Below are 230,172 nucleotides of genomic sequence, written 5' to 3' on the forward strand. Positions count from 1 at the left end.
GGGGTGACAGGAAACTTGTCTCCTACTGAAATTATATGGTTTTCAAATGTCAGATTGTTATTGTTGCTAGTGTCATCCAGTCAGTTCTGACCCAAAGTGAGTCTGTGGACCACAGAGCAGGGTGCCCCTGTGCCGTGCCCACAATCAGTGGTATGCTTGAGCTCAATGTTGCAGCAGTGTGTCAATCCATCTCATGGAGGGTCTCTTGCTGACCGACTACTTTCCCACACGTTATTCTTCTCCAGGGACTGGTGCCTCCTGATAACATGACCCAAAATAGGTGATGTGAAGGCTCAGCATTCCAGCCGTACTTCTTCCAAGGTGCATTTGTTCACTCCTCTGGGACTCCACTGTAATGGACTGCTCTGTCAACACCGCAACACAAAGGCACCAATTCTTCTTTGTGTTCCTTATGCCCTGGCCACTTGTCACATGCATAGGAGATGGAAAATTCCATGGCTCGAGTCCAAAACCAAAAACCAAATCCACTTCCATTCAGTCAATTCCCAGCTCAGTGATCCCATAGGGCAGGTACCCCCGGTGTGTTTCCAAGACCATGACTTGTGGGAATAGAAAGCCTCATCTTTCTTCCGTGGGGCCGCTGGTGGTTTCACACTGATGGTTAGCAGCTCAGGCATAATCATGACACCACCGGGGCTCCTTGGGTTGGGCCAGGCACCCCTTAATCCTCAAAGTGACATCCTTGCTCTTAAACAGCTTTAAGAGATCTCTTGCAAAAGATTCGCCCAGTGCAATGCACCCTTCAGTCTTTGACTGCCGCTTGCCTGCATGCTGCCCGTGGGTGTAAGCAAGATGCAACCCTTGACAGCCTTGATCTTCGCCCCTCCTGTCATGTAAGCTTACTGGTCCCGTTGTGAGGATTTTTGTTTTCTTTATATTGATGTGCAATTTACACCAAAAACTGTAGTCTTTGATCTTCGTGAGTGAGAGCGTGAAGCCTTCTCTGCTTTAAACCAGCAGGGCTGTCTCGTCTGCACAGGTCAGGCTGTTAACGAGCACTCCTCTAATCCTGACACCGTGTCCTGCACGCAGACCAGCACATTGCATGCTCGGCATACAAGCTGAACAACAATGGTGAAGCAAGGCGCCCCGACTCGCCCTCTTCCTGATTTTCAACTGTGCCAAATGGATCAAATTGCTTTCTCTCTCAAGTCCTGGTCTGACTGCCTCCCACTGTATTCATCTCTCTGTATAAATGGCCACTAACTCTGTCTTAGGATAAAGGACTGGGCTCCTGTGAATTTCAGAATAAAATCTCATGGAACTAGAATCCTGTGAACTGGATCGTTTTGCTACCTTCCTTGTTAATGGCACTTCTATGGGGACAGGAATCAGTTCTGCCAGGAGACACCCATAAAAGGCAACCATGAACATCACAGGATCGCTGTTCGGGAACACGAGTGCCACCTAGAATGGTACAGAGAAAAGACATGAAATCCACGGGCAAATCGTCTTAGTCACTGCAATGTGCACAGCTCTCAACTGGACGGAATTCAGTCATTTTAGATTATCTTAGTTTCCCTAATTCAGGTCAGAAAATTCTAAATCGAGGTTTTCCTTTGGTCCTGAAATGTTTTCATTCACATACATATTAATAATTAGTTTTTAGATGGGGATGCTTATTCCACGTGAAAGTAAGATTTTACATTTCTGGATTTTAAATGATGGCCAAATACAAGTCTGTCTCGGGGTCTGAACCAGCTGAGACCCCTCTGGCAATCTGGGCAACAGCACTCAAGAATGGGGGTAACGGACCAGGACCCACTATTAGGTAATTCCCACCAATGTATAAAAGGAAGAGGCAGCTGTGTCTAACAGTGCTTTCCCAAAGGGCAAACTCTCCCACTTTGAGATCTTCATTAAGTGTGGTGGGCTAAGGACACGTCTACTGAGACCACTCCAGCCACGTTCCTCCCCTGTTCCCAACTGGTCACCAGGCTACTACCGTTTAATTGGAAGTTCGATTTTACATATATATATATAGTTTTATAGTTTTATAGTCATACACAAAGCTTCAAAAGCAAAAATACTTATGAAAAGTAATAGTCCCATGCTACACTCGTCCTCCTACCCCAAACAAAATAAAAGTACTTCCGATTTTTATTGTGCTATGTTGCTTCTATTGCTATGCTTTGTTTTTTAAGTTTGTTTTATTTCCTATCATTGTAGGTGAGTATTTGGCTCTCCTACATGCCTCCCCCCTTGCCGTTGCCCAAGTTCCCTACCCTACAATGTACTTGAGTCATGGTATTTCACACCATCAATATTTTTAAACGGACAATCACTGTCTTACTGCTAGTAGCATGTACTACATGTACCATGTAGCATGTAACTTACTGATGCGATCATTCTCAGATGTTCACTTTTAAGTGTCCAATGTTATGATTTATAAAAATATTACTAATAAAAGGCAGTCAAAAGTAAAACTAAAAAAATGAGATATTTCCCTTAAAATAGAACCACCTTAAAGCAGCATTATCAAAACAGAATCTCATTGTAAGCTGTAGACTACCTGTAAGTCAAAAGCTATTTATATAATGCAACTTTGTAAGTCCCAAACAGTGTCGTAATTAGTCTGAATCCGTACGTCATGAACTACAGTAACATCTGAGAGCCCTGGTGGCACAGTGGGTTACACATTGGGCTGCTAACTGCAAGGTCATTAGTTCGAATCCACTAGCACTCCGCAGGAGAAAGATAAAACTTTTGCTCAGAACCCAAAGGGGTAGTTTTACTCAGTCCTGTAGGGTTGTCAAGAATTGGAATCTTTGACAATGCAAAATAATTACTAAAAAATAACCCATGATAGCATAAAAATAATCTTAAATTCTATCTGTATTTACTCTGTCCTTGAGGTCTGGAAATGGAGTTTCCAACAAATTTGCTCATTGAAAAGGGCAGGGTTCTTCAAAAGGTGGTTCTGGGAATGGCTGTCCCAGTAATCTAGAACCTTGAGATCACGCTTGATTTGGGAAATGTGTTTTTAGAAAAGTTGTTGCTATTGAGAGCTGAATTTTTCCAGAGGAAGCTGATTTCATCACTAAGCTCTGACAATGAGCTCACTCACTTGGACCTCGTTGATCTTTTTAGAAATCACAACTACATGAATTCTGCAGATCAAAAAAGTTGCATCACTGTGAGATTCCCCCTACCCAACAAAAAATAAACTTGTGATTTTAAAAGATTCATTCCATGGCACAATGCAAAATCTCATTAACAAAGGGAACCCAGAACCACCATATAATTAGTGCCTCAGTGGTCCCCCTGCATTAATATGACAGGTATAAATCTGACAGAAAGAATCTAGCCTGTTAAGGCCCATTACGGGAAATGCTCCCCTAGCACCAAGCCCCAGGCTCAATGTGAGCAGAGCTCCATCCATGAAGAAATCAATCTGTACAAGGTAACAATTCACTGGTTGCACCTCGCAGTTGGACTAGACTCACATAAACTCCTCAGATCAACAGTACGTTAAACTCCATGCCATTGGGTAAATTGACTAAGCAACTGCCTTGTATCACAGGCTGGTGATTGACAATGTTTTCGTTTTTGTTTGTTTTGTTGTTGGGGTCTTGCTGGTGGTAGTTTTGGTTTTTGTCATAATATGACCGCCAAAGGAAATCAAAGTCATTCATAACAGGTAGACAAGCAGTTGGACTCTGGGCTCCCACGTAACTTGAGGCCCAATCCAAGAACAGTCAGTTCTGATAACGGTCCTGCTCAATACTCGCCTTCGTGAAGAGATCACTGAAGAGAAGGGTGCTACTGCAGAGTGTGAAGAAGAAAAAAATGGCGCCCGGCTCCCCATGGGAATAGTGTCTGGGGTCTGAAAGGCTTGTGTTCCAACAAGCAGCCATCTACAGGAGGAGGCAACTAAGTGCACATCAAAGACGCTGTGAGTAGGCATCAACAGTGGAGGTTGAACATGAGTGTGCGCGCGCGCACACACACACACGGGGGCTTCAAAAAGTTTGTGGAGAAATGGAATTAAAAGATAAAATAATTTAAAGCATCCTCGTGTGTACGTTCACCGCCACCAAGCCATTGCTGAGTCGTAGCGACCTCCTGTAGGTTTCCGAGACTGGAATTACTGATGGAAATAGAAATCCCAGTCTTTCTCCCATGGACCTGATATTAGTTTCGAACTGTTGACTATGCATATTGCAACCCAACGCAGAACCACTAGACCGCCAGGGCTCCTCTGCATGTATGCTATGTGTGTGTATAGATACACATATATATTCAAGTGCAGATGATGTCACGGAACATGCCTGCTCTGGTGGTCTAGGATATCCTCCTGTGCTATCATGACATTAAATATTTCCACCCTGTGCTCTCCCTTCTCCTTGTGGAACTCCTATTCAATTTCCAAACTCTTGTTCTCTCCTGGTTCCCTTCTGTCTTTCCTACTAGCATCCACTTCTTGATTATGGAAAAATATCTTCACCTCAACTCCCCAGGGAAATGACGACTCATTTGCAATACACATGATTGTCTGTGTCTTCCTCTACTTGGTTTCCTCCAAGTCTGCTTGCTAGTCCTTTCTTTTCCTGCCCCCACAGTCAGTTTGTGTCACACTGGATGCTCCCTCTTACATGTTTGTGTCACACCAAAGAGTAAGGCATGAAAAGTGACACTTGGAACTCTGTCCACTTGTCTGTCCCACCACTGAGTGATCCGACCATATGCAGCCTTTGAAACAAGAGTATTTTGCTATGAGTTTCTTGGATTTCCCCCATATTCTTCTGGGCCTACTGATGTCGTAGAAGTTTCTGTGGTGATGGAATATTCTCTATCCCTCCAACACAATGGTCCCTAGCCAAAGGTGGCGACTGTCAACTGTCTTGAGCAGGGTAGGGCTAGAGAGTAAGTATCTAGTCTCTGTTGCATTTTGTCTCGGCAGGTGGGTGAGAGGGGGTTGCCTGGTCACACAGAATACCTGAGGAGGTGATATAAAGTACATAAAATCTCAAAGGTCAAAGTTAACTCCTAAAATTTAAATTTCGGGAACTTAATATTCATTTTATATATTATTAACATCAACATAAATGAAGACAATAGAAATCAAAGAATCAGTGTATGGGTAATGAGGAATATTAAGAACAACAATTATTTTACGCTGCACATTACACACTTCTTCCATTTTTCAGACTGCTTTGTGGCCGACTTCACTGACAAAAGGATAGTGATTTCAACAGAGCAGCTATCTAAACCTGTGGCTTCACTCCCTCCAATACAATTGCATTCCAGTTACTTACTCTGTCTCCAGGCTTAAGCAGTGGTTCATTCTTATTAGTCAGTTTATTAAGTAGAGTGTAAGCTAGTTTCAAACTCCGACTCCAAAGTTTTCCTATAATAGAACAAAAATACTAAGCAAAGTAAAATTCAAGAAACTAATAATTAACATGTTAATGCGGCAACCACAGTACCCCATAATGTGCCTATTACTCAACTACTGGAAATTCAGGTGGTGATAACGATATTCTTTTTCTTAATCATCATTGTATTGGGGCTCATACAACTCTTATCACAATACATACATACGTACATACATTGGGCAAAGCATATTTGTACATTTGTTGCCACAACCATTTTCAAAACATTTTCTTTCTACTTGAGCCCTTGGTAGCAGCTCCTCATATTTTCCCCTCCCCACCCCCAGCCTTCCTCCCTCACGAACCCTTGATAATTTATAAATTATTATTTTTCTGTGTCTTACACTGACCAATATCTCCCTTCACCCACTTTTCTATTGTCCATCCCCCAGGGAGGGCGTTATATGTAGATCCTTGTGATCAGTTCCCGCTTCCTCCCCACACCTTCTCCTTACCCTCCTGGTATTGCTACTCTCATTATTGGCCCTCAGGGGTTTATCTGTCCTGGATTCCCTGTATTTCCAGCTCTTATCTGTCCCCATGTACATGCTCTAGTCTAGCCAGATTTGTAAGGTAGAACTGGGACCATGATAGTGGGGGTGAGGAAGCATTAAAGAACTAGAGGAAAGTTGTATGTTTCATCATTGCTATACTGCACCCTGACTGGCTCATCTCTTCCTGGTGAACCTTCTGTAAGGGGATGTTCAACTGTCTACAGATGGGCTTTGGGTCTCCAATGATAACTATATTCTGTACAATGCTGCTGTGAACATCAAGATTCCCTCTCAAAAATAGTGTATAGACCTGTTTTTCTTAATGTAAAAATGAGACTTGTCATTCTAGAAACTTCAGAATACAGAAAACTAGGAATAAAGAGGTCTAGTATTCTTGCGATAAGTATATATATGTATATACACATGGAAACGTCATGTGAAGAAATGGGATCCTACTTCACTCTTTTTCAATCAGCACTGCATTGCAAATGCATTTCCGTGTCATTTAATATCTCTCAGTGACCTCATTTGAAACAGCAGCATGTCACATGACTCATTACTCTTTGTGAAAAGTCAGGAGTTGACAACTCCAATTTACTGCAGAGGTGAGTCCGGGAGGTGCAATAACCTCCCATGAGCCAACTGCTGCTACAGGTCTGTGTGGGAGCTCGCAGGCCACCTCTGGGTGTTGGCAGCCCCTCACCACCCACAGCTCTCTTCAGTGCATTCAGCCTTGACAAAGGAGAGCTTCGCAGATGGTGCTGGGCTATCAGAAAGAACAGCATCTGGGGTCGTACAGGCCTGTACCCAAACAAGGCACCAAATAAGTGAGGTGTCAACTAAGCCCACTTGGAGAAAGCACACCAGCTTGGAGGACCCAAAGACGACTGTGGGATTATAAAGAGATTTTTCCCCAGCCTTGTATCCCCCAAAGACATGCCTAACACTAGGGGCTTTTTGCCAGCATATGGGGGGCAGTCAGATGCTCACAGACATCCTCCCTGAAGGCAGTCAGTGGCCAGACTACTGACTGGTCCCACCACAGGTGGGGCCCGCTCCCTGCAGCTAAGGACAATGGGCAACTTCTCCCTACAGGCATGCAGTCATCAGTCATGATTTGCTTCCTGCAGGTAGAGTCTCTACAGTTGAGTCAGGGAACAGGTCAAAGCAGCTCAGTGACATCCAAAGTTAGGCTGCCATCCTGTATCTAGGATCTGCCCATCTTGCCACATGTATATCCCCAATCCCCCCTCTTCCTATTGCATGGATACCCCTAGATCACCCCTCCCATTACTGTACTACCTACAGCACAACCCCTTCCTGTGACGTATGTCCTCACCTGTAATTAGGGGGCTTGCATGTCCCCAGAAAATAAAAAAGCCTTGGTTAGCAATAAATATATATCTCTCCCCCCACATGGACCACCAAGCGGGGCTGAGGTGAGCATGCTACCAGGAAATGTGTCTGACTCCATTACTTCTATCTCTCTTCTCTCTCTCATGCTCTCTATGACTTTACTATGATCTTTACTTAATATCGCTGTACAATTGCGCCTAGCGGACCCGTGATGATGTGTTAGGGGCTGGTTTACCCTGACAGATGACAAATACCAAAATCCAAATACAGTGGAGGGAAAGGTTTCAGAGCTTAAATTGTCAACACCCAATTTGTAGAAGGCTACGGAGGATCGTGGGAACCCCCAAATCTATCTAGAGGACCTATGTGGAAAGGCCTCTGGCAGTGCCCCTCGGAACACAGCGAAGGGGCTCGAACAGCTTTGCTATCTGACAGAGATTATTGCAAAGTTGGTTATGGTGCATGGAACTATAGATAACACCTGGTCATTTGCTCTCCCCACTAAGTTTAAATATTCCTTGCTGGTTTCTCAGCAGAAGTTTTCTCTGCGGCATATATATAATATATGTTGCATGTATAGATTACTGAGGGGCAAATAACATGGAAAGGGGGGAGACACTAGAAGTAGTTGTGGTTATGTGTATACAACTGTTTTCAACTGCTTTACTCTTGAACTATGGGGGGGTGACAAGTTTTTTTTGGGGGGGGCAGATGAAGGTGGTGATGAAGGTGGGAAACTAGGCAACGGAAACGCAGAGGATTGAAGGTGCCTGGGAAGGTATACAAGGGGTGATAACGGGAGCAGAGAATAGAAACACCGAGTTTAGTCCCAACACCCCAAGTAGCCAGAATGTTTCCCCAATGCAGTGTACCAAAGAAGTGACACAACAATCGCCACTGAGCCCCCTCAAATCTCGGTGGCACGAGGAGAGGGGAAGAGGCGTAATGGACTAGACAGGGCAGAGGTGTCAACTTCAGTGTCATGGATGATGGTACCCCACAAGAAGGAGCATAATCAAGGATGAGGGGTCATCCGAGCTCATTACCATCAAGTCAATACAGACTCAGAGCGACCCAAAGCACAAGGTGGAACTGCCTTTGTGGGTTCCCATGACTGTAACTCTGTACAGGATTAGAAAGTCTCCTCTTCTTCCCTTAAAGCAGCTAGTGGTTTCGAACTGCTGACCTTGTGGTTAGCAGCCCAATGTGTAACCACTATGCCACTATTTAAAATGTTGCATACAGCGCTGATGACCCATAATGTAACCCCTTTCTAATTTACAAATTTTTTTAAAAGAGGGGAAAAACCTGTGGCGTAGCCCCGTGGCAAGTAGTAGTAAACTCAAGAGCAATACTGTAAAATCAGAGAAATAAATGAGAAAAAATATTCAATCCATAACACTGTTGCTTTGGCTTGACTAAAAAGGTACACATGAGATGTCAGTGATTGTGATATATGAAGATTTCCAAATGCAATCCAGCATTTAAAAAAAAAAGCATTCTGACCAAGTCAGTTTTATCCGTGAATACAAAAATACACCCCAAAAAAGATGAATGCAATTTACCATCTTAGCAAAGATCAAAAATAGAGCAAATATTTCAATAGATGGAAACAAAACATACCAACTTTAAACTCATTCGAGATTTGAAAAATCATTCTTAAATTTCAATAAAAAGAAACTTTCTTAATGTCTGGGGCAGCTATCACGTAGAAAATCTTGTACTTGGTCATCGACGTTGAAAGCCTTCCCTCTCACAGTAGGAACACTTCAGCCACCTGCCTGCAGCATTTTACTAAAACTCCTAGCCGGTGACTAAGACTAAGAAAAAAATAAAGGTAAAACAATTGGAAAGAAAACACATTGTTTGTAAGTAGCATGACGGTGTGTATGTAGAAAAATCCCAGAGAATCTTTGTAACTGAATGTAGCAAGGCTGCTGGATACATCAATATGCAAATGTCATGTTAGCAATAAACAGCAAATAAAAAATTGGAATAATACTCTTCACGAGAAGATTTCTGCTGCACGGGACTTTAAAGTGCTCAAAGGCACCTTGGAATGCTGCAATATCTCTAAGAGCTCCCAATAAAATGATTAAATAAATAAAGTTCAAAAGCAAAGATGTCATTTTGAGGACTATGATGTGCCTGACTCAAGCCATGGTCTTTTCAATTGCCTCCGATGCATGTGAAAGTGGGAATAAGGAAGATTAAAGAAAAATTGATGCACTTGAACTATGGTGTTGGCAAAGAACATTGAAAAGTACCATGGATGGACAAAAGAAGGAACAGATCTGTCTCGGAGGAAGGACAGCCGGAATGCCCCTTAGAGGCAAGGATGGCGAGACTTCAACTCATGTAGAGACCAGTCCCTGGAGAAGGACATCATCCTGGGTGAGGTAGATGGAGGTCAAAAACGAGGAAGACCCGTGACAAAATGGAAGGACACCGTTTCTGCAGCAACAGGTTCAAACATAAGGCCAGGTGAGGGTGGTGCAAGACCAGGCGGTGCTTTGTTGTTGCACATTCGCCTACCTGACAATCACAACGAGACTAAAACATGCCCCTCAAATACCTAAGACCAAACGCCACAGAAAATACACACGTTCTCTCTCTTCACTGGACTAAAGTGGAAAAAACAAAACCAACCTTGAAAGAATGAAGGGACCTATCATGTCGTGGACTGGTTGTTGCTGTTAGCTGCCTTTGGTCAGTCGCCAACTCAGGGTGACAGCACGTGGTACAGACAGAGACTGCTCCACTGCTGCCTGACAGACGAGATGGTCAGGCCTTCCTTCCGTGGAGTCACGGGAGTGGGTTTGAGCCGCCCACCTCGAGGTGACCAGCTGACAGCAAATGGCTGACACCAGCCAGGCTCCTACTGAACTGGAAGACTCAACCATGAAAACTGATTCAAAGCAATGCTGATCAAAATCTCCACAGGCACGTTTGAGGCAGCAGATGGGCTCTTTCTGACACTGACACTGAAGTCCATAGGGAAGGATAGCCAAGACGCTCTTAAAGAAAACAAGGTGGGAAGACATTCTCTACAGGTAATAAGACTTATAATACAGCTAAAATAATTAAGAGGGTGACATATGGCAGAAGGTCAGAATTAATGGATGAATGGGGGAAAAAAGCAAACTCCCAAACAGGTGCACGTGGACAGCTTGGCTTCTGACAGCAGAAGAGTAGAGACTTTTCTTAGAACAGTCGGGAGACAGCTGCTCATCTACAGTGAAATACTGTGAGTCTGAAGCCTATCCTCATGCCATACCCCCAAAGTAAGGAATTCCAAGTGAGTAGTAGCTATAAATGTGAGAGCCAAAGCACCAACGCTTTCCCAAGATTAACAGAATAATTCCATGGTCCTGACCTAGGGAAAGAGTCCCTAAAGAAACCACCAGTGAACACAACTTGGTCAACTGGATGTTCCTAAAATTAAAAAAAAAATTACTTCAGCCTCACAACACACATGGAATTAAATTCTAGATAGATTGTGACCCCTAACTGTGAGACGTTTTTTATAGGAAAGACAGGAAAATATACTGTGACCTTAAGTTTGGTGAAGACGCCATAAACAGGACCCAGGAAGCACTTCCGTCAAAGAAAAAGAAACTGGACTACATTAAATTAAGGCTCTCCATTCACGAAAAGTCACAATTAAGTGTGAAAGGGCAATTCAAAGAGTGGAGGCAAGATTTGCAAAGTATGTATCTGACGAAGGAGACATTAAACATATAAAGAAATTTTTAAGTGATAATAACCTAGTGGAAGAATGAGCTAGAAATCTGGGGAGTGTATGAAAGCAGACTTTCAAACAACCAGCAAGCATCTGAGTCGCATCATTTGTTATCAGGGGAACACAAATTAGAACTGTAATGTGATGCCACACCCCTAACAGAAAGACTACGATGACCACGAGGTCAGGTGCTGGTGAGGCTGTGGAGCCACTGGGACTCTTCCTGTAATACTGGCAGCAGTGTAAAGTTGAACAATTCCACATCAAAATTTATACCCAGCACAAATGCCTGCCTGTGTTCCTCAGTAGACGCACATGAGAATGTTCATTAACAGCATTTTACACAATCGTCCCAAAGTGGAAACAACCTAAAAGCCCATCTGCTGTAAGGTGTAAAAATAAGCTCAGGTATATTCCTACAATGATATAATATCCATCAATGAGGAAAAAAAACTAATGACCAGTTTATACAGCATCATTTAGCAGTCTCACAAATAACGGTGAACAAAGGAATGCGGACCCCAAAGAACACTTCAATGAAACCCCATTTGCACAAAACTTTAGTACAGGCAAAGCCATCGACGGCAGTCGTCGCTGGAAGGGGCATGCACGCGAACTTCAGGATCACTTGCATGACAGCAATAGGGAACCACAAGATGCCAGGCGAGAAAAGATACAGAATGCGTGACGCCATCTATTCAACATCAGACACCTCGCAACGCTGCTGTCTGGCAATGCACACATGGGTGCAAACACTAGGGAGACAGAGCAGCGTTGATTACTACGCTTCTGGTGAAGAGGAGCAGGCAGGGATCTAGGAGGGGCACTGAACCAGAGGGTGCCAGTGTTCCATTTGACCACTGTGCTATGTCGCGGGAATCTGTTTCACACTGCCAGTGCGTTGTCTGGTGAGTTGGACTCCATGTGCAACCTTTGACAGTTAAACAGGAAGCATACTTTCTATGAATACTTGCCATAGGTGAGAGTGTATGTGGCCTTCCCAGTTGTATCCAAGGCAGTCAGACAGGGGGCTTTGGGCTGAGTTGTGCCCCACTGCTGCAGGGCGGCCAGCAGTGATGGGGGCCAGGGTGTCCCCACAGCCAGGGGCTCCCCTTTGAGCATGACCATCTGACTGCCCTCAGGTTTCGGCTGATTTGGATCCGGCTGCTGAACTACAAACAAAACCCAAAGAGAAGACATTTCAGCGTTCTACACACTAATCTGAAGCTTATGGTTTGTTTACATTTGCTTATCATTACCATAGTCACAGGCTCATTAACCAAGAACTGATGGAAATTCAAATGGAAAATGATCATGTGAAAGTTAAGCACGAACCTAATCGTCATAACTTTATATGACAAAAAAACCCAAAGACACTGCCATCAAGTCGATTCCTATGCAGACAGACGCGTAGGTCGGGGTAGAACTCTCCCTGTAGATTTCCGAGCCTGTAACACTTTACAGGAGGAGGAAAATCTGATCATTCTCCCGGTGTTTCAAACTACTTACCTTGTGGTTGGCTAACATGTTAACCCACTATACCCTTCACGTGACAAAGGTAGCCTAACGATGGTGTTAACACCTCATCAACCCGTCAGCCCTCGGCACAGGGCATCTTGAAGGTTAATGATGTTATCACCAATTCCCATGATCCCTGTGAAGCACGGACTGATGACCAGCTTACAAAGGAGGAACGTGAGCGGAGTCACCCAAGCGGTTTGGGCACTCACAATGCACATCGCCCTGTTGAACAAAAACTTCACCATGAAATTTACTATAGTTCTGGTGACTACCAACCAAAATTCCTCAAGTATGAGACAGCTGGCTCTCTGAAGCATTCATACCCCCGAACTCTGAATATGAAAGGCCATGATCTGATGATGAAGAGGAAGAAATGCCCTAAAAGCCATGCTCCATCCTCAGGCACTGAGAAGACCGTCAGCTGCGTACACTTGGCTGCTGGCCTGAACAGAAGTGGAGCCAGGAGCCGAGAGGGCGGGATTCTGTGGGGGCTGCTGCCGTCCTCACAGCCAGCTCCTAGGCAGTCTCGTGGTCCCCAGGCGTGGATTTCTTGTAAGCAGAGGGCTGCTATGGGTCAGAACGGACTCGATGGCAGTGAGTTTGGTTTGATTTTGATTCTTTAAAAAGTACATCTATTTTTATTCTAAGGCTGTCCGAATTTTCTCACCTTTAAATGAAATTTTACATAACATTAAGTAAAATCAAGCTATAGAAGTATTTTCAGCCGCTGGGCTAGGAACACAGAGAAATGCTAAGTCATTTTAATTTGAGTGATGAATTTTCTGCTTGCTTCAATAAAGCGTCGTCTGAAACGATCATGCAAGGTGGCCACGGGGTGTGGAGGCAGAGGTGACTGCAGGCCTGGAGGCCACGCTGTCCGCACACTCACAGAAGCAGAGGGAGAGTCAGGGCCCCTTACCTTCCAACAGTTCCTCGCAATCGTCCACAAAGAACTCCTTCAGTGGAGGGCGCTTGGGCCTCTTCAGGGTGTTTAGAAGCTGCTGGATTTTGGAGGACACCCTGCTGTTCACCGGGACCCCTGGCACAGAAGAAGCAGAGAAACACTGAGGCGAGGCGTGCAGACGAGCCCCGGGGGTGGACGTGGCAGGAACAGATTGGGATGTGTAAGTCCATCCACATGCTGACCCATACAACTGTCATGTGGGGATTTATCCGCGCATTCAACCAATACCTACTGAGAGACAGTCAAAGCGCTGTCATGGTCGTACTAAAACCCACTGGCCTTCCTCCCTCCCTCCCAGAGCTCAGGGCGCTTTCCAGAGGCGACACAGCGCGACACCACAGCAAACTTCATGTGAGCAGGAAGAGCCCAGAAGCTGCATGATGCCAATCATAGAGGATATTTGCAAACACGTGGAGCAGAGCCACTCTGCTCACTCAATTTGCATTGATTTGGATTCTTGCCCCCATAAGTCGATGCTATTGACGTTTCCGTGTCCATGGGGAAATGAGGCTTTCTACTCCCGTCAAGATTTAGTCTTGGAAACCCATAGGGACAGTTCTACTCTGTTCTATCGGATTTCTGTAAGTGGGAATCGACTTGATGGCAGTGAGCCTATTTGTTTTGTGTTCACATGTCATGAATTTATTATTTCTAAATGGATGGATACATAGATTTACATTTTTTATAAACAGTTTTAATTTTTTTAATGGATGGAAAATGTCAAGAAACACAATCCACATAAGCGAAATGCTCTTTTGTGTCCTCAGTAACGATGAATCTCATGAGGCCACAAGCTTGTCGGCTGTTAGGTGACGGAGCGTCTGTAGAAGGCAGGAGTCCGCCTCCACACAGCAACACTCAGGTGGTGACAAGCACCAGCGCTGGTGACAAGGTGCTCAGGAAAATATACACGAGAGGAGGGTGAGCGTGCTCACTGGCTGCAAGCCCTTCTGTAAGAGGGTGAGGGGAGTCCTGGGAGTGCCACACTGACCCGAGCTGCTGTGCAGACATCCTGTTAACCCACCAAGCCAGGGAGCCACCCCCACAGTGCCCTCTTACAGCATTTCTGTTCTCCAACAGAGAAAGTTGTCACATTTTCTCTCCTTTAATCTGGAACACGTCTGAGAGGTGTGAATTGCAAAAAGCAATTTGGCCTCATTCTTAGTTCTAGTCATACCAACCGCTGGGGGCCTGATGTAACCAAGCCTCACCTGTCAATGCGCAATCTGTCCTGGCCATGAAGGGAGGCCAGTAAGAGCCTGAAGCTCAGATGAGCTTCCTAGATGGTGACCATACACAGGAGAGGTAGCATGTCCCTTGTTGGAACATGAGTACTCCATACTATGACCGCTTTGAGACCTCATTCCAAACCTTTTTCGGCTGTAATAAATCAGAAGCCTTAAGTGTGGTATACTCTGCATGATTTCTATGAGTTCTTTTGACAAATGACTGAACCCACAGGGGCAATGAGAGCAAGCGAGACCTAGGAGGACACTCCGCAGGCAGTCTGAAGAGGTGTCCTTCTAACTTGTGAGCTCTGACCCAGATCTGGGCAGCTAGGGTCGGAGACATGCTGTGTGGGCTACCTGCCTCCCTACCACTGCCACCAAGTTCATTCAACACACAGTGGCCCCACAGGGCTGTAGACCTGAGCTTTGGGTTTCTGAGAACTGGCTTTTTTAAAGGAGAGAAAAGCCTCATCTTTCTTCAGTAGAAATCCTGGTCCGTTTGAACTGCGGACCTTGCACTTAGCAGCTCAGTGCACACATAACTCACTACATCACTAGGACTCTATATGATTGGGGTTACCGTCCTCTCAATTTATATTGAGGGAGGGTATGAGCAGAGGCCCCAAGTCCATCCCCTACCTCAGTGTATTGCCGTATAAATATATGTACATGAGCCAATACCTCTATTTTTGTGGATTAATGTATCTACATATGTACACTGCTATGTTTATACCTCTATCCATTGCTTTGCTTCCTTGGTCCTTCCTGTTTCCTCTTACCTTCCTCCTGCCTCACCGCCACTTTCCCCTTCATTCCGCCTCTTGGTGCCTCCTCTAAGCTAGTTTGCTGTTGCTCCAACAATCCCCCACCACCCCCGACCCACCGCCTCAGGCTTCCTCTCCATTTAAAAAAGTTCTTTAAGTATTATAAACACTAGACTTTCATGCAGTGCATCTGTTGTGAATATTCTCTCCCTGTTTATCGATTCTCCTTTTGGTTCTCTTTATAAGTATTATTTGTCATGTAAAAGGTTAGGGTGTTTGGGTTTGTTTTTTTTGTAGTTTTATGAAAGTCAAATATATCTATATCTTTACCTAGACTAAATGTAAATTTTTACACATATTTAGAAAAGCTTTGATGGAATAAGATCTAAAATTAAGGCCCAATACTGTGTGCTGTCTTGACATCTAGGAAAAATCAGGAGGGCCTTAAATAGCCCAGTGGCAAGTTCCCCTCCCCACTCTGATTCCCTAGGAGGACAAAGGCCCTTAGCCCTTTATCATGGGACCTGGCACAGTGCCTGCTTATCAGTCAGTTACAAGTGCCAGTGTACTGCCACCCATGCTAAGCACACATTTTCATGGGAATCCATCCTCTTGTTACTATAACACCTGTCCCCCACAACACCTGCTTATTCACTCTGCTCTTAAGTAGAAGCCCCCTGGAATTCTGCATGCTGTGCTCTCCTGTCCCAGGCTGTAAGTAAAGAACCCCAGCAGTGGAAGGGCTGTGCTCAGCTGCTAACCAAAGGGTCAGCAGCTAATCCATCAGTGGCTCTGCGGGAGAAAGGATCTGGCAGTCTGTGCCTATAGATTCAGCCTGTGGGACAGTTCTAATGTGTCAGATACGCAGGGTCGTAGGGTCACTAGGAATCTGAATCAGCACACAACAACATACATCTCACTACTAAACTGGTGTCAATCTCATCGGTCTGGTGCCAGGTGTCATAAGTCAGTTTTCTCTAACCATATGGCTGGAATCGTTCGATGTAGAGATGATTGGGCATTTCCCTATAAACAGGTAAAAGGAAAAACCACCATCTTTTCGTGCTACTTAATTTCTCTCATTCGATATCTTGACTCGTTTGGAATATATCCTGGTCAGTGATGCTCAAAAAGAAACTCATTTTTAACTTTCTCCAAATAGCTTCTCAGTGGTCACAGTAACAACGTATTAAAAGGCCACCTTCGGCACACCAAGTTGTGTAATAAAATGTGAGGACAGGTTGTGTTGAGGTAAAGATTAATGTCATCAATCCTATAGTAACCACAAAGAAAAAAATAAAAGTGATGATAATATACAATGTTAAAAAAAATAACAACAAATTAACCCAAAGGAATACAGGTAAGATGGGGTAAGGGATGGAAGGGAGAATTTAATAGATGAGTACAATAGAAAAAGTATAGCGGTATCATGGATTTGATACTGGAATCACATTGCAAACTAACTTGACTGTAAATGATTTAAATACTTCAATGCATATTTTTCTCTGTGATACAGGAAACACAGATAAGGATGTCTATTATCAACAATAATAATAGACCTTGTATTAAGAGTCCAAGATAATAGAACAAGGCAAAAAAAAATGAGGCAAGTAATTTGGAAAGCCAAAGTATCTTAATTCACAGATAGTGTGATTAAGTAGAAAAAAATATTAAGAAATCTATTTTAAAAGCTACTAGAATACTATAAGTTCAGTGCATATATTTCCAATAATTATATTGAGTTTTTTTAAATTCAATTATATTTTCACAGGATACCAACAACCTGGAAAAAAATACTTTAAATATAACTTACAGTGGCATCAAAAGTATATTCCAAAACCAAACTCGCTGCCACTGAACGATGCCAACTCATAGCAGCAGGGGAGTGACAGGGTAGAACTGCCCCTGTGAGTCTCTAGGACTGTCACTCTTCATGAGAGCAGAAATCCCTATCATTCTCCTTCAGAGAAGCTGGTGCTTTTGAACTGCTGACCTTGCAGTTAACCACCCAACTCATAATCACTAAGCCACCAGGGCTCCTTAAAAATATACCAGGAATAATTTTAACAAAACATGTGCCATATCTGTACTCTTGAAGGATGAAAACAATGCTGAGAAAGTCTTTGAAAGATCTAAACAAATGGAGAGCTATACCATAATTGGTAGGAATATAAAATCTTGTTATCGTTAGGCACCAGACGACTCACAGTGGCCCTCTGTCCAGCAGTCCTGGCCGTCCTCACAGTTGTTGTGGCTGAGGCCACTGCTGCAGTCACTGTCAGTCCATCTTGTTAAGGGGCTTCCTCTGTCTCGCTGCCCCTTCACTTTGTCAAGCATACGATCCTTTCCCAGAATGCTCCTTAGTGGCACGGATGGTAAGACTTCATCTCGCAAACTTTGGATATGTTGCCAGAAGAGGCCAGTCCCTCAGGAGAGGGGCGGTGGAAAGGGCCTTCCTCTCAGCAAGATGGATGGATACGGTGGCCGCATCAGGAGGGTCAAAGACAGGAACACGTGTCAGGATAGCACAGGACCAGGCAGGGTTTTGTTCCGTTATACAGAAGGTCACTCACAATGAGCTGTAACCGACTCAACAGCCACTAACAACAACGAGGATGGCAATGAGCTTCCCTGTTGTCTCTTTCTACAGATATACTCAATGAAATCTCAGGGGTCAGCACATCCGGAGTGCCACCGATGAGCCTCGCCCTGGGAAAACCACCTTCGTGATCATGGCATCTCCCCTGCCAGGCAAGTGTTGTTGTTGAATTTTTTTATTGGTGTGTGTGTGTGTGTGTGTGTGTTTTAGTATGTTTTTCTACATATGAAATCCAAGATAGCTAAATCTATATAGATTGTACCTGAATTAATGGTTTGTGCAGGGGTAGAGGGGCGGGGACTGCAAGGGAAGGTGGGAGGAAATAGGGAGTTAATAACAATGAGTTCAAGAAAGAAGAAAATGTTCTAAACTTGACTGTGATGATGACTGTACAACTGTTTTTAGTACGACTGAACCATCGAATTATAGGATATATGACATGTCAATAAAACTTTTTAAAAGGCTACCAAATATTGCATGATGCAAGCAGCATCAAGAAAAACTGGAAATAATGCACGGAGTCACTGTACCAAAAAGAAGGACTTGACATTCTGCCATCTCAGGAGGTGGCATCTGACCCAGAACTGACAGTACTGAAGGAAGGATTCCAAGCTGCACTGAAAGCATTAGTAGAAAACGAGGCTCTGGGAACTGATGGGATATTAACTGAAATGTCCCAACAAGCTGATGGGAGCACTGGAAGCACTCAGTCGTCCATGCCAGGAAATCTGGGAGACAGCCACCTGGCCAACTGACTGGAAGAGATCCGTATGCGTGCCCATTCCAAAGAAAGGTGACCCAACAGAGTATGCAAATTACAGAACCACCTAACTAAACATCATCTGCACATACTGTGTTAGACAGGGTTCTCTAGAGAGACAAAGCCAGATTGCTAATCATTTTATGGACATATTTATACAGATAGATATATAACACAAGAAATAAACAGCTAAATTATAAAGCAGTGCAAATGGCTCAGTGTGAATCACTCCCATGAGACAGTTGTGAGACACTGGCAGTCCTTCAAGTCGTGAGAGCCACCAGGTAGAGCAATTCAGGCCATCCGGGCACAGGCAGCAAACAGCAAGGCAGATCACCAACAGTCAGCCAAGAGATGCAAATTCCAATGGTGTGGTGAAGCAGGTCTTGAAGGAACCTCACATTACAGTGACACAGTCCACGGGTTAGGTGTCCCACAGGCAGTGTAGCTTGCAAATTGAGGCACAGAACAATCCAGGCAGCCACACACTGGTCCCATGATCAAAGGGTGAGAGACAAAAAAGGCTAGGGTCGCCGAGCCATTTGTCTCTCTGCCCTTCAATTAATCCCACAGGTGTTTATCGGCCAGATTGGCACAATAAACTAACTACCAAAATCTTCACCAAAAAGGTAACACTGTGATAAATGGAAAAAAGATCGCAGCTGTCACGGATTTCATCTTGCTTGGATCCACAACCCAGACTCATGGAAGCAGCAGTCAGGAGCTCAAAACGACACACCAATCTGCTGCAGACAGCCTCTTTGCAGTGTTGAGAGCATGGCATTGTACGTTGCTTCATGTGCACGTAAGTGTAAGTAAGGACGACCGAAGAAGAGTCAATGCACGTGAATCATGGTGCTGGTGAAGAACACTGGGAGTGTGTGTTTTAAAAATGGAAAGACTGCCTAGAGAATGGATGCGGCCAGGAAGAAGCACAGCCAGAATCTCCCTGGAAGCAAGGCTGGTGAGAGCTCGTCTCACAGGAAAGACGGGTGTCTGCAAAGGACGTCATCCGCAGTGAAGGAGAGGGACAGCCCCGGAGAGGAAGACCTTCCACAGACCATGAAACAACCCCGAGGAGGGCGCAGGACCGGGCGGCGTCCTCTTGTACACGGGGCTGTTGTGAGCCAGAGCCAACCTGACGGCACAGGCCACTGCATCCTTCTCCGTGCCCACGTCCGCTTTCCAACCCCCAACAATTCTCCTTGCCTCTTGCCTGCGTGTTGGAGCACTATTAGGCCACAGAAGTTGGGGGAAATCTCTGCTCTCCTCACTTGAATAGTGGTCATATGACCTGGTCTTCCTTGCAGGCCTGTGTGTATCACCTCATCGCTGGCGGTGTGCTATTTCAGGACATAGCTTGACGTGTTCTTCTCCACAATGCACCGAACGCTGCTCCTCTTCAATTTGTCATTTCTGGCAGAAAGGACTATTGCCCAACAATTATTTGTAAAAACCCTCTTGAAACTTAATCAGAAAACAGCACAGTTAAAATATATATTTGAGCAGAGGTGTCTCCTAAAAGAGAGACAAATGGCCAATTTGCACATGAAAAGATGTACGGCATCATCTATCACTAGAGAAATGCGCATTAAAACTCTCAGGACAAAGCACTGCACATCTATTACCCTACTGCCATGGGCTCGATGCCAACTCACAGCAAGTCTGCACAGGATTTTCCAGGGCTGCAAATCTCTATGGGAGCAAATCGCCTCATCTTCCCCCACAGTGGCTGGCAGGTTTGAACCACCGACCTGGCAGCTAGCAGTCCAATACTTAACAGAGGTGCCCCCAGGGCTTCCTCCTTACCCAGCCATTAAGATGGATAGCATTTCCAAAACACCAAAATCAAACATGAGTGTGGGTGTGAAAGTGAAGCTCTCACTAACGTGGAAATATTACATAATGCAGTCTCTTGGGAAAACAAGTTGAATACAAGTTAAACATCTGTCCACTTCATGATTCAGCCATTCTACTCCTACTTCATATCGGATATTCTTAATGTCAACCCACAACTCACCTGGTCCACACAAGAACCCAAACCTGGAAACAGCCCAAATACCTGTGATGTAGCCACATCACGGAGCTCTTCCTGCCCTCAAGTTGATTCTGACTCATAGCAACCCTGTAGGGCAGAGCAGAACTGCTGCGGTGGGTTTGCAAAACGGTCAACCTTTCTGAGAGGACAAACCCTCATCTTTCTCGTGCAGAGCTGCGGGTGGCTTCAAACTGCTGACCTTGCAGTTAGCAGCCCGACATGTAACCCATCGACGCACAAACCGTATGTTGATGGCAGGATCGAGAATGACGGCTAGCTTGGGTTGTTTAAGCACATACACTAAGCGTGGGGGAGAGCCTGTGCTGAGGTGTTTGAAAGAGAGCTTACCATCTGCTGTTTCCAGGATGCTCCTGCTGCACCCTCGAGGCACGCCTCTCACGGAGGCCACCTGGGGACGTTCACAGTGCGCATGCTCCCCGAGGCCGGTGGTGACATCTGGAGGGGCGGGGTGCAGGTCTGCTTTTAGAAAATACACCCAAAATAAAAGTGGCAATTAATTCAAAGAGGATTGAAAGTCTCAGTTCAAACCCCACTACCCGTGAGCTTCATTGAGCGGAGCAGGGTGGGAGATATTCTGATTCATTTGTTTTTCTGGCTGGATGAAGGTACACCAGAGCCCTGTGAACCACCAGCCACACTATGCAGCACTGTGTCTGAGGGATGCTCTAGCCCACACCACCTCCAGGGCACAGGGAACATGCCGTGCCGGCCCCACCGCAGTCGGGAGAGGTTCACTTGAGATACTTTGCTCAGTGAAGTAGAGGAAAATGTGCCATTTCATTGCATTCCGATCGTTACTGCAAGACTTCTGCAACCACTCCCCGTCCCCAAGAAAAGCATGTCAATTGTTAGGAAGAATAAAGCTACAAAAAATAAAGATTGCCCCCCCACCGCCATGTTAAAGCACATCCATTGTCTTCTGCATTTTGTATTTCATTTCCATGGTCAAGAAACATGCGTGTGTTGCGATTGCCAGTTGACAGTATGTCGCTGTAGGACTTGGGATTGGGATTGGCTCTACCGTCAGCAAAGGTACTTTGTGCGACTGCTACAGACTGCACTCTGCCACACAATGATAGACACTTGTCCTTTGTGAAGAAGCCCCCGTGGAACTTGCGGGCAAGAACTGACTGCCAGCTATCGCAACCCACCAGCTGATCCGTAGAAGAAAGCAGAGGCTGTCTATCCTCTCAAGATTGACAGCCACGGGTCCTTCTGAAACGGAGCGACGAGGCGGAATTTATGATGGCAGGGGTCTGTCTGGGAGCTCAGTATCACCCTACCCTGGGTGGAGATCCAGCAATCCGCCTGATCTTTCCCTGAATGGATTTGCCATAAGCTTCACATAGGTTATATCAACAATTTTAATTTTTAAGTTCTAAACTTTAAAAATATTTCACTCTTTCACATGCAAAGTAAGAATTTTTAGGTAGGTGAAACTAAAATTACAGGGAGACAGAAAACAAGATCACTGTTTAAATAGCAGAATACACTCTGTTGGAAAAATCCAAAGCTTAATTACATAGAAGGTAATTCCAGTTTTAAAAACAAAAATAAGCTTCCCACCCTTCCAAACACAGCGACCGGAGTAAATGTCTGTAAAAGCGCACATGTAACTTACAGACTACCAAGCAGGGTTTAAATAGCCACATAGAAATAAACTAGTCTAAGTAACAACAAAATGGTGTATTGAAAGTACCGCTGAAATATCAGTACTATGTCAAAAGATCGGACAAAGTTGGTTTCCTTAGGTGAAAACTGAAACTATTTTTAAATTGCTTTGACCAAGTGTGCTCTGCACTCCAAGCTTGCTTCATCTGATACAGCCTCCCTCTTTCCTGAGCGATTCTCTAGTGTCGGACACACACCTAAAGAATGGTGTTTGTTAGAAAGAGAGGGAAAGGGAGCGACTAGATATTTAGACGCTGAAGTCGACTATGCCCAGCAAGCACCCAGGGCATGAAGCCGGCAGTCTGCAGTAAGGTACCAGCAGAGACAGTATTATGATCCTTGAAACTCCTTAGAATGAATCCCAAGACACATATAGTAGACCGAGCACATGAGACGGGAAAGACAGGACAGAGCAGTTGTCCATCCAGTTAAAAACCTACATTGTGAATCTTTGCAGCCAAGTCCTTCCAGGGAATGGAAAGCCTTGCATTTCCCACACAGACAGCAAAGTGGAGGGCTACTGGAACATTCTGCACCACTGCATGGGGCCAGCCCCCCACGTGGGGCATCTCTTATGTCTAGCTGCCAGAAATCCGGGCAGCAGCCCCTCGACATCGCATTAGAAGGCGGTGAGCAGACACAGGCAGACGATAAAGGCTCGGGTGCATTTTCACATGGTCAAGCCCCCCATTGCTCACTCTGCAGTTAGTGTGTGCTTCCGTCAAGTGAAATGCCCGTAACACAAGGGAGGGGCAGTATCAGTGCAGGAACTGGTCCAGGCCGTCAGCTACCTACCTGCTCAAGGAAAGGGGACAGTGGCGATAGCCCCGCAAGAAAACCACAGAAAAAAGCCAGGTTGGGTTGTTTTCATTGGGGCCCCTTTTCAAGAATTCTGCCCAGAGCCACCCTGCAACCTACCCACGGGTCTTCCCTTGTCTTCCCCTGGGCTTTACAGGACACCTCTGTGGTCTGTGCACACAGGCAGGAGGAATGGGCAGCTCCACTGCCAATCGAAAAGCCTTAGGGTGGTAGAAGGCATACAGGCAGAGGTAACACACAGATGTGTCCAGATCCGCGTGAATACAGAAACGGGAGGATGGGCACAGAGGACAGTAAGTGGGGTGCTCTTGGAGTATGCCTGGCCACTTGACAACACTGAGATTGCTCCTAATCCAACCAACCTGGTAGAGGCAGGACTCAGCAATACAGCCTGGGCCTGCACTGCCCGCCATCTCTGCCTGCTGGGCATCCACCCCAAGCACAGCCCACTGTGGTGCCAGGCAGGTGTCCAGGTTGCAGCTTTGACAAATGCAAAGAAATTAATGCCAACCTAGCACGTTGGCATCGGCCCTGCTGCACTGCTAAGCAGGTCCAGCAAGGATCACCTACTAGCACACGGACTTGCCCTCCCAGGTTCTAGATGCCTCACAGCCGCTGCCAAAGCTAACTAACTACACTCCTGTAGTGGCTTAAAAATAGGATCTCAAATGAACAATAATAGTTTTGCTGTTTTTTCAAGGATTAATGTCATTCAAGGGGGGGATCATTTAGAGAAGATCTATACATCTTTATATGGCTCTGTTTGACATCTGGGAAAAGAGCCTAGTCTTATGGTGGGGATTTACATGTTTGCATATTCTCATTTCCATAGGAAAGCTGCCAACTAGCCGAATGCCCAAGCCTCTGCACAAAGGCACTGCCAGCCCTGCTGCAGCCAGTGCAGAAAGAACAGCCCCGTGACGGCCTCTCTGCTACCCACATTTTAACTTCACGCCTGGTGGAGAGGAAGGAGGGGGGAGACAGGATGCACGAAGACCTAGATGCCTGACGGGCCGAGGAGTTTGATTCTCGGCAGGCCTCACACGTATTTGGGTCTCCCGCTAATTTGCAAATGGACAGTGACAGCCAAGACCCAACGAAGCCCCCTCTGCGTGGCCCATCCGCTCAGTGCTGTCGTTTGCACCTGCTCTAAGCAGCCCGGAGGAAAATCCGTTTACGTGTTACATTTTATTCCTTTTAGGATTTCCTTCCAATTCTCATGCTCAGCCTAAGAGCTATTTTACCTGGTGCCTGGAAGAGTAAAGACCTGGCATGCTTCAGCCAAGCCTATTATTGCAGTCGCCTGCCAGATGCAAGGACAATGGGCACGCCACAGCAAGGTGCCAGGGACGGTGGTGCCAGCCAATCCAGGGGACACAGCAGTCACCCTGCCACTGACTGTCCGGCAGACCTGCTGACCATGCTGCTTCCCCCCGACGGCAGGAGGGGCTCTGCCAGCACTGAGGGCCTCATGCCCTTCAGTGGCCATTGGGGCTTGGGGGAAAAAGAGAGAGGGCGGGACTTGATGGAGAAGTTTAGTCAGGCCAGATTCCTGGAAGAATTATGAAAGATTTGATCTGAATGGCAAACTGACCCAGTAGCAACCCCATTTCTTTAAGTGTGATTACTATCTGCTCTGCTCGCCCTCTGGGCAGAGGGGCACCTTCCTTCTGGACACGCCTGCACCAGCTCTAGGGGGGTCCCCGGGCGCTCTGTACTGACCTATGTGGGCGTGGGCCGCGAGGCCGGTGAGGGCGGCGGCGGCGCTGGGAACGGTGGCGGGTCTCCCTCCCGGGTGAGATGAGGTGGAGGATGCGGAGGATGAGGTGGACGAGCCCTGAATGACCCGGTCGAGCCAGGGCTCGACGCTGGGATGGCTCTGGAGCGGAGTGGAGGTGAGTCTCCCGGGTCGCCGCAAAGAGCCCTCATCTTCTGAGGCGGACGAGGTGTCTGCGGTGAAAATAATGATGACAGGCATGTGATGCACGGGTGAGTCACAGGGACGGGGCACCCGCTCGCACCCGCAACCCTCCACGCCCTGCGTGAAGCATGCTGTGTGCTCCGGGCACCGGCCCTCAGCACAGAGGGGGCCTGCTCCCGGGTGGGCTCTGGAACCCCAAGAGCACTATTGGGGGAAACGGTTTCAGAGTCCCTCGAGGTCCCAGAGGTGACTTCGTCAGGGGACACAGCACCCACTGGGAGGGAAGGCAAGCCCTCATCTGAGCATTCGGGTCCACATGTGCCATGTGGAGGTCCCGAGTCCTGGCGCATAAATGCCCGAGTCACGATTGGATGGCCACATGCTGAATGTCCTAGAGCGCTGGCACCACCTTGCCCCCCGTCCGGACGGAACGTCTAACTGCTCTGTGGACTCCCTGCCCTGTGACGGACGACACGTCCAATCACAAAGGCCGTCTCCGTGCACAGCCCGGTGGGGTAGCCACCTCTGGCAAAAGAAGCCATGCTGACAGCAAGCAGCCCAGTGCCCCGAGTCTCCTGGAGGAGTCCTGCCCACGGTCCGGCACCTCCTGAACAAGGTATGCACCCTCCCTCGCCGTTCCTGTTCAGCAGGTGAGCCCCCAGCAGCCTCTGTGGGCCACCAGAGATGGCATCAAGAGCCACCTCGCAGGTGCCACCCTGTCTAGGCACTCTCTTGGGGCAAAGCATGTAAATGAGCTTAAACGGAGAATTCCTTCCCCAAGAAAATCGTTTCAAACCTTAAGATGAACAGACAAGTTGGAAATTTATTCTGGTTTGACAATTATGATTGGGTAGTAGCCAGGGCTGGAATTAGTAGAAATGGTACCGTATATCCTTGAGTATAAGCTGACCCGAGTATCTGCCAAGGCACCTAATTTTACCACAAAACTGCATTAAAAAATGTGCAGAAACACTTGGCTTATACACGAGTATATACGGTAATTTGGCAAACTTTTCTAATATTTTTTCTACAATATAAATTATGGGTCTCCCCACACACAGTGCCCAGTAAGGAAGTATGCCTGCATTATCTTAAGAATCTATAGCGTTTCACTTGTATAGCTAAGTAACTCTAAAAGAATCACATCAAAAATGGCTGGGGTTTTGTTTTGTCAGTAACTTGGTGGGCAGTAGCAGCCCATGGACAGAGAGCCATTAAAGGTCAACTTCATGGCCGAGTATAATCGGAAGCTTAAAATACATCACTGCAGAAGAGAAATCCCACTTACAGGCTTGCATTTGTAGCGGTAACAGCAAAACAACAATAACTATATCTGTCGAAACTTTCCAAATGTCCCCCCGCCAACAAATAAATATATATTACCTCATTTGATTTATTACTTATTTTCACTTAAACCGTGGATATTTTTAACTGGGATTTAATACATATCTCATTCCACAGCTCAATCACATCAAAGTTACTGAGCTGAGACTCACTTTAATTGTCATAGGAAACATTGGCATTCTACTCAGGGATATTATAAGTCACTTTCTTTACTACAAGCCTTAGGGGGGAAAATTAACATTGTCATCAAAAATCCAATTGGGTATCCAATTGGATAAGAACAATACTGTCTGATACCGCCAAGGTTTCCGGTCCGGAATCATTAAATACAGTCTTTATCCCCACGTGCGTCCATCGACAGATCCCGTGGGAAGGCTCGCCCTGCATTACGATGCCAGGGCACCGAGGAGCACCTGGCTGTACGTACCTGGGGGCGTGTACGCGTCCACGGACGAGTGCACGAGTGCGGAGCGCCGTTTCGAGGGCATGGGCATCTTCCTCTCCTTGTACTTGGCCAGCGCTGCCTGCACGGCTTCCGTGTGGACGTCTGCACGGAGAGGGCGGCAGAGAAAAGACTTCTGAACGGGCTGGCTCCCGAGCAACAACGTGGAGATGCCCTGCGTGCTACCCTTCGGGAAACCACGGAAAGGCGCTCAGGCTCCGCCCACACCACACCTTGGCCTATTCCCTCGGCCCTCTTCCCTCCCTGTGGCTGAGGATGTCACGCAGCGCCCTCCCCCCTCCGCGGTCACAACCCTGCACTCACAGGGAAGATACCCCCAGAGGTCAGGGAGAGGAAAGCTCCGGCGCGGCGCGGGGAGCCCATGGCCACGTCCCCTCTGAGGACAGGGGGGCTGTAGCACCAAACACAAGGCCCTGTAGCAAGGAGTCGCCTCAAAAGACGTTAAAGGGAAGAGAAGAGTGGGCCGAATGAGCCTCCCAGCACGGCGTTAAGATGCAAGCAGCACACCGACGTGTGTGATCATGAAGGGCCTCGGGACCAGGTTTCAAGCAATAAAGGCGGGGAGGGTGAGAGGGGGAATCACATCACCGTGAATGAGGGGAGTCCATGGTGGGGACCCAATGCCCATCTGTAGAGAGCTGGACATCCCTTGCAGAGGGGTAGTGGGGAGGAGATGAGTCACTCAGAGTTCAGTTTAGCAATAATGAAACTCAAAACCTTCCTCTAGTTCTTGAACGCTTCCTTCCCCCCAATTATCATGACCCCAATTCTGCCTTGGGGACCTGGTTAGACCAAAGGATGCACAGCGGTGCAGTAGGGATCTAGAAACACGGGTTATCTAGGACAGACGAACCCCTCAGGACCAATGGTAAGAGTGGCGATACTGGGAGGGAACAGGGATAGAGAGGGGGAACCGATCTCGGGGATCTACATATAACCTCCTCTCTGGGGGATGGCAACAGGAAGGTGGGTGAAGGGAGACGCCGGACAGTGTAAGATAAAATAATAATTTATAAATTATCAAGGGTTCATGAGGGAGGGGGAAGTGAGGAGGGAGCGGGGAGCGGAGGAAGGGGGAGGGAGGGAAAAATGGAAAATGAGCTGATTCCAGGAACCCAAGTGGAAGATGAATTTTGAGAATGATGAAGGCAACGAATGTATAAGGGTGCTGTGTTGGACAGGGTTCTCTAGAGAGACAAGACCAGATTGCTAGTAATTATATATAAATATATTTATAAAGATAGATATATAATATAAGAAATGAACCGTTAAATTATATACAGATAAATAATACAAGAAATTAACAGTTAAATTATAAAGCAGTGAGACACTAGCAGTCCTTTAAGGCTTGAGAGCCGCCAGTTGCCAGTCCCTTTCTGTAGAGAGAGCTGGGCTATATATACCCAGGCAGCAAACAGCAAGGCAGGTCCCCAACTGTCACCAACTGTCACCAACTGTCAGTCCCCAGCTCCAGAGATAAACATTCCAATTGTGTGGGCTTAAAGGGACTAGCCATCCCACAGGTAGTGTACCCCTTTAAATTGAGGCACAGAATAAGCAAGGCAAGGCTCACTGAGCCATTTATCTCTCCGCCCTTCAATTAATCCTACTTGTGTTTATCAGCCAGGCTGGCACAATAAACTATCACAATCCACCCCTTGCCAACCTAGCACCTGTACACAATTCTTTACCCATACATACTTATATAATTTCCAGATATTAATGAAATCACACTTATACTTATCATCTATCATACATATAAATGAAAACACACTTGAGTCAAATTATATCTGATATAACATACTTGAACAAAGGAAATATACGCAATAATCACATACAAAGAAAATACATGGACAATTACAAGCCTCGCTTTTGCAATTGATCACGTGGTCATAATTGATAGGTAGAACTACCTTCTACTGCTACCCATTCTGTAGTACCTTTGCCCTCAGCAAGCACCTCAGCTGGCTGTGGTTTTTGGCCTGGCGGTGTGACCCAGACCTTCATTCCTGAGGGGTCTGGGTCATTATAAGTCCTGTTAGGATTGGGTTGCTGTAACTTACCATTTACTTTAATAACAGGGCAGGGTAACACTAAGAGTCGGCCTATGGGATCTCCTGGATTCCAGACATATTCTTCTTTACCTCCATTATGTAGTACCAGTCCAATTTCTCCTTGATAATCAGGATCAATCACACCACTTAGTACGGTGACACTCTTCCTGACCTGTTGATCCAAAGGCATGAGAAGTCCAAAGTGCCCAGGGGACATTCTCAGCTGCCATATTCAGTGGAATCTGTGCTGTGCTTCCAGGTGGGAGAGTTCCTTTCTTCGGGACCAGGACCTCCAGGCCTGAGGAACACAGGGTTGCTGGGACAGGAAGCAAAAATGCTTCAAGTGTATCACTAGGAGTAATAGTGAGTGGTGGCACTACAGCTTCCACCCCTTGGTTCCTGGACCCATGAATTCTGGCTATTGAAAACACAGCACCATATATTGGCCGCTGGTTTAGAGCGTATACAGCTTCCTGGAGAACATTGCCCCAGCCCCGCAAGTTGTTGCCACTTAGTTGGCGCCATAATTGTGTCTTTAGGAGCCCATTCCATCGTTCTATCAAGCCGGCAGCTTCAGGATGATGAGGAACATGATACGACCAGTGGGTTCCATGGACATGGGCCCATTGTCGCACTGTATTTGCTGTAAAGTGAGTTCCTTGATCTGAAGCAATGCTATGTGGGATGCCATGCCGGTGGATGAGGCATTCTGTAAGTCCACGAATAGTAGTTTTGGCAGAAGCATCACGTGCAGGGAAGGCAAATCCATATCCAGAGTAGGTGTCTATTCCAGTAAGAACAAAACGCTGTACCCTCCATGATGGAAGTGGTCCTATGTAATCAACCTGACACCAAGTTGCTGGTTGATCTCCCTGAGGAATAGTCCCATATCTTGGACTTAATGTTGGTTTCTGCTGCTGGCAAATGGGGCACTCAGCAGTGGCAGTGGCCAAGTCAGCCTTGGTGAGTGGAAGTCCATGTTGCTGTGCCCATGCATAACCTCCATCCCTGCCGCCATGTCCACTTTGTTCACGTACCCACTAGGCGATAACAGGAGTGGCAGAGGAAAGAGGAGGACCAGTCTCCACAGCGCGTGTCATCTTATCCACTTGATTATTAAAGTCCTCCTCTTCAGAGGTAATCCTACTTGTGTTTATCGGCCAGGCTGGCACAATAAACTATCGCAGGTACTTTACACAATTGATGTATGTATGGATTGTGATAAGAGTTGTATGTACCCCAATAAAATGATTTATATTTTAAAAAAAGATCCATGGGGCCGGCGAGGAAGAGCCATGGATAGTCGCAGGAGCGTTCTGGAAGCAGGACCACTGGTTCCAAGAGGCACCGTGAAAACCCGGAATGCTATCATCACTCCCATGGTGACTCGTCTTCAAGGAGAGGACAAGGACGCCTTCCCTGGGGGGCAGCAGAGAGAGAGACACATCCCAAGGTCTCAGCTTCCAAGGGGGTCTCGTTTTTATGCTGTGGTGGAAGTATGTGTGTTTTATTATGAGTTATGAGGAAAGGAAGGTGCTTATGAGCGGAATGAAATGTTTACAAAACTTCTAAATTAACTAGGGAAAGAAACATTAGATGGACTAAAATAAAATATACCAGTTGATGAACTAAATGTAGACAAGCCAAATTCATTTATTCAAAGTAGGCTGGGATCAGTGAGGCCCACATTTCTGGGAAAAGTACATATAGATCCTTTCTTGATAGCAAAATATAAATCCAGGCTGCAAAGAATTCCTAAAGCTATATATAGTCCCTATACATGAGCTTACAGTAAAAAAAGGGGGGTGGTGGGGGTAGGGGCAGAGCAAGAATCAGATTTTTAACAGATGAACAGATGCAGACCAATACAGCACAGAAATAGTGAAATCATTAAACACAGAATATCAAATATGTTCAATATGCTTACATAAAAAGGAAACTTTAAAAAGCAATAAAGGAAAAAGTAACCAAAAAGGAGAGGATAGAACCAATCAACTGTCAGGGGAAAATGAGTAAATAAAATATAACTATTTTTACTGAACTCATTCATACTTATAGCCACCCTATAAGGGTTTCCAAGACAGAGAAATGAGGCTTCATGCTCCTATGAGAGATTTATAGCCTCAGAAACCCACAGGAACAGTTTTATTCTGTCCTACAGGGTCATTTTGAGTCAGAATCAGCATGATGGTGGTGCATTTGGGGATATAGGTTTCTAATCTATGCGAGTAGGCAGCCTCCATCATTCATCTACAGAATAGCTAGTGGGTTTGAACTGCTGACCTTGAGATTAGAAGCCCAACACCTAATTCACATACACAAAATACAATATTTGAAATTAGTAATTAATTTAAAATAAACAGCAAGAACTACTCAGAATTACTGAAAAAATAAAACTGCTAAAGAATGCACCAGGACACCAGATAGATAGATAGATAGATAGATAGATAGATAGATAGATAGATAGATAGATAGATAGATAGATAGATCGATAGAATGAATATGCATGGAATGGGCATCTAAGTATAAAGAAATCAAAATAAACAGTGTGGAAGAGGCAATATTTAAAATGACACAGGCATATTTCAATGTGTTATAGTTTGCTTCATTGTGCCTTACAGATTCTGTGTTTTTAAAAAATTGAATGCTTGTGGCATTGAACAAGTCTATCGATACCATTTTTCCAAAAGCATGTGCTCACTTTGTGTCGCATTTCGACAGTTTTCACAGTATTTCAAACATTCTTACAATGCTATTGCACACTTCAGAGATTGTAAAAGAGCTCACTGTCATTGAGTCGATGCTCACTCATAGAGACCCTACAAGACACGGTAGAACCGCCCCTGTGAGTGTCTGAGAAGTAACTCTATGGGAATGGAAAGGCCTGCCTTGCTGCCACGCAGCAGCTGGTGGTTTCAAATGGCTGGACTTGGGGGTTGCAGCCCCACGCATAACCAATACGCCACCAGGGCTCCTTGCAAATAGAGCTTTGAGATGCACTAGGGGGTACACTCATGTGACTCGCTTTACTGTGGTGGTCTGGAACTGAACCCGCGATATCTGCAAAGTACGCCTGTATGGAGAATTCTCTGAAATTGATGGAAGCCAGAATCAGACTTAGGAAGTAACATAAACCCTGAGCAAGGTAAGTAAAGAGAATTCCATACCCATATATGTTGTAAAACGACAAAGAGAAATCACAAAATCAAACAGAGAAAAAAGACAAATATCTTTGGCAGTTACACTAATGGCCGACCTTTCAATGTCAACAATGGAAACCAGATGAGAGGGGAGTATTTAGTGTGCTGTGAAAAAATAACTCCTAGCCTAAAACTGAATAATCAGGATGTGTTTTAAAATAAGGGAGAACTAGAACATTGTCAGACCGAAACTTTAAAAAAGACAGAATTAGAATTTACCACCTTTAGGACTTTCAAGCATACCTATAAGGAGTCTGGATAAAAGGTCTAAGGTGTAAAGAAAAATAAGGGGGAAAAAATTAAACATGTAAGTGAATCACAATCCTGACCAGAGAGCGCAGCAGCAAAAGTGACAATCTCTAATCTCTGAGAGTTAAAACGAAAACCAAACCAACTGCCACCAAGTCAATTCCGACTCACAGCAACCTTAGAGTTAAAAGAAAAACTATACTGAAAATACCATCTAATAAAGCAGGTTGAAAACCAAACCTCCTGCCATTGAGTCATTCCAACTCGCAGCAGCCCTACGTGGCCTTTCCGAGACGGCGGACTTTCAGGAAGCTGAGGAGAAACAGCGCCATCCCTCCCACTCCTCCTCGCCCAGCACCCAAGTGTCTTTTTCCTTTGTTTGCTTGCGTGGTCTTCCTTTTCCCTTTGTTCGGTAGTTTTATAAAACGTATCGGTGGGCATTCTCTTTGTGGACTAGAAGGCTGACAGGTACTGACTTAGGAGAAAGGGAGAAAAGCATTCCATCAGAGGAAGAAGAGCAATCAGGGGAGGGTGGGAGAGGGGGATAGAATGCAGTGGGGGGGGGTGCTGTGTTGATGAGTAATTTGAACTGTTTAGTCCTCATCAGATGATCAGCAATATAAAGCCTGCTGCCTAATTCGCAATAAAAGATTCATCACAAATATAACTAAAGTAAGCACACGGAAATGTGTGCATGAAAATGAGAGGATGAAGAATTTATCCTGGACAACAAAGCTCGCCAGCTCAAATTTCAGATGCGGCATGTGCAAGGGACACAGTGCTGACTTGAGATGAGGGAGATGGGGTGACAGAGGGTCGACACTGAGACACAGCTGGCAGCACCTCTGTGCCCGGAAGATGCAGTAAGCAACCATGGACAGGCTACTAGGGGAATGGGACACGTCAACCACCTCCAGGTCACATTCTAGGGAGTGGTCCTCTCTGGCCAACAGCACCTCTATGAATCCAAATGTACTTGAGGCGCGTGGGATTTCCACGCCCACCCGGGAAACCGTAAGCACATTTGTCTCAGAAAGTAACAGATCAAGTACATAAAAACAGTCAAGATACAGATTTTGAGTAGCAAATTTATTCCTCCCTTTCCTCTTAAGGACGCAACCAGGACCCTCCATCTAAGCAGAGGAAATGCATGTTCTATGCAAACACTTTAAAATAATTATTAAAAAAGAGAAAACCATTAATTAGGTGGCAGAAGACCTCAACAAACCCTAAATAACTGGTATAATACAGACCATGTTGTCTGACAATAATTAAATCAGAACCAAAGAAATATCTTAAATAAAATGTGGCTTTAAAAATAAGTACTTGGAATGTGTTAAAAAGAAAAATGAGGGAATCAGAACACACTCAAGAATAAAAAAGAACAGAAATAGTGCATGATGAAACTTCTGGTATGCTGCCAAGAGCATTTAGAGCGGAAATGGTAACGGTTAAAAACAATGATGGAGCTGAGGATTCGACTTACAAAATTAGAAATGGAGATTAAAAGACACTCGGAGAAACTAGAAGGAAGACATGGGAAAGAAAAGAGCTGAGGCAGCACGTTAGAAACAGTTACCACAGAGGCACAAGTTCCTTTGAATCAGCAAAAAACGTGGTAAACTGATAAAATAGAGAAGATAAAGCTCATTAGTGAGCAAAAAATAAATAAAATAAAAGAGTGGGGGGAGACATTACCACAGTGCATGGGCTTTAAAACACAAAGAAGAATTTGAATGAGTAAGATAAGACCGACAAATTCCAAGAAAACACACAAAACAATCAACCCATCACCATCCGAGGGAGGGTTTCTGAGCATGTAAATCTTTGCTGAAGCAGACGTACTGCTGACGGGCTGGCGGGTTTGAACCACGGGCCTTCCTGTTCACAGCCCAGCTCCTAACCACTATGCCACCAGCGTCTTTCAAGGAAAACACCACATACCAAGAAATAATTCAAGAGGAAATTGCCCATTCGAATAGTTCTATAGGAAATGTGTCTACAGCTTAGAACTTTCCAGTTTTACAAAATGGCCCGGTTTCTAGCCTTTCCCAGCACTAATCTGGGAACGGACGGGGCTTGTGAAACAGCCTGGGAAGTCTGCGTGCTGTCTGTCAGTTTGGAGGGAGCCCAGGAGAAGCTGGAAGAAGCCTGAGGAGACCTCCCAGACTGGCTGGCACCTCCCGTCAGCTCAGCCTGAGATATTCTGTACCCAACTCTCCCATGCAGCGGTCCACAGCAGTGGCCTGAATCAGCTGTGTGATCATAAAAGTGTGGTTGGGGAGAAAGCCGGAAGCAGCAGTGGATTGATCAGACACCCCAACCCTGGGCTCCTGAGCCATCATCCGCATCTCCCTCACTAAGGGATGGGGCTTGAGAATGGCTGACGGTGCCTTGTGTACCTGGGGCTCATCTTCTCCACACTGGCCCAGGTGGGAGGCAGGCACCTAGGTGTTCATACAGATTCAGAAGAAACAGAAAATATGAAACACCCAAGGGAAAGGGGGGCTCCCAGGCCACACATCACACTCCTGCACTGGACAATCACTCTTACAGTATTCTCATGTACCCTGTGTGACAGTATACAGCAGAACTGTTGGAAAAGATGAAGCTAGAAATTGAAGAAGCTAGAATTGAACACTCAGATGTGAGAAGATATTAGCAAAATGAAAGCCGTATGGGAAGCATCAGGTGATAGAGAACATGGAGGTGAGAGTAAGTTCAAGAAAGAATTCAGCTAAGGAACACAGTACCCTGGAAGATCCCATGGAAGAACTCACCCAGAAAGCTAGACATGGAAGTGTGTCTGAGTAACTGTAGGGTGAACAGAGGAGTGCTTATGAGTGAAAAACAAAAAGGCATCGGCCCTTTTTTCAAGAGTACCAAGGACTGTCCTATAAGATTTTCCTTGGGGAAATAGAGGAAAGAGCTAGGAGGCAAAGAGCATTTATAGAGGTCTAAATAAAAGCATGTACATATGTACATATATTTACATATGAGGATGGGGAAATTTATTTATGTGCATATATTTGTAGGTTTAGTATAAAGGTAGCAGGTGGACATTGGGCCTCCACTCAAGTACTCCCTTAATGCAAGAATACTTTGTTCTGTTAAACTGGCATTCCATGATGCTCACCTTCCCAACATGATTGCTGAAGACAAAGCGGGTGAATAAGCAAATGTGGTGAAGATAGCTGATAGAGCCAGCTATCAAAAGATATAGCATCTGGGTTCTTAAAGACTTGAAGGTAAACAAGCAGCCATCTAGCTCAGAAGCAACAAAGCCCACATGGAAGAAGCACACCAGCCTGTGTGATCACGAGGTGCTGAAGGGATCAGTTATCAGGCATCAAAGAACAAAAAAACTATCACTGTGTGCTCACCTTCTTGATAGGATGGCTGAAGACAAACGGGTGCATAAGCAAATGTGGTGAAGAAAGCTGATGGTGCCCGGCTATCAAAAGAGATAGCATCTGAGGTCTTAAATGTTTGAAGGTAAACAAGCAGCCATCTAGCTCAGAAGCAACAAAGCCCACATGGAAGAAGCACACCAGCCTGTGTGATCACGAGGTGTTGAAGGGATCAGGTATCAGGCATCAAAGAACAAAAAATCATATCATTGTGAATGAGAGGGAGTGTGGAGTGGGGACCCCAAAGCCCATTTGTAGGCAACTGGACATGCCCTTACAGAAGGGTTGCTGGGAGGAGATGAGCCAGTCAGGGTGCAGTGTTGCAATGATGAAACATACAACTTTCCTTTGGTTCCTAAATGCTTCCTCCCCACCCACTATCACGATACCAATTCTACCTTACAAATCTGGCTAGACCAGAAGATGTACACTGGTACAGATAGGAACTGGAAATACAGGGAATCGAGGACAGGTGATCCCTTCAGGATCAGTGCTGAGAGTGGCAATACAGGGAGGGTAGAGGGACGGTGGGATAGAGAGTGGGAATCGATTGTAAGGATCTACTTATAACCTCCTCCCTGGGGGACAGACAACAGAAAAGTGGGTGAAGGGAGATGTCGGACAGTGTAATATATGACAAAATAATAATTCATAAATCATCAAGGGTTCCTGAGGGAGGGGGAAGTGAAGAGGGAGGGGGAAAATGAGGATCTGACGCCAGGGGCTTACGTGGAGAGCAAATGTTTTGAGAATGATGAGGGTAATGAATGTACAAATGTGCTTTATACAATTGATGTATATGTGGATTGTGATAAGAGTTGTATGAGCCCCCAATGAAATGATTTTTTTTAAAAGAAAGAAACTGGTGGGGAAAAAAAATAATTTCCTTAGGAAACCTTACCCCATCTACCTTACAACCCTGACCTTGCCCCTTCAGACTTCTTTTTCTTCCCCAAAATGAAGCATTATCTGAGCCCCCACACTGCCACTCTGACATGGTGTAAATTGAAGAGCACATAATTCTTCGGGAAAGGCTGAGGGAGATGGAAACACTGCCATCAAAAGTGTACAGATCCAGTGGCAGGAGATGCTCAATGGCTTCACAATGTTACATTTCAACTTAACAAGTTTCTACTGCTTTATAGCTATGTTTTTTTACTTGCCCTCCAATGGATACACCTTCAGAATACATACAGTTAAGTGACTAAGGCAAAGTCAACCCGAAGTGTCAATAGTTTGCTGCCATTTATCTCAGAAAGGGGTGGTTACGCCTTAGGGAAAAGGTAAATGATTGCCTCTAAAGGAATTGAGAAAACGCGGAGAAACTGGATTTCTTTTAATAGTTTTCTCTGTAGATCTGACTTTGGAACTATGTAAATATTTTCACAGATAAATATTGATTATATAAAACAGAAATCCTCCAAAATTGATGATAAAGTGAGACAAATAAAACTGTACGCAGTCAGCGGGATAAACCAGCCTGACTTTCAACACCATTGGGCCTGCTTTCCGAGGGGATACCACCAAAGACAAGAAGCACTGCGTAAGAAATCAGACACCTTTCCATAATCACACTGCTGGTACCCTCGGCACAGTCACACTGAAGGGTTTTCTACGGGGTCGGGGACAGAACAAATGAAGAGTGCTGGGAAAGTCTGACTCTATCATCCCCAGCAACCTGGTGATCCTGGAACAAGGATGCTCAGGAGGGATAAAAGAGATACAAACGTAGGTGAAAGAGATGAAGCAAAAATTCAGCCGTCCTGAATCTGAACAGGAATCCAGTATGAACATACATGGTACCAGTGTGACTATTGTGGTCTGAAAATACCATGCCAGCTAACGGGGTACAGAGAAATAGCAGATGGTAGGACAGAGGCATGAAAACGCATAAGATAAGCCTGTTTGAACAGCCAACAAGGAAATGATCGAACAATTCAAATGGTTCAAGTGTGAAGAATCTCCCAATGGCCATGGCTAAGTGCTAGAATAAACACTATGTAATCCTGAAGAGGAAAAAAAAAGAGTGGAAAATAAAATAAATTAATTGGTTGGAATTGGAGGATGTTAATGATCTAACCCAGTAGTTTAAAAGCGAGTGGGGAAAAAATGGAAAGAACTGAGTTTCTATCATGGTTTTCTAAATCAAATAGTAATGAGGAGGAGTTTCCCATTATAAAATTATTCAGCTTTATGAATGAAGAAATGGCCGGCTCAGTGTCACCATGTCACAACTGTATAAAGAGTCCTTGTGGTGGAGGGGGCTGGGCTATTAACCACAAAGCCACACACAACAGCTGCACTGAGAGGACCATAGGAGGCTGTCTGTTCCCAAAGAGAGTTACAATCTTAGAAACCCTGAGAAGCTGTTGACCCTCTCCTACCGGAGGGTTGCTCTGAGTCAGAATACCTACTGGCTCATCCCCTGCCACCGAGTCAATTCCACCCTGTGGCGACCCTACACAGATGTAGACCAACGACCTTGCTGGCAGCAGTCCCTCACTTACCAACAGCAGCACCTGGGCTCCTGGACTGAGTGGAGGTGGGACTTTTAATGAATGATTCGATTAAGGTATTGAGGACTGCTAACATCACCAGGAAGAGTGAGACATGACGTGCATCTGACAGAAAACCACATCATTATCTACGAAGTTGTTAGTGATCATTGAGTTTGTTCTGATCCATAGCAACCTCGAATGCAACCGAATGAAACACCGCCTGGTCCTGCCCCATTCTTGAACTTGTTGCGATGGTGGAGCCCACTGTTGCAGCACCGTGTTCATCCGTATCATCGATCGTCGTCTTTTCCAATAGCCCTCTCCGTTATCGGACATGATGTCCTCCTCGGGAACATGTCCAAAGCATGTGAGTGAAATCTGGCCATCATCATTTCTAACGAATATTCCAGCTGTGCTTCTTCACAGACAGACTTGTTCTTTCTTCTAGAAATCCCTCGTGTGGTCCGTATTTTCACCAACACCAACTTCAGCGACATCCGCTCTTCCTCGTCTTCCTCATTCACTGCCCAGCCTTTGCACGCACATGAAGCAACGGAAACCTCCACGCCGAAAATGCCGCGGCTTCACTCAGGCGCACCTTGGTCCTCAGGGTGATATCTTGGCTTCAAACCAGGTGAAGCGTCTTTGGCAGCAGATCTTCCCAGTGCGATATGGTGCTTTATTTCTTTACTACTGCTTCTGTGGGTATTGATTGCGATTCCAAGAAAAATCAAATCCTTGATAGCTTCAATCGTCTTATCTTTTATTGGTCCAGTTGTGAGGATTTCTGTTTTACGTTGAGGTATATTTCATTCTGAAAGTTGTGGTCTTTGAGCTTCATCAGTAAGTGGTTCAAGTTATCTGTATTTTCAGCAAGCGAGGTTGTGTCATCTGCATATTATCAATGAGACTTCCTCCAAACTGGATGTCATGTTCTTCACACAGTCCAGGCTCTTGGGCTATTTGCTTGGCATTACGGATCTAATAAATTTGATAAAAGTATAGGGCTTTGACACACCCCATTCCTGATTTTTTTAAATCCTCTTATTGGGGGCTCGTACAACTCTTATCACAATCCATACATCCATCCATTGTCTCAAGCACATTTGTACATTTGTTGCCATCATCATTCTCAAAACATTTGCTTTCTACTTGAGCCCTTGGTATCAGCTCATTTTTCTCCTCCCTCTCTGTTCCCCCCTCCCTCATGAACCCTTGATAATTTATAAATTATTATTTTGTCATATCTTACACTGTCCAACATCTCCCTTCACCCACTTTTCTGCTGTCCGTCCCCCAGGGAGGAGGTTATATGTAGATCCTTGTAATCGGTTCCCCCTTTCCACCCCACCCTCCCTCTGCCCTCCTGGTACCACCACTCTGAGCATTGGTCCTGAAGGGATCATCTGTCCTGGATTCCCTGTGTTTCCAGTTCCAATCTGTACATCCTCTGGTCTAGCCAGATTTTTAAGGTAGAATTGGAATCATGATAGTGGTGGGGAGAAAGCATTTAGAAACTAGAGGAAAGTTGTATGTTTCATCATTGCTACCCTGCGCCCTGACTGGCTCCTCTCTTCCCTGGGACCCTTCTGTAAGGGAATGTTCAGTTGCCTACAGATAGGTCTTGGGTCCCCACTCTGCACTCCCCCTCATTCACAATGATTTGATTTTTGTTCTTGGATGCCTGATAACTGATCCCATCGACACCTCGTGATCACACAGGCTGGTGTGCTTCTTCCATGGGTTTTGATGCTTCTGAGCTAGATGATTTTAAAGCAGGCCGTATCCCCTTGTTCTGTACGACTATCTACCTCTTGGTCGATGTATAGCTGTTATATGAACACAATTCTTATTCTTCAGTGTTAGCCATAAATTATTAAGAGCCACACAGTCAAATGCCTGGGCACAGTTAACAAAGATAACCATCTTTCTGGTGTTCTCTGCTTTGAGTCAAGAAGCATCCAATATCAGTGATAAAAGCCTTCATTCCATGTCTGACTCTGACTCTGGCTAGAAATGCTGGCCGTCCCCTGTTATTGTATGGTTGCAAACATTTTTTAATTACCTTCAGCAAAGTTGTACTTGCATATGTTAGGAAGGAGTTGCTTTTAATTTCTACAGTCCGTTAGATGCCCTTTCTTTGGAATGAACACAAATATGATTTATTCTTTTTGGGTAGCTAAGCAGCTGACTTCCAATTTTCCTGGCATAGGCGAGGGAGCATTTGCAGCACTGCACCTACTTGTTCAAGCATCTGAATTGGTACCTGGAGCCTGTTGCTCACCAGTGCCTTCAGCACAGCTTGGACTTTCTTCCCACACATCGGCTCTTGGTCACATGCTGTCTCCCCTGAAGTGATTGCCCAGTGACCAATTCCTTTTGGCACAGTGATGCTGCATGCCTTCCATCTCCCTTTAATGCTCCATACATCACTCCGTAGAATTCTTCCATGTTGCAACTCAAAGCCTGAATTCCTCTCTTATTCTGTTGTCTTGCTTTCACAAGTGCGAAATGCCGAGGATGTCGTCCTGCCCTTTGGTTTTCTATCGCCAGGTCTTTGCACCTTCAGTTTATTTTGTCCGGTTGATTTGTCCTTTGAAATCTCCAATTCAGTTAATCACGTCTTTGATTCACTTTAGTGTCTATGAGCTAATCTCATTTAAAAGCAAGAAGAAATTCCTGACACGAATATCACTGAGCCTCCAGATCCAAGTCTCACGTCACAGGATGTAGAGCTAACGCACAAGGCAGACCACATCGCAGAGATGCAACCACATGAACACTGCTGTGTCTCCCACAAACAAACTAGAGAAAGGGAACCCATAGAATGAAAAAGACTGGAACGACATATCAACCAATTGCAATGTGTAGTTGATTCTAAAAGCCACAGGGATTTTATCTAGATATGAAGAACTTATTGTGAATTATTGTTTGTTAACAGTGTGCTCTTTCAGAGAGATCGATATTCCTGTTGGAAGGAGCTCTGGTAGTGTAGTGGTTATGTGTTGGGCTGCTACCCACAAGGTCAACAGTTCAAAACCTCCAGGTGCTCTGTGGAAAAAGAAGCTTTCTGCTCCCATAAAGAGTTGCAGTCTTGGGAGCCCACAAAGGCCATTCCACCCTGTCCTATAGGTTCTCTGTGGGTCAGAATCAACTCTATGGCAGTAAGTGTGTTTGAATATTCTATTCAAATACAGAGACCAAGAATATTATGACAGTCATATGAAACTGCATAATATTTGGACTATGTTTTAAAATCAGACAGGAAGCGAAAAAGTAGTTGGTATATAGATAAAATCCAAACAGCAGGGCTGAAAACTGCCAGAGAATGGCAAAGGGGTCGGGAAGGTAGGAGGGGGAAGAGGGAGGAGAAAAAAAAGGAGTTGATGCCAAGGGCTCAAATAGAAAGAAAATGTTTAGAAAATTATGATACCAACATATGTACAAATATGCTTGATACAATTGATGTATGGAATGTTTTAAGAGTCCCCAGTAAAACGATTAAAAAAGAAACCATTATGATGGACAGAGAAAAAAAAATAGTCCCCAATAAAATGATTTCTTTTAGTTACCTATAAGTGAAAACAAAAAAAATAAGTTTTCAGTAGGTATCCTTACAGTTCAAATGAAATATCAGGGAATTTAAATATTTAAATATTCACGAAAGCACTGCCAAACAATTAAGAGGAGCTGAAATCTAATTAGAAGGAAAGGTCCAAGATTCTAAAAGTAGAAAATACTAAATCATCTGTAACCAGTTGTCAGTGGGGTCCCGCTGCCTCACTGAGACCTCGAGTGTGTCAGAGAGTGTGCCCAAGGGTCTTCAGGGTCTGCTTTGTCAAGAGTAGCCCACCAGGTCTTTCCTCTGAGGTGCCTCTGGGCAACCTTGACCCTCCAGCCTCTCTGTCCGCATCAGAGCATGCTAACCACGTGCACCACCTCAGCTCTCTCCCTGCCATGGAGTTGATTCTGATTCATAACGACCCTATAGGACAGGGCAGGCTGCCCTGTGGGTTTCTGAGACTGTAAATATTTGTGGGAGTAAAAAGTCTCAACTTTCTCCCGTGGGGCAGCTGGTAGTTTTGAACTGCTGACCTAGCAGTTTGTAGCCCAACACTATGCCACCAGGGGTCTGTATCACATGGACTCTGTATATCTATATACCTACAACTAAGTCCATTCTGACTGACAATGACCCTATAGGACAGAGTAGAACTGCCCCACAGGGTCTGTCCAGGCTGTGATCCTCATGGAAGCAGACAGCTTCATCTTTCTCCAGCGGGTGGGTGAGAATCGCCAACTTTCTGGCTAGCAGCCAAGCACTTACCAGGCAGCACCAGCAAACCCAAAGCAAACCCACTGCTGGTGAGCCGAGTTGATTCCACCTCCTAGTGACTGAGGGCTTCTGAGACTCTAATTCTTGACATGAGCAGACAGCCTCCTCTGCCTCCCAAAGCACCCCCGGGGTGTTTGAACAGCTGACCTTGTGATTAGCAGCCTGTGCCTAACCACTGCAAGACCACGGCTCCTTAAACTATCTGCACCTTAACTGCAAAATCTCTCCATGATTTACAAACACTGCCAATACAGAAGCATTAGTTAAGTACAAAATGACTGAAATGCTTAAAGAAATTATCCCGAGGAGGATTTTAATCTAAGCATCCCCTAGGAAAAGAGGTAACATTAAAACAAACTGTCGTGATGTGAAGGTCATGTTCTTCTTGACTTTATGTGGTGAATCAGTGTCCAGGGAAGTGAAATCCTTCAGCGCATACTTTAGCTCAGAAGCGGTCACTGGCAGCATTGGAAGCCAGGTGTGTGCGAAGGCCTGGCCCCGCCGTTCTCCACGTACCTGAGCGGAAGCGCTCGTCCCTCGAGTTGGTGGGGCGAGACTTGGGTTGTTTGGGAGCGGCCGCCGCGGTCGGTGAGGGCCCCGTGGTCCTGCTCTCGGCTTGCAGGGACAGATCTACTCCTGAAACACATCGTATGGGACACCTGTGTCAACAATCTGCTTTCGCAATCCCGGAAAAATCCCCGTCCAAGAGTACGTGTTCCTCCCATACTGTCACACCACACATGCCACGCGGGAGCAGAGACTCAAGCCCACAGGGACCGTGATCGAACCAGAAACCTATCTGGCAAGCTGGAGACCAACGGGGAAGCGCTACGGACTAAGTACCTGAATTTCTTTCGTTCTTTGTTTAATGAAATACTTTCACTGGGGGCTCTTACATCTCTTATCATAATCCATACATTCCTCCAGCTCTTCGTTCATTCAGAAGGTGGGAGATGAAGCGGGCATGCGTGGCATGCCTGCTCTCCTGGCTGCTCTTCCCAGGGGCCCTCTAAGGAGGGGAATGGCCTGCGACGGCCAGAAGCAGCAGGCCTGCGAGGTAGCTGAGCTTCCTGGAGGGATCGTACGGAAGAGGCCTGAAGGCCGAGCAGGGAGGGGGCAGCGGCTGGGCCCGTGGGAACAGGAGGCAGCCAGGGGGTCCCCACTGGGCAGCTAAGGCCGGAGTGCTGGAGGTGATGAGGTGAGAGGCCGGAGTGCTGGAGGCGATGAGGGTCAGAGAGTGGCGGTCCTGCGGGTGCTGCGGGAGGGCCGCTCATCCTTAGTGCCCGCTGCCCTCCTCAGCCTGGCCTCAGGTCCCTAGTCCTGCCGGCCCGGCCAACAGCAGTGCCTCCCAGGCAGCGGGCTCCACCGGAAAAATGTCTGAGAGTATGCTTCTGAGCTATGTGTTTTATTGAATCTGAAAGGCCTGTCACTCGTTCCCAGGATTGGCCCCGGTGTCGGTAAACTCTGAGTGAGAAACCACCCACTAACACATCCCCGGGACCACCAACGGCCCTCAGGTTCAGGCAGAAAAAAGCCGGGAGCGAAGAGAGGCAGCAGAGATTCTCTGTCCACGATGCGGAGGACGCTCCAACAGCATGGCGTGGAGCGGAGGCCGCTGGCCCAGCCCACGCCTCCATGTCCAGCTCTGTTCCAAATGACGATAAGTTACTGAGGGCCCATGTGCCTGCTCTCCACACGCCTGTGTCCTTCACATGCCGGTCCCTGAAACACGCTCCCAAACGCCAGGTGGGAGCAAGTCCTGGTGTGTAAGCGAACTGGACACGGACCTGAATCCCGGGGAGTTGCTTCAGACAGGGTTTCATGACTGGCCGTAGGGTCCAGATTGTGGAAGCAGAGACCTCTGCTGCGTTTCCTCGGGAATAAGCAAACCGTAGCCTTTGTTCCAAAACAGCCTAGAAACGTGGCCAGCTGAGAGGTTCTGGTCCAAAGGCCTCTCCAGCCACTGACCATTCTCCGAGGGCACAGCTGGAGTCTGTCCTCTGCCTCAAACCCAGGCAGTGCTCTGTGACTGCCCCACCTGACACACGATGAGGTGGCGGAGTGGCCAGGAGACTCCTCGCTGCCCATGCAGGGTGACTAGGCGGTGACAGGAGTAGCCCTGCCAGGCTAAAGGAGATAGAGGCACAGGCACAGGAAGCCAGTGGAGGCCAGTTCTGGGTGTGAGAAGACTTCAGACAATGCCAGCCCAGCCTCATGGCATGAGCTGCCCTCTGAGCCCCTAAGCTGCAGGTTCGTGAGAACAAAGGCTACTGCTGCTGTTTTAAACCCCTACGTTACACAGCAATGGAGAATTACCACCACCACCATCCCAACGGGAATAAGACTTAGCTCTTCAAATTTTGGAGAGAGGTATATGGCAGAATTAATCAGTACCCTGACCAGCATTTCCAGGTTTTTGTGTCTGGATAAAATGACCTTAAAATTCATTATGGATTAAAAGAGAGCATGTTAGATGCACACACACATATATCCTCACACTTCCATTCTAAAGCATGCGTGCTTTTATTCTTTGGGATGGATTCAGGTGTTCAACAAAGATAGATAACACTGCATGAAAGTGTAGTCCTAATTTTAATTTTAGGAGACAGGAAGAGATGCCTTTCCAAAAAGTTTGCAACGATTTGCACCTCCACAAGGAATGTATGGAAATGCCATTTCCCCACATCCTTGTAAGCACTGCATTAAAAAGGAAAAATTCAGACTTTTGCCAACTTTTCTATAGAAAAGTAGTTTCCCTGCATTTTCGTTTCCATATCTGCTAAGTGCGGTTGGTTAGAATTCCCTGTTGGTTGGCCATCTGCATGTCCTTTTCCTTGACTTCTCCAAGCTAATGAGTCCCCAAAAGGCCGCCGGTGTCTTTGTCAGGGACACTCCTTGACCTGGTGGCCGACTGGTGAAGCTGGGAGGGCTGCGTCCCTGTTCCAGTATTTCCAGTTGACAGTCAGCCAGCCCTCTATCAATCTTTTTCTTCTAGCTACGGGTTTCCTAACCGCCTCCTTCAAGGTTATTAAAAACTCTCCTATATTTTGTAATGAAAAGTGTACGTAGAGCTCTAGTCTTCCTGAAGTCTATGCTTACAGGAGAATGCCCCGGCCTGGTGTCCCGCACATACAGCATCGCTTACTAAATACACAGTCCTCCTTCGCAGTCCCTCCGGTCTATTTCTGGATTCCCTTCTGCCCCACTTCCTGCAGTATCTATCCTATGTTCCAACACTTTGCCTGTGTTGTAATCACTTGGATGTAACATACTAGCCGGCTGTACTATATCAAAAAGGAGTCTCAGGAGCACAGTGGGGTTAAGTGTCCAGCTGCCACCTGAAAGGATGGCCGTTCAAACCACCAAATGCTCCCTGGGGGAAAGAGGTGGCCGTCGCTTCCATCAGGTTTACTGTCTTGGAAACCCTAAGGGGTAGCTCCATTCTGTCTGTAAGGTTGTCATGAGCTGGGGTCAATGACAGCAGCAGGTTTCTTTGGTTTAATGTCTCAAAGGCAAATCCTTCTCATCAGCATTCTTTTTCAAATGTTTATGTGGATTTTGATAGCAGAATTTAACTTTGAATTTTGTCTCAGTATGTTTCTCTTTCAAATGCATCACGATTTCAAATCTCAGGTTCAAAATCAATCAGGAACCGATATCCTGACTGGGCTGCATCATGTGCATACCTTGACTGTCCGTGCTAGTCTATTAGGTCTTTCTGTGCAGGAAACTGGTTTATTGCTTCATATAATAGGGTCTGATACGCTTCCTTCAAATAGATTCCATGGTCCTGACATGGATGCTGTGTATTTCTTGCAAGATGGATTCAAAGCATTTACCAGTATAGGGATAGTGCTATTATGAACGTGATTTTTTTCCTCATTAACAGAGATATTGCTAAAGAAAAGCGATTGATTCTTGAACTTGTCTCTTATCTGCAGTCCAAGCAAACCAGCTGCTCGAAGAATACAGAGGATCACGGGGCTTGGGGCATGAAATAATGCCATCTTCAGGTGCAGAGGATTTATCTCCCCTCTGCAGTAGCTACCCTGCGCTGTTTTCCCGGCTCACCGCATCCTCGCAGCCTTCGGCATCATGTGGAGTCAGAGTATGCAGGGCAGCAAGCATGCGACCTGACCCCGGCTCGGGATGGAAGTAGCCACAGTATCGAATGCCTCCTATTTTCGTTGAAGGCTGCTGTTGATTTTGGGTAAGTGGGTTTTATGATGTTTCATTATTTTCCTTCGATTCCAATTTTACTAAAAAATTTCGTTTTGCTTAGTTTTGTTTTGGGGAAGTGTTAGTATATACAGAAGCTCCTCAATCATTTTCGTCATTGATTCACTATACTCGATATGAATGTATATCTATAAAAAACATGTGCACATTTTAAAGAAAAATTACAGAGCAAAATCTAATGTGACTAAGGTACGGCACTGCAGTACCTTAGAGGCTCTTTGTGACACTCCCTTATCCCACTTCCCTGAGGACTTCTATGAAACCATTTCCTGTCTTTCTTTACCAATTATGTAAGGGCCCCTGAACAACACAGCCCAATTTGGCATGTCCTTTTAACTTAAACTGGCTCTCCTCCTTTGTGATTGCTTTTCCCACTACCTGTCTGTTCTTAAGATTTGGCCTTCAGGAAACGTCTGCTGCTGCTGCTGCACAATACGTCTGCCGAACACCTCTTAATGCCGATAGCGTTCAATAAGTCTTCTTGTCCTCAAACGGCAAATCCTCTTAGCATGCTCTTTCTCGAGAAGATTGTAGAACCCTGGTCTTTTATACATGGATTTTATCGAGTTTAAAATTACTTTATAAAGTCATATTACACACGCACACACAGCCAACCCAAACTGCTGAAAATGTGCAGAATCTACAAACAGATCGAGGGTGGAAAGCAGTGACATATTTATAGTATTTAGTAAGGGAAACGTGCCAAACTGCTCCGTAAACATAAATATAAAACTAATGAAGTGATACTAAATAAAACAAATGCCACAGACAAGGAGATAAATCCAAGACAGAGCTTTAAATCACAATCTACGCCTTTAAAGTTTATAATTTAACATCAGACGCATTACTGCCCTGTCCTTCTGAGTAAAGTGTGAGTCACACGCCATTGTTGAGCTGCACGTGGGGCTGGTCCGCCGGTTTCTGGAGGGAGCAGGACCCTGAGGCGCATGAGGGTGCAGGCCTTACCTTGAACAAGCGGAATGTAACGCGCTAGCAGCTTGGCCCTTTTCTTTTCATACCCTTTTTGGGTGATGTCACCTAAAACAACAATCAAAAAAGAGAGATTTGCATTTCTTTTAAAATTCTGAAATATTAGAATTAAAAATTCACTCATAATCTGAGAAAGTGAAACCAGCCCTAAGGTCTCCCTGCTGGGGGTTCCCTAAGCAAACTCATGCGACCGCAGCGTGGGACCCCACTCTGCGATAAAACGGGGCCAACTGTCCATAGGCATCGCTATCCGGCTGGATCTCACTTGCATGCGCTAAATGAAAGAAGCCAGACCCAAAAGGTGACAAGCTGAACTCCTGTATAGGGCACTCTTGAAAAGACAGAGCTATGGGGGCCAGGAAACAGATCCGAGGTTGCCAGGGCCTGGCATGGAGGGAGGGCTGCCGCTAACAAGGGAGGATGAAGCTCAACGATGTCTTGATTGTGGCGGTGGTGACCCAACTTCATGTGTTTGTGAAGAGCTCATAAGCCTAGACAACACCAAAAAGGGTTATTTTACTGCCGCCATTTATACTTCAACTAAGAAAATGGGATCAGCACCCAAACTGGCAGACGCTGAGTGTGCATTTCCCCGGGGCTCTGTCCACAGGGTAGAAAGAGAGGGCAGGGGCAATGCCCTGCTCAATTACAACACGGGAGAAAAACCCACAAAGAAAGCACACCTCTTGGGAGCAAGGTAGGAAACACATCCCCTGAGAAGCACTTAGACACGTAAGTACACTACCTGGTGTCCGACACAGACCCGGGAGTGCTCCCAGTGAAGCTTTGACATGTTGGAGATTTTTTTAAACCAGAAGCACATATGACATTATTTTCCCTCTGTTACTTGTTCATCTTCTAAGTGAAGGATCCTTATGATTTCAAAGGGGGAATGTTGGTGGATTTTCTCAAACAGCACTAGACTCCCATGATGGCTTATTATGAAAATGTTTAACAAAATTGAAAGCTACATTGGTGACAAATGCATCAGAAAGTTGTACTGAGTGATGGTGGGAAAGGAGGAAGGTTAAAAGGAAACAGAGGAAAGCTATGGATAGAGATATAAACAAAAGTGTGCACATATCTAAAAATATTCATTCATAAAAAGAGGTATTAGCATATGTACATATATTTTTATGGCAAGACATAGAGGAAGCGAATGAACAGTGAGCCTCTGCTGAAGCCCTCCTTCAATGCAAGAACACTTTGTTCTAACTACCTGGGCATTATGTGATGCTCACCCTCCCAGCACGATCGCTGAAGACAAAATAGGTGGACAGCAAATGTGGTGAAGAAAGCTGATGGTGTCTGGCTATCAAAAGATATAGCATCTGAGGTCTTAAAGCTTACAGTAACAACGAAAATAATCTTATGATTGGGGTCACCACAGCATGAGGAAGGTTGAGAACCACTGTCTTAAAGGCTTGAAGTTAAATAAGCATAGGAGCAACGAGCCCACTTGGAAAAAGCACACCAGCCTGTGTGATCATGAGATGCCAACGGGATCAGGTAAAATGCATCAGAAGACCCCAAACAAACAAACATATTGTTAAGAATGAGGTGGATCAGAGCAGAGACCCAAAACCCATCTGTAAAAATTGGGACATCCCTTCACAGAAGGGCCGCAAGGAAGGGATGAGTCAACCCAGATAAAGTACATCACCAATGAAACACACAGTATTCCTCTGGTTCCTTGAGGCTTCCTCACCCCCCGCCCCCACTATCCTGCCTTTCACTGTGGGTAGGCTGGAGCATGTACACAGGCAGAGATAAGAGCTCAGGATACAGGGAATCCAGGTCAGATAAGCCCCGCAGGTACAGAAATGAGAGCAATGCATTTGAAGCATTAAGTTCAGAATTTCACAATCAAAAAGTATTTCAAAGTTTCAATTTATTATTTATACAGTATGTTGAGAGTGTTATAATACTTTTTAAAGTGACTCAGTGAATTCTAGTATACTTAAAAATAGAGCCAAAAATAATGCATTTTATATCATTTTTAATTGAAATACTTTGAGACCGTGAGTAAAACTGAATATCATGGTCGTTTTAGATTAATCACTAATATATAGAAAGAAAATATTCAACGTTGCTACTTTCAAAACTAATTACAAAATCCTGGAATGAACAAAATTCAAGTTAGTACAAAAATGCAGTATCATTTGCAATATAAGGAATGCCTTCCATCGCCAGTGTTTCTTCCCATGAAACTGCTCCCGCTTATCATGTACAGAATATAAACTTCCAACTGGAGAGTGAAGAACAAGTTCAGAATAGTTTTTTCATGGCTAAGGAAGCAACACTGGAAAGTAACTAAAATTGTTCTTAATTGCAGTGAACCAGAAAGGTAAGTAGACTGGGGTAAAAAAAAATCATGATTCAAAGCCCTGGTCCAGGCCATAGGTCATACTGCCCAAGGCGTCTGGGGTCGGGGTGACACTGCTCCCACACAGAGCCTCCGCTTTAAAACTTACCCCATCAGCTTACTACACACACACTTTCTTAGTTTATTGTACCTGCTTTCTGGTTTCCTAATTTCCTTTGTCTTCACTTTGTGGCTGACATCCCATGAGCAACTACTCATTGTGTTAATATGTCTTTTAATGTGAATATGTGCTGCAAAATGTATACTGTTTTGTATCCAGGCGTTTTTAGTTATCAGAATGGTATTATTATACCCTCATTTGCCCAGTTTTCCCCACTGAACACTCATTTCTTTATTGATCCGTCCAATGGACAGTGATGAAACCTACTCCACTGCTGACCACAGAGCCCTCGGGTCCCTGCCCAAGCTTTCCACGCGCACGCACACCCCCCCCCCCCGCCCCAGCACTTGGTGCTGAAGTGACTCCCCCTATCAGATCCAGCATGCCACTGGACAATTTCACTGATAAAACTTCCACATTCAACTTGGAAGCACATCTGTCGTAAAGCAAGTGCCACCAAGAATTGTTTCCTCTGACAAGTAACACAAGCTTATATGAAAATCCAATATTGCTACCCTACATGCAGACTGATAACCCCTATTTCAAAGCAATCAGGTGATTCCCTAAGATAGTATTAAGCAGCTGACTACTATATTTATTTCCTAAGAATAGTTCCTCCCTATGTTCCCATTTCAAGTGAAGGCTTAGATAGTGAAGGTAAGTTAATAAGATTCAAATTTATGAAATAAAACATATCAATTCTGTCTGATAATCATAACCCAAAAGCCATTTGATTTTTTTCACTGAAGCAAGTGAATACAACCACCTATTTTATTTTCACATTCACCTATTTTATTTACTGTGTTTCACCCGCCTGACCGTCCCACGCCCTAGTATTTTCAATTGCCTCGTAGGCATGTGAAAGTCGGACACTGAACAACGAGGACCGGAAAAGAATCAAAGTGTTTGACTGAAGGCTTCGGCAAAGAACACTGAAAGGACCGTGGACTGCCAGACAACCGAGGTGCAGTGAGGACGCTCCTCAGAAGCAAGGAGGGTGAGGTTCTGTCTCACATACTTTGGACATGTTCGCAGGAGGCCGGTTCCTGGAAAGGGACATCATGCTTGGTACAGTTGGCAAGGGACAAAAAGCAAGACTCTCAACGAGATGGACTGACACGGTGACCGCAACAATGGGTCAAACAGAATGAGTGTGAGGATGGTACAGGACTGAGCGATGCTTTGTTTTATACACAGCTGGGACCACGGTGGCAGCACCTCACAATATCCAGTAGCAAAGGCACTGACAGCAGACACCATCGAGTGCAATGCTTCTAGCCGTGCAGAGAGCAAGATAGAATTCCAGGATACAAAGCTAGTATTCTAGCACAGAGGGTCCAGACTCCAACCTGCCAAGCTCAGTAGCCTGTCTTAGAGCTAAGGGAATGTAAACATGAAAGAAGAGACAAACAACATGGTGCTGCCCTGCTCCTCAATCTACTGCACCCTCACGCCCCACACCTTACACGGGCCAAGCGCTCCTCTGGCTGAGCCGCTCAGGACAAGTGTCTCCAGGTAGGGTGTGGTGTGTGGCCTGGGCTCACCTCACCACCACAGACCAGTCTCATTTGTGTTTACAGATGCCACGTCCCAAGCAATACCACCATGTCCCTGACCCAACATCACTTCCAAAAGCCCATTCTCAATAGACGCAATGGGTCCCCAAGGCCACAGGAATAAAATTTATATAATAATAATAATATGTAAATATGCACATACCTGGAGACAATCTAAATGCCCTCCAGAAAACAGAAATGAAGTAACTCCGCTGCGATACAGACTCACCACATACCGTCTTGTCAGTACTGAAAGGTAAAAAGTAACCTGGCAGTATTGCAGGGTGGGGTTTTGTTAAGGTCCACTTACATGGATTCAAGATACACTGCTGAATAAAAATAGCAAACTAAAATATAATACATGTAATAATCTCACTCCGATAAAAACAAAATAAGCATTCTGCATGTGTGTGTGTCTGCTTGTGTATACACACCCTCGAATATATATGAGGGGACTTCAAAAATTCTGTGGAAACATTCAATGATCTAATAATTCCATTTTCCATAAAATATTTGAATCCCCCTTGTGTGTGTACACAAGCACAGACACATAAGTATGCACATTTATGTGTGCATAGAGAATGTCTAGAGAAATGAGCACCATATTATCACTATTGGCTAGTCCTGGGGAGTGGCTTATTTACTTATTGATCTGATAAAATCTGGAGAATATTTCATTTTTGCTTCACAAAACTTTGCACTGTGTGAAGTTTTAGAATAACCATATAATAAATAACTTATCATTAAGAATATATGAAGGTGAAAGACTAAAACTTTCCCCAATATATCAGACCTAAGACAAGGATGTCCACTTTACTCACGACTATTCGGCACTGTGCTGGAAATCCTAGACAGTAAAATTAAACTGAGCAAATAAATGAATACATGAATGGCAGCCAAAACTAGAAAGGAAGAAATAAAACTATCTCTGCTCACAGATGGCAGGATTCTATAGATAGAAACAGCCAAAGAATCCACATGAAAGCTACGCGGAGCTAATATGCAAATCAGCCAAGCTGCCGGAAAGGCCAGTGCACAAAAATCAGTTGTGTTTCTACTTACCAATGATGAATAACCCAGAGAGGAAATTAAGAAAAGAGACCAATGCACAGTAGCATCTTAAAAAAATAAAAGGCCTACAAATAAATTAAACCAAAAGGGGAAAACACTGTGTATTGAAATCTATAAAACATTGCTGAAAAAAACATTAACCCAAAGCATGAAAATGCACCCCATGCTCATGAACTGGAACACTCAGTATTGTTAACTTGTCAATACTCAAAATATTTCAAGACAACTTTTCATATGGGAATTTTTTAACTCCTATGGAACTAAAAGGGACCCAAAATTGCAACAACAACAAAAAAAAACCAATCTTGGAACGTGAACAAAGCAGACCCATTGTAAACGGTTTCCGTGGTTTTAAAGAAACGAAGGGAAGCAGACGTGGATTTAGCTCCTAGTGAATCCACTGACCACGGACCAAGGATGCGAACAGCCTGCGACCATGCAGAAGGCATGGGAAGGGGTTGGTTGCAGACACAGTTAGGTCAAAACTTAGCATTCTATCATTTGATTTCCCTTATGATCCATTTAAGCTTATTCTAGTTTTTAATATTTTGTTTTCTTTTCTATTGAGATTTTCGTCTGGTTTGCTTTCATTACTGTCAGTTCTACACGAGTTTTTAAAAAATATTTTTCTGTATATGAAATCCTGGATAGGTAAACCTCTAGAGACAGTAACTGGATCGATGGCTCCTTGGGGGAACGGCAGGGGAGGCTAGGGAGACATGGGAGCTAATAACGATGAGTACCAAACTGAAGGAAATGTTCCAAAACAGGTTGTAGTGATATTTCTACAACTCTTCTTGATGTGGTTGAACTGTCGAATTGTATGCTTTGTGAATTAAATGTCAATAAAAATGTTGGGGGAAGCCCCTAATAAAATGTAAAAAAAGAAAAGGGAAAAAAAAGAAAATGATTAGGGCAAAGAATGTACAGATGTGCTTTATACAATTGATGTATGTATATGTATGGATTGTGATAAGAGTTGTATGAGCCCCTAATAAAATGTTTAATAAAAAAAATGTTGGGGGAACATTTTTGTTTAAGGATAATGTTGGAGAACTCAGACTTGAAAACCATAGAGGTAAGTCCAGAAGTCCTGCTGATGGGGTTGCTCCAAATAAAGCATATTTTCAACATGTCTCTGCCATCTGTGGGTGGCTGCAGACATGATCTCTCAGCAATACACCGATGTGAGTCTGGCTGGGGTACCTTCAAAAAAGGTCCCATCAGAAACAGCAGCTTCCAAGGAGATCTGCTGAGCCAGTTCAATTCAATGTACAAAGGTCAGCTCACAAGGTCATGGCAAGTGTGCTTTAGGATTCCGAAACTTTAGCATAATCTTGACAGATTTTCTCCAAGGATACAGGATGATCTCGCGTTTTATTAGGATGGCATTTTAAGGAAAGCAAAAACTCCACTGGTGAGAAAAAGGTCAGGAAAGTGACACTGGAACACGTTTCCCATCGTGACGGTGTATCGGCTCATTCTGAGCATAGCAAAGGTTGTCCTCTGAGAAACTTGCTGGGAAACTTGATCCCATCCATGTAAAGCCATGGCTTTTGCCCCTTGAGAGTTCGTTTTATTCCCGTCACTTAAAAGGACATTTTAAAGGAACACAATTTGAGTCCCTCAGAGATGCCAAAGTTAAGCACATAAGCCCCAAAAGAATTGAAAACAGGAACGGAAGTAGCTACACCTACCCCAATGTTCACTGCAGCATTAGGCACAATACCTAACTAATGGAAGCCATCCAAGAATCCATTCAAAGATGAAAGGATAAACAAACTGTGAGATGTACATACACAATGAACTATTATCCAGTTATAAAAAATTGATTAAGAAAGTTCTGATACATGATACAGCATGGACCGACCTAGAAAATGTTTATGTTGGGGGAGGGAGGAGGGGAAAAAAAAGAGGACCTGATGCAAGGGGCTTAAGTGGAGAGCAAATGCCTTGAGAATGATTGGGGCAGGGAATGTATGGATGTGCTTTATACAATTGATGTATGTATATGTATGGATTGTGGTAAGAGTTGTATGAGTCCCTAATAAAATGTAAAAGAAGAAAAGAGAAAAAAATGAATAGGGCAAAGACTGTACAGATGTGCTTTATACAATTGATGTATGTATATATATGAACTGTGAAAAGAATTGTATGAGCCCCAATAAATTGTTAAAATTTAAAAAAAAAAAGAAAATGTTTATGCTAAGTGAATAAGCCAGCCAAAAGGTCAAATATGGTATGACTGTACCTGTTCTGAAACATATAGGATAGGCAAATGCCTAGAGACAGAAAGCAAATTAGAAGTTACAGAGATGGGAGAATAGTGACAAGTTAAATTTTTTCAGTAATATGTCATTTATTTTCACTGACTATCATGAACACAACACATCCCGAGCATTTGCCCCCTACAAACAATTATTTAAGTCCCCTGCTGCCACCCCCACTGTCTCCTGTCACTATACAGCTGCCATGCAAATAGCATTTTCTCCTTCGTCCTGAAAACAGGTAGAGGCAGCGAGTGTTCGTAAACTACAAAGCACCCGATTGACTAAGCATTTTGTAAATTCCATCATTCTCCAAGCAGGATTTTATACAGCGTTAAAACTTCATTATATGAATAGTTTCTACATGATGTAATGGAAAAATATGGACCTGGAGGGTGGCAGTAGTCGTACAACCTTGGGAATGTAACTGATGCCACTGAATTCAATCCTTCTAACAATGGAAAATGCTGTGCATCGTTTACCCCCACAAAAAAAGTTACACACACACACAGACATATATCACCACCTGCTCTGAGCCCCAGATCTCATCATCTAAGTCAAGTATGGCTGAAGTTTACATAGGATTCCCAAAACTAAATGCCTCTTCATCTCCAGAGCTGTGAAATTAGAAAATGCGTTATTTGTTCCCTAAATACAATGGTGGGAAAGGCACAGCACAACAATTATAGACATGCCCACTCCAAAAGGGAGGAAATGAGCATAGAAACGGTGCTTAGCAACTTGAACTAGTGAAGCAAAGTTCAAGAGTTCAAGGCCTGGGAATAATCTACATTTACTGTTCCACCACTAACTCTGTATCCAAAAGGCAGGCTTCTGCTTCTGTGGCCACGACCCCATCTTCTGCGGCCAAAGTTCTGACCTCCAAGTCATCCTGCCTTTTTATTGAAGGGTGTAAGGGATAAGGGATTTATAAAAGTGATGAAGAATTCTGGACTGCCAGAAGAACCAACGTGTCTTGAATGAAGTACAATGCTGTCAGTAGAGGATAATATCTGCCCACTTATGAGAAAATCCAGCAAATACAACTATCATTCAAGTACATGCACCAAGAACTAAAGCTAGTGATGCATAATCGAAAGATTCTACCAATGGCTTCCATCAGAAATAGACCAAACATGCAATCAAGATGCTCTGACAAATTGCTGACTAACGGAATGCAAAAGTTAGAAACAAAGAAAAGGAGCAGTAGTTGAAAACATGGTTTGGGTGACAGAAATGAAGCTGGAGATGGAATCCTGGAAGTTTGCAAAACCAACGACTTCGTCACAAATACCTTTCACCAACAGCACAAAAGGCAGCTGTGCACATGCACGCCTCCAGATGGAGAACGCGGAAACCAAATAGACTACACCTGGGCGAAGAGACACGGAAGAAGCTCATTAGCAGCAGCTAAAACAAGGCCCTGCAAGGGCCAACTGGGGAACAGACTTTCAATTGTTCACATGCAAGTTCAGGTTGAAGCAGAAGAAAATTAAAACAAGTCCACCAGAGCCAAAATATGACCGTGAGTCTATCCTACCTGTGGCAGTTACATAATCTACTCTCAACTTAGGGAAGGGTGGAGTCTAGACTGGCAATCAGGTTGCAGCTTCATGACCTCATTTGGAGGCACAAAGGAGATGAATAGCTCACTGGAGGCCAGATACACGCTCACTCCCTGTGAGACATTCCTGTTGACAAGCCACATGGAGCTCTGCTGTTGGAGCCAGAGCCCTGGAGCTGGAGGAGCCACATGGAGCCCCACAGCCTTGCTGAGATCCTTCCACCCCCCCTGAGTCCACAAGACTTTTCACCTACTGGCCTGTGACCTTCCTGCATTCTGTGTCATTGCATGTGTTGCGTGAAACTGAAGAGGAATTTACAGACTGGTATCAGACCTATGGGCTAATATTGGACTTATGGACTTGATCTGGACTAGGCTGGGATGTTTTCTTAACATACAATTAATTACTCTTTTATATAAAGCTCTATCTTATACACACGAGTCTCCCTGGATTTGTTTCTCTAGTCTAACAGACTAACACACTACCTGAATTTCAAGAACATCTCAAGGGCAGGTTCAACACACTGAACACTTTTGGCAGAAGGCCTGATGAAATGAGGGATGACATCAAGAACATCATACATGAAGAAAGTCAAGAGTCGGTCATTAAAAAGTTAGGAAAGATCAGTGCGGATGTCAGAGAGACTCTGAAATTACCCTTAATCATTGAGGAGCTAAGGCAAATGAAAGAAATCATGTAAAGTGCTGAAGAGAAAAGTCCAAAGGGCAGCAGCTCAATAAAAGACAAAGTATAATGAACTAAGCAAAGAGCCAGATTTAGGAAACCAAAAGGAAAGAACATGGCCAGCGTACCTTAAACTGAAAGAATCAAAGAAAATAATTCAAGCCTCGAGTCCTAATATTGAAAAAAGGCAAAATATTGAGTGCTGTAGAAAGCATCGAAAGAAGATGCAAAGACTACACGGAGTCACTGTACCAAAAAGAACTGGTCGACCCGACCAGATTCAGAAGAGGACATGGAGCAAGGGATGCCATTGGGGATGTCAGATGGGTCCTGGCTGACAGCAGAGAATACCAGATAAGTATTTGTTTGTGTCTCATTTCCTATGAAAAAGCATTTGCCTGTACGGATCATAACAAACTATGGATAGCCTTGAGAAGAACGAGAAATCCAAGGAACTCTGGACAGCCTTGAGAAGAATGGGGATCCAAGAACACGACCGCTGTGTTTCAGAGGGAACCTGGAGGCGTCTCAAGAAGCAGTTGTGCGAACAGAACAGAGGACTACTGCGTGAATGAAAATCAGGAAAATTGTGCGTCACGGTTGTAATCTCTCACCAACCTGTATGCTGAACAAATAACCAGAGAAGACAGACATATGAAGAAGACTGCATTGGGGTTGGAGGAAGGCTTATTAACAACCCAAAACATGCAGTGACACAGTCTTGCTTGCTGAACATGAGGAGGGCGTGAAGGACTCGCTGCTGACGATCAAGGGTTGCGGTCTTCAGTGTGGATCACAACTCAATGTAAAGAAAGCCAAACTCACATCACCACTGGACCAATAGGTCACATCACGATAAATGGAGAAAAGATTGAAGTTGTCAAGGATGTCGTCTTGCTTGGATCCACAATAATGCTCCTGGGAGCAGTGGGCAAGAAATCGAATAACACGTTGCATTGGATAATCTGCAAAGTGTTAAAAAGCAACAAAAGTGCACCTGGCCAAGCCAGGGTATTTTCAGCTGCTTCACGTGCATGTGGATGAATGCTGGATAACGAATGAGGAAGATCACAGAGAAATTGGTGCAGCTGAATGATGGTGGTGGTGAAGAATACTGAAAGTGTCATGGACTGCCAGAGAACAAGCAAGTCCCTCTTGGACAAAGTATGACCGTATTGCCCCTGAAAAGCAAGGACGGTGAGACTTTGTCTCGTGTACGTTGGACATGTTATCAGGAGAGCCCACTCCCTGGAGAAAGACATCATGCTTGGTAAAACAGAAAAAGAGGCAGACTGTCAATGACACAGACTGGCACAGTAGCTGCAAGGATGAGTTCAAACATGACAACAGTTGTGAAGATGGCACAGGACCATGCAGTGTTTCATTCTGTTGTACAGAGGGCGGCTCAGATTTGGAGCCAACTTAATGCCAGCTACCAACAATAACCAAACTCACTGCCAACAAGTTAATTCTGACTCACAGGGACTCGACAGAGACCCTACACAACACAATAGTACTGCCCCTGTGGATTTCTGAGACTGTAAATCTCTTTTTTTTCCAATCATTTTATTGGGAACACTCATACAACTCTTATCAAACTCCACACATACATCCATTGTGTCGAGCACATTTGTACATTTGTTGCCATCATCTTTCTCAAAACATTTGTTTTCTATTTGAGCCCTTGGTATCAGCTCCTCAGTTTTTTCCCCTCTCTCCCCTCTCCCCACTCCCTCGTGAACCCTTGATCATTTATAAATTATTATTATTTTGTCACATCTTACCCACTCCCTTCACCCACTTTTCTGTTGTACCTCCCCCAGGGAGGAGGTTATAATGTAGATCCTTGTAATAGGTTCCCCCTTTCCACCCCACCCTCCCTTCACCTTCCCAGTATCACCACTCTCACCCCTGCTCCTGAAGGAGTCATCTGACCAGGATTCCCTGTTCCAAGTTCCTATCTGTACCAGTGTACGTCCTCTGGTCCAGCCAGATTTGTAAGGTAGAGTTGGAATCACGATAGTGGGGGTGGAAGAAGCATTTAGGAACTAGAGGAAAGTTGTATATTTCATCGTTGCTACACTGCACCCTGACTGGCTCATCTCCTCCCCCTGACCCTTCTGTAAAGGGATGTCCAGTTGCCTACAGATGGGCTTTGGGTGCCCACTCTGCACTTCCTCTCATTCACAATGATATGATTGTTTTGTTCTTTGATGGCTAATACCTGCCTGGTCCCTTCGACACCTCGTGATCACACAGGCTGGTGTGCTTCTTCCATGGGCTTTGCTGCTTCTGAGCTAGATGGCCGCTTGTTTACCTTCAGGCCTTGAAGACCCGAGATACTCTATCTTTTAGTAGCTGGGCACCATCAGCTTTCTTCACCACATTTGCTTATGCACCCATTTTTCTTCAGCGCTCTTATCAGGAAGGTGAGCACACAATGATATGATTTTTTGTTCTTTGATGCCTGATAACTGATCCCTTCGGCACCTCGTGATCACACAGGCTGGTGTGCTTCTTCCATGTGGGCTTTGTTGCTTCTGAGCTAGATGGCCGCTTGTGTACCTTCTCAGGGGTCCTCAAACTATGGCCCACAGGCCGCACGCAGCCCACCTAGGACATTTATCTGGCCTGCCAGGTGTTTTTGCCCTGTTTGTTTTTTTACTTCAAAATAAGATATGTGCAGTGTGAATAGGAATTTGTTCAGACACACTGGGTCTGTGGGACAGTGAACTGTCCCCCTGTTTAAAAAGTTTGAGGACCCCTGCCCTAGATGCTATATCTTTTGATAGCCAGGCTCCATCAGCTTTCTTCACCACATTTGCTTATGCACCGCTTTGAGATTATATATAGGAGACTATTTATAGGAGTAGAAAGCCTCATCTTTCTCTCATGGAGTAGCTAGCAAATTCAAACTACAGACTTCACACACAATTTGTAACCCACTACCCCACCAGGGCTCCTAGCTATGAGCTGCAGACAAGCATATTACTGAAAGAACTTACCTGCAGCCATAACCTGATGACAGAGACATGCTAGAACATGTCTTGTTTGGAATACACTTGTACATAATAAACTGACATAATATATGTATAAAACTAAAATTGCAGATCTATATGAAGGAATATCAAAAAGCAATACATACAGCTTTGTGTTGCTTGAAGTCCATTTAGACCAGGTGTGACAACATAGATGTGGTCCCATAAAGTTTTTTGGTTTGTTTGTTTTTGCTTGAATGGGAAAGCAGCTCTTCTTTTCTTACTTCCTCCTAATGGTTTAAAAAATCCCAAACCCAGATTCTTGTAGCACTGGTGCGGGCATAAAGATAAGCAGGTGAAGCAGAGGGCATGGTTCTGGACATGAGCATTTTGTGCAGCGGTGGCTGCTGCTGCTGCTCGGGCACGTGAAACAATGGGCAGGGCAGGGTATGCTCTGAGTCCTTCCTCCTCACTTCCTCTGTTCCATTCCTGTTGCCGATGCAGCTGCCAATTCCTCCAGCAGTGGCAGTGGTGACGAGAACAACTGGAAGCCGGCGCTCCCACGAGGCTTCAATAAGGTATTCAGTAAGGTGCTTCGTTTCTCCCTGCACAGTTATCAACTGTCCAACTACCATTTATGTTATGATGGACTCCAAATTTCTACCATAACCTAGTCCCTTCTAGAAAGTACCAGGCAGGTATACTTATCCAAATGAGCCCGGGATCTCAGCGGAGGTACTTGGCATTGAACATGTTCAAGTCCACGTGCTCTTTCTGGATGCTACAGCTTAGTAAACAACACCATCATCTCCCCGTCTCGCGTCTCAGAAATGTGGGCTCCCAAATTCTCCTCTGACATCTACCTTTGATTCCCAACAAAGACAGCTAACTCTATTTCAGACCCTTCCCTCCACTCTACTGGCTCAACCTCCGTCCAAGCTGTCCCAATCTTTTTTATTCCCTTACTTTTATTGGGGCCTCTTAAATCTCTTATCACATTTGCACATATGCTGCCATCATCATTTCCAAGCATTCTCTTCCCACTTGACCAAGCTGCCCTAATCTTACGTCCCGAATTACTGCACTGGATTTTACCACCCTCAATTTCATACTCCTCCCAGCCTCCCAACACGCGGCCACAAGAATTTTTCTAAACCAGACAGAGAAGCAGCACAGGAAGGAAGAGAGGGTGATCACTCGCATGCAGAAAGAGTTCACTTCCCACATACCTTACAACAAACGGATAAATACGTAAGGAAGTACTGGCTCCTTCTGAAGGGAGACCTGCTAACAGAACGCACCCAAGACGCACAGTTCTAACCATGCTTCTGTACACAGAGAAAATGTGAATGTTGCACTTGGATTTTTCCACTAATCTCCCCACTGCCAAGAACAGGCACAAAAAAACTTTATAAGATGCAATTTGATCATGAGAAAGTCTTTCGGTTCAATGGAAGAAGGTTTCAGTAAGCTTGCAGACCGAATGGAACTGGGAAGAAAGGCCTGGTGATCTCCTTGTGAACACTAGCCAATGAAAACCCTATGGCTCTGAGCGGTCCAACCGACAGCTGATCCCGGGATGGTGTAGCACAGCAGGAAACCCTGGTTTTAGATGGGCATAAGGATGCATGGATCTAGCTCAACAGAAGTGAGTAATGAAACAAGGGGCAGAGCACATGCTCTGTCGTCAAATAGAGTAGCCACTTGCCACATGGAGCTGCTTTCATTTCAACTCATTAACGGTCATCTAGCTCAGAAGCAACAAAGCCCACATGAAGAAGCACACCAGCACCAAATGGGTGCAAAGCAAATGTGGTGAAGAAAGCTGATGGTGCCCGGCTATCAAAAGATATAGTGTCTGGGGTCTTAAAGGCTTGAAGGTAAACAAGCGGCCATCTAGCTCAGAAGCAACAAAGCCCACATGGAAGAACACACCAGCCTGTGTGATCATGAGGTGTCAAAGGGATCAGGTATCAGATGATTATATCAGGTGTCACAAAATTATATTATTGTGAATGAGAGGGAGTGCAGAGTGGGGACCCAAAGCCCATTTGTAGGCAACTGGACATCCCCTTAGGGAAGGGTCGTGGGGAGATGAGCCAGTCAGGGTGCAGCGTACCAACGATGACACATACAACTTTCCTCTAGTTCCTAAATGCTTCCTCCACCCCCACTATCATGATCCCAATTCTACCTTACAAATCTGGCTAGATCAGAGCATGTACACTGGTACAGATAGGAACTGGAAACACAGGGAATCCAGGACAGATGAGCTCTTCAGGAGCAGGGGTGAGAGTGGTGATACCGGGAGGGTGGAGGGAGGATGGGGTAGAGAGGAGGAACTGATTACAAGGATCTACATATAACCTCCTCCCTGGGGGATGGACAACAGAAAAGTGGGTGAAGGGAGTGGGTAAGATGTGACAAAATAATAATAATTTATAAATGATCAAGGGTTCACGAGGGAGTGCAGAGCGGGGAGGGAGGGGGTAAAATGAGGAGCTGATGCCAGGGCCTTACATGGAGAGTAAATATTTTGAGAATGAGGAGGGTAACCAATGTGCAAATATGCTTTATACAATTGATGTATGTATGGATTGTGTTAAGAGTTGTATGAGCCCCCAATAAAATGTGTTTTTTTGAAGTAATTTAAATGGAACATGCTGTTCCCCTGTCCTACTAGCCACATTTCAAGTGTTCAGGTGGCTAGTGGCGACCAGACTGAACGGCATAGAGAACATTCTACTAGACAGCACAGGTGGAGTTGGCTGGTGCCACCCCATCTCTCCTATCTCAATCTCACAACCCACAGTACCCACCTGGCTGCAGGACACATTTGAATGTATTCCCAACACCGGTCTAGACTGTAGGGAACCCAATCCAAATTCCTTCCTTGGAGGAGTTAGTCCCTGCCTTTCCCAACTCTCCCTCGCCACTCATTTGCTTACAGAACACTGGAATTTTCCCAACCCACTCGGCTTTGGCTGACTTTTCTCTGTCTAGCACATCCGTCTCTGATTTCCTACTCCATCCTCCTCACACATACTTTGACAACCTAGTCTGAGGAGGCTTTATTTGCTGTCCTGGACCTGCTCGTGCAGTCCTGATGACCAGCTCCGGTCTTGTACACATTGCATGAGACTGCCACTGTGGAAGGGGCCGTTTGGTGCCTGTGGTGACACACTGGGTGGTGACCTGAAGGGTTGGCAGTCTGAAACCACCAGCAGCTCTGCTGGCGAAAGACTGGGCTTTCTATGCCCGTAACAGTGATGGTCTTGCAAGCCCACAGGGGTCGCTATGAGTCAGCATGGGCTCCATAGCCGTGCGTTGGTGCTTTTCATTTGCCACTATTTAAGTTTCTTTCAACCTCAACTCACGAGGCCATGCGTCTCTTGGCATTTGGCCTGTTGACTGCTGTTGAGTGGCCAGATGCCACACTGGGATCATCTAATAGTATGGCTGCAACCCCACATTTCAAAGGCCTGTATGCCTTCATTTCTCGGTACTGTTATAGCAGCAATACCACAAGTGGGCGGCTTACACAAACAGAAATGGATCCTCTCTGTTTGGGCAGCCAGAAGACTGAATTTGGGGCACAGGCTCTCTAGGAGAAGGCACTGGTTCTCAGCCTCCTGCCGCTTCAGAGATCCCAAAGCTCAGCAACTAGGTAGGGACTTACTAAGACCTGTTCTCTCTGGTTTGCATCAAGCACGTGTGCCCTTTCAAGTGTCACACTCAACTTACAAGCTCTTTGCTAAAGAAACGATAGGAAAACCTCTGAAACCTGAAAGGGAGTCAACATTCTGTGTGTGTTGCTTCCAAAGGACCCTTCAACCGCAAGGAGCTGGTGTAGAGTGGGGGAAACTAGATTGCTGCTCCCCCTTGACAGCTAAGTCACACAGCGTCAAAAAGTCCGAGAGGAAAGTCCTGAGTGGCTTATCAACCCCAGCTACTACGTGATGTGTGTGCCTTCAGGGATCTAGGAAATCATGAGAAGAGGAACAATTCACTTCCTGGGCGGAAAAAGGAAGGGGGTGCGTTGCTCCAGGCGATTCTTTGCAGTTCTGTTTGGGTATTCCATCTGGCACTGACTGTAGAGTTTTCCCTGCCAATCAGCGCTGCATTGTTACACACATAATGCACACATTATATGTGTCTTGCAAGTCGAGCAACACTCTCATGAGAGTTTTCTATAATGCTATGCACGTTGCACGTATGTGCAGATGGTTCATCTGGACACGTGATCTGTAAAAATTAGTTTGTGATGTTCTAGTCCTTTCAATAGACAAGTACAATACTAGAAATATTTACATGATTGAAGGGTATGCTGGCTGAACAAGAAATCAGTCAGTTCTAGTCAGCAGCAATCGTATTGCAAAACGTCAGGCAAGGGTTCGTTTTAAAAGATTTATGGGCAGAGCAGAATAGTCGATTTCCCCATCAACTTCACGCCCTTGCATTTCCAACCTGTTTTCAGTTATGCCATAACATAAACCACAAGCCAAACCCACTGCCATCCAGGAGACTCTGGTCCACGGAGACCCTGCATAGGGTGTCCAGGGCAACACATCTCGACAGAAGACGACTCTCGTTTTGCTCAGCCTTATTGTTCTCCTGTGGCGCAGATGGGAGATTTGAACCCCCAACCTTGCGGGGAGCAGTCCAATGCTTAGCCAACAACAGCACCAGCGACTCTTATGCCACGACCCAGTGACCAAAAGCTCTGTGAATACACTTTCTACTAAATGTTAGACATCCCGTGAGACAAAAGAACACGGTCAAAGATGAAATCAATGTGTTTTCAAAGCTGAAACTTATGACACGTGGTTGCTTTTCAACTAAAAAGTGGCCTGTTCCGCCACTGGTGACGGGAGAAGGGTCACTGCTGACCCGGAGGGCATGCTAGGGGTGAGGCAGGCTCCTGGGCTTAGCTGGGAAGGTGACATTTCCAGGAGGATGCTCTGCCGGCGGGGGCTCTTCACTCTCGCAGACCAGCACTCCCCACAAGTCTCTTTCCAGTCTCCTGAGTCCTACACGCATCCACCCCACGTGATATCGGAGCCAACAAAGAGAAGGGAGCTCAATAAACAATAGAGGCTGCCTCAAAGTGTGTGACCCTGACCCACAAATGGCCCCACATCTAGACTGAGGGGCCACCCCTGGGGGAAAAGGGTGCCCTCAAGCCCGCACATTTCTGCTACCTTGCCAACAAGTGCCAGGTGTCAGGGGCCCCTCTGAGCCCAGCCTACACTGAACAGGACCGTCTGGGCCCTGTCTGTAGGGACTTCATAACTGCCGAGAAGAAGAGACAAGCAGGAGACGCACCGGTCTACAAAAAAGCACAGCCCAGCTGGAGGGGATAGCAGTCATGTCTTTAAGTCTCCCTAAGAAAAATAGCTTCAACATGGGTAGTCAAGAGTCAACTTGGGCCACAAACACTATTAAACGAACAGAAAAGTGCACCCGAAAAGGGCATTTGTGTCACTGATAGCACTTGTTACATAGACAGGAGCATTTGAAAAACGTCAGCTGAACACAGTCTCAGACACATGCCTTGACGCAATCGTGAAACGGTGAACGACTGAGCCGACAAGCTGACGTCCCAGGCCTCACACATCATCTCACACGGGCCCCCTCACTGTGCCTCCCGCTTCTTCCTACTCCGCTCACCTCCTCCAGGAGCAAGACACCTCTCTCCCTCTCAGCTCTCACGCCCCCGTGTGAAGACTCCAGATTCTGGAAAGGCTCATCTGTCTCTCTGGATCACGCTTCACACCAGGTGGTAACAGGAAGGACAAGGATGGGGAAATGGTGCTTTTCTTTGTGGGCCCAGAAAGGACCGCTGGTTAGTTCACGTGAAGACCAACCAGCCTGCTCTGGGCTCCAGAATGAAGACAGCCATGGGACAAGAGGATCCAAAAGGAAAATGAATATATAATGTAAGAAAAAGAATTCCTCCAAGAAGAAGAAGAATGAATAATTCAACACAACATGCTGGCCAACCACTGCACACCAGGTACAACCTCAGAGAGCAAATCATCTCACGGAGGCAGATATTTCAAGCAACAGCACCAGACAAACCAGCCCTTTTATGTTAGCGTGTCTTTCTAGACTAAACCATTGATGCTTTGTGTCCATTCATGTCCTCCGCGGAGGAGATGCCAAGGCAGGGTTAACTGTAAGAGATTTATAAGGGAAAACACCTGCACAAGAAATGAGGGAGTGGGAGAAGGCTGGCGAGCCGTCAGACGAGGAAGTGGGTCAGAACCTTGCAGAGGGAAAAGCAGGAAGGTGGACTGGGCTCCGCCATGCCAACGGGAAGGCCTGGAGCAAAAGGCTCCTTCAGGAGGCCTAGCCTGCTGGGAATGAGCCTACTTCTGAATCCCTGCCACAGCAAGGGCTGCCTCCGTGGGGCTCCCAAGCACAGCGGGGAGCAAGGGTCATCAGTGGTTCATGGCCACGATGGGCCAGAACAACCTGCAGGGCTAGTCCTCAGACTCTACTAGCAGGGCCTGTCGAGCTAAGCCCGGCGCTCGGCCCTCAAGGTGTGGTAGGAGCAGGCTGCAGACGGAAAAGCGCACTCACCGCAGCCGCTCTTTTTTCTCCTTCACAGCTTAGAGGAACACACACACCCACCACCACCACCACCACCACCACTACCACCACCACCACCCCCACCTCCACCACCACCACCACCCCCACCCCCGAGCTCAAGGACTCTCCAAGGCATGGTCTATCCTGTTGATGGTGTCTCACTACATTTCAAAAACGGTTATCAAAAGCTAACTAGTCACTCACTTAAGACAATCTAGAGGCAGAATGATTCTCATACCTGCTTCTGCATTCAAGTTACTGTGATAGGTGGTTCCGGTTGAAGTCTGGGAGGCGAGTCTGGCTTTGCAGAGACATGTGGTGAGGAAAGGGGAGGGGAAGTGTTGAAGTAGCCCTTTCAGATGACTGTGGGGATACTTCTTTAAGAAGACACTTAAACTACGCACTTACGAAGACACTTTGTTGCAATGTAGAATATGAAACCATATCCAAAAGGTGCTTACCTTTGGAATGGATCGTTTATGGTCACATAAACGCGATCCACTGCTCACAGTTATGCATATCCTCCCAGTGTTGGCACACATTTCATTACAGAGTATCAAAAACTCATATTCGTGAACATTGCCACCAGACTCATCAGACGCCCGTAAATACCGGGGAGCTGTCAAGCTCGCTGCAGCAGAGGTAATGCTGTGGCTGTTGCCGTTAGTCGCCATCCAATCAACTCCAGCTCACTGACACCCCAGCTGCTACAGTGGAGAAGAACCGCTCCATTGGGCTTTCTTCTCTGGTCCAGCTGGGTGGGTTCCGACCAAGTACCTTTAGGCTGGCAAGGGAGCCCAGACTGCTTTGCACCCCACTGGTTCCGTTGTTGTCAGACCCCACTGGTTCCGTTCCTCAGTCTGACTCGTCCGGACCGTGTGCACAACACAGCAGGACACTGCCCACTCCTGCACCAGCCTCACAATCGCTGCCAGCTCTGAGCCCATCCACTGTGCCCATCCATCTCATTAAAGGTGTTCCTCGTTTTCATTAACCGTCTACCAAGCACGATGTCCTTCTCCGATGATTAGCCTTCCTGATAACATGGCCAAAGTGCAGGAGGCGACGTCTTGCCATCCTTGCTGCTAAGTTTCTAAGGAGCATTCTGGCTGCACCTCTTCCAAGACAGACTTGTTCATTCTTCGGGCAGTCCACAGAACATGCAATATTCTTCCACCAACCCGATGGCTCAAAGGCACCGATGCTTCTTCCGTCTGCTCATTTGGTTTCCAGCATTCCCATTCAGAGGAGGCCATTGCCACTTAGTACCCACAGTGACGTCTTCCTTTCCGATCAAGTTAAAGAGGTGTCTTGCAGATCTGCCAATGTAATAGAACCTTTGATTTCTTGACTGCTGCTTCCATGGGTGGTGATTATTCCAGTAACAGAAATCCTTGACAACTTCAATATTTTCTCCACGTATCAGCATGCTGTTGGTTGGTCGAGGGGTGAGAAGTTTTGTTTCAGATTGCACTGTAAACCTTATGGAAGGCGCAGCCTGGATCCTCAGCAGTTAGCGCTCCAAGTCTTCTGTGCTTTCAAGCAAGCGAGGTTGGGTCATCCATCCACTGTGTGTTGTGAACGACTCTTTCTCCAATCCTGATGCCACACCATTCCTCATAAAATCCACTGTCTCAAATACTGGCTGAAATCTGTATGGTGAAATAACCATTCTGGATTTTAAACCACACAGCATCGCCTGGTTCCGTCCAAATGACTGCCTCCTGGTTCCACATGAGCACAATTACGTGCTCTTGGCTAACACCTGGGAACCTTCCTATGGAGCCTGGAGGGATAATATGGAGTCCGGTGCTAAGCACTTAGCTGCTAACCAGAGGGCTGACCCTTTGAACCCATAGCCACTCACACGGAAAAAACCTGTCTGTTTCTGTAAAAAGACGTGAATTTGCACGAGCCCCCAATAAAATGATTTTTTTTAAATGCGTGGATATTTGTTTCTGAAAAGATTTACAGTCGAAGACACCCCATGGAGACGTTCTACTCCATCCTATAGAGTCACGTTCAGTCGGAATCAACTTAGCAGCAATGAGTTTAGGGATTGTGGTAGTTACATGTTCTGGTGTCAACTTGAGAATATTAAGAGTGAAGGAGTGGAGTTTAGCCTGTCAATCAGGTTGCAGCTCGATGACCTCATTTGACGTCGAGATGAAGATAAATGGCTCGCTGGAGGCCAAATACACTCAGTCCCTGTAAAACATTTCTGTTGACAAGCCACATGGAGCTACACGGATGGCAGCCAGAACCCTGGAGCTGGAAGAACCATGTGGAGGCCCATGCCAGTGCTAAGATGCTTCCACTGTCAGTGGATCCACAGGATTTTCCACCCACTGACCTGTGATCTTCTGCACTCGGTGTCATTGCATGTGTTGCATTTGTCTGAAGAGGAATTTACAGACTGGTACCGGACGTATGGGTTAATGTCAGACTTATGGGCTTCATCTGCACTGGGCTGGGATGTTTTCTTATTATATAATTACTCTTTTATACAAAGTTTTTCTTATACACCTATGAGTGTCTATGAATTTGTTTCTCTAGTCCACCCGGACTAACACAGGGATTTTTTTTCTAACACAGGGATCTTAATACAAGGTTTTCAAAATTGTAATTTTTTTTGTTTGAAAGCTCATATAATACCACTGTCCATAAATTGTCAGTTGTTTTCTGTCATTAATTTTCAAGAATAGGACTACCAAACACCAAAGTTTGACTCACTTAAGTTTATCTGTTATCCATGCTCTCAAGTAAAAATGTTGTTGTAGGGGGGGAAAGAAGCTAATTATTTTGTAAACCAAATAATTACCCAAGTGGTGTTCCCCCAGATAGGCACTGTACCTCATTGTGAGGCTGAAGTGCTTTATCAACACTTACATTTACATACACAGGGGGCTTCGGAAAGTTCATGGGAAAGTTCCACTTTTCCATGGACTTCCTGAAGTCCCTTTATCTCAAAGAGATCCTACGAAAAAGATGAGTACATGAGAATCAGGGTTTCTCAGGCTTGTTTTTCGCTGCTCCGTCAAGGCTACAGTCTTACGTGAGAGCGGCGTGGGTTGTTCACTGGAAAGGTGGACTGGTGAAGAATATCAGCACTCTCTGTACAGTTTGGTGCGTGGTCTTGATTCAGAGGAAGGTGCCAGCAGCTTTTCTTCGCCATGCTCCACACCAACACAGTGAAGACTCAAAGGGGGCCTTAGTATTATCATGAACTAGCCCTGTCCTCGTACGCCCTCTGCAAGGGTCTCGGGGACCCCAGCGATCTGGCCCAAATGACTTCCAGAAAGAAAAAAAAAACAGGAATGGGAACTATCTGGAGGAAAAACAATGGGACCAACAGTTCCGGGGGGACTTGGGGTGGGGAGAGGTAGGGGGGTAAGGAAGTGGTGTTAACAAACACAGGGACAAGGGAACAACATTGGACCCAAAATGGTAGTGAGGGGGGGCTGGCAGGCCTGGTGGGGAATGATCAAGGGTAAGGTTGCGTAGAGAAGAGGTATAGCTGTAGCCCAGGTGGGGACGGAGCATGGTCGTGGGGCAGGAGGAAAGTCAAGGGAGCTGGAGGAAAGAGCTAGGAGTCAAGGGGCATTCATGGAGGTCTAGACAAAGACATGTACATGCAAATATATATATGAGGATGGGGAAATAGATCTATGTGTCTATATTTATAAGTTTAGTATTAAGGGAGCAAAAGGACCTTGGGCCTCTACTCAAGCACTCCCTCAATGCATGAATACTTTCTTTTATTAAACTGGCACTCTATGATGCTCACTCTCCCGACACAACTGCTGAAGCCAAAGCGGGTGAACAAGTAAATGTGGTGAAGAAAGCTGATGGTGCCCGGCTATCAAAAGAGATAGTGACTGGGGTTTTAAAGGCTTGAAGAAAAACAAGCGGCCATCTAGCTCAGAAGCAACAAAGCCCACATGGAAGAACACACCAGCCTGAGTGAGCGAGTGATCCCAAAGGGATCAGTTACCAGGCATCAAAGAACAAAAAATCATATCATTGACTGCACACCTCCATGATACGATCGCCAAAGACAAACGGATGCATAAGCAAATGTGGCGAAGAAAGCTGATGGTGCCCGGCTATCGAATGAGATAGTGTCTGGGGTCTTAAAGGCTTGAAGGTGAACAAGCGGCCATGTAGCTCAGAAGCAATAAAGCCCACATGGAAGAAGCACACCAGCCTGTGCGATCACAAGGTGCCAAAGGGACCAGGTATAAGGCATCATGCAAAAAAAAAAGAATATGTGTATATATGTATATATATGTGTGTGTATGTGTATATATATATACATATATATATATGCCATACTGAATGAAGGGGGAAGTGCAGAGTGGAGACTCAAGGCCCATTTGTTGGCCACTGGAGATCCCCTCATAGAGGGGTTTAGGGGAGGAGATGGGTCAGTCAGGGTGCGATGTAGTACCGATGAAGAACACAGCTATCCCCGAGATCCTGGATGCTTCCTCCCCCCCCCTCCCCGCCAACTACCATGATCTGAATTCTACCTTGCAGGACTGGATAGGGCAGAGGTTGTGCACTGATGTATATGGGAGCTGGAGGCACAGGGAATCCAGGGTGGACGGTGCCTTCAGGACCAGGGGTGCGAGGGGCGATGTTGGAAGAGTGGAGGTGAGTGGGTTGGAAAGGGGGAACTGATTACAAGGATCCACATGTGACCTCCTCCCTGGGAGATGGACAGCAGAGAAAGGGGGGGAAGGGAGACTCCGGATGGGGCAAAATATGACAAAATAACAATCTATAAATTATCAAGGGATTGTGAGGGAGGGGGAAGCGGGGAGGGAGGGAAATAAAAAAGAGGACCTGATGCAAAGGGCTTAAGTGCAGAGCAAATGCTTTGAAAATGATTAGGGCAATGAATGTACGGATGTGCTTTATACAATTGATGTATGTATATGTATGGATTGTGATAAGAGTTGTATGAGGCCCTAATACAATGTAAATAAATAAATTTTTTTAAAAATAGGAATGGAGGCCACCTCTGGCAAAATGCCAGAGACACAGAGCTCATCCTGACCTCTGAGGGCCAGACCGTCACCTAGCACACAGTGGACACAGAATAATTACGGCATGGTTCTATGCCAATAACAGACACCAGTGGTGAGACGTCCAGGTGAAGGGGCACAGGGTGTCCGTGCAAGCAGTCCCATTAGGGCTCCCCAGGGAAGGCTCCAAGTGGGAGGGCAGTTTACCTGGGCTTTGACCGGTGCATGAGGACATCACCTTTTCTGTACCACAAGCACTTAGGGAGCTCATCAAATGTTTACTGAAGTGAAAGCAAGGTCAGGCTGGCATTTTGAAAACTAAGAAATGCAGCACAGGTCTGAGACCTTACATCAGTGGTTCTCATCCTTCGGAATGCCGTGGCACTTTCATACAGTCCCTCATGTTAAATAACAAAATTATTTTTGTTGCTACTTCATAACTGTAAGTTTGCTACTTTTATGAATCGTCATGTAAATCTTAATGTGTCTTCCGATGGTCAAAGGCAACCTCTGTGAAAGGGTCATTCGACCCCCAAAAGAGCTACTGCCTTAAAAACAGTTAAAGAAGAAACAAAGGTTTAGGAGAAGTAGGGTCACTGTGAGTTGAACTTGACACCATGGCAGTGAGTGTGAGTTGTGCTTTGCCTGGAGTGTCTGCTCTGCATATGCAGATTGATCCTTCCCCTCTTTTCCTTGACCTCTGTCTGGGCTAAGCTCCAGAGCAAACTCACTGCCACTGAGTTGGTCCTGACTCATAGTGACCCTCTAGGGCAGGGTAGAACTGCCCCTGTGGGTTTGTGAGACTGCAGCTCTTTACAGGAGTAGAAGGCCGCCTCTTTCCTGAGGAGTGGCTCCTTGGTGGTTTCAAACAGCTGACCTTTTGCTTAGCAAGCAGGCCAACGTGTAACGACTAAGCTCCGGGGCTCCCTGTGCAAGTCAGGAGAGCCCCGCATGATCAGAATGGAAAACAAGAACGACGTGGAAGGCAGGAGTGGTAGAAGAGGCCTTTTGGGCAGAATAAAGAAATAGGAGTGGACAAAGGTAGCCCATTGTGTAGGAACTTCCTTTCTAATCCACTGCAGGGCAACACAACGAAAAAAATATACACCTTCATCCTCATTTTTAAAGCAGTCTGGCAGCAATAGCCGCAAGGTAACTGTACTGCACGATGCGCCACAGTCCGCTGCCAGATGTAGCAAAGGTAACTTGTTACAATTTGTACATGGCCGAGACTTCTTCAAGAAAGGAAAATCAAGGTCATACTTCTAAAAATCTCACTTTCACTCAAGGACATTCTGATAGGCTTTCAGACGCCACACGAGTCAATTACTGTTCTGAGCATGTTCACTGGAGGGTGGGGGGGGGTGTTGTAAGAAGTAAGGGCAGAGGCCCATGGGATGTCACCCTTGAACCTCTCTCAATCTGAAGGAGACCCTGCAATCAAAAGAAAGCTGCGGCAGAAGACCACAGTTGCTCCGTAGCTCCCCTTGGGGATCGATACCCAAAGTCAGTAAGCCTGCCCTGTGTGGTGAAGAAATCAGTACACTCAAGACCAGCACCTTCCCTGAAGGCCAAACGCAATCACAAAGGGTGGTAGGAGAACCCAGCGAGGATGCAGGAGAAGGGAGCCAAAATCTCCCACTGAAGGCAGGAGTCTACATTGAAGGGGAGTCACTGCCAGCATTCAAGCTGAGGCCCAAAGGAGCCCGGAGCGTTTTCCAGGTTAAACAGTGTCACTCACTATCGGTTTCCATGTAGGCTGATCTTATTTGCATGAGGTAGTAGCAACTGCTAAGAGTCACAGTTCTCACTTAGACAAATGCAATTGCTGCAAAGCCACTGTTTCGCCATTACTTTTTCATGAATTAAAAGTTTATCTGCCCCCTAGTTTCGGGGAGGAGGAGAAAAAGATGAGGCATTGGAGTCCTATGAATATTTAGTCTGGGAGACCCACGGGGGCCGTTCTATCCTGCCCTAGCCTAGCTATGTGTCAGATCTGACGGGAGGGGGGGGGGGGCAGCGAGTGAGTGAACTTTACCGGTGTAAGGGAGTAGCTAAGTAGAGGCAAAGCACTAGACTACTAGCTACAAAGTCAGTGGTTCGAACTGACCACTCACTCCTCGGGAGAAAGATGAGGCTGTCTGCTCCCGCACATATCTGAATTCTTGCGCACCCAAAAGAGGCAGCTTTACCCTGTCCTGTAGGGTCACTGCGCGGCCGTGAGTTGGAGGGCAGTGGGTTTACAGAACAGAGAGTGGAACATGTATTACAATCTGTACTTGGAAAAAAAAACACATTAAAACGACGATGATGGCTGCTAGCTCTGATGACTTTAAGACTAGACTCACACCATCCTCTGATTATTTAAAGAAAACATCTCACTGGCTTCAAAGTACTTTCACGTACTTTGTCCAACTGAATCCTCCATAAGCATCCACAAGGTTGGCGCTCACCTTGTTTTACATCTGCCCAAACGGACACGGTGTCATAACCCAGTAGAGACTCAGGAGCTGCCAGCCACTAGGTGAAGACACCAAACATCTGCCTAAGAAACAAAACCGTTCCTGTCCCCATGAAGCCATGGGGGAGGGGAGCCTATCCACACCCATCAAGACACAAACTGCACAAGCCAGAATCAAAGGTGTGGAAGCATCCTGGGAGCAAGGCCAAGCGTGACTGTGCCCCAGTAATCGCTGACCTATTTAGGCCAAAAGGAAGGTGTCAGGCCAGTCTAGGAACCTGAACAAGGTTCCCGCCTTGCTGGCTGCAGCCGCACTCTGCTGACTTCCCCTGAGCCCCTATCACATCCATCCTTTTCACAGCTGAAGCAACTTTCTCCAGGTGTCTCTGTCCTTCATCTTATGCCCCTACTTACACACCGATCCTCTCCATGTGTCTGAGACGATAAGAGTAAAAATGGGCTCAGCAGAGGAGAAGCATTTCTTTTGCTGAAGTGCCCGCCTCTCCGTGTGTTCCTTCACCCAGATGATGGACAGTTAAAGATACGACCCAATGACCCAATCGTATTGAACTAGCAAACGCTCAAAGATACAATGACAAAAAAATAATATCGAGTTCACTGGAGCGGAAGTTGGGCACGATCTGCAAAAACCTATTTTAAAAAATATGTAAAAGTCTACTGTGCATGTCCATGACTTTCCCTGGAGTAATGAGCATCACAGATGTCGTAGGGTAGTTACTCTCAGAACTATTGCTAAATTTGAGTTCTTAGGCTTTGCAAGCACACCAAATCACCCCGTGTTCTCAAATGCACACCACCGTACTGCACGTCCATAGGGACGGAAAGAAATGAAGGTACGGTACACTGTTAAAATCTTTCCTTTTAAATTCAGAACCACAAGCGGCTGTGGTATTGAGTGTAAAACAACAACAGGACCCACCTCCCTAAAGTGGTTAGAGTGATTAAATACCAAATGAGTTAGTGCAAGCCAGGGCTTAGAACTGGGCCCGCCATCCAGTCTTAACAACTACACAGTCGCTTCAAGGCTTCACTACTCCAACTCCAGTTAGACATAACGATCTGAAACTTGGAGAATACTAAAAGTATTTTTTTTAAGAATGCTAAAAACGGAAGGTACGTGTAAGCCTCAGAAACTGAGTTCAGAAACAGTTGGATAGATGCTTTGCTTCAGGCCTTCCTGATTCTGGGCAGGAACTTACTCTTGGCCCAATAACCGCGACCTTGGAGAGAAATAAAGTCCTGCACATGGAACGCCACCCACCTCCTCTGAAGCCAAATAACTTGACCTTATTTTTAGCAACCAAAGAACCGTTTATTGGATGGGATCGTTTAATTTAAAATAAAATAAAAATCTATCTGGGAGGCCAGCAGTAACCTTCCCGAAGTCTTAAGAGGTGCTTCGCACCGTTTTCAGGGTTTGTTAGCCTCACAACAACCCCAAGAGGCAGGTGCTGTTATAACCCGGAGGCACGGGATGCAGAGCCTCGCCCGCGTCCGGCTCGCAGGCTGCACTCCGCAAGGGCAGCGGCTGCCCGGGGACAAAGTGGCGAGAGCAGCGCCCGGGAGCCCAGGCCTGCAGCCTGGACCAGCACCGTGCACCGTTTGGACAAAAATGGTCATTGCTCGTTCAGACCCTCGCGGCTGCGGCCAAACGACCCGGCTAAAGGACAAAGCGCAGGAGAGGGGCCGGTCCCCCCGCGGTGCCTCCTCCGCTCGGACGCGGACCGAACTCGTGGGGCGCGGCTGGGCTGGGGTCCCAGGGTCCAGGGGGCGAGGGCCAGGGCGGGTGCTCCGGCGTGGGGGACCTGCAAGGGCCCGCGGGTGCGGAGCTTGACTGGGGTCCCGGGGCCCCGTCCTCACCTTCGGACAGCTCCAGCTCCAGTTCGGCCAGGCTCTCCCGCACCTCAGTGGGCAGCGGCACCGCCTCCAGCGGGCAGCCGCGGTCGGCCATGGCACGCGCCCGACTGGGGCCACGGCCCGGTAGGGTCGCGGATGGGAGTCGGGGTGGGAGCTGCTACGTCGCTCCCTGCAGCCGGACGAGCCGCATCCGCCCGGCCCCAGAGCGGGAGGCGGCTGCGGGAGGGGCGCGGCCCGGGCGGCTCCGCACCGGCGCGGGCGCGGGCGCGAGCACGAGCGCGGGCGCCTCCTTTCCGCACTGCCGCCTCGCGCGTCCCCGACTCCGCGGGCTCTGCACGGGAGCGCGCGTGCTACGGCAGGGCGGGCGAGGCTGAGCCGGGTGCCGAGGCGCGGGGTGCGACGTGCGCATGCGCGGGAGAAGGGCCGGGGACACGCCGTGCGGCCGCGGACAGATAGCAGGCGGGAAGCTGAGAACGCTCGGTCCCGCCCAGCAACATCGAGAGGCCTCTCCCATTGGCCCGGCTAACTTGTCGAGGGTATCCTGGACTCCCATTGGGTGAGAGCTTGACCCGCCGCCAGCCCTGCGCCTGGGCGCCTTTCTTGGTTGAGAGGCGGAATAACGTTGTGTGCCCACTGTGTGCAGCGCCCACTGTGTGTTCAGGGTGCCAGTCCGCGCGACCGCGCCCTTGGAGCAGCCCTGTCTTCCCGTGGGTGCGGCCGCGGCCGCGGGGATTGCCAGACCGCAGCCCGGCGTGAAGCCCACGAGCCCAGGATTGGCCTCGAGGACCCCACCCTTCCTTAGAGACGCAGCTTCAGCTACACACGCGTTCTCCAGCGGGTCCGAGCCGCCACGGACGCATTCTGACTCCCCAAAGGCCCTTTTCGGACTGGGTGCGGCCTCAACTCACTTTTTGAGCTTTCCTTTGACTCTCGGGAGCCTTGTTGGGGCACCCTTAGCCCCCTGTCTACATTTCTGACATGATCCTTGCGGTAGCATCCTGGAACAGCACGTGTGCCCGGCCTCGTTCTCAGACCTTTATCTCCCTTAACTCCCTTGCTTTCGGTCTTACGAGGTATAGGGTTCTTGACCACGAAAGAACTCTGGCAGCCATCTGGGGAGTTAGGTGACCTTGGGAAGTGAAAAGATAAATGAGATGTTAGGGGGCTGGGGCTTAACGGAGCTGAGCAGCCTGGGTGAGAATTCTGCAGGAGGTACTCTACCGCCCAGATGTCTGGGTGAGTGTATGACGTGGTGCAAGGGTGAACTGCTGGAAGGGAAAATGTAGCACCCATCTAAATCAGCGGTTCTCAACCTGTGGGTAGTGACCCCTTTTGGGGGTCGAATGACCCTTTCACAGAGGTTGCCTAAGACCATGGGAAAACACATATTTTCGATGGTCTTAGGAACCGCAGACACTGCTCCTCTATCGACTCCAGGCGGGTCTGCCCACATACAGATACTCCAACCTACGGTGTGAAGACTGTTACCCATGCTTCAAGACAAAATTTCATTGATTTGTCATAAGAAATAAATATTTCATAATACATAATTACACACTGTTTTTTATTCAAAACTATGCTTTCACTATGTTCAAGTTGTAACAATGAAAATACATCCCACAGATCAGATAGTGACATGACGATTCATCACAGTAGCAAAATTACAGTGATGAAGTGGCAATGAAACCATTTTTTTGGTTGGGGGTCGCCATCACATGAGGAACTGAAAGAGTCGGGCATTAGGAAGGTTGAGAACCACTGTTCGTTCAGCTGCTGAAAAGCTGGCTGCACAGCAAACAGGATGTCAGCTAGAACCCCACCCCCAATGGCTGGCCCCATGGGGTGGCTGAGTGAGGCAACTAGCATCAAACCTAGGAAAGGTGGGAATCCATTCCAGGGAGCACTCAGGTATCTTCTGCCAAGAATGATGAAAAGTAGTACGACTGCACCCTGTCATGGGGGAAATTTTTGTTGAGACTTAGAAAAACAAGGCAGGCCTAGCGGGGGCCAGTCAGTTCCCCTGGGTTTCAACGTCTACAAGGGGGCTTCAAAAAGTTTGTGGGAAAACAGAATTAAAAGGTAATGGAGTTTTTCCATGAGCTTTTTGAAGCACCCTCATGTGAATAAATGCTATCAAAGATTTTTGACTCCCCAGATTGCCCCAGCCATTGGAACCTGCAGGTGTGTCCCTGCTACATGTAAACGCTCATCCCTGTCTACTTACGGGACACCATGTATATCACTGTGTTATGCATGTAATTGAGGCTATCAGCTCCCTAAAGATTTGCCACTTAGGAAATCTTATGTGAGTCACAAAAAGTCATAATCCACTGGAAGGCAGTGGTGGGTTTTTTGTTTTTGTCTTATTTTTTTTGTGGGATGTGCATAATTCAGCTGGAAACATGCTGACCGAATGAAACAGAAAAGGAATACACCCCTTTAAAAGAGCTGCGAAGTCCAGCGGAGATACACTGACGGGAGCTGGCGACGTCCGTGTAGGGCTAGATTTTACAAGTGCTTGATAAAGAGAACCTGAGTGTAAAATTGGATAGAGGATAGTTGATTGACTTAGGATAGACTTTCAAGATAGAGGAAGTGACACTTTGCACAAGACTCTAGGACGTGGTACACACCTTCTAACAGGAGGATGACCCCGGGAGCCATCGCACATCTGTTGCTGTGTAATACATTACAGCAACCTCAGAGGTTTAACAACAACGGTGACTCTTGAGGTTACTGTGGGTCAAACCAAAGTGGAGGTAACTTATCTCTGTTCCATCGTATCAAGAAGCGATCACCTGGAGCAGCTCCCTCAAGCGCTGGAGGTTGGAATAATCTGAAGTTTATTCACTCACGTGTCTTGACAGCGGATGCTGAAAAGTTGGCTGGACAGCAAACAGGATCTCAGCCAGAACCCCCACAATGGCTGATCCCTGTGGCCTGGGCTTCCTCATAATGTGATGGCTCGGTTCCCGGGGCAATTGTCCAGGTGAAACGCATATCCTTGTACCGCGTCCCACAAGTCACGTGGCGTCACTTCTGCCACTTTGTTTGTTAGGAATGAGTTATAAATCTTACCCATCCTCAAGGGAAGAGGAATTCAACTCCATCTTCTGAAGGGAGAATAAGAAAGAAGTTTTACAGATATATTTTCAAAAATGCCACACATGGGGGTGGGGGACAAACAAACATGGATGATGCTGATCAAAGCTGAATGCCAGAGTTCCATAGAAAACAATGAGAGAAAGAAAAGGCCCGGAAATGAGCCTGCTGAGATTTATATAATATGAGCTGCAAGAAGATCCCTTGGAAGCACAAACTGCAGTATTTGCCAAGATCATAAGAAACAGGCTGGTGAAAGGGATGCTTACATGACAGGTATTCAGTGGCGGAGCACTGATCCAACAGTAGGGAAGACTCAACAACAAGAACTAGGTCCAGCACAGCAAGAGTCCAGGAGACAGACCTCGATTGACAAAAGTCAGAGGATTACCATTATAATAAGCATTATAATAATTACCATTATAATAACCTACAAGGTCGAATAACCAAAAAGGCCTGAATCATAAAAGACTTACAGAAACAGTTACTAGTAGGGATCACGCATCAAAGACTCAGAACAAAAAATCATATCAATGTGAATGAGGGGGAGTGTGGAGCAGAGACCCAAAGCCCATCTGCAGACAATTGGACGTCCCCTTACGGAGGGGTCACTAGGGTCACAAGAGCCAATCAGGGTGCAATAGCACCAATGAAACATACAACTTTCCTCTCATTCTTTAATGTGTCTTCCCCCCCCCCACTGGCATGACCCCAATTCTACCTTACAAATCCGGCTTGACCGGAACATGTACACTAGTACAGATAAGAGTTCACAACACAGGGAATCCCGAACAGATAAACCCCTCAGGACCAATTATGAGAGTAGCTGTACCAGGAGGGGAAGGGGAAGGTGGGGGCAGAAAGAGGGAACCAATCACAATGATCTACATATAACCCCCTCCCTGGGGGATGGACAACAGAAAAGTAGATGAAGGGAGACAGTGGTCTATGTAAGACATGAAAAAAATTATATATATATATAAATTATCAAGGGTTCATGAGGGAGGGAGGGTGAGGGGATGGGGGAAATAAGCTGATACCAAGGGCTCAAGTAGAAAGAAAATATTTTGAAAAGGATGATGGCAACATATGTACAAATGTGCTTGACCCAATGGATGAATGTCTGGATTATGATAAGAGCTGTAACAGTCCCCAATAAAATTATTTTAAAAGTACATATACAGAAATGAATTCCCAAATCTTCCAAAGAGTTCAACAGCCATTGATTGCCTTTGGTATTTATACCCTGGAGGTCAGTTATTAGATCTAGCTTACAGGAGGGTCACTGAGCCCGTGGCCGATAGGGTCAGAGCTATGACCATGTTAAAGGGCAGGTGGAAAACTGACCCCTAGTTAAGTCAAAACAGTATCACATCCAGGGCTGGGATGACTGAGATCAGTGGCACCTTTTAGTACCTGAAGAATACAGAGTAACAATCATCACTCTGTTCACATGACTGCTGAGGAACTCAGAAGGCCCTTGAAGGCCTCACACTCGATGACATAGTAGACTTCTATACAAGGCGTGATTCGTATTAGGTCAGATGAACATTGCTTTCTCAAGATGGATAGCTAGGCAACAACGGACTGACTCAGTGGCTGCAGCAATGGCTTCGCACCTAAGAACAGTTGGGAGGCTGGCACAGGACCGGGCAGTGTCTGCTTCTGTTGTGCAGAGATTGTTATGCGCTGGAGCTAACTTAACGGCACCTAACACTACTAGTACATGGTAGGTGGCTGTTGATTTGGTGAATGTGTTCTTTTCGGTCTCTTTCCGAAAAGAACATCATAATTGTTCCGCCTTCAGACAAAAAGAACATTATCATAGTCTTGAACGCTTGAACCGTTTACTTAGGCATGCTAGATCTGTTCAGGCCCCATCTTCATTTTCTTTTTACCTATTTTTAAATCATTTTATGAGGGGCTCATACAACTCTCACCACAATCCACACACACATCAATTGTATGAAGCACATTTGTACATTCATTGCGCTCATCATTCTCAGAACATTTGCTCTCCCCTAAAGCCCCTGGCATCAGCTCCCCATTTTTTCTCTCCCTCCCCATCCCCCATAAACCCTGGATAATTTATAAATTATTATCTTGTCATAAGTTGCCCTGTCTGACGTCTCCCTTCACCCAATTTTCTGTTGTCCATCCCCCAGGGAGGAGTTTCTATGTAGATCCTTGTAATAGGTTCCCTTTTTCCACCCCACCCTCCCTCCACCCTCCCGGTATCACCACTGGTCCCGAATTCCCTGTTTCCAATTCCTATCTGTGCCAGTGTACATCCTCTGGTCTAGCCATATTTGTAAGGTAGAATTGGGATCATGATAGTGGCAGGAGTGGGGGCGGGGGGGAAGAAGTATTTAAGAACTACAGGAAAGTTGCATGTTTGATCGTTGCTACTCTGTACCCTGGCTGGCTCGTCTCCTCCCTGTGACCCTTCTGTAATGTGATGTCCAATTGCTATCAAAAGAGATAGTATCTGGGGTCTTAAAAGCCTGAAGGTAAACAAGCGGCCATCTAGCTCAGAAGCAACAAAGCCCACATGGAAGAAGGACACCAGCCTGCATGCTCACGAGGTGTTGAAGGGATCAGGTATCAGGCATCATCCAAACAAAAAATCATATCACTGTGAATGAGGGGGAGTGCAGAGTGGAGACCCATCTTCGTTTTCAATGAGATGTTACGGCTTAAAAGCTCCTTCCATCACAGGTCTTGTGCTTCTCTGGGCTGTTTTGAGCTCTACCTCTTGGTATGATGCCAGAAGTAGTGAGGGTGGAAGAACGAGACCTGGGAATTGGTATCTCGTGAGGTGCATGTCCCGGGAACAATCGTGAGGGGCTTACACAAGAAGGGTTTGAAAAGTTTATGGGAAAGCAGATTTGAGAGATGATGGGACTGTTCCACAAACCTGTCAGGGCCCTTCACAGCCCAGCTCCCCATCACCTTTTTCTCAGTACCAAGTAGTGAAAATGACACCTTCCCTATATTATATTGGATACTTGGATTAGCTGCATATCATAAAATAATTTTGAGTTTACCATATTAAAGACATATTAAATAGTCTCAATGATCTGGATACAATAAATACCTTAGATGGCTTCATAGTATGTGTGCCAGATGGTGGAGATAAAGCTCATGAAAAATCAGGGACCTGCCTGTTTCTAGAAGTTGAAATAGCAGATAATCCTTTCTAAAGTGAGAGATGACTAGCAACACTTTACACTGCCTATGAGGGACACAGCTTGACTGGCCTATTTATACTTGGGGCCTGAGCGATAAAAAGTCAGCTTTGATGCAAGCTGCCTTGCTTCGCTGGCCTTTGACAAACCTTTGCAATGAAAGATGACAGATGGAGCAGCACTCTAAGGCCCCATTGAGGCAGGTCCCTAGGCTTTTGGAGCACAGCCTTGTCACCTAGTGACAATTCATTCACCAGCTGAGAAACAGCAGTTACCTTGCTCATGCGCATGCAGCTAAGATACCAAACGAGATGGGTTACTCATCACACTCTGGATGCTGCCGGATAACCAAGCCATCAAATTAGTAGCAATAACCCATCATGCAATGGGAGTGCTATATATGAGTGAACTTGAGAGAGCATTCCATTTCCCCTGCTGTCTCACTGATTCTGCCCAATCCAGTTCTGCCCAAAGCTCGTTGTGGCCTTCCAAAATTCCCGGCTCACCATTATTGGTTCCGACCAGAAAACTCTTCCATGTGTCGAGAAGTGTCAGAAGCCCTAGGATTATGACCATTAAATTCTTGATTAGCTGCGGCTGCCTCATCTAGAGGTATCTCAGCAGGAATGGTTGGAAAGCCTGCTAAAGGCTCAGTTATGGAGCCAGATTGAAGACCATCTCTGTGTGAGAGGACAATATGGGGCCATTTCTTCCATAGGCAAAATACATTGGCCTGGGAACACAAGGGTCAAGGTAGGAATAGCCCCTTTTTCATGCCAAATAATCCCCTAAGAAATTTCTGCTTCCCATCCTGGGCCCTGTTGTCCTAAGCAAATTATAACAATGGTCCCTATGAATTGTCATCTGAACCAACAAGCAGGGGGACAAGATACTGTACTGACTGGTGAGATAGATCCTAATTGCCAAAGGGAAACTGAGTGGCTAATCCTTAATAAGGGTAGAAAAATCGGCTGAAATCTAGAGTTCACTTATCATCTCTTGGTTTATATTACTTTTAGGCTCCTTTGTGAAAGAAGGAAAATCAGAAGTTCTAAAAAGGCAAGATGATTAAGACCTGACATGTTCAGATTTAGGCCATCCAACCAGCCATGGGGTGGTGAGGGTCAGAGAAACAAGGATTGGTGGTTGGGCAGTGTGACTAGATTGTATGTCAACTTGGACCTGAATGAAAGAGTAAGGGTGCCGGCCAACCTCGCAGCCTGATGACGCCTCCTTGGGGATATGGCCTTCATATAAGACACCAGAAAGAAACCCCTCGCTCTCGTTCTCTTGCGCCTCGTTGTCTTCCTTGCGTGGCTTTGGTGTCTACCTCCAGGGGTGGTCCCATGTGGGCTGCTGCCCCAGGGAACTGTCAGCACCCCGCCATGTCCCCTACATGCCTTGGATCCACTTGGCTCTGCACCCACCAGCCTGTCGTCTCCCTGGCTTTCCTATTCACTTCCCTGTGTCATTGGCCTGCAGCTCTGTGAGTCTGAAGAGGGCTCCGGCTAGCATCAGACCCGGGGACCTGAGTTGGACTGGGCTTGGATGTCTTCTTGATAATAAAGTTTTCTTACACATATGAGTGTCACTAGTTTTGTTTCTGTAGACAACCCAGCCTAACACAGAAAAGTAAGTAAAAAACAATGTTGCCACTAGAGTTTTCGTTGATACATGCAAGGATTTATTCCCAACAAAATGTATTTTTCAGGTTCTGTACTCAGTGGATGGCTGCAGGTCTCTTGAGTTTCCCTCGGGTACCTTCAAAAAACAAAAGAGTTTAAAAAAAAAACAGTGCCCCAAAATCTACTGGCTCAGAGAGCCGATCTTCCCATCAGTCTTCTAAGAAAGACTGAGTCTAATGAAAATGACTTTATGGAATAAATCATAATCAGGGACTACTCTGGGATTTACCAATATGGTCCAGAAATACTGTCCAATCAAAACAGTGGCTTCCAATGGGCTCTGCTGGAGAGGTCAATTCCATTTGGTGACTCTTTTCGAGATTCCCAAGGGGGAATGGAAGGAAACCCTGGTGGTGTAGTGGGTTAAGCATTGGGCTGCTGACTGTAAGCTTGATGGTGTGAGCCTGCAAGCTGCTCTGAGGGAGAAATAAGAGGCGATCTGCTCCAGAGAGTTGTTGTTTTGTTTTTAAACCCAGCAAGGATACAGTACTTTCATCCGCAGCACCTCTTCTCTGCTATGGCAGCAGTCGCATCTCTCCCTGGTCTTTGGCCTCCCAAACCTCTTGGCATTTTCCCTGCTCAGACAAGTCACGCAACCCTCCGTCCGTGCTGACAAGTCCGCTGCTTCCTGCTGCGGACCCTCCGCTTCACTCCTTCCGTGGACCAGGAAGCCGACCCCGAGCTCAAGTTTTCACTGCTGCCGCCTGTACCTTTCCCAGGCGGCCAGTCTTGATTTGATGGATGAGCGGAAAGATGGGCATTTCCCTTTGGCTCTTTCCGTGTGGGCATCTCCTTGGTGGATTCAGCTCTGACAGAAAAGCCCCGGCTCTGTCTTGATCATGCAATTATTCCTCCGTACCAGGGGTGGCAGCAGCGCCCTGTGCTCGCCAGCCGGTGCGCTGCCTCGCCGTCCTGCTGAAGCTCTTCCTTCATCAGGGGAATCAGATCCTGGTACTAATAGTGTGAAAGCTTCGAGAGGTTTGGGTTTCCAAGCGTGGGCTCTGACTAGTGCAACACCCTGTGTTCAGTGAAGACATTCCAGGGCCAAACTTTAATTGGACATGATGCATTTTTTCCCTCTTTCATTGTGCCGTTTTCAAACAGTATACTTTCTCAATGCATTCAGTATTTTAAAGAAACTTTGCCACATTCATGCACAGACATGTGTGAAAGTGTGTGAGAGAACATGTTGTGTGCACTGTTTCAGAGTTGCAAAGCACGCCCTCTTTCCTCTTAAATACTTCAGTGTAAGACCCACGGGAAGCATTCACTTACATTATCATTGTCCCTCAAATCTATTGACTACACACTAAACTTACCAAGTTCCCTCAAGAACTGTCCCATGTAGGACGTGGTTGCCTTTCACATGTTGTATTTGGTTAAGCCTTCATATTCACTTTTAATGTAGAACAGGCCCCCACTCTTCTTCCCCCATTAACATGCTCTATCTGGTGAAAGCAAAGATAGAAGATGATTACTTATTTTATTGACTATGTAAAAGCATCCATCTGTGGATCATGACAAACGATGGATACTATTGTGAAGAATGAGTTCAGAATGTTAATTGTGCTTAGATCAGGGTGTCATAAGTGACTGAGTTTATGTTGTCTTTAGGAACATGTAGGGGTGCTGTGCAACCTGTCAATCAAGCTGCCGCCTGATGATGCCTCCTGAATGTCATAGCCTTTTGGTTAAGGGTGCGGCACCCTGGGAACTGCCTTCTTTCCCTGCCCTTTCACCTTCTTACTTGCTGGGACTCTGTTGATGACCCAAGGAGCTATCAGCAGCCTGCCATGTTTCCACCAACTTTGGATCCACCTGACTTTGCACCCACCTGCCTATGATCTTCCTGCATCCTGCCCCACCTTCTGCACCTCTGGCGTGTGGCCACGTGAATCTGAAGAGGCACTTGTGGACGATTATCAGACCTATGGACTTGGGTTGAACTGGACTGGGATGACTGGATAGATAATTCTTGATGTAAAGCTTTCTTCTACATAGAGGAATGTCACTGGATTTGTTTCTTTAGACAACCCAGTCTGACACAAAGGGGCTGCTGTTCAAACAGCTTTAAGCAGGGTTTTCAATCAGGGGTGGTGTGCACCGGGGTTGTAGCCTTTCAACATACTGTTTCAGTTTATGCTGAACAAGTACCTTAGAAGCTGGACTAGATGAAGAGCATGTCATCAGGATTGGAGAAAGACTAAGCAGGTGACACAGCCTTGCATGCTGAAAGTGAAGATGGGCCGCGCTTCTGGGTGAGCAAGCCTTCCGTGCGGTCTACACCTGAGGAGGACGAGCATCTTCCCCACAGCACCGATGAGCAACTGCATGACAAATGGAGGGATCGACGTGGCCGAGCACGTTGCTTTCTTGGATCCAATCAACACTCATGGAAGCAGCAGTCGAGATCCAAGTGACTTGCACTAAGCAAAGCTTCTGCACAGACCTCTTTAAAGTGTTGAAAGGCAGAGATGTCACTTCCAGGTGCACCTGACTCGAGCCATGGTGGTTTTCCATGTTATTAACACAACGTTTGGTTATTTATACAAGTCAAGAAGTATTGCTGCCAGTTTTCCAGTGTCTTCCAAACACGTTTAACATCTCTGTGAGCTGCGTGACTGCAGACACATTCTCTCCCCCGTACACTCATCTTGGTCTTGTGAGACCTCCTTTAGGCAAAAGGTGTGATCTAAACAGTAACTTCTTTTTTTAAATTGTTTTATTAGGGGCTCATACAACTCTTACCACAATCCATATATATATCAATTGTGTAAAGCACATTTATACATTCATTGTCCTCATCAGTCACAAAATATTTACTCTACACTTAAGCCCCTGGCATCAGGTCCTCATTTTTCCCCTTCCTCCCTGCTCCCCTTCCCTCATGAACCCTTGATAATTTATAAATTATTATCTTGTTATATCTTGCCCTGTCCGACGTCTCCCTTCACCCACTTTTCTGTTGTACGTCCCCCAGGGAGGAGGTCACATGTAGATCCTTGTAATCGGTTCCCCCTTTCTAACCCTCCCTCCCTCCACCCTCCCAGTATCGCCATTCACACCACTGGTCCTGAAGGGATCATCTGTCCTGGATTCCCTGTGTTTCCAGTTCCTATCTGTACCAGTGTACATCGCTGGTCTAGCCAGACTTTCAAGGGAGGATTCAGATCACGATATAGGGGGGTTGAGTGGGGAGGAAGCATTTAGGAACTAGAGGAAAGTTGTATTTTTCATCGTTGCTACACTGCACCCTGACTAACTCGTCTCCTCCCCGAGACCCCTCTGCCAGGGGATCTCCAGTGGCCTACAAATGGACTTTGGGTCTCCACTCCGCACTCCCCCACCTCATTCATAGTGTTAAGATTTTTTTGTTCTGGTGATGCCTGATTCCTGATCACTTCAACACCTCGTGATCGCACAGGCTGGTGTGCTTCTTCCATGTGGGCTTTGTTGCTTCTGAGCTAGATGGCTGCTTGTTTACCTTCAAGCCTTTAAGAACCCAGGTGCTATATCTTTTGATAGCTGGGCACCATCAGCTTTCTTTGCCACATTTTCTTATGCACTCATTTGTCTTCAACGATCCTATCAGGGAGGTGAGCATAAAATGCTATGATTTTTTGTTCTATGATGCCTGATCACTGATCCCTTCGGCATCTCGATCACACAGACTGGTGTGTTTCTTCCATGTGGGCTTTGTTGCTTCTGATCTGGATGGCCACTTGTTTACCTTCAAGCTTTTAAGACCCCAGACACTATATCTTTTGATAGCTGGGCACCATCAGCTTTAATCACCACATTTGCTTATTCACCCGCCTTGTCTTCAGTGGTCGTGTCGGGAAGGTGAGCATCATATAATGCCAATTTAATAGAAGAAAGTATTCTTGAACTCAGGGAGTATTTGAGTGGAGAAGCCCAATGTCTTTCTGCTACCTTAATACTAAACTTATAAATATATGCACATATATCTATTCCCCCATCCTCATATATAAATATATTTGCATATGTACATGTCTTTATCTAGACCTCTATAAGTGCCCTTTGCCTCCTAGCTTATTTCCCTGAACTTTCCTCCTGTCCCACTATCATACTCAGTCCCCACCAGGGTTTCAGTAATTCCTCTTGGTTACATTACCCTTGATCATGCCCTACCAGGTCTCCCACCACCACCTCACCACCAATTTGGATCACTTGTTCCCTTGTCCCTGGGTTTATTAACGCCACTACCTTTCCCCCAACCCCCCTCTCCCACGTCCCCCGGAATTGACGGTCCTATTGTTTTCTCCTCTGATTGCTCATCCAGCCTATCTCATTTAGACAGACCTGTGGAGATAATAACATGCACAAAAAACAAGACAGAGCAAAACCAAGCAACAATATACAACAAACCAATGACAAACAAAAGAAAATAAAAAGCCTGTAGTTAATTCAAGGTTTGTTGGCCTTTAGGAGTGTTTTCCAGTCCAGTCTGTTGGGGCACCACGCCCTGGCCCCAAAGTCCACCTTCAGCATTCCCTGGGAACCTTGCCACTCCATTCCCTTGCTGTTCTGTTGCACCCCCTTAATGTTTTGCCTCTGTGTGGCAGGATCTGATCGGGTGCAATTCTCACACTGTGTCTCCAGTGTTGTCCCCTATAGAGCTATGGGTCAGTGAGGGGCATCATGTCTCATAGTGGGGATGGCCATGTGGTCCTCTCTGTGAACTGGCTGCTCTAATTGGGAACATCGTCCTCACAGCCTGGTGGGCCAGGATGTGCTCCTCTCTCCCCCTTCATCTGCTGCCGTGCGAGGGGAGCTGCTGAGCCAGTAATGGCATTCAAGGCAGAGCGGTCAGCTGAGACAGTACGGTGACTGTGTGTGTTGGACTCCAAAGGAGTGTTCTTGATAAGTTGTCTCAAAAGTCACAGAATGATCATGGGCTTAGTAGGAAACGTTGTTTTTTTTTAATTTTTTAATTACACCAGTGAGAAAAATCCAGGGCAGTTGTATCCAGGATTTGCCATTACGACAATGCACATCTCATTCTTTGCGGGGAACCAGGGCTGTCCTAGGAGAATGATACGGGGGAAGCTTACCCCAGCCTTCCACTCGTTAGGTGCCCTTGAGCCAGTTCCGGCCTGTGCCTGCCTCCCAAGTGCTCTTAGGTTTGAGGCTGTTGTTGTCGAGCCGTCTCGCTGGGGGACTTCCTCATTTTCATTGCCTCTTGACATTACTAAGCATGACGTCCTTTTCCAGGGACTGGTCTCTTTTTAAAAAACAATCTCTTTGAGGCTCTCGGGTTCCTGTTTACACGGTGTAAGACCATATCTCTGCAAAGATGGTCAATGTACCCAAAACCCGAAGAACTTTCTGTAAGAAGTGCGGCAAGCATCAACCTCACAAAGTGACCCAGTATAAGAAGGGCAAGGATTCCCTGTAAGCGCAAGGAAAGAGGCACTACGATCGGAAGCAGAGTGGCTATGGTGGGCAGACAAAGCCAATTTTCCGGAAGAAGGCTAAAACCACAAAGAAGATCGTGCTGAGGCTTGAATGCGTGGAGCCTAATTGCAGGTCCAAGAGGATGCTGGCCATTAAAAGATGCAAGCATTTTGAACTAGGAGGTGATAAGAGTAAGGGCCAAGTGATCCAGTTCTAAGCCTTGTTTTATCTTAGTGTTGAATCAATATTAGAATTATCTGTAAGAAAATATAGTTACATTCTTACTCGAAAAAAAAAAACCCAATCTTTTTACTGGGGGTTTAGATCACAATCCATCCATACATCCATTGTGTCAAGCGCCTTTTTACATTTGTTGCCATCATCATTTTCAAAACATTTTCTTTTTACTTGAGCCCTTGGTATCAGCTGGAGACACAGGGAATCCTGGGCAGATAAACTCAGAACAATAATAAGAGTAGCGATACCAAGAGGGGAAGGGGAAGGTGGGAGGTTAAAAGGGGAACGGATCACAATGATCTACATATAACCACTTCGGAGGGGGACAGACAACAGAAAAGTGGGTGAAGGGAGACATCGATTGATGTAAGACATGAAAAAATAATAATTTATAAAAATTATCAAGGGTTCATGAGGGAGGGGGGATGAGGAGCCATGGTGTTTTTAATTGCCTTGTACGCACACGACAGCTGGACAGTGATTAAGAAAGGCCGAAGCGTTGATGCATTTGAATGCAATATTGGCAAATGGAAAAAGCACACCCGGAGTGCTCCTTAGAAGAATGGAGAGTTTGCCTCCAATACTGTGGACATGGCACCAGGAGGGATCAGTCCCTAGACAAAGACCTTGTGCTTGGTAAAGGGTCTGTGAAAGAGTTAGACTTCCAACAAGACGGACACAGTGGCTGCAGTCACAGGCTCAAGCATAGCGATGACTGTGGGCAGGACCTGGCAGTGCTTTGCCCTGGTGTGCTGAGTTGGAACCGACTCAAGAGCACCTAACCAAAATACAGCTGTCATTGGCTTGCTTCTCAAGAGAACCCAGCCTTACACCACATGTAACAAGGTGTGTTAGTCTGGGTACTTTAGAGAAACAAATCCACAGAAACAAGTATGTATAAGAGAGAGTTGTTGTTTTGTTTTTTGGCGGGGTAGAACTTTTTATTTATTGCTTCAAAGCCACTTTATTGGGAGGACAGGGTAGAACTCTATATATCTATAGATATATATATATATGTATCTGTACATATGTGTGTCTATATATGAATTTTATTGGGGGCTCCTGTAGCTCTTAGAATAATACATACATGCATCATACATAATCCATACATCAATTGTACCAAGCACATTTGTACATATATTGCTATCATCTTTTCCAAAACATTTTCTTTCTACTTGAGCCTCGTTATCAGCTCCACTTTCTTCCCTCCCTCTCCACCCTTCTACGCTCCTGACCACTGATAAATGATAAATTATTATTTTCATATCTTACACTGTCCGTATGCATTTCTCTTCACCCATGTTTCTGTTGTTTGGGGGGGGTTATACATCTGATCACATGGTGATGGGTTCCCCCTTTCTTCCTGGGTAGAACTGTCTACAGGAGTAGAAAGCCTCATCTTTCTCCCTCTGAGCGGCCGGTGGCTTCAAACTCCTGACCTTGTAGTTAGCAGCCCCAGCTGGGACTTCTTTTCACTCTAGTAGGCTGGGACCATAATCAGGCTTCTGGCTCTCTAGGGAGTCCCGCCCTTTCGGTGGGTGCAACAAGGTGGTGCTAACCTCTCTGAGTAGCACTTGGGGGAGGGGAGCTGTGGTCAGGGCGCTGGCATCTTCCCCGTTGCTGCCTGCCTGGAGCTCACGAGAGGCTGAGTCAAGATGACCCTACCTTAATCCTGGCTCGGGACCAAGACAGCCCTTACCAAAAGGGCTATACCTTCATGTGAAATCAGGGCTGGTCCCATACACCCAAGTCCAATCCACAACACCCCCCTGGGGGCGCTGGCGTCAGCTGACCTGAAAACCCGACCATCCCTGAGTGCTGGGCTTTGCCCGGTCCCACCTGACAGAAGTGGACTTACGTCCTGGTGCCTGGCCATCCCCGAGTGCTGGGCTTTGCCCAGTCCTACCTGGCGGAAGTAGACTTACGTCCTGGAGCAGGCAGGCCTGTGCCACGCAAAAGAGCCTAAGAGAGAGTTTTACAGATGGAAATTGAATTACCATGTGACCCAGGATTCCCCCTACTGGGCATATACCCAGAAGAGGCAAGAAACAAACCATGGCCAGACATCTGTGCTCCAATGTTCATTGCGGCACAGTTCACAGTCGCAAGGAGTTGGAAACAACCCAAATTCCCATCAACAGATGAAAGGATTAAAAAGCTGTGGTACATACATACAATGGAGTACTACGCATCGCTAAAAAGCAGTGATGAATGCATGAAGCATATCAACACATGGGAAGAACTGGAGGAAATTATGCTAAGTGAAGTGAGCCAAGTACAAAAGGACAAGAATAAGGTGAGTCCACTGAGGTAAGTTTATTTATATATAAAAAAGAGAGAACAGAAAGGTAAGTGCAAAAGGGGGACAGGGAAAAAGTTACTGTACACCAACACTCCAGGGGTGAGGTCCAGATAGTATGGCGGGGGTCAGATAAAATCCAGGGATACATATGGTAGCCAACTAAAATGGGGGTGGAGGGTGGAAAGGGAAAAGGGGGGAAAAAAAGATGTGTGATGTGGGAATAGGGCACTGACCCACCCAAGGGGAAGGTATTGTTTGTGTCTCCACAGGGAAAGAGGGACCAGATATAAAGCCAGTGCCAGATGAATGCAGTGTACCGGCAAGGAGTGGGGAGCCAGTGGACATACCAGCTACATGGACAATTGCCCCTCGCCCCAGAACTTATTTGAGAGGACGGCACAGAAGCTTCAGCTAGGGGAGAGGGGCATGTCTGATCAGCACAAATAGGAGCAAATGAAGGGAGAGGAAAAGAGAGTGGAGCACATCCTGGCCCATCAGGCCTGGAGGACAATATCCCTACTCTGAACAGCCAATGGACAGAGTAGACAATATGGCTGATCCCACTACAAGACACACCGTCCCTTGATGGCCCAGGGCCCTAAGGGGGACAACACTGGAGACTCAGGGCCGGGACTGGCCCAGACTGATCCTGTGACAGAGGCAAATCACTAAAAGCGTGTGACACAGCAACCGTGGGAGCAGAGCAGGGAGTCCCCGAGGGAGTACAAAGGACAGACTCTGGGGGCAGAGCATATTACCCCATTGGACCTGAAGGACATGCCTAGAGATCAAAATTCAGACCTTGATCTATTTACAGGTTTTCTTTCTTTAAATTTTTAAAAATTAATGTATTCTTCTATGGGTAATTGGTTTCCTTTTTTATTGTCATCGCTGTGTTCTCACTCATTGCCTATCTTGCAATGACTTGATTTTTGGTGCATATTACTATCTCTACAGATCTATCTAGATAAGATACACTGAATGAATAGTCTGGAAGAGAAAACAACAGAACCAATGGTTCAGGGGGACACAAGAAAGGGGGATGAGGAGGCAAGGAGGTGGTGTTGACCAACCCAGGGACAGGGGAGCAATAAGTGATCCAAAATCAGTAGCAAGCAAGGTGTGAGTGGCCTGGTAGGGATTCAGCAAGGGCAAGGTAACCGAGAGAAATTATTGAAACCCAAATGAAGGCTGAGCATTATAGTGGGACAAGAAGAAAGTAAAAGGAAATATAGGAAAGAACTAGGTGACAAAGGGTATTTATAGAGGTCCAAAGACTGGAATGTACAGATGTAAATATATTTATATGTGTATGGAAACAGATCTATGTGCATTATTTATAGGTTAAGTACTAAGGCAGCAGATGGACATTGGGCGCCCACTCAAGCACTTACTCAATGCAAGAACACGTTGACCTTCCCGACATGATTGCTGAAGAAAAATGTGTGCATAAGCAAATGTGGTGAAGAAAGCTGACGGTGCCTGGCTATTAAAGGATATAGCATCTGGGGTCTTAAAGGCTCGAAGATAACCAAGTGGCCATCTAGCTCAGAAGAAACAAAGCCCACATGGAAGAAACACACCAGCCTGTGTGACCACGAGCTGTCAAAGGGATCAGGTATCAAGCATCAAGGAACAAAAATTATATCATTGAAAATGTGGGTGAGTGCAGAGTGTAGACTCAAAGCCCAAGGGTAGTCAAACAGACACCCCCTTACTGAAGGGTTGTGGGGAGATGAACCAGGCAGGGTGCAGGTTAGCAATGATGAAGCATATAACTTTCCTCTGGTTCTTAAATACTTCCTTCCCCCCACTATCATGATCCCAATTCTACCTTACAAAACTGGCTAGACCAGAGATTGTACATAGGCACAGATAGAAACTGGAAACAGAGTGAATTCAGGACAGATGATTTCTCCAGGACCAGTGGTGAGAGTGGCGATGCCTGGAGGGTGGAGAGAATGTGGGGTAGAAAGGGGGAACTGATTACAAGAATCTACGTATAGCCTCCTCCCTGGGGGAGGGACAGCAGAGAAGGTGGGGCGGGGGGGAGACGTCGGACAGTGTAATATATGACAAAATAATAATAATTTATGAATAATGAAGGGTTCATGAGGTAGGGGGGAGTGGGGAGGGAGGGGGAAAATGAGGAGCTGATATGAAGGGCTCAAGTAGAAGGCAAATGTTTTGAGAATAATGATGGCAATAAATGTACATGTTCTGGACACAATGGATGTATGTATGGATTGTGATAAGAATTGTACAAGCCCCCAATAAAATGATTTTTAAAAGTTTTATATAAAGGTAAGTGCACATCAAGAAAACATCCCAACCCAGTGCTGCCCAAGCCCACAAGTCAAACATTAGCCCACATGTTCGACAGCAATCCACGAAGTCCTCCTCCAGCTCACAAAACACAATGATGCCGACTGCAGGAAAGCCGAATCAGTGAGTGTGTAAGCATCTCAGCGCTGGCAGGGATCTCCACAGCTGCTCCTGCACCCAGGGCTGCATCAGGGTACGTCCATGTGGCTTCTTCTTAGAGATGTCTTGCAGGAAGTGAGCCTTGCCAGCCGAAGCAGGGAACTGGCTAAGGCAGCTGCACCCTGGTTCATCCATCAGAAAGCAAGAGACCAGAGAACTAGAAAGGCGAGGCTCACAGAGCCATTTATCTCTCTGCCCTTCAAATGATCCCACATGTTTATCGGCCAGGTTGGCATAATCAACTAACTATCTCACAAGGGAATTCTCGTCCTTATCCTGTCTGGAAGTAAAATTTGTACTGGCTGGAATAATTAGTGAGGTTTGTATCTAATGCTAGTCAGTGAAATGTTTGTTGTGATGTAGTGCTCCTTTCCATGCATAAAAGCACTTCCATACGCACGGAAACATCTTGACGAGAGCAAGATAATGTTTTGATGTGCTGTAGTGTCCAGTTGGTATTACAAAGCATAACAGGCACCTCCGCATTTTAATAAGGTTTCAGAGTGGCTTTGTCACTATGGGTTGTATGGAAGCCCAACAGTATTTCCTATAAATGAAGTTAAATGTAAAAATTTGATTAACACTGTTAGCAAGAACACCTCATAGGTGATGTTGTACACATCCATAGCATTACACCAGGAAACACGGAATGCCAGGCCCCTCAATCAACTTCGTTTGATTCCACCCATCTGTCAGTTTGTCTGCATCTGGTAGGGTCTGTGTTACTATGACGCTGGAGGATCCAACCCCAAACTCACTGCCATCGAGTCGATGTTGACTCACATCGACCCTGTCGAGCAGGGCAGAATTGGGCCCCCGTGGGTTTCCAAGATGGTATCTCTGTATGGGAGTAGAAAGCCTGGTCTTTCTCCCTCTTGGAGGACAGGTCAATATTTCAAATGCCAGCAGGACCACCCATGGTAGACCTATTTCAACCGTACTTCCTCGCAATCTAGTTCTGAAAATTAGCCAATGAAAACATTATGTATCACAATAAAATACCGTCCAGATTACTTGCTTGACACAGGCTGACAGGCGCGATCAATTACTAGAAAAGGACATCCTGTTGGTGAAGTCGAGGGCCAGCGAGGGCGGCAGAGATACTCTATGAGAGCGACTGGAACGTGGCTCCGGACCAGGCATCACTCTTCTGTACACAGGGTTTTCAAGTCACTGGCGACTCGACAGGTCGGTTGCAGCAGGATTCTCAGTGGTTTGGGAGTTGAGACCCCGTGACACGTGGCCCAGGGCAATCCGCTCCCTAATCGGGCCTGCTAGGCACAGCCAAACAATTTTAAGACAGGGCGGGGTGTATCACCCTGATTGAAATCACAGCCCGCATCAAATCAATGGAAAGGAAGCTTCTTCAGGGGTGGAGTCTGCTTCCATTACAAGCAGTTATGGGAAAGCTTGATTTTTTTTTCTTTTTTTGCTGGGTCTAGATCCTACATCTAGTTCTTCCTCTGACCACTGGTTCTTTGGACTTGAGCCAGCAGCCTACCGAATTGCCTGACTCTTCTTGGAGTTGTCAGCAATCTTGTCATCTTACCTGCAGACCTAGGATTCATTTGCTCAATAGCCACAAGCCCATTAACGGCCCCCACAGAGATGCATGCCAGCAGCCTCCACGTCTAACATCTGAGCCACATCCTTGGAATGTGCTCACTTCTACAATTATGTGGTCACTTTCTTGATTAAATTTATACACACATACAGAAGTTTCACTGGCTTTCCTTCTCTAGGAAACCCAGTGCAGGACATCATCTGTCTATCCTACCATGACCTAGCTAAAGAGGTAACTACTGTAGTTTCCACTGTGAAACAGAAACCGCGCCTTGATTAAGATTTATTGATGAGCTGCACCGAACTATTTTTGTTGTTTGTTTCTGTTTTTTGTATTAATCATTTTATTAGGGGCTCATACAGCTCCTATCAGAATCCATACATACATCAATTGTGTAAAGCACATCTGTACATTCATTTCCCTCATCATTCTCAAAACATTTGCTCTCCACTTAAGCCCTTAGCATCAGGTCCTCAATTTCCCCTCCCTCCCCACTCCCCTCTCCCTCATGCACCCTTGATAACTTATAAATTATTATTTTGTCATATTCCCTAATTATATTATTCCTTCTAAACAAGGAACTGACTGCTATTTGGTAAATGAAAGAACCAGCTGGCATTTTAGTGTAAAGGACTTTTTTTCATGAAATAGATAGGTCATCCATAAAAGAGAATGAATGCTTCTGTCTTTAAATATCAATTTCTAAATCAACAATTTTGGTGTGGCGTCCACTGTGGTTTTTGAAAACTCTGCACCCCACCCCACCTGGCTTCTTCAGCTCAACACTGTAACAGTATTTGAGCATCAATTTTAGTCATTATTTTGTTGGATGATGCTTAGACTGCAGAGGGGCTTCCTGGGCTCCTTCTCCTAGGGCTGATTTCAGAGTTTAGCTTCAACAATAAAAACAGGACCAGCAGACAGCTTTGCAGACAGGAGAAATGGAGAAAGTGAAAGTTTGTAAAACCAGTGACCATAGTAGTCATGGCTAATAGATAATTCAGACAAGTGTCAGTGTTGAAGACTGAGAGAAAAAGCAATGAAAAGTATGTAATGACATAAAAAAGTTATTTCATATTAAGGTCAAAGCCCAGCAGAATAAATATCATGATCAAACAGAAGCCGTTCTCAAAGGTCCTAAAATTTAAAAAGAATGACTGAAATATTTAAACTAGAATTTTGAGTAAAGGATACTTGAGTTAGCTTAGGTTTTACTGCATGATAGTGTTTATGAATGAAATGTAAATTTATCGTGCTACGAGAAGTAGAAAAAATAATGGCAGCATCTTTTGAAATTAAAATGACAGACCAATAAGACTACAGAGGAGGCAAGTGGCTAACAGATTTCACTAGGTGAACGTATCTTGTTCCAAGGGTTTAACCTAAGTTCTAAGTCTGTTTCATAAGCTTTGCCAGGGATGACAGCAAACTGAATAGAAGAAGACAAGACACAGGCTGCTCAGAAATAAAACAGTGCTTTAATTTTATCTCTTCTTGGGTTCTTTTTGTGTTTAAAACCAAGTTTCCAACTATACAGAGTTCAGGAACCTAAACACAGGAAGCCGTCTGCAGCTTACCCTTCCTGGAGACGGGCAGGCATGGCTCTGCCGAGCCACACAGAGGAGCGCACGAGCCTGAGGCTCACGAGAGCATGCTACCTCATGAAGACAAGGCGAAGTACATACCAATATTACATCGCAAATGCGCCAGTGGGTTTGTAGCATAAAGGTTTGAACACTTGGACAAATGTACTTAAGGCTGGATGCCATGAACATCTATCCTACGCCACATCACAAGCTTGCTTTAGAGGGAAAAAAATCTTTTCCTCAAATAGAATTGTTACAAGGACGATCCACAGCATTTTATTCATTATTTAATCTTCTGGCGGCAGGATTTTTTTGAAGTGGAATCTAAATATAAAGAAAGAATATATAAATAAAGGTATATATAAAGGTTATTACTATTTAGTCACTTGATCATTTGTTAAAAGACTTCATGTCTTTTTATGTTCAATTCCACAATTTTGAAATTCTAGAATTTATCTTAATTTTGGTAAAAATATAAATAACTACATAATGATTCAAATTAACAAAGTTCAGAAACACTGGACTAATGTGCTAGCTTAAATATCATCTTTCTGTTCCCTCCCTGTTTGAGAGGAAAGACCAATGAGCCTCAGTGGTCATTAAGTCACAACAAACCAATCTTAACTACTTTTCACACTTAATGACATTCAATTATTAAGTCAATACTACTAGAGGTCTTCACTATTATACATTTCTAGGTATAGTTTGGCAAAGGATAAGAGAAGGATCTTTCCTACCTTGTGGTGCCCCTCCTAGTCTTTGCTGAATCATTTCTAAATGTTGAATATATTCTGTTAAGGAGTGTTCCGGATCTTGAGAAGCATCCAGGGACCTTCCTGATCTTGAATTTGGAGATGACGTGTGTCTTCATAGAAAGAAACCAGCACATGAAGAAACAGACAACAAAAGAGTTCAACTTAAACCAAGAGCAGCAAGGACACTGAGTCAATACGCATGAAGGGAGCTGAGTGGCCTCCTGACCCAGACACCCTGTGGGAACTGGGGTGAACACATATTCTTCTTCAAACCCTTTACCTCAAAAAAAGTGTGCAGCTTTTTTAGGTATCATATAATGCCTTTAAGACAAATTTCTACACCATTTTTGTCTCAAAGCAAGAGTAGAAACTAATGCACACGTATGTTATTTTTTATTCCCAACATCTTCATCTCTCATACAAACTGGATTACTCCCTAGCATCTTCAGATGCCACGCCTCTGGTGCCATGAGGAGTAAGTAGCCCAGCCACGGCCCTGCCGCTCTCCTTGGGGTAAAACCTACACTGCTGCGCAGTCCCCACCCCTCTCTCCCTGTGCTCCTCTTCCACAAGCGCAGGGAGCACCATCTGCTCCACTCCTTACCCTTGGCTAGCACTCATGCTTTCAATGAACATTACTCCATCATGCGAGGGAGACAAACAAGGTCCCAGCCCTCAGCTAGCAGAATCAGGCTGCTAGGCCCCTCAAGGACCCACACTGGATGATTCATTGCCTTGCTTGGGGGCTGACAGAAGACAGACTTTCATAGTACATTTCTGAAAACCTAATAAAATGACATGGAGGTCATTAGCAGAGGTCCTCAAAAGCCATGTACAACGATCTGGAAAGACCAGCGGGCTTATTGAGGAACACTAACTTATGTCATGTTGTCTAATCAGTAACCTCTTGAGATCTGCCACGTGGCCCAGTGCCATTCACCCTTGCATGTGTTGTTTCTCCTGCCAAGAAAATGACTCTCAGAGGTCACCATCCTGCAGGCAGCTCCCAGATAGCCTGGGGCACGGCTGACCTCACGACACATTTGAAGAGTTTGTCTTGCTCTGACAAGAGGGCAAATGCTCGTCCGTGTCAAAACACTAAGGGGAAATAAGTGTACATAAGTCCACTAAACATGTAACTCTCCACAGAGATACAAGCTGCGCTTTCCTACACACTCTAGGAAATAAGGCTGTGTCTCAAATACTTGACGCACCCCACGTGAAACAAACGGCGCAAATCCAGGATGCCCTCGTCCCAGCATCCAGGCAGAGGTGCGTACACGGGCAGACTGTGGACACGGACTGGAAACTTCATCTTTCCTAATCAGCACTGGGATCGGAACGCCAGGGCTGAGGGAGAGGCGGCCCTTGTGAGGTGAGGCTGGTGCTCTCTCAGGACTGGGGCACTCACCTTCCAGCACATCCCAGATGAGCCTCAAGCTGGGAGGAGTGCAGATACACCTGCCTACACACTACCTCAGGCTACAGGGAAGCCTTAAAAAAAAAAAAAACTTTAAACAGAATTCCATTTTACAGTTTAAACAACTATAAGTTCCACTAATTATTTTTACTCCTCTTATTAACTGAAAACTTATTTTGAAAATTAAAACCTTGTGGGTATTTAATAATGTCACTATAATGCCTCAGCTACCACTTGAATTGCTAATAAAAAGGCACAGGTGTGTGTGTGTGAAAAATCCATCTCCTATAGAAAAGATAAAGCCAGGTAAGGCTCCTTCTGGGAGTAGCCGTAGCCTGTGGCCTCCACAGATGCAGGATCTCAGCAGCTGCAGCTCCCGACACGGACCTCTACCACCAGTGACTACAACCTCAAAGCAGAGGCTGGAGTCCTAGCTTGCTCTTGTACGGACAGAGAGCCTGGAGTGCCCCCAACTGACCTTCCTCTCCTGCGTGGTGATCCTGTTGGCCTGGACCTGGAGCCCTGGACAGGGTCTCTGGTGAGGCTGGTCGAAGCGTCCCGGGTTGGAGGAGACCTCATTTCAGGAGTGGGTGGCTGCGGCTGGGCCAATGGTGTTTCTACCCACAGAATCATAGCACACGCAGGGGTCAGGAAAGCAGCACATTTTAATAGGAACGCTCGCCCTCATGTCTAGTGTTTCACTCCTGTGAAGCTGAAATTCCCCCCAAGAGGTGCCAGGCAAGATGGGGATAGGGTGCTGTCTCTACCCAGCTTAGGGGAAGGGAGGGCAGAAACCCTGAAGACTACCAGTGATGGCCTTGAAGTCTGAATGCAAGTAACTTAATTTTAGGAAATAGAGTGTGACAGTGAACGCTGATATCACACTGGCAGAAAAGCCATCTCTGTGACAGTCACCTGCCCCCCAACCAAGGCGATGCATCACTGGGCCTGCCCGGCACAGCGTGGGGGCACCTAGAGTGGGGAGGGGGTGCTGCTCCTGCATGCATGATGCTGAGGAGGAGGAGTGTTCTCGGTGCTCACTCAGGGCTGCGATCTGCCTGAGGGACAGCAATCCGACACCCAGCTCCCGACCCTCCTTCACTGCTGGGGGAGCATGGAAGCCCAGGGACAGAGAGCCCACGGCAGCATCCTGTGCTCTGATCCTAGAGCCAAGACCATACAGGCATGTCTCCTTGTGGCTCCTTCAGGTCTGATGCCCATCTCGGGATGCGCATTCTAGCAGGGCTTCCAGATCAACCTTTTCTTACAGGCAATCACGGGAGTGCAGCCACATGGGAAAAACACGTGAACAGCGACCGCTGCACAACCCAAAAAACCAAGCGCATGCAATCGTGTGGGGAGATGTGGACCAGTTGCAATCACGGGTGCTCTACGGGGTGGGCCTGCACTGGATTCTGGAGAGGAAAGGGCCCTGTGATCAAAGACTGCACAGTGGGTATTGTTAGCATATTACATTTTAAAATCACTAGCATGACCTCTTCTGAGGTACTTGTTGCTCAGTAAGGGAAGGAACACAGTCGTAGTCCTGATTTTCCACAACAGAAAGGCCGCTTTCTTCAGAAGACCCATTTGCCTTCTTTGTTAACAATATGAACAGAATTTACTGATTTTTAAAATGGAGTCTTATTTCTTTCCCACTGATCACTGGGAAAGAACCATGATGTCAACAAATATACTCCTAAAATTAGGAGGAAATTTATGAGCACACAATTGTTAACCACTCATGTCCCACCTGGGCGGCAGGCTTTGCCTCGTGGTAGTCCTTTTCGGTCCACTTCTTGCCATTTCTTAACCAAGAAACGTAATCTACAAAAGACAGTAGACCAAGGAAATGCATTTAAGATTAGAGTGGAAGAGAAATGGAAGCAGCAATGAAAATGTGAAAAAAATAACTGACAGAAACCACCCAATCTGTGAGGTCGGTGGGGCTGAGGACATTGACAGAGAACTCATGGTGTACGGCAGTCCCTGCCTCCCTTGGCAGCACTCTCAGGCAGAGTGCCCGGGACGGGCATTCTCCCCACTTCCATGACCCGCACAAATGCGATGGCCTGTGGGTTGATGTCTTTAAGAGCAACATGAAACAGACTCAGTTACACCATTCTTAGTGCAGCAGGCACATTTAGAAAAATTAAATTTAAAAGAAAGTGCATGCCCCCAGAGCATACATTAAATTGGCCATTTCAGGCCATGGGCTTTCTCTACTAGAATCAGCACCCAATTTATCTGTGACCTGGTGGAGAAGGTGCCGGGGATGGTAAACACTGCTCTAAGTTATTTGAAGCCTCAAATGACCACATGGTGGCACTGTGTCAAGCTGGAGCTGCTTCCTCCAACCCCTCCTGTTGAGATCCCTACAGCAATTCAGAACCTGAAAAAAAGTGCCTAGTGCTCGGACTGGGCACTTCACCGAGCTCACGGTTGAAGAAGCTCTGTTGAATGGGTTAGTGGTCACTGAAGTGAATGTGGTTTTATACTGTAATAAAATAATTCTAAAAAACATAAAATAAAATAAAATGCATTTTCACCACTGCTGATTTTAAAACCATCAAATTCTGAACACACCAGGTAGGCACAGTACACATTCTTGCTCCCAAGGCCATCTCTGCTCCGAGGTTGGCCAGTAAGCAGCGCGTCTAGGAATATAGTGTGGCCAGCAGGGCTGTGGCAGGGAGAGGGTGGGGCTTGGCAGGCATGTTGGGCAGCAAAGCTGGAAGGCAGGTGCTCCTTAGTGGAAAGTGGGGCCCACAGATACACTTGCAGGCAAAGGTGTATAGCAGCTCACTCATTTAGATGTGTGTGCACGTGGGCAATGCAGACCCCCAGTGGTGCTGTGGTAGAGAGGTCCGGCCAACTGCTTCCATGAAGGTGACAGTTCCACTTTGTAGCACGCAGCGTCTCCATGAGCTGGACTCCACTCAACAGCAGCAGTTGGGTTTTGGGTGTTTGGTTTGGACTCCTCTTCTACCACCCATCTGTCAGTCTATCATATTTTAATGGCTTGACCCAATGGCTTCTTTTTGGAAGTTACGTCATGGGCATCAAAGTATCATCAGGCTCACTCATGGTGGGCAGGTTTCAGTGAAGCGTCCAGAAGTACTTCAAAAAAAATCAGCCAGTTGGCACTCGCTGCCTCCTCAGAGCAGAGCTGACCTTAGTGACGCGGATGGACAGCGCCGCCAGCGCCTTCAGTTACTGGCGCGGCACAACTCATCTGTGAGTAATCAGAATGTGCAACACACGAAGCATGGATCAAGGAAAGCTGGGAGGCGTCAGAAACACAATGGAATGACTTCAATCAAGGTCCACTGGCTTCCACCTTTGGCGTCAGCGTGCTGAACTGGACAGAGATTGACCATGCTGATCAGATCACAAAGCCCGCTAAAGCAGGAATGGCGACTGGAAGAGGAGCTATTTCTTTCATGTCCAACCGAGCGCCTCAAGCTCTCCGCCAACAGTGACGGAGGGATGTCTAGACATCCACAAGGAAGACCGCTTGATTGCACTGCTTTTCAAACTTACACATCAATCACGAAGGCTAACGAGGAAGACACGGAAGATTTTTATAACCTGCTTGTAGTATGAAATTTACCCAACAAGAAATTGCTAATACCCAATGACTGGTAGGTAGGAACTGCATGAAAACACAACTTTGGTTACAGGAACGACGGCAGAAAATGCATGGGAAATCCTGCAGGACCAACGGCTTGTTCACCAGACACACTACTTTTCAAAAGCAGTCTGTGACTACACTGTGAAGACTAGGGAAGGGACAATTTGGAATGTACCATAAATTGTTCCCATGCAAGTCCAAGCTGAAGATCAAAGCAAGTTCACAAACGCCAACATACAATTCTGAATGCAACCCACGTGAATACCGAGATCGTCTGAGCAACGGTCTGGCATGCTAAACTCTAATGACTGAATACCAGGAGAGGCAGGGACAGACATTAGAGACACAGCTGAAAAGACAGACCAGGATGGATGCCACAAGAGGCTCGAAAGCTTGAAGCTTAAGTGAAGGAAGACTTAGCCTTCACCCAACTCACAATAAAAAGTTAAAAAGTACATAAAGTGACGGGAAGAAATAGTGACATAAAAAAAAAACCCGAAGAGAAGCTTTTAAAGGGCAGCCCAGGAAGACACAAAGTAGAGTATTATAAAGAAATGTGCAAGCTTTGCGCAGTGGCAATATCGTAGCCAATGAGGTTTACCCGAGGCGCGAATATTGCTAATTGAAAAAAAAAAAAGAAATGTGCAAAGACCTGGAGTTAGGAAACCAAAAGGAAAGAACATCCTTGGCATTTCTCAAAGTGAGAGAACTAAAGAGAAAATTCAAACCCTGAGTTGCATTACTGAAGGGTTCTCTGTATACACAGTTGAATGCTGCAGGAACTGCCAAAAGATGACGGAAGTGATACAGAAAGTTACTGTACAAAAGGTAACTAGCCAGTATTCAGTTCTTTCAAAGAGAAGAGTATCATCAAGACTCCTGATATAAATGAAGAAGTTCAAGGCTACACTAAAGGTACTGGCAAAAACAATGTTTCATGAATTGGGGGAATTCCAACCGAGGTGCTTCAAGAGATGGATGCAACCCTTCTGAGTGCTACTCCTTATGTTAAGAAATACGGAAGACCTCACTGACTAAACTATATTCCTATTTGTGCTTATCCCCAAGAAAAATGATCAAATTGAATGTAAAAAACATTAATATCATTAGCATCGCAAGCATCATTCTGCTGGAGATAATTAAAAAATTACTCCAGCCATACATCAGCAGGGAACTGCCAAGTCGGTGACGTAGAGTAGGGACATCATTGCTGATGGTCGGTCTAGCTTGGCAAAAAGCAGTGAGCATCAACATGATGTTTAACTGACTCCATGAAGGCATTTAGCTTTGTGGAGTATAACAAATCATGACTAACACTGCAAAGAGTGGGTATTATGAATTGTGGCCCCCAAAATGTCTGTTATACATCCTAACCTACATCTGTAGCTACAGTTTTATTTGAGTTGTCCTTGCTTTGGTAATATGGAAATTATTCGTATAGGGCATTATCTTGAGTTAAGAGATTAAATAATAAGACTAGCAAGTGCAGATGAGGGCAGAGAAACGCCAAGCCACATGAAGACTGCGTGTGGCAGTTACAGTTTCATGTCAACGTGAAGATCTCTCAGTGCATGGGTGTGACCCCTGAGGGCGTGGCCTTCTCTTAAGGAAGGCTCAGGGAACTTCCCTCTGCTTCTGACACTGCGAGCACCTGCAGCCCTGCCATGTTTCCACCCATCTTGAATCCACGTGAATGTGCGCCCACCGGCCTGTGAGCTGCCTGCCTTCTGCATCACTGCGTGTGGCTGCGTGAGTCTGGAGAGGGACTTATGGACTAGGGTCGACCCTGTGGGTTTGAGGTGGATTGGGTTGCAATGTTGTCTTGATTTACAAATACTTCATGATATAGAGCTCTTTCTGACACGTATGTCTCTGGATCTGTTTCTCTAGTCAATTCAGTCTAAAACACTGCCCATGAACAGGAGCTCCAAAGAGAGAAGGACCTTACTACAGAGCCTTTCCCAAGAGTGTGGACTTCTAGTCTCCTGACTGATAAAATTAATTTAGTTTGTTAAAGTCACTTAGTTGTGGCAATTCTGGTATAGCAGCACGAGGTAACTAAGACAATGAGAATTCAAGAACATTAGTTGTGCTCGTGCATAATCTGAAAACGGATCAAGAGGTAGTCAGTTAAAGAGAATACTGCAAGATTCAAAATTGGAAAAGACTTGTGACTGGGTTGCAACTTTTTCCCTTTCTCAGTGAGTATGGTGCACACACAGTTCACTGAGAGGTGCCACATGAAGGAGAAGTCAGCATTAGGACCACAGTTCACTGAGCGGTGCCACATGAAGGAGAAGTCAGCATTGGGACTTCAGAAGGGACACTGACCACTGCCAAAATGAAGAAAACTTGAAGTACTAACTGCCGAAGGGCAAAGACTAGAGTCTTCAGTGTGGATTACACCGGAACATGGGAAAAAATTTTCTTATAGCCGAGCGGACTGATGAAGGAAAAACTCAAGCTGTCGAAGATTTCCTTTGACTTGGATAACAATGTCCATGGGAACAGCATTTATGGAATCAAACAACGAAGTTTACTAAGAAAATTTGTTCTCGAAGACTTTAGATTTTTAAAAATTAAAGATGTCACTTGGATTACTACGGTACACCTAACCAACCCATGACCTTTTTTCCTTTATCTCATAGCCATAAATAAAATTGGGCAGAAGAAGTTATGTATTCAAATGCTGGTGGTGGCAAGGAATATTAACTATACTGTTGGGACTGTTAAAAGAATGAACAAAAGCTTTAGAAAAAAAGTGCAATGTTCCTAAGAGATGAGGAAGGTTTACTCTGTACACTGGAATGGGACAGCATGCTTGGTGAAGCAGAGGCCAGCAGAAGCGAGGGAGACCCTCAACTGGCTGAGCCAACACAACAGGCACAACGAACTCAAGCACACCCACAGTCAGGTCGAAGGCCCAAGACTGCACATTCAAGGGCAACGGCGGCAGTTCCATAATCTACGGTCAACTTGAGCGACGGGGTGGAGTCAGGTCACAGCCAACGAGGCCTGTGTGTGAGTATGGCCTTCTCCTGAGCACTCAGGGAACTCCTGTCTTCCTCCCAGGAGGTGGGACACACATGCTCCCTGTGAGAAACTCTTGTTGACAAGCCACATGGAGCTACGCTTATGGAGCCAGAGCCCTGGAGCTGGAGGAGCCACGTGCAGACCATGCCAGCACTGAGAGGCTTCTAGCGCCACTGTATACACAAGTCTTTCCACCCACTGGCCTGTGATCTTCCTGCATTCGGCACCATTGCATGTGTTGCGTGAGTCTGAAGAGAAATTTATAGACTGGTATCGGCTATATCAGACTTGATATGGACTGGGCTGGGGTATTTTCTTAATATACAATTATTCTTTCAAATAAAGCTCTTTCTTATACATATGAGAGTCTATGAATTTGTTTCTCTAGTCAACCCGGACTAGCACAGTAACTAACAAACGCTCTCTTGTGTAACACACACCTGACTCAAATATCACCAAACCAAAGCCAAACTCACTGCCACTGAGTAAATTCTTATGGCAGAGGACAACGGCCCAATGGTTTCAAGAAAAAAAGCCTCATCTTTCTCTTGCAGAGTGGCTAGTGGTTTTGAACTGCTGACCTTGTGGTCACTACACCACAATCAATCTACAGGCAAGTGCAATGTACAAAATGGGACTGTTCTGAATGGCACTGGATGTTTGTTGTCAAAAAGAATCCGGCCAGACACTCACGAAAGGGCAGCACATTCTTTAGTAATTACGGTATCCTCCAGTCTTCTAGTTCTACAAGGTGATGGCTTGACGCAGCATGCTTTCTTAAAGAAAAGTGTCTGCTGTTGTCTCCTTTAAGGTCTCGAGAATATAAAGCATCTTGAAATAAAATGCAGTTCCAAATAACTAAACCAATTAGCCAGGTGCAAGCCAAGCAGGAGGGCCTAGTGCACCGTTTCCCAAGGGGTTCAAGAGGAGGAGGCGTGCGTACCTGAGGATTGCAATAACCACCCTGACAGCGGTTCGGAACCTGGTAAAAGGACGAGATGCGGTTACTACTGTTTTATCTGCTTTGGAAGGAAACACTCCCAAGTGAGCTATCATTGAGAGGGTTTCTTGCTCAGAATCTTGGAATCCACCGATAAGCAGCAAGAGATACTTCTTCTGATAAATCAGGGCTTTTCGAAAGCTCTCTGCTCTCAAATAATGCAGGTACAACTTTTCCATCTGAAAGAAAAGAAATAATAAACCTTACTTCCAGGGGGGTAAAACAGACATCTTGCTGGGAAATCTCATATAACACATTTGTATCCGTGGCCTTGGACAGAGAGGCCGTTTACTTGTTCCTTCATCAGCGCCTCATGCACTGGCCTTAGCCAATGTGCGCCCCGAGAGAAACCTGCTGGCCCAAGTCTGCTCACCAGCCCGTGCGCAGGACACGGACCTCCTCTCCACAGTACCATCGGGTGAATCCAAAGAGGCTACTTTGGCTCTGACCACCTACATTTGGGCCAGCCTGGGTCTCGTCACAGGTTCATAGGAGGCTGGAGGCCATCTGTACGGAGTCTGATGCCCATGCTTTCCCTGAAGAATGCAACTCCAGCTTTCACCACACTGTCAAACCAAGGAATCTCTCCAATTTCCGGGCTGCAGAGATTAAGATTTGCCAACCCAGTCTTCTTCCTTCAGCAACGCCTGAGCACCGACACACATGCTTCTGTACACCCAGACCAAGCCCCTCTTCTCCCTAAGCCCCTTTAACAAGGGCCCTGACCACTGGCCTGAGTGCACTGCTGTGTGGAGGGGTATATATTAGTTGTCTATGAGGCAAGTACTCCCAGGAGATGAGAACCTCACAGTTCTGGCAGTGCTTCCACCAGTCTAAGCAATCCCAGGACACAGCACTACAGCACCCTCTGCCCAAGCACCACCCTCCACAGGCCATGCTCACCTTGACGTTGCATATGATGGCTTCCTCACTCACAGCTGGCACACACTGACCTGTGTCCACGTGTTTCAGTGAGCCCTGCAACGGCATCCTTTCGTGCTTCCACGCAGCCCGGCTTGGCTTCTATGACAAGAAAAGCCATGAGTGGCGATACCGGGAGGGTGGGTTGGAAAGGGGGAACCGATTACAAGGATCTACATATAACCTCCTCCCTGGGGGACGGACAACAGAAAAGTGGGTGAAGGGAGATGTTGGACAGGGCAAGATATGACAAAATAATAATTTATTTTGAGGGAGGGAGGAGGGGGGAGGGGAGAGAGAGGGGAAAAAATGAGGAACTGATGCCAGGGGCATAAAAGGGATAAAAGGGAACTTCTTTGAGATGAAGTATTTCTCCTATGGATCAGTAACTAGGCAAATATGTTCTCTATTCCTATTCGACGATATGCTGAAGAGCTAGTCAGTGCATAAGCCAGAAAAGGAAATGGAAAGATGAAAACACTATTTCTCCTTACAGATGACGCTCTGAGGAAATGTGACAACCGTGAGCCCAACAAGACTGTACGACACAAACTTGATTAAGCAAAAGTCAGTACACTCATGAACTGGAAACCAGAACTGTTCAACAGGACCACGTATTTTACAACCTCTGAAAAATAAAAAACCCTATACGATCTACATGCCGATAAACTCAAAATACTGAAAAAAATACATGAAAACACATGGCTAGACAAGGGCATGGTCATAGGTACAGAGTCAACATAATTGTTAGTTTCCCTACAAGTTTTTTTTATAACTTTGAGATATAATTTATATGCCATAAAACTCACCCTTTTAAAATGTACAATTAGATTGGTTTTTAGCATATTCCCAATATGTGCAATCGTCACTACACTAATCCCAGAGCACTTTTATCGCCACATAAAAGAGTCGTCGTTCCTATTAGCAATTGCTCCCCATTCCTACTCTCCGCCCTAGTCCCTGGCAAACACAAATCAGTTTTCCTTCTCTATGGATTTGCCTATTCTAGAAACTCCATATAAGGGACTCCAACAATACATGAACTTCTATGACTAGTTTCGTACAAGCAGCATAAGGTTTCAAGGTTCTTTCAGGTTGTAACATATATTTCATGTCTTTCTACTACCAAATAATATTGCACTGTACAGACAGACCACATTTTATTTATCTACTCATCAGGTGAGGGGCATTTGGTTAATATTTCTATGACTATTAGTGTACAACTTTTTGCATGGACTTGTTCTCATTTCTCTCGGTAACTAAATATTTAGGAGTAGAGTTGAGTCCCCTGGAAAGTCTACTTGAAAAGCAAACAGCCTTCGGAGGAACAGTCGCATTGTTCCCACTGTGCGTGCAGTCTTACTTCCCACCCAATTTTTGCCAAACTGATCTAGGGAATATAGCTGGAGATTTCCCAATAACTAATATGGCACTATGAATCTACATTAATCAAAACAGCTGGCAAAGGAGAAACAAAAACACGAATGGAATAGAGTCCAGAATACATAAACATTCTATTCCATTACTATAACACACAACTATTCTTGATTTACTTTTAATGAAGATGCAAAAACAATTCAACATTAAGAAGGGCAGTCTTTTAAACAAATTACATTTGAACAAAAGGACCCAAAAAACCCGGACATCCTTATTCATAAAAATAATCCTTGACCTATACCTCAGACCACAGACAAAAATTAACTCAGAATGGATTGTAGACTGAAATGCAAAGCAGAAGACTATAAAACTCTTGGCATAAACCATAAAAGGGCATATTAGTACAAAGGACTGGATCAAAATATAAAACTACTTGCAAAAATACCACGCTGAGGTGATAAGTGGCCATTTACTGAAAAAATATTTGGAAGTCACTTGTCTGAACTCTCAAAACACAACAACAAAAACAACCACCCCCAAAAGGGCAAAAGATAGGAATAGATACCTCACCACACAGGACATACAGCTGGCAGAGGCACGCATGAAAGAGGCCCGCTATCTTCAGTTCCCAGGAAAACGAGCACTGAGACACCACAGCACACCTACTGTGAGTCCCTTCCGCCTCACCGAACACTGAGTGGCAGAGCAGCAGTGTCTACGGGGCTCCCTTGGCTGCAGCCTTTATGGGGACAGATCGCTAGGTCTTTCTCCCAAGCAGCCGAGCACTTCACCATCGCACACCAGTGCTCCCTCCACACCTCCTAGCTGGCTAACGTGCAAACAAAAGCACCCACAATGTCAAAAGCAAGGCTGCGGAGTCCCACACAATGCCGGAGGGAAAGTTACAAGTGATGTGTTGCTCTGGAAAAGTTTAGCAACAACTTAAAACACTGAATATAAACTGACACTACGACTTAGCTGTGAAAATGTTCCTCTGTTAATGAAGAGTTGTGTTTTCACAAACACCAGCACACAAAAATGCTCATATCCCCAAACGGTTTAACAACCCAAACGCCCTTTAATGAGTAACTGGAAAAACCCCTGCTGCTCGCTAATAAAACAGAGTGAACTACTGATACAGCAAAACAGCCTACGTGAATACTCATATGCATTATAAAAAAGGAGGAAGACACTAGTTCAGAGTACAGACTAGACGACCCTGTGCAACATTTCAGAAAAGGCAAAACTAGAGCCTGCGACTACGCTAGTGCTTTCCAGCTGAGCAAGCATGGGCAGGCCGGCTCTGCGATTCTTTCCAGGATGGCCACTGTTCTGTCTTCTGTGAATGCTAGTGGGTCTAACAATCTATGTAGGTGCTAAAGTTCATACTACTGTACACATAAAAACATTTTGGGGGAGGGGGGAGTGGGGGGGGGGGAAGAAAACGAGCTGATTCCAGGAACCCAAGTGGAAGTCGAAACTTGAGAATGACGAGGGCAACGGACGTATGAGGGAGCTTTGCTCAGCTGATGTGTGTATGGATTGTGGTAAGAGTTGTATGAGCCCCAATAAAAAGATTTTAAGTTAAAAAAAATTTTTTTAACTTTTAAAAAGTTGTATCAAAATGTACATAGAATTTTATTCTATGGGCATTCTAGTATAACTTTCGTAAACAAAAAGCAACCTGATTACAGGAGAGGAAAAACCAGAAAAGAGTCTATATTAAACCACACAACTGGGAAAATTTAGAAATCACTTTAATTAGGTCAAGGCCAAATAAAACTAATTTGATCAGATTATTATTATATTCTAAGTAAAAAGTTCCTTTTCTGAGAATCAAGCAAGCATGATCTAGTGGGCAAGATCGCCCATGTACCAGAGTCAAGAGTGCAGCTGCATGTGTGACAGTTTCCATGTGAGTGCTTGTGTGGAGAACCCCAGCGCCTCGCCTTGTGGGAGGCGGCCCTCACGGGTTTCCGGGACGGGAAGAGGCGAGAATACATACACTCAGGGTGCAGCCCCTCTGCACATGGTGCCTCAGCGTCTTTTCGAGCTTGGAAATGGTTCTGCACAGCTCTGCTTTCTCCCGGGTCGTCGTGCTCAGCACCTTGGTAAGGGAGTCATTGTCTCGCAGCAGGGCGTCCACAAGCTGGATTTGTAGCTGTGCCGCTGTTTTTCTCTTGAGAAAAGGGAAACAAAAAGTTTATAAGTACTTTTGGTTTAAAAAAAAGCAGGGCTGGGTGGGGGCCCTCTGGTGGCACTGCCAGGCAAACACTGGATTGCTAGTCTCAAACTCACTATCCGTTCCATGAGAAAATGATGATGCTATCTGCCTGATAGAAATGTACAGTCTGCTAATCTCCATATGTGGCTGTTCACCATGAATCGCAATCCGCTCGGTGGCAGGGGGTTGGCTAAATGGCACGTACATTGTTTTTGCTGCTGACAGTTGTTTCCAGGGTCTGTCACTGCAAAGCACTCAGTGTGTGCAGGGGAGTAGTTCTATGCATCTAGGTACAGGTAATCGCCCAAGTCGTCACACATCACACTTAAGTGCCCTACAAAAGGGATCCTGCACAAAACTGGCTGAGGGACAGAGAATGTCTTGCATGAGCCCAGCCCTGTTTCAGTTGCCCTAACGGTACTGTAAAAAGTCCCATCCCTGAGAACATGCCTTGGTGATGACGTGGGGGCAGAACACACTCACTATCACTGATTCAATTCTGACTCATAACAACCCTACAGGACAGGATAGAAGTGCCCCAGGGGGGTTAAGAGGCTATATATCTGTAGTGAACAGAGAGCCCCATTTTTCTTCAGAGTGGGTGGGAGATTTGAACTATTGACCTTGTAGCTAGCAGCCTAACTTGTAACCCACTACTCCACCAGAGCATCTAGGCAGGCCCTCCAAATCCCTTAAAAGCAAGTTTGCTATTTCCAAATAGCAGATGGCCAAATGGTTATTCTGCCCACAGAACAGCCCAAGAACGCTGAAGAGAGAGGGCATGGGGCCAAGCACAGGGACCTAGGGCCCAGTGGCTGAGGTCAGAGCGCCCTCGTGCGGGCAGGAGGATGTCAAGAGGGGAGGATATGGGGTAGGAAAGATGAGAGCAAGGAATGCAGGGCAGCAAGGAGAGTGGCAGAGGGTACGGAAAGGGGTCAGAGCAGGGGGAGACGAGGCAGGGAAGAGAGTGGCGGAGAGGGCAGTGACAGGCCTTGTCGTAAGCCCATAACTCACCTGAGAGGAGATAGAGGCGCCCAGGTCAGATTTCATTTCCTCCAGGGTCTGCAGCAATGAGGCCACTGCTTTCTCATTTGATGATGTCCAATCATGAATTGTTCTAGAAAAATAAACGTGCACTTTAAGTGTTCCTATGGACAATGACTGACAATTTCTCTAAAACTATTCATGACACGTCTGCTGTAGCACGAGCAAGACAAGGAGTTTTGAGATGAGCCCTATGCAGCATGGACCAAATGGGGAGCCTGCAGGGTGGCCGGGAAGCCTAGGCATGCACCATCGGTGCCAACGGCGACACAGCCTGGCAATGATGCAACGCCTTACCAAGCAGTCACTCCGCCGAGCTCTGAGCACAAAGCTGCTGAAATGAAGCCCGCGTGAAAACCAGGCTGCTCCATACATCAAATGCAGAGTAGCAAGGGAACACGCGGCTAGCTGCATGTCTGCGTCTTGGAAAGAGGAGAAAGACCTGCACTCGCTGTCCAGTCCCTCAGATTGCCCGGTTCTGGCTCCTGAAGAGCACACGTCAGGAGTGGCTGTGCACAGCAGCCCGGGGGCTAGGGTAACGATTAGGCCTGCAGGTCAACACATGGAAACATGTGTGCAGACACAGAACCAGTATCAAAGGGAATGTGGACCTCCGAAGGTCAGGTACACTGTGAGCCACAAAATTTTCTCTAACATTAAGATGGAAAAAAAATTTTTTTGTCGATATCTTCCAGGGAATTCTAGACACAAAAATTAATCTACACTCACAAAAGTAAATAAGGTGTACAGTAAAACAGAGCAGAAAGTAAGAAAATGCCTTTATTTTGCCCAAACCTCATGCTGTTTCTTAATCTGAAAATGCAAGGTGAGTCCTAAGGAACACGTGCGCACCTGTTGACAGTCTGGTGGGTGAAGCTGGTCAGGAGCCCGGCGGCACAGAGCAGCTGCTGCCTTATCTTCTCCAGCTCCTCCTGCTGCTCTCGGAGGCCGCTGAGCTCCGAGGGGAAGCGCACTTCTGCGTGGCTGGTACCTCCGGGTGAACGCGAGCAACGGCCGCTGCCGGGACGCAAGTCTTCCTTTAACTGCAGGTCCCTCACTGTCCGCTGAAGCTGCTCGATCTTATGCTCATCACGCTGTCGCTGTAATTCTAATTCTCGCTGTCAATGGCAAACAACACAAAGGGCTGTCACATATCCCATTCCCACTACCAACGTGCACGAGAAAGGCCTAACACTGGGCAACACACAAAGGGAGGCCCACGTGGGACAGAACAGAACCCGGTGGGGGGCAGGCACCCTTCTGGTACACAAGTCTCCTACCAGAACAGCCCGAGCAAGTCACCACACCCCACAGAAGCGTGCGCTGGAGCCACACTAAGGCTAGAAGATGCACACTGCCATTAGCTGGTGGGTTTCACCGGTTACAATGCACCGAGGCTGATCCTCTTGCACACACCTCATTGTACTCAAAGGAGCAGACGGGAGTGACAGATGAAGGAAGACATAGGCACTGAGGGTCAATCTTGTTCAGGAAAGAACTGAATCTCTAGCCTGCTGCTCTCAGAGGCAGGTGAGCACCAATGGTAAGCATATTTCTTTATATTTTATAGCAAAATATAAAAATAAGTAGTGCTTCAGGAGGTAAGCTAGAAAAAGAGTTTAGGATTTAGATCAACCCAGCTGCTTGAAGCAAGTCACACTTTGAGTGCTATGATCTGATACACACACACACACACTGATGCGTCTACATGAACAAAACATTTCCTGCTTTCTAAGACTTCCAGTGATTAAGAATAAATATTCCAGAGTTGTTCTGGGTTTTTTTTAAATGGCAATAAACTAGAGAAGACGCGAGCCAGCTGGCTGGTCTGAAGTTGACAGAGTTGTGTGGAACCTGAGCCTATGGCATGGCCTAGCCCAAGGGGGCTGGGGCTGTTGAGAGTTTGTGACAGGGCCATGATCTAAAGGTGAGGCAACCAATAGGCACCCTGTAGAGGCTAAATGAAGCAGCCCCAATTTAGTTGACCAGAACCCGAAGGATCGGATGAAGAGAAGATATTTCAGCCTGTGAACTGGTGCATCTTGCTGCTGTCTTTATGGATGGCATGTCCAGATTTGACTTTGCTTACGGATGTGGACTTCACAAAGTTCCAACTAGAGCGAAGGTTCTTCACGTCAAAGAATAGGATTGTCTCTTCAGAGCACTGGGTTGATGTAAATGGGCAGGATAGAAACTGGATACCCAAAATGGGGAGGATAAAGGCAATAAGTGGCTGGCTTGCAAACTTTCATAGGTGGGGGAATATATTCATAGGATTATCAGATGAAGGTGTAGGTGTTGACATAAAGATAAACTATTTTGTTTTGTTTACTTATAGAATGTTGTTTAATTGAGGGTGGCACATTTTGAATTGTATGCATTTTAGTTTTATCCTGTTAAGTACAGATAGGATTTAATAACTGTCTGAAAATTACATATGGCTAAAGAGTGATGTTAAAGTGCCAAGCTGACAAGTGGTGGGCTGTGGTAGTTACATACTCTGTTGTCAACTTGAGACTTAAGAGTGAAGGGGTGGGGTTCAGTCTGTCAATCAGGTCGCAGCTCGATGATCTCATTTGGGGGTGCTAATGAGATAAGTAACTAGAGGCAGGACACCATGCTCACTCCCTGTGAGACATTCCTGTTGACAAACCACATGGAACTATACTAGAGCCCTGTAGCTGGAGGAGCTGCGTAGAGACACACGCCAGCACTGAGATGCTTCTACCGCCAACTAGAACCAACCGTTTGACTTTCCACCCACTGACCTATGATCTTCCAGCATTTGGCGTCATTGCATGTGTTTCATGAGTCTGAAGAGGACTTAATAGATTGGTATCAGACATATGGACTAATATCGGACTTATGGACTTGATCTGGCCTGGGCTGGGATGTTTTCTCAATATTCAATGACTCTTTCTTACCCACATCTGAGTGTCTACGGATTTGCTTCTCTAGTCAACCCAGACTAACACAGTAAACAAACTAGGAATAAAAGTTAACTTCTTCAACCTGATAAGAGGCATCTATAAAATACACGCTGCTACAAACAGTGGACGTCTGAAAGCTTTACCCTTAGTGAGCAGCAAGATGTTGGACTGGAGGTGAAAACCACAGCAATTAAGCAAGGGGGAAAAAGAAAAGAACAAGTAAAATGACCCCTGTTCACAGAGGGCATGATCTGCTGTGCAGAGAATCTTAAAGAGTCACACACACATTGTTAGAAATAGTAAACGAGCTTAGCAAAATTAGCACACACAAAATCAAGGTATTTCTTTACACTAGCAAGGAACATTCTGAAGACAATATTATGGATATGAAAACCATTTAATTGAAAATAAAGTTAGCAAAAGAAGTATAAACTACAAAAAATTACAAAATGTTCTTTAAAGAAATCCTAACTAAATGGAAAAGACATTTCACTGACTTATTGCTCCTGTGTAAGGGTCGAGAGAAAGTAATGAGCCAATGCCCGAGGTCCCTGTACCAGAGTCTAACTTTGCTGGGAAAACAAGGAAGTCCTTAAACAAATGCTCCTAGGGAAAGGCAGGGGAGCATTCATATTTGCTGATTTAAAAACTGAGTACCAAGTCACAGTAAGCAAGATTGGGGGGCCTTGTACAAGAGAAGTGCCAGTCAAGACAGGATTGAGAATTCAGAATGAGCCCTCATATAAGGTCTGTGCACAGAGCTGTCCCCTGCCATCCCTCCTGTGCTTTCTGGGCCCTGTATCGACAACGAGCCAGTGCTCACCAGTCTCTCCTTGTCTCTCTGCCACTTCTTGCACTTCTCCGAGTCTGCGTGGCTCTGCCTTGGCTCCGCTCTCCTCTTCCTTGCTTTGCGTGCATCTTGCTCTCTCAATCTTGCCTGTAACTGCTCTAATTCTGCCTGTAACTGCGCTGGCTTCTCCCTCTCCTCCAGAGAGCACCTCGGCTCCTGTATCGGGGTCTGCAGGGCTTCCATGGTCACCTCCAGGCTGGAACTTACCTCCCTTTCCCGCGTGAACTCCTCACGGCGCGTCTGTACCTCAGCCTCCAGCCGCTGCTGGGTGTGCACAGCCTGCTGCTGCACACGCTCCAGAAGGGCCTGCAGCTCCACCACACGAGCCTGCTCTGCTCCAAGCTTCTGCAGCAGGGCCTGAGGCAGTGAGGCTTCCTGCATCCTCTGGCTCAGCTGCTCGGTCAGCAGGCGCTCATGGGCCAGGGCCTCGGAGAGCTCCCTAGCGCGACCCTGCTCCACCTCCACGCTCTTCTGCAGCTCCGCCAGCTTGCTGCGCTCCTGCGCCAGCAGTGCCTCACAGCGAGAACACTCAATCTGCAGCTCCTTCTGGAGGTTGTCCTTTGCCGTCTGCTCATGTTTTAGAGCCACGCATAGTCTGTTATTCTGAGAATACTGTTTTTCCAGAGATGCTCGCAAATCCTGCAGTATGGAAGAAATGGCAGAATCAGATCCAGAGGGAAATATCTGATTTGTTTTCCTGTGGGAATTATTAAAGAGTATCATTAATATCACATGTAACTAAAATGTGCTGAAGATAATTTGAGAAGTTGAAGCCAGTACAGAAGACACAGCTGTAAGGGACAGCACACAGACATCAGAGAGAGCTTGGCAGAGAATCCTAGAAAGAGGTTGGCAAAGGCATTGGACTGTGTGGCTCCTAACAAACTACAGATGGCAGTGCAAAGAATGGGGATTCCAGAGCACTTCACAGGACTCTTGCAGAACCTGCGCAAAGACCAAGAGGCAGTCGCTGGAACGGAAAAAGGGGCCACCGCATGGCTTAACATGAAGAAGAATGTAGGTCCAGGTGCATCCTTTCACTGTACTTATTCAATCTGCACACTGAGCAAACAATCTGGGAAGCTAGACTGCATGGAGACGAACATAGCATCAGGATGAATGGAAGGCCCCATCACAACCTAAAATACGCAGATGACACAACCTTGCTTGCTCAGAGAAGACGTGAAGCACTTAGTGAGGAAGATCAAAGATCACAGCCTTCAGTGCGGATCACAAAACAAAAAAAAATACAGCAAAACTCCTCGTGATTGGACCAGAAGACGATCACGTTAGGAACAGAAGCAGCACGGACGCTGTCAAGGATTTGACTTTTCTCGGCTCCACAGTCAGTGCTCAGGGAAACAGCCTCAGGAAGCCACGTGTTGCACTGGGCAAAACCACTCTGAACGGTTAAGGAGCAAAGAGGTCACTTTGAGAACTAAGAACTGTCAGACTCAACTCGTGGTCTTTTCATGAGGAAGACTACGGAAGAGCCAGTACATCTGAACTCTGATGTGGGTGAAGAATGTTGAAAACACCGTGGGCTGCCAGAAGAACAAACAACTCTTCTTAGAAGCAGTACTGGGAGAATGCTCCTCAGAAACAGGGGCAGTGAGTGGGCAAGTGGTCAGGTGAGACCAGTCCCCGCCGGCTACCGTGACAACATGTTTGGTAAAGGAGAGGACCAGTAAACACAGGAAGACCCTCAATGAAATGGACTGGCACATTGGTGCTGACAATGCGCTCCTGCACAACAGCAAGTGTGACAAGGGTCCCGGACCCGCAAGGTTCCATTCTGTGTGTATGAGCCGGGGCTACTCGATGGCCCCGCACAGCAGTCTTCGTGCCTGAGTTCCGCTTCTTTCACTTCCTTGGGGAAGAGACGCACACGGGTTCCTTACAACCCGTAAGCATACTGAGTGGCTCTTTGGAAAGCCCTGCGGGGGAAGTACAGACCAATGTCGTGGGTCCCCAGACGATACCTGCTCCAGGAACACTTATATAAACACGTGGCCTGCGTGTCTCAAAGTCTAGTATGTTTGGGAAGGACATTTCACCATCGCTGATGCATGCATCGCGGCACAGCCTCCACTGCACAAATGAGCAACCAAACCACCACACAGACAAGCTAAGCTCATTTGCAGAAGCACTATTACAGAGTGAAGCCATGCTAACAGCACCACCCTGGGCCACACACTCAGATGGGTGGGCTGATGGCTGGCACCTACTTTCGTAAGCATGTCCCTGAGTTGGTGAGATTGTGCCATCTCACTGGAGCCCCGCTATCTCCCATCACAGAGATATAGTCACTGTCTTATCAGACACTGCCCTGCCCCCACTGCAAGTCCCTCTGCTGCCAGCATACCCCCCCCCCCCCCACGGCTCACCCATGTGGGCTCCCAGGGCATGGGCAGTGGGAGCTGTAAAATTACCTCTAGGGCCCGAGAGCTCTGGCCCTCCTTCTGCAGGTGCTGAAGCTGCTCCTCCTCCAGCTGGCTCTGCAGTGCGCGTTCCTTCCCACGCTCGGCATCCAACTTCTCAAGCACGGCCTCAAGGTCCTTCTCTTTACAGTCCAGCACGGACCTGGGAGGACATCCACCAAGAGCACTGGGTTAGAGTGGAGACATGTGAATGGACTGGCCCTGGGAGATGGGAAGACGAAACTCACCCCAAGGAGAGGACCGGCCAACATCTGACTGTGAGCATATGGAGGGGATCCCTTCTCCCTTGGCCATAAACCCAGTAAGAGCAGGAGCTGTTCCAGAAGTTACAGCAGCACCTCACACAGTTCATGGCACACTCTATTTTACTGAGATGCCCAGAAAACATGTGTCAAGATCTACGTCGCTTGTATGTGTGTGTGTGTGTGTGTGAGAGAGAGAGAGAGAGAGAGAGAGAGAGAGAGAGAGAGGTGCACATATGTTTCCTAGCTCATGAACACTATTAAAACAGAGAGAAGCTGGAAGGGGCTGACAGGCAATGTGTATTTGATGGCAATCCACCATCTTCCCACCTGAGCTGGAGGACCTCTTGCTGCACGTCATTCAGGGACTTAAGCAGCCTTTCGTTCTCCTGTTTACACTCGCAGAGCTCAGATTTGAGATCTTTGACGGCATTTTGCTCCAACACAAGCAGCTTCCGAACACTAGTAGCTTTCTCCTGCTCCTCACTCAGCGTCTTCTGTAAATCCCTGGCTATGCATTTCTCCTGCTCGACCTTATACGCCAGTAATTCAACTGCGACAGAGAGTGAAAAGGGTGTCAGTACTAGTCAGTGATACAAGGGAGCCATACGGACAATCCAGCAAGTTAAGAACACCAGCACTGCTGGGTGGGTGACACCTCTGCGACACGAAGTCCATTTCCTCCTTGCCTGCTGGCCCACCAGGACACTCTGTACTGGGTCTGTCCTCGGCCCCCTGTCTTGAACAAGTCCTCTTCTTCGAGCGGGGCATGTCAGAGAGGTGCAACCACATGCTCCTCTCAAACAGTTTAGGCCTAGGGCCTCCATGAAAATGGGGCGAGCACCAAGACTGACCCGCAGGACGGCTACTCAACACCGATCCACCACCTAAGTCAACTTGAAGACTACCAGGGACCCAGGGATGATTCCCAAAGGACAGCCTCGGCCCCAGGTGGCTTCACTGGCAAAGGCTACAAACACTGAGGAAGAGACAACAAAAGTACAAGCAGCAAAGGCCAAAATTGAGAACCGGGACCTCCAAAAACCTAACTGCTTTGGGAGAAAACTTTTGGGACTCAAATGCCTAATAAAAGTACAATATCTAAAGTGAGTGCATAAACAAATGTGGAGAAGAAAGCCGATGGAGCCCAGCTTTCAAAAGATATAGCGTCTGGGGTCTTAAAGGCTTGAAGGTAAACAAGTGGCCATCTAGCTGGGAAGCAACAAGGCCCACATGGAAGAAGCACACCAGCCTGTGTGATCAGGAGGTGTTCATGGGATCAGGTATCAGGCATCAAAGAACAAAAAACATATCATTGAGAATGAGGGGGAGGGTAGAGTGGAGACCTTAAGCCCATCTGTAGGCAACTTGACATTCCCTTACAGAAGATGAGTCAGTCAGAGTACAGTGTAGCAATGATGAAACATACAACTTTCCTCTAGTTCTTTAATGCTTCCTCCTCTCCACTATCATGATCCCAATTCTACCTTAAAAATCCGGCTAGACCAGAGCATGCACACAGGTAAAGATAAGAGCTGGAAACACAGGGAATCCAGGACAGATAAACCCCTCAGGTCCAATATTGAGTAGCCATACCAGGAAGGTAAGGAGAAGGTGGTGGGGATAGGGGGAACCAATCCCAATGATCTACATATAACCTGATCCCAGAGGGATGAACAACAGAAAAGTGGGTGAAGGGAGACATCAGTCAGTGTAAGATATAAAAAATAATAATAATTTATAAATTATCAAGGGTTCATGAGGGAGGGAGGGTGGGAGAGGGAAGGGAAAAAATGAGGAGTTGATACCAAGAGCTCAAGTAGAAAGAAAATGTTTTGAGAATGATGATAACAAATGTACAAATGTGCTTGACACAAAGGATGGATGTGTGGATTGTGATAAGGGTTGTACGAGCCCCCAATAAAATGACTTTTAAAAAAAGAGTACAATATCCAAAATACATTTAGGGAAAAAAATCTTATACAACTTAACAAAAATGGAAAAAGGACCTAAACAGACATTGATCCAAAGAGGATATTCATTCAAATGGCCAATGAGCACCTAACACTCCGTTCAACAGCATTAGCAATTCCAGCAAGTGCCTTCTCCGTCACAGGACAGAGCAGCAGGGCTCGATAGGGATGCCCATGCTGGAAACCTTTCCAGAGGCAGATGCCCACAGTTGTCTCCTCTCCACGAGTGAGTTGGTGGGCTTGAATTGCTGCTGACCTTTTGGTTAGATAGAGCTGAAAGTTTAACGACTGTGCCATCATTAGACATTAAGGAGATATAAATTACAATAACAATGAGACACCACCTCATGGCCATTAGATGGGCAGTGGAGAAACTAGAAGCCTCCACAATTGCTGGTAGGAATGAAAATGGAACCGCTACTGTGGAAAACAGTTTGCTGGTTTCTCAAAACATTGAACAGAGAACCACCTCATGACCCAGCAGGCCCAAACCGATACATATCCTCCAAAAGAAGCGGAGGCAGGAAACAAAGAGAATCCTTTGTTCACTGAGGCACAAGGAAAAAGGAAGTGCGCACCAAGAGATAAACGGATACACGAAATGGGATGTTACCCATACAATAGACTACTCCTCAGCCACAAACAGAAATGAAGTCCTAACACACGCCACCGCGTGGACCCACTGTGAAAACATGATGCTCAGTGAAACACGAGGGAGTCATTCAGCAAAGGGCAAATGCTGTATGATTCCATCTATATGAAAAGAGACACATGAAAGCAAAACTTATTAATGGTTACCAGGGGTGAAAGGAGCCCTGGTGGTGCTGTTGGGTATGTGTTGCACTCATAACCATAAGGTTGGTGGTTCAAACCCACGAGCCACTCATTCAAAGAAAGATGAAGCTGTCTGCCCCTATAGAAGTCTACAGCCTCAGAAACCCGACATTGGGTCACTGTGAGTCAGAATCAACGTGGCGGGTAGCAATGGGTTTAGCTGGGTTGGGTGGGGAGCATTGACAGAATGACAACTTGAAAAATACAATGTCATCAAATTGCATATGTGGAGATTTTTGAACTGGTGATGGTTTTGGTATATATCTTTTACACACACACACACACACACACACACACACACTGCCATCAGTTGACTCTGACTCATGACAGCCTGCAGCAGAGAGTAGAATCGCTCCTTTTTGTTGCTGAAACGCTAGGAAGCACGTAGCCTCCTCTTTCTCCTGCATGGCAGGCTAAACCGCTGATCTTAAATCGTTAGCAGCCCAACACATAACCCTCTCCTCCACTGCAATAAGTAACAATAAGTGGGTGAGGGGCACAGAAAACTTTAAAGAAGCAATGCCACAATACAAAGTTCAGGAGAGATCACTGTTCTGTGATGCCAGGAAAAGACTCTGCATGAAACAGAGCGGGCAGTCCTTCATGGACAGATCCACAGTTGTCCCATACCCATGAGAGGGAACAGAATGAACAAATTCCAGAACAAGACCATTGACATCACATGCAAGTACTATTTTTGCTGAAGATCATCAAACAAAGGTTGCAGCAGTGCATTGACAGGTTCGGGCCGGATTTAGAAGAGGATGTGGAAGAAGGGGTACCATGGCTGACGTCAGATGGACCTTGGCTGAAAGCAGAGAGGACCAGAGAGATGCTGACTTGTGTCTCATTGACTGTGCCAAGGCCTTCAATTCTGTGGGTCATGACAGACTATGAACTGCCTTGAGAAGAATGAGAACTCCAGGGCACCTCGTGGAGCCTGAACAGGCATCAAAAGGCAGTAGTGTAAACAGAACAGGAAATAGTACATGCTTGAAATCAAGAAAGGTTTGTGACATGGTTGTATCCTCTCACCCAACGTATCCAATCTGTACGCTGAACAAACAATGAAAGAAGCTAGATCATATGAGGAAGCATGTGGCACCAGGATTGGAGGAAGGCTTATTAACCACCTGCTACATACAGATGACACAACCTTGCTTGCTGAAAGTGAGGAGGTCTTGAAGCACTTGCTGATGAAGATCAAGGATTGCTGCCTTCAGTGTGGATTACAAACTCAGTGTAAAGAAAATCTCTGTCCTAACTACGGAACCAATAGATAACATCATAGTAAATGGAGATAAGATTAAAGCCGTCAGGGATTTCAACTTGCTTGATCTAAATCAATGCTCACGGAAGCAGCGGTCAAGAGACTAAACGCCATGTTGAATTCAGGAAATCTGCTGCTTAAGACCTCTTTAAAGTGTAGAAGAGCTAGGATGCTACTTTGAGGACTAAGGAGTGCCTGACCCAAGCCATAATATTTTCAATCTCCTCACATGCACGTGAAAGATAGACGTTGAATATGGAACTGAAGAAGAATGGATGTATTTGAATTATGCTGCTAGCAAAAAATATTCCAAGTACTACACACTGCCAGAGAAACAAACGAATCTGTCTTGGCCAGAATGCTCCTTAGGGGCAAGGATGGAAAGACTTCATTTTGCATACTTGGACGGGTTAGAAGGAGGGCCCTCCTGGAAAAGGACACCATGCTTGGTAAAGTAGAGGAGCAGCCAAAAAGAGGAAGGCTCTTGACAAGACGGACTGACAGACACAGTGGCTGGAACAAAAGGCTCAAGCTTACCGTATATATTCGTGTATAAGCCGAGTTTGTCAGCACACTTTTAATGCAGTTTTTGTTAAAATTAGGTGCGCTGGGCGATATTCAGGTCGGCTTCTACATGGTAATAATGATTGTGAGGACAATGTACTGCCAGGCTGTGTTTTGTTCCGTTGTAAATAAGGTCCCTATGAGTTGGAACCCACTTGATGGCACTTAACAATAAAAACATGGGCAGGCCAGCGCTATGCTGTCCAATGGGATTTGACTTCATGAAAGGGCCACACACCGTAACAACAACCCAGACCACCTGCCTCTCCACCAGCCTTGGGGCAACTCCACACGATCCAGAGGTCACAGCCACGTCACAATCAGAGGCAGTGTGGTGGAGTGAAATTTCCTTTTTTACCCTTTTCTTGAAATCATTTTATTGGGGGCTCTTACAGCTCTTATCACAATTTATACACATATCCACTGGGTCAAGCACATTTGTACATATGTTGCCATCATTTTCAAAACATTTTCTCTCTACTTAAGCCCTTGGTATCAGCTCATTCCCCACTCCTCTCACTCCCCCCACCCCACACATACTTCTCGCTCTTGATCCCTTGATAATTTACAAGTACTTTTTTTATGCCTTACATCAACCACTGTCTCCCTTCACTCCCTTTCCTGTTGTCCGTCTCCCTGCGTGTGTGTGTGTGTGTGTGTGTATGTGTAGAATCGATCATTGTGATCAGTTACCCCTATCTCCCCCCACCTTACCTTACCCTCTGGTATTGCTACTCTCATTATTGCTGTGGTAGTTACACAATCTGGTGTCTATTTGGGACTTGAGAGGATTAGAGTGAAGGGGTGGAGTCTAGTCTGTCAATCAGGTCATAGCCAATAAGGCCTCTCTGTGTGGGCATGGCCTTCTCTTGAGAACTCTGAGAAATCCGGTATTCCCTCCTGGAGGCAGGAGACACCTCTCTTTCTCTGCTCACTCCCTGGGAGACACTGAAACTGTCAAGACACATGGAACTACACTAGAGCCCTGAGTGGGAGAAGCCACATAGACCTACCCTGATACAACCAGACCTCGGAAGCTGGAGAAGCCAGCTTCATGTAGAGACCCCTGCCAGCGCTGAGATGCTTACAATACCACTGGATCCAAGACTTTCTACCCACTGGCCTGTGGTTGTCTTGCACTTGGCGTCATTGCATGTGTTTCGTGAGTCAGAAAAGGACTTTACAGATTGGTATCAGACTTATGGGCTTGGACTGGACTGGGTTGGGATGCTTTCTTAATGTACACTTACCCTTTATATAAAACTTTCTCTTATACACATATGAGTTTCTATGGATTTGCTTCTCTGGTCTACCCAGACTAACACATTGGTCCTGAGGGGTTTATCTGCCCTGGATTCCCTGTGTTTCAAGCTCTTGTCTGTCCCAGTGTACAAGCTCTGATCTAGCCAGATTGCTAAGGTGGAACTGGGGTTATGACGGTGGGAGGGAGGGAGAACTAGAGAGCTAGAGGAAAGTTGTACGGTGAAATTTCTTAATATGGCTTTCTCACCAAGTCTCTGTAATTCTCACCAAATGATTGGGTGAGACTAAGCAAATAGGTGTGTATCCTATGAAGAGAAGGGATTGACCAATTTTCATTACCACTCCTCCCCTGGCTATAAAGGTGAACCATCTTTGAAGCCACAGAGAAACTCAAGGACCTTGGATGAACACATTCAGTATCTGTCTGAAGTGGCAGAGGCCACCAAGACCAGATGTATCAGAGATTGTGACATGGAGACTCAGAGAAGCAGCTCGGACTATGGGGTATCTTCTCTGCATGTGGCCCGAGAACATGGAAGTGTGGGACAGACAAGATAGGTGCAGCCCTAGGGACCACATGGATAACAGACTGAGGTCGGGCAAGAGACTCGGCATTTGACTGAGGAGACCAATGACTATATCCTTACAGTTTGCTGATCCTGCCTTGTGGTAACCTACTGCCTTCCCTAATAAACCTCCTAATAGTGAGCATCGTTGGTAAGTTCTGTGTGGCTATTGCCATGAATTCTCGAACCCAGCAGAGATGTAGAGTGGCGTGGAAGGAACGGACAATATCAGAACAGGGAAAGGCAGCTGGACTGTGGAGCTGTGTCTGACTGATGCCTCACGGCAATCGGGAAGCCAGAGTCAGGTATCTTCACTTCCGTGCCGTTTACCGCAGACGGACAGGTGCAAGAATAAGGCAAAGATATTGCTCTCAAAGGTCTGAGTGCACCATAATCAGAGCCAGAGCCAGTGCAACAAAGTACAAGGTAGAGCCAAGGGACAGAAATCCAAGGTTGCCACCTTCACAGAGGATCTAAATCAAACGCAATGACCCCACACAACACTCCTGGCTTGGTACAAGCCCCAGAAATCTTCTAGAAAGAAACCTGGTCCTGCATTGTGGTCCTAGCTACCTCACTCTGAGCCCCAGCACCCAACGAAGACAGCAGTGCTGTCATTCAGGTCTCACAATGACACAACTGCTCTTCCCAAAACCCCCAACCAAATTCTAAGCCATCGAACCAGAGACTCCATCCCCCAGCAATCCTATAGGACGGAGTAGAACAGAGACTCCGTCCCCAGCAATCCTATAGGACGGAGTAGAACAGAGACTCTGTCCCCAGCAATCCTATAGGACGGAGTAGAACAGAGACTCTGTCCTCCAGCAATCCTATAGGACGGAGTAGAACAGAGACTCCGTCCCCCAGCAATCCTATAAGACGGAGTAGAACCAGAGACTCCGTCCCCCAGCAATCCTATAGAACGGAGTAGAACAGAGACTCCGTCCCCCAGCAATCCTATAGGACGGAGTAGAACAGAGACTCCGTCCCCCAGCAATCCTATAGGACGGAGTAGAACAGAGACTCCGTCCCCCAGCAATCCTATAGGACGGAGTAGAACAGAGACTCCGTCCCCCAGCAATCCTATAGGACAGAGTAGAACCAGAGACTCCGTCCCCCAGCAATCCTATAGGACAGAGTAGAACCAGAGACTCCGTCCCCCAGCAATCCTATAGAACGGAGTAGAACAGAGACTCCGTCCCCCAGCAATCCTATAGGACGGAGTAGAACAGAGACTCCGTCCCCCAGCAATCCTATAGGACGGAGTAGAACCAGAGACTCCATCCCCCAGCAATCCTATAGGACGGAGTAGAACCAGAGACTCCGTCCCCCAGCAATCCTATAGGACGGAGTAGAACAGAGTAGGCTAATTCTTTTAGGGACTGGAAAGCCTCCTGTCTCCGACAGTGGCCGGGGGTTTAGAACTGCTAGCTTTGCAGCTAGCAGCCTGTGTGACCACTCACCACGGGGGTCCTACTGCTGCCCTCCGAACAGTGTGATGCAAGTAGTGCGGACAGGCAGCTTTCGTGGCCTGGCTCTCATGGCTGATGTGGGCGCACCCAGGAACCTTTGCGAGCTATGCCCCCATTGCCGAGGTCCATGCTAGTGGCCAAGTGCATGGTGCCTGGATACACAAACACGATGGGAAGGTGCCTACCCACCCTGCCTGCGCAGCTGATGCTCTTGGCGGCTGCCTCTGGCCTCTGCACTGGTGAGTGCTGCGCAGAGCTGCTGCAGCTTCTCTTGGTTCTGTAGGTGTGTCATGCGCAGCTGGGCACGCAGGGCCTGAATCTCAGACAGCAGGCTGCTCCGGTCAGACAGGCACAGTGATTCTGCGGCCATGTCCTGCAGGGCACCCTGCTGACAGGGGACAAGGAGGTAAAGAGACAGGTACCATGGGTAAGGAGGGGTGTGACTCGGGAGAAAGGAGGCTGAGCAGGAGCCCACCTGCCCCAAACCCAAGTTCTTCAAGGAACAAGGGCCACACCTTGCTGGGCACTGGAGACCAGGGGCAGGATGAGCAACAAAGCCCCACATGCAGCAGCCACCTGCATCCATGGACCCACCAGCTTGCCAGCCAAGCTGCTTATACCAGCCACTATGCTGCCCAAGTCATGGAGACAAGGACACAGCCTCCCAAGCAAGGGTGGACTGGTAGGAAGAGGGGTCTCCCATGGACAGTCGGTCCCCTGAGCTCTGGGGGAGGCTCAGTGGTCCCCGTGGAAGGAGGTGGATGAGGCATGCACTGCTTCCCATGTGTGCGCCCAGTCACCCCGAGCAGTGAGTGGACAGCGGACACTGCCACCAGCAAAGTTGAGTCACAATGTGAAAGCAAACATGCACCTGAGAGGTGTGTCCTCCCCACCCCCCAACTCTCCGAGAGACCCATACCTGCTCCCAGACAACCTTCTCCAGCTTCTCCAGCAGGGAGCTGCTGTCCCCTGGCTCGTAGTTGCCGAGCCGGGACTGCAGCTCGAAGCCTAGAGCATGCCGCTCCTTCTCGAACGCCTCCTGCACGGCTCGCAGTAACACTCCTCTCCAGTCCACACACACGTCCGGTCTCTGAAACGGAGGCATCGTCCCTCTCACACAGCGGCCTATGGGCAGAGCCACCGAGAGAGAGGAGACCCCTCTTCCAGGGAGCCCTCACTGCACCCTCAAAGTACTAAGGAAGGGCCCTCCTGCCAACTGATCATAGTGAGCCCTTGAAGTGCCCTCGGGATGCCATTGTGAAGCACTGTCCTGAGGGCAGCAGGTAGAGGTGAGTGGGCTGCAGCCCTCCACACAGGAGCAACAGCAAGCGGCAAGGGGCAGCACACAAGGCCAAGCAGGGAGTTTGGGAATGCCTGGACTTAGAGAGCCCTGCCTGGATGGTCACAGCTAGTCAGACCCACTGCGTGTTCCATCTTCTGAAGCAGGGACAGGAGCCAGGCTTCATCTGCAATGGGGCCAGTGCCCGGGGATGACTTCCTCTTGGTGCCTACTTACCCTTCTCCCATCTCACCCACCTGAGAGTCCATTCCCAGGACCACTGTCCAACCCAGGGCCCACTATTTGACCGAGGCCACCAGCTACACTCAGTACGCTCCTGGAAAGGGGAGGGAGCATGTGCTGTAGCAGAACCACGCTTCCCCATCATGTGGCCCGGCACCAGCAGCACTGCTCAGCACCCACGGGAGTCTGCTCCACTGCTCTGCCCTACCTTCTCTCCTTTCTGGGGTGCTCCGAGGGCCGGCAGGGCCTCCATCCGGCCCGGCCCCTCCCCCGGAACATGCTCCCGCATGGTGCATGGCTCTCCCCTGCCCAAGGTGCTGGGAGGGCCCCGGTGCTCAGAAAGGGCCAGGATGTGATGGCTTTCATCAGACACCATTTTCAGCATCGCCTGCAAAAAAGTGTCAGGTTAAAGAGGATAGCTGGCCTCAGCCCTGGGGCTGCAGAGCAGGACCCTGCCCACTGGGGGCAATTCAGCCTTTCCCGTACTTTTCTATTGGCCAGTTTGTATGTGGGCGCAGCATTCCCTTATCCAGTGGTCACCCCCGGCAAGCAGAGTTTGTTTCAGTCTTGGTGCTACTGAGTAGTGCTGTGATGAGCAAAGGTGTGCGTAGGTCAGCTGGTGCCATTTCTAGGCATTCCCTGGGGTATAGGCGCACCCCCCCCCAGTAGTGGATTGTGGCAACTCTACCTTTAGTTTTTGTCGCACGTGCCAAGTATTTTCCAGAACAGCTGTCCTATTTTGTATTCTCACGAGCAGTGGATGAGGGCACATCCCTCTATTATTTTTGGTTTTGTCCCTTCCTTCCTGTCTTAACCACCCCGTTGCTGTTGTTAGGTGCCGGCTCAGAGCAATAGGAAGCGGGCTGGCACACTCCTCTCACATCCTCCACCCAGGAGCAGAGAGGACAGGCCAGTGTCATGCCAGCACTGAGCTACTCACAAAACATTGTCATTTTTGCGCCAATCACAACTGACAGGGCCAGGAACAGGAACATGGAATAAGCAATGAAGACTTGTACCCAAGTGAGGGGTCTGGGCAGGCAAGTGACCCAGCTCCAACCAGTGGGAGAGGGCCCTCTCTCTGGTGAGCAGGCATCAGAGTGTACCAGGCTGTACTCTCTGGCAGACTTTTGGAGGGGCTGCAACCATCAGGAGCAGTGGCAGGGACACACTGATGGTCTCCAGCCCAGGAGCACACCCAAGTCATGCTGGGAATACCTGGGACGCCACACAAGGGTCACTCTAGCAGGTGTCCACCAAGCCAGGGCTATAGAGTAGTTGGTACTCTGATTACTAAATGGGCAAATTTCACTTTGGGGAAGGGGTGAGGGAGGGAAGAATTGTATTAAATGTCGGCTCTTTTCTAAAACATGTGCGTGTGCTTCTGAGCTGGGTTTCTCCACACACTGCCTGGTGTTTGCCACCTTCTGCCTCAAAGGGGAGACCACGACCACCTGCAGAGTGGTGCTGACAGAGGACAGGTCCACACCTCAAACCCACATCAACACACGCCTCGCCTCACTGTCATCTCTTAAGAGCCTAAAGGATTATCTCTGAAACAAGCTGAAAAGTTAGGATGAAACCAAAAAATACAATCACTTCCCAAAAGGTTTTGCTCCCTGGATTAAATTCAGAAATAATGCTAGTTTGCCTCTCTATAATTCATAAAAAAATGTGTATTCATGGGCCAACTGTGCACCGTGCTGTATGACAGACTCAACGAGGAGGAGCAGGCCCTGGCTCCAGGACTGCGGTGCCCCGTGAGGGTCCTTGCCCACGTCAGCCTGGAGCTCTGCATGGCAGCTACTTTCCCTCTTCAAGACTTCTGAGGGCAGGAAATGAAAACCAGTACTAGCTCACTGGCTAAATGACTGATACTATCAATAGAATTACCTTATGCCCATGGAGATGATTTATAATGTCCAATAAAATGGTAATGCTGTCTCTAAAATATATTACATAAAATATACATAAATGATAGATACAAGAACATATTTGGGGCTTATGTTTAATCTGAGAAGCTAGTTCTTATTGACATGGCCCTACTCAACAAGGAGAGATCACTGGTAATATGGTGCTACAGCAAAGTGTGCTGAAGAAATGAGATGGTGCCCAGCTAATAGAAAGAAGAGCATGTGAGGTCTTTAAAAGCATATACCCATCTAAGTGAGGCATCAACTAAGTCCACAAGGAAAAACACATCAACCTGTGTGACCCAAGGATCATAAATAGTAAAATCCAAATCTGGAACATGTGTCCGAGCTTATATTCTCTACAGCCAGTTTGCAGTGGACTATAGCTGACAGTGGAAGTCCACAATCCATCTGCAGGGGCCCCGCATGGGGAGCGTCTCTGGTGCGTCCCCTCTGATCAGGGAAGTGCTTGTCCCTGCCAGCAGACGGAAAACACAGGAAAGTCGAAACTGGCCCATGCAGTTAGGTTACAATGTAACAGCTTATCGTCTTATCTTCCTTTTGACTCAGTTCAAATGTGTTCCAGTTTGTCATATTTTCTGTTTTCTTTTAACTAAGGATGTTCTCTGTTTTATTTTGACATTGTTGTTAAGGTCTGTTTCTTGAATTTGTTTTGTATGTTTTCATTACATGAGCCCAGGATAGGTAAATCTATAAAGACAGTAACTGGATTAATCATTACCTAAAGACATGGCAGGGGAGGAGTTTGGGGGGAAATGGGGAGCTAACATCAGTAACTACGAGAGAGAAGAAATATTTCTAAATTGATTGTAATGATTATACAACTCTTCTTAATATGACTGAACTATTGAATTATATGATATGTGAATATATGTACCCTGCTGAGAGAAAGTTAAGATAAAACGAGACAAAAAACAGTACTGGGTAGTGAAACAGTTGAATCAAGAGTGTAACAGTTACAGATTGACTTGGGTTCCTCCAAAGACAAATGCTCCCATCACTGTACTGGTGAACAGGCTTTCTATGGAAAATAGTGCCTTCCCTGCTTTGTAGATGCCATTAGCTGACGGGAAGTACAGACTGGTGGGGTACAGGTTCTAATCCTACACGAGATGTGCTTATTAAAAAAAGCATTCATTATTCAACAAATCACAGGTTTGTGAAGATACAGCTATAAGCCAAGAAAGGCTACCAGATGCTAGAAGAGGAGGAAGGATCTTCCTCTAGAGCAGTGTTCTCGATCTTCCTAATGCAATGACCCTTAATACAGTTCCTCATGTGTGGTAACCCCCTCCCCCCCGCCAAACTGTTGTCATTGACCCCTGTGAAAGGGTCATTCAACACCCCCCCCCCCAAAGGGTCTAAAGCCTTCAGAAGAGCATGAGTCTGAATTCCGAGACAATAAATCTCTGCTCCTTTGAGCGGCTCACTGGGGATCTCTCCTTACAGCAGCTGCAGGACATTCAGACAGGGACACCTACGTGACACAATGCTGGGTCCGAGGGTTTGCCGGATCTCAAAGACTCACACTGCGTTTCATCATCCATTACCTGCACTTGCTTTGCATGCACTTCCCTCTCCTTCATTGCCACTGGTAACAGTTGACGCCTCCCGGACTTCTGAGAAGAAGCTGCAAGACTAACAAGCGGAGCTTCAATTCGTTCTGAATCTTCGTTTAGACTCTCTCCCAAACCTGAGCCGTCACCTAGAAACAAATTCCACAAAATTAGAGTCTGAAGTCTTTACAAGGACCCCGGAGACCTGGGGCTGGGGTTCTGAAGTACACACCCTGAGCTCTGTGGCTGTGGTGCTGCAGAAAGGATGCTCCTGAAGGGAGTCCTTAGGAACAGCAGCTGCACAGTCAATTAGGGAGGGTAACACGATTTTTACCGTTATCTCGGCATGACCAGCATGCCCTGTCTCACAGAGACTTCGGCACAGTTACAGACAGGGAGGTGTGACTCTTCACCTCCAGCACAGACAGGGCCAACACGCCAGCACTGAAGAAGAGGAGAAACAGCAGGCTCGCAGCCATCACAACTTCCCACCAGCCCGAGGTGGGAGAGCAAGGAGGTGAGAGGGCCTGACTAGAAGGTGAGGTTGCCTGATCTAAAGCATGTGTGTGTGTGTGTGTGTGTGTGTGTGTTGGGGGTGGGGGGTGGACAGGACCCTGGAGGAGCCTAAAATTAGAAAGTGTCAGATACCTCCCTCTTGGGGAATGTTTGAAAACAATAGAACTCAAGTCTATGGGAAGTGTGTAGGCCCTTGGCACATTTCTCTAAGCCTGCCCACCCACTGACTTCCTAGTAATACTCGAGAGTTTCCTTTTTGGACAAGGAGAACTAGAAAGACTGGCTTGGAAGCAAGCAGCCCAGCAAAGGAGGGAGCAGCATTAGTGAGAAACAGGACAAGACCTTCTAGTTTCTCCTCTGCATCAACAATCCACACTCTGGCAGGTTGCTATCCTGGCAGAACAGGGACTTCAGAAAGCACCGCATACTAATGGTGGGTTCATGGCGCTGCCAGTAGCCCTCCATACTGTGCGCTCCGAGTCCCGGAGTACCATCTGCAGCCAGGCCCTCAGACATGTGTGAAGAAAATGCCCTGACACCAGAGGCAAGAGCAAAACAGGGACCATGGGAAAGAAATTGGGTTCATGGGACAAACATAGGAAGAAAAGACGCGATACTGTCTTCAGAGAAGGACCAAACTCAAAGGACGAATGGGCATACTTTCCATGAGCTACAAAAGGAATGGTTGCAGAAGAAGGAATCCTTACAATTGAAAAATGAGAGCAGAGATTAAAAAACCAGTCAGTACAAAGTCAGGAAGTTCTAAAAGTCTCTCAGAAATGAGAATATAGAGGAAATCAGAAAAATACTCAGTTCAAGAGTTTAATATTTGATTAGTGAGAATTTTCTCACCAGAGAGAGAAAATATAGGAGAAACTATCACAGAAAAGTACAAGATGATTCTTGGAGCTATGGACTCGGATCTGCAGTTGCTCAGTGAGGAAAAGGGGCAGGTGGGGTGCAGGTGGGAGGGCGGAGGGATGTTAACAGGACGTGGCTAGGACAAAAGTCAGGCCTCCCGCACTGCACAGAGCTAGTTTCTGGCCCCAGCAAAACTCGCAGTATATAAATGAGGAAACCAAGGAGAAGTGGAAATATGAACGTTCTCCCTAAAATAAGCACTGCCTGCACCTGTCCTCCAAGAGCTCCCAGAAAACAAGCTTTTAGGGAAAAGAATCTCAGTCAAGAGGGAACAGCTTGTCACTAGGAAGTGAAGGCCATGTGTGGGAGGGGCTTTCCAGAGGGTCCTGAGCAGGCCGCAGGCATCCAACTTGAGTTTCTGGCTGAGAACTGAGAGTGATTGGTAAAATGGTTGGACAAGAATGTATACATGAAAAAACAAAACAAAACAAAACAAAAAAAGAATGTATGCATGACACAAGCCTGCTATAACTACAAAGCATATGCGTTGGTGGAATATCAATGCTTCACAGATTTGACAGGAGACAGGCCTCTCTTAGGAGATAGAATAAACGTATATGGATTTCCAGCTCAGTTCAAATGTGCTATTTCAGTAGCAGGTGTGTGCTGTGAGAGATTCTGAAGTGCTCTCAGAGCACGTATGTGTAAGTCACCAGGAGCGAGAATTTAGATAACGTAACAAATAGAAGTTGGTTGAAAACAGCCTCTTTTAAAGTGGCCTTGTACCTGCATGCTGTGATTTTTTTTTAAAAAAAGAAGAGGGTAAATTTCTCTTAAGCTGGCCACAAAACATAAATTGTCTAAATTCTGACCTTTAAGAAAAGATGCAGCATGCTAATTTTTGTTAGCTATAACACCAGCTCGTCCTTAGCCAGAGAAGATCATATACACGGATGGTTGATTCGAAGAGTTCATGAAAAAAAAAATGTGGTAACTTAAAAAAAAAAGGTTTATGGACATACAAATAACATATCAGGAAGGCTGTAAGATAGATGTGGTGGTGATTGTACAACTTCTCTTAATGTGATTATGGGCCAATCAAACTGCTGGTGGATGGATGGATGGATACATAGATAAGGTGTTGAAGAGCACAGGTGTAGACAGATAGACAGACAGATAAGGTGTTGAAGAGCACAGGTGTCAACTGGAGGACTCCTGTGCCCCCCAAGCCAGGGGATATTGAATCTCCTCACATGCATGTGAAAGTTGGGTACTGAATAAGGAACGCTGAGGAAAAGTCAGCGCATCGGGAACACTATGCAGATAAAATATATCAAAAGTGCCCCGGGCGGCCTACAGCACACCCTCTCCCCCACCAAAAACAAACAAACAAACCTATCATATACTTCAATAGTTCAGTCATCAGTTCTACAACATTTTCTTCCTTCTTGAACTCACTGCTATTAGCTCCCCATTTCCCTCCACTGTCTTCTTTCATGCCCCTAATAAGTCTTAATCCAGTTAGTTACTGTCTCTATATATTTTCCTATCCTGCATTTCATATAACGGAAAGCAGAAAACAAGAAACAGTGTATGGACACACACACCAATAACAGTAAAACAAACCAGAGAGTAACCTCAATGGGAAAAAAGGCAGGAAATATTAGAAGCTAAGAACAAATTTTAAATGGGTCAAAAGGGAGATCAACTGATAAGGTGTTGGATTTTAAGCTAGCTGTTCTGCAACAATCCATCCCCAATGCTCTCTGCATGACAGCAAAGCTACTCACTCACATCCCTCGGCTGTGGTCACCGGGATTCACCGGGGCTTAAGCCATGCATATTTTCCCTCCATGTTTCCTTAATATAAAACAACTTTAAAATGAGTCCAGAAAGGCGAACAAGCGACCATCTAGCTCAGAAGCAACAAAGCCCACATAGAGAAGCACACCAGCCTGTGTGACCATGAGGTGCTGAAGGGATCAGTTATCAAGCATCAAAGAACAAAAATCACATCATTGTGTGCACACTTCCCAGATATGATCTCTTTAGACAAAGCAGGAGCATAAGCAAACGTGGTGAAGAAAGCGGATGGTGCCCGGCTATCAAAAGATAGAGCGTCTGGGGTCTTAAGGGCTTGAAGGTAAATAAGCAGCCATCTATCTCAGAAGCAACAAAGCCCACATGGAAGAAGCACACCAGCCTGTGTGATCACGAGGTGCTGAAGGGATCAGTTATCAGGCATCAAAGAACAAAACATCATATCATTGTGAATGAGGGGGAGTGCTGAGTAGGGACCCAAAACCCATCTGTAGGCAACTGGTCATCTCCTTACAGAAGAGTCACAGGAAAGAGAAGAGCCAGTCAGGGTGCAGTGTAGCAATGATGAAACATATAATTTTCCTCTAGTTCCTAAATGCTTCCTGCCCCACCCCATCCCCACTATCATGATCCCATTTCTACCTTACAAATCTGGCTAGACCAGAGGATGTACACTGGTACAGATAGAAACTGGAAACGCAGAGAACCCAGGGCGGATAATCCCTTCAGACCAGTGGTGAGAGTGGCGATACCAGGAGGGTGGAGGGAGGGTGGGGTGGAAAGGGGGAACTGATTACAGGGATCTACATGTGACCTCCTCCCTGGGGGACAGACAACAGAAAAGTGGGTGAAGGAAAATGTCAAACAGTGTAAGATATGACAAAATAAAAATTTATAAATTATCAAGGGTTTATGAGGGAGGGGGAGGGAGGAGGGAGGGAGGAAAAATGAGGAGCTGATGCCAGGGGTTTAATTTAAGTGGAGAGCAAATGTTTTGAGAATGATGAGGGAAATGAATGTACAAATGTGCTTTACACAATTGATGTATGTGTGGATTGTGATAAGAGTTGTATGAGCCCCTAATAACATGATTTTTTAATGAGTTAAAAAGATCAAATGATAAGGTATTAAATTTACATTTTAACCTAACTACATCTGCCACAATCGAATTTACAATGTCCAATAGCAAGGCTACCCACATCCCTCTACTATAGTCAGAGGGGATTCACAGGAGGTTTAATACATGTAGGGATCCTGCAGATGAATTCTGGGCTTCCATTATTTTGTAATCCAGTTTTTATTAAAAATTTTGAAGCCCTCGGGTATAAAGGCTGGGCATCTATACCCTCAACAGGAGTAGGTAGAAGAAAAACCTCTCCCTCCAGACTGACTCACTCTGAAAACACCCCATGCCGTAGATGAACAGAGAGACTGTGACCACCAACCTTGTACCTTGTACCCCAGCTCCAGGGACCTCCGCCACTGAGAACAAGCTAGGGTCATCAAGACTTCCTCCCAAGACCGCTCATTAGAGGTAAAAGCCCGAACTTAAGATTGGGATAACTTTAACTTTGGGGACAACCTATCCAAATATAACCATTGGATGACCTTATATTGTTCTGACTTTCTGATCCTAACTGAGCATCTTGTCTTATCTGTGTGATTGATGTGCCATAATTACCAGACAATAAACCACATGAGTTTATGCATGAGATCTTGCACATTGCTCTATATGCTTAAAAAAAAGAATCAAACCTCATGGGACAAGGCCATTTTAAGATGAAATAAACACTAGAACAGATTCCGAGAGTTAGAAACAGATTCTCTGCAGAGAATGGCCATCAAGAACAGGGCATCGAACAAAGACCACTGAGGCTGCAAAATCCTTGCATAATCATGAAACTTGAAAATTGTGTTATTAGTTGAAATATATGAAAATGAAGAAGCTGCTTGCCCTGTTTGGCAAGCACATGATAAAATTCCCAATGAACTACATAGATTTCACTGACTGAACTCACCATGATCTCTCACATAAAAATGCCACAGAAAGTGATGAACTTATAAAAAGAAACAAGTAACTGTAGGAAAAATATATGGAGTGACCATTTGGCAACCACTGTAGGGCAACTGGCTCAGTGAGATTACCAATAGATGTTGAAACAGGCACACATTTAAAGACCAAGCGAATGTGGCAGCTCTCAATTGGCCTGCCCATCGTGTACTTATCCATTGAAAAAAGATGAGAAATCATTAAGCCTGGCAGACCCCACTGCAGCCAGGTGATCAGAGCTGGCTGCCCAGCCAGGGCAAAGTCCTCTGAGCCCACTTAGATGAAAAGAAGTCAGCTGTTTGTGTTGTGTGTGATTTTCTGCATATGGAATTCAGGATTGGTAGATCTACAGAAACAGAAACAGGATTGATAACTGCCTGGAGGCGTGGCAGGGAAGGGGGGGGGAGGGGGGAATGAGAAAGAGGGGGGAGGGGGGAATGAGGAACTGACAACAAATACAAGATGATGATGTTCTGAAATTGATTGATAGCACAGATCTTCTTAATGTGATTGGATGATTAAACTGTATGATATGAGAAGTACAAGCCAATAAAAGTATTGCAAAAGAGGGCTTGTGGACTGGTGCAGCTGCAAGGCCGTGCTGCATGGTGACCCTCTCCACAGACCGAGCAGCCGTTTCAGTCTGGAGGCAATGGATGAGCAAGCTAGTAGAGCCAGGAGGACCACGCTGGGGCAGGCATACATAGGAGCTGCTCCACCCCTGCTGGCCCCCAAAACAGGCCCCTCATCAATATCAGCCGCAGGTCCGGCTCCCCTTAACTGCCGGAAATATATCCAGATTCTGCACACAACACATCATCTGAGATGTTCTTTGTATAAAAACGTCACTGGAACAACTGGCAAAATCTAAGTCAGGTCAGTAGATGGGATACTAGCTCTGTACCAGTGCCAACTCCCCGGTCCTGAGCACTGTGCTGTGACCTCTGCTTCAGGAAAACATGCTCTCTGTTACTTCCACTGAAAGGGTTCACAGAGAAAGAGAGAAACTGTGTGAAAATATTACCATCTGGGAAATCTAGGGACAGGAGATACAAGAATTCTTTGTAGCAAAGAACGAATGAGTCAGCCAGGGTGCAGAATTGCACCGACAAAACACACACAACATTCCTCTAGTTTTAATGCTTCCCCCACCCCTATCATGACCTCACTTTTACCCTACAAATCCAGTCAGACAAGAGCTGATACAGGACAGATGAACCCCTCAGGAACAGTAATGGGAGTAGCCTGAGGCTAGAGGGAAGGTGGCAGAGATGGGGGAGAAAAGGGGAACCCATCACAATGATAACAGAAATGTGGGTGAAGGGAGACAGCGAACCATGTAAGATATGAAAATAATAATTTATAATTTGTCAATGGCTAACAAGGATGGGAGGGTGGGGAGGGAGGGAAAAAAGGGAGCTGGTACCAAGGACTCAATAGAAAGTACATGTCTAGAAGAGAATGAGGGCACTGTATGCACAAACACACCTGATTCCGTTGATGTAAGGATTGTGATGAGAGTTGTACCAACCCCCAATAAAATGATTAAAAAATATATGTACAACTATGCTTGATACAACTGATGTATGAATTTTTATAACAGCTGTTAGAGCCCCCAATAAAAATGTATTTATAAAGAAGACTTTAAAAACAATTCTTTGTAGCATTCTATACTCCCAAATTGTCGAAGTAAAAGTTTGTCCTGAAAAGATAATGACTCACTTTTTTCACTTCCACCGCTTCTTCCTTCCAACTCAAGAGGAGGTGATCTTAAGTTTTCTTGAGAACCAAAAGACGTTACAATAAAATCTTCGACATCTTTCTCCTGTTCAAAGAGGTAGATTGTTAAGTGGTCACAAAATGATAACTTGTCACGGAGCTAAAGTTGCCATATGGAAATCGTTTGAGTCAGCAGTTCTCAACCACTTCGGGAGTCAAATGACCCTTTCACAGGGGTCGCCCGATTCATAACAGTACCAAATTTACAGTGATGAAGTAGCAACGAAAATAATGTTCTGGTTGGGGGTCATCACAACAGGAGGAAATGTATTAAAGGGTGGCGGCATTAGGAAGACTGAGAACCAGTTTTAAGTCCTGAAGTTACCATCCCCCAGCACAGAACCTGCAGGAATGAATTCAGACTTGCAAACACATTAAGGTCATGTTTCTAATAATCTAATTACTGAGTTTTATGCACAGCTCCTCAAACATTTTAAAATATCCACAAGCTAACTTTTCAGGAAATAATAATTTACATAAAATGACCATCTATGGAAACCCAAAATAACATTACAGATGCCCTAAATTATTTTTTATCTCACTCAAAACCAAACCCACTTCCATCAAGTTGACTCCAAAGAACAGTGGCCCCATAGGGCACAGCGGCTCGGCTCCACTGGGTTGCTGAGGGTATAAATCTTCACAGAAGCAGAAAGTCTCCACTCTCTCCTACCAGAGTGGCTGGTAGATTTGAACACCGCACCTTGTGGCTCGCAGGCCATATTCATAACCCACCACACCCCAGGGCTCCTTATCTTATCCAAGATATTCAAAACCTTAAGATTACTATGTTAGAAAAGCTTGCTATAACTCAATGACACTGTTTTTAAAATTAACTAGTAAAATACGTGGAATTCACTAAATGGCCACCACTAAGCATAAACATCAAAGTATATTCTAGACAAAGCGCCTTTGTCAGGTGACAGTGAAATGTGGTCGTTAGTACTATGTGAAGTCAGTGTCCGCCCAGAATCCAGGCCTGAGGTGAACCCAGTAGGGCCCCTCCACCTCACGTTTCAAATAGCAGTGAAATGACCTCACTGTTCTGATTCCACAGACTTGCGGGGTTAACACTCCCACACATAATGCTGACCACAGGACCGGGGGTGTTCTGAGGACATGCCGCTAGTCCACCAGTGACGAGCCAACAATGCACTACTGTGACAGGGGGCAGGTTTCCAGGAACACCCTGTACCCCCCCCCCCCCCCCACAGGAGGGATGGCACAGGAAGGGCAAAGAAGAGAGGTTCCTTACCGCAGCCGTCCTCTCTACATGGTGGTGGGCTGTGGAGAGAGATGTGTCCAAAGCATGGGGAGACCCTGTCCAGGGCAAGGCACTCCCCTTGGCTGTGGGTACCGGGTAACAAAGGAGGCCAGAGCTATCTGCCTGGAGCACGGAGGAGCCTGGGCTGCACAGGCCCGTGGCATCTGAGCAGGGGGTCAGAAGGATAGGTGGGGGCTCCAGGCTGGAGTCCCTCCTGACAATCTCAGGTGAGCCCCAGGAAGACAGGTCTATTGTTTTCACTGGACTCCTGAAGGGTGCCATGCCCGCGGAGCGGTTCTGCAAACCAGCTTTTAAAGAGAACGGTGAGCTTTGTGTTTCTATGTTTTCGTGAGTGGGAACTGAAGTTCCAGTTTGTGTCGAAGCAGCTGGATGTTCAGTAGCTTCCATTAGGCCCCACGTGGGCCTGTAGGTATCCGACGTGTCAGCGGGAGGAGATCTGTCACTTGACTCGTCGCTTTGAGAAACGTCATTGGAGCTGTTTTCTAGAGCAGGTGCCAAGTGTGCTGATGGCTGCAGACGTGTGGAACTTTCTGGGCCTGTATCCGGAGCAGTCATGGAGTGGACCAGATAAGCCAATCTCTCCTGAAGTTGTTTCACCTGAGTTAATAGGTCTACTTTCCGTGGCTGACTCTGATCTGCTCGTGGTTTCCCCTGACCCTGCAGGTAAAAATGAAAGCACACACAAGCAGAATAAAATAGTGCAGAGACACCTGAACACGAAGATGGTCTCACATAGAGCCGCAAGAGTCTGCAATGAGCAGTTATGTCCTTAAAACTCTTTAATATTTCAAATTATTTAATTCCACAAATTAAACTCCCAAATCAAAGCTGAAAGCTATAGGTTTAAAAGGCAATTACCATATTTCCACCTTAATTTTCTAGGGACACATACTTTTTTGGTTACGGAAAAATTCAAGGGTCTATACTACAGCACTGAAAAGACACAAAACTATGGTTTAGACTACAAATTTGGAATTTCTTCTTCAGTGTATTAGCTGTAAAATTTTGGTACTGGCTCACACTGGTGTGAAGGTTGAGCTTTCTCTTCAGAAGGGAACGTGTTCCCATGAGGAGAGGATGAGGACAACTCTGCTGCACAGAATTCTGAAATGACTTTTCTCCGTGTGAAATGTTCCTCACAACCAAAGACAAGCCCAAGCGCACTGCCATCGAGTCTCTTCCAACTCAGAGACCCAGAGGCCCCGGTGGGACTGCCCCTGTGGGTTCTGAGGCTGTGAATCTGTACAGGAGCAGGCAGCCTCATCTTGCTCCTACGCATAGCCCACTATGCCACCAGGGGCTCTGACCTGTCACAAAGCGATGGATGGAAAAACATGTGGCACTGGCACCTCCTCTCAAAGTCGCCCGTCTGGCCAGTTGCTACATGGACTTTGGGAGTCGGACCGTGAGGACTGAGAATTGTTTGCATGGGTGGTTGGCTTTGTGGACAGCAGCCTTGGGGTAAGATAGCATCCTGTGGCCTTCTCGGTGGCTAGGCAAGCTGCATAGCCTGGAAAAACTGTATTAGGAGCAATTTAGAGCCAAAAGTTATTTGGCAGCAAATTTGGGCAAACAAGTAAACCAGTGACATGTGTGCCAACTGGGAGATAATCTCAAAGGGGTGTATCCATGGGTGAGGGGTTCCAGCCTGATCCTACAGTCCCGAGCCCTGGAGCTGTGAAGTCCTATTCATCAGGGGAAAGTGATTGGCTATTCACTTGACCACAGCAAAAATGTGCTTCCTAGAGCTTCTTAAATAATGCATGTGTGCTACAAACGACATATGGCCAGATGATGCGACAGCGTCACATGACAGTCTGGGGCACCTAACTCCAAATGCAACCACTGATCCCACCAGAAGGACGGGCTAGCCTGCTCGGTGAGCCCTTCCTGTGGCTGCACAAAATACCTTGTCCTGTCTCAGCTGATCGCCGCCATCCGCTCTGCTCAGGCGCATCTCAGGCCTCACCAGGAAGAGCTCAGATGCCAGCTGCTTCTGGCAGGCAGCCAGCACGGACATCACGCTCTCCTGCCCCAGCTGACCTGCACCTCCTAGAGCCTCACCGGTGAGGGCAGGCTGCCGACAGTCCTTCCCAGGAATCTGTATTGTTGGGGAGAGCAAGGGCAGGAGCGAGAAACACTGGGATTAGGTGTGAGCCTGCCTGGGAGTTGGTGTGCAATAAGGCAGTTTGGGGACTGCCTAGACAGACTGCACTGCCCACAGCACCCAGAAGTCAGAGGGGTGACCAAGGATTCCTTAGAGAACACCCCTCCCCATGAAAGCCCAGAATACACTGGCCACAGAACTCCTGAGGTCTGACGGGATGGCCTGAGCTACCCCAGACAACAACACCCACAGAAACCCAGAAGTCAAAGGGCTCAGCTGCAAAGGGTGGGCATTAGGCCACCTATTCCAAAGCGGACAGAGTTCTGAGCATGTGGCACAACAGAAGCCATGTTCTTTGGTAGCGCCCAGGCCCTGTGGTACCACCTTGAAGGCGGGCTAGCACTAGGATGGCTCCAGGCCAACCGGGGCACGAAAACGAGACGCTAGGACAGGTTCCTGAGCCACAAGGAAGCGCGCCTCACAGATTTGCTCCAGGAAGATGCAAAGAGACAGGCCTCCGGCTGGGAGGCAGGGAAACCTAGGTAGTGGGTTTGGCAGCGCTGACCCTTTCTACTGACCAGAGGACAAGTCCTCAGGAGCTGACACCATGCCGAACTGTGGCAGTAAAGTGATACAGAGTAAGACTAGAGCCATGGACACAGGCTTGTGGCCTCCACTCAGACACTCACGGACAAAGAAAGGAACTTAATGTCGAAAAGTAATGAAAACCCCAGTCTTCCTCATCGAACCCTGTGCTCTGCCTTCCACCACACCCCAGGAAGGAGGAGGCCTACCTGAGGGTCTCCCACATGGGGCACCAGGCGCACCAGCCTGCTGCACTCCAGGTCGGAATCTTCACCAGGCACGGGATCCACAGCCACCACACCCCTGGTGCTCCTGCATCCAGTGCCACCCTCTCCAAGGATCTGGTGCCGGCCAAGCTCCCGCTGGCACCGCAGGAATCGCTGGCTCAGTGCCTGCAGCTGGCGGCCAAGACGTGCGCACTGCGTCCGCAGCGCCTGCAGCTCCGGGGGCTCGGCTGCCTCAGTCCAGGACTGCCCTTCCAGGGCACGTCGGAACCCAGACACAGCAGCCAGCACAGCCTCCAGCTCTGTGAGACGGGCTGCCCTCTGCTTGTTCAATGCATTGATTTCTAGATCTTTCTTCGAAATCACTGCTTCCTTTTCTCTCAAAGTGTCTTCGAACTCTGCCAGGCGGGAGGCCAGTGCCTCCAGGGAGGACTCCTTGAGGGCCACGCTGTGCCTCAGCCCCGCCAGTTGGTGAGCAGCAGCATCCTCAGCAGCCCGCAGGCTCTGCCCTAGTGCCTCCAGGGCCTGGCGGTGGTCACGCTCCTGCTCCTCCAGGAGCCGGCCCAGGGCCTCCTTGCCCACAAGCGCTGCCTGCAGCTCTGCCTGCAGCACCTGCACATGGGAACCTGGCTCCTTCAGGTCCTCAGCCACCACCTCCTGGACACCAAGCAGCTCTTGCTCCAGCTCAGTCTGAAGGCTTTCAGCTGCACGAGCTCGGATTTCCGGAGCCACAGGTCCCCGGGGAGAGAGCTCTTTTTGCAATTTCTCAATGACCTCGTGGAGCTGCTCGATTTCCTCTGCTTTCTCCCTCTGTAGTCGAGCTTGGTTCTCCTGCAGGTTCTCAACGATGAACTTCAGCTCCTCCACTTCAGGACTTCTGTTACATATAACCTGAGGAGAAAGCATATGTCACAGGCAAAACAAACACAGCAACTTCAGAATGCCGTGCTGACTTGCAGTTCAGTCTCAGCTCCTCTTTGGAGAAGGGGGACACTGCTCAATTCAGACACCCGGGCGGATGGCTCTGAGACCAAGTCCACTGGGCATCTGCTCTGTGATGCTCTCAGCAAATGGCCTCGAGGGCCTTGAAAACACTCCAGAGAGCTACGGTCCAACCACGCCAGGCTTATCTCGCAGGTCAAGATGACCAGTCCTTGGGCAGGCCCTGCCACGATTCCAACCTTGCCACTAAGGAGTCCGCTCTCACACCGGGACAGACCCCATTGGCCTGCTGCTGCCTACCCTGACGGTCTGATCTGTCGCTCAGTAACACGCAGCTCACCACCGCGGTGCAGACGTCATCTCTCTGATTGTCCTGAAGGAGCACTTCAGTACTTGAAGAAGAAAGGTGACAACTTACATCTACCAAGATGTGAGAGCCACAGGCAGCCTCTCCAGCCCCGGCCCCGGCCCCAGCACTGCAGCTCCAGCTCCACCCCATTTAATCCTCCACACCACGGCAAGAAACAGCATGGCTCTCGCGTTAATGATACACGTTGGAAACGGAGAGATTAAAGAGCTTTCCAAACGAATGAGCTGTGATGTGAGGGGTCAGGACTGAACTGTGTGTCTCTAGGCCCCTAAACGCTCTTCCCCTACGATCACGCACACGCCACTAGTAGGCCTGAAAAGTAAAGATCTCAGAGCAATCTGCTTTCCAGCCAACAATGTTCAATGCACTTGCTGTAGTCTATTTGGCTTCCTAAAACAATGGGTTAAAGCTACAACTCTTAATTTCACTAGACCGACTGAAAAATGGCACTGACTCAAGCACAACTGTGGCCCTAAGAGCGGTGACAAGAAACCTGGCTGGTGTTCAGTCGGGTTTGGTAGGTGTGATGGCGGTTATCACCCATACTTGCTACCACACGTGGACACGGTATTTTCCTTCAGCAAGAGAAGATTTCAAGGAGCCCTGGTGGTGTGGGGTCATGCGTGGGCTGCTACAGAACAGCGCCGGCTGTGAACTTTTATAGAAGCACGCTGACACTCCCTCCTCCAGGCGAGGGGTTGGTGGACTCAAACCACTCGCCTTTCTGTCAGCAGCTGTAAACCTGAAACCTGAGCCTTCTGATCAAAGGGCCCCGAGAAAAGAAACACACTATTCGTTTACACAGCACCATGGAGAGCCCAGTATCGACACTGCAGGGAAAGGGCCTCACCTCACAGTCTGCAGCTTCTCCCAACCGGCCCAGCTGCGCCTCTAGCTGTTCCCGCACAGACATGATCTCCTCCTCTTTGCTTTGCAGAAATTCCTGTGGAAATAGTGACGATGATGAAGCCACGGAAGCAATATTATGTAAAACAACCCCCCCCAACACTACATACAAGGTAGCAGTCCCCCAAAAATCAGACAATCGCTCCGCTGGGCAGAGCTTTTGTGGTACACATTTTTCCGCTAGGCGAGCAACAAGCAACTCTCTCTGATTTGTGCACCCAGTGGCGTTGCCTGGGAAGGTTCTCTCTGGTCACGGTGAATTTTTTCGTAGAAAGCAGTTTCGCTCAAACCTTGGTTTTTGTGATTGCAGATTTAAGAAAACAGCATACAGCTGTGAGATTTTGTTTCCTGCTCAGAAAAAATTATGCACAAACCATTGTGATGTTGAACAGAGCTTACAAGGATGGCGATGGGAAAAACTCAAGTGTACAAGTGGTTTTCTCAATTCAAAAGTGAAATGTCGATTATTGACAAACCTCATTTTAGATGTCTGTCAACTTCCCCAACAGATAAAAATGTTGACCTAATCCGTGCACTTGTGCTTGAAGACCGACAGTGGGGGAGTCATCTGGACTGTTTTAGAGCTCAGTCCCATGAATTTCAGTGGAAGATCTGGGAATGAGAAGGTCACTGCAAAATCTGTGCCTCAGGTCTGACCGAGCAGGAAAGAGAGCGCTGCATGGAAACATGCCATGCTTTCAAAGAACAGCTCTGAAGTGACCCAGACATTTTTCCAAGGCCATTACTGGTCAGGACACATGGTGCTATTCTCACAACCCTGTAAGCAAACAACAATCAAGCCAGTGGAAGGCGCCATCGTCACTTCGCCCCCCACGTGAAATCAAAGATCAAGACAATGCTCATAGTATTCTTGGGATGTGAGGGGGATAGTACATTTGGAGTTCATTCCACCGGGTCAGACTGTTAATCAAGCTTCCTATTTAGAGCAGTGGTTCTCAGCCTGTGGGTCGCGACCCTTTGAAAGGAGTCGCCCGGTTCATCACAGTAACAAAATTACAGTTATGAAGTAACAACAAAAATAATTTTATGGTTGGGGGATCAAAATGAGGAACTGCATTAAAGGGCCTCGGGATTAGGAAGGTTGATTTAGAGGTTCTGAAAAGATTGCATAAGTGTGTGACAAAAAAGTCCTGATTTGTGGCAGACTGGTTTTGCCACCACAACAATGCATCTGCTCATGCAGCCATCTAAGTGTGTCAGTTTTTTGCCAAAAACAGCATGCCTCTCTTGCTGCACACACCTGACCTCACTCCACGCGACTTCTTTTTGTTTGCGTGAGTGAAGAGGGGCATGAAAGGACAGTGATTTGATGAAGTAGAAGAGGGAGTGAAGAAAAAAACAAGGGAGCTGCTGTCAGCCATCCAGACAAATGAGTTTAAAAAATGTTTCCAAAAAATGGAATCGCAGATTTGACAAATGTATTAAGTGTAATGGGAAGTACTTTGAAGGTGATAAGGTTGTTTTGTAAGAAAAAATTTTAATATAAAGCTTTGGAAAAAATTCAATTTTTGTTTGTTTGTTTGTTTTTTGGGTAGTAACCCCTAGTATGTCTTAAGGACAGATGAAGTACTCTTAATTACCCTGCAGGTTTAAATACAAACACTTATCAATCACAGTACTTCCTCAGACAGCTTGTTTCAGGAACACCAATAGGACAAGTTGAGGGCTCTCTTAGCTCCTTCTCATGCACTTACTACGGAAGAATTCCCAAACAAAGATCACTGGCTACTAGGGGAGCTTGGCAGCAATCTCACTTTTCACTGGAGGTACTTTCCAACTGCAGATGGGACCTGTGCAGGGGTCAGATGATAAATAATGACACCTCCTACAATTTCTCTTAAAGCTGATTCTTCGTTCATTAAAGTTGGGCCAGGGAGCACCTCACACCACACCATGATTCTAAACTTAATCTGTTTCAAGGTCATCTTTTAAAGATACAATTTCTTTACAACTCTGAATGAATGCTATCTCCAACATATAAAGACTGCTTTTTATTTTTTGCTTCAAAAGCAGTTACATTAAAATAACAGAAGAGCTTTCAATTTTGATTTTTAAAATCCTGCTGGTGTGAAGGATAACAACAGTGAATATTTACTACAATGAATCTCTGCTTCCAGAGAGGGCACCACTCTATTGCGGCCTAAGCCAGTCCCAAGCCACAGCGGCAGCTTACTTCTTTTCTCCCGCGGTGTTGCCAGAAAGACAGTGCCTTCCTGGCATTTTACTCCAACAAATAGCACACCTGCCAACAGAGGGGTGCTTTGTGTAGGAAGTAAGCGCAGGTGAGGTTGAGTGGCCAGAGAAAGATGAGTTAGCCCACTCAAGATTTCTGGGAATAGCTTCTCTTCTAACACCCTGCCCCAGCCCCCAGGGCAGCATCAAGTAAAGCGAGGGTGACATGCCAGGTCTCTAGGGAGGGGCTCACGTGCATCTTAGAATAGTTCAGGGTTCTGTCTGTGCTGTGATGGACCATCTAGAGACTCGCTGCACACTTGAATCCTCATTTCAGTGTCTGTAGCTCACCTTCAAGTGGGCGTTCTCCTCGTGGAGTGCCCTGAGGCTGGAAGCATTCTGGCGAGTCTGCACATCTAATTTTAAAGTCAAATGTTGTATTTCCTCATTTTTACTTGCTAAATTATCTTTAATTTCTTCCAGTTGCTCTTTTAAGTCCAAAACCTTTCATGAAAACAAAAGAAGTTTGAACAATTTTCTAATATTAGTTAACTTAATAATTATTTTTAAAGCAGTGAACGTTTTAAAAGAATATGCCCGAAGCATTTATTACAAAGAGCCTGGTCCACCAGTGTAATCCTGGGCCCTGGGCCCTGAGCAGCAGCGCTGGACCCCATGCTTGCCTCTTGCTCACTCTCCGGCTGTGCTTCAGCTGTCAGGACAGAGGCGGCGACGATGGGAGGCACACGGCATTTGGCCTCCTCAAGTTCAGTCTGCAGCTCGGACACCAGGCTCAAGTGATTCATCTGCTGTTGCTCTAGCGCCTCTTTATCCTGTTGAAAAGATGGAGCAGATGGATTAGATACTGCCAGATGGATCTTGGTTGTAAGCAGAGAGTACTAGAAAGATATTTATTGTGGTTTTGTTTTTTTTTTGCAAAGGCAGCCATTCTACTGTGTGAATCATACATTATAGAAAACACTGAAAAGAATGGGAATACTGGAGCATGTCCTTGTGCTCTGCTGGCGTAGCGGTTACACATTGAGCTGCTAACTGCAAGGTCAGCAGTTCGAGCCCACCAGTCTACCCATAAAAGAACGATGAGCTCCTGTAAAGATCTGCAGCCATGGAAACTCAAATGGGTCCATTCTATTCCGCACTATAGGAGTCAGACCTGACTCAATGGGAGGAGCTGTTGGTATCTGTGCTCACATGGAACGACGGCAACACAACAAAGGGCTACTGCAGGGCTAACCATCAAGAAGTGTGCATGACAGTTGTATTCTTCACCATGTTCAATCCCTTTGCTGAGCAAATACAATCTGAAAAGCTGAACTCTGAAGAATGTGGCATGAGGACACAGAAAGACTCATTAACAAAGTCTGGCATCAAGATGGCACAGCCTTGTTTGTTGAAAGCCAGAAGATTTGAAGCACTTACTGATGAAACTCAAACTCTACATCCTTCCGTATGGGTTACAGCTCAACATGAAAAACAACAAGCAGTAACCCAGCACACCAAAATACGAGACAGACACTGTCACAACAACCGCACCCAGCACACCAAAATACGAGACAGACACTGTCACAACAACCGCACCCAGCACACCAAAATACGAGACGGACACTGTCAGAGACATCGCTTTACTTGGATCCACAATCAGCACCCACGGAAGCAGCAGTCAGGCACTCAAACTTAGTGCATTGGTCAAATTGCTGCACACGACCTATTAAAAAGCAAAAATGTAACTTTGTTTTCATTGTTAGGTGTGCCCGAGCCATGGTATTTTCACTTGTCCCACTCTACGCCTGGACACTGAATGAATAAGGAAGTCTGAAAATGAACTAATGCCATTGAATTATGGTGTAGCTGAAGAATACCGAATGTGCCGTAGTAGACTGAGTCCTGTTCCTGTAGTGGTTATGTATTAGGCCGAGAACCAGAGTCAGCAGTTCAAAACCACCAGCTACTCCAAAGGAAAAAGACGAGGCTTGCTGTTTCTATAGAGTTGCAGTCTCAGAAATTCATAGGGGTAGTTCTATTCCATCCTGTAGGATCCCATGAGTCGGAATGAACCTCATGGGAGTGCGTGTGGTTTTTTAGTTTGCTAGACTGATAGAACAAACAAATATGTCTACTCCTGAGAAGCAAGGATGCTGAGACTTCACCTCACAGACTAAGGCCATGCTGTCAGGAAATACCAGTCCCTGGACAGGGTAGGGCAGCGATGGGCTCCAACACGGCAATGATGGGGATGAAGAAGAACCAGACAGGGTTTCCGCTGCACACAGGTTCACTATGAGTCAGGACCAATTAGATGGCACCTAATAACATCACACTGGGGCGGGGGGGGGGGGGGAATCTTACTTTGAAAGGGGAATCGATCACAAGGTCAGAGATACAGCCCACACCCCAGGAGGACAAATAACAGAAATGTGTGTGAAGGGAAACAGCAGACAGTGAAAGACACAAAATAACAACACTAATATATAATTCATCAAGGATTCACAAGGGTGGGAGGGTAGAGGAGGTAGGGAAAAACAAGGAGTTGATACCAAGGGCTCAAATAGAAAGAAAATGTTTTGGAGGTTTCTGGGGTCGGCTCTAATCCTAACTATGTGGACAGCCTGCCTTCCCCACAGAAAATTTACTTCAGAGGACAGCACTGAAGCTACAGCTCAGAGAAAAGACATGTCTGATCAGGACACATGGGAGCAAATGAAGGGGGAGGAAGAGTGGAGCACATCCTGGCCCACCAAGCCCTGAGGACAATATTTCTGCTAAGAGCAGCCAATGCAGAAAGGACCATAGGGCTGGCCCCACTACAAGACACGGCATCCCTCAATGACCCATAACCCTACGGGAGACACCACTGGGAATTGCGCCCAATCTGACCCCACTACACCAAGGCAAAACACTAAGGGCATGCAACAGAACAGCAAGGGGAGTCCCCAGGGAATACCAAAAATAAACTTTGGGGTCAGGGCATCTGACTAGAAAACACTCCTAAAGGTCAACAAACAGACCTTGAACTATTTACAGGCCTTTCTTTTTTCGTTTTTTTTGTTATTGCTGTTATTTTGTGTTCCTTTGTTGCTTTGTTTTGCTGTCTTGTTTTTTATGCATTTTATTATCTCTGCAGGTTTATCTAGATAAGATAGGCAAGATAAACAATCTGGAGGAGAAAACAACAATGGGACCAACAGTTCCTGGGGGAATGTGGGAGAGGGGGAGGCAGGGGAAAAGGAACAACAAGTGATCCAAAATCTGGTGAGGTGGGTGCGGGAGGCCTGGTAGGGCTTGATCAAGGGCAATGTAACCGAGAGGAATTACTGAAACTCAAATGAAGGCTGAACATGATAGTAGGACAAGAGGAAAGTAATAGGAAATAGAGGAAAGAACTAGGAGGCAAAAGGCATTTATAGAGATCTAAATACAGGCACGTACTATGTAAATACATTTATACATGATGAGGAGGAAATAGATCTATGTACATTTATTAATATGTTTAGTATTAAGGTAGCAGATGGATACTGGGCCTCTACACAAGTAGTTTCCTCAATGCAAGAACAATTTGTTCTATCAACCTGGCATTCCAAGAGGCTTACCTTCCTGGCATGATCGCTGAACACAAAGAGGGTGCATAAGCAAATATGGTGAAGAAAGCTGATGGTGAAAAGATAGAGAATCTGGGGTCTTAAAGGCTTGAGGGTAAACAAGCAGCCATCTAGCTCAGGAGCAAAAAAGCCCACATGGAAGAAGCACACCAGCCTGTGTGATCACTAGGTGTCCATGGGATCAGGCATCAGGCATCAAAGAACAAAAAATCATATCATTGTGAATGAGAGGGAGGGGACCCTACGCCCATCTGTAGGCAACTGGGCATCCCCTTACAGAAGGGTCGCAGGGAGGAGACAAGCCAGCCAGGATGCAGGACAGCACGGATGACACATATAATTTTCCTCTAGTTCTTTAATGCCTCCTCCCCCACTATCATGATCCCAATTCTACCTTACAAATCAGCTTGACCAGAGCATGTACACAGGTACAGATAAGTGCTGGAAACACAGGGAATCCAGGACAGATAAACCCCTCCAGACCAATAATGAGAGTAGTGATACCAGGAAGGTAAGGGTAGAAAGGGGGAACCGATCACAATGATCTACATATAACCCCTCCCTGGGGGATGGACAACAGAAAAGTGGGTGAAGGGAGACATCAGACAGTGTAAGACATCAAAAAATAATAACAATTTATAAATGATCAAGGGTTGAGGGGGGGGGTTGGAGAGTGAGGGGGGAAAATGAGGAGCTGATACCAAGGGCTCAAGTAGGAAGAAAATGTTTTGAGAATGATGATGACAACACATGTACAAATGTGCTTGACACAATGGATGGAAGTACGAGCCCCCATAAAATGATTTTTTTTTAAGAAAATGTTTTGAGAATGATGATGGCAACACATGTACAAGTGTGCTTAATACAATTGAATGATAGATTGTTATAAGATTTGTGAGCCCCCAATAAAACGATGAATTTTAAAAAATCTTACTACGTGAAGCAAATGCTTAGGAAACTAGACACCTCACACTGCTGTCTCTGAAGGCATCTGTCATTCCCAGCTCTTCCTACAGCCCAGCAGTCGGGGCACACACTTCCTCTCTGACTCCCAGGCTCACCTCCAGCCCTGGGGCTCCTGCGACTCCCAGCACATCCACCACAGCGCCTGAGCTCTGCCCAGAAAACACGTGTGAAAGTGCCTCCAGTCTGGGGAGAAGACAAGCATGGCTGTGGCACCGTGCTGATGGCGGAGGCCCAGAATCTCTTCAACCAGGCACAATAATAGGCATTGAAGTATTACCAACTAACAACATTGGAAAGACGTGGTCAAAGAATGGGGTTAAGATTAATGATGGAAGGGGATCATACAATGAATATCATCAGTTTTCAGAAAACATTTGGTATATATTTTGAAAAGGCTTGCAACATATGAAATGGGATCAGGCTACAGTGCTGCTCCAACTTCATGGATGAAAAGGTACTTTCCATCCTTAACACATGGCTTTCAATACAAAGGTGAAGCAATCGCCTTCTCTTCGTTATTAATAGCTCAGCAAGTGCTTGCTGGCGGAATGAGTGAAGAAGGGAAAAGTAACTGAGTGAATGAACAAGTGAGTATACAAATGAATGTGAAGAGTGGAGGAACAAGTAAACAGATGAGTGGACAAAAGTGGGTGAATGAGTGAAGCAGTCCCAAGTGGAAATGGTCCCAGGCTGGGAAATGGCTCATGTAGGGACGGAGCACCCTCCAGTGAAGACACTAGAGGATGGGTCAGGTGCTAGGTGTCCTACCCCACGATGGCACAGTGGGGACACAGCATGGCCTCAAGAGAAAAACTTGAACTCACACAAACGTCCCCTTCAACGTCTACTAGAATCAGATGCATCTGCTAAAAGCTCTCTTAGTACCATCAAGGAGTCCCTGGGGAGGACACAAGTTTCACGGGCCCAGCTGCTAACCAAAAGACTGGACGTTTGAATCCATCCGAAGGCACCTCTGAAGGAAGGTCTGGCCAGTCATTGCTGAAAACCAGCTACTAAACCCCCCCTGCATGTTCTCTTTTGACATACATGAAGTCGTCATGAATTTAGCAGCAACTGAGACAAGGAGATTCAGATTGTCCTTGAAGTAGGGTTTGTGACCAAACTACTGACTGTAAATTTGCTGACTGAGCAGTTTCACCCATTGAAATAACCTTTTAACTTTCTACTACAAACAGTCAAAATTTAAATCCTCTTTAACTAAGTGCTCAAACAGAAGGGAAAAACTGCTTAATGGAGATATAAAGGTGCTTAAGCCTCTCACCAGGCCGGGCCACCATCCTCCAAACCGTAAGATGATATACCTCAGGTTCGGTCGCTTAGATGCAGTTTAAATATTCAGATACGCAAACAGGCACCATTATAGGCTCATAATAGCAAGTTAAATCATGTTAAAGATTATCATTGGAGGGATTTTACTTGGGAAGTAGATATAAATTCATAAACTCAAAAGGTTAAAATCATTCTAACCAGCTCTGCAGCATGTCTGAAAAGTACATATATGGTCCCATGTGCTGGTACACTTTCTCACTGGGACAAATACTAGCCTCTCAGAGAGCACAGCTGACCAGTCCAGCCCCCACATCGGTCCCGAGCAACCGCTACATGGGTGCCGATGAGAAAGGAAAACCTTCATCTAAGACAGAGGCGTGCTCACCTGCTGTAATTCCTGCCCAATTCTCTTCTGTGTCTCCAGTTCTTCCTGGAGCTGGGTCATCCTCTGGCCGGCCTCAGTAACTGCTGCCTCAAGGCGCTGCATCTCCTCCTGCTGCACTGCCAGCCGTCTGTCAGCCAGCTCCTTCTTCACAGCCAACTCAGTGAACCCATCCGACTTTTCCCTTAACTTTTTCTGTAACAACTCAACCTAAAACAACAACCAAGACCTGAACAACACCAGAGAACCCTAGAAACAAAAACACTTGGCTTCCAAATAACAAGTGTGCATCAGAGTGGTGAGAGGAGACACACACTCGGTGCTTCCCACTGGGGACCCAACAGGAAGCAAAATGTGTCCTAAAATGAAAATATTCACGGGCAGCAGGGGACTAGAGCTGGGATGTCTGGGCAGTGCAGATGTCTGCATGAGCAATATCGTGCCAGCGTAACACTCAGAGACCAGAGCAAATCCAATACATGGTGCATCTCCTTCCCAAGGGGATAGGGGTCTGGACTTAGTGCTTGCTAATAATGTGAAAGCTTTTTTTCTGGTTTTTTTTTGGGGGGGGGGTAGAGAGGATGCAAATAATGTCAATGAGTTGTGTTGAACAAAAGGAAAAAGATCTTCACAGATTTTTAAAACAGCTTATTGATATGGTATTTGGACATCCTTTCAGAATAACTCTATTGTCAGAGAGGCAGGGAAAAGGGGGGTCCCTCACACATTTCTGCCAAAACATAGTCAACACTCTGGTGTCATCAACAGGTGCACGGCTGCATGCAACAGAAAGGAGCAGAGTACTGATAGGTGACAGAGACTAATGTAAGGGAACTCCAAAACTTCGTGGCAGAAATGGAGTTAAAAGATAATTAAATTTCCCTACATGCTTTTTGAAGCCCCCTTAAATATGGATATGTCTCTATGCACAATAGTCAATTCCCAAAGGCCACACACTACATAATTCCATTTATCTAATATTCCTGAAATGGCATGATTTCAGAAATGGGCAACAGGTGAGTGTTGGCCAGGGGCTAAGGAGGATATGGTTGTGGGAGGAAAGTGGATAATGGGGATGGAACCTTCACTCATCAGGTGTCCATGATCCTGGGCCCAGGCTTTTCTGAGATGTTACCATTGTGAGGAAGTGGGTAAAGGGACATGGAATCCCTGTATTATTTCTTATAACTACATCTAAGTCTTTAATTATCCCCAAATAAAATATTAACTAAAAAGACAGTAAACAAGCAAACTAATTACTGTTCTATCAAGATGAAGGCAGTTATAGTGCCAAGGAAAAGATATCCCAAAAAACAAGGGTGAGGCAAGGCTGGTCCTGGTCCAGTAACAGCCTTATCCAGGAGACCCTGGGGTAATGGCAGGTGGGGCTCTGTCCTTACCTCTTCACTTGGCTGCTCACTCTGCTGTTTTCATGGACATGGAAGGGAAAGAGGAGAAAGTCAGACTTACAGCACCCTGGAGCATGCCGTCAATGTCCCCAGGCTCCAAGGCTGGGCACTCACGTGGTTCTCCTGGGCACCCGTGGCCTGGGCCCGGGCCACCTGCCGCAGCTGTCCCTCCAGCCTCTGGATCTCCTGCTGGAACTCATCTCGCTCGTGCTCCCGCTCCGCTGCCTGCTCCTGTGGAGAAAGCAGGTGTGTCACCTCCTCTTTTCCAGAGGCAATGGCAGAGTTTACAGCCATGTAAGTCTCTATGTCCCCAGGACATGTCAACCTACTTTCCAGGGACCCTGAGGGTCATGACATTAGGGGAAGGAGCTAGCATCGGCAAAGCATCATGCCTCCATGGTCTGAACCCAGTTTCTGCCCATCCGACACTCTATCAGCAGAATTTTTGTACACCAGGGTAAATACAGAGTAATGGTCCTTTCCTCGAGGCAGCACCAGCTCTGAAATACTGATGCTACACAGAAAATGACATGCAGAGAACTGCCTAAGAGTACAGGTCCCAGGACACACCTGTGGGAAATATTCCAGGAACATAGAAGAAACGTGCCAAGAGTTGGCCAATATAGGAATATGATATGACAAGGGAATATTACAGATTTAACTTCATAGTCACCCTGAAAATACTTCTTCAGTGAAAGTAGTTCAGGTGATAAACTGATATACACTAAAGTAGAAAATTTGAACATGAGAAAAAAATTCCCAGTACCCTCTGCTCAAGCCTTCACTCAACCCATGTTGGCTTGGTTGCTTCTGAGCTAGATGGCCGCTTGTGTGGAATTCTGTGATGCTCACCCTCCCGGCATGATCACTGGAGATAAAATGGGTGCACAAGCAAATGTGGTGAAGAAAGCTGATGGTGCCCAGTTATCAAAATATACAGCATCTGGGGTCTTAAAAGACTTGAAGGTAAACAAGCGGCCATCTAGCTCAGAAGCAACCAAGCCAACATGGTAGAAGCACACCAACCCGTGTGATCACAAGATGTCAACAGGATCAGGTAACAGGTATCAGAAGACTCAAAACAATAAAAAAAAATACTGTTTAGAACGAGATAGGTGAGAGCAGAGACCCAAAATCCATCGACAATGGGACATTGTAGACAATGGGACATCCTCTCACAGAAGGGTCACAAGGAAGGGATAAGTCAATCAGGGTGAAGTATAGCACTGATAAAACACACAATATTCCAACCTGATTCCTTGAGGCTTCCTCACCCCCCACAATCATGACCCCAATCCTGCCTTTCACTGTGGCCTAGGCCAGAGCATGTACACAAGTACAGATAAGAGCTCAGGGCACATGGAGACCAGGTCAGATAAATCCCTCAGGAACAGAAATGGGAGTAGCGATACCAGGAGGGTAGGGGGAAAAAGTGGGTAGAGGAGGAGGGGAAGAAACTGTGGAGGAAAGGAGACAGAAGTCAGTGTAAGATATGATAATAGTAATAATTTATAATTTACTAAGGGGTCACAGGGTGGGAGGGAGGTAGAAAAAGAGGAGCTGATACCAAGTCCTCAAATAGAAAGTAAATGTTTAGAAAATAATGATGGCAACTACAAAAATGCTTGATAACAATTGAAATATGGATTGTTATAAGAGCTGTAAGAGCCCCCAATAAAGTGATCTTTAAAAAAATTCCATCGAAAAACAAGTCCTAGCCCTGATGATTCCACCAAATATTGAGACGAGTTGACACCAATTCTATTTAAATGATTCCAGAATACAGAGAAGAATGAAAATCTCCTAGATCCATTTTATGAAGCAAGTAAACCCTGATACCCAAACTAGACAGAGACATCATATAAAAAAGAAAACTGTAGACAAATATGCCTCACAGGCATAGGTGCAAAAACTCTCAATGCAATTCAACAATATATACCAATAGCAACAACAAAAATGTCGCTACCAAGTGGGATTCATCCCAGGTATGCAAGGAAGTTCCAACATTAGACAGGCAATCAATGTAATCCACAATGTAAATAAAACAAAGTGGGGGAAGCTACGCGAGCACATCAATGCGGAAAAGTCATCTGACAAAATCCATCACCCAATCCTGATAGCAAAATTGGAAATGAAGGGACAATCCTCAATATACTTAAGGGCATAGAAACAAAAGCAAGAGCATTCGTGTAAAGAGAAACTACAGTCCCCTAGCGAACAGGAAGCAGACAGGGAAGCCGGGTAACGCCACTCCTAGTCAATACCCTGCTACAAGTCTGAGCCAAGCTGAAAGGCAGGAAAGAGAACTAAAACGTATCCAAACTGGCAGAGGCACACAAGTCAATTGTCCTCCTTTACAATAACACAGAGAACCATAAAAAGGAAATCAAGAAAACAATTCCATTTACAATAGCTACAAAAGATTACACACTCAGGACGAAATCTAACAAGAGAAACAAAATAAACTATAAAAAAGAGGACCTGATGCAAAGGGCTTAAGTGGAGAGCAAATGCCTTGAGAAGGATTGGGGCAGGGAATGTATGGATGTGCTTTATACAATTGATGTATGTATATGTATGGATTGTGATAAGGGTTGTATGAGCCCCTAATAAAATTTTAAAAAAGAAAAAAAAATTGTAAAAAACAAAAAACCAGGAGGCTTACATAAACAGAATATACCATGGTCATGGAGAGGAAGATTGAAGATTGTGAAAATGTCGATACAACCAAAGCAACCTATAGATACGCTACAATTTCAACCTTGATTCCAACCTCACTCTATGCTGAGTGGGAAATGTCAAATATTTTAAGAAGTATTATCATAAAAGTCAAGAAAAGGTTTTCACCGAAATAGAAACATTCTTTGCCTGGTGCTTAAGTGGAGAGCAAATGTTTTGAGAATGGTGAAGGCAATGAATGTACAAATGTGCTTTACACAATTGATGTATGTATGGATTGTGATAAGAGTTGTATGAACCCCTAATAAAAAAATTTTTTTAATTCTTTGATGTTTACCAAGGGTAGGAGAGATGAGAGGAAAAGTTACTGGCTAGAGAGTAGGCAATGTTTTAATTAGGTGAAAGAGAAGGCAAAAAAAATAATTAAGGAAATTCAAGTTACAGCAAATAAAAGACATACTATAAAACACAAGTTATAGTACACTGTTTCAATTTTGTTCATTAAAAACATGGATTTGATCTTGTTGTTTTACCCACTTAAGCACCCTTGGTAGCATAAATGGTTAATAATACTCTTGGCTAATGGAAGGTTGGAAGTTCAAGGACACCCAGAAGTGTCTCAGAAGAATAACATCATGACCTGCTTCTGAAAGACCAGCACTGGAAAGTCTAATGAGCACAGATCTATTCTGATATGCATAGGCCCCCATGAATTGTAAACACAGATTATCTAAAAGATCCCAAACCCCCATTACACAAGACAGTATTTGATGGGTGGCAGCATTATATATGGTTTTATATGGTTCGTTTTGATCACTATAATTTCCTAAGAAATCTGCATAATTTATATGCCAAATGAAAATATTTCACAGATTGTGATAGTAAGTTTGCAATGAAGAAGGCTGGCTAACACCCCCATGAAGTGACCAGCCAAAGCTGCCGGTCTTGATAATGACATCAAGGCAGCTGCCACGCCTCCCTGTCTTCCTTCTCTAGCGACCATCCAACAGAATCTGATGCCCAAGTGAGGGACAAAGTAACCTCAGAGCCTACACCTACCAAGACACCGAGGTCATGATAGACAGAGACCTTTCTCAGGAAACAACTTTAAGTGCAGGGGCTAAATGCACAATGGAGCATGAGGGGGACCCTGGATTAGCTGTCAGACCAACCAACTCTGACACATGATGGAGACAGCTGCTAACACGTGTGTTAGAGAGCAGCACCACAAGGTGAAACTTTCTCGTCCTCTTTATCATACCGTCATTCGGAAAGAGAATGCCCGAGTTCTTAGAAAATGTGTATTTAAATAGCTGTAGAGGCAAAGGCAGATTGCCCACTTTTAGTCCAGCGGCTCAGTAAAATGCAGGGTGTGTGACTGCACACACCTGTGATCCACACCTCCAAATCCTGAGGCAGCTGGCTTAGGATCGATCAGATAACTCTGAGTGAAGGCTGTATGGGCATTTTCTGTATTACTTTTCTACTTCGAATAAGTTTGAAATTGCTTCACAGTAAAGTTAAAAACAGGTGTTTAGAAGATGCTATGGGCCAACAAACTATCCTTGAACTACAAGCTTTTCTTTCTTGATTGATGTGTTTTGGTTTGTTCTTTGTCAGTGGTTTGTTGTTGTTGTTTTGTTGTATACTATTGCTTTGTTTTCCTCTGTCTTGTTTCTGTGCATGTTATTATCTCCACAGGTCTGTCTAAATAAGATAGACTGGATGAACAATCTGGAGGAGAAAACAACGGGACCGACAGTTCCGGGGGGACATGGGACGGGGAGGTGAGGGGAAAGGAAGTGGTGTTAACAAACCCAGGAACAAGGGAACACAACAAGTGATACAAAATCAGTGGTGAGGAGGGTGTAGGAGGCCTGGTAGGCTGTGATCAAGGGTAGGGTAACGAAGAGGTATAGCTGTAACCCAGGTGGGGACAGAGCATGATAGTGGGGCAGGAGGAAAGTCAAGGGAAATAGAGGAAAGAACTGGGAGGCAAAGGCCATTTATAGAGGTCTAGACAAAGACATGTACATATGCAAATATAAATGAGGATGGGGAAATAGATCTATGTGCCTATATTTATAGGTTTAGTATTAAGGTGACGGAAGGACCTTGGGCCTCTACTCAAGCACTCCCTCAATGCATGAATACTTTCTTCTATTAAATTGGCATTCCATGATGCTCACCCTCCCGACACAACCGCTGAAGCCTAAGCCTAAGCCAAGCAAATTTGGTGAAGAAAGTTCATGGTGCTTGGCTACCAAAAGAGATAGCGTCTGGGGTCTTAAAGGCTCGAAGATAAACAACCAGCCATCTAGCTCAGAAGTAACAAAGCCTACATGGAAGAACACACCAGCCTGTGTGATCACGAGATGTCGAAGAGATCAGGTATCATCAAGAAAAAAAAATCTTATCATAGTGAAATGAAGGGGGAAGTGTAGAGTGGAGATCCAAAGCCCATTCATCGGCCACTGGAGATCCCCTCACAGAGGGTCTAGGGGAAGAGATGAGTCAGTCAGGGTGCGATGTAGCACCGATGAAGAATACAGCTTTCCTCCAGTTCCTAAATGCTTCTTCCCCGCCACTACCATGATCCGAATTCTATCTTGCAAGTCTGGATAGAGCAGAGGTTGTACACTGGTGCAGATAGGAGCTGGAGGCACAGGGAATCCAGGGTTGATGATAGCTTCAGGACCAGGGGTGTGAGAGATGATACTGGAAGGGTAGAAGGTGAGTGGGTTGGAAAGAGGGAACCAATTACAAGGATGTACATGTGACCTCCTCCCTGGGGGACGGACAACAGAAAAGGGGGTGAAGGGAGACACCGGACAGGGCAAGATATGACAAAATAATAATTTATAAATTATCAAGGGCTCATGAGGGAGGGGGAAGTGGGGAGAGAGGGGGAAAAAAGAGGACTTGATGCAAAGGGCTTAAGTGGAGAGCAAATGCTTTGAAAATGATTAGGGCAAAGAATGTACAGATGTGCTTTATACAATTGATGTATGTATATGTGTGGACTGTGATAAGAGTTGTATGAGCCCCTAATAAAATGTTTTAAAAAAATCCACAAATTGTGAGAACTGAGGCCATAAAAAAAAAAAGAAGAAGATGCTATGGATTGAACTGTGTCCTCCATAGAGATAAGTTGACATTCTAAACCCCATACCTGTGAACACGGTCTTGTTTGGAAATAGGGGTTTTTGAAGATGTTTCCAGTTAGTAAGCGGTCACAATGGAGAAGGTGGGCCTGAATTCTCTAAGACTAGTGTGTTTATAAAAGGAGAAGAGAAAGAGAAAGCACACAGGAAGATGGCCATGTGAAGATAAAGTCTGAATGACTCGGGTCACTGCTGTCGCCAGCAGCAGAGAGAGCAAGCACGGAACAGAATTTTAGGAATTCACAGGCCAACACTCTGATCTCGGCCTCTCGGCCTGAAGAGGATGACTGTGCATGTCTATGAGCCCCTGGGAGCCACCCCAATGCACGGTGCTATGCTCTACCGCAGCCCCAGGGCACGGATCAGAAAACACGAGGAGCTCTGGGGTGAAGGAGTGCAGTGCGCTGCAGACTTACATCCATGAACTGCCGCTGGCTGCGCAGGTGCTTGTCCAGTGAGGTCATCTGCTGCTTCAGCGCGACAACCTCCTCCGCATACTGGGCGCACGCCTGATGCTGGGACACCTGCTCCTCCAACTCCGACTCCAGCACCCGCAGCTGGGAGAGCAGAGCGGCTCGATCCTTCTCAGACTGCTTCGTAGTCTCCAACTGCTCCTTGGTTAGACACTCCACTTCCTTCTGGAGACCTAAAAGGCCCCGAACACAGACATGGAGGAAAACGCCCAGGGCATACCCTGGAAGCAAGTGGCCCTGCCCACCAGCTGCCTTCTAGAAGTGGAGACAGGCAGTCTTTGCCATACAGAGCCACTCAGTGACTCTCACGATTGGGGTGGAGACAGACAGACTTCACTATGTAGGCTAATGGTGACTGCCAGACCAATGTGGAAATAGGAGAATTGACTTAAATGCTCATGGCTGCCCAGTAACTTCCAGAGCCAATATGGAGATACCACGCCGGGTTGACAAGGACTACTGGCCATATGTGGAAGCAGACTCCACCATGTAGGGCTGACAGCTACTGTAAGGACCAATGTGGAGTGGGACAGACACCATCCTGGGGAGTGAGCAGGGACTGCCGGGCAGAGGTGGAGACAAACAGGTAGACTCCATTGAGTGGGGTCACCTGTGACTGCCAAGGGAGGAAGGATCCTTCCTACACAGTGGGCTCAGATGCAACAGGCTCGGGGGTAGCTCCGATGGAATTAGGGCTGTCAAGCCTCCTTTGCAGCCAAGGCGCAGAAGCCAAGATCACCCCCTGGCTGAGTGCAGGGGAGAGCCAAAGGACAAAAGTTCTGAACCAGCCAGCACAGGTGCTACCTTGCCCTGCCCATGCCCTGTTTCCCTCCTTCCTGATGAACCAGCAAGCAGCAGGGTTCCATGCACACAGGGCATCAGTGTCTGCCCCCAAGGCCAGGCCAGCACCCAACTAACCTGCCACTGTATATCAAACACCGATGCAAATTACTCAGGCCACAAAATCACACCTTCTCAAGTGTGCGCAGTCTGAGAACAACCCATCTGGGCGGTCCCAGGCCGCATACCAGCAACTGTCAGGAGTGACGTCTTCATGTGTATCCACCAGTATGGAAAACCCCCTGGATGTGAACACATGACCATGTCGGCTAAGAGCAAATCCGTGCACCGTACAGGCCCCCGCTGGGTGCGCAGGGCTGTAATGGCCTCTTGAAGGAAAAGTGAATTGGCTGTGAGTCCTCCAAAGCTGACCTAAGACTGACCAGGCAGTGAAGCCCACACTAGTCCACATGTCAGGGGACAAGTCTGAATAAACTTCGGCTCAAAAGAAAACCATAAACTAGTAGCATCTCCAGCGACACCTGTGCACAGGGGAACTCTCCGGGCGGGCCTTATTTTCCACCTCTGGCCGAATCTTTGAGGAACCCTGGAGCATCAAATTACCCAAGAACTGAAACGATTTCATTTCTATTTCACCAGCTTTCAAACTTATTTTGGCTTGTGAAAGTCTGTTTAACTCTTTCAATAACAAACTCTGGTTTGACCAGCTCCAAACCACTAACCACTCTGTGGGAGAAAGACGGGGCTTGCGGTCTTGGAAACCCAGTGGGGCAGCTTTACTCTGTCCTGTAGGGTTGCCATGAGGCAGAATTGACTCAATAGCAATGAGGCGTCACTACCATTAAGATAATACTTCCCATAAATACTCATGCCGATACCCCAAAATTAATGATGATAAAATAGCATCAAGCACGCAGCTTAATGGCCTCAAGGGGTGGCATTACAGCCACAGAAGTGCCTTTAACAGTACGGTGCATCAGCCTTGAGACCACCAAGGCTCTCGTGGCTTGAGGAAGACAGTGTCACCTCCCACCATGTATCCAGGGGAACATGCACTCGAGCCAGGGCGCCACGGCACGTGACCCAGGACCGGCTGGAGCTTGAGCTGCAGGCTTCCCCACCTCACAGGGGACGAGGAGACGTGCAGGGCCAGAACCCAGCCTGAGAGCTCCTCAGGACCCCCAAGCCATGCGGCTACAAACAGCACGCACAGACCACAGCTGAGTGACAGCAGCAAGGAGTCTTAGAGAGTACTGTTCACACAAGCTCGTTAGGTTAAAACACCATGACAACATAAGGGACCACAGTCTGCCACAAACACTGAGGAACTCTGCCCCTCGGCGGAATCGTCTACCAACTCTACAGCAAGCACAAAGCACACAGAAATCGTTCATCCATTTTACAAACCTGAATCCTTTTGTGCTACAGTGACAGGAATGCCTATGAAGCAAAATATATACACATTTACAGAAATAAATCGAGAAGAATGCATGACCTCGAGTACAAAGTTCAGGACTAAGAGGAGAGACGGCATCGGGAGCAGACTCTGGGGAAGGTTTGGCATCAGAGAATTCTGAGACATGCGAGTCCCCCCAGTTCACCCTCTGTTCTTAAAGTACTGAAGAGGCTCCGGCTCCAGGACTTTGGCATGAATTGTTCAATGGGACCAAGGAGGAGAAGAGAAGTTCACAGTGCAGAAACAGTCGTTTCCAACTCTGGGTTAAGTGATGACAGACAGTCCATGTAGCTAAGATAAAAAGAGGGACCCAAAAAACATGGGAACCACCTGGAGGTGCCAGGTCCCATGGCCTGGAGCACCCCTGTAGTGGGGCAGCATGAGGACAAGCTGCCCCTGCCCTTCTGCCAATACCCCAGCCAGCATCACCGCCCAGATGAGAGGTAGGGGTGGAGTGGGCCCGTGTCTGAGGCTACCTCAAGGGCTTCAGGGCCACCACCAGAGATGTAGGCTCAGGGCTCCCAGGACACAGAAAGGTCATCAGCAACTACTGGGAAAGCTAACCAAGTGCCTGTGCAGAGGAGCAACATGTCTATCCAAGGACTGTGAGCTCCTCTGAAGCATTAATCCCTTGAATCACCACAGACACCTGGCTGCTTCCAAAGTATCTGCTGGGCCATGAATGTGCTCACTGTCTGCAGGACAGACAGCACCCAACCACAGCATCGGGGAGGGACAGGAGAAAGACGGAATCACAAACACGCACACACCCATTCCTTCTGGAGCAAATCCCAAGACGTTGAAACAGGCTTAATAACTATGCACACCCAAAGTTCACAAAGAAAAGAGAAGCGCTTGAAGCCCACGTTCCGGGAGCTCAGAAGGTCAGCGCTCAACAGCCAGCATCTCTTACCAGATTCTCTCGCCTGTGCGCTGGCAGCAAGGGCCTCCATCTGGCTCTGCAGGGCAGTGCACTCCTCCTTCAGCTGTGCCTGCTCACGGGCTGCCTTCTGGAGCTGCTGGCTCAGTTGCTGCAGCTCCAGCACCAGGAGCTGCTCGGACTGCTCCTTCTGACCAATCGTCGCCTGCAGGTCTGCCCTCTCTTCTTTAAACCCTTCGATGAGCCCTGCAGAGGAGACCAAGTGAGACATGCGTTCACCAAAAACAAGCAGCGTGTACCAAGGGCCATGACTCGTCTGCGCTCTACCATACAATGGACGCCAGCTGGGGTGGGGAGCTGAACGTGGGGCAGAAATAACACGGTAGGTCTCAGGCCAGTTCAGGCCGTGCAAGAACAGAAACAACAAAAAGCAGGGCTTCATCCCACACACTGTGGACATGTTACCAGGAGAGTCTGTTGTCTGAAGATGGCCATCACGCTTGGTAAGGCAGAGGGGCAGCAACAAAGAGGGGACCCCTCAAGAAGGTGGACTGACACAGTGCTCGAAACAATGGACCCCAACATGAGAACAATTGTGAGGGTGGTGACTCATTCTGTTGTACACAGTGTCACTATGAGCCGGAACTGACTCACGAGTACCAAACAACAAGAGGCTAAACTAAAAATAGAAAATAACCAACGTTGGTTGGCAAAGATGTAGGGAAATGCGAACTCCTCCACTGCTGCTGCTAAGGCAACGTGACCCCACACCCCCGTGGGCCGGCTCACCCCAGGGCTGGTGGAGCTCCTCCCGAGGCGCCTCATCCCGTCCCACCCATGCCCTGCTGCTGCAGGGGTGCCACCACTCACCGTGGGCCTGGTGGAGCTCCCGGGTGAGGGCGGCCGCCGCTGCGCTCTCCTCACTGAGGCAGTCCAGGAGCTCCTTCTGCTTCCGAACGACCTGCGCAGTCTCCTCGTTTTTATCATTAAATTCTTTCTCAAAATGAGAATGAATTTGGCGCGCTTCCTCCAGCTGTTACAACACATGTGAAAATCAAATTGTATATGGAAAATAACCAAGACTCATATTAGCACCACACTTGGGCAGCATTCTAGTGAAATCAGAAATAATTCCATGAAAAACAACAATTTCCATTATGTCAACTGCTAAACAATTAAATCTGCTCACCCAACAAATGTTCAAAGAAAGTCTATACACAGACACACACAGGACACTTTGAAACAATTGTCCCCCAGAGAACCAGGACACAGGGCACGGGTCGTAATCACCCACATCGTGCAGGGTCAACAGGGACAGGGCACCCGATAGTGCTTCCTCCTCAATGTGCCACCAGCATCTAGAGCAGGGCTTCTCAGTCTTCCTCATGCCGCAACCCTTTCATACAGTTCCTCATGTCGTGATGACCCCCAACCATAACATGATTTTCATTGCTACTTCAGAACTACAATTTTGCTAGTTATGAATCAGGTGACCCCTGTGAAAGGGTTGCTCAGTCCCCAAAGGGGTCGTGACCCTCAGGTTGAGAACTGCTGATCTAAATCCTAGCCCAATGGCAGCCCTCCTGCTGCCTGCATGTACTTTGCAGCCCCTCCTGTGGCCTCCGTACGCTCCAGATGAGCACAGCCCAGTTCTCCCCTCCATGTTCTCACTCAGCGGTTGACAGACTCTCAGCCCTGATGGTGGGGTTTCCCTCATATGCTTGCTTCTCAGGTGCCTCTTCCAAGGAAACCTGTGGATCCCACCTTTGAAGAAGCCCTGGAAGCCACCACGTCTCACCCCCTACGTCATGGGCTACCTCAGATGCCCTCCTGCCTGCAGCCAAGGCCACTCCCCAGGAGCACAGGTCAGGGCCACGGGCCAGGGAGGTGGAGCTGCCTCTCTAAGCTCAGCCTTCAAACAGGCTCCTAAGCCCTTGCTGTGGCCTCTCCCATGGCACCACTACACCTCCTCAGTGCCCTCTGCACTCGTACCCTCATTCAAACCGCGGGCACACGGGACGAGGGACAGTTCGGGTTAATGACAGAGCAACTGGGTACTTGTAGATGCCGTGTAGACGAGGACCAGAAGGGGAAGTGATGCAGGGAAGGCAGTGGAGGAAGCAAGACAAAGAAGCTGCGATCATGAGGCTGTGGCCTACAGCTGACTCCACTGACACAACCCAGCGAGCGTTTCTCAGCTGGACAGCACCGACCCGCCCGCTGCTAACTGTTCACATGCACTCTTACTAACTGTCTGAAATGTTCCAGGAGTAACAACTTCTAAAGGCACAGACATTCACCATATAACTGCAGCAGCATCAGGCTGGTTTGTACATTACCTAAACTAAACAAGTCGGGGCTGGTTGGTGACTCACAGTAAGCCTGCCTCTATTGGAACTTGGGTTCAGAATGGCCTCTCTCAGAAGGGCGTGGGTGGGGGGAGCAGTGTTGACAGTGGAAGGTCTGCACGCTGCGGCTGTCAGTGTCGTCTCTGCGCCGACACAAGCGGCAGCACGGGGTAGGAGAGAAGCACGTGCGAGTGGCAAAGCCCCGAGAGGCGCCTGCTGGCTGACACCAGCCAGCCCCTTCATCTCACCCCCAGGAGGCCAACAGAGCCCGGAACTCGTCTATAACTCCTCTCGGGGGAGACTCCCCCAAATGCAGACGGAATCGTTTGTACAGGGAGGTCCCTGCCCCTCCACACAGCACCTCACCTGGCGGTTGGAGTCCAAAACCATCTCCAGGAGTTTGTCCACAGCCAACCTGAGGTTCTGGAAGATCTTCCTGACCGGCTGTTCATACTCCAGTGTGGTGTCTGGGTTCATAAAGAAGCTTTCACACACATGACTGCTGATCTCGGCCACCGTCGACACCTCTGCAGGCTCGGGTAACGCCCCATCAGGCTCTAGTGGGGCTGTGCGGAGCTCGGGCAGGGCCGCATCCAGAGCGGAGGCTGCAAACAAGCACAGGCCTTCATCCGTGGCACAGCAAACAAGTCAACCACGCAAACTAGCTGTAAGGCAAGGCGCAAACTGCATCCAGCAGGCCACAGGGAACCCAAGAGCTGTTGCCCATCGTAGCGACAGGGAGCCACACTACACAGGGACGGGGAAGCCTCCACTGTGCTTGAGCCTTGCATGGGCAGGAGGACTCAAGGAGGCAGGAGCTCACATCACCGCCACAATGTTACATCCCAGGCAGCCACTGGAGAAACCCAGCACCACTTTGCCCCTATCAATAATCCTCCCCTACAGCCACCTGCAGCGGCCCAACCCACAGCACACCAAGCAGTAGGCCCGGCAGCCCCTCCTTCTCAGATGGTCTACAGCATTGTAAAGACTTCGGGCACAAGTCCTGGCACCACTAGCTCTCCGTGGTCCTTATCAAAAGGTCAGACAGTGCTCACCTATGGAAAAATCATTCTTGCTCATGCACATATCCCGCCTCATGAGCAAAGACAAATGACTAACCACACTAGGCAACCTTCATTGCACAGTGCACTCTAAATGGAGCTGCTCTAACAAGCCAAGTCAACACAAGTACTCACCTGTGCACTCTCCTGCACACAGGACCTCAATGGTTGGCCACACGTCAGGCAAGCTCTCTGTACACGTGGCCTCCGTGTCGTCCAAACAGAGCCCCACATGCTCACTGACATGACTCCTTATGGCAACTGCAGCCCGCAGCGCCTCTCCAAACAAGCTCAGCAGCCTCCGGAGGGCATCCTGGAGTGAGTTCCTGAGGGGAGGACGTGAGAATCAGAAGACACAACTAATGAAAACGGGCCCTGGCAGAGAATTCTCAGCACAGGCAGGTGCAATAGGAACGACCGTAAGATGCTGTGGGAGGCACTGGCCATGCTCCAACACACGGGCAGACAAGCTTCCACACAAGAGCGCACGAGGGTCCATAGACCCGCACCCTCAGGAAATAAGGGAAAATTACTTTAAGAAACCCAGTCACTGAAAACTTCTGAAAACGGTTCTAAGAGCAGAAGTAGATGATAAAGCACCTTATTCAAGAACATCTACAAAAATTCAATATGAAAGGTGAGACTATCTGAATCGCTCCCTCATCCCCTCCTAGAGCTCAGCAAGAAGACTCCTCTCCAAGCAGCTACACCAAACTCTGGCTCCTCACCCCTTGCTCCCAGTTGGAGGCTTTCTCCAGAGAGAAACAGGATAGAAACATCTCTCACCCTGCCTGCAACACCCTGTGGCTGGAGCTGTCTCAGGTGAATACATCCAAGAATCCAATACCTTCACTCCTTGAAGAGTTGGCAATTATTAAAAGACAATAACTTACACACCCAGAAGCTCAACAAATCCAAATAAGATCATGTAAAAGATTCACAAACAGACACGGTACAGTAAAAGTGCTGAAACACAAAGGCACAAGAAAATCTTGAAAAGTGCAAGAAAAATATAACTCATCACTTAAGATTAGCAACTGACATCCCAGCGAACATGAGTCAGTGAGAAATAGTGGAATGACATATTCAAAGTTCGAAAATAAAAAACTGTCATTCAAAATCCGATATACAGCAAAGCTAACTTTTAGAATTGGCTTGAATGCAATTATACAAAGGAATACGTACATAATGTATTGCACCTGTAACATAAAGAAATGAAATATTGTACAATAATATGCAAGAAAATGGTTGGAAGCATCCCCATAATAGGCAAAGAAAATAAAGGATAATAAAGACAGGAAAGCAATAAAGATGTACTGTTGGATTTGTAACGTTGCTTAAAAAAATAGATAATACTACTACTCCCAAAAAGGGAGAGCACAAACAGGGGTGTGTAAAAGTAGCATTTCAACATTATCACTAGAGTTAAGCTAATATAGATGTAAAGCATATTCTAATGACTTTATACATACTCATAAGATGGCAAGCCTCAGAGAACACACTTAAAAAAGTTACTATGGTCTAGAAAAGAGCAATGGAATATATGTACAAATATGTCAGATACAATTGATGTATGGTTTAACAAGAGTTATAAGATCCCCCAATAAAATGATACTTTTAAAAGTCATTATGAATTACAAAAGCTACAAACAGAAAATAAACATTTAATGTAAAAGAATACAGTAAGTAGAAATGGGGAAACAAAAATATATGATCCATACAAAGTAAAGTGTTACCCATAATCCACTCATATCAATAATAACAATACATATGAAATGATTAAACAATCCATTCAAAAAGCAGACTTGTTTAGACTGGATTTTTAAAAGAATGTATGTGTTTTCTATAGGAGACACACTTTAGATTCAAAGATGGCAATAGTGCAAACAGGAGGTGGGAGGAGGAAGGGGGCAGAGTGGAGACCCAAAATCCATCTGCAGACAATTGGACATCCCCTTACAGAAGGGTCACAAGGAAGAGATGATCCAGTCAGGGTACAATACAGCACCGATGAAACATACAACATTCCTCTAGTTCTTTAATGCTTCTTCCCCACCACTGTCATGATCCCAATTCTACCTTACAAATCCAGCTAGACCAGAACATGTATACTGGTACAGATAAGAGCTCACAACACAGGGAGTCTAGGAAAGATAAACCCCTCAGGTACAATAATGGGAGTAGCAATGCCATGATGGTAGGGGGAAAGTGGGGGAAAGTTGGGGGTAACCAATCACCAGGATCAACATATAACTGCCCTCCCCCAGGGGGACAAACAACAGACACCTAGGAGTGAAGGGACACAGCAGTCAGAGTAAGATATGAAATATGAAAATAATAATATATAAATTATCAAGAGTTCATGAGGGAAGGAGGGTGGGGGAGGGAGCTAATACCAAGGGCTCCAGTAGAAACAAAGTGTTTTGGAAAGGATGATGGCACAATGTACAAATGCACAATGTACAAATGTACTTGACACAATGGATGGATGGACTGTTATAAGCGCTGTAAGAGCCCCCAATAAAATGAATTTTTTTAAAAGATGCTAATTGATTCAAAATCAATGGATGAAAACAGAAATAAAAGAACCACAAGAAAGTTGGGGTGGCGATACTAACACCAGACAAATTAGTTTTTTCAAACACCTTTTCCTAGAGCGACACCTATGTACTGAGGCTGAAACCACATTAAGGAACTAGTGGGCACTGATGAATGAAACCGGAGGGCAGTCAAGAGTGAAACTGCTAATGACAGGAGGGCTGCAACAAGAGGGTTTCTCTTGAATTTGGCAAAGCTAGATGGTGAGTGCACAGATATTAGTTACAGCACCCAGTCCTCTAGCCTGTGTTTGGAAGAGTTCTTTAAATACGAAGAATAAGGTAGACACGGGGGGAGGGGGTATCTCTCTGCCCAGCCAGACACTGAACTGCACCCTGCCAATGTCGTGTGATAAAGGACCCCAGAGTGAGAGGAAGTGACAGACGAGACCAGCAGCTCATTCTGGGAGCCAGCCTGGCCGCCCAGCAGTGACGGCAGCACGGTGAGGAGGCCTACAGGCACTGACCTTTCACTGCGAGATAAATCTATGTCAGCCTTCAGCATCGCTATCAGATTTGTGCCTTCCTGGTTTTCTCGTTCACGTCTCTGCTGCAGAGTCTCCAGTTTGGAATTACATTCTTCAACCTCTTTACTCAAGGATGTAATCTTGCCTTTCAGCTGCTCAGAAAAAAATATGTGAGATGTAGTTATAACAATTTAAATAAGGAACTATCATGACTATATTTAACAAAAATATGGACAAAGCTTAGTAAGCCGGTGATTAAAGGGAACATTGCTATGAGTTTTCTTCTGAATTTCATCGTCTACACAAAGAGAATGCACAAATCACTCTACTCCTGTCTTGCCACGGAGGAGGAAAAAGCGTACCACATTATTCTCACAAACAATGACTCACTCTACAAGCCCTCCATCTGGTTGTGCAGAATAAACAAGCTGCCAAGCAAGCAAACCTTTCCCATATTTCTCTCTAAAAACGAAAATGAGTCAATCACCTTAAAAGTCCTCACACTGTGAGCTAGGCAAGCAAGTAGCATCAACAGTCCTAGTAAGCTATCACTGGCTACCACGGGCTCCCTAGGTCCTCACTGGGCAGCAGCAACCAAGCCTGGCAGTAATACCATGCAGCTTAGAGTAACAAATGTGTCTTCCAAGCAAGAAAACAACATAGCTCCGTGATCCAAGTTGCTCACCTTCAATGCCAATGGCAGAGGTTTCTGTGAATTGGTCACATTTGCATACACGAACGCTGACACGGAAGGTGAAAGCGCAGAGGAGACTCAATTGAGAATCACTATGCAGCACTCAGTGGGGCAGTCCCTCCCTCAACCGAGGCTGCTGTTGCTCAAGGGGTGCTGCCTACAAGTCCCTGTGCTGGTGGGGTGTCGAGCTCAACACCAGTAACAAGGCGTCCAAGAGCACTAGACCGACAGCGATGGACTCGACATGGAGAATCTAGGGCGCACTTGAAAACATTACCCTGGGTAGACGTCTCTGGGTTCAGAGGCTCTGGGGGAGCTTGTTCAGCTTACCAGGAGGAAGAGAAGATAATCCTAGACGTGAATGCTCCAAAGGAGTAGTACCAAAACAAATGGAAGAAAACGCTAACAGAGTTACAAAGATAAATTGACAAATTCAATGTTGGAGTGCTAGATCTTAACCCCTGCCCTAAGTAACTGAAAAAGCAGATAAATCTAAGTTAAGGGAAATGAAAAGGAAAAACAGATATAAAGATCTGAACAGTACAAGTAATCATGATCAAAAGCATACAGATAGCCCCTCTTCTGTGAATCGGCCCATGTCCCCTGTGTGCGGTCTTGGACCACATGGTGGACTGCTGGTCACTAGCTAAAGGCTCAGGCTTCCTATCTTAAAGAATTACTCTAGGTATTAAAAACCACCCGCTGTTTTAGATGGGAAGATAATACAGAACTTTGGGTTCTGACCATTATGGAGCATGTAAAATACAAAGCTCACGCGAGCAGCAGAGAACACAAGGAAATGTAGGGAAAATCAATCATACCAATCAGCACAATCATTTCTTCAGAGTGAAGTTAGCCAGCCCGCCCTCGGGGCTCACAGGGAGGAAATGAGGGGACTGTATTGGACGAGTTAAAACAATAATGTAAGAACTATTAAGTGAGAGACAGATAATCAGCTAATTCTCAAAAAAAAAAAAAAATCACCTCTCAAAAAAAAGGCACAAACATGAACCATCTAGCACTCCAGCATTGAATTGCAATGGAAAGAGTCCTATTTATTTATTTTAAGTGAATTTTAAATTTTAAATCAGGCAGGGAGTTTCCATTTCATACCATCAACTCAAAAACACTGCCATAAAGTTGATACTTACTCACAGCAACCTGCCTGTGGGTTTCTGAGGCTGTAACAGTTTACGAAGTAGAAAGCCCCGTATTTGCCATTCAACAAGAAACATTTAGAAAATCATAAAAACTTGGTATCAGATAGCAGCCATTCTCTAACCACAAACAAAAAATTAAACATTTGTAATATATCTAAACAAAAAACTCAAGCTTGAAAAATATTTATAAAACACAATAAATGACAAATGAAAAGATGAAATTTATCCAAAACATTTATCAATTTATCCCATAAGCCCCAACTCTGACGCACACCTTTCCTGATTCTAAACCATGCAATATCGTCTTTATCTATTGTCTTATACAACACTATATAAGTCCAATTTAGTGTTCTAGAATTCCAGTCCCTACAATGCTATCCATAAATTTGCTATGTTCCACAGTCAAATTTAACACAGCAAACTGTGTTTTTTTGGAGTGGAGGGGGAAACACCTTTCTAGGTGACCAGACGTCCTGCTTTTGATGGGACAGTCCTGATTTTTAACAATTTGTCCTGTGTCCCATGGCGCTTTTAAAAAGTCCTGATTTTTGGAACGAATACATGACAAGCTAGGGTGTACAGTTTTCGGCTGCCATGTGGCTATTTCGCCAGGATAGGAGTTTTGTCAATGGTGTCCGCTTTACCAATGTTAAAAAAAATCTGGTCACCTGCTTTCAGCCAAAATCTACCTGACGTCAGCAATGATGTCCCGCACTCCACATCCGCTCCTGAATCTGTCCTGAGTCTCTGGCAGCACCCTTGTTGTATTCACTCCTAGGGCTTTTTAATTACCTTGAACAAAATTTTATGTGCGTGTGATATTAAAGATATTGTTAGATAATTTCTAAATGCTTTGGATCGCCTTTCTTTGGAATGGGCACAAATATGAGTATAGTCCAGTTGGCTAACCAACTAAGTGTCTTCCAAATGCCCTGCCATAGAGGAGTACTTCCAGTGTTCTGTTTTAAGTATCCATATTAATATTCCATCAATTCCTGAGGTCTCGTTTTTCACCAATGCCTTTAATGAATTCAATGGACTTCTTAATTCAAGGCCATCCATTTTTTTATCATGCTCTACCTCCTGAATGGGTAAGTGCTACCCAGTTCTTTTGGCACATGGGTCTCTGTACTCCTGGCACGTCCTTTTGATGCTTCCTCCGCCATCACGCAATGGTTTGCCCAGGGAAGAATCCTTTAAAGCAGCGGCTCTCAACCTGTGGGCCACAAACCCTCTGGGGGCCGAATGACCCTTTCACAGGGGTCGCCCGATTCATCACAGCAGCAAAATGACAGTGATGAAGTAGCAACGGAAATCATTGTATGGTTGGGGTCACCCCAGCATGAGGAATAGTATTGAAGGGTCGCGGCATGAGGAAGGTTGAGAACCAATGTTCCAATGCTACAACTTGAGGCTTGAATTTTTTTCTTCAATCCTTTCAGCTTGCCTTCCTCCAGCTGAGCTTATTCTATCCTTTTGATTTCCCAACGCCAAGTTTCTTCATGTGTGATGCCTTGATGTTACCCTACAAGTCCGCTGGTCTTCAGTCCTTAGCGTCCAATGTGTCAAATCTATTTATGAATTCAAGTGGGATGTACAAAGCTGTACTTTGGCTCTCATGGATTTCCTTTGAGTTTCTTCAGCTTCAACTGGAACTGCCATGTGTGTGGCTGGTTGCTTTTTCTAGTCAGTCTTTATCCTTGTTCTCACTGATGACATTGAGCTTCTCCATTGTCTCTTTCCACAGATACACCCATAAAGTCACTGTTTATATTGTTGAAAACAAAAAGGTACTTGCAATGAACCTGAACCATGTCATTTTTAGCATTTTGATTTTACAGTGCAAGGGGTTAGTTTTTCTGTTCATATATTGTCTCAAAGCAGTAAAAAGTTTGGTACTTTGAAGGAAAAGCTAGAGAAATACCATTAGAGGCTTTCTCCCTCGTAAAATCCCCACCAGGTTAGAGCAGCAGGCTCTGCTGACTCTCTCACCTTCCCTGCCCCCTCCACAGCTCTTTGCCAGAGCTCCCTTCCGCTGCCCATGGCCTCAGTTGGCATCCTGCCCATCTTCAGGACTGAAGAAACTTCTGCAGCTGGGAATATACCCTTGGGCCAAATGCTACTTACCGACTACTATAGACATGTACTTCCCTATCACTGGGATTACAATTTTTATAGCCTATCAAAATAGATCAGACATACCCATGTGTAATGTTTAAAGCCAGACACACCTAGCTCTGCCATTCAGTAGCCATAGACTTCTGCCCTAGATGCTTTGCAGTTCTTCAGTGCCCTGAGCCATTCATAAAATGGGAAAGAGAGGTTATAAGGGAGAAAATTCTATACCTGCTGGTCAGCATAGTGTCTGAGACTCATTCACAAGCAAAATAAGTCTCCGATCATTTAATTCATAGATCTGAATCCAGTGATCCTACAAGACTGTAAATTCAGAGCAGCAGGACTGCTGCATCTGGGAAAGGGCTGTAATGTTTACACTGCTGGAGGAGGAACATTGTGGGACCACCTAGATCAGTGGTTCTCAATCTTCCTCATGTCACGACCCTTTCATATAGTTCCTCGTGTTGTGGTAACCCCCAACCATAACATTATTTTCATTGCTACTTCATGATTGTCATTTTGCTACTGTTATGAATTGAGGGACCCCTGGGAAGGGGTCGTTCGACCCTCAAAGGGTTTGCGACCCACAGGTTGAGAAGCGCTGCTCTAGAGCCATCAGAAGAGCAATGAAGGAAAAGCCCATCTGTACATACCTGCTGGATGTGGTACTCCTTCTCCTGGAGCAGCCGAGACTGGGGCATTTCCTCCTCTGGGCAAGTGGACTGTGCTTGTTCACTCTCACGTGTACTGACTTTCTCCTCTTCATGAGAAGCAGCTTTCTTTTCACTTTCAAATTCACTCTGTGCAGAGTACATTAGTAAATTATGCTCATTCTATTTCCCAACTGTTACTTAGAATGTAGTTCATCATTGCAGTTAAACAAGTAGCCATTTAGCAGGGAAGCAAGAAAGCCCACATGGAAGAAGCACACCAGCTTGTGTGATCATGAGGTGTCGATGGAATCAGGTATCAGACGATCAAAAACAAACAATTTTATCGATGTGAAGAAGAGGTGTTGGAGTGGAGACCCAAAGCCCATCTGTAGACAACTGGATATCCCCTCACACAAGGGTCACACAGAAGAGATGAGTCAGAGAGAATGCATCAGATGGTGTAAGATTTGAAAAAATAATAATATATAATTTATCAAGGGTTCACGAGGGTGGGAGAGAAAAAAGAGGCACTGATAAGGACTCAAATTGTTATAATATTGGTAAGAGCTCCAATAAAATTATTTTTAAAAAATAAATAATTATAATAATAAAGTTAAAAAAAGAATTTAGTTCATCGGACAATATGCATTAAGTGCCTGTACTATCACCAAGAGCAGTAATTGAACAAATCAAGACCATCACCCACAGCAAACATGCACTCAGGGGGGTTCACAACACATAAGCGGATAGCAAATTCAAGTGTCAGGCCACACAGTACGGAAGACGCGAACCTGTGATATACACAGCAGCATGCTGGCTTTCCTAAATAGTGCTTCAAGTAATCTCAAACATTCACTTCACTTCAAGAAAATCATCTTCATCAGGACACCATAAACACGAAAATCCAAGATATTTAGAAAACTATGTTCATTTTAGTTAAAAAGTAAAATTTATTTTAAAAATGAACCCGGGATCCGCATGTGACCTCCTCCTTGGGGGATGGACTACAGAAAAGTGGGTGAAGGGAAATGTCAGACAGGTCAAGATATGACAAAATAATAATTTATAAATTATCAAGGGCTCATGAGGCGGGAGCGGAGAGGGAGGAGGAAAATGAGGGCCTGATACCAGGGGCTTAGGTGGTGAGCAAATGTTTTGAGAATGATGAGGGCAATGAAAGTACAAATGTGCTTGACACAATTGATGTATGTATAGACTGTGATAAGAGTTGTATGAGCCCCTGATAAAACAAAAACATGAGAACAATGTCTCAATAAATTAATAATGAAATACAAATTACAAAATACAAGGCGCTTCAAAAGTTTGTGGAAAATTGGAGTAAGAGATAATGGAATTTTTCCACACACCTTTTGAAGCTTCTTTGTAGAACCAAACAGAAATTCTACAAAGCAACTATGTGATTACTGAAATGAACATTTCAATAGGCAACAACTACAGATTCAAACAGGCAGAAGGAATCCCCTGGAAGAGAGAAAAACTTGGAGAGCTCATTTGAGATTATGCAGTGAAAGAAACAATAAAGAGAAATAAGCGGAGCTACAGACATCCTTAAAGGGGCACCACTGGCTGAGCTTACAAAACATGTACACAATTGGAATCTCAGAATTAGGAATAGAGAGAAAATGGCAGAAGAAAATATAATGGCTAACAACTTGCCAAATTTCATGAAAAAGAATGATCTCCATACATAACCAGACTCCAAGTAGGACAATTTTAAAAAGATTTAAACCTAGCCATATTATAATCAAACTGCTGAGAGAGATAATCTTGCAAGCAGGAATAGAAGTAATCCATCATGTACAAGACTTCTTCAATAAAATTTATAGCAGTGGCAAGACATATCCAAAGTGCTGAAATAAAATGAATGTCAACCAGGAGTTCTATACACAGAAAAACTAACTTTCAAACATGAAACAAAAATTGAGATTTGTCATCAGACCTGGCCTACAAGAAATACAAAAAATATTCCCTCAAGTTGAAACGAAAGGACACTACACAGTAACTTGTATCCACATAAAGAAATTAAAAAACAGAAAAAAATAAGGAATAAGCACTTTAAAAAAGCACTAATAACTATAACTACATAGGCAAATAGAACAGACAGCATAAATGTAATTTTTGTTTGTAATGTTTTCCCTTATGTGATTTAAAAGACAACTGCATAAAGCAATGGCATAAAATGTATTAATATGCACCTTTTATGAAATTTTGTTGGTATTAATTTAAATTAGCTTATCAGAAGATATTAATTATTAATCCCCAGGGCAAGCACTAAATTAAAAAAAATACATGTAGGAAAATACACAAAGTAATAAAAATGAAATGAGAAACAAAGACAACTTGAGACAAATAAAAAATAGTAACTTCTGATTTATGCTATAACACACCATATATACTTGTGTATAAGCCGAGTTTTTCAGCACACAAAAAAATGTGCTGAAAAACTGGGGTTCAGCTGATACACAGGTCTGTGGTACCCAGCAAGGTGTACTATCTCACTGCCCCCCACATCCCAGGTAACGGGACAGTGCCCATTATCTCGCGGGTGATTGCCGTCTCTCCGCTGTTCATTCAAAGCCCCGCTGACACTGCAGGGCTCTGAATGTTTGTTTACTCACATCTAACCAATCAGAGCCATCCTATGACGTGTATCTTTGAATAAACCTTTTAAAGACCGTGTGCTAAGGATGTGGCATAAATGGATGTCATCTGGTCAAGCCCGACTAACAATCTCATGAAGCCCGACATGGAGTTAATAGCAAAGTGGGTTCAAGACGCATGGGAAGACATTCCAGAAGACATGGTGCGACGTGCCTTCCAGAAATGTAGTATTAGCAATGCTATGGATGGCAGTGAAGACTACGCTTTGTATGAAAATGACAGCAGTGATGGAGATGACGGCGATCTCAGTGAGGACAGCGTCTATGATGACCTCCCACCAGCTGAAGCTCTGCATTGGGATATGGATGATGATGAGGAATCCAGTTTTGAAGGATTTTAACTCTTTCCATTTTAGCTTGGTTGCTGATTGAGCTCAGGGAATAGTACTCTTAAGGTATCATTGTTGATACCTGATTGTTTTTGTTGAAACTATTTTCCACTTACTGTGCTGGTTTACTAATGTTAAATGACTTGTCCTTTTATTTATGTTTTTATTTAAAATAAATATTTAAATACATTACCCTGCTGATGTCTCAATTTTTAGTAATTTTATTTTCATTTGTTTTTATTATTGAAACTCACCAATAGCTTCCGCATTTTCCACCCTAGGCTTATACTTGAGTCAATCAGTTTTTCTGGTTTCCCAGGTAATAAGTAGGTACCTTGGCTTATACTCGGGTCAGCTTATATTCGAGTATATGCGGTAGATGAACCTTGAAAATATGCTAAATGAGAAACCAAAAGCAAAAGGCCACACATTTTATCATTTCACTCATATAAGACTGTCTAGAATAGGCAAGTCCCAGAAACAGAAAGTAGCTTATTAGCTGCTAGGGGTTAGAAAAAAAAGGGGGACAAGACAGCTAATGAGCATCGGGTTTCATTTGGGGTGATAAAATTGTCTTAGAATTAAGACAATGGGGGTGGGGTAGGGGGGTGGTTAAAAAAAATAATTATACTGTTAATGCTAGGAAAAAGGGGGTGGGGGGATGTCCTAAAAACTACTAATTATATACTTTACAAGTAAACCTATGGTCTATGAATTGTATCACAATAAGGCTGTTAAGAAAAGCTCAGTAAAATTCTTGAAGTGAAGATTGTTGTTATGATTGACTTATTAAATTGTGTGGTGTGTGGAATAAATGCCAGCAAAACTGTTTTAAAAAAGAGAGCATCAGAAAGCCAAAGGAGCAGTTCTACTCTGTCCTATGGGGTCAATACAAATCAGAATCAACTCAATTAAAGGGAGAAGAAAACGTGCACGCTGTGAGTGCTCATGCACAGCGGTGACTTCCAGGCGCACGGCCTCGGTAAAGCAAGGAAAGCCTTGACGTGGCTGCTGCTCAGCCACAGGACTGAGTGCAGCAATGCTTGTACAAGGCTCACTTGCTCAGAGCTGATACTTTTGATTACAGTTTCCTAGCAGAAGAGGTATGCTTACTCACAAATTTAAACAAAAGAATGCATGCTAAAGCTATCTAAATATAACTCAATTCCTAAGACAATGACAAAATTTACATCGTTTTCATTTTATATAGCCTTATCAATTAAAAATAAAACTTTCTTCTTCACAAGTGAAAAAAGGCAGCAGTAAAATACATCATTCCTAATTCCAACACCTTTAGCTACATCTGCTGCTCACTCCAGTAACACTTTCAACAGGTGCTCCGTAGTTCAACCTCCTACTCCGAAGCCTGTCCTCCCCCGCTCGCCACAGGAGCTGTGCGCTGCACCTCGGTCTCAGCAGAGCTCTGACCTTGTCACATGTTTCCCTTGATACGCGGATATTTTCTAATATTGGAGTCCACTTTCATTCTTTATAATTTGATGGCAATAAAACACCCGAAGGCGGTAAGAACTCCAAGTCCTTCCACACGATGCTTACGCTGCTGAAAGCACAATGTAAGTAAGTCCAGGGACCACCCTCCCACCCCCACAACCCTCCCCTTGATCATGAGGTAACAAGGGCTCAAAGAGCACAAAATCAAAGTTAGACGGTGGGGTCCTACAGATCATTTTATAATCCATAGAGATCAAACCTTCTCTTCAGAAAGAATTTAATCGCATTCCTTCATCAGGAAGGATTCCAATGCACTGCACCTACCAGAGCACTTTAATTCTCTCATGTGACACACACACACACTCTCTCCCCCCCCCCAACCACCTCCTCTGGGGAAAGATGCAAACACAAAGCACCATCATGTGTGCGCTAGTGGCCAGGGCAAATGGCTCCAACTTTGCACCTTGAGAGGGTGCAGGCGCTGCAGGATGCATTGCCAGTGTTCTCGTTCTGAAAAAGTCCTCAGGGTGGCACTGAGGGAACAATGATCACCAAGGACGCTCGGGTGCTAGGCCGGCAGACTGGTAACCACCCAACAGAGATCAGTTGCCCCGCCACCTGGCTCTGCCACTCAACGGTTTTGCTAGGAGGTGTCGTCCCCCCCTCCTGTGAGGGCTCCTCTCCCAAAAAGCACTTCTATTCCCAGTCTCAAGGAAAACATGACTTAATTTGTCATGCTTCATATGATGAGGTCAATGCCAGGAAAGGGTAGCTTTGGGATTTTTTAAAAGTTATTTTCAGGTTTTTCCAAGAATCTATACAGTTACTGGACAAATGTCTCATATTTTGATCAGCAAAAGTTAATAAATATGCCTAAAGAAAGAAAGCAGTAGCATTACATTAAAAACTACCAAAGTAGGAAAGAAAATAAATTCAACTAATAATAGTTTAAAGACATTCAAACTACATCTAAACTGACCATATGCTGTCTAATATTTGCTGCAATCATTCTGTTAATGAGTTCGTTTTCTTAACCAAGGAAAGATGGAACTGCCCTGAGTAATCACGACAGACCACACCACACACGGTCTGCATGTGTGCGCCAGGTCTCTGTTGAGTGCCACCCACACAGGAGTCTCCAGCAAGAAGAAACCACTCTCGTGTTTTCAGAACTCTTCTGGCCGCCAGTCCCAGAGGGCATTAGACTGGAGAGTCACCCGAGCCCTCCCAGCGTGTGTGTGCTACTGACCCTCTGACGGGCAGCACTGACTTTCTAACAGGTGCAGGGTATTTGCGGCCCAGACAACTCACAGCACCAGAGAAGGCACAGCCCGTCCCCTGCTATTTGGGGAACAATAATCCTGTCGTCTTGGGAAACACCCAGCCCATGCTTTACGTAGTTTATGTTAAGAAAACAAGCATGAAGGGCTTCGATGGAAAGGGTGTGTCCCCACCCAGGAAGCATTCTCACAAGGAACCTGGCCTGGCCGTACCAGAAACCCTGGAGGACCAGGAGTGAACATCGCCAGAAGCAAGAAGAAGCCACACAAATGCGGTCCGTGTGGGCCTGTCTGGACCTGTGAACTGCCTCAACACGGAGGAGACTGGGCTCGGACTGCCTGCTTGGCGGCATTCAGGAGCCACTGCTCATTCTGCAGATTACAGCGGCACGGGTGTTCTACAGGAGGGGCAGAGGCCCGCCTTGTGGAGGTGCACACAGAGGGTCTACACATGAAGACACCAGCTCTCAGGTGTGCTTCAGGAAAACGGGAGTGGGGAAACCTGGATAAACCCAGATTGGTAGGAACCTCAGAACCTGGGAGTTAAGGGATAATTCTCTGTGTTATGCTGAAATTCTCCTCCACACACAAAAAATTAGATCAGCATATCACACTTCCCTCCAGGCAACTGGTTATTCTCCCCGTGTGAAACCCAGCTGAGGAGACCCCAGCACCCAGCAAGGAAAGGAAATGCATGAAACAGAAGTTTGTGCCCCCAGAGCGAGCACTCACATGACAAAAGTGACACCAAAGCTTTCAAGACACTTTTAGCCAATTCTGCCACAGTTACCTGAATGGGCAAAGAACACACACCAAACCCGCAGAAGGCCTCACGTGCGTGGTCAGCAAATTCTGGGCAGGGAGACAATGGAGTCAGGCCGCACAAGCCTGGGCAGAGGGCAGCAGGACCACCGTCACTGGGTGGGGCCACTAACCCACTGGGGTCTTCCTCCTACCACACCCCACCTGGGCAAGGGACGCAAGGGTAGAAGTGACATCCAGTGGGGTCCCTCTTCATAAGACTACGCTGTCAGCTCCTGGACTCAGCATGGAAGGCTACGTGGTCAACCCAAGCCCACTTCCTGACAGAAGGCCACTGCTTCCATTGCCTGACACAGCCCTTCTAGTAAGGACAGGGCTCTCTAAACAATCCCAGACAAGGCAGGAGAGGAGCCCAGGAGGAGCCCACAGCCTCCTGCAGGAACAAGCTGGCTGGGAGAAGTCATGTGAAGCTGGGTGCCTGGGGGACAGTGCAGCCACAAAGTTGGACTAGGCAGGACTTGGTGGCCAGCACAGCCAACACACTAGGGGCGAGATGAGTCTGAGGGGGATCTACATCTGAAGTACACCTTACTCTTCAATCATCTAACCACTGAGTAAGCCCACACTCCCTTCAGTCAGGAGAGGCGCAGCTGGCAGAAGCCCAAAAGCCACCACAGAAGAAGTCAGCAGCACCTGTGAGGTCACCTGCCCGAGGTCCACCTGCAGTCACTATAGTCTAAGGGTCTCACTATACATCAAAACCACTCACCTGCACAGCCTCTTCCTGCAGCCCCTGAGGCCCGGCCGTGTGTATGTCTCCAAGCACCTGTGGGGTCGCCTGGCACTGCAAATTCACGAGCAGGGCCTCAGGACTGACACTCTCCAGAGCCGAGCTCTCCTCCTCCAGCAGGCGCCGCTGAGCATGCAGAGCCGAAGCCAGCTCTTCCTGCAAGACAGCATCTACCAGGTAAGCACACCTGTCACTCACACCGTGGTTTGCCCCACACACTCCTTACATCCACACCTCTCACACCGCGCGTCATCCCACCTAGTTTTCATGACAAACAGTTCACCACCAAACTCACTCTGCCATGTCTGCAAGGTGATAAACCATTCCATACACTCCCTAGTATCCAAGCTGTCTCAGCTGTGACTTAAAAAGGGAGTTCTGGTGACGCGATGGTGAGGCCTGGGCTGCTAACCACGAGGTTGGTGATTTGCAGCCAGCAGAAGCCCTGGAGGAGGAAAGACCTGCTTCTCATAAAGCCTGCACCTTAGGTAACCTTAAGCGGCAGTTCTACTCCACAGGGTCTCTGAGTCAGGGTCAACTTGACACAACACAGCAGCAGCAACACGGCTGAAAACAAGCGAGTTGTTCATGTGCACGTATTAGGCTGCTCCTCTCAGAATATTCTTTTAATTCATTTACTGGAAAGAAAGCAAATCAGGTTTGAAGCTTGCAGTTAGAACACATTTTACTTTCCACAGCACTTTTGAAGTGCCTATCAAAATGGCATGAATCAGCAGAAGCACACATGTGAGATCTGTCTCTCCAGGACGCAGGCAGGCCCGTGGAGCACCCTCTCCGCATCAGCCAGGGGTGCTCTCCACCATGACGGGCAACCAGGAGAAGCGGGACGCCATGCCTCTACATCAGAACTTGTCCTGAGGGCCTTGCCCCGTCACAGTGACCATCCCGTGCTCCAGGTTTGTAAACGGGGAGGGAGGGAATTTGCATGACCCATTGTCTAGGAATTTCCCCATCAATGACTCTTTCAGGCCATGTAGATTAGAAAGTTATAAAACAAACAGGAGTTGAAGTGCAAATCGAAGCCATGGAGCCTAATAAAGTTGCAGGCAAAGTCGCCTTTTCCTTTTATTCTGTTCATCAGACTGAAGAGAAGTGGACACAAAGTGGCACGTGGAGCTAACTCACTCTACTACCCAGACCCAGTGAAGGACAAAAGCTCACAGTGATTGGCACATCACTCACAAAATACTTCCAACTTGTGCAGAAGATACGTAGCCCAAACCACTGCCATCAGGTCATTCTGGACTCATATTGGCCCTCTGCAAGTTTTCTAAACCCTATAGAAGCAGACAGCCTCATCTTTCTGCTGCAAAGTGGCTTGTGGGCTTGAACTGCCAGCCTTGTGGTTAGCAGCCTAAGCCTAACTGACAGGGCCAGCACAGCTCCCTGAAGGGTTGTAGCCCACTGCTATAGAGTCTATTCTGATTCACAGTAACCCTATAGCGAGTTTCCAAAGCTAAAAATCTTTACAGGAACAAAGAGCCTCATCTTTCTCCCAAAGTGGCTGGTGAGTTCAAACTGCTGACTTTGGAGTCAGCACAACAAAGTAACCCGCGGTGCCGCCAGGCCTACTTAACGGTATGTAAAGGGGAGCATGTTTCGTTTCCTTCAGGTACTGTTGGTGATCCAAGCCTCAATAATTTTTAGTTTGGACCATCTACTTCTTAATATTTGACAACATTTAACTTGCTCAGTCCGTCCCTGTCCTGGTTCACACCCATCACGCTCCCCTGGATTACAGGTACTCAACACAGATGTAAACAGGCACGCCGAAGCACACATCCACACATGCGCACAGACTCAGACCAGTGGACACGAGCATTAGGAGGGCCCCGGGAGGAGCCCTGTGTTCAGAGGCTCACCTGATGTGCACGCTGAAGCTCAGCGGCCATGGCTTTCAGGTTCTCAATGTGTTTGGTGCTCATTTCAATCCTCAGGTTGTCCTTTGTGCGCTGAAGCTCTTCATCATGCTCCAGTTGAAGTTTCTCTAGCTCTTGGCTCAGAGCCATCTGGTGAAAGGAGTCCTTTTTCCGCAGCTGCTCCTCCAGGTCTACTCGCAGCTGTTTCAGGGCCCCCCGGTGCTCATCCTGCAGGGTCTGGATCTTAGACAGGTAGCAGGAATTCAAGGAGTCCAGGCTTGACAGGTGCTTCATTTCGAGTGCACTGAGCTCTGCGGCCTGTCTGGTCTGTAGCTCAGCCACGTGGGCCTCCAAAAGCACCCACTGCTCACTCTCCAGTGCAGCCTTCAGGGCGCCCGTCTCAGCCTGGTGCTCAGCCTGCAGCTCGGCCGTCAGGGACACAACATGCTGCCGGTGACTGTCCTGGAGGAGCTGGAGCTCGCCCGAATGCTTCTCCTGCAGTGCCTTCAGGGCAGCATCGTGTTCTGCAGCAAACTTCTCTGTAATCTCTTTCCGTTCTTCCAAAAACCTAAGATCATACCCAAGGTAAACAGATGGCAGATACGCCCTCAGAGAGCCATCCCAGCTCACTCGCCAACATGAATCATCCGCCCCACAGGAAATGCTACTTCTTTCACTTACACTTGTTCTTTATAACTTTCTTTCTCTGCCATAAAATTGCTCAAGACTTCATCACTAGAAATATATGGGAAGATGAAGGACCACACCAAGCTAGAGAGCTCAGAGGTCAAAGGCCAGGGCCACAGGCATGCCAAGGTTAGAGACTGAAGGGCTGCTGCAGGAAGGTAACGGCATCTGCTTTGAAACCACCCAGACTTTCCGACAAAAAAGACGGACGGCGAAGAGGATGGGACCACTTCCTACCATGGCACAGCCGCTATGCTAAAAGCAAACAAAGCAATCACCGCACACCCCCAAGAAAGGCGGGCAGTTCTACTTAGGGAACTCCAAGGGGCACACAATTACTTAAAAGAAATGAGTGAAAGATCAGTGCTGTGATTTAAAGTTCCAGAAACTCCGTGTGGCACTGGGTGACACAGAGCAGGCTGGGAAAGGACGTACACTACAGTACCTGCAATACCACCAGGATGGGGAAACTGCCTGCAACTCTGGAAACACTGGAATTTGGAAACATTCTCTATGTGGCACATGCTATACATTACTACTGCTTTTTAACACTCACAAGAATACAGATATAGGAGTCTGTTGTCTGAATTTTTTAAAGACCTCTCTCAGCCAGAAAGCATAAAAGTACTTCATGTGAACTACGCCCTGAGGTTCTAATACTTATTCACAAGGGAGAAAGCTAAGGTTGAATGAGCATCTTTGTCACATTCAGATGAGACATGGTTCAAACTTGAATTCAAGTCCTCTGATCCCAGAGCAGAAGCTCAAAAGCATCATAGGTGCTAATGAGAGACAGGCAAGGGTGAGGGCAAATGAAACGACCAGAAGATCAATGGATCCAGACCCAAGGACACAGAAGGCCACCACAGCTCAGGGCGGAGAGCTGCATTCGAACAGAAGAAACCAAAAAACACCAAAGCTGCTGTCACGGAGTCCATTCCAGTCGACAGTGACCCTCTAGAGACCCTCTATACACTGTAACTCTTTAAGGAAGCAGATGGCCTCACCCTTGCCCCACAGAAGTGCTGTGGGGAGGTAGGGGTAGGGGTGAGAAAGGAGGAACCCATCACAAGGTTGGACATATAACCCACCCCCTAGGGGGATGAATAACAGAAAGGTGGGTGAAGGGAGACAACAGACAACGGACAGTGTAAGACACGAAACAACAATACTAATATATATATATATAAAAAATCAAGGATTCACGAGGGTGTGAGGGTGGGGGAGGGAGGGGGGAAAAAGAGGAGCTGATACCAAGGGCCAAGTAGAAATAAAATGTTTTGGAAATGTTGATGGCAACATATATACAAGTGTGCTTAATACAAATGAATGATAGATTGTTATATGATTTGTAAGCGCCCCAGTAAAATGATTAATAAATAATAAAATGAGTAAATACTTTTTTCCAATGTCCTATAAACAAACTAACAAAAAAGAAGTGATCCTGGGTTTGAATCATAGACCTGTGTTCAGCAATCCAACGCTTACCTGGGAGCACCACTAAAGTGCCTTCTGCATTAGACAGGGCCAAAAAGAGGTGAAGAAACAAATTATCTCTAAATCCACTTACAACTTCAGAGACCAAAACTGCCATCAAGTCATTACTGACCCACAGCAACTCTACAGGACATGGTAAAACTGTCCCTACGAGTTTCTGAGCCGGTAACTATTTATGGGTTAAAAAACCCTTGTTCTTTCTCGGTGGCTGCTGTTTCTGAACTGCTGACCCCGAGGTTAGCAGCCCAACATGTAATCACTAAGCCAAATTCAGAGAAGCACATACATATTCAATAGGGAAGTATACACTACAGTAAAAATGTTTATTTTTTAAATGTTTACGTTCAGGTACATAAGCAAATGTGGCGAAGAAGGCAGATGGTGGCCGGCTATTAAAAGATATAGTGTCTGGGGTCTTAAAGGCTTGAAGTTACACAAGCCACCATTCAGCAGTGAAGCAAGAAGTCCACATGGAAGAAGTACATCATCGGTGAGATCATGAGAAGTCATAGGGACTAGGTAATAGACATCAGCAGACACATAACAAACAAACAAAAAAAAAACATATTTTTGAGAACGAGGGTGCATTGGAGCAGAGATCCAGAGCCCATCTGTAGACAATGGAACAATCTCCCCACAGAGGGGCCACAAAGGAGAGATGAGTAAACCAGGGTGCAGTAAAGCATTGATGAAACATTATATCCCTCTGGTTCCTTGGGGCTTCTGCACCCCCTATTACCATGACCCCAGTGCTGCTTCTCAATTCAGACTAGACTGGAACATGTACACAGGTATAGATAAGAGATGGGAGCTCACAATACACAGAATCCAGGAACAGGAGTGGGAATAGTGATACCAGAAGGGTAGGGGGAGGAGAGGAGGGAGAAAGGGGGAACCAATCACAATGATCAACACTTAACCATACACCCCTCGCAAGGGGGAAGAACAACAGAAACATGGGAGGCAGACAGCGGTCGGTGTGAGAGATGAAAATAATAGCAATGTACAGTCTATCAGGCGGGTTAATGGGGGGGGCGCTGATCCCAAGGGCTCAACAAAAAGTAAATGTCTAGAAAAGCATGAAGGTAACATATGTACAAACATGACTGATTCAATCGATGTATGGACTGCGGTAACAGTTGTACGAGCCCCCAATAAATAAATAAAACGTTTAAGTTTTATAGCCAGGTCTTTAAGGGAAGCAACAACACTAGTGCGATCAAAAGGGGAGCTGGTACCCAAGGGCAAAGATTAGTTAGGAAAGGAGGAGGAGTAGGCAGAGAAATGCAGGGAGGAAGTGGGCTAAGTGAGGTCACAATGTGGGGACTGCAATGAATGAAATGGTACAACATGTGTATGTACTTTTTGCACAAAAACGAGCTCAAGATGGATTAAGGACCTAGATGTAAACCCCAGAGCTCTCAGGATCATCAATGAGAGGCTGGAACAACCTAAAAGTCCCACTGCGGAGCATGCATAAGCCTGCCGAGGAGGATGGAGGAGGCCCATTCCGCGTGCTGAAGTGACATCGCTTATGCTCATCAAAAGTCCTCATCAGGAGGGTGAAACAAGAGCCCACAAATTGGGGAAAATGTTTACCAATGACACGCCAGACAAAGGGCTAATTACCAAAATATAGCTCAATAAGAAAATAACAAGAGAACCAATTAAGAAATCAGAAAGAGACATGAACAGACAGGTCTTCAAAAATGGAAGTACAAATGGCTAACAGACATGAAAAAAATGCCCAAGCTCACTAGCCATAAGAGAGATGCAGATTAAAACCACACTGATATACCACTATACGCACCATGCTAAGCCACCCCCAAATACACACACACACACACACACACACACACACACACGCACCAGAAAACAACAAATGCTGAGGAAGGTATAGAAAGATTGGACCTCATGTACACTGATGGTGGACTTGTCAATACTATATACAGCCACTGTGCAAAACAACATGGCAATACTTAAAACAAGTGGAAAGTGAAATCGCATATGATCCAGCAATACCACTATTGGGCACATATCCTAGAGAAATGAGACACAACACAGGTGGAGGTGCGCTCTCCCATGTTCACAGCAGCCCAATACTCAAGAGGAGAAGAATGGATAAAAACAAACAATAAAAAAAAACTATGGTACATGCACACAAGGGAACACTACGAGTCCCTAAAAAAATCAACAAAAGCACGAAGCATCACATGACATGGAAGGACCTGGAAACCACCACGCTGAGTGCACTAAGTCAATCACAGAAGGGCAAGCATTGCGTGCGTCCACTACTATAAGGAGAAACACCAATTAAACAAGTCCTAGAAACCAATTTCTGAACAAAAGAACCATACGTCATGGTTCTTTCTGTCAGCCATTCTCCTTTTTGCACTTCACAAGAGCCAATGTGAAGGAGATACCACATTGCCAGGGTCACTCCTTCAACATCACCTAAACAAGGCTCGGGCAAATAAGTGCCCCCCCACACACACACACACAGGAATGGAAGCTTTCCGGGGATTCAAGCCAAGACCAGGAGAGGGGACCATCGACATGGTGGAGGAGGCGCTAATAGTTCTGTTGGGAGTATGATGGGTGACGCGGAGAACTAACCTCACACTGGGAAGGGATCATAAACAGTGAGTGTAGGGAACCTAAGGGGACAATGGAACACACTTTATGTTCCAGGGTAGACACTACGAATACGTTTCTACCCAACCTTCAGGGGAACCACCCCATGGACTAAGCACCCTTGCAGGCAGCATGGCATAATGCAGGGGTTACACCGAAGGACTTAACCTAAAGGCCCAGCTGAATGAACTGAGCCCTGCCTCGAAGCTGCCTGTACCCTTGGACTCAGGGGTATTTGGATGGGAGAGGAAGCAGAGAGTGGTTACTCCGGGACTGTGGAAGTGGCGGTCACTGGACCTTATAGGGAACCCCCAGCTCAGTAGGTGTCAACGGAAAGGGCCCCAGGATCATACATGTAGTACTTCAATGCCCAACTTGCAGTGGCACAACTGGTCTTATCTGTTGAGCAGGGATCTGCACTTGGTAGACTGAGATCAATCCCCACACTTAGAGGTCAACAGCGCCTAATCAAATAGGCAATTGAACTGTGTAGGGCAAACACTCATGGGTTGCGGGTCAAGGTGGAACTGGACTCACATAGGCTCCTCATAGCTACAATGTCTGGAGTGCTGGTTCATTGGGAAAATTAATGATGATGATAGTGCAATTGGCTTATACCCCAGGGGGTGACTCACAGTGCTGTAACTGCTTTGTTTATATGGGCTTTTGCTTTCCTGCTTGTAGTTTGCTTTTTCTTTTTAATCTCGTGTGTGTGTGTGTGTGTGTTCTGTTTGGCTACTGGTTGGCTTATGCTGCTATTGGTGCAGGTGGTCTAAACCTGAGACATGTAAACCTCATGGACAAGCTGATGGAGGCTGGGCTCCTACTTAACTCTAGTCCCAGTTCAAGAACAGTTAGTTCTGATAATGCGACCCTGCTCGATACTCGCCTTCATGAAATGATTACTGAAGGTAAGGGTGCTACAGCAAAATGTGGTGCCCCGCTATCAATCAGAAGAGTGTCTGGGGTCTTACAGGTTTACATTCAAACAAGCAGCCATCTAAGCGAGGAGTCAACTAAGTCCGCAGGGAAGCACACCAGCTTGTGTGATCCAAAGATGATATTAACAAAATTCAAGTATGATGAAGGGAATTAGAGCTGAAATTATGAATATCCAATCGATAAAAGGCTATAGAGGACAGTGAGAACCCCAAACCCATCAACAGAGAATCTAGGCAGACTAAGCCACTGGCAGATCCGCTCTGGCCACAGGCAAGTCTCCAACAGCCTTGCTGTCAAGCAGAGACCACTGCGATCTTGATGAGGCTGGATCCAACTCAATACTCGGCCAGCTGACCTCCCTATAGACCCAACCTAAGTTTGTTCTAGGTGCAACTATCTCTTTCTTTTTTTTTTTTTTTTTAAACATTTTATTAGGGGCTCATACAACACTTATCACAATCCATACATAGACATACATCAATTGTATAAAGCACATCTGTACATATTTTGCCCTAATCATTTTCTTTTTTTTTTTTCTTCTTTTACATTTTATTAGGGACTCCAACAACTCTTACCACAATCCATACATATACATACATCAATTGTACAAAGCACACCCATACACTCCCTGTCCCAATCACTCTCAAGGCATTTGCTCTTCACCTAAGCCCCTTGCATCAGGTCCTTCTTTTTTTCCCCCCCTCCCTCCCTTTTCCCCCCTCCCTCATATGCCCTTGGTAATTTATACCTCGTTATTTTGTACTATCTCTTTCTTATTCCATGAAAAAAAAATTCTTCTCTGGCTTTGTAAATATTGATGAGAGTCTTATCTTTATTATTTATTTATCTTTTTTAAATTACTATATCCTAACCAACTTTTTCGATTTTGTTGTTTATTGCTTATTTTATTCTTACCACCTTATTTTGATTTTGGTTTTCTGGTTGTTTCTGTTGGGTTTCGCAGTTTGTGAATGAAGCACAGGTGGAGGGGATGCATAGTGATAACTGATACAAGTATTTATAGGGGATGTGTGCGGAGGGGCGGGGGTGATGAGAAGGGAAATGGGATTTCGAGAGTAAACATAATGAAGGTGGAAGGGGGTTGGGAGCACTAGAATTGACTGCGATTACACATCTCATTTTAAAGGCGATTTAAACATGGGGCAGGGGGAATGTCCCAAAATTGAAAAGCTGATGTGGTAATGATTGCACAATTCTTGATATGATTGAATGATTGAACTATTGAATTATATATGTAAATTAGGTGCCAATAAAACTGTGGGGAAAAGTGTATGAATTTTTAATGTATAATTGATGATATGCTGTCAACCTTCACCCAATTCATGTTTTTTAATCCTATTTGTGTTTTAAAAATTCAAAAATTAAATTCATGTTGATCAGCTTCATGTCTTTCTGATATCTCATAAGTGAGGTTTATGGCTTACTTACTGAAATCTTAAAAGACAAAAAGAAGTAGAAATGTGTAAAGAGACCTGCACTCAACACTTTACTTAAGAAAAGGACTGAGAACATTGAACACATTCCTCTCTTTGTGTCTGTCTGGGCCCTGAGCTTAACTCTTAGGCGCGTAGGGGGAAGACCAGGCGGCCAAATAAATGTCTTCAAACGGAACTCCAGGCCCTCCACAGCAGACTTCCCAAGAGTTACCTCATCCCTTCTGAGGCTTCCCAATACTCTCAGCTGGCAACCAGCCCCCTTCTCCCATCAAGTACGTGGCCCTGGGCCACCACCCACCTATTCTGGGCCAGTGTCAGCTGGAGGGCACAGTCCTCCTTCAGGCGTAGTGTGGTCCGCTCCCAAGCCTCGGCCACGGGGCCGCACTGGCTGCACTGCAGAGGCTCATCCCCTGCCACCCCGAGTTCCAGCTGCTGCAGGCGGCCCTGCTGCTCGGCCAGGGACCTTGCCAGCTCCAGCATCTGCTTCGCCTGCTCATTCTGAAGCTGCCTCATTTCAGTCTCTCGAAGCTCAAACTTATCTATTATTGCCTGCTTCTCAGACTCGGTTTTTTCTCTTAGTTCAAGGAGCATCAGTGTCAGTTTCTCCTCAGCTTTCCTCTTTAGGTCCTCACGAGTAGCTTTCCATTCCTCTTCTTTTTCTTTGAATTCTTGTCTCAGTAACTGAATCTTCTCCTTACTTTTCCGTACTTCTTCCTGGTGGTCTTCAGCTAATTTACATTTTGCCTGCAGACAAGAGAATCGTAGAGAATTGTGGAAAATTAAAGGGGAAGGTTATTGACAGCAATCACTGAACTCCACCAGAGAAAGCAGAAACACTCCGGCAGCACGGAGACATCATGCTGGGCAGGGTAGCAGGAACATGTCTTCTGTTGGTGGGAGCAGAAGAAACTATTCATTATTGTTCTTATGTGCTATCAAATTCGTTCCGATTCATAGGGACCCTGTAGAGACTAGAAGATTCTCTATGTTTCCAGGCTGCATACTTTGTGGGAGCAGATTATCAGGTTTTTCTCCCATAGTCACTAGTGGGTCTAACTTTCAGTTAGCAGCCAAATGTTTACCACTGTGCCACCAGGGCCTCTAATAAAAGAAACCTAAAAGGAATCTCTGTAAAGCTACCTGCTTGAGTAAATGGTACCCACCCCCAGCACCTAGAACCAACCGCTTTGTATCTCCGGAGTGGGCAGTCCTAGAATCTACAGGCACTAGCCAACTCAACAACAGAAACATACAAACATGAGCAAAGCCAAGCAATACAGGGGGTAAGAGCCTTCATTGCTGTGTTCAAGACCACCGGCGGCCACACTAGACTGGTCCAGGCATCTGCTTTTCTGTCCAGGGCAAAGTGGACACCATATGGAGAAGGCACACCATCAGCAAGTGAACAGACACAGTGAACAGTGTATGAGTTCAAGTCTCCTGGCTTGCACCTTGTACATTCTAAGACATAGAAAGCGCAAGAGGCTGACAAACTGCACAATTCTGAAATTTGGGGGGTTTCTTGTTTGTTTTGGGGTTTTTTTAGGGGGGGGTTACAAAAAAAGGGTGATAATAAGACTGAAGATTTGCACATATCCTGATTTTCAAAAGCGTAGGTCAATAAATCACTAGATTACCTTCAATAACAATTTTTTAAAGTAAAACATCAGAATGATATAACTCCTCTTATTTAAAATTCAAGTAATAAAAACTAAGGTTTGGTTCTGCTTCTGATTCCAGCTCTAGTCAAACTAACCTTCCCAAAAGGAACAACCATAAACTTCCAGTAAAAATATTTTTGAAACTCCCTAATGACTCTGGAGAACACATACACACAATGTCACTGGGTGACGTGTCCATGAGGAGTGTGTTAGCCTGAGAGCAAAACCACCTGTGCTATGCTAGCAGAATTCCCACAATCTTTCCTCTTTGAACCAGAGGCGTCAATAAGGGAGAAGAGCCCAAGTCATGACAGAACTGTGTCCCCCCGCCCCCCAACGATGAATAGCTGGGCCAGGTCACGATTCCCAGGATTGAGTGGTTATGCCCCGTTTGATGATCGGACGTAATTATCCTCCATTTTATAATGCGTATTGTGTGTCCTAATGAGGCAGGATCGAGTGGGTTGTAGCTTGAGTCACAAGATACAAGAAGGCATGACTGAAGTCCTCAAGCCAACCCTGGCCGTAGTTGAACCTTTATCTATAAGAGATTGTTAAAAACAAAAAAAACAGAGCCATGGGGCTGATTTGGATGCCTTGCCACCCTGTGGGTCTCTGAGACTGTAACTCTATAATGGAGTAGAAAGGCTCGGCTCACTCCCACACAGCAGTTGGTGGTTTTGTTCTGCTGATCCTGAGAAGTCCTTGCGGTGTAGTGGTTATACGCATTGGGCTGGTAACCAAAAGGTGTTGAAAGGAGACAAGGACCTTCCCAAAGAGCTAACAGACAGGAAGCCTTCCCTTCAAGCTGAGGTCCTGAATTCAGAGTTCCAGTCTTCTAAAGTGTAAGAACATGAATTTGTTAAAGCCATCTACTTGAGGTCTAATATAATAGCACCAGGACAGCATATGCCCAGTAAGGACAGAAGTAGAGAGACAGAGTTACAAATTCTGCCAATAAATCATGCCCAAATCTCAAGACTAATCCTGATCGACACACGTGAGCAGACCCCAAAACCTGACCTAGCATTACAGTGAGACAGGGTATGGAGTCTGCGTTCAGCCTCGGCACCGGCTGCTGCGTACACATCATTGCTCTCTGCAGAAACCTAAGAGGAGCAGAGGCTTTACAAACGGTCACTCACAAAGTCCAAGACATAGCACATTACACAGTTGGTAACACCTGGTCACAGGTGTGCATTACAATTAGAGGCAAGCAGGCTAATGGAAAGAGATGTAGAAAAGATGTGGCATCTCACAGGTACCTTGTTGCAGGTGGACCCTGCACGCAGCCCAGCACAGGGCCCTGCGCTTTATAAATCCAGCAACTCCGCCAAGGTCCACGAGACAGCAGCAGGGACCACCGCAGGGCTTGCCCAGCCCTCGCTGGCAGACAGCATCTCTGTGGGAGGAGTGGAACTTACTTTCTCTGCGTCTTCTCTCAGGTGCGTTTCATGCTGCAACTTCTCATGTAAGTTTCTGTTTTCTGCTTTTAAGAGTTCCATTTCTTCCTTCAGATCAGTTTGAAGAAGTGATAGCTTAACTTTGTACTCATTTTCCAAGCCCAAGACTCTTGCTGCCACCTCTGTCTCCACATCTGAAGCCACGCCCTGGGCACACTGCAGGCGCATCCGTGTGAGCTCTGCAGGGAAAGGACACCACCGCCACCACCAACAATGGCCTTGCTACGGTTGCTGTGTGCTGACAAGGTGAGTCCAACTCTTGGCAACACTACGGGGCAGACTCCTACTGCCCCACAGAGTTCCATACATGATCATCTTGCTGCCTATGGATTTCCAAGACGAACTCTTTACAGGAAGGGGAAACCTCATCTTTCTCTCATTAATTAGGGGTCAAATCAGTGACCAGGGCCCAAGACCTCTCTCCATAGGCTGGAACGGAAGCCCAGGGGCCAGGGACATGGGACAGAGGGATCACAAAGACACACCTTGGACATGCTCTCCTGAGAGGGTGGCCCGCAGCCGTTCAAGCTCCAGGCACTGCTCCCTCTTCCACACCTGGGTCTCTGCAAGGTGCTTGTCCGTGAGGTCCATCTTAAGCTTCATCAACTCCTCCTCATGGCGAAGTTCAAGAGAGGACTTCAACATCTCCAGTTCCCGCCTGTGCTTTTCCTCCAGCTCCACCTGCAGATGCGCCAGGCTCTCCTGTGGACGCACAGAGAACACCTCGCTGAACCACCTCTCCTTCTTGGAGGGGACACATCTGACCGTGTCTCCGCTGGCTCAAAACACGTAAAGCTCTCTGGCTGTACATCCACTTTATGCCAGCCACAGTGTTAGCTTCTAGGGGACACCACGTTAACTGCTGGAGGGCGCTACTTAAGGGAGAGAGACTCAATCTGGAAGGGAGGCATGGGACAGAATGCAGGACAGCAAACCCCATGAGCCTAACATGGTGCAAAGATACAACAACCCACCCTAGGTGCCTACCCACCTCTGCCATGCTCACAGTCCTAAGACCAAGCACACAGACTGCTGGGAGCCCCTTCTTGGAGATACTTAACGCCAGCAGCCTGGAGCCTGCTTAGAGGGATACCCCAGTCAGCCACAGCCTGCCTGCACTCACCACCACATTTCTCCCTCTCCTCCCCCCAGTAAAACTATGCACCAGATGGATTAGCAATATTTATTTATTTATTTATTTAAAGGAAACTTTAAAAAGAACCAGGGGGAAAATCCAGTCACACTGGGGAAATAGGGACCAAGAGCTGAGAAGAAAAGCACAAAGTGGTGGCAGAAGACTCACAGAGCCAGACGCCAGTCCACGGCCAAAAAGAGGTTAACTAAGAGGTGATAAAAACAGACCACACCACGTCAAAAAGTAGGTCTAAAAGGGACGACTGGAAGTAAACGGGGACAAGCAACACCATGCCAGACTGACTCCTCACCAACAGCACAACAGCAAGTGGCAAAGATACCTAACAACCAACTACACCTACAGAAATATGATCAAAGAAATAAGCAATGAGATGCAAACTAAGAAAAGTCACCTGCCATCAGCCCAATGAGGAGCACACAGCGGGTGACATGGTACCAGTGCCACCAAGGAGGAGGAGGGGCAGAGCCCGCTCCTCTGAAACCCAGAGGTGTGCCCTTGCTCCCTGCTCCCGTCCTTTTAGAAGAAACCAGAGGGAATTGTGTCAATTCTCCTTTAAACACTTGGTAGTGTGTACCAACGGGACTACAACTTTGATTTTTTTTAAGTTATACAACTACTCAAGCACCCTACTGGCGTAGTGGATTATGTTGGGCTGCTAATCCTAAATGAGCAGTTCCAAAGCACCAGCTGCTCCTCAGGAAGCGTTGAGGCATTCTACTCCCGAGACTGCAGAGAGCGCACTTCTACCCTTTCCTACAGGGTTGCTATGAATCCGAACGGACTTGAGGGTAATGAGTTTGGCTGGGTTTTACAGAGAACTACTCTGTTTTGCAGCTTTTAAGGGGCAATGAGTTATTTAATGTGGCTCTTCTAGGCAAAATCTCTAACTCCCACCAAATGACTTTTCCCTGAATGAATCTGGTATGGAAATTGGGAAAGATACTGATAGGATTCACTTGCGAGTCGTGAACATTCCCTTGGGTGACACCTTGCTGTGGATAAACTAAGCTCTCTGAGTAGCACGAGGAGGGATCTCATTACCAGCAAGAGCCAGGAGTGAAGCGGGTCCTCTGGACCTAAGATCCCTGCACAGTGAACCTCCTAGATCCAACTGTACCATGGAAGCAGCAGCAGCAGAACCAGGGGCTGAAGCACAAAGCCAAGTGATGGACTTCCCAACCCACAGAGCAAGTCGAGTCGAGTGCTTGCGGGCAGGAGGCTGGTTTGCAGAGTGGGACAAGTGGAGTTGAGTGCCTTCAGATTGAGGCTTGGAGTGGGGGGCCACTAATTATGTACTTCAGGGAGCTGGGTTTGCTGACCCATGGGTCTGGAGCTGAACACCTTCAGGTTGAGGCTTATAGCAGAGTGGTGTGCCCTTTTTGGCTTTTATTATTAGCAGGCCTGAAACTTTGTAACATGTCCAGTAAACAACTACCCTCAGTCATTTCTCCCTGGCATTACAACTTGTTAACTTTCTTTTTTTTTTTTTAAACGTTTTATTAGGGGCTCATACAACTCTTATCACAATCCACACATATACATACATCAATTATATAAAGCACATCTGTACATTCTTTGCCCTAATCATTTTCTTTTCTTTTTTTTTCCTTCTCTTTTTTTACATTTTACTAGGGGCTCATACAACTCTTATCACAATCCATACATATACATACATCAATTGTATAAAGCACATCCATACATTCCCTGCCCCAATCATTCTCAAAGCATTTGCTCTCCACTTAAGCCCTTTGCATCAGGTCCTCTTTTTTTTTTTTGGCCTCCCTCCCCGCTCTCCCCTCCCTTGTTAACTTTCTTAATAGACTCCTTTAATTATATGCTTTTCTGTGAGCTTCTGGGTAGCCATGGCAATAGATATTAAAATCCAGAAAGATCAAGTAGAGAAATAAAATTGGGGACATTAATTAAACTTCATCTTGAATTAGTTTTCATTGTGAATTTAGATGCATTTCATCTAAAGTGTTGAATTTATAATTATGAAGCTGTTTGTGGAATTCCTCTACCTCTTTTTTTTTCTTTTTTTTTCCTCTACCTCTTAAGGAAATTAAGTTTGTAAATTTTTCAAAACAGAAATCTCAACCCCAAATGGTTTCATAGACTTACACCAGGCATTTAAAGAGTAGTTAGCCTTAATTCTCAAAAATTAATCCTCATCCAAGTGGAAGGTGAGCATGATAGTGGGATAGGAGGGAGGTGAAATGAAATAGAGCAAAGAAGTAGGACGCAAAAGCTATTTATAGAGGCTATAGGCATGTATATATGTAAATATATTAATTTATAATGAAAGGCATAGAAACCGATATACATATATTTATGTTAAGTATTAAGATAGCAGGCGGAATTTGGGCCTCTACTCCAGGCCTCCCTAACACAAGAACACTTTGCTCTAATAACCTGGGACTCTGTGATACCTTTTCAACACCATCACCAAAGACAAAATGGGTGCATAAGCAAATTTGGTGAAGAAACGGGATGGTGCCCAGCTATCAAAAGATATAGCATCTGGTGTCTTAAAGGCTTGAAGTTAAACAAGCAGCCATCTAGCAGGGAAGCAAATAAGCCCACATGGAAGAAGCACACCAGCCTGTGTGATCATGAAGGGTCTACGGGATCAGATATCAGGTATCAAAAGATCCAAAACAAACAATTATATTGATGTGATTGAGGGAGGTTGGAGTGGAGACCCAAAGCCCATCTGTAGACAATGGACATTCCCCCACAGAAGGGATACAAGGAAGAAACAATTCAACCAGGGTGCAGTATAGCACTGAGGAAACACACAGCATTCCTCTAGCTCCTGAATGCTTCCTCCCCACCCCACTACCATGACCCAGTTCTACATTACAATTCCGGCTAGACCTGAGTACACACACTGGTACAGATAAGAGCTCTGGACACATGGAATTCAGGACAGATAAAACCCTCAGGAACAGTAGTGGAAGTAGCAATATCATGAGGTTAGGGGGATGTGGGAAGGGGGTAGCCAGAGTGAACCCATCACAAGGTTGGATATATAGCCCACTCCCCAGGGGGAACGAATAACAGAAATGTGGGTGAAGGGAGACAACAGACAGTGTAAGATATAAAATAACAACAATATTGCATAATTGATCAAAGATTCACGAGGGAAGGCAGAGAGAGGACCTGATACCAAGGGCTCAAGTAGAAATAAAATGTTTGGGAAATGTTGATGGTAACATATGTACAAGCCTGCTTAATACAATTGAACATTGGATTGTCATAAGATTTCTAAGAGCCTACTAATAAAATGATTAATAAAAAAATTAATCCTCAAATTCAGGAAGAGGGGAGAGAGAGCTGATAGCAAGGATGACTAGATAACCCCACTTGAGGGGAGCAAATAACTGTAGAATGGATTTATCAGATGGGGTCACATAAGGCAAAAAATAATTAATAAATAAAATCTAATAATAACAATAAGGGTTCCTGGGAAGTAGGGTGGGGGAGGGAGAGGATAAAGGGGAGCTGAGATCAAGGAGTTCAAGAAGAAAGAACATGTGTAGAAACTGACTGTGGTTGCAACTGTACAAATATGCTTGACCTAAATGAATTATAGATTGTTATAGCTGTATGCACTCCCTATAAAAAATTAATTAAATTTAAAAAAATAAACCTCAGATTTTCAAATTAATTCACAAAATTCTAAATTTAATTCTTAAAATTTTATCGTTAATTCTAGGAGTCCTGGCGGTGTAGTAGTTTCAAGTTGGGATGCTAGCAGAAAGTCTGCAGATCAAAACCAGCAGCTCCTCCTTGAGAGAAAACGGGGAATTTCTACTCCAGTAAAGAGTTAGTCTCAGAGACTGAGCGGCAGTTCTACCCTGTCCTATGGGATCACTATCGACTCAGTGGTAGTGAGTAACATCAATTCTACACAACCTTTCACAGAAAATAAGAGGGAATTTTCCAAATTCACTTTTATGAAGCTTTTAATACCTTGATAAAGTCAAACTACAAAGATAGACAACAATATCCCTAACAAATGTAGGTGGAAAAATACTTAAGGAAGTATCAGCAAATATAATCCAGCAATATATAAAAAGTGTCATACACCACAGGTTTTATTCCAGGAAACAGAGCTGGTTCAAAATTTAAAGAGTCAATCAATATAATATGCCATATCAATAGACTACAGAAAGAAAAAATTTAAATTCATGGCCTACTCATAATAAAAAACACTCAAAAAAAGGACTAGAAGGAATGTCTCCACTTTATAAAAAAAATTCCCATGAGCCTACAGCTTATAACTGTTACACTTCACTCCTACAATCAGAACAAGGCTGTGACACCCTCTTTCTTAACTTCCGGTCAGCCTGCAGAAGGAAGCCCCAGCCTGTGCAGTAAGGTAGGCACACAATAAATAAAAGACTCACAGCTCAAAACAGACGAAACAAAGGAGTCCCTATTTGCAGAAGCCACGATTTTCTAAGTAGAATATCTCAGGGAATCTACAAAAAACACTCTCAAATCAGTGAGTTCAACAGAATTGCAGGACACGAGATAAAAGGAATTAATACGGACACAAGCAACAACTTTGCTGCCTACAGGGAATTATACTGAGTGAAAGATAACGGTCTCGAACATGTGAACAGCATACAATTCTATTTATCAGACTCTCTCAAACTATGCCAACCAAAAGTTCACTGCTAGTGAATCAATTCCAACTCAGGGTGACCCTATAGGGCAGAGCAGAACTGGCCCCATGGCTTTCCAAGACCATCAACCTTTACGGAAGTTGAAAGACTCCTATCTTTCTCCCAATCTCCAATGACAGCGATGGAGACGAGATGAGTGGTAACAGGTAGGAAGAGCAGTGATTAGAGAGAGGCAGTGGGAAAGCAGCTGGTAGGTAGGTGATGAAGATACCCTGTATCACCCTGACTATGGTAGAGGGTACATGAATTTATATGTGTGCTTAAACTAATGAGAAAAGCCCAAAACACCTGGTCCAACCTGTGGCCACAGTAGCTGTTCCAACCGGGAGCTGGAACTTTGGGCACACCAGACTAAGGGTGGGGAGCAGGTGTCTAGCCCAGCTCAGGGAGAAATCCTGGGAGCAGTGAGCATCACGGATCTAGAACTTATCCCAAAGAAATAATCAGATACTCTTAACCTAGATATTGGCAATGGAAAATTAGAAATACTTAAATACCAAGGACAAATCTATAAAATAAAAGATGGTATATCACACCCCCAAGTAGCATATGTGTCCTCAATACCAAAGGAAGACCCGCACACCATACAGAACTGCACTGGCCAACCCAGCGACCACTGGACGAGGGCAGCGACTGACATTCAAATGAAGAACCGTCAAACAAAATGAGAGCTTCGGCTCCTCACCCGCTGGACCACATGGACAGGGACTGTGTCCGCTGTCACAAGAAGACTGCTGAGACAGCACTGGATTATGAGGGTAATAATGAGAGACATAAACAATGTGTAGACCTCTCCAGGAGGAAGGTACACAAGGCCGGAAGCATGTGGAATACACGTGCTTGACAAGAAAAGAAAGCAAGGCCCCTTCAGACCACCAATTCTACCTCCTGATCGACAGCGCACAGCAGTTACCCCGAGGTCAGTGTGTACACACATAATAATGCAATGTGCTAAGCATCAGAGGCACGTACGTGCAAGATAAAGGTGCACGCCTTCTGCTATTGATGCGTGAGAAGCACGAATCCAGACTCTTACATAGAAGATTAATAAAAATTCAACCTTTTCTCAAAAGATTAAAAAAAAGGCCCATCACCTCATGCTGCTCAAGTTGAAGTTTCAGTTGGTCAAGGTGTTCTTTCCTTTCCTTCTCAGCTATTTCTTCTAAAAACATACTGGAGGAGCTAAGAGAGAAGATTGAGTTAAGCAATGAGCAAATGCCACTTCTCCAAGCAGAAGCGCAAATCTGCCCTGGAGCGCCTTGAATCCGCCCGTATCCGAGGAAAGCCCTCCCCACCCGCCAGGGCCGGCCTGCTCTCTGGGGGCAAGAGGCCCATGCTCCCATGGAGTCAGTTATCTCTGAGTAGTGATGGGTAAAGTCTGAACTGGAGCCCACAAAAACATGTCGACAGGCAAGGAGACACCAACAGGAACGTGTTGGGTCCTGGACTCTGTACACACAGTTAGTTCCCTGTTAAGTCCCAAGACGTGACGTGGAGAAACTGCAGGCTCGGTTCCCTAAGCCAAAGACTTGGTTGCTAATTAATATTCACTTTGTTTCATGTGCCAACCAAAGAAAGCCATCTATTTGTACATAAATATAAAAACAAGACTTGAGACTACCAAATAACACCCCCCCCTTAAAAAAAAAACACCATCCCTGGAATCTGAATTCAGTTCAAAGTTTCTATACATCAAACACCTATTTAGGACGAAAAATCATTTTATTTACCTGATTTCCGCATATTCTTGAAAAGAATCTTCCTTCACCTCTTGTAGCCGCTGCTGTAACAGAGTTAGGTCTTCCTGGTAACTTTTTTCAGCATCCCTTAATTTCTTTTCAAAATAAATCCTCAGCTGCTCCAGATCAGTCTCGTGTTCCGTTTTCTCTCGTTGCTGCTGCAGTCCAAAGTCTCGCTTCAGCTGTTCTAACTCTTCCACGTGCGATGCTGAAACCAAGAGCTCCTCATGAGACTCTTCAAGGGGATGAAAGCATGCCATCATCTTAAGAGAAAGCTCTTGTGAAACACCAGGACCTGTTCCAGGCCCCAAGGAATCATCCTGATGTGCACTTCGTTAGGGCGGGCGGTTTGAACCCACCGTGCACCCACCCACCCAGCAGCTCCGCAGAAAACCTAGCCGTCTTCTCCCATGGAGGTCACAGCAGAAGAAATCCTTACAAAGCAATTCTACTTTGTCACCTAGTTTTGCTATTAAGTTGCAGTCAACCAGAGAACCCAACAATTCAGGTCCTGAGATATGGAGGACAAAATCCCAAAACTGGCACCAAGATTCCACATCCAAGTCCCAGAGCACATAAGTGCAATAGTCCCCCGTGCCTTGGCTGTAGGACAAGAAACAGCCATGACACAGGGCACAGTACCAGATGGGCTTAACCCCCAGCACAGGAACCCCCTCGAGAAGCAGAACGCTTCTCTGGCTGCTGGCAGGAGGAAAGGTCAGGGAGAGTCAGGGCATAAGGAGCACTCAGCACAGCATGAGGAGCTGTGACCATGAAGGCAGTCATGCAGCAAGAACCTGGGGCAGTCTCGGGAATGGCGAGTGACCCTCAGCCAATGGTCACCAAGCACAAGGGGCCTCAATCCCGCCCAGAGAAGAGCGTCTGGCCAGCAGCCTGATTAAGGCAGGAAAGGATTTCCATAGAGGCCTGAGGCAGCCCTCTGGCTCCAGTCTGAACTAGAGAGAAGTGCTCAGCCACACCTCCCCTGGCTTCTGACCCACAAGTCTGTGAGCTAGCAAATGGGTGTGGTTTTAAGCTGCCATGCTTAAGAGGAAATACAGAGGACAGTTTGTCACTCACTATTGCTATTTTGATCAAAAGAACACTGCAGCTGGTTTACCGTAATTACTAGCTTTCAAGTAACCAACTGGCCCTGCTGTCACAAGGCAGGGACTGCACAGACGACCACAGCAGGCAGACACGTGTGGAGAGTGCCTCACTTCCAGCCCTGCCCTATCACTCTGCTCTGCATTCCAAATATCACTTGTCCAGTAAGCATAGTGGTTAAGTTTAGAGGCTGTCCATCTGTTTGAAAGAAGCCCTGGTAGTTCAACCACCAGCCACCAGAGGAAGAAAAGCGGGGCTTTCTATCCCATAAAGTGTTGCGGTCTTGGAAACTCACAAGGGCACTTTTACCCTGTCCCATATGGGCACAATGACTCCGGATGGACTTTGGGACAGTGGCTTTAGTTTGGGTGTGGTCTGGGACCTGAGCCACACCTGGTATACCCAGCCTGAAGAGGTCTATGCTGCTTCTCTTCCAACATCCTGCAATGCACAATGTCCTGAGACGGCACAGAGACTGCCCTGATGCAGCCGGGGGCAAGAATCGGGTTCTCAAAGGAACTTTGCAAAAGGTCAGGGGCACCTCACAAATATAAAACCCCAGTTAGGTGTTTCAATATCTAGAAATAAAACCATAGCACTTGAGGATCTGAACTGTCAACACAAAACTCCTTACCCCGCCCTTCCTGACCATCGGCTCTTGCAGAATTGAGCTGGGACCATAGGTGCTGGATCTCCTCTTGTGACTGAGCCTTCAACTCTTCATATGATGCTTGAAGATGCTCTAACTGTTAAAATAAAAAGCGTAACTGGGAAAATGTTCACCAGTTGAAATGCCCATTCCAAAAACATATCATTTGTGCTTGCTTCCCTGAATAGCTTGGTATTCGCATATAACAGGTGTGAAAATGAATACATGTGGAAAAAAGGATCAGCTCCTAGATGTAATACTTCAACCATCAACTACACAACATGAATTACTCAAATAACAAGGATACAATGCAGCACATCTCCAAGACAAAAGTCAAGTGGAAGTTAAGGTTCCCTGATATCCCTGACTAGAGTACAATCAATTTGGGGTTAGTTTATTTAAAGTGTAACTTATGCTCAAGAAAGCCAGTTGGGTGGCCAAGGCTCCTGCACACACACAAACATACACAATATGTGCACTCTGTCCATTCCCCCCACCCTAACAGGCTCTCAAATCCATCCCCGATGGGCCTATGAGTCGGCCAGTGTTCCTAGGTAAGCACCACACATGGCCTGTGTAGGGAAGGCACAGCTATGAGGCTTGTAAATAAGACCTGGGTCTATAGGCTTACCCTCATGTTGGCATGACTCACCCCCACGCCTTGTACAGGTGTGCTTGTCTGCGCCTAGCGTGGGTGTGCCCTCTCAGCACAGCAAAGCCCCAGCAATGAAGTCACGTAGCTCCAAGCTCGGCACACACACTCTGCGCCAGGCCACCTGCAAACCTCCACTCTGCAAAGGATCACTCTCACATACCAGTTGAGACCTGAGACTCACTGTGAAGTGGCCCATGTCTCCTGCACAGCACAGCTGGAATAAGGAATGGAACTCTCTAGATAGCTACACTTGAAAACTGTCCAAGTGAGTCCAGAACTGTGTAGGTTTCAACAGGACAAAACCCAGAGACTGACCCACAAGAGAATGAACAGCAGAGCTGGGCGAAGAGACTCGTGACTTTGCCCACTGCTCAGTCCCTACTAGGTTCGGACCTTGGGCCTCTCTGCGCGTCGCTGAGCTTCTGTACGCACTACCGTTGGTTCTACCCCCATGCTTTTTCCTGTGGATGTCGCAGGCTGAATGCCTAGGCCATGAGCTGACTCTTGGGTTTGGTAATTAAAGCACTTAAGCACACTGAAAGTAGATCTGGCTACTTCACAGTTTTTAGTATGAAGCATTTTCCCTGGAAGTGCATTTTAAATATATGAGGGGGTACAAAAAAACCCCAACAAAACTGTGCTGGGCAGGCAGAGGGAGATTCATAGTACACAAGCACGAGCAACTCGCTCTGAGTCAGTGCACGCAGTCGCATCACCTGGAAGGTTCTCTCTGGCCACAGTGAACTTTGCATGACAGCAGTTTTGCTCATACCTCATTTTTTGTGATGGCCATTTTAAGAGAAGAGTGTGTGGCTGTGAAGTTTTCCTGCTCAGGAAAAATGCTGCAGAAACTGCTGTGATATTGAACGCAGCTGACAAGGACAGCGCTAAGGGAAACACTCAACTGTACAGTGGTTTTCTCATTGCAAAAACAGTGAAATGTCAATTGATGACAAACCTTGTTCTGGATGTTTGTCAACTTCCCAGAGGGAAGAAAATGTCAATTCACAGTGCATTTTGAGTTTGTTCCACCAGGTCAGACTGTTAATCAGGCTTTCTATTTAGGGGTTCTGAAAAGATGGTGTACCCGTGTGTAACAAAAAAGGCCTAATTTGTGGCAGACAGGGGACTGGTTTTGCCACTACAACACTACAACAATGCACCTGCTCATGCGGCTATCTGCGCCAAGTTGGGGCAAAAACCAGCATGCCCAATGCACCTTACTCACCTGACCTCACTACATGCAACTTCTTCTTGTTTCCGTGAATGCAGTGACGTGAAAGAAAAACAATTTGACAATGCAGAAGAGGTGAAGGAAAAAGCGAGGGAGATGCTGTCAACCATCCAAACAGATGAGTTTGAAAAACGTTTCCAGGAATGGAATCACAGATTTGACAAATGTATTAAGTGTGATGGAGAGTACTTTAAAAGTGATAAGGTTTTTAAAAAATTTTTCTTAAATATATAGCTTTGTTAAAAAAACTCCATTGTGTGTGTGTGTGTGTGTGTGTGTGTGTCCCTCCTCATATGAGCAACGGAAATGTTTCTGGTTTCAAGTCTCTTTGGAAGTCCCTGTTTCTTCATCTCTGGCCAGTGTGACCACACAGTTCAATGGATGGAATTTGGAGGAACTTGTCTGGGGCATTCACAAACGGCATACATCCTCTGCACACAGAGGTTGAGGGTGTCGTGGAATCAGCTCACAGCCCTCACTACCCATGTGTCTGTGTCCTTGTTTTCCCATCCACCAAGTCTGCCACACTGAGTCTCTTTAATTCGGGACTTAAGCCTTAGCTAAGAACAGCAGAAAATGGCCCTGTTCCAAAATCTTCTCACACTTCCCAACACACCCAGTGATTAAATGTGAGGAAGCTCTGCCGACTGCATTGGGCGTACAGTGTGGGCAAATGTGCCACCCAACACAGCCCTCGTGAGAGTGCTGAAGAGTGAGGAGGTCACGTTGAGGACAGCCACATGCCTCATCCAAGCCATAGTGTTTGCAATCGCCTCGTGTGAATGGGAAAGTCGGACAGTGAATAAGGAACACTGGAGAAGAATTGATGCATTTGAATTACGGCATTAGTGAAAACGACTTAAGTTCCACAGACTGCCAGGGAACAAATAAACCTGTCTTAGAGGAAGCGCGGTCAGGTCAGAGAGCTCGTTAGAAGCAAAGACGGTAAGATTGACCGGTGCCTGGAGACGGACAGACACAGTGGCTGCCACCGCCACAACCAACTCAACGACATCTAAAAAACAAAGCAAAAGCTTCTTACCTCAAGCTGTTTTTCCTCTTCCTTTTTCTTGTACTTCAGCTCCAGGTCCTCCAGGTACTGGCCATGCTGAGACTGTAGATCCTCCCGTAACTGCTGGAGGGCTGCTTGGTGCTGACTCTCCAGGTCCTTGAGGGCACCTAGGCAGCGGGAGAGATCGGTTTTCCCGCCTAACATTTCCTCCGTCACAACAATGCTGAGTAGTCCTTCACAGTTAACAAGGACAACAGCAAAGGCCCCATCCTCGGGACTTCCAAGGACACCCTCCTCGTTCAATCCTCTCCTTGCAGGTCCTGCAGAGGACAGCCTCCCCGCCTCCCCTCAGACTGTCTGTGTGCAGTGCGCCTCCAGCCACCCTCCAGGGGTAGGAGCACATGTCACCTTTTAGGGAAGCAGTCTAATTCATCAGGAGCCTTGCAAAGACTGTGCCTAGAGGCTCTAGTCATTAAGGGACAATCCTGGCTCTGCCCTTGCCCCCAGCCCACCCCCACCTCCTGCAGCCCAGTATCATATATAGACATTTAAAAGCCGCCCTGAGGTGTGTTGGACCACAAACTGTTGGCTTCCTAACACCCATCCCAGGAGAACCCAGTTATCACCCAGGAGAACCCAGCTTCTCCCAACCTGCTCATTCTAATCAGATGCTCACATTCTGTCTGATTTTTGGCTTGGAAAATCTTTTCCAGCTCAACTTTCTGCTCGGCCAGTTCCTTCTTAAACTGGTTCTTCAGACACTCCAATTCTGACTGGTGCTTCTCGGATAATTCTTTCCGTAGATTTTCTAAGCTTAAGTCTCTTTTTGACTCCCAATCTCGATTCAGGGTCTAATTTCAAAAGGAAAAAGGAGATTATGGTCGAGGGTGGATTATCTGTAGCAAAGAAACTCAGAGTACACAGGAACCCCCTCCCCAGAACGAATGTGACTCTGAAGACGGCCCCATGGTCTGGCTACCCCTCACTGACTGACGTGCTTGAAACAGGAGCCACTATGAAGCAGACATCAAAGAGAGCAAAACCACATGGCCTCTTCCAGAAACAGAACAGTCTTAAAAAACAAAGGTGGGCCACGGGGTAGACTGTGAACTCGTCGCCAGGTCAACATGGCCCTGGGTCCTGTGTACACAAAGGGCCGAGAGACCTACAGGCAGGCCAAGGTACATCCTGTGTCATCTACCTGGTGAGGACAGCTGGGATGGCCCAGCAAACTGAACTCTCCACAGCTGGTGCCCACAGCCACCCACAACCTCCTACCACTCTGCACGGGCCCCAGCACTGCCCGCTGAAATGCACCCTCCATCCCAACGAGGCGGCGTAAGGAGAGGGCGGGACCCAGAGGCGGCCCCAGAGAAGCTCTTCTACCAGGTGCGCCCAGACCAGGCCCACAAAGGGGTGCAAATGAGGATGGCGCCCTGCAGGGGGACCCCTGTCACCCACATCAACCTGCCCTCTGCGTACCCCCACTGTCCCTCTCTCCTCCCCGGCACCAGCCGGATGTACACAGGGCTCCGTCGAGCAGTTCATGTTGCCCTCCTCCATGTCCTTCCCCAGCCCAGAACAGAGGTGGCTGCCTACTTGGCTCCCCCAGGGCAAGTTTTGTGGGGCCTCAAAGACCAGAGTCAGGGAAGGGGCAGGACCTTCATCCTCCCTAAGAAGTCAACGCTGAACAGGAAAAAAAGCTCTTCTGACAGATACAAGATATACAAATAAACCATAATACGTTTTCTTCTAGTACATCCTATCAAAGCTTTCACTGGCTTTTCGTTGGGGGGGGGGCAGAGAGAGGAGGATAAAGCAAACACTATTCATAGAATTCTATCTCCTAGGGAGTCATCGTGTACCTCGGTGATCTGGATGTTTTTCTCCACTTCTGATGTTAGCTTCTCCTTCAACTCAACTGCAATAAAAACAAAGTAGACGATGTCCAGCTGCCCCATACCGGGTGACCCGGGAGAGGCCCCACTGTCTGCTCGGTGCTCATGGGACAGGATCTCTGATGAAGCAGATGGCAGGGACACCTGGTTCCTACAACACACTGCGTGAAGGCTACATCAGAGGAGAACCCAGTCATACATAAGCATGGGGGGGGGGAAGGACAAGGTGAGGGAGGAGTATCAGCTCCCGACTTCTGGGTCACAGAGCCTCCAAGCCACAGAGGACTCAGCACACTCCTGTCTGATGCCCACTATGGGCCAGACTCCAGGCTAGTCAGATAAATACACTTGTAGGTCCCAAGCGACCCTCACTCCCTAGTAGACTGGCATAAGCAGACCCATAGCACCACAGAGCCCTGCAGAATACTGGTACACAGTGGGTGGTGGGCAGGGCTAGGTGTGGACCGGAGGGCTAGTATAAGTACCTGGAGGGCCCTAGTCAGTAGGTGTTCATGCCAGGGGCACAAGAAAGGATGTAGCCAGCCTGGGCATGCAGAAGGCACCGTAGGAAAGAGGCAACACCTTCTGAAAGGGGAGTCCTGAGAGACCCCTGTTCTCACTCAAAAAAAGTGAGGGGTGTTAAGTGCCAGGCAGAGAAGGAAGCCCAGCACCTGCCTAGAGCAGCTGGTGGCACCCCTGCCCTTATACAGGCCCCGGCAGAGCACGGACAGGGTGGCACGTGAAGAGAAGGCACAGGGGAGACTGCGTGTTTTCCGAAGTCTGCATGTATCGCCTCCACAAGCCACAAAGCAAAGCCTTCCCCGCTGGGTGAAGGGAGTCTGGGCTGGGGCTAGATCAGGGGTGCTCTCTTGGCATCAGCACGGCAAGAGTGTGGCATCTACTTGTGAGAAAGAAGCTGAACAGAGAAGCAAAGAAGGGTGCCTCACACCCCACAGGGAAGCAGGGCAACAGCTGGTGGAATGGGTGTCTCTCAGGACGGGGGTTCTGAATCAGACAGTGGAGACGATGCACAGTGCTGTCCCCATGCTGCACATACTCGAGAGGAGGGAATTGTGAGGCAGCCCCATCTGCCCACTGTCTGGAAGAGTGGGGTTGGGCTGGGTAAAGCTGAACTGCACAGAGAGCCCTTTCAAAGATGGAAACAGACAGACAATCAGCCAACCACCTCCTAAGGACAAGGTTTCTAACATTAACACAGGTCCAGGGGGGGCCTTAGCAGAAGGCACACTGATGGAAGCATGCACGAGTTGAAGGCCTGCCCAGGGTCACAGAGTGCTGGAACCGCTCCCACAGCACAGGAGCCACACCCCAGACCGGTCCTACACACAACCCATTGGCGGACCCTTTACATAGGTGGATTCACGAGACATACTTCCTTACTTCCCAAAACGACACACAGAAATCTGAACTTCAGAGAAGTGACTACGAAGCCTGGCCTTGGTAGGAGCCATGTCGCACCTGCCTCTTGCCCACACTGGAGTGCTACTGCTTCTTTCTCTCGCTCATGCTGCGCCCGGATGAGCTCCAGTTCACTCTGCTGCCGGTTCTGCACCAGGGCCAGGTCCTGGGCATGCCGCCCATTGAGCATCTCACGCAGCTCAGTCAGTGCCGCCTCCTTCTCCTTCTGCAGGTTGGCCTGGGTCAGCTCCAACTGGGCCGTGTGCATGTTGCTCAGGCTCAGACGCAGCGCCTCCAGCTCCAGGGCGTGCACTGTCTGGGAGGTAACACACATGGGTGAAGCCGGAGACTACACAGCCCACACTTGCCAGGGGGAGGCTGGTCTAGCATGGGGATTGCTAGGTGGGATGGCGAAATGTGCCTCCTTAAGAACCTTCTGTGCCACCTCCCACCACAAGCCCACGGCGAGCATCTATCTGCCTGCTTTAGGACAAATCGCCTACAATTCGCAAAACCCCATCATCGCCTGAAAGAAGGACCGCGTCCCATATCAGTCGGAGGCAGAGCATGCTCAGCAAACAGGAGCTTGAGTTTGTCTGCGGGGATAGTCTAGGCGGCAGGCACCATGTTACCTGGGTCTGAAGCTGCATCCGCTGCATCTCCGCCTCATGGGCCGCAGCCACCTGCTGGAGCTCAGCCCGAAGCTGGGCAATCTCTTCTTCATGTCGCCGAGTCAGGGCAGCAACCTCCAGCTCAGGCCCTTGCTCACAGGCCTGGAGAGGAAAACAAAGGTCATGACCGAGAACAGACAACCACTGAAAAATAGTCATGGAAAAAATATGCAAAACACTGAAGAGCTTTAGTGCAAAGTTAAAAGCACCAGAAAAAGAAGACTGCAAACTCCACTCCACCTCTCAGTAGGCAGTCACTCTCCTCCCCAAGCTAGTTTGCTCATCAGCAAAACGATGAAGGCAACAACACAGGGGAGAGATGCACGTTACACACATGTGGCAAAGGGGGAACCAATAAAAACTACACAAAATAGAGGCAAAAGTTAAGGATCACTAAATAGCCACTAAATCAGCAAATATGGGTAATAATATAATTGACCTCAAGCCACTGAAATCATGATGAAACAAATATAACCAAATTCCATGACCAAAAACTGAGTTTTAAAATTTGTACTCATTAAGGGTCACTTGTAGTGTGTAAAATTTTCTAAGTTTTGACAAATTCATGATGTCATGTATCTACTAGTACACTGCCCCCCCAAAACCCCTTCCGATTTGCCTATTCACCCTTCCCCTTACCTCCCTCCTCAGGAGCTCTGAGCGTCACTGATCCTTGTGTTGTCTCTAATATGCTGTCTTTCCTAGCCAGTCAGACAGTTGGAAAGAAGTGTATCACAGCAGACTTTTCCGACTAGCTTCTTTCACTTCACAATACACATTTGATCATCCATATCTTTGCATTCTTTTTCACAGAGCTTGGCATTGCTTGACAACCCACTGCCTGTTTTACAACTGGACGGTTCCCACTGGACGGATGTACTATATTTGTTATCCGCTCTTTTTTCCCCTCATTCATCTAACAAGGGTATGGTGGGTGCGTCCAGAGTTTGGCAATTCTAAACAGAGCAGTCAGAAACACGCGCATGAAGGTTTCTGTGTGGTCGACTGGATCAATACCAAGGAGTGTGACTGCTGAGCCAGATGCTAAGACGATTGAACTTTGTAAATATCTGCCAGTTGATGAATGAGAGTTCCTACTGCTTCACATCCTTGCCGTCATTTGGTGCTGTGTTTGAGAATTTAGATCCATTCACGAGGTGTATTCTATCGTGGCCCGTTAAGTTTTCATGTCACACGTTTGATAAAGCGCAAACAAGACAGGGAAACCCTCGGTGAGACGGATTCACACAACAGCTGCAACACCAGCAATCAGGAAGGTGGTGGAGGACCTGCGGCTGTGTGCTAGAACCAGGCTGGAGAGTGGCAGCATGTCTGACCTCTGCCTTATGGAAACTGCCTTACAAACTGGAAGAGGTCGTCAGATGTGGCTTCCACACCATCTCCCCAGTTGGTCTCAGAAGTGTAGGGCTCATTAGAAGTGCGGGGCTATGTAAGAAAAACAAAGGGCCTGAGAAGTAAAACTTGATTCTGAGATGGTTACTTTGTTTATTGTTATCTGTCTGGCTAAGAGTCGCTCTGGTGGTATAGTGTATAAAGATGAACTGAGGCACAGGAAGACGGTCAAAGATAACTGACAGGACAACGGGAGAATAGAAACAGAAACAGCTTCACTAGAGGGTAGCTCCCGGGCGAAGCCCCATGGTCTAGCAAGGAGCCCAGGGGAATCGCGGGCTTTGCCCGGGGTCTGGGTTTTTTTTTTTTGTTTTTTTTTGGTCTGGGGTTTTTAAGGAAAGCGGGAGAGGAGGTCCATGCTGCTGCAGCAAGGTGTGTGGCCCAGGATGTCCTTTATCAGCGCTGGCAGGCAGGCTATCCGGTTATCGGGATTCAGGCATCCCTGGCATCGTTTCTCAGTCTCCTCATTCCAGGGGGCAACTGGCTGACCTCCAGGGAAGCCAAGGGAAGTGGCCCCCTCGGCCTGCTTAAACTTAGCCCAATCATAGTGGTTGCCGGTTGGTCTGCGATAATGCATGGTCGGCAGTTCGAAACCAGGAGTAGCTTAGAGGGAGAAATACTGGACTTCCTACTCCTGTAAACAGTTACAGTTTCAAAAATCCACAAATGGGTCACTATGAGTCCACGCTGACTCAATGGCCGTGAGTTTGGGTGTTCTTGTAATGACTGAGAGAAATGTAAGAAATGATATGCTGTAAGAAATGGAAGGTGCTTCTGGAATGGCGTGGGGCAAGAGCTAAATGGGTGAAGCAAAATGACGGAGGGCCAGGGCCTACTAGCCATATGCACACAAACAGACGAAGCCTGGAAGCAGAGATGAACAAATTACATTTGCATATTCTTTGAAAGGGTGAAGGAGTGCTTTACTAAGTGCACTACGGATACAGAGTGTTTCTCCTACCTAGCACTGTCAGACAGGCCCACGTGTGTGTGTGTGTGTGTGTGTGTGGGATGGAAATCATGGTTACCAGGATTAGAGAGAGCTTGTAGGCCCACAATTAGCCTACATCTGACTGAATATGCTAAGCAGGGTATTAAGCATCATCTGGCAGCAGCAGGCTTCATTTTAGGCCAGAAGCCTATTGCACAGGTAGGGTCTTAAGTAGAAACTGGAGCCCCACCCAAAATTGTTGAAAGGACAAAGCTTTACATTTGAAAGGAAGACCTGTAGAGGGGGTGGGGGGAGTGGCTTTTCAAATTTCTGAGCAAATAGTTTGCCATTGCATGCACCTAGGCAGAAAAAAAGTCTGTGTCCATCAGAGAAACCCCTCTTCCAGGACTGGAACTTAGAAGGGCCCTGGTGCCTACTACCTGCAAAGCTAGCCGTTCAAAGCCACCAGGAGAAAGATGGGCTTTCTACTCACATACTACTCACATACACAGTCACAGGCTTGGAAACTCACAGGGCAGTTCTACCCCGTCAGATAGGCTCACTGTGAGTCAGCATAGGCTCAATGGCAGTGAGTGTGTTTGTTCTGGAGAACTGAAATTTAAAGGTAGCTACCAAGCAGACAGCATGGTCTGCTTGTTATGGTAACTACCTAAGTCCCGTTGTTGAGTGAAAGTGGGGGGAGGGGGAATGCAACAATAAAGAGATGGGCTGAGTTTAAGCATGTGCTATTAGCACCTGTTGACCTGGTCCACAGAGGCTAGAGATGATTCAGAAGGGAAGAGCTGGCTGGTCTGAAATTTTAAAAGTTGTGCAGGCCTATGGGCATACCTAGCCCCAGGGGTGTGGGAAACAGAAGGATGTCTCCCAAGCTGTCTCCCCCAAATACATGCCAAACTTAGCTGCTTGCGAATGACTGGGAGGTCATCAGGAGTAGATCAGGGTCATTCTCCCTAAGAGCTATCAGCCATCTAGAGCAAGCAGACACCACTGTTTATCCCACAACAAGTGAGGCCCACTCCCTTCTGATACAGATACTGGTTGTCTGTGTCCTTGGTAGGAGACCCCAGAGAGGTCAGAGTGCCCAAGGATGACTAAGGCTAGGCTGCCATCATGAATCTAGGGCACGCCCATCTTGTCACATGTATACCTAGAACTTCCCATTGCTGTGAGCACACCCCTAGCTCATCCCCTTCCTGTCACGCTTATGCCTATCATACATGTGCATGCCCATTGGACTGCCCCTTCCTGTGACGTGTGGTTACCTGTAATCATGCCCCCTGAAGGAGATATAACCCTTGGTGAGCAATAAAGTTGAGGCTTCCTCCAGTCTCGTGCCCAGGGCTCCAGCCTCCTGCCCGGTCCTGGATCCTCAAGTCTCCTGCCAGGTCTCCACCCCTCCTCCCCTCAGCCCACGCTGTGCGTGGACCTGGCTGGTAAGATCATGGCCATTCAGGAGGTTAGCATGCTACCATGAAGTGTGTCTGACTCCATTATTTGACTCTCTCCTCTACCTCTCATGCTCTCAAGGACTTTAATATAGTATTTATATATCTCAACCGTACAATTGTGCTTATTGAACTCATGATTAGTGGTGGGGGGCTGGCACCTCAAACTCATACCACACAGGGGGCTAGAGCTGAAGATAACTATAAGGGGTTACATGGTGGAGTGGGGTACCTCTGGACATTTGTTGGCACCACAATAAAGCTTCGTAACACTTGCCCAAGAGTATGGCAGAAGGCAAGTCTGAGTAGGGTCCCAAGTCGAGGTCCAGAATGAGAGGTCAGGGCCATGCAGGGCTCATTGGCAGAGACCTGCCTGTGGACATGGATGAAAAATACACTGTCCTGATTGAAGAACTATATCCTGAGCAGTTCCTGTTAGTTGCAAGTTGATGCCCATCCTGAATTATAACCTGTTACTCTACTGTCTAATAGATAACATAATTAAAATTATGGTCTATGAGCTCTGTGTGGCCACTGGAAGCAATTATCAAAGCCAGAAGAGTTTCATAAGGCTCCATGGAAGTAGCGTGCCAGGGGAAGAATGTCTAGTGTCAAAACTGGGGAAAAGGTTGGAGAGTGGTGCTGTGTCTGACCTCCCCCTCATGAGAACCAGCGCTGGGCTAACACGGATCTAGATTATTCACTCCATCCCGGATGAAATTAGATAAGGCCGTCGGGCCACATAGCTCTCTTACAATAAGTCACCATTGGATTAATGCCTCAGTAATAATTTTTGCAGGCGAGAATCATCAATGAGAGCTAAAATGAATTAAAGAAAGTACCTTGAGAACCAGGGTATTTGCAGATTGAGGAGAGTATCTCTCCACAACCATACTTATTAACCGAATGGGAACACGGTACCTTTACTTTCAGGAGACAGAACAGTAGTAAGACACTGCAGTGGCCACGTGACCTAAGTCAGCATCACCAGTAAGGAGTAGTCAGGCACCAACAAAAGGAGGCCTCCCAATGTGACCAGCATACATTGTTTCCACAGTGCTTTGGACCCAAAACTGCACATGGGGAAACATCAAACAGACCCAATCTACAGAACAACTCACCCAAAGAGTTGCTGTGAGGTGCCTTAAAGTCGCCAGAATGTTTGTACAACAGAATGACGCCCAGCCCCGCCACACACCTCTCCTCACAACGGTCCTTACGTTGAGTCCATTGCGGCAGACACTCTGTCGATCCATCTCCTGGAGGGCCTGCCTCTTTTCCTCTGCCCCTCTACTTTACCAAGCATGCTGGCCTTCTCCAGGGACCGGTCTCCCCTGACAACATGTCCAAAGGACGTGAGACAAAAGTCTTGCTATCTTTGCCCATAAAAAACATTCTGGCTGTTCTTCCAAGACAGCTCTGTGTGTCCTTTCGGCAGTCCATGGCACTTCCCATATTCTTCATCAGCACCACAATCCAAATGCATCCGTTCTTCTTGGGGCTTCTTGATTCAGTGACCAACTTTCACATGCATGTGAAGTCACTGAAAATACCATGGCTTGGGTCAGACCTTTCTTAGTGCTCAAAGTAACTTCCCTGCTTTTCACTATTTTAGAGATGTTTTTCTTGTGCAGCAGATTTACCCAGTGTAATGTGTCATTTGATCTCTTGCCTGATGCTTCCATGAGCACTGATTGTCAACCCAAGCAAAACAAAACTCTTGACAACCTCAATCTTTTCTCCATTTATCATGATGTGCCTACTGGTGTAGTTGTGAGGCTCTGGGTCTACTTTACACTGAACTGTGATCCACAGCAACCTGAAATCCGTGATCTTCGTCACAGCAAGTGTTTCATGCCCTCTTCACTTTCAGTGAGGTGTGTCATCTGCATGTCGTGGGTTATTAAGCCTTCTTCCGATCCTGATACCGCATTCTTCTTCACATATCCAGCTTCTCTATTTGTTCAGCATACAGATTAAATAAACATAGTGAGAGGATACAACCCTATCTTTCCCGATTTTAAACCACGCAGTATTCTCTTATGTTCACACAAATGCCTCGATCCAAGTACAAGTTCTGCATTGAGCACAATGGCATGTTCTAGAATTCCTATTCCGCTCAAGGCTAACCTAGTTTGTTATGATCCACACAGTCAAATGTCTTTACATAATCAATGAAACACAAGCAAACACTGTCAAAAGAGTACAAGATGTTAAAACGCAATGCTGGCCTGATGCTCCCCAAGGGGGACGCAAGAGCACTGTGGCAAGGCCTCCCGGTTTTTTAAGAAAAGAAAGTCCAGACTTATAAGTAGAACATCATAAAATGTGTATGCTGGCAATAATCCAGTGGTTTGTTAAATACAATTCTTGGCAGCCAGTTTCACTGTTCGGTCTAGCAAACACCTTCCCTTGCGCCTGCCCTGCTGCACACCAGCAAGAGATGGTCAAGGCTCAGGCCCCCTCACTGATAATTCTCACGAGAATCCCACCAAGAGTTGATCTGAGTATCCTGCAGGCCCACGCCCTCAGCAACCCACATGCTTCACCAAGCTCCCACCAGGCCCGGGGCCTGCGGCTCTCAAGGTCTCACGCCCCAGCCAGCTGTGGCACCTCCTCGGCAACACCCCATCCTTTCCACGGCACTCACCTCCGCCCTCCTATCCTATGGCCAGTAAATTAGCAATGGACCGAGACCGGGCGGCAACCCCACACAGGAATACACAAGTGGTTTCAAAGAAGACATGCACAGAAAACTCTGGCTCCCCTAACAAGTGTCAACACGGAAACCTGCCTGCCAACAGTCCAATTGCCGTGTCCTCAAATCCATGGACGAAAGACAAAGTAGTAAGAGTGAAACCGTAAAAATGTACACATCTTTTATGAATTAAAATCAAACTCTCTTTCCTCAAATTTGAAAGGTAAAGAGACATGCAAGCTCACCTTTGGTAACAGTCTGGTAGGAATAACTAGAAGATAAGCAAAATGCTAAGCAAATTTACCTGAGCTGCAATTGCCCCTTCTGCCTTCTCAGGGGTGTCGCTGCAGGATGTACTTCCCCACACATCCCTTTCTCCAGGGAGACTGCTGTCCCCAGCGGCTAGCGGACTCTCCTCCGGGACAGGCGCATCGACAGGCCAGCCCTTCCTCTTCGCCGTCTTTTTCTTCGAATTCGAACTGTCACCTTTTGCTTTTCTCTGTCGGAAGTGAGCAAACTGCGCAAAAATGTAGACAAGTAGTAAAGGCAAAGATAGGTCAGAAAAAAGTAGCAGACCCACAGAGCCAACAGACTGGTGGGCAGCATGGGGCTGTGGGCTGGGCTCTGTCCAACTGGCCACACCTGGCCAGACTCACATCAACCAACAAATCACTCTTCTACAAGCCCTGCCTTCATCGATATCTGTACCACGAGGATTTAAGTTTAGAATTATACCCAAGAGTCTCCTAATGAGAACCATTAATTATGCCTCAACACAGACAAAAGAAGGAAAGCAGTAAGGCTGGTTGGCAGAATAGCTTTTCTAGCCTTTGGCAGTTTGTAGAAAAATAAAAAGGAAAAATGCATTTATTGAAAAGACTGATAACACAACTGAGGCATACTTAAGGTCTAAAATTGTATCAAAGATTAGTTAGTCTCTCGCTCTTTTTGCCTCCATTTCCCCCCAATCGTGGAGATATGTAGCCCAGCCAAAACTTCTGAGCCATAGATTCTGAAATGAGGTACAGAAATAGCAAAAAATTAATTAAGCCGGGTCAATCTAATATCCTCCTTTATGGAATCAGATGCTCTATTTTTCACGACCCAGCTCACCAACCCACCAGGGACCTCCGAGAGTGTCACCCGTCAGAAGGCACAACCCAGAGTCCCATTAACACTTATTCAAGAAGACGAGCTCTTACATCTGCCTTTCCCCTCAAACGACAACTGCGGTCATAAAAGCAAATGTGCTTAACAAGAACATTGATATAAATGGTGACGGAAGTGCATAAGTTCATGGACACGGGAAAATTGCATATGGCTACTTGGGTGAAAATTATATTCATTCCAAGGGCAGATTTGCCTTTGGAACCAGCCCTATTTTATTTAACTTGCGTCTCATCAAACTGAGACTCTGAAACAGAATGAGAGCATGTGAGCAATTTATGCTATGCAGTCTTTCTTTCTGGCCTGGAGTGGCCTAGAGTGAGGGGGCTTGCTTCTTCCTGAACAGGTACTAAACTCCCATCATGACCATTAGTGCTTCTGGAGGCACTACTGCACACACTGACTGAACATCTGCAAGCTCAGAGAACACACATGTTGATACTGTCAGGTCATGCCCATAGCCTTTTGTCACACACACACACACACACACACACACACACACACACACGGTACCAGAGCAGCCTTCCCTTCAAGCCCAGTCACAAGCTCATGTTCACATACAGTCTGATAGGACCACCCTTCCCTTAACCACTGTGCCTTCCCTGCCAAGACCCCTCACACCAACGAATGTGAACTCCGGGTGGTGTCTGCAGGGGAAGAACTAGCACTGAGCACCTCGTGTGAGCTGATCCACATGAAATCACCAACCTCTGAGGTCAAGCACAGCAATGTCATTTGGTTCTAAGGCTCAGCTATGAAAGAAGAAGTCCTGTTCATTCCCGGATGGGATGGGGCAGCCTCACATCCCAATGATCTTTTCTACCTCTAGAGCCTGGTCACCTACTCCACCAGTCTTAATCCCCACAATATGCCCCCAAACTGTGGGCACCAAAGCAATGTTTATGTAAAAGTTGGGGTAGAGTAAGCTGAGGAAACACCAGAACTCACAGAACCATCAACCCTAGGAGGGTAGGTCTGGGTGTCTGGAGCTTTCCAAGGAATCCCAGCAACGGAAACAAACAAGACAAGCAAGGAGGCAGCCTTTCCTAGAGAGAGAAATCGTTTTCTCCTTCTCTACCCTCACCCACTCAGGAGTTCTACCTGGGCCTCAAGTAGCTCCCAGGCAGATGCCCAGGGAATGTTAGGCAGAAGGAAACACTCCCAGGATGTCGGTGAATCACACATTTCTGAAACACATTGCTGTTGTCGACTCTTGAGCCCACTCAGATTCAATTCCAACTCATGCCACCACCACTCGCCACCCCTGCTACCAGGCCCATTTCAGCTCACAGAGACCCTCTAGAACTGCCCACAGGGTTTCCAAGTACACATAGATCCAGTCTTTCCTCCTAGGGCACCACTGGTGAACTGGAACCATGCAGCAGCTACTAAGCCGCCATGGGCCCTTGGAACATTCTAGGGCCGTGGTTCTCAACCTTCCTCATGCTGTGACCCCTTAACACAGCTCCTCGTGTTGTAGTAAACCCCCAAACATAAAATTCCTTTCCTTGCTACTTCAAAACTGTAATTTTGCCACTGTTATAAATCAGGCGACCCCTGTGAAAGGGTTAAGAACCGCTGCTCTAAGGGTACCTGTTTCCTATTAAAATAAACGACAGAATCCCAAAGAAAATGGAAATCTGAGTATAGTTATATGGTAAGGAGCAGAGCCCCTTTCTCCCACCCAATGGCCTTCACCCTAGCAGGGCTGCAGCCTTATTATTGCCAGGATGTTCCAGAACCAAGGAAATCCTGGCTTAGCAGATATCTACGAGTTGGAATGCTGACAAAATGAATATTGAAAGTACCAAACAACTGTCTTGGAAGAAGTGCAGCCAGTCATCAGGTGCCAGTGAGTCGATTCGACTACAGGCAGAGTGCTCCTAAGATGCAGGATGACAAGACTTCCTCTTACATATTTTGGACATGTTGTCCGAGTCCCTGGAGAAGGACGTCATGTTGGGTAATGTGGAGGGGTAGTGAAAAACAAGAAGGCCCTCAAGATGGATTGACACAGTGACTCCAACAGTGGGCTCCAGCCTAGGTACCACAGAGAGTCTGGCCACGGCTGGGAAGTGTTTTGCTCTGTAGTGCATGGGGTTGCTGTGGATTGGAGCCGACTTGAAGGCACCTAAAAACAGCATGAGCTGGAATCAACCCGATGGCAGTCAATTCGGTTTGGGTTTGAGGTGGAAATAGAGGATGGAGAGTTCGGAGCCTGGTGGCAGTTCAGAGCCGAGTGGCATCACTGGTTATGCATTTAGCTGCTAACCGCAAGATCAGCAAACAGTTCAGCCACACTGCAAAAGCTGAATGGGGCTTCCTGCTCATTTAAAAATGCACAGCCTCAGAAACCCTAGGGAGCAGGTCTCCTCTGCCCTGTACAGTCCCTACGGAATGGGAACTGAGTGGATGGGAGGAGTGGTTTTGTTTTGTTTGAGGAGGGTGGAGCCCAGAGAAGCAGCTGCGCAAGTAGCAAGAGTGCGCTGTCGTCATACAGCGTCCTCGCGCTTTTACTTATGTGGTTGGCAGGCAAGGAGGCAGCCGCACTCGTGGGCTACTACTGCCTCGTCTTTAGAGATCGCTTGCAAACGCTGAGGCACCTTTGAAAAAGGTGGGCCCGGAGGACCTAAGCGATCCCTCGTTTCCAGGGAAACACCAAGGGGCGGGGCAAACCGGAGGATGCTGTCCAGAGCTCCCCCTCTCTCAGGGAAGTAGCTTCCCGCTCCCCATCCCTCTCCGTGCAGGATCTAGACCCACCTACCTTCCCCTACCCACTTTCTCAGCCTAAGGTCGCGCCAGTCTGCACAGGCGCAGCTCTGCCGCAGCCCGACGTCCCCCGCTGGTTTTCCCGGGAGCCGCCGTGCGTCACAGCCGCTGATTGGCTGCAGCCGCGGCGGGGGCGGGCATAGACAGAGGGCGGCGAATTCAAGATGGCGGCGGCCAGGAGGCGGCTGCCAGCTGAGCCAGCGGAAAGGGCAAGACCTCGGCAACGTGCCCACATCTTACACCGGACAATGGTGGACACCGGGCCCTGCCCCTACGACTCCACGCCTGGGCAGCAGGGGGAGAGCATTGATGTTTACCTTTGCCCTCCCAGCCTCCACCTTTCTCCGTCGCTGCTCCTCCTCATCGTCTTCCATCTCCCTCTGGGACTCCTCGCTGGCTGCCTAGAAGGTGGCGGGGCCGACGCGACGCCGCGGTCGCTCTATTTACACTTCCTCCCCCCGTGCCTGGGCTCGCCCTCCCCCCACGACAACTGTCACGCAGCCGTGGGCCCGCCCCATCCCCCGGGCGCACGACCTGATGCCGCGGCTTCGGACGCCAATCAGGGGGCCGCGTTCCTGCTCTCGCGCACGCGCACTAAACTCTGCTCCCGATAGGGGCGGGGCCACCCGAATGGAGCTCCGCCCCAGATGCCCACCCTCTGGTTTCCGATTGGCTCGGTGGCGGTCCACCTCCTTCTGGGTGGAACCAATGAGCGGAGCGCGGAAGCCGCGGCGCTATCTGCAGTTGGTCGAGTTTAAAAGGCCCTGACCTTCCAATGGGAAGGCGGCGGGGGTCAGCCGCGAAGGCTGGGAGCTTAAGAGGACGCGCGCAAATTCGCGCCGCTTCTCCCGGGCGCTCGCGGCAGCGGATTAAACCCGGGCTACTGTCGCCTGGGCGCGGCCCGGGGCGCCCGTCTGTCTGCACCCGTCGCGTGACATCGACACAGGCCTTCAGAGTTGCGTCTGTTCCTGTGGCTGGTACGCTAGCGCCTGGAATGGATTTTCTTTTTTTTTTTTCTGATTAACTTTAAAAACTTGTTAGGAAATTTTTTTTTTAATTTTACTGGAATGGATTTTCATGAGGCGGACGCCCGGAGCAGTTGCCAAAAGAATGGCTGAGGCTGGCCTTGACCCTTTTAGGCCCTTTTAGAACAAAGCCCGAGCCCTGTTGCACCCCGAAATACTGGCGGGATGAACCCACTAGTCTCCAATTCCAGGCCCTTAAACTCCAAACTTCTTAGATTACTGTTTGTTACATCTGTCCCTGAGTGGCCTGCTTGCTCACACCCACCTCGCTGTAATTTCCTCCTGGGTCCATACCACTGGTATTTGGGGACAGCAGCAGGGATCCCCCGAATGTGAATGTTCTGAGTGCCCTTGCCCATCCTGCATCCCTGAGCTGGCTGCTCAGAGCACCTATACAAGGGGGGGAGGGGGGTGTGGCTCATCAAACTGTTTCTTCTAATGGGCCTGTATCGACCTCATTCCCTTTTGTAGGGTAGGCTCTCTCTGAGTGGGTGCTGTACTGGAGTTTGGGGGGAAAGCAAGGACTGAAACAAGAGTGAGCACAGGGAACGGGTGAGACTGATGAGGCAGCAAATGGATAGAGCCAGGCAGTTATCCTGAGACAAAAGGGTCAGACCACCTAGTCCTTAGATATGGGCAGACCTCAGGACCAGCAGTTGGAGACACCTGTTGGAGACAATGGGCATCAAGTCCTTCCTAGAAGGGACTGCTGGGCAGCACATCTTGTTCTTATGGATTTACTGCACATATGCTCGAGCAACTCTGGGATCCTGGGGCTTCTCTGGGCCTGGGAACCTTATAAACGGCAGATGAATGAAAGGAGTTGATTTCTGATTTCAGGATCTTGCTCATCACTTGGTTATGGGTTTCCTCACCCTTGTTTGGAACATCTGCTGGTGGCTTGACCCAAACCTTCATTCCTCTGGGGTCTGAGCCCTGACCACATGTCCTCAACCTGGGTTGCTCTATTTGTCCATTTCACCATCACAACTGTACGAGAAATGAACAGAGGAATGGGGATTCTATCAGTTTTCTTCTCTGCCATTTCAGTGACCCCTGGTAAGATGGTAGGTCCTTGCTGCTGGCTCTCAGACACAAGGAATCCAGAGTGCCAGAGGCGTTCTTAGTTCAATATGATTCTTGCAGCCAGGACCTCCAACCCGCAAACACAAAATTTCCGGGACAGAAAGCACAAAACCCCCCAGTAGCCTGGGAGTAGAGTCACTCTTGGCCCATTCCTTCTGTTGGAGGCAGAGGGGCATGTAAAGGTCTTGGCTTAATGCATTTGCACAGGCTTGATGCAATTGAGTGGTGCGGAGTGTACTTGGACCAGTGTATCCCGTGGTCATAGGCCCATTTTTGTCTTCTTCCACAAAGCAGCCCACTAGATTAAAAAGTGTTGTGAAGAATCCTATACTGGTGGATCAACCCTCTGTGAGCGCTCTGATAGAGGGTGGGCAAAATTTATAGGCAGGGAAAGCAAATGCATGTGAATATGTGATATCTCTTCCTGTTAGGAGGTACTCTGAACACCACCGCACCCACAGAGCTCCATATGATTGACTTGCCATCAATGGCCCAGTTGGCCCTAAAGAACAGAATCATGGTGGTGCCCAGCACCCTTCTTTCTTACTGGCAGGTTGACGATTGGTAAGGTAACCAGACGTCCCACTTTTAGCGGGACAGTCCTGATTTTTATCAATTTTTCCTGCATCCCGCGGTGTTTTTAGAAAGTCCCGATTTTTTTGAAAGAATGCACAACAAGCTAGGGTATACGGTTTTTGGCTGCCATGTGGCTATTTCGCCAGGATAGGAGTTTTATCAATGGTGTCCCGCTTTACCAATGTTAAAATCTGGTCACCTTAAATTGGGTGGTGGCAATATCTATACTAAACTTGATAAGAACATCCAGGTTGTTTAGCCCAGGCCAAGCCTCCATCTCTGCCACTGTGGCCACCCTGCTCCCCAAACCAACAAGTCAGAACAGTGACACAGATAGCATCCACTGACTAGGACATTCTGTATCGTGCTTGTTCAGAGCCTCTGTGGTGGCATTAACAAATGATTCGGGTGGAAAACTAACATTGAGGGAAATATGACTAGGACTATATTCCCTAACTCATAACAGAGGGAATTGGGAAAGCTAGTATTCCACGGTAGGAAAGCCACCACAGTCAGAGATAAAGTCCAAGTACATTATCCTGGGTTAAATGTATTCCCACAGATTCTTCCCTAACAGCTATGCTGCCTTAATGTGAGCACATAGTTGATTCTATCTCTCTCTAGAAGTAGACATTCTTCTTATCTCCTTCTTCCACTGTACCCATCCCCCTCATGCCTTCCCCCCACCCCCCACCCACCCACTGCAGCCATTAGGTTTCCTCACCTGCAAGCTGAGGGACTTTACTGTGATTACCATCCACCTTGTGATGTATATAACTCCTGAATATGCTTATCAAATATCCCATGACAATAAAGACTCCCTCTCTTCTCCCACCTCCACGTGGACCACCAAGAGGGGCTGAGGTGAGCATGCTACCGTAAATTGTGTCTGACTCCTTTATTTTATCTCCCCGCCTATCTTCTATAACTTTACTATAATCTTTATATATGTTAGCCGTACAATTGCACCGACAGACCCCTCGGTTGTTAGAGGCTGGTTTACTCTGACAGATCTGGCCTCTGGGAGAACCGTGTAGCCAGAATACCTGCTGAGAGGAACACTGCACTGGGGCACTCTTCCCATAGCACAGGGAAATAGACGCTACTGCCTGTGAGTCTTGGGCCCTGGCAGTTGAGGAAGAAGAGTGGAAGGAGGCTGTCAGCACCTGGCCCTCAGTGGGTCTGCCTCTGAGCAACTAGTTTGTGGAAGAGATGGGACTATCAGGCTCTGGGGATGGGACTGAGAAGCCACGGCTGTGGGGACTGAACAGGACTTCGAGAAGGAGAGATTTGACTGGCCTTGGTCCTCACAGCTCCAAAAAGAAGCAGGATCTTTTATTTTTTAATCATTTTACTGGGGGAATCATACAGCTCATCACAATCCATTGTGTCAAGCACATTTGTACATTCGTTGCCCTCATCATTCTCAAAACATTTGCTCTCCACTTAAGCCCTTGGTATCAGCTCATTTTCCCCTTCCTCCCCGCTCCCCGTTTCCTCGAACCCTTGGTAATTTATAAATTATTAGTATTTTGTCATGTCTTACACTGTCCAATGTCTCCCTTCCTTCACCTACTTTTCTGTTGTGCCTCCCCCAGGGAGGAAGTTATATGTAGATCCTTATAATCAGTTCCCCCTTTCTATCCCACCTGCCCTCCGCCCTCCTGGTATTGCCATTCTCACCACTAGTCCTGAAGGGATCATCTGTCCTGGATTCCCTGTGTTTCTGGTTCCTATCTGTACATCCTCTGGTCTAGCCAGATTTGTAAAGTAGAATTAGGATCATGTTAGTGGGGGGGGGGGAAGCATTTTAAGAATTAGAGGAAAGTTGTATGTTTCATTGTTACTGCACTGCACCCTGACTGACTAGTCTCCTCCCTGTGAACCTTCTGTAAGAGGATGTCCCATTACCTACATGGGCTTTGGGTCTCCACTCTGCACTGACCCTCATTCACAATGATATGATTTTTTTGTTCTTTGATGCCTGATACCTCATCCCTTCAACACCTCTTGGTCACACAGGTTGGTGTGCTTCTTCCATGTGGGCTTTGTTGCTTCTGAGCTAGATGGCCACTTTTTTTACCTTCAGGTGTGGGGGGAGTCAGACGCTTATACAGACATCCTCCCTGAGGCCAGTTAGTCACCAGATTACAGGTTAGGCCTCGCTCCCTGCTGCTAGGGACAATAAATTATTTCTCCCTGAGGCCTGCGACCAAGCATTCACACCCTACCAATAATGGTCTCTTATCAGTTGAGCCAGGGAACATGCCAAACTGACTCTGTGACATCCAAAGTTAAGTTATCCGCCCATCTTATCACATGTATACCCCCAATCCCTCCTCTTATTGTTGCATGTATGTCTCTAGACCACCCCCTCTCATTACTGTATTACCTATAGCACAACCCCTTTCTGTGATGTTTGTACTCAACTGTAATTAGGGGGCTTGCATGTCCCCAGAGAATATAAAAAGCCTGGGCTAGCATTAAAGAGCTCGTTCCCTCCACGTGGACCATCATGCGAGGCTGAGGTGAGCATGCTACCATGAATAGTGTCTGACTCCATTTATTTCAATACTTCTATCTCTCATGCTCTCTATAACTTTACTATGATCTTTACTTATTATCGCTGTACAATTGTGCCTACCGGACCCATAATGATGTGTTAGGGGCTGGCTTCCCCTGACACTTCAGGCCTTTAAGACCTCAGACGCTATATCTTTTGATAGCCAGGCACCATCAGCTTTCTTTACCACATTCACTTGTGCACCCATTTGTAAGAAGCAGGATCTTGATAAAGTCTATGAGCTCAAGGTTCAACAGATTATAACTGAGTTGGACCCCTCAGCCCTAATCAACCTCTCCAGTTTCTTATCCATCAGACTGGAACCAGCAAGCACCCCTACAGCGGGTTACCTTGGCCTATAGCACAATGATGGTGAAGATACTAGGCATTCCTGGTGCTAGATGGCAGCTCAGCCCTGAAAACAATCAGGTATTGCTGAAGAAGAAATTGCAAGGCTTAGTAAGAAAAGTGGATTCTAATGAGCAGTTGGATGAAGATGTAGAGGAGATGCTGCTGCAGATTGCTGGTGATTTTATTGAGAGTGGTGACAGCAGCCTGCCAGCTTGCCAGACATCGCAAGTCAAACACCGTGGAGGTGAAATGTTTCCAGCTGCATCTAGAGTGCCAGAGGAACATGTGGATCCCGGGACTTGGCTTTGAAGAAACCCAACTCTACAAGAAAGCTTGTGCCACAGAAGCTTCCAAACAGAACAGCACTGATCTGGAAAACAACCAAGAAAGAACCCACAGCAGGGTCAGGGACTGGACAATGCCTTTGCAGATGCTTGAGCTGAGGCCTCAGCCATCTTATCCATGAAATTGTTCTTTTAATGCTTAATAGAGAAGCATATATTTTTTAATAACAGCACAGCAATATCTATGATGACTGAGAAGATCTGCCAAAAGAATAAAGCCTCTATCCACCTTTCAGTCCCTCTTCCCTGCCATCCCAAAGAAGAGCAACCTATCATCCAGAGCTTTTCTTTGTGGTTTATTATATAAGTGAATGTGTCAGACAGGGTTCTTGAGAGAAACAAAACCAGAACGCTAATAATTTTATATGTGTTTATACAGATAGATGGATATGTAACATAAGATATAAACAGTTCATTAAATTATAAAGCAGTATAAGTAGCTCAGTGAAACTCACTCCCGTGAGACAGTTGTGAGACCCTGGCAGTCCTTCAAGGTTTGAGGGCCACCAGGTAGTCCTCTGCAGAGCAATTCAGGCAGCAAACAGCAAGGCAGGTCACCAATAGCCAGATGACAGGGTCTGGCAGTCCCCGGCTCAAGAGATGTAAATTCCAATGGTGTGGCGAAGCAGGTCTTGAAGGAATCTCAATTTACAGTGACAGTCCACAGGTTAGGTGTCCCATAGGTAGTGTAATTTGCAAATTGAGGCACAGAACAAGCAAGGCAGCCACACACTGGGCCAATGATCAGAGAAAGAGACAGGAAAGGCGAGGCTGGTGGGCTATTTATCTCTCCACCCTTCAGTTCATCCCACATGTGTTTATCGGCCAGGTTGGCACAGTAAACTGACTACCTCAGTGAATGAATGTGGGACGAAACATTGTGGTCTTGTTGGGAAGACAGTACTAGCAGGAAGCGTAGAGGTTTTGGTCTCCTCTGCTGGCCTTTCCTTGTTCTTCGCAATGTCAGTGTTTATAGGCAGATGATGTTCATTTGTTTTTACAGAATAAAGAAATTATTCATCGAAAGACCTATATATATATATAATTCAAAGATGGCCATGCTTTATGCCCACACCCATATGTCTACCTATACATCTCTAGTGCAGGCCTCCTTGGCCCTGATTTTCAAATCTTAACT

The 230,172-nt window shown here is 46.6% G+C and overlaps 2 protein-coding genes and 4 pseudogenes across 9 annotated transcripts in view; 3 read left to right on the forward strand and 3 right to left on the reverse strand.

Moving 5' to 3' along the window:
• Positions 1-76,924, reverse strand: part of DIP2A (disco interacting protein 2 homolog A) — a 125,584-nt gene extending 48,660 nt beyond the window's left edge. The window contains exons 1-10 of one of the 2 annotated variants that reach the window (XM_075542171.1): positions 76,652-76,924; positions 48,055-48,126; positions 43,366-43,485; positions 27,067-27,186; positions 25,097-25,324; positions 21,212-21,340; positions 13,429-13,548; positions 11,963-12,160; positions 5,280-5,371; positions 1,318-1,428 (exon numbers count right to left, since the gene is read on the reverse strand). In XM_075542171.1, the coding sequence (XP_075398286.1) occupies positions 1,318-1,428; positions 5,280-5,371; positions 11,963-12,160; positions 13,429-13,548; positions 21,212-21,340; positions 25,097-25,324; positions 27,067-27,186; positions 43,366-43,485; positions 48,055-48,126; positions 76,652-76,742 (1,281 nt within the window). In that variant the 5' untranslated portion in view covers positions 76,743-76,924. Of the gene's footprint in view, positions 1-1,317; positions 1,429-5,279; positions 5,372-11,962; positions 12,161-13,428; positions 13,549-21,211; positions 21,344-25,096; positions 25,325-27,066; positions 27,187-43,365; positions 43,486-48,054; positions 48,127-76,651 lie in introns of both variants that reach the window. The other variant, XM_075542170.1, reaches the window with a different exon arrangement.
• On the reverse strand, positions 18,046-18,225 carry LOC142441824 (U1 spliceosomal RNA; annotated as a pseudogene).
• Positions 76,925-89,924: 13,000 nt separating the features above from the next.
• On the forward strand, positions 89,925-90,258 carry LOC142441297 (large ribosomal subunit protein eL42-like; annotated as a pseudogene).
• Positions 90,259-98,087: 7,829 nt separating this feature from the next.
• PCNT (pericentrin) lies at positions 98,088-223,588 on the reverse strand. Of its 7 annotated transcripts, none has more exons than XM_075542177.1 (48): positions 223,407-223,588; positions 219,458-219,670; positions 212,607-212,747; positions 212,035-212,290; positions 210,523-210,578; positions 209,334-209,508; positions 208,688-208,824; positions 205,742-205,853; positions 203,992-204,208; positions 203,356-203,443; positions 196,897-197,113; positions 196,373-196,590; positions 193,586-194,031; positions 186,074-186,638; positions 184,170-184,346; positions 176,897-177,043; positions 172,272-172,423; positions 169,343-169,533; positions 168,510-168,748; positions 166,666-166,828; positions 165,829-166,041; positions 162,602-162,831; positions 156,457-156,573; positions 156,334-156,354; positions 154,937-155,143; positions 149,362-149,511; positions 149,030-149,182; positions 146,430-146,522; positions 144,253-145,158; positions 143,261-143,452; positions 141,322-142,008; positions 140,010-140,112; positions 133,034-133,188; positions 129,758-129,937; positions 128,947-129,117; positions 128,217-128,412; positions 120,416-120,638; positions 119,835-119,985; positions 117,610-118,041; positions 114,475-114,740; positions 113,593-113,695; positions 112,360-112,533; positions 108,960-109,079; positions 108,000-108,235; positions 102,143-102,216; positions 100,868-101,006; positions 98,952-99,079; positions 98,088-98,538 (listed from the first exon to the last, which is right to left on the reverse strand). In XM_075542177.1, the coding sequence occupies exons 1-48, from the start codon at positions 223,461-223,463 to the stop codon at positions 98,498-98,500; spliced, it is 9,828 nt and encodes a 3,275-aa protein (XP_075398292.1). In that variant the 5' UTR covers positions 223,464-223,588; the 3' UTR covers positions 98,088-98,497. The 7 variants fall into 7 exon arrangements, 6 of the variants coding, with proteins under 6 accessions (XP_075398292.1, XP_075398288.1, XP_075398290.1 ...); XM_075542173.1 differs by having other exon boundaries at positions 117,376-118,041; XM_075542175.1 differs by having other exon boundaries at positions 156,334-156,357.
• LOC142441895 (U4 spliceosomal RNA) lies at positions 104,585-104,736 on the forward strand (annotated as a pseudogene).
• A 3,400-nt stretch (positions 223,589-226,988) lies between the features above and the next one.
• Positions 226,989-229,133, forward strand: LOC142440464 (transcription initiation factor TFIID subunit 12 pseudogene; annotated as a pseudogene).
• Positions 229,134-230,172: the final 1,039 nt, after the last annotated feature.

This window comes from Tenrec ecaudatus, chromosome 2, assembly GCF_050624435.1.
Source record: "Tenrec ecaudatus isolate mTenEca1 chromosome 2, mTenEca1.hap1, whole genome shotgun sequence".
Taxonomy (NCBI): Eukaryota; Metazoa; Chordata; class Mammalia; order Afrosoricida; family Tenrecidae; genus Tenrec; species Tenrec ecaudatus.

Excerpts from the sequence above, each read along its gene's own strand:
- PCNT (XM_075542172.1), bottom strand. The coding sequence starts at position 223,463 with ATGGAAGACGATGAGGAGGAGCAGCGACGGAGAAAGGTGGAGGCTGGG. Across the intron at positions 166,829-168,509 it reads TTTTGGACTCCAACCGCCAG|CTGGAGGAAGCGCGCCAAAT; the intron begins GTGAGGTGCTGT and ends GTGTTGTAACAG. Across the intron at positions 149,512-154,936 it reads TTGGGCAGGAATTACAGCAG|GATAAAGAGGCGCTAGAGCA; the intron begins GTGAGCACGCCT and ends TCTTTTCAACAG.